Consider the following 212144-nt stretch of genomic DNA (forward strand, 5'->3'; position numbering starts at 1 on the left):
CTGTCTCCTTTGATCACACTGCAGCCCTCAGCTTCAATCACACTAGGTTCTCAGATAAACCTACTCTTGGATCTAGTGGAAGGAGAGGAAAATTCTTTCTGGAAAGGGCCAGATAGTAAATATATTTTAGCTTTTGAGGGCCATATGGTCTTTGTCACAACTCAATTCTGCTGCTGTCATGCAAAAGTCTCGATAAATAATGTGTCAACAAATGAGTGAGGCTTAGGTTCCAATAAAATTTTATTTATGAACACTAAAATTTGAATTTCATATGCTTTTCTCATGCCACAAAATATTATTCTTTTGATTGTATTCAACCTTTTTAAAAACCATTTTTAGCTCACAAGCTGTACAAAAACAGACGGTGAGTAAATTGGCCCACAGACCGGTTTGCTAGCCCCTGGGCTTAAGAGATCTGTCCACTTACTCCTCAACATGCAGAGTGTGAACTGTGTGAACTGCATAGGCCACAGCAATCTTACTGCATCCATTCCCGCTGCATCATTATTTTTGATTTGTATTCATTCAGTCCACCGAAGCATTCACTTGGCACCTCTCCAAATCTGGGTACTGTGCAAGATCCTTCCTTGGGACACTGAAGGAAAATCAGACACGGCCCTTCTCTCAAGTTCGCAGACTCTCCGGTATCCAGATACTACGGCTCTCATAGTATCAGAAAACACAGCCACAAGCGCAGGTAAGTATCAGAGGTGTTTTACGAGATACATGTATCAGATTCTTAAGGCTGCTGTACCAAAATACCACAAACTGCATGGCTTAAAACAACAGAAATTTATTCCCTCACAATCCTGGAGGCCAGATGTCTGAAATCAAGATATTGGTAGGGTTGGTTCCTTCTCGAGACTCTGAGGGAGAATCTGTGACATGCCTGTTTTCCTAGCTTCTAGTGACTTCCTCCAATTCTTAGGGTTCTTTGGCTCATAGATGCATTGCTCTAATCTCTGCCTCCATCTTCCCATGGCCTTCAGCTCTGTGTGTCTATTTCCCCTTCTTTTCTAAGAGCTAGTCATTGAATTTAGGGCCCACCCTACTACAGGTTGATCTCATTTCCAGGTCCTTGATTTCATCTGCAAAAACTTTTTCCAAATAATGTCACACGTGGAGATTCCCAGTGAATGTATCTCCTGGGGGCCACTATTCAGCCTATTACACTATTCTTAGAAGATGCCTAGAAGGATATGGCCAATGTTATCCAGAAGGCTTCATGAAGGAGGTAATAGAAGCTAACCCTTCAAAGATGAAAGTTGGCGTTCATTAGAGGGTCACAAGGGGAGGAAGGGAATGTCAGGTTCAGGGACCAGCCAGACCAGAGCTAAGGAAGTGACATCACATGGAACAATTTGTGAACAGCAAGCAGTAGGGCCTGGCTGCAGGACAGGGTGTGAAGTGGGGGAGCAGTGATCAGGAGGGCCAGAGAGATCAGCAGGGATGTGATCTTGAGAAGCTGTGTGTGCCATGATCTGGCCCTATTAATCCAGAAGGGTCTGATGGAAGCCTCTGTGATTCTCTTCCATGGTTAAACATTTTAATTGTATTATACCTCGGATATTCCTAAATATTTAAAACACTGGCATGGTTGAACTAGACAACCTTTAAGTAGTTTGTTCCAACCATGAGATTTAGATTTCATGATTTAGGTTTTATGATCTTAAACTGAAACCTGTTAGTTTTCTACCACTAGTGAGATCATGGCCTCTGCTTTTCTCCTGGGAAGTCCCTCTTATAATCACTCTCTTCCCATGATTAAAGGGCTACTCTGCCTTCATGTTGCTACCCGCTCCCCTGGAAATGGAGAATCAAGCAAGGATGCGGTTTTCCTTCCATTACTACATCCATACAAGAGTAAATCAAGAATAAAAGTCCAGTTAATGAAAAGATCACTGGTCTTAATATACTTAGCAAAATTTTAAAGGCAATTAAAAGTATATACATAGACAATGATCAAAATTCTAATGAAAAGACCCGGCTCTCCCCTAAAAGAAGAAAAAATCATGTAATGTATATATGCATTCCATAAAAACATACATGGGGAAAACTTCAGAAGCCTAAAAACAAAACATCAGTAAACCAAGCCACACTTAGAAAAATGAAAGCTGATTTTTATTTTATCATCAACAGCCATTCTTTAGACATGAACATGCATACGTAATATTCTACGCACACATCACAGCTTTTAACGTTAGTTAATAAAGGTTAAACACACAACATACATCCTTACAAAAAAAGTCAAAATGCAAACTTAAAACTTTAAACAAAAGTATTACTAATTTAAAAAAAGTTTGTGTTGGGTACCATTTGTACAACACAGTTAATTTAAACATTTTCATTTTGGTTGCACATGAAAAAGGCGGCAGTAGAAAATAAAGTCATTGAGGGTTTTTAAATAGCAGAATAGGCAGTTTTGCCATGCAGGAGAAGCAATATTAAATATTAGTTTCAAAAAAAATCCACATTTAAAAATATTTAGTTCAAGTCACAGAATTTTTCTCAGTAGAGACCCCAATGCAATGCATAATTAGCTGCCTTAGATGGCCCGTTTGAAAGGATGATATCCCTTCAGAGTGTAACTTTACTGATTTTGGCACAGAAAAGAAGTCTTAAGAACATGATTAAAAAAGAGGGAAGAGGAACAGAGGAAAGAAATAAAAGCAAGAATAAATGAGATAGTAATTGCAATCACTAAAAAACTGCATTCTCAGTCATTGCAGAATACTGTCTTCTGTCTACAGCAGGTGCTTATTCCAGAATTGTTATTGCAGCATGGATTTAATTTGCTTGGAGGTAGTCTCATCATTCAAATGTTTTGTTGTGTACCTAAAAAAAGAAAAGAAAAAAGATCAATTTTAGGAACTTAAAAAATAATCAGCATCGGGTTCTCTAATTATGACAGGATGGAGAATTGGTCTCAGCAAAACTCACAAAATTATGGCTTCTCATTGTAGCTTTAACCCTGTTCAGGTTCTGCACAGCCTGTCATCCTCACCCCCTTTCTAACTGAATAGCCAGTAGCTATTTAGCAGCTATTTAACTTAGTTACAACTACACTGCTGAAATGATTGGTTGACCTCTCAAGTAAACAATTAGCTGTAACTTCTCCCTCAGAAGAAAATGCTGTTCTATCCCAGAGGCTGGCAAATTATAGCCCATGGGCCATCCAATCCACCAATTTTTTTGTGGACTGTGAGCTAATTCTATTTTTTAACCTTTTGGATGACTGGGGGGCAAAGGAAGACAAAAAAAGAAATAGTAATATTTCATGTGTTATTGTGGAAATTCTATGAAATTCAAATTTCAGTGCTTACATATAAAAGTTTTACTGAAACACACCAAGTTGACTCATTCATGTATCATCTATGGTTACTTTCTTGTTATGGTGGCAGAGGTGAGGAGCTGTAACAGAAACCATGTGGCCCACAAGGCCTTTAATATCTACTTACTCTCTGGCTCTTTACAGAAAAGTGTTTCAACCCCTTTTCTATTCTGTATTTAAGATGCCTCAATTACTACAGCTGTTATATCTCTAAAATGTCTCAATTCTCCCAAGTGCCTTATTTCTAGGCATGTGTTTTGCTACATGCATGCAAATCCAACATAAGAATCCAAAAAAGAATCACAAAGAGTGATTATTATAAAGATTCACAACAGTATTCCCTTAAACAGTAAAAATCCACTAAGCAAGCTTACTATGTCTCAGGCACTGTTCAAGGAGCTTACAACCTAGCAGACGGAGAAAGATAATGATACACTAATATTAGTGACAGGGTAAAGCCTAGCAGCAAAGGAGAGAAGTATAACAAGAAGAGGCTACATACAGAGACAGGGAAACACCATCTCCCATGGACACCCAGAGGCCATACATAGTAAGGAGTTTGGAGATTATTTTAAGTGCAGTAAAAGCCAGTGGAGCATATTAAGCAGGAGAGGGGTGTGCTGCCACTTAAGTTTTATCATTCTGGCTGTTGAGGGCAAGCTGTGGAGAACAGAAGGAGCAGCAGGGAGGCATTAAATAAGGGGGCTGTTACTGAGCACCAAGTGTGAGATAATCAGATGTCAAGGCTTGGGCCAGATTACAGCAGCAATGGAGACAGGTGTTCAATGCGTGAATGTGGACTGTATTTTGGAGATAACCCAGACAGAGAAATCTGGTTCACAAGAATTCCACATATAATCTTAAGGACTAGATCGTTTTTTCTAGAGATAAGGTCTGGCTATATTACCCCGGTTGGCCTTCAATTCCTGGGCTCAAGCAATCCTCCTGCCTTGGGCTCACAAGTAGCTGGGATGACAGGTGTGTGTCACCATGCCCAGCTAGGACTACATCCTTTTCAGCAGGTCCACATAGATCTTTCTGTGTTTAAGAAATTTAAACCCAATTCCTATTAGGTTCATTTCAAATTAATTTAAAAACCGAAGAATGCTTATTAAGTACCTGATATACTGTCTACAATGTTACTGAGAAGTCACTCCCAAACTGTTCTCATGTTTTTGAATAGGTATCAGCGTGCCTGGCACATAAATGGTGCTCAATAAATACTTGCGGAAGGAAGACAAGATAAGCAGCCAGGTTGGAAAGAAAAAAAAATCCATAAAGGAATATTGACATTAAATGCTAAGTGATGTCACAAGGATTTAACCTTTTTGTTCTCTTTATGTAGATAAAGTATACGCAATTACACGAAATCCTACAGATGTCTCGTAGTTCTCAAAATTCTTCATTTGTTTCTCCTCCACTTCTTTATACAACTAAATAGTAGAAAGAGCCAAGCAATGTGCACAGTAAAATTTCTACTGCAGAGTAGTTAAAAGTATCACTACTCAGCAATGTACTGTACTATTCAAAGAGTGCTAAGTGTTTTCCTCTCTACCCATGACGCAAGTTCTCGCTCCTTCTGTGGGATGTGATCTTGGCTTCCTTCTTTGGACAAAGCCAATCCAGAGCACACTGCATCACCACACTCACTTATCAAGAAAAGGCCAATATTATCTAATATACGTGAAAATAAAACATGAAGATATATGGCATTATTTTCCTTTGTGCACAAAAACAAATTTTTTTTCCAAGTGCGACTGTTTTACTAAAGAAAACCAATTATTATTTACCTTTACTCTTAAATTTAATAAAGAAGACAATTATCTACTACTGAATCTGAACTCCCAGCTCTCTTTTTTTCTTTCCCTCTTATGATTAAATGTATTTGGTTCCATTTTTCCACCTGTAAAATGGACATATGACTTGATGCCTTCTCTTAGTAGCACAGGAAGTTCTATATAAATAATTACTACAGGAAAGCATTCAAAACAAACATATACATACATATGGAACTATTCTCTCATTTAAAATCTTTTGGTCTTTAAGTTCTATTTTGTGGAGGTGTGTAACACTCGTGTAGTACTTTTGGGGTTACAAAATGCTTTCTAAACATGTGCTCTCAGTAAAACATATTAAAGGCTAGATGGATTTCCTTTAAGAAATATTTTTCAAAGTATCAGCATTATCTACATCAGCTAGGGTGTTTGTTTAAAAGGAAAGTGCCTGAGTCCCAAGTCAGACCTGATTTTGTTGTTTCTAAAAGCAACATTTTATTTTCTAGTTTCCATTATCTATTATAATAGGAAAGAAAATGTACCAAACTGACAGGTGACTCTTGCCTCCGTGGTGCTTTCCTTCCCTCCCCTCTCCCTCAAACACAGATTACTTTGTGGGAGACTTCAACCCTGTCTTTCACTCGCCATCACTGGTCTCCTCTGCTTTCATTCTAAGGAAAAGGAAACTGAACTACCCTTAAAGTGAAACGTAGATTCTGAGTTAGGCATACTACCTTCAAGCTCAAGAAAGAATCCTAAAACCTCCTAGATCTCAATTACCTTCAAGTTTTTAAAAAAGATTTCCTGCCACTTGCTGGCTTCAAAGAGCCTGACCAATCAGAAAGACAAAGTCTTGGGAGAAAAATCAGGTTGACTGAGACACAGGGAGTATTCAGAAAGAAACCAAGGAGGAAAGACTCATGATATCATTAAATATTGGCAAAACCACTGAAGTATGCGTTGTAAAAACCCCAAGAATACAGAATTCTAAAAACTAGGCTTATGGTTAAAATAGTTTGACATTATAAGGATTTTAAATTATGTTCCTTAATCTTGCTGATGTTCATTTAGAATAGATCACCTTTATTCAGGCAGCTACCGCTTATGCAACACTTTTCATAATCTTTTAAAAACTATTTTTAAACATTTTTTCATAATCTTAATAAAATCATTTGACAGTTCCGCTTAGCTGAAATGATACAGCCTACATTTTATGTGGTAAATATCATTATATAAATATTTCTGTGTTCATGTAATTTTTGTGTTTAAACCCTCAAAAAATCAAGTAATGGGACATCATCTTTTATGTCATGTGAATACTACCAATTAAATCTCTGTAGTCAAATGTTATAAAGTATCGAGATTTTCATTTAAAAATGTTCTAGCAGCTGGGCACAGTGGCTCATGCTGTAATCTCAGCACTCTGGGAGGCCAAGGTGGGTGGATCACTTGAGGTCAGGAGTTTGAGACCAGCCTGGCCAACATGGTGAAACGCTGTCTTTACTAAAAATACAAAATACAGGCACATGCCTGTGATCCCAGCTACTCGGGAGGCTGAGGCAGGAGAAGCACTTGAACCTGGGAGGCCGAGGTTCCAATAAGCCAAGATTGTGCCACTGTACTCTAGCCTGGGTGACAGAGCGAGATTCCAACTCTAAATAACGAAATAATGTTCTAGCATTTGTAGAAGTTTGAGCAACTAAATTAAGTAAAACTAATCTAAGAAAAGACATTAAATAATGACTACTTAATTTTTATTGTAGGAAATACATAAAAATAACAGAACACAAGTCTGAGCACAAATGTAATTACATTCTATTAAGAGGAAAGAGCTAGTTACAAGCCACTTTGTAAGATATTATTTTGTAAAAAGATAACTACTACATAGAGCTATTATCTATATATGTAAAGAAAAAACTCTGGAAGGCTATATGCTAATAGTGGCTTATCTCAAAATGGTGAGATTACATTATTTCTTTTTATTTACATTTTCTTATGTTTTCTGAATTTTATTTATAACTGGTATATAATACTTTTATTACAAAAACAAGCAATCTCTGTTTGAAGAGAAGCAACAAGTAAAAGCCAAAATCTTCAACCAGAAAATGAAGCTGCTATTGTCATGTGTCCCACACATTCCTCATCATAAAATACCGTAACCAGTGTTTGGAAGCAAGATTATCAATAAACAAAATAAGATCTTCATATTTCTAGCTTGAACACTTATTTTTATATCCTATTCACACTTAATGCATTTTCTTTACATAAACATCGACCATTTTCCTTACAGATTTTTTCTGTACATACGTACACGTACATATACACACCTGAGAGCATTTAGAAGACCTTCCACACTATTAGGAGGTTGGTCCTTAAGAACTTTGATACAACCTTTCATCTAAAGAAAAAGAAAACAGAAAAGGTAAAACAGCCATTTTTTTCATGTAACATTCCTTTTCAAAATAGTAAAATAAATCAAGACCATAACTATGGAACTCAAGAGATTACATACTATGTCAAATTAATTATTCTTAGAACAGAAAAAAACCCAACCTAAGAGTTATTATTCTCACTTAGTGAAAACAAAATCTTTTTGAGAACAAAATCAGTCAAACTAATATACCACACATGCAATGAAAAACAAACGGTTTGCTAAGGGAAGACTTCTGGAAAAGGTGCTGAGTGGCGATTTAAAGGACAGAATGGGCTGGGCAGGGTGGCTCAGGCCTGTAATTCCAACACTTTGGGAGGCTGAGGCGGGCGGATCACAAGGTCAGGAGTTCGAGACCATCCTGCCTAACACGGTAAAACCCCGTCTCTACTAAAAATACAAAAAAATTAGCCAGGCGTGGTGGTGGGCGCCTGTAGTCCCAGCTACTCGGGAGGCTGAGGCAGGAGAATGGCGTGAACCCAGGAGGCAGAGCTTGCAGTGAGCCGAGATCGCACTACTGCACTCCAGCCTGGGTGACAGAGCGAGACTCCGTCACAAAAAATAAAATAAAATAAAAAATAAAGGACAGAATGAGTATGTTACTAAGGAAAAGAAGAACTTTCAGGTAGAGAAACCTCACAGAGTAAAGTATCACACAGAGGACAGATAGGAATTTTTCAGCACTGCACCTGGAGTTATGAGAGGCTGAAAGCCAGGATGAGTTATACGAAGTGTTATGCCTGGCAGCAGGGGACTCACAGGTTATTTTAAAAGGTAACCACTTGATGACGATGGTATTTAAGATATATTAGCCTGGTTGTTATAAAAAAGCATAATACAGCAGAAAGAACACAGGCTTTGGAAGCCAGAGAAATGTGGGTTCTACCTTTTCTAGCAACTCTTTTTATTTTTGAGATGGAGTCTCGCTCTGTCACCCAGGCTGGAGTGTAGTGGCGCAATCTTGGTTCACTGCAACCTCTGCCTCCTGGATTTAAGCGATTCTCCCACCTCAGCCTCCCGAGTAGCTGGGACTACAGATGTGTGCCACCACACCCAGCTAATTTTTGTATTTTTTTTCAGTAGAGATGAGGTTTCACCATGTTGGCCAGGCTGGTCTTGAACTCCTAACCTTAGGTGATCCGCCTGCCTCGGCCTGCCAAAGTGCTGGGATTACAGGCATAAACCACTGCACCCGGCCTACTAGCAATTCTATTACTTGATCTGCTAAACTTTAGTTGCCCTGTCAGTAAAGGGAGATGACACCTAAAAGAGTATTTTCAGAGTCACAAGGGAGAACAAACGTAAAATTCCTGGGACATGGCAACCATACAGTAAATATTAACTCATTTCTCTTTACATATGACAGGTGTACATGAAGGCAACAAGCTTGGCTAGTAATCAGTAATCGAGATCCGAAATGCTAAGAGCCTAAACTAGCTATGAAAGGGAAACGGGAAGACAATTCTCACCAAACACTAATGAACTAGATGTGAGAGGTTGGGGAAAGAAACTACGAAGTAGAGAAATTAGAAAACTATTTCTAATACAAACTTTTACAGAGAGAAGAAAAGTCGAGAGCCAACTATAGTCACAAATTATTATGACTAGGTAGGGGAGGGAAAATACATAAAGTCTTCATCTTTTTCCACTGGAGCATCCTACTGGCTGTCTTTTTAATTTCAAGACAGGGTCTCTCTCTCACCCAGACTGAATGCAGTGGTGTGATCGTGGCTCACTGCAGGCTGGAACTCCTGGGCTCAAGGGATCCTCCCACTTCAGCCTCTCAACGTAGCTGTGACTACCGATGTGTGCCACCACACCTGGCTAATTTTTTTTTTTTTTTTGTAGAAATGGGGGTCTCACTATGCTGCCCAGGCTGGTCTTCTACTCCTGGGCTCAAGTGATCCTCCTGCTTCAGCCTGCCAAAGTGCTTGGGCTACAGGCATGAGCCAGCACGCCCAGCAGCACTACTGACTTTTTATATGCATTCTGAAATAAACATTTTATTTGAAATGGCCTTTGGCCAAAGGAATTAAAGGATATGACTCAAAATTCCTTATATCTAATTATCTATTTATATTGCCAAATACGTAGTAGAAGCCTTCCAGGAGGTACTCACTAGACAATATAGTCATCCTTTGATCATTCTATTCCACCTGAATACAGGCCACAAGAAAAACAGCACAGGGACAGAGGAGATGAAAGTCCACCATTTCACAAACTATAAATCTGAGTTTTGTGAGAGTCCGGTTTGCTGGCTCTTATCATAAAATAAAATCCTATGGTTTCCATGGAGAAACTCGTTTGAAATTATTTATATAAAACAATAACTTACATCAATTTTGGAAGTTTTAGCAAATGCTCCCACTGGATGTACGTGGTCATAGAGTATTATGACACCCACCATTACCCTCAAGCAGAATGACACTGTCTCTTCATTTGTAAATCTGCTTCTGTATTCCCTGAAGAGTAGATAAGATATGCATGGAAGAAGTGCATTACAAAATTCTTTTTAAAAACACACACACACAAGAAAAACCTCTTCTGAAATATTTTATTCAAATTTCTATCCATTAGTTGAATGCAGTATGTTCACAAGTAGCCACACTGATACATTCAAATCTTATGTCTGTTTTCCTTTCCAAATCAACCCCCTGAAAGGGATATAAAATTCTTTAATGAGGTGATTCAACTTTCAGCTGATGCTGACTTGCCCCTTTGATCTCTAAAAGGTATACTAACATTATGCCCCTTACTCCACAATGAGATCCCCAGAGATATGAGAAGATGGTGAGTGGAACAGTCATCACCCATGTATTCTGGTTTCTATAATATCTGCACCCACATTAGTGCACTGCTCCTCTGCTAGACCGATAGCAACAATTTTAGAGAATAGATGCTACGTAATGGTTGTTAGCACCTATAGTGAAAAATCACTAGCTTAATAGAGCAAGCAGGTTTGCTATTTAGGTGCTAACTTGATCTAAATACATTATAGTATTACTGGATATCAATTTTACTAAAACTCAATCATATTCTCCTCTCATTTGTGAAAAAGAAAATTGAACTTTTATCTATATATAGAAGGCAGTATATCATAGCGGAAAGAGTACGGAACCAGGATAGAGACATCCAAGCACATGGATAGTGTCCCTTCATTTCCCAGGACCTCACTCCCTGAAGTTGGTGGTGGGGGGAAGGAAGATGATTATGATGATAGTTGCCCTCCTATTTCATAAGGTTTTCCAATGAGATGATGTACAGTATAGTGCTTTGGACCATCATATATGTGGCCCATTGTTGACCAAAACGTCATTAAGCAGCACATGACTGTATTTATTATTCTGGAATCCAGGAGGGATTCTTTCTGCCTGCTAACAGGAAAAATCCAGCCAGGACACACTGTATCATACATCATAAATGTTTAGAGAGGAGAGAAAAAAAAACAGAATTCAGGTTCGTGTTGGAAAAAAAAAAGAAAAGAGTGACAATTAATTATTGAGAGAAAAAGGGATAAACAGAAGAATAATTCCAGCCCTTTGGCAAAAGGGTAAGATTCTTTACTAAATATGGAAAAAGAACATTTATGGTAAGTATAACCAAGGAACTTTAAAGTTCTTCTCCTACATCCCAGCCACCAAAACACCACCACCACTTCTGTTCTGAGAAGAGAACTAAGAGTCTGAGTCAGTCTGAGTGGTCTGAGGTACCTGAAGACCAACTAACTCTATTTTATACTTAACCAGAAGTTACGTTAAATAGCCAAATTATTTTAAGTTTGTTCATATATTAACATTCAATATTTGGAATATACTTACTTTCCACCTTCCAGATAAAACATGTTAACATGTTCATATATGAACATGTTTTGAAATATCAGTCATCTCAACAGCACTGTTAAAGTGAAAAAGATCAGCTGATACTCACGGTGTTTCCAGCATGACTCTGCATACACTAGCCATTGTGCTTAAACAATCTGTGGTATTTTCTATTGGTAAATTTTTATTCTGTAGAAGTATATGAAGAACAAAAAAAGTAAAAGTAACAAACGTTATTACTTAAGCACAATTTAAAATTTAGCGTAATATGAAAAATTAGCAACTTTAAAACCTGGTTCCTACTCCTAATTTTCTAAATAATGCACTAGACTCTAAGCAACTGTTCCAAGCACTGGGGATACAGCTATGAGCAAGACAGCGAAGGCAGGACTCTTCTGAAAGGCACCTGCATTCCAGCAATGTAAGAACAACTGCAACAATGCAGACAGGGGGTCAAAGGTGTAGAGTTTTATAGGCTATGAAATAGTTGGATTTTATCCTAAGGGTACTAGGAAGTCACTGGGAACATTTTACATGGAGGAGGGAGGGAACATGGTTTATGTTTTAAGATTACTTGGTTGCTCTATGGAGAAAGGACTATATTGGGGCAAGAGTGGAGGAAGTAAGAATGGTCAGGACACGAATGCAGTAATCCAGATGAGAAGTCTGATGTGGCTGGTGGCAAGAAAGCAACTTAAGTTTTCAGAATCATGATATATTAGTATTTTGGAGGGAAAGCCAATGAGACTGTTTGATGGAATACATGTAGGGAGTGAGGTATAGAAAGGAATTTAGGATGATGGCCAGGCGCGGTGGCTCATGCCTATAATTCCAGCACTTTGGGAGGCGGAGGCAGGCGGATCACCTGAGGTCGGGAGTTCGAGACCAGCCTGACCAACATGCAGAAACCCCATCTCTACTAAAAATACAAAATTAGCCGGGCGTGGTGGCACATGCCTGTAACCCCAGCTACTAGGGAGGCTGAGGCAGGAGAATCGCTTGAACCCGGGAGGCGGAGTTTGTGGTGAGCTGAGATCACGCCATTGCACTCCAGCCTGGGCAACAAGAGTGAAACTCTGTCTCAAAAAAAAAAGAAAGGAATTTAGGATGACATAAGTTGTAAGTTTTTGCCTGCACTGGTACTGTTAATTGAGAAAGCAAAAACTAAAGAAAGGGCAGGGTTAGAAAACGCAACCCAGAGTTTGGTTTGGCCATGCCATCAGCTATCACTGAGGTTTCCACCATCCCTCCAGAGAAACTGCAAATACGTGGACAGGTGTGCACATGTGGGCCTCAGAAAAAAGTCAGGACTCAACACATACATCTGGGAGTCTGTTGGTTTCAAGATGGTATTTAATGTCTTGGGCTTGCTGACATCACGTCTGCCAACAGGGGCATAAATAACAACACAGAGTACCTGCCTAGGCAATGCTTACCTCTGATACAAATTTTGTTGTGGCATCACTCAAGGTTTTCAGCATTGGAGTTGCCTCAGCATAAAACAAAGACATTCGATTTGCCAATTCATTATTTACTTCATTTTCTCCTTCTGCCTGTGGGGAAGGTAAAAGCACTGGATGTTAGTTCACAAATTATTACATATAATAACAATTATACAAGGACCCAGGCAGGGTGCCTGCCTCAATTACATTTTAGACTCTCATGTATCGATAATACTCAAATATTCTTTTTAAAAAAAAGTTATTTTTTTTAAAAAAAGATTAACCTCTTCAAAAATATTTTAAATGATATTAAAGAATTTAAATAAAACCTTGATGAACTGTCTACTACATACAAGAGATTCTAAATGTTATGGAGGACAGAAAAATGATTATAAAATTGTACCGTCCTCCATTATGAACAATAAGTATCCATACAACATCCATGGTAAGATTCTAACAGGTGATAACACAAAAAGGGAGTCAGAGAACATTAAGTTGGAACAGAAGAAACTAAGGAGAAGAGTTATCCTTTTGCAGGTCATATTGGGCAGGTAAACAAGGTATTCCAATCTGGCAGGGGAAAGAGTATGTTTTCAAATGACTCCCTAAAGAGTAATTCAGCATATTCAGTGTAATAAGGGGCTGCAACCAACGAAAGATACAGGTTGGGGTCAGACTGTATAGTGCCATAAATGCTAGCTTAAGTTCATATTTTTCTTCCATGTGGAATGGGGAGCCATTCAGTGTGTTAGATGAAAGGAATGACAACTAAGTCAGTTTCCTAAAGAAAATTAACTGATAATCGTGGGCAGATTGTACCAAAATGGAAAAAGACTTGTAGGTCCGAAAATGAGTTATGCTGTGCAGAGTGACTGCCAGAAAGAGTGGGAATTAGGCTCTCTGTTGGAACAGTGGGAGGAGGAGATGGAAAGGGGGATGGAGAAGACATTTCAGAGATATTTCACTTGAAAAAAATTGGATTTTACCTGTAATTATTGAGGGTAAAAGGGAGAACCAAGATGACTAATGTCTTTAGCCTTAAGTGATGGCAAGGATGGGTATAGTATAGGATTGGCTGCTTTGCTTTTTGCTTTTATCTTATTTTACATGGTAGGTATGAAAAAGACAGATGTTAAGGTCAGTCTCACACGAGGAACTGGTCTATGCAAAAATCAAATTGATGCAAATTACAGATGTTTCATAAAGAGGAATCTTTTCCTCCAACTCAGTGCCTTAGTGCAAGTGCTTCCTAAAATATTTTTTCAAGGAAAAAGAAAATGAATGATAGTCTTTGATATATATATTTTAAATATCTTATGCCACTTATTACTCCTTACATAGTTACAGTATTTCTCTATTAAACTATCTATTTGAAACAAGGGTTGATCTTTGAAATTTTTCAGACCAATTATAAGGTTCTCAGAAACACAGAGAACAAGTTAATATTTTCTTCCGCTCTAGTTTTACTTATGGTATTTAGTTCCTTGGAGGTAGAAAAGAGTAATAAACAGCTTAAGAGGAGGATGGTAAGAAGTTAAGAGACCTAAAGAAGCCAGAAGAAATGCTATACTAGCCAAGGAGCAGGCACAAAGCCATTTTCTCAAACAGCTATATCAGGCACAGATGTGTTAACAGGCCATGACCTCACTATCACCTCTTGCCAGCATTAACCATTAATTTCTTGGAGGAAAACGGACTTGGGTTCAAGATTTCTCTCCAAGAAATTAACCCACGTCAATTTCTCTCCAAGACTCTTCCATTCTAAGAATATAGAGACAAAAAACTCGTAACTATGAATTCACAGAATTTCTGTACAGTTAAAATGAGAGTACATCGCGAAATTTTATAAGGATCAACGTTATACAGATAAGCAATTTTGTTGAAGTAGTTGTGGGAATTTAAGAGACTGTGAAGAAAAACAGGTAAACACCATATGGTTTGTTACAGTTTGCTTTTCCTCCTACAGCTATGGCTGCCCATAATTACTAACTTTATTACTAGCTTTAACACTATCTGAATGAACAAACAAAATAATAAAATGAACAGGCTGAGCACTAAGTTACTCTTACCATCCCCCTAATTCAAAGCATTAACTTACCGGTACATTGTTAATCCTCATACGACTCAATGTTCTTCTATAATAGCTGAAATCATTCTGTATGGCAGGATTTGTCATCTGAAGAAGACAGTTGTGGAAAAAAAATGTTATGTACTAAATGCTAATGTAAAAAAACTAAGTAAAAAATCTTTAGTTTTAATTAGTATAAAACATTCCATAATTCATAGTATCATTTTAAGAACTAGCACTGGTATAATCCAAGGTGGCTTATAACTGTATTTAGTCCTTACTGAACATATAAAACGAAAGACCACAGGCAGTATACTTTCCCTTTTCTTTTCAGTTAATTTCAGGTAATGTACTAAAAGCTTGTTTATCAAATAAACAAAAACAAAAAGGACTGTTTAGGCACTTGTTTTTAGTTATTACGATAAAAGTATGTAGGTATGGTCAACAGAGCAATCCTCAAACTAGAATTTTACATACAAATCTGACTGTGATACAACTATAAAATGCTGAAGTTTGGAATCCAGCTCTTCCATTTTCTAGACAGGGTACCAGAGGCCCTGAAAAATCAAAGGACGTGCCCAACGTCTCATGACTAGGGTTACTGTGGCAGAGTATAAACTGGAACTCAGGTCTCTTGATATGAGACCTAGTGCTTATTCCTTTACATTCATTCTTTTTAACAACAAGGTATTTATAGTTCCAAACACTATAAACAATGACAGAGGAAAAAAGAAACAGAAAGAAAGGAAGAAAGCGGGAAAGGAGGAAGGGAGAAAAAAGAAATTTTAGCAACATTTTAATATAAAAGAATGTTGAAAAACGGGGGTAGAGGGTGTGAGCAGAAAAGAAAAAGTATTAGAAAAAAAGCTCAACCTTTTGTTTCGGAGATTAATTTTTAAACAAGGTTAAATGAAGACTGCTGAGACATGTGGATCACCTGAGGTCAGGAGTTCGAGATCAGCCTGGCCAACATGGTGAAACCCCGTCTCTACTAAAAATACAAAAATTAGCCAGGCGTGGTGGCACATGCCTGTAATCCCAGCTACTTGGGAGGTTGAGGTGGGAGAATCACTTGAGCCCAGGAGGGAGAGGTTGCAGTGAGCTGAGATCACGCCACTGCACTCTACCCTGAGTGACAAAGCAAGGCTCTGCCTCAAAAAAAAAAAAAAAAGATTGAGACCGAATACTCAGTAATTTGCTCTTTGCCATGTATCAAAAGACCCGTCATTAATTTCTAAATCCAGCTTTGCATTTTTATTAAGGTCTAGCAGACATCATTTAAATACATTTTAACAATGTTTCCCGGCTCTTCCTCCTAGTACTCATTAAAAGATTCATGATTTTCGTAACAATCAGGGCCAATAGATAATTCTACCTTGAGTTCATCAAACCGGAGTGTGAAATGAAGAATTTCTGCAAACTGTTTAGCAAGAGCCTGCTCTCGCTCTAGATGCTGGGTGGGAGAATATGGGGTACTTGTTAAGGCTCCCAGAAGACCTCTTAATGCTGCTTCTAAAGAAAAAAATTGAAAAAAACATTAAGTTGTTTGTATCTGTGTGATATTTGTTTATTAAAAAGTGAACAATTCATAAATGTTAATTCCCAGAAAAGTTCTCTTTAAAAAACAGATGATCTAAACATAATAAAACTAATTAAGAAGTTTAAATGTTGCCATTGCTAATGTACTACACACATTCTGAATACTATTTAACAGAATAAAAACCTTAAACGGACTAATTCAAGGGTTTATAATTCTGTAAACCCAGATTGAAAATAGTGCAGAAGTGAATTTGAATTCAACACCAAAGGGCAAGTTTTATATTACTTTAATCACTTCACACAGTGTGGAATTTGGTTTTATGAAATGGTAACTATTATCTACAGCTGAGTAACTTTCTTCAATGGCACTGTGTCCACACTGTCTGTATATGCCTATGAATCAATTACCAATTTCTCATACTTTGAATACATCCTTTATTTATAACCACAAACTGTTTGCTTTCAGCTACTAAAGAGAACAAAATATGTGGTTCAATAAGCTTCTTGTCTTAGAACTTGACATTTCAAGACTACAATATAAATATTCTAATTCATTATGTGAGCAAAATGGTCCCTTTGAAATAAGTGCTACTTTTGGGATGCCAGGCTAATAAATACCATGTTTGATAATGGAAATACTAAATACTAATACTAATATTAAATACTAAATACTAATATTTCATTTCAATATTTCAAAAAGCCATAGAAATCAAATGAATTCAGTTACAGATCACAGAACTGGAAAATGCTGCTAGATTCTGGTCAGAGAAAATAAGAGCTTACAGAGTTAAACTATGATCTGATGTTAATAAATGTCAGATTAACAAACAAATATTAATGATAAATTTAAAACTTTATGTCAGGTCATCAGCCCGTAACTTTAAAAAAACCCCAGTTTTCCTATTTATGAAGATTTACGTATGAGTCAACATCTACTGTACACTGAATATAGTCTCCCATTTGATTTTTACCATCAACTATGACATGGTCATTCCAGATGGATCAAATGAGTTTCAAAGAACTTAGAGCCCAAAGTTATAGCTAGTAAATGCTAGGTATTTCTGACTCCAAAGCCCTATTCTTTCTACCACAATAAACTGTCTCTGAAATAAAGCAACATTGTACGTAGCCTCTGTAACTTTATAAAACATTAACCTCCTGATTACTACCAATAGTACCAATTACTTCTGTAACCCTACAAAACATTAATCTACTGATTAAAAACAATAGTAGGTACTTCCTGTGTGTCTGTCAGATACCAGGTACTGAACTATTTCTTCACAGACATTATTTCTCATCCATGTAATAACTCTAAATGACAGCTATTATCCTTTTTTTTCCAGTAAGTCTGAAAATGTACTGACTGGCTACTCTGTGCCAAGCACTGGGAAAATGGATGTAGACAGACATGCTCCCTGTGCCCATATGGAGCCTTATTATATAGAGAGAAGACAGACAAATGATTACAGCTGTGATATGTGCTGAAAATAAGTACAGTGGAAAGGTATAAAAATAAGACCTCACCTAATGGAAGGCCCAGGAAAAGATCTCCCTGAATAAATGACTCCTGGACTGAGACTGAAGTATGTAGTAAGGATGAACATGAGTTTGCAGACAGAAAGGCAGGAAGCCAGACCCTGAACTGAGAAGAGCATGACATACTTGAGGAACTGCAACACCACCAATATAGGAGCACAGAGGGCAAGGAGGAGGGTAACCAGGACTAAGATGATTCATACACATGTAATTTGTGGACCACATTAAGTACTCGGGCTTTGGCATCCTAATGTCCCTAGAGAAATCATCTAAGCAGAGGAGTGGCGTCAGCAGATTCGCATTTTAAAATGCTACTTCATTTGCAGTGTGGAGCATGGACTATAGGGGTATGGATGGTGTATCAAGGTGTAACAGTGGATGTGAAGAAGATCAATTAAAAGTCAAACATTTTGGGTTATATTTTAAAAATGGTTTACTTCTCCCAAGATTCATTCTTTCTGTTGGTGTTAACTGGAAAACTAAGTAAGAGAGACACCGAACAGAAAAAAACATTTTTACAAAATATTATTATAGTCTGTTAAAGAAAAAAAGAAAAATGCATCTGCCTAGACTTTATCAAGTCTCAGGGTTAATTTCAGCATTCCAAGTTCTCTACCACTTTTGGGACTGGAGTCAGGTCGCTTGACTAAGTTGGGATGGTCAGTGACCAGTAGTTGCAGAACTTTTGTCTATGAATGGCTGAGGCCCTCCATGGTAGATCTATGTTGAAAGGGAAGCTCAAGATGATAAATCTGCTAATCTGCCTTTGAAGCAGCTAGATCAGCCTCACCCTGCAGGCCTGTGCTGGCACAAGTCAGTCCTACTAGCCTACAATGCTCTGTCTCAAGAGAGAAACTGGAGACAATCCCACAGAAAATGTCCCAGAGGTCTCTGGATGAGTTGGAGAGAAAGAGAGGACAAAGAAAAGATGCCTGGGATTGGACTCAGATGAAGCTCCTAAAACAAAACCATGAGATTATGATTTTTTAAAAAGCAGATGACCAGGAGAAAATTAATAGTCTATTAAGCCCTAAGTTCTGGAAGAACCAAAGGAAGCTGGCAGATGAGTGCAGGAGCCAAAACCACAGAAGGAGGTTGCAAGGAAAAGACAACTAGAAGGAATGATAAAGATGACAAATCAGTCCACAAGCTAGGACAGGGAAGAATAACTAGTTGATTAGGAAGAGGAGGCCCCTGGGGAGAGTTTCCCTATAGAGACAACAGTCGTTTATTCTCATCAACTGCCATCTATCTACTCTCAAACTCTCAGAAGAGAACCTGAGGACATGGATTCTAAAGGATTTAAGACAACCAAGAGTCATGACCACAATTAACGGTGGGCATTTGGGGCCTTTAAAATACATTTTGATAAATTCTGCCCAGTGAAACGAAGCTAACATGTTGAAGGGACTTATTATGACCCTTGGAGGCAGTCCCTAATGTAAGCCCCTAAAGCATGAGCAAGACTGAGGGGAGACAAAGCAGTTTGTCCTACTACCTGACCATACAACCTTCCCTTAGGTATCTGCCTCAACAGGAGGGGCTCCAAGGCCTCAGAACAAAACAAGCAAGTACAGAACAAGCAAGTATGGCAAGTTTACTGTAGGGTCCAGCCCCACAGGGTCGGTGGGTTTCTCCCCGTGTGCAGAGACGAGAGAGTGTAGAAATAAAGACACAAGACAAAGATAAAAGAAAAGACAGCTGGGCCCGGGGGACCACTACCACCAAGACGCAGAGACCGGTAGTGGCCCCGAATGCTAGGCTGCACTGATATTTATTGGATACAAGACGAAGGGGCAGGATAAGGAGTGTGAGCCATCTCCAATGATAGGGAAGGCCACATGGGTCACATGTCCACTGGACAGGGGGCCCTTCCCTGCCTGGCAGCCAAGGCAGAGAGAGAGAGGAGAAAGAGCGAAACAGCTTACATTATTATTTCTGCTTATCAGGGACTTTTAGTACTTTCACTAATTTGCTACTGCTAACTAAACGGCAGAGCCAGGTGTACAAGATGGAACATAAAGGCGGACTAGGAGCGCGACCACTGAAGCTCAGCATCACAGGGAGATGGTTAGGCCTCCGGATAACTGCAGGTGGGCCTGACTAATGTCAGGCCCTCCACAGGAGGTGGAGGAGCAGAGTCTTCTCTAAACTCCCCCGGGGAAAGGGAGACTCCCTTTCCCAGTCTGCTAAGTAGCGGGTGTTTTTCCTTGACACTGAGGCTACCGCTAGACCACAGTCCGCTTGGCAACGGCCATCTTCCCAGACGCTGGTGTCACCGCTAGACTAAGGAGGCCTCTGGTGGCCCTGCCTGGGCATAACAGAAGGCTCGCACTCTTGTCTTCTGGTCACTCCTCACTATGTCCCCTCAGCTCCTATCTCTGTATGGCCTGGCTTTTCCTAGGTTATGATTATAGAGCGAGGATTATTATAATATTGGAATAAAGAGTAATTGTACCAATTAATGATTAATGATATTCATATGTAATCATATCTAAGATCTATATCTGGTATAACTATTCTTGTTTCATATTTTATTATACTGGAACAACTCGTGTCCTCGGTCTCTTGCCTCGGCACCTGGGTGGCTTGCCGCCCACATTTACCAGGGCAGTGTAGTTAAACCCTGTCAGCAAAACTGAGTATCTTCAAATTAAGCAGGTAATCCTTGCCCTGTCCCATTGTAAGTATGCAAACTGGCAAGGGATCAGGGTCCTTCTTCTGAAGTATAACCCATGGTGTATCTGTAGTGCTCAGGCCAAGAAACCTTCTCCTTAGAACTGCAAGATTCTGAAGGATCATGTGTGTCTTCATAGTTGCATGCTGCTCCATGGTGCTGTTTGTGCTGGAATAGCACCCATGATGGGACACACACCACGAGACCGATTAATTCCCATGGTAAAAATATAACACTTAAGTCCAACTAGTTTGGCCTATTTTACAATTATTCTTTGTGTATTGGGATATGCTAAAAGACCAAGATGAGCTTGAATAGCATCTGAGCACCATCAAAAGCAATTTAACTATAAATGCAGCCAGAAACCAGCGTAAGAAAAGCTGTATATAGTAGAGAAGACAACCAAGACAGAAAACCTAGGCTGATTGGGTTATAAAGTGCAAAGCTACAAACTATAGAGACTCTTGATTGAAAGACAAATACTGTAAAATAACTAATACTAAAATTGGGAAAATAAATTACAATTCTTATTTCCAGTAAGAAAAAGATAATTTATACAATATTTCTATCCAAACTACTGTCTGTCTTAACATTACATTTAACAGGCTGTACTGCATCTAAAGGAAAAACAGCAACTGTCTTACTTTTTTTTAAGAACATAGGCATTTTTAAAAAATGGAACTTCAACTTCAGAAGTTACAAATACAAATGGCCAAATAGCAAATATAAATATAGTAAGATATTAAAAAACATGAAGCAATAAAAACTTATTACAAACTAGAAAGCACAAGTCCTAACTAATGGAGGCAGAGATGGTTTGCCATGTGGTTCTGGCTCTCTAACATGCAGATCAATTATTGCTAGTTGGAGGCTTAAAGAAAAAAAAAAAAAAAACCATACAGTGACCAAGTGTTAAACCTGGCAACTAAGTAGAAATTTTCAAAATTATGTGGGCCAGACAAATCACATCTCTCAAGTCTAAATTTAGCTTTTGGGTCCCCAGTTTGACTTCAGTCTTACAGTATATACCCCCTGGTTTCTGGCTTATGTATTTAAAAAACAATCACAGTATGATTTTCTTATGATTAATTTGTAATGTTTATACATTTCAAAAATTCAAACTATATGGAAGTACGTGTTTTAACTACATTCAAATCGTCCTAATTTCTGACACACATCTATACTATTCCTCTCCTGTGTCTATTCACTGTACAAAATAAAGTGCTTCACATTTACAACTTTAAAATCAAACAAAGAGCTAACTGGCTAAATCTTACCTGCTCTGCCTCCTCCTCCTCCAATAAAGGGAGTTCCAATTTTGCTTACTCATATTGAAGACACAATTCTGACCTTTGAATAATTTTTCCCAAGCAAGGGAAAAAGCAAACTGTTTTGAACTCTTTTTGCTTTAATAACTCCCTAGACAACTTTGGGTATATCATTAGCTTTCTATTTCTTTCTTTCTTTTTTGAGACAGGGTCTCACTTTGTCGCCCAGGCTGGAGTGCAGTGGTGTGATCACAGCTACTGCAGCCTTGACCTCCTGGACTCAGGTGATCCTCCCACCTCAGCCTCCAGAGTAGATGAGACCACAAGCATGTGCCACCACACTCAGCTTATTTTTGTTTGTTTGTTGTTTTTTTTTTTTTTGAGACGGGATTTTGCCATGTTGCCCAGGCTGGTCTCGAACTCCTGAGCTCAAGCAATCTCCCAACCTCAGCCTCCAAGTGTTGGGATTACAGAAATGAGCAAGCACACCCAGCCTATTTCTCATCTTCTACAGTTTTAGATACATGAATTAAGCGTAACCAGTAAAAATTTCAAGAAAACCTCTTTGATTTCTTTGGATGCTAAAGGGTCCTATTATGAGAAATCACTTGGTAGAATCTCTCTCCATCGCTACAGTAAGTCCTTTTCCCATATATGGGAAAGTAATCCTCAGGCCCTTGGTTAGTCAAACTTTTGTGTTCTTAAAATCATTTAAAATCAATGCTCAGATTCATGTATGTAAAACGACAGATGATGAGGAAAATAACTTGTGGACAAAAATGGTCTAAATGAATTAAAAGGCCAGGGTTGAAAGAAGATTAACTATAATCTTACAGTCTAACAAGCTTGCTTTACTTATAAAACAGATACTAAGCCAAATTCAGCATTATGAACATAAAAAAACTCTAAACTTCTGGAATGAATAAACATCTTTTTCACTAGGGAAGTCACAATTACAAAACTTTCAACTTACCTAACCTCTGAGAAAATTCGTAAAATTTCTTTAATTTGCCTACTAGTGGAACAACTGCACCCCATGCCTTCTCTTGCAACTTCTCATCTGCTGGATGCTGGATTGCCTTCAAAATCCAAAGAATAAAAATAGTTAGAGTTAAAAAAAAAAAAAGGTTCATTTTTACATTAAAATGTAGGCTTTAGCAAACATAGGAAACACTGGTATAATCCATAAAATATAGAATATTGAATCTAGGAGTGTTGAATATTTTTTTTTTTGAGAGAGCGTCTCACTCTGTTGCCCAGGCTGAAGTGCAGTGGCGTGATCTCGGCTCTCTACAACCTCTGCCTCCCAGGTTCAAGTGATTCTCCTGCCTCAGCCTCCCAAGTAGCTGGGACTACAGGCACGCGCCACCACACCCAGCTGAATTTTTTTATTTTTAGTAGAGATGGGGTTTCGCCATGTTGGCCAGGCTGGTCTCGAACTCCTGACCTCAGGTGATCCACCCACCTTGGCCTCCCAAAGTGCTGGGATTATAGGCGTGAGCCACCACGCACGGCTGAGTGTTGAATATTCTATATTGAGTGCTAAGGGTGAGTCTTCTCAACTCCACAGACACTCCATAGGAGTGCTAAGAGTGGGTCTTCTCAGCTCCATAGATACTTCAACCTTAGTTAGATACATAACTAACATAATACATTCTTAGTTATCCTTGCAATAGATATGAACATAATGAAAATTTAAAAATGATCCAATATGTTTGTTAAATATTTTATGCCTTGGTGCCCAGCAGATCCACAAAAAAAAATATTGCATATGTTTCCCATATCACAGAGTCTCTTAGTATTTCTTTGTCAAAGAATTATTTTAGCAGTAGAAAAGAAAACTCAAAAAGTAAGACAATAAGATGCCAACTCTGGGAACAGGCTAAGAAATTTCCAATAATTAAAATTCCAGGGTCTAAACTAGCATTAAGAAAACTACCTACGACTTAAGAACCTAAATCAAGCTGAAACTGTGATTTAAGAATTGTCAGCTGGGCGCCGTGGCTCACGCCTGTAATCCCAGCACTTTGGGAGGCTGAGGCAGGCGGATCACAAGGTCAGGAGTTCGAGACCAGCTTGACCAATGTGGTGAAACCCCGTCTCTACCAAAAATACAAAAATTAGTCAGGTGTGGTGGTGTGTGCCTGTAATCCCAGTTACTCAGGAGGCTGAGACAGGAGAATTGCTTGAACCCGGGAAGTGGAGGCTGCAGTGAGCCGAGATCATGCCATTGCCCTCTAGCCTGGGTGATAGAGCGAGACTCTGTCTTAAAAAAAAAAAAAAGAAAATACAAAAAAGAAGAATTGTCACAGATACTTATTCTCTATAACTAAAATCCTATCCTATTCTAGATAATAACTTTTCTCAGGCTTTCCTGAGTAAGATGAAAAACTAGTTTCAAATCTGAAAGGGAAGAAAATATAATCTAGAGATCCTTAATATAAATGACTTCTTCTATACCCAGTCTTTCAAATCATTAAGTAATCTTTTCTGAATAGAGGGTTATTTCCAAAAATACATATTTTTTTGTCTTTATCTTTCATTTGCCCATAGATGTTTTTTGTACTCCTTTACAGAAGTTAACATGTTCTTCAACAACCTGATTTACTTTCTCTAACATCTTGAAACAAACTAAACATACCATCTGAAATTCAGAACTAAAGCAGGGACCTGCTTATAAACACTACCAAGAGGTTATATGACATGTCTCAATACTCCCAAGGCACTAGTATTCTGACTCCATCCACACAAAAAACAAAAATTCAGGAAAGCAAAATAAAATTGAACCCAGACAGATCTAACGGATGCTCTGAACAAATTAGCTGCAAACTGAATTAATGGGCTATATACTGGTTAAGCAATTTACTTTACAAGCTTGGCACCATTTTCAAATTGATGTTTTATTCAATATTTTTAAATGATGCTTAAACCCATTAGAAGCCTGAAGTCAATCCTACTTATGTCATTAATCTAGAAATATTGTAACATTGAAGAAAATCTGACATTACAACATGTAACAATCCTTTGTTCACATTCTATAGTAATGAGAACATCTCAAAGAGACCTTGATATGCTGATATAGATGAAAAAAAATCCTTTGGCCGCAGGCCCAGACTTGGTAATGATTTCTATCAGGTAGTAAAAATTTGTTTCTTGTATTTGTTATTCAGCAGACAAGTAAATAAGCCTTTCTGTCTGGTGGCAGCCATCAAATAAGCCAAGATGGGTACACACAAGTCCATCCAGGAGGCATGGAGGAAGAAGTAGTTTGATGTAGTGTGCTTTCACTGATGGCAGTACCATCAGCTCTCTTCTCTCCACAGAGATCCTGGCCCCACCCAGCCCAATAAAGTGTGCAGACTAGGCCACACAAGGTTATGTCATATATAGGATTTGTGTGTACTGTGGCGGCTGAAAATGCCCAGTTCCTAAGGGTGCAATGTATGGGTAGCCTGTCCTTTATGGTGGTAATCTGCTGAAGTTTGCTCAAAGCCTTCGGTACATTGCTAAGGAGTGAGCTGGACACCACTGTGGGGCCGCGTCCTGAATTCTTACTGGGTTGGTGAAGATTCCACGTACACATTTTTGAGGTTTTCCTCATTGATCAATTCCATAAAGCTATAGAAGAAGTCCTGACACCCAACAGATCACCATACCAGTCTATAAGCACAGGGTGATGCGTGGGCTGACATCTGCCAGCTGAAAGAGCAATGGCTTGGATGGTCCCTAAATTCCACAAAACTATGTCTGGTTCTTGCCATGCAGCTTGGAGAAGGTAGAATGCTCTCCAGCTCCACCTTCACCACTAATATATGTTTGTATAATTAATATCTAATAAACAATTTAGGATAGTTATGTCTGTTTACAGGTGTTACTTTTCAAAAACAGTCTGCAGATTATTTCATGAATGCTTTGTCAAATCATAGAACTTAAAGTGATAGTATGTCTTCTTTCTAGTAAGATAAACTTTGGAGTTACATGTCAAGTGTTTAAAACATGCTGTGTGGTGCAGGAGGTTTAAAATAAATTCTTTAACTAGCTCTGCAGATTTGTCTGGTGCATGTGATTAATCTTACAGCTTTATTGGGGTGATGGCAACACTGTGCTGGTTTACTTTCAAGTGGCTGGGTTCAGCAAGTACAAACTTTTTTAGTTTTGCTTTAGACATTTGCAGAGTGGGAGAAGGATACCTTAACCCTATGTCGTGATCATACGTAGAAAAACATGGACTCAAATAGAATCCACATTTTTGAATTTAATCTATTGTTTCATTTGTATGACTCCTGCTTCTGAGAGAAAAGTTTCCAAAAATGCCATCATTTCTCAGAATAATAAACGTGTTGCAAGAGGCTTTTCTTAGGAATGAAACAAATCTGGGTTAACCTAAACAAAACTGCCTCAGTCTCCACAGTAGCATTTTAAGTTCACATAAAAGTTCCAATGCCATAGCTCTATAGAAATCAATGGATAGTAGTCAGTAAGGCTATTTACACTGGCGTATTGTGAAACTGAATGTTATATAAATATGAATTATTAACCTTAACTTTTACAAACTACTAATCAATGCTAGGATGGGAAGCCAGTAAGCTTTAGATAAATACCTTTCAAGTGTGAGGGTAGAAAAAGTCAACTTTGATCAAGTTTTTAAAATATTTATCAGTAACACTAATTTGTGACCATTATGAATCCCTTCAGCCACATCGGGGAAAATAGTTGGCTATTCAGAAGCATGTACATCATTCTTAGACCAGTTAGCCTTACAAATAAAAACATCTTGAGCCAACCCACTCTGTCCACACTCACAGGCTACAGAGAAAAGTCATAATTGAAGCCAGTATAAGTTCCTGGTTTCCAATCTAACCGTATGTGTTGTGTGCAGTTATTTTTCTTGTCCCTGCTCAAACTACCCTAAAATCCTTATCATTCAACAAAGCTGGAACATCAGGTATGTGCCAACATTTACATACCACCACAATGCATTGCATTTGTTTTTATCACGTTTTTCCATAGACGAGGCTACTGTCTACCAGGGTAAATTTGAGTGTGAAGGAAATGCAGAAAAGGAATTGCACAATTCTTCTCAATTCTGGATTTGCTGGCTTTAATTTAAATACTGGTTTCTATGGACTAATTTTTCTCCTATCTTCTCTATGGGATTCAAAAGGCTTGGTTAACTGATTTCCAGGGAATATTCATAGAAAGTTCACAGAAGTTCTTGAGATCTAAATTCCTTTCTACTAAAAAAAAAAATAATAATAACTTAAATCACACATTTTGACTGTATATAGAGATTGTTCAACTAAAGGAATAAATGTCTATTAAACTAAAAACAGTAACAACAACAAAAAAGCAAATAGACAAAAGTTAAAATTTTATTTTCTTCTCTTAAAGAAGTCGATCCTATTTTCTTGCAAGGATCTAAAAATGCTTTTCTAAATATCAATTCATTCTCACAATATAAAAATGCTCTAGCAAATGTCACCCATTTTCATAACTGGACAGAGATAACCATTTCCCTGCCCCTGCCTTGCCTAGATTTAGAACTGAAGACACTGGCTGCTCTCTTATAATAAACATTTTATGGTTCTTCCTTATACTTCTAATTCCTTGTCCTCTCACAATAATTTACTCTGTTTGATAAGGTTTTGGGTCAACACCCATTATAGCCCAACATGCAAAAGGGCACTTAGTAAACGTCAATGGTGAGGTTATTACAGAGCAGGTATAACTTATTTTCAAAAATATTAAACTGGCTGGGCACACTGGCTCACGCCTGTAATCCTAGCACTTTGGGACGCTGAGACAGAAGGATCGCTTGAGGCCAGGAGTTCAAGACCAGTCTCGGCAACACAGCAAGTCTGTCTCTCTGTCTCTATTGATTTATTTTGATGGAGTTTCACTCTTGTTGCCCAGGCTGGAGTGCAATGGTGCAATCTCAGCTCACTGTAACCTCCACCACCCAGGTACAAGTGATTCTCTTGTCTCAGACTCCCAAGTAGCTCGAATTACAGGCATGTGCCACCACACCTGGCTTTTTTTTTTTTTTTTTAGTAGAGATGCGGTTTTACTATGTTAATCAGGCTGGTCTTGAACCCCTGATCTCAGGTGATACACCTGTCTTGGCCTCCCAAAGTGCTAGGATTACAGGGTGTGTGCCACCAATTTGGCTATTTATTTTTTTAAAATTTACAAAAAAAAAGTTAAAATGGTTAGGGACATATTACATTAATGGAAAGTACTTATTTCCCTCTAGGTGGTTAATCCTAGACAATAAGCATTGTTTATTTAATAGATTCTATCTTAAATCAAATTTTATTCTATTTAATAATGTTTAAAAAATTATTTAAAGTAAAATATATTAATATATAATTCAACATTATTAGTACAGTGATAATAAGAAAACTCTCAGTTCATTTTAGCTGTGTATCAGACACGGTGCTATGCTGTTTACATGGATTGTCTAATTTTATCTTCATAATAACGCTGTGAATTGCTTCCACATTTTTGCTACTATGAATAAGGCGGCCATACCAGTTTTTACATTGACATTTCCTCTTAAACTAGTTGTTTGCAATGTTTTATAAAATATAAGTACCTGGTGCAAGAGCACAAACAATTTTATAGTTTTTTTTTAAATATACTTCAAACTGACCTCCAAAAAGACTACCCATTTTACAATACTTCTTGCACTAACTGAGATTACTGTTTCTTCACAAACCAACCAAAACTTCTTCACAGTGATGTGCACTTACTAGCAAAGCTGACCATTTTTTCTGTTGTCTGTGCTTTTTTATAGGTAGAATAGTTGGCTGCTCTAAGTCTTATTAATTAACACTATTAGCAATTTAATTATTGACCTATGACTCTTGTAACACATCAGTTATTTGTATATTTGGTGTATATTCATCTTTTATTTGTACATTCCTTTCTTAATTTGTTTCTCTACTCTTCAGAAATCTTTTCTCTTTGTATCATTAAACCTGCATCAACTTCTCAACAAAAATTTCAACTGCTTCAATAGTTACATATTTGTCCCCGATCTACAGTAGATTTAAATGCAGCTTTTCCGTTTTTTAGCTTACATATTTTGTATTTCAATGCCTATTTCTCTTTTATTACTTATCAATGTTTAACAATGGTACCTTTATAAGTTGTTTCAAGCCTGGTAAGATGAATTACTTACCATTGCTTTTTACTTTTCCCTTATATTTTGGTGTTCTTCAATGTTATTTTTCTATGTAAACTTTCTCTTTTCTTTTAAACTTGGAGACACTTACTTACTTTCTCACATCACCAATCATGGACTATTTTTGAGTGAACTATGCGTGGCTATGTCTTGTATTTCCTCAGGAAAACAGCACTACTGAGTGACTACGGTATCCTATGCAAAACTTCAATCTTTGGTCATAGCATTACGAGATCCTGGTTTCCCAGCCCCAGAAAGTCTCTTTGATATATCCTATATATAAACTTTTCTACCACTATACTCTATTCCAAAAGATTACAAATGAATCTTAATATGCATCCAATCAAATATATAAACAGACTTTAGAGAAAACACTATTATTATTTTATTGTAGAAAGCCTTCCCACACACAGAAGCAGAATAATTCTCCCAATGGGAAGTACTGCAATTAAAAAAAAAAAAAAAAAAAACCCGGGCTGGGCACAGTGGCTCATACCTATAATCCTAGCACTTTGGGAGGCTGAGGCGGGAGGACTGCTTGAGGCCAAGAGTTCAAGACCAACTTGGCCAACAGAGCGAAACCCCATTAAAAAAAAGCCTAAGAGTTCTATATTTAAAAAAAAAAAAAAAGAAGAAAAAAAAATAAAGAAGAAAGAAAAAAAGGCTGGGCGCGGTGGTTCACGCCTGTAATCCCAGCACTTTGGGAGGCGGAGGTGGGTGGATCACATGAGGTCAGGAGTTTGAGACCAGCCTGGCCAACATGGTGAAAGCCCATCTCTACTAAAAATACAAAAATTAGCTGGGCATGGTGGTGCATGCCTGTAATCCCAGCTACTCGGGAGGCTGAGGCAGAATTGCTTGAACCTGGGAGGTGGAGGTTGCTGAGCCGAGATTGTGCCACTGCACTCCAGCCTGGGTGACAAGAGTAAAACTCTGCCTCAAAAAAAAAAAAAAAAAAAAAAATCAAACAGGTAATGAATAGTGTTTGTCTCTATAGCGAGTAAGATTTTTCTCTTCATAACAACAAGCTTTAAAGAAGTTTAATGACCTAACACTTATAAACAATTTAAACTAATTTGTAGCACTGATAACCATCATAAAAAATTTTACCAATTAATTAAGATCCTACTAAATCATTTAAATCTTTCACTTCCACAAATGTTTGATTTTTCAAAATACGTTTAAATGTTTAGAGAACTTGAATTTCACAGAAATGCTTATATGCCTTAGTTACTGAAATCTTAAGGTTTTACTTAAGCCAATAACAATGCCAAGACCAAAGCCCTTGTATTTATTTGTTCAACAGCTAACCGCTTACTAAGTGCTGTAAGTTTACAATGTACTAGGTGCTGATAATAACAAAATATATAAGAAACCAGGTTTACCTTCCTCAAGCTGGAAGTACAGTGGTACAGAGATAAACACTCAATAGTAATGTTTTACCTCCCCCCCGCCCAAAAAAAGGAATGGTTCCCACAAAAGAAATGTGTATAATGTGGGCAAAAGAGTAAGAGGAAGTAGGAGATTATGGGGGGGTGGGGGGAGGGGGGGCGTTGAAGAAAAAAATGAAAGGAAGGTCATTCCAGACAAAAACAAAGGAAGGGTGCATATCAACAAACAGAATTCACACCAGAATTTCCCTCAGTTAATGACACTACGATCTGCTAATGTAAAATAAAAACAAGGGCCAGGCATGGTGGCTCATGCCTGTAATTCCAACACTTTGGGAGGCCAAAGCAGGTTGGGGCGGGGCGGGGGATCACTTGAGGCCAGGAGTTCAAGACCAGCCTCGGCAACATGGCAAACCCTGCCTCTATTTGGCAGGGGATCAGCCAGGCATGGTGGTGAGTGCCAGCTACTTGGGCGACTGAGGCAAGACGATCACTTGAGCCCAGCAGGTTGAGGCTGTAGTGAGCTGTGGTTGCACCACTGCACTCCGGCAGGGTGACGGAGCTAAACCCTGTCTCAAAATAAAATAAACACCATGGAATCATTTAACTCTCTCTCTTCCCTTGCCCTAAACATTTGGTCAATCACCAACACATGTTTTGAATCACCACCTTCTGGTGTCTGCACTTGATTCTGCCTTCACTAGTACTCCAATGTCAGAAGAGAAATCAAGGTGGATATGGAATGTATGCCCCATATGGAATGTATGCCCCAAAGAGTGACCCTGATGACCTCTGCACTCTTTGTTATAGACAATAATAAACAAAACAGAGGATGGGAAGAATCAAGAAACACAGCACGGGCAATGGCTTCAAGAAATGCAGTAATGAGAAGGGGAGAGATGAAGGCCCAGGGGACAGGGAGTTCCTCTGTGTAGTTCTGGACACCTAAACATGGATATGCTACGGGGAAGAATTCAGTAAAAGAAAAAAGATAGAAGATTTAATTAAGAGAAGAAGAAATAATTAAAAGAGTAAAGTTTCAGAACAGGATGAAGAACAAAGGTAAAGAAGTCAGTCTTGGAAAGAAGCAAGGACACAGCTTCTTCTGAAAAACAAAAGAAACAAAAAATGAGATGAATGCAAACCTGAAAAAGTTCAGCAGTTTGGGAGAGGAAAGTTGAGGGAGACCACACTACATATTTTCTTTGTGATGTAAAGTCATGGGGAAGGTGTACTGACTGCAAGGATGATTTCCACTTTCTCCTAGGAAGCACCACATAAATACTGCAAATTTCAGGTATAAGAGCAACCCAAAAAGTAAATAACATTTTCTTAATTTACAAAAACTACCTATTTATGGAACACAGTTTTTCCTTTTATGCTCATTTCACTGCAATCACTTCTGAAACAATGCCAAGTGAGCATCCTTCAAATATAATACTTAATATGAAATATAGAATTCTGAAGTCTAGAAAACAAGAGATTACAAAGAGGTGGGACAGTAAGTTTCAGTTAACTAGAAAATACATAAATGCGCTTTACCTCTCGTATTTCGTGGCCAGCTCCTCTGTATGACTGCAAGTCCTCCAAGATGCCTTCTGCATCTTTTAATACTACATTCACCTGATTATAAATTTCCTTCTCAGACTCTGTAGGCTGGGCATCTAAACAGCAGGAAAGCACAAGAAAATTTACAGTGACATGAATTTTTTAAAATACATGTGTAACTCTAAGCAATTAACAACCCAAATTTCCAAAGATGAGTTAATTCTAGTTAATGTTAACTTTGAACTTTTAAAGAAAAGACTAATACTTTTTCCATAGTCCTACATTTAAATGACTAGTTTCAAGTACATAGATATTACAGAAAACAAGGGAACACCAAACATTATTAACTTAGTTTAAGTTCCAAATTAGGACTTGGTATATTAAACCAATCTGAGAATTATAATTAAAATTTTTAATTGTGATAGTTTTAACAATCACTTTTTCTACTACATTCATCACTATCACTGTAAATGCATCAGAAATCACAGATTTTAATGCAAAAGAAAGCCTACTAAAACATGTTGCTCATGTATAGTTTAAGACAAACTATTTTTATTTTCCTATAAAGTTCATTTTACTTTTAATGACTGAGTTTTGATATAAAAAAGTAAAAAAACTTTAATAGTTTTTAGGTGCTCACCCCCTTTTCCAGGAATCACTTCGAAAGTGTCTCAACATATATGATATTATAGGTTAAAGAAGAGAGGATATATATATCTAACAACAAACCCAAGAGAGTATCACTGAACTATTCTGCTGATGAACAGAAGGTCAAGAATCCTGTGCAGAGGATTTCAAGTTATAAAACTGCTCCACAATTACTCAGCTGCTGAAAACTAGATACTTTAAGCTACACTACAATACTACTACTGAAATTTTGAAATACTAAAGAAAATCTGAGTTCCTACACACTTGGGAGTAAGAGAAAAATGAAGGAAGAATTACAGTTATAAAAAGCAGAATCAAGGACACAAACATATGGGCATTTTCACCACCTGTGGTGTTAGCCACAAAACATATGTTAATGAATGACTAAATCTGGATTTCTCTCTGCTTGACTCAAGTTAACAGAAATCTTGCTTTTAATAATACTGGTCATTTGTTTCTCTAAGGACAAATCTTTTATATTTTAAGGAAAAAGGTGGACTCTAAGAGGAAATGAAGGTTTCTTTACAAATCTTTCCAACTAGGCCACATTCAGCACCACAGGTAAGGCATAAAGCACTTAAAATCATAAACATTATGATTATCATATTTTAGAGAAAAATGACTGGCAGAATTCCTCCATGCTAAAATTTTCTCTTATGAGGGAAAAGGAATCAGTCCAAATTTATAAGATGAAGTAAGAACGTTTTTAATACTATCACACTGGTCTTTTAAGTTTAAAAATATTTTAACAAACAAGAAGGTTTTTGGTAAATCTTTGTCTACCAATCATATAAAATTAGTTAACTAGACTTTTCTGCTCCTTTTCACCTCACCACAAATACACAATGATTTCTTTATTCCTTTACTTAGAACATTGTAAAGAAACTTTGTTTACACGTGAAACTGGGAGTAAAGATCCCTAAAAACGGTAACGTTATTTTGTGCTTGGAGCAAGTCATAATTCAATTCTACCTAATAAACCTGCCAAATAGTCAAAAATATACCACATTTTTTTTAAAATTCAATAATTACATTACCAAATTTTAAACTCAACATATGTAAAACAGTACTACAGCAACAATAAAGTAACATTCATATGTAAAGTCAACTTAAGAATGTGTTTACATATCTGTTCCCTTATTTTTCAAATTTCTTTTCAGAAATCATTTTTTAGGAGGAAAATACTGTGACAAAATAATTATACAAGAGGAGCCAATTGAAAAATTAAAAAGACTCTCTATCCAAGGCTACAAAGGTATTATCACTAGGAACAAATACTGATATTGCAACTAAATGGTTAGCTTTCTTATAGATCAAGCTTTGCTATTTAGCAGTAATAATTTACTGCTAAATATTTTACATTTAGCCAGACCATATTTTCCAATGTAATAGTCAGACATACACTCTTTTTAAAAAAGCACACTTCATAACTTTTATACTTACATCAGATTCAGTAGAGAAAAATATGTTTTACATGCAAAAAACGACAGTCTTACACTTTTTCATATGGAATTGTGAAACTACAGACATAACATCAATAGTAGACACGTATTTAGTTTGAATTCATGAAGTGGGAATTCATGACAAAGGACAATAGTTTAGCTATTATATATCAAAGGTATCTGTGAAGTTTGAAAATGCTAGACTATGTATTTTAGGTGTGGTGACTAGCTGTTAACATAAAAATGTGACACTGAGACTTAACATACAAACGAAACATTATCAAGTAGACTTAAGTAGACCTTGTAAGTGGTTAATAACTAGTAAAGGTTTAATAAGTACCAAGAAATTTAAAAATAGAGGAGAAGATTTAAGTTTCCCTTTAGGGTGAGAAAAACACCCAGCACCACAATGATTAAACATTTTTTAGACTGTCACAGGAAAGTCACATTTATAATTTTGAAAGCTGCTGAAGACTGCTATAGAAATGAAGACAAACAGAAAATAGCAGACAAGTAAGCACTACTTTACTGAAAGCAAGTCATGCAAAAGGGTGAAATACTAGGAAGGGGGAAAAGCTGTATAAAACAAAGCTTTTTATTTTATTTTTTTCAAAAAACGGTACTATATAATGCAACCAAGACTTGTCACTTTGATTTTCCATAGAAAAAAATGGCTTTACTATTTAAAAAAAAAGTACCATTTAGTCAGCTTACAAAAGGACATGCAAAATTGCAAAATAATGTATCTACTACTGAGGGTAGACATATTCATTACTCATCAAGCTTAGTTTTTAAAGCTGTTCAAGGGAAATTAAGGCATGTTTCAATTGTTCTTATTGAAGGTAAATTAAAAATTTTATTAACTTCACACTAATTTCTTATAGGGTGGAGGGTAGAAAAAGAGTCAATATAACTGCTAAAATTGAAGTCGTTGTAATATAAAAAGAAGCAAAGATTAACTATGAAATGAAAAAATAAAAAGTCAAGATAAAAATTATAATTGTGATAAGGGGTCTTTCTGCTTTAATTTTACATTAATTCACTTAATAAACCTACGCAATCTATCTCTGTAAGTTACATCAAGACAGAGACCAGAATGTACAGTATGTACCACTGGTACATCTGTAAACTCAGTACCTAGATTTTCTGTAATACATTTTGAATGAATGAGAGGGTACAGAGACATAAATAAGCCTCTGGCATGAATTAAAGGAGACTACTATGCTTTTTGATCTCTGAATAACTATGATCCTATATCATTTTTGAAAAATAAATATAAGAAAGATGACACCAGAATAAAGATATTTCAAAGTACAGGGCAAAACCAACTGAAACTATGCAAGAGATAAATGAAAAAATAAGTTAGAGTAGGTCCCAATATTTCTAAATGATAAGGGGGAAACAAGTAACACAAAGGACACAAGAACTATAGAGGAAATGCATGACTCAATGGAAAGGCACTATAACAGAATCAGAGAAAATATACTCTATTTCTCCCTTAACAAATGACTACCTCTATTTACTCTCCTATTTTGATTTCCCTGGAGGTAAGTGAGTCAAGTTTAAAAAATACTTACTGAACTTCTATCATTTAAAAAGCACTATGCTAAGATTGGGAAAGGACACAAAACTAAATACAAGTCTCTTTTCTCCCAAGAACTAGAATTTAGTGAGCTAGCAGTTATGGAAGTTACTGAGGCTAAAGATTTGTCATTAGAATAAGCTATAAATTAACACTGTTGTTATAAAATAGGAAATTCCAACAACTAGAAGAGGCTATGCAGGCCCCCATTCAGTGCTTTTTTTTTTTTTCAAAGACAGTTTCACTCTGCTACTCAAGGTGGAGTGCAGTAGAGCAAATCACAGCTCACTGCAAGGGCACACATCACTATTCCCAGCTAATTAAAAAATTTTTTTTTTCATACAGATAGAGTCTTGCCATGTTGCCCAGACTGGTCTCAAATTCCTTGAATCAAGTGATCCTTTTGCTGTGGCCTCCCAAAGTGCTGGAATTACAGCCATGAGCCACTGCACCTAGCTCGATTGAGTGCTTTTTATATGCTGTCAATAGCATAACTGCTGCCAAATTTTATGGAGCAATTTTGGGCTTATATTTTAACTGAACTATTATTAAATAAAAACAAAATAAAATCTTATCATATAGGTGTAATCTGTTCTAAGGAAAAAATCCTTCTATCAAGACTAAACGTCTAACTGAATACAGAATGACATTTCATGCCTTAAGGTCTCTGTCCATGTTGTTCCTTCTTTCTACTGTCCTTTACTGTATTAGTTCAAAACATTCTAATTCACTCTCCAAAACCCAATTCAAACATCACCATCAGAAAGTCTTCCATGATGGGCCAGGTGTGGTGGCCCACACCTGTAATCCCAGCACTTTGGGAGGCTGAGGCAGGTGGATCACCTGAGGTCAGGAGTTTTAGACCAGCCTGGCCAACATGGTGAAACCCCATCTCTACTAAAAATAAAAAAATTAGCTGGGTGTGGTGCTGCATGCCTGTAATCCCAGCTACTCGGGAGGCTGAGGTAGGAGAATCACTTGAACCCAGAAGTGGAGAATGCAGTGAGCCAAGATCATGCCATTGCACTCCAGCTTGGGTGACGGAGTGAGACTCCATCTCAAGAAAAAAAAAAAAAGGTCTTCCATGATGATTCTCAATCTACTCCCTGCCATTTAAAGTTAGTATCTTCATGAGCTACACGTTGAAAATAAATAATTTAAGTAAAACTGAGTTTTCTGGCAGGTGGGCACCTGTAATTCCAGCTACTTTTGGGTACTGAGGTGAAAGGGTCACTTCAGCCTGGGAGGTCAAAGCTGCAGTGAGCTGAGATCATGCCGCTGCACTCCAGCCTGGGCGACAGAGACTGACCCTGTCTCAAAAACAAAACAAAACAAAATTATGAGCTTTCGTGTCTATCCTCTCCTACTAGATTGAGAGCTTCCAGCATGTATGGGTTGTATCTTAGTTATTTTGCAACCCCAGCACCTACTGGCTGGTATACAGGAGGCAAGGCATAAATGTATGTTGAACTGAAGTGAAAAACAGTTACAGGGGTCATGAGAGGAGTAAATTAAAGGAATAATGATTTACTTTAAAGACAATCTTAATTTTGTAAACTACAAGATTCCATTAAATTACATTTCAAATGCACTAGAGTATGTCATTTGTATATAATATGATACAAATAGCGAGGTAATCTGCATGAATTATTTCTGTAGTCACCCAACTGCAGAGACATATTGGGTCACCCAACTGCAGAGACATATTGGGTCACCCAACTGCAGAGACATATTGGGATAGACTTAATCAATCAGATTAATAAAACAGTAAAACTAAATTACTCTGGTGACATGAATATTAAAGTGCATCTAGAAATAAACAATGTAGTACTAATTACTCTAGCAAAAATAATGTGGCTTTAAGTTATTGAGAATTAGCAGATAACTATGTTGGCAATTTTGAGTCTGGTATAAAGCAGTATAAAACGGTTTAAGAGAACACCCATCTGATAGGCCAAGGTCACCATAGTAGCTTATAAGGTAAGCTTTTACAAACGCATATTTCCAAAAAGAAGAAAAATATACAGAGATTAAATTAAGATAATGCCAATGTTAGAATCAAAAGACAATGTATCTAAAAATCTAAATAAGAAATAACAATGGGTAAACTCTAGTTTGGTATACAGTATGCTGTCACTAAATTTCATTTATAGTATACCAGTAAGTATAAAACCAGAAGATCTACATTGGCTGATATAGGCAACAATATCTGCCTTTACAGTTAACATTTTATATGTATTTCTGCATTATTGGTTATTATTGTTGCTTGCAATTTTTACCTTTTCCTGTCACTATTATTAAATTATAATAATGTACCAGGTGCAGTAGCTCACACCTGTAATCCCAGCACTTTGGAAGGCCAAGGTGGGTGGATCACTTGAGCTCAGGAGTTTGAGACCAGCCTGGGCAACAGAGTGAAACCCCATCTCTACCAAAAATATGAAAAATTAGCTGGGCTTGGTGGCATGTGCCTGTAGTCCCAGCTACTCTGGAGGCTGAGGTGGGAGGATCCCTTGAGCCAGGTAGGCAGAGGTTGCAGTGAGCTAAGATTGCGCCACTGCACTCTAGTCTGGGTGACAGGGTAAGACCTCATATCAAAAAAAAAAAAAAGGTGTGTGTGTGTGTGTGTGTGTGTGTGTGTGTGTATAAAATGATCCAAACACTCCCACAGATTGGAAAGCCAAGACCAAGTAATCTTTTAAATACTACATTTAAATTCATGCTTCCCACTTGACCATAACATAATACTAGGTTTACAAAAAGATCAAGTGCCAAGTCTTGAACAAGATCTTGACTATCAAAGTCAAGATTCTGTAAATGTAAGGAATTTGAGACAAAGAGGAAAAGGGAGACAGAATAGCAGAAAAAGACACAAGACCAAGTTTGAAACAGATGCAAATAAACTAAAATACAGCTCTAATGTAAGTTGCCTCATCTGAAAGAATATCTTCAAGTCAGCAATCTGCTCGACATCCTCAAGCTGATTAAAAGTCATGCTAAACATGCACTTAACATAGCACTGGTAAATTGTTGAGAAGGGTCAAGAAAACTAATATTCATCTAATATTTAACAGTATTTCCCCTAAAAACCCAATTTCCCCTGAAACCCAATTTCACATGGACCTGATATTGATTTACTACTCTTTACTAGCCTGTACACAGTACCCAAACTGTAACAGATCCTTTATAGAAATGGAATAAAAGTAGAAAATAACCAGAGACCACAAATTATTCTACAAAATGGAGATAGCTATAAATTGATGTGTTCATATGAACTGCCATGGTTTAGAATGATTCATAAAATAGAATGAATTACATAAAATTGTAAAAACTAAATTGAAGTTGGAGGAAAAGGCAGTGACTTTCTGGGGTTTAAGTGATTTATTTGTTTTGTTTTTAAAATCAGAAAACATCTTAAATTTTAAGTATATAAAAATACATTCTAACACTTAAAAATATAAGGGATCACATGATTAAAAACCTAAGAAATACCTCTTCACCCTTTCCTAACAATTTTCTATTGATCAGTTAAAATAGCATCATTCACACTAAAACACCAATTTAATAATTCTTCTCAATTTAACAACCAGACAAGCTAAAGCGATATCAACAGCCAAAAAAAGCAAAAGCTTTGCAACATGCACCAAGGTCAATGACACTTACCTGCCACTCTTAGACCATATTACAATAGGTCATGCAACATAAAACAAACAGAAGGCAAATTACTTAAAGGTCTGTGAACCCATTATTTTTCCTTTCATTTAGAGTCAGAAAAAATAAATTCCTGAAATAAATACATTCTATTTTTTTAACTTTTCAAATTATCTGCAAAGATTAAATAATTTAGGTTCACACTTACCTTTTAATATTATGCCCAAATTACTGAGCTCTGAATGGCCTTCATGAACAGATTGATATTTGAAATACTTAAATATGTACCCTACAATAACTGAAACCTGGTCGATTTTTCTTGACTATAATATAAGTTTTCCCCAAATATTGCTTCTATTAATAAATCTTGAGGTAGTACTTGTCCTTTCCAACAAAATTTTTTCATAAAAATGTTTTCATTAGAGAATAGATCGTAAATTACAAAATAATCTCCAACTAAGAGATATGAAATCTCTTATAAAAACTCAAAGACATTTTATCATCACAATTTAATCTATAAAATAGGACTTCCAGTTCTAGAAGGCACCAGAAATTTACTCAAACAATTCATAGCTCAGTCATGCAAAGCAGTTAAAAAGATGGCAAAGTGGAAACATTCATTTAGTGCAAGACAAACGCAGTCTACTGCAGGCAAAGAGAAATAGATATAAAATCATCTTCTCACTTTCAAAATCAAGGAAAAAATTTGGCCCCTGCTCAAGGTCTGTGCATGTCAAAACTTTAAGAAGATTCCCCATGTTAAGGTACCTGTCAAGACAAGAATGAGAAAAGAGAAAATATCCCTTTATAAAAAAGAACATCTGAAGTTTACTTAAAGAAAAATAGTAACAGGGAAAATGTTCATTAGGCCATGAATTCATTCTTCAGGTTACCCAGACTGTGCTCTGGCAGACAGCAAAACGGGTTCTCAAGGTGTTGATATGTAGGACCTAGAGGTGAAATGTGGTTTTCCTGTACACAATGGCACAACTGTTGCTCTAATTCTTCTCAAAATTCTCCCAAGACAAGTTTCATTAATGGCCTTATAATGAAAAATTCTTTAAGTATTCCAATAGTGCTAATATTCTGAAAAAGAAATTTCTGATCAAGAATTATTTACATGTAGTACTGTTAGTATAGCACTGAAACAACAATTTATTTCAAAGCCAAATATTAATACATTTGGCCATGTCTCACCTTTGCATCTCATCTTAAAACAGTATAAAACTTTCTTCCTGCATGCGGTTCAATAAAGCATATATTTCTAACCAAATTTGGATTGTCAATAATTTGTGGAGGTACGGAGACTACTGATTCAAGGTATGCAGCACAATTCTGATTTTTAAAATAAAATTATTACAGGATTATAAGCGAATATTGTTTGACATAGTCACTAAAGCATACTATTAGAATGTTCATCATAAGGCTACTTGCTTCATGGACTAATGAAAGGACAGCACTGGCTACACACTCAACATGATTTTAGCAAATGAAAAACTAAATTATACATATGATGGTGATGTTTGCCTACGATTAAGAAAAAATCATGCAACCTTTGTTTGATTCCCATGTTTAATTAACAAATATTCTGGCTGGCCTTCACTGTGGTGAGTATAATTCATCTTTCACCTTTACCATTATGCACCAGCTGTGAAGGGCTAAAGAGACTTACTTTCAAAGTCCAAGAAAAAATGTGCTGCATTGTGGTCTATGTCCCTGGTTAGCACCTTAATGAGATTACCCATGCCAGCAAACCTAAAAATAAAAATGGCAACATCATTTAGTTCCAGTAAAAAATTTTAAGCAGAGGCCTGGGATTTGGCAAAGGCTGGCTTGCTCATAATTATCAACAGGTGCAGGTTTATATGCTTTTGGCATTGAGAATTTGGAACAACAAAAGCACATTTGGCTCTGAGTTTATAGCTCCTGTCCCTCTTTTCCACATATCAAAAAAGTTACATAAAGCAAGATGGGAAAAAAGATTAGATTTTGACATATAACTTGCAATATTTACATTTTATTACTATCTATGTTAGTGTTACTCCTTTAAAATTTTTGAGGCATATATTTCTCAATTTAACAGCAAAACTAGATTTCTCAAATAAGTAACTATAGAAACCATTTTTTTAAATAATAGGGATATTTTCCTTCTTGCAGAGTCAAATCCTATTGGGAACACAAAGAAGAAAGTATTCAAACCACATTTAACCATTAAAGCCTAAAGAAAGTTATCAATTAATGACCCATCTAAAAAAACTTTACCACACATAAAATGTTTTTGATATCTTCTGTCTCCTAAGATTAATCAAACTTATTATTTAACTCTTAGACTGAATAATCAACTATACACAACTATACCATGTATGGAACTTAAAAGTTAACACAGCAAACAGGGAGCCAGCAATTATCACAACTTAGTAGGTTTGCGGAGGACAAAAAGTGAAAATACGGCATTGGCATAAATGTTGCCCAAGATTTCCATAATGCAGTGAGGATGAAAGTGGGAAATGGGGTCAGAAACATCCAGGAAACCAGGTTCAAACCTGGAAGGTAGAGTAACAAAAGGGGAGGCAAACTATGGTATCACGGCTACCCACATCCTCCTCCCTCCAACTGCTGTACTTTTCCTCCAATTGCTATGTGTTTTTCTCCAAAGATCCCGTTGCTGGCAAATGTAAATAAGGCAAAACATAAAACAATATTTTTATTAAGAAAAAAGACAACTTGCCACTCACTCTCATTATAAGAAGCTTGAAAAAAGTTAGCACTTCCCGTCACCTGTGGCATCCCCCTCTTCCACCTACTCTCCAACATCAGCATATGTTTCTAACTGTAAGCTTCCCATGAGGAAATACAAATAGCTATTTGCTTTAGAGGTCAAAGTCTGATGTACGGAAACACAAATTTCTTATAAAATGTTAAAAGCAATCCAATTTATTCATATATGGTAAGTACTGAATGGTTCTTCCCTTTTGAAACAATATTCCCCCAATGGGGGAGGTGGAGATCTATCTTCTTCTTATATTAACATTTCTATTACACAGAATTTCAATGGTCTGATTTTGTACAATACTTTACACAAGTGGATTAGGTGACATTAAGCTAAGAGGGAAATATTTAATATTTTGACTTAATTACTGTATACATTGTAAAACATTTAATAATACCAAGCTTTTATATTAAAGGAAAAGATAAACATTTTTCCTAAATCATCACACCCAAATAATTATCTCAAATTGGTTACTAAAGTTCTTCAATAGATGTTGGAAGAAACCATTTGGAAATAGCATATTTCACAGCTTTAATTTTTAAAAGCTTTCCAACATATATGGAATGACTGTATCCAAACATATATAAATTTTCTCACTAACAAGAACTGAGACCAAATACACAAAAAATTACCTAGTGGTATCAAAATTGGAACTACAGATGAAAAATATATCATGAGAAAGGACTATAATTATTTTCAGTAGGAAAAAGGCAGCACACCATTTGGTTTTAGGAGTTTAATCTATGGAATCAAACCAGAAATTCGACTCTAGCTTACTAGCTGTTTGACCTTAAGGATGGTAGTTAACCCTTTTGGGGACTCATTTCTTGATTGGTAAAACACAGGTAATTATAGTAAATATCTTAAATTCCTATTATGAGGGTTAAATTAGATTAAGCACTGACTCAGTGTCTGGCACACAGAAAACATTTAATAAATATTGGCTGTTGCTGTAATTAAAACCTAAATATCACAAAATAACCTTTTAAAAGTAATAATGGCTCTATTTCTTTTAACATAAACCTGAGTCCTTATCAACACATTCCAATGTTATAAATCAGAATGAAGCCCATATTTATCAAGAATATTGCTGAAATGTCCTAAAATTAGTTCTATTAACATCATCAGGTATGCATGGAGAAGAGGGAGATTAGGTTTCCTTACCTTTTTACGTGTATGCACACAGTCCAACCTTGGGGAAAATTTTGGAACTAGCCATGTACGTCTGCTCCATTTTCCTACAGCTCGTTCTGTAAACTTCTTCCTCTGTATATGGTTCTTCTTTCCAGGCACCCGAGGCTAATGTGATCCTCCCCTCCTCATACTTGGGAGTATGACCACTACCATCAGACTTGGTCCTGACCTATTTGCTCTCATAAGGATTGAGAATTTCTTGCTTATTTATCCCATACACAAACACTTAGTTTGAAAATGGCTCAGTTGGCTGGGCGCAGTGGCTCACGCTTGTAATCCCAGCACTTTGGGATGCCAAGGTGGGTAGATCACAAGGTCAGGAGTTCGAGACCAGTCTGGCCAACACAGTGAAACCCCGTCTCTACTAAAGGAGGCGGCAGTTGTAGGGAGCCAAGATCACGCCACTGCACACTCCAGCCTAGGCAACAGAGCTAGACTCCCTCTCAAAAAAAAAAAAAAAAAAAAAAAAAAAAGGAATTGGCTCAGTTTATCTAACACAGTGTTTCTCAGTCTCAGCACTACTAACATTTTGGGCTGAGGAGTTCTTTTGTTATTGGAGTCTGTCTCACATTGTAGGAAATACACCAACATCTTGGGCTTCAATCCACTAGATACTAGCAGCTACCCCCCATACAAGCTGTGACAATCAAAAATGTCTCTAGATACCGCCAAATATCTCCTGGGGGCAAAATCACCCGACTGAGAATCACTACAACTGTTGTCCAGCGCAAAAATTCGCTCTACCACATAGCACACAGGACAGATGCTACATAGGCAGCTCATATCACAATGTCTCTTTGAACAAAAACTCATGGAAGTTTTCAAAGCTCTAAAAACAGTCCCATTATAACATTATCGGTTCTCCTATCCTTTATAAGAATAAACAAAAAATTAAAACCATAACCCTATCTTGCTATATTTTAACCTGGCCAAAAACCAAACAAACAAACAAACAAAAAAAACCCCTGCTGTCCTCTCACTGTGACTGTTTTCAACTAATATAACAGTGGTTAATCATCAGCTTAGGTGGGACCAGACTGCCTGGGTCTGAAACCCAGCTGTGCCACTTCCAAACTTTGTGACTTCAGTCAAGTGTTTTTTAACTTCTCCATTCCTCAGTTTTCTCATGTGTAAAAGGTGCATATTAATAATATCCACCTCAGAGGGTTCCTAAAATCATTAAATGGGTTAATAATAAGCACCACATTTAGTGCCATACCTGGCAGTTTATTTACTATTACTGTTGCAGCTGTCAGAGCAACCTAACTAGGGGCTCTGTTCCCAGCAGCAGAACTTATGGAATGTGAGGCGTGGGCGGATGTGGCAGTCATACTTCCTGCCCTAGAGGATGGCAGTCTATCACAAGAGAATGAACCAATATTACAGTGCAAGGTCTCAAAGAGTGTCCTGGAGTCATTAATTTCCTTCCATTCATTCCCGAGTTCCAGCTGTCACTTCTCTCAGTCCAGCTGCTTGATTTTCCTCTGGTTTTAAGATACCCTAGTTTTTTTAAACTAATACCCCTTTTAGCTGTTGAGTTGGATTTCTGCCATCTAAAGGAGACTAGTAAGATTTCTAAGTTTCGGATGAATAAATACATTTGATATGAAAGATACCAAAGGATTTAAGATTTTTTTTGAGACGGGGTTTCACTCTTGTTGCCCAGACTGGAGTGCAATGGTACAATCTCGGCTCACTGCAACCTTCGCCTCCCAGGTTCAAGTGATTCTCCTGCCTCAGCCTCCTGAGTAGCTGGGATTACAGGCATGCACCACCACGCCCGGCTAATTTTGTATTTTTAGTAGAGACAGGGTTTCTCCATCTTGGTCAGGCTGGTCTCAAACTCCCAACCGCAGGTGACCTACCCGCCTCAGCCTCCCAAAGTGCTAGGATTACAGGCGTGAGCCACCAGGCCCGGCCGGATTTAAGATTTTAAAGCAGACCCAAAACACTATTGATATATTTTAGAGGTAACAAATATTATCATTTAGAATAATAAACTAAGTCTTACTATCTGAATTTAGAAGGGAAAAGCTAAAGAATCTTCTTTCAAATTATTTTCTATCGTAATCCTTGGATTTAAACTAAATATTGTATTTACTAAATAAGCTAAAAATAAATTTAACACAGATTTAATACACAGAAACCAGACATGGTTTACCTCAGGAGTTGTCCTATTTCTGGTGGAATTTTTTTTACTATGAGCCCTTACATTAGACATTTGTTTCCACGTTGACAACTTATCTGGAAAGGAACACGCCCTTCCTGGCCGGTAGTCTGTGGAATGTATTTTTAAGCTAACAAAAGGCACTTAAATACATTAGACCATTTTCCCATAAAACATTTGAAAAGAAGTTTCCTTACAGAATAATAGCCAATAGAAACAACTATACCCTACAATTACTATAATATTTCCTCTATCTTTCTAGAAGCTTCCTAAGAGATGCTGTTACTTCACTTACTTTTTCTCCTCAAGGTACTTTTTAATTTTGTCTCCTCTTCCTAGAATGCTAGTCCCAAAGATTTTCCCATGACTGGCTTCTTTCCATCCTTCAGGGCTCATCTTAAAAGGCATCTCTTTGAAGAGGCCTTTCTCTGCCAACCTTCTCAAAGGAGTTGCACCGGTTGCAACTTCTAGTGATAATCTTCTACCTACCTCTTCACTCAACTTATTTCTTAAGCATATTTATCACAATCTGAATTTCTCTTGTTTAGTGTCAGTTTTCCTCACATCCAGCTTATAAACGTATTAAAGACTTGTGACTGGCCAGTGAGAAGGAAGGGGAAGAAAGAAAAGTAACAAACACACTAACCAGCTTCACTTTAAATCAGGGTTTCTTAAACTCAGCAATACTAACATTTGAACTGTACAATTCTTTGCTGTAGGGGACTGTCTAGTGCCTTGTAGGTTGTTTAGCAGTATTCTGGGCCTCTGCCCACTAGATACCCCTTATCACCTCTGCTCCCAGCTGTGACAACCAATAACGCCTCCAGACACTGTCAAATGTCCCCTAGGAGGCAAAACTGCCTGTTGTTGAAAGCTGCTGCTTTTAACATATGACCACCAACCTGAAGTGCAGCCTCAGTTTTGCTACCTCACTCAATCTCCTCTCCCACTTTCCCAGGTGATTATTCCACACATTAAAAAAAATTCTTACCTTTCTCATGATCTCTTAAAAAAAAAAGAAGAAGAAAACCACAAAAACCCAACAACCCATCCTCCATTCTCACTTGCAGGAAATGACCTCACTGTATCTTTCACACACAAAACACATAAGCATCTATCTTTTCTACCATCCTTTCTTCAGTAACCATACACCCACCCTCTGTACCTGTTTTCCTGAAGGACAACCTTTCTTCTGGGGCACTACTTCTCCTGCCTGCTTTTGTCTCCTCAAGGACTTCATGTGCCCTCTACTACAACATCATCTTTCCTGTCCTCTTTATAGCAAGACTTGTCAAATGAACTGTCTGTAGCTGTTTCTTTCCACCTTTCAAACTCCGATTCTTTCAACTCATTCCAGTTTGGCTTTTATGCCCACTACAATAAACCTGTGCCTGTCAAGGTCACCAAAACTTGCATTTGGCTAAATCTAAAGGACAATTCTCACACTTCAACTTACTGAACTAGCAGCTCTTGACCCAGTTATCACCCACGCCTTCCTGAAAACACTTTCTTCAAAATTTGACATTCTGAACAATACATTATCTTGAGTTTCCTTCCTACTTCAGTTTTTCTTTTTCAGTACCCTTCTGTTTGGCATAAATACATTTATTTCTTCCATCTTAAAACATAAACAGAAATGTACCTTGATTCTATTTCCCTCACCAGCTCCCACCCTATTCCCTTGCTTCTCTTTGCAGCAAAATTCCTTAAAAGGAATAATCTAACACTCAGCATCTTTTGTTTCTCTCCTTTCGTTCTCTATTAAACCCACTGCAATGTGGCTTTTATCCCCATCCCACACCACCAAAACTGCACTGGGAAGGCCATCAGGTAACTTCCACGTTGCTAATTCCAGTGTCAATACTCAGCCCTCACACCTTACCTTGCCTGCCAGGAGCATCTGCCCTGACACTCCCCTCATCCTCCTCAACACACTTTTATCATTAGCTTAAAGGGCAGCACGTCTCACCTCCCCCACTGCCACACCTCCCTACTTCTTGCTACCCTCACTTCCTGCTAGGGTTGCTGGTCTCCCTGTTTCCAACCCAGCCTCCTCCTACAATCTCTTCCACATATAAGAGGCAAAGCACTCTTTTAAACATATAAATCATCCTTTCTCTGCTCAAAGCCATGCAATGACTCACTAACACACTCAAAATAAAATCCAAATTCTTTACCAGGTTGATATGATTTGAATTTGTGTCTCCGCCCAAATTCAATGACAAATCAAAGACAATGGGGAAAATGCCTTGAAGGCATCTCAGAGACCTTTGTGGCAGCCCCTCCCACCACAGACTCAGAGGCCAAGAGGGGAAGAATGGTTTCACAGGCCAGGCCCAGGGCCTGGCTGCCCTGGGGACACTGCTCCCTGCATCCCAGCCACTCCAGCTCCAGCCACGGCTAAAACAGTCCTAGATTATGTCTCAAGCTGCTGTTCAGGCAAGTAGAAGCCATAAGCCTTGGCAGCTTTGATGGGTGTTAGGCCTGCAGGTGTGCAGACAGCAAGAATTGTTGAGGCTTGGGAGTCTCTGCCTAGATTTCAGAGGATGTATGGACATGCCTGGATGTTCAGGCAGAAGGTACACTGCAGGGGCAGAGCCCTCATGGAGAACCTCTACTAGGACAGTGCACTGGGGAAATGTAGGGTTGGAGTCCTCACTGAGGCACTGCCTAACATAGCTGCGAGAAGGGGGCCACCATGCTCCAGACCCCGGAATGGCAGATCCACCAACAGCTTGCACCATGCACCTGGAAAAGCCACACTCAATGCCAGCCCTTGAGAGCAGCCATGGGAGGTAAGCCCTGCAGAGCAAGAGGGGCAGAGCTGCAAAAGGCATTAGGAGCCCACCCCTTACATCAGTGTGGCCTGGATATGAGACACGGAGTCAAAGGAGATTATTTTGGAGCTTTAAGATTGAACAACTGCCCTGCTAGGTTTCAGATGTGTATCAGGCTTAAAGCCCCTTTGTTTTGGCCTATTCTGCCCTTTTGGAAGGGGAGTATTTAAACAATGCCTGTACCCTCATTGTATCTTGGAAGTAACTAACTTCATTTTGATTTTAAAGACTCATAGGTGGAAGGGACTTGTCTCATCTCAGGTGAGACTTTGGACTGTGGACTTCTGAGTTAATGCTGAAATGAGTTAAGACTTGAGGGACTGCTGAGAAGGGCTGATTATATTTTGCAATGTGAGAAGGTCATGAGATTTGGGAGGGGCCAGGAACAGAATGATATGGTTTGAATTTGTGTCCCTGCCCAAATTTCATGAGTGTTGGAGAAGGAGCCTGCTGGGAGGAGACTGGATCATGGGAGTGGACTTCCCCCTTGCTGCTGTTGTGATAGTGAGTTCTCATGAGATCTGGTTCTTTTAAAGGGTGGGGCACTTCCCCATCTCTCTTCCTCCTGCTCTGGCCATGTAAGACGTGCCACCTTCCTCTTCGCCTTCCGCCATTCAAGGTTTCCTGAGACCTTCCCAGCCATGCTTCCTGTACAGCTTGCAGAACCATGAGTCAATCAAACCTCTTTTCTTTAGAAATTACCCAGTCTCAGGTAGTTCTTCATAGCAATGTGAGAACAGACTAAAACAGAGGTCCCACAAAATCTTACACAATCTGCTCCGACACACTCTGGCCTCATCTTTCTTTACTCTCCACTGCACACATGCGCATCTAACCACAAAAGCCTGCTTGCAGTTTCTGCTGCTCAGTAAGGCCTCACCTCTTCAGAGAGAATCCTTGAGCTACCTACCCACCTATAAATGCCCCTTCCATCCTCCTCTCTATCCCCTTCCCAAACTGATGGTTCGTACCATCTAACACACATTCCTGTTACTCTTATCTATTTACTCTGTCTTCCTCTGAGTAGGCAGGGGTTTTGTTTTGTACACTACTCTATCCTGAGCACTTAGAACAATGCCTGGGATGTAGTTGGTATTCATTAAGTATTTGCTGAAAAAATACATGATTAAAAATAGAGAGGCCAGGTACAGTGGTTCATGCCTGTAATCCCAGCACTTTGGGAGGCCGAGGTGGGCGGATCACCTGAAGTCAGGAGTTTGAGACCAGCCTGGCCAACATGGTGAAACCCCATCTCTACTAAAAATACAAAAATTAGCTGGGCAGGGTGGCAGGCGCCTGTAATCACAGCTACTCAGGAGGCTGAGGCAGGAGAACTGCTTGAAGTAGGAGGCAGAGGTTGCAGTGAGCCAAGATCGCACCACTGCACTCCATGGGCAACAGAGCTAGACTTTGTCTCAAAATAAAAATAAAAATAAAATCCTAGGACCCTTAAGAATTATACTACATCCACTCTGCCTGTGCTCTCTAAATGGTACAACAAAGCCTAGATGACAGCATATCTGTTTACAGCATGGTGTACTCAATATTCTAAGCCCACCATTGAGCCCTATTCCTCAGAAAAAAAATATTCGTTTCAATAAATTACTGCTCACTGATAATGCACCTAGTCAATCAAGAACTCTAATGGAAATGTGTAAGGAGATTAACGCTGTTTTCATGCTGCTAACACAATATCCACTCTGCAGCTCATGGATCACAAAGTAATTCTGGCTCTTAAGTCTTATTATTTAAGAAATACATTTCTTAAAGCTAAACCTGTCATAGATATGGATTCTTCTGATGGATCTGAGAAAGTAAATTGAAAGCCTTCTGGAAAGGATTCACCATTCTGGATACCGTTAAGAACCTTTGTGATTCATGGGAAGGGGTCAAACATCAATAGGAGTTTGAAAGAAGTTGATTCTAACTCTCACAGATGACTGTGAGGGGGGTTCAAGACTTCAGTGGAGAAATGGCAGATGTGGTGGAAATACCAAGAGAACTAGAGTAGAAGTTCATCTTAGAAGGGCCTTTAAGATGTGACTGAATAGCTGCAATCTTATGATAAAAACTTGAGTGGATGAGGAGTTGCTTCTTATGGATAATCAAAGAAAATGGTTTCTTTCCTTTTTTTTTTTTTCTTTTGAGACAGAGTTTCCACCTTGTCATCTTGGCTCACTGCAACCTCAGCTCTCGGGTTCAAGCAATTCTCGTGCCTCAACCTACTGAGTAGCTGAGACTACAGGCACAAGCCATCACAGCCAGCTGATTTTTTGTATTTTAGTAGAGATAGGGTTTCACCATAATGCCCAGGCTGGTCTCAAACTCCTGAGCTCAGGCAATCCACCCACCTCGGACTCCCAAAGTGCTAGGATTACAGGCGCGAGCCATTACTCCCAGCCGAAAATGGTTTCTTGAGATGAAATCTACTCTGGTGAAGATGTTGTTTAGACTGTTAAAATGAGTATCACATGAACACAGCTGATAAGCACTGGCAAGGTCTGAAAGTACTGCTTCCAATTTTGAAAGTTATACTGTGGGTGAAATGTTACCCAACAGTATCATATGCTACAGAGAAATCTTTCATGGAAGTGTCAACTGATGTGGCAAACTTCATTTTTGTCTTATTTTAAGAAATTGCACAGCCACCCAACCTTCAGCAACTACTACCTTGATCAGTCTGAAGCCATTAACATCCAGGCAAGACCCTCCACTAGCAAAAAGGTTAAGACCTGCTAAATGAAGGCTCAGATAAGTGTCAGCATTTTTATCAATAAAGTATTTTTAAATTAAGGTATATACACTGTTTTTTAGACATAAATCGTATCAATAATCTCAGTAACCCTTCTGAAAATATTCAAGGCACCACCCTCATCAAATATTGCCCGAAGTCTGCTTATTGAACGGCTTCTAAGAAACTGTACCATCACTTGAAAGCAGGCCAGGCGTGGTGGCTCACATCTGTAATCCCAGCACTTTGGGAGGCCAAGGTGGGGAGATTACTTGAGGTCAGGAGTTTGAGACCAGCCTGGCCAACATGGCAAAACTCCGCCTCTACTAAAAATACAAAAATTAGCCAGGCGTGGTGGCACGTACCTGTAGTCCCAACTACTCAGGAGGCTGTGGCATGAGAATTTTTTGAACACGGGAGGCGGAGGCTGCAGTGAGTCAAGATTGCACCACTGCACTCTACACTCTGCAACAGAGTGAGAATGTCCCAAAAAAGATAAAATTTAAAAAAAAAAAGAAAAAATAAAAGAAGAAAAGAGAAGAGAAGAGAAAGCAAGCAATGTCACCAAAAGGAAATGAAAAGGTGGGAAGAAGAAAAACAAAGGGATCTTTCAAGTCCTGTCATAATTTCTTCCAGCAGTAAGACAGCTAGGGTTCCAAGCTCTAGCTTCTTGTGGAACTCCCAGCAGCAGTGCATTATCTGGCCCCCTTCAAAGGTCTGAGACTCCAGGCCTATGGGGTTCTTCCTTCAGGCTCCTAAATTCTCCCAAATCCATCTCTTCTCTTTTGTTCCCTCAGCCCTAAAAGTAATTGCTGCTTCTTGTGGTTTCTATTAATATCTAAGTTACCTCAGCAATCTCTTTTGGCTCAGGTTTCCAACACTTGTGAACTAAATACATATATTAAAATCCCTCGTTTTCTTTCTGCTTTCCTGGTTGGAATTTGACTGATATCGGAGAAGTTCTAGAGAACAGCTTAATCCTTAACCTTACTAACACTATCTAACTCACTGCTATCAAGTACTAGTTTAGCTATTAATAAAGTGATGCTTTGATTCTCCATCTTTTGTGAAATGTAAAGGAAGAGACAGAGAGATTAGTACAACAGGATTCAGGTATTCCTGGATGCCAGTGTTAATATCAACATAGTAGTACTAAAATCTCCCCATGAAGCCCTAGCAAATGTTAAGATCCATATATTTTAATTTTAGCTACTAAATTACATGCAGTTAACTCACTTGACTTAAAGAAATGTGATATAACAATGGATTAAAAATTGGGAGACTTGATTTCTAGTCCTGACTCTATCATAAAATGCGTGCCTTTATACAAGTCAGTTTACTTGTTAGACTAAATCTCTTACTGAGCTTCTGGCTATTATTCTACATCCATTCCACTCCATCTTGCCTAATGCTGACATCTAGTGGATGGATACACTTAGACTTCATATTATAGAATGAAAAATCTTATTTCACCTATTTCTGTTGGGCCATGTGCAATGGATATAATAAATTAGGAGACCAATACTGTTCCTTACATGGAAGTGAAACACAATAAAATAGTATTAGATCAGATTGTCATGGTATCTTTGAATCTGATTCAAAGATTACTGGCACTCTTCCATGATTCCAGCCATTAAATGTTAAAAAAACCTCTATTACAGGAGGTAGGAAAAGGAAGAGTTTAACCACCAATGCAAATTACTGTCAGAGCCACATATTTAGACCATGAAAGCACAGAAACACATCCTGCTACAATGGTTTGCATCAAGTACAGACAAAGAGTATGAGAAGGGCTAGTACAAAGGCTCAAGGCAAGTAATACAGAAGTTTCTGGAATGGAATATGATGGAAATATGCAAAACAACTCAAAATGACCTATTTTATAAGGACTTACTATGAAAGTTTCTCTTGAAAATACGTTATCATTAGACAAATATAGTATTCTGAATTCATTTTGCAAACATTATTTTAAAATCTATGAATGCAAAATGAATTTTATTTCATGTCAACAACTCAAAAGAAAAGCCTGGTCACACAAGTCCACTGTCACATTTAATTACCAAAATTGTCAGAATTTTTTTTTTTTGTGGAGTAGCATTCTGCTTTTAACTATGGCTTTCTTTATATATCATGCTGTAAAATAAATATATGCCAATAGTTTCAATGATTACTTCTGGAAATATTTTATTTTAGAAAAGTTTCATTTCATTATATATTTCAAAATTACACTAGGCTGATGTAAAACGCAAGAGCAATGGGCACAATTGGGTGGAAGTGTAAACTACTATGAGAAGTTTGGGAAATTAGTCTGACATTCCTTCTGAAGTTCATGTGCAATATTCACATAATGAACTATAATACTGTGCAAACAAATTAACTCCAGCTACATACGATAAAGATGAATAAGAGAACTATAATGCTATCGGCAAACTGTACACAATATAATACCATTAAATCAAACATCATATTAAAGATACTGGTTATTTATACAGGGGGAGACAATCATAGGATTGGGCAACTTTAAAAACCTGAGAATTATTCTAGTTCCTCAATTAGCGGCGGATTTGTGGGAGTTTTATTTTTAGGCTTCACAATTTACAAATGAAGTATGCACACTCTTGTATGAATCAGTAATTTTGAATGTTTAAAAATGTAAAGCCATTGATGCTCAGAGAACACGTATGTCTCACTGAAAGATGCCCAACAAAAAAGCTTAGAATGGAATTCAGGTACCTACCTCTTTCTAATACACATGCTACAACGCATGGATGATCAGTTTTTTAAAATGTATCATTATATAAGCCTCAGATACTTCTATATATTTAGCTTTTACAGTATCAGTGGTGGTAGTCGTTTTAAATCAAACAACATTTACTTAGCACCTGTCTGCCAATGGCTATGATGAATACTGAATATCTGGTGCTGAGGAATTCACAGACAAGTGGAAGAGACCAGACAAGCAAGTGTGGGTATGCTTTCATAAAGAAAAAAGCAAAGGGCATTCTGAACACACAGAAAAAAGAATACCTAACCCAGTCTTGGTAAAGTAAATAAAAGCTTCCCAGAAGGGCTGATTCTTAATTCTTTCTTGTTTGCTATTTATTTAAATTAGGAAGTAATTCCAACATAAAGTATAAAAAAAAATACTATTCACAGTCTGTCACCCAGATTAAAACTATAACAATTTAGCAATAGTTGCTTCAGATGGGCTACTTTTTTGTGTGTGCAGTTGACCTCCCAACCTCTTTCAATCAACTTTCCTCCCCTCCTCTCTCACTGAAGATAATTAGTATCTTTTTAAAAAAATTATTAGATAGAGATGGGTTCTCGCTATGTTGTCCAGGCTGGACTTGAACTCCTGGCCTCAACCGATCCTTCCACCTCTGACTTCAAGTGCTGAGATTATAGGCATGAGCCATCACACTAGGCCTTTTTTTTTTTTTCCAGCATGGTTTCCTTGCCAAACATATTTTAAGATTTTTTACTCCAAAGGTATATATTCATCATAAACAATACAGTATTGTTCTGCTTTTCAATTTGCATACGTGATATACTGTGCATTCTTTGAAAACTGGATTTTCTCACTCAATAGTTTTTAAAAATTATTAATATGTTCATTGTAGCTATTACATACTATTGGATTATTCAAAGAAACCAGTTTATTCATTCCTCTACTGATTGACAATGAGATTATTTTCCACTTTTAAATATTAACAGTTATGCTTTACACCTCCATACACACACTACATATACTTAAGCTCATGTACAAGAGTCCTATAGGACAGCTGTCTGAAAATGAAAAGGCAACTGTAACTTTAATACATGGTGCTAAATTGCTCTCCCAAGTGCTTCCATCAATTCTGTTCCACAGGTACAAAGATTTCCTATTTCCTGTCCTCCAAAACCTCAAGTTTAATTTTTAGAGTCTGAAATGTCTCACTGATGTTTAAATTTGTATTTTCTTATCAGTAAAAATGTGCACCTCTTTGTATTATATGTTTATGGGCCATCTGTGAAGTGTATATGCATTTCCTTTGTCACCTATGGTCCTTATTTTTCTGTTGTTTCGCAGCCCCACTCCTACCTTTCTGCACTGCTGGGGCTGAGAATGCAAATGACATTTCCCAGACATCTTTGCCAGCTGGGTTCCTGTTAGGAGGAACTGGAGGGTGAGAAGACAGGAGGAAGAGAGAAGTTACTGATTAGAACAGGCTAGCAGTTGTTGTAGGAGCAGTGTGAATAGTATCCAATACCCTAATTAGGGACAGGTGCAGCCTGTAGGTTCCAGCCTAGTGGTGGCAGCAGCTTGTCTCTGGTAAAAGCAGCATCATAATTTCTTATTTTATTTTTGCTACTCTGTTCTCTCCCTTGTTCCTTTTGCTCTTCCAGCTTTTCTAGTATCTTTGTAACCAATCTTCTATATTAAATTGTTTGAAATATCCAGAGTGGTAAGTTTTCCTAACTTAACTTCAACTGTCATACCACTCTTTTTTCAAACTGAGTGTTAGAAATATATATATATATATATTTTTTTAATTAATTTATTTTTTTGAGACAGGGTCTTGCTCTTTTTCGCCCAGGCTGGAGTGTAGTGGTGTGCTCACGGCTCACTGCGACCTCAACCACCCTGGCTCAATCGATCCTCCCACCTCTGCCTCCTGAGTAGCTGGGACTACATGCCCGTGTCATCATGCTAGTGTGTGTCGGCGGGGTTGGGGTGGGGGTGGGGGTGGGGGTGGGGGCAGGGGCAGGGGGAATACTGTTGTTGTTTGTTTTTTTTTGTAGAGACAGGATCTCATCGTGTTGCCCAGACTGGTCTCAAATTCATGGCCTTAAGCAATCCTCCCCCACCCTGGCCTCCTAAAGTGCTGGGATTACAGGCATGAGCCATCATACCTGGCAGCTTTAGAAATTCTGGATACCACCCTTTTAATGCTTATATACAAGGCAGATACTTTCTTCTAGGATCTAACATATCTTAACTTTGTTTATGGTGTTGTTTGTCATAACAGTCCAGTTTTTCATTTTTCTTCATGGTCTGTGCTTACTGTTTAAATAATAATTCTTCAAAATTGCCTTATTCTTGCCCTTTTATTCACTCATGTGATTGTCAAATTCTACAAAAAAATTCTGATGGGATTTTGATTTGATTTTGCATTAAATATATAATTGCCATCTCTATAATTTCAATCATTTTGTCATTTAATCTATGAATATGACAGATTACATAAATTCATTTTCTGTTGCTAAACCATTCTTGCATTCCTGAGATCAAGTCTGCTTGGTTGGTTATTTATTTATGTATTTATTTATTTATGAATAAATGAATGAGGGTGAATGAATAAATTTGAAACACGGTCTTGCTCTGTTGCCCAGGCTGGTCTTGAACTCCTAGGCTCAAGGAAACCTCCTACCTCAGCCTCCCAAGGTGCTACAACTACAATTACAGGCGTGAGCCACTGCACCTGGTTTATTTGATCATTTAAAAATATATATTCCTAGATTTGGTTTTGCTAACATTTCACCTTGGATTATTTTGTAAGACTGACCTGTAATTTTTTTCTCTGTTCCTGTCTGGTTTTGCTGTCAAGCCTATTTTTATACATAGATTTTTCTATTATTTAGAACCATTTATAAACAATACAATGTGTCAATTACTCAGTGAGTTTTATAGGAAAGTTCTTCCAAACATCTAAGAAGTCTACATCTGTTTCATTTTTGAAACTCCAGCCTAACAGACATTCTGTCACACAGCCAGTACTCAATAAATATTTGTCAAATTAATAAATGAACAATTCAAGTAAAAAGCAGCTTATTTATCCAAAAAGAGAATACCTAAACTAAGGGCATCCCATAAAAAGAGTAGGTTTAGGTCAAATTAAACAAAGTGCAACTTAATAAATTAGGGACTAAGTTTATGGAATAATCCCTTAGTCTTACCTACGAAGGGATAATTCAAATACAAGATCTATAAACATCAAGAAAATCAAGGACAAGGTTAACAGGCAAAGGTTTACTGCTAAAACATTAAAGCTGGCCTGGACAGCAATGATATTTTCCCACAATACTCTTTACCACCTCTGAGCTAATCTTCAATGGTGTTTCCCATGTTCTTATGCATTATCGCAATGAGAGTTCAAATCCTTAAAAATCCTGATGACCAACAGTCATCTTCAGAAGTAGCAATTTTAGTTTTCTGCTTTTTGCACAGAGAATAACTAAGGGCTACAGAGACATTCTCATCCATTACTTATAAACATGCCACCCACCTCCCCAGAGTGAGAGTCTCTGGTGCCTCTTCCAGTCACCAAACAGCAGCAAAAAAGCAAGGAACTTAAGGACCTACTGCCAAGTAAACAGGCCTTGTGGCAGTGAAAGGATAAACTGTCCATCATTCTTTCTTCTCCTCGGAGATTTCACAGGAAAAGGAGAAAGCGCAGGAAACAGGAGGCCTACAATTGAAAGGAAATCTGCCAGAATTTGGCATATAGAAGTAAAGTGTCATTCCTAGTCACCTCACTATGACTGAAATGGATAAGAGATTCTTAAAAATTGTTCTGCTTTCTCTCATAATTTGAGTTAAAAGATAAGGTATTCTCTGAAGTTAAGTATCCCTTAATTTCTGGGGTTGACTAGGGGCTCTTCTCAACACTATAGTCACTGTGAAGAGTGAAAGACAACAGGCAGAATGGCTTTATATCCCATTACCAATAAATAAGAGAATCTCAGACCAGGAAGGGACCATTCACGGTCAAATGGAAGACTCACCCTTGACTATTTAACCTTAGTATGAATCTATTCTACAACATATCCACACCAAGTAGCCATCTCACCACTGCTTAAATACTCTACATGACTTAAATTTTAGACTTTGGTCAATTTTTAGAAAAATTTGTAGAAACTTAAGACAATGACTGAATAAGCACAATTAAGACATGAATTCTACCCTCGAAAACCATACAATCCTTGTATTAAACTGAAATTCACCCATTTGTTAACATCTCCTCCTTGGTTTAAATTCTCTTTGGCCTCCTAGAAATAAACTAAACACAATCCCTGTGCTACTTAACAAACCATTAAATATATGAAGTATCTTAAAACAACAGTCAAATGAGGTCAAAATAAAGTTACCCATCAGATTATGTATGTTCACATTTGCAAAGGTACAAACAAGACATCTCCTATCTAGTAATGCCAGCCAAGAATTTAGCTTCTGAGTAGAGTTTATAAGTGATTTTCTAGGTAGGGAGAGGCATGGTGGGCGGCTAATGCCTATAATCCCAGCAGTTTGGGAGGTGGAGGTGGGAGGATTGCTTGAGCCCAGGAGTTCGAGACCAGCCTGGGCAACATAGCGAAACTCCATCTAAATTTTTATTTTTTGAGACAGAGTTTCACTCTTGTCACCCAGGCTGGAGTGCAGTGGAGCAATCTTGGCTCACTGCAATCTCTGCCTCCTGGGTTCAAGTGATTCTCCTGCCTCAGCCTCCCAAGTAGCTGGAATTACAGGCATTTGCCAATACGCCCGGCTGATTTTTGTATTTTTAGTAGAGATGGGGTTTCGCCATGTTGGCCAGGCTGGTCTTGAGCTCCTGACCAGGTGATCCACCCGCCTCGGCCTCTCAAGGTGCTGGAATTACAGGCGTGAGCCACTGTGCCTGGCCCCAATCTAAAAATTTTTTTTAAGTTTTTTTGTTTTTTTTTTTAAAGGAATACTCATCACAAAGACCTTGTTAAACATTATAGGCTAAAGAACCAAGGGCAGTGGAAACTTTTTTCCCTGTGATCTTAACTTCTGTTTCCAAAGCACCCTGCAGAGGGCTTTGCATGACGTTAGTGCTAATGTTAAGTTAATAAATGAACGTTTATTGTGGCACATACAATTCATCCAAAAACAATTAAGAAAAATTTCAAGTGTTCCTAAAAGAAATTAGTACTAAAACTTCTAAGTTAGAAAAAAAATTTCACTGGAAAAAACTTTTTTAAGAAAAGCAGTAAGTATGTTATGGATGGTTGGATGCAGAAGCTAAAAGTAAAATAAATTTAAAAAAGAAAAATGTATGCTTATTAGGAAAAGAAGACGGATGTTAAGAAATGTTCTTAAATAGTTTTCAACAGTTTGTCAGGTCTTTCTGTTTGAGCCTTGTACACTAACGGAATTTAATACAAGTGAAATTACAAAAGGCACAAATGTTTTCCTGGTTCTTGAACTTAATTTAACTGAACTAAAATTAAAATCATTCTCTTAAATCTATCTCCTCCAGGCTTATCATAACCAAACAGAATACAAAAACATATTTTTCTTCTCTTGGTAATAGAATTTTAAAGATATGTACTTGAATAATTTTCTACATTAATAAATCAGTATCTCTTACAGTGCTAAAAAGAGTCCAGCAGAGGTCATTCATTTACATTCTGATGTTGCCAAGGAGGTGGTAATTATAACTGAATATATACAGTTTTACTTTGCCTTTCTTTTTTTTTTTGGAGTCTCACTCTGTCGCCCAGGCTGGGGAGTGCAGTGGCAGGATCTCGGCTCACTGCAACCTCTGCCTCCCAAGTCAAGTGATTCTCGTGCCTCACCCTCCCAAGTAGCTGGGATTACAGGCATGTGCCACCAGGCCCGGCTAATTTTTGTATTTTTAGTAGAGACGGGGTTTTGCCATGTTGACCAGGCTGATCTCGAACTCCTGACACCTCAGGTGATCTACCTGCCTCAGCCTCCAAAGTACTGGGATTTACAGGCATGAACCACTGCACCTGGCCTTTCATTATATCATTTTTTAAAATACAATTTTACTTCAGAAAGAAGTAAAATTTTACAGCAGAAAGAGATCCCCCTCAGTAAATTTAAAAAGCAGGTCCCATAATTATTTTCAAATGACAAATGACAAGGCCAGGTATCTTTGTAAATAATTTTGCAAAAGCTGGTTTGTTTTATTTTAAAGGCTGATTTATATAAAATAGGAAGAAACCTATGTTTTCTTAATACTGTGGAATAAGCTAATTGTAAATGAAATGTTGAGATCATTATTAGGACCAAATGCAGTATGTGCATATCATATAAATTTTTTTAACTAAGTATGCCATTAATTATTACACCTTCTAGTTTCACAAAGCATATAAAAAGGAAATGTTTATATAAAGCAAAGTTCAAATCACTAAACCACTTTGAATTTTTACTGTCAACCTACATAACAGAGAGAGGATCACAAAGAAAAGATGTTTATTTCAGAACAGAGCATTGCAATAGGAATATGCATAACATAGTAAACTATGCCATACATATTCAGGGAGGTAAAGGAAGACAAAGGTTTTTAAAGGAGAAACAAGGGTTATATAATAGTTTTGAAATAAATATCCTTAGCTACAAAGATCAATAACAAGGGTGACACCAGTTGGAGGCTGAACAGGCAGTTGCTGGGCAGATGTCCTTGCAGAAGTACTATTTTGTGTAAGGTGGTGATGGCCTTTGTGTAAGGATATGGTCTTTGTAGTCTCTTTCATTATCAGGCATACAAGTGTGAGAACACTCTCTTCACAGCCTTCCCTGGCTCTGTACACAGCTTCCCTGGGTTTCCTTAACATTAGTAACTCCATTTTGATTCTGAAGACTTTCACTACCACATGTCTAAAGGTGCTAAAAAAACGGAGAAAGGGGATGACAAAGGATAGAAAATCTGAGCCCAGACTAAAGGGTTTGTGAAATGACTTGAACGAGCTCAACTCCCTAATTTTATGAAAGAAGGGAAATAAAGACTAGAGCAACCTGGTGACTTGGACAAAGCAGCAAATGAGTAAAAAAAAAATGTGGGGCTTAATCCACTGACTCTGGCAGTGCAGCTTTTGAGAACCTCTTTAAAACATGGCATCAGGGCCAGATGACATCAAAAGAATTAAGTACCACCACAACAAAGGAAACAAAAACGAAAGTCACGTTCCCAACTATGTCCCCTTTGAAATGATTGTTAATGCTGTTTTTGCTGTTAATCAAACTTTAACAGACCTGACATTCAATTTGTAGTCAGTGTCAGCTGCTGGGCAAACACTGGGATTCGGGGACATCATTCTAGGCTCTTTCTAGATCAGGCTGAAACTTACCACCGTACAGCTTATACTACTGATGGAACTGCAAAACAGCTGGTGACTTTCTGCAAGTCTCTACCTTTTTCTTGTTTTCAAAACACAATTATCAGAGCACTACTATTCGTATCTTTCCTATGGCAATGATGGCGTTTCTCTTCTTAAAATTTTGGTGTCTCATACTGATATTTGGGTTTTGGGAGGGTGTTTTTTTTGAGACAATGTCCTGCTCTACTGCCTAGGCTGGAGTGCAGTGACACGATCTAAGCTCATGGCAACCTCCGCCTCCCAGGCTCAAGCGGTTCTCGTGCTTCAGCCTCCTGGGTAGCTGGGATTACAGGTGCGCACAACCATGCCCGGCTTGTATTTTTAGTAGAGATGGGATTTCGCCATGTGGGCCAGGCTGGTCTTGAACTCCTGGCCTCAAGTGATCCACCCACCTCGGCCACCCAAAGTGCTGGAATTACAGGCGTGTGCCACCACGCGCCCAGCCCTGATACTTGTTTTTTACATATTTACTTCATGTTCTTTGAAGGCAGGCACTCGCCAAGGCTTAACACTTATTTTCTACTCTCTTTCTCCACAAAATTTGGGACTACAGCCTGGGACTACAGGCACACGCCACCACACCTGGCTAATTTTTTGTATTTCTAGTAGAGATGGGGTTTCTGTTATTATGGACCAGCAAATAGAAGCTTCTTCAAAGCTATTTCACAAACTTCTAGCCTACATCATTAGGATACCTTTTTTTTTTGAGAGACAGAGTATCTAGCTCTGTTGCCCAGGCTGGAGTGCAGTGGTGAGATCTTTGCTCACTGCAACCTTCCAGGTTCAAGTGATTCTCATGCCTCAGCCTCCCGAGTAGCTGGGATAACAGGCAGGTGCTACCATGCCTGGCTGATTTTTGTATTTTGAGTAAAGACGGGGTTTCACCATGTTGGCCAGGCTGGTCTCAAACTCCTGACCTCAATCCACCTGCCTTGGCCTCCCGAAGTGCGAGGATTACAGGCATGAGCCACCGTGCCCGGCCTGTAACTACTTAAGATTAGTCATATAGAATGTGAAAAACTACGCTTACTGAAGTATGATGGAGAAAGGTCTAGCTGAATTTTCACTAACTGAGGTTCTTAATATGGGGAGTCCATAGAGAATTCAGGGATCTGTGAATATGGATGGGAACCTTTTCACTAACCTCTATACAAAAATTAACAATTCCTTCAATCAAGAATATTAGTAACAAACTACAGTAGTATTAGAAAACCTATGAATTTGTCATTAATAGAAACCATGGGTATTTTTGTATTACAATTTTTGCACACAACATCTATTTAAAATTATGATATATAGTATATTTACTCCTAATGCTTATTCTCTAACATGAGAAACACACATATTAATGTAAGAAGCACACATATTAATGTAAGAAGCACACATATTACTTATCACAAATTTGTATTTAGTATTTGTTAATGGCTTTTCAATGTAACGTTTCCTTCTTAATCCTATGTAGTTTACTTCATACAATCATGAATCATTATTAGAATCATTATTCTGAGGCAGGATTCATAGGCTTCATAAGATTGCCAAAGAGGTCCTTGGCACAAAAAATACTCGTTAAGAACCTCTGAACTGTAAAATACAGAGTAAGCAAGGTGATAACAATTCTGAAGGACTGTCATAGAAGTAACTGTTGTACCAGCTCTAATAAAATGATGGGCTGGATTTTTGTTTTTGTTTTTATTGTTTTTGTTTTTTGACACAGAGTCTCACTCTGTTGCCCAGGCTGGAGTGCATGGCGTGATCTTGGCTCACTGCAACCTCCACCTCCTGGGTTCAAGCAATTCTCCCGCCTCAGCCACCCAAGTAGCTGGGACTACAGGCACACGCCACCACACCTGCCTAATTTTTTGTATTTCTAGTAGAGATGGGGTTTCACCATGTTGGCCAGGCTGGTCTTGAACTCCTGACCTCAGGTGATCCACCCACCTCGGCCTCCCAAAGTGCTGAGATGACAGGCATGAGCCACTGCGCCCACCCTTGTTTTTGTTTTTAGAGACAGGGTCTTGTTCTATCACCCAGGTTAAAGTGCAGTGATGCAATCTTGGCTCACTGCGGCCTGGACATCCCAGGCTCAGGTAAGCCACCACGACCGGCCTGATGAGCTAGTTTTGAAAAAATATACTCTGTTTATAACTAAGAAGAACACGGAAAGGGATTTTAAGCTAGTCATTTTCACTTAAGAACACAAAATCTGCCTGTAAAAAAAATTACATTTTGAATACTTAATAACTTGTTATAATTAAAACAACTGCAGGATTACAAATGTTTCAGTACTCAGGACCCTTTAACAGTAACTACCTTTTATGGTAACGATTCTTTGTTTCTAAAAAATTTTTTTTTAAAAAAAGGACCAAAACCAGTAACAGATAGAATTCTTAAGATTATGTGTAAAGTGTCTTCCCTTCTGTTTTCAATGAAAAAAAATATATATGTACATATATATACTTTAAACTACTAAAATTATGGCTTAGAACTTTCTTGATCAACTATACTGGTGACAGCTAAAATGACTTAATTCAAAGGAAAACACATACCTCTCCTAAAGAAAGAAAGCTGTTAAAAAAAGTTCTAATTAATTTACATTTTCCCCACCAGGTCCTATTCTAAGCCAAAAACTAAACAATCAATATTTCCTAACAACATTTTTAGCAACTCAATATTGTGTATAGAACATTTCCCTTAAATTATATATAGTTAATATAAGTTTTTATTGAAATCATAACTTTTCATTTATATTTGAATAATCATTTCCCCCAAAGACATATTTACCTTCAGCCAGTGCTGGTGATTCTGTCCTTGTCCTTCTATCTGTTTAAGGAAAGAAAAAAAGGAAGAAAGTCTAAAACATTATTATACTTTAAAACAAGTTTTTATTACAGTTAACTTTAAAGTTTACGAATGCCATCATGCACGTGCACATTTTATACATACACACATATATTTATTTATTTCCTTGGATTAACTCAACCACCATTTATGGAGGACCTATTTAGAGTAAGGCATCATATTAAGCCCTGGAAACAACAATAGGTAAGACAACCCAGTTGTCACCGTCAACATACTCAGAGAGTAAAAAGTGTACGAAGACAAGTACACAATTCTCATCATAGCTTATGAAGCAAAGGGTAAGAAAAGGAAAGTTAGTTATTCCTCTTTAGTCTTACAGCAGGGGCCTAAAACTATGAAAAGAGGCATATTTATATTTCTTATCACAGTTTAAGTTCATTCAGTTTCAATGTATTAATAATCAGTTTTACTCAAGGTATTAAAATCCTTATTCCGTGACCATAACCTATTATTTGCCAGGGACACATTTGGCAAAATTCAAGTGAACCACAAAGCCCTCTCTAGGATTGGTTTTATTATTTCACTCATTCATTCATTCATTTCTGCAGAAAGAGGGTCTCGCTATTTTGCTCAGGCTGGTCTCCAATTCCTGGTGCTCAAGTGAGCTTCCTGCTTTGGCCTCCCATAGTGCTGGGATTACAGGCATCAGCCACCATGCCGGGCTTGGTTTTACTATTTCAAACACACAATTTTAGGTAAAATGGAATCTTCAGAATGAGTATAACTTTGCAAATAAGGTTATAAGAAGCAAATAAAGACATTAACCCCTTGGAGAAGAAGGTATGGATCACTCTATCAGGAAAAAGCCTCATGTTTTCACTCTAGCTGAGGTACCTCCTCCTGATTGTACTATCTGTGGTTCACTTTCTGCTCTGGGGCTTTGCAATAGGAGACGTCTACAGGAATTCTTCAGCTATCCAGAGATATAAACAAACCTGAAAATTTGAAGGTGTTAACACCATGGGCAACCCTTGACCAACGAGAGATGGGATCTAGCAAATAAATACCACCTTCTTCCCAGCAAAAGGCATATCTTTATTGCTTTCTCACAGGGCTTCCTCAGGATCAAGCCCCAGTTGCTCACAGAAGTGAGCAGCTCAATAACGCACCCTTGGATTGGCGTTCCCTCTTTCCTAGTTCACTTGTTCCAGTCCTTCAACTTCTGTTTCTTGCTAACAGGTGTGCAAATGAATTACCTGTAAGAAAGCACCCATCTCAGTTTCTGCTTTTGGAGTGAAACTAGGTCAAGACACTTGATTTCCACAATACCATAATCCCTTTTCATCCTACCTCACTGGATGCTCCTTCTTAATTTCGACTACGCTTTCTTGCACACCCCATATTCCACCCAAACTCTCACTACCTAAAATCCTTGTGCCTACTATCTCCTACTAACTCAAGGCAGAAGATTCTGTTGCCTGAGCATTATCAGATCTACTACTACTTCATATTGAAGAGACTAGAACAGAGGTTGCAAAAATGCATATGGAGTTGGCTGGCTGAGGCCACCTTAGGTAAATGTTAACCAGGCAAATAAACGTGTGTGTTTATCTAAATGGTGCCACTGCTATCAACATGCCATGCTAAAAATACAGGTGATACAGAGCTCAATATCCATGTAAAACAGATTTTAGACATTAGCAACTAATGAAATAAGTCAGACACTCAACAGGCCAAATGAAACAGTCTAAGGGCTATACGTGCATGAACCACCAGTTTGCAACTTCTGCTCCAGAACCTCACGTTGTCTACAATTTATTTTTTAATTAATTTATTTATTTGAGACAGAGTCTCACTCTGTCACCCAGGCTGGATTGATTGATTGATTGATTGATTGATTGATTTTGAGATGGAGTCTCACTCTGTCACCCAGGCTGGAGTGCAGTGGCGCTACCTCAGCTCACTGCAAGCTCTGCCTCCCAGGTTCACGCGATTTTCCTGTCTCAGCCTCCCAAGCGGCTAGGACTACAGGCGCCTGCCACCATTCCCCGCTAATTTTTTGTATTCTTAGTAGAGACGGGGTTTCACCATGTTAGCCAGGATGGTCTCCATCTCCCGATGTCGTGATCTGCCCACCTTGGCTTCCCAAAGTGCTGGGATTACAATCTTTCACTTTTCTCTATGAGTTAGTTCACAAATGGGAGTCACGTTCAAAGCCTAACTGTTCTAGCTTTTCTCAAAAGCTTGCCTTGGATCAATATTACTAGAAGTGAAATGAATAAACACTTTTTTTGCTTTTTCTGCCGAAGATAAAACTTCCTTCCCTAAGGCCCACTGCAGGCTCCCAGAAATAAACAAAACAAGTGGCTTGACTGACCACTTTTATAAACCACAGCAGAAAAACCAGTGCCACTTTGCATAAAATCATGGGGGAAAATTCAATTATTTATTCTTAATAAATCAAGACACAATAAAACACTTGTAACTGTATTCACCCTTAGAAATCAAATATCAGGTCATAAATAGTAAATATTAATTAATATTTAAATTGGATCATCCAGGCACCTAAAATCTACAAACCTAGAGATTCCTCAAGTTAAGTGTTAAAATTTACTTGCCTCCATACAAACAAATGGAAGAACATTCCATGCTCATGGATAGGGGAAAAATCAATATCGTGAAAATGGCCATACTGCCCAAGGTAATTTATAGATTCAATGCCATCCCCATCAAGCTACCAATGACTTTCTTCACAGAATTGGAAAAAACTACTTTAAAGTTCATATGGAACCAAAAAAGAGCCCGCATCACCAAGTCAATCCTAAGCCAAAAGAACAAAGCTGGAGGCATCACACTACCTGACTTCAAACTATACTACAAGGCTACAGTAACCAAAACAGCATGCTACTGGTACCAAAACAGAGATATAGACCAATGGAACAGAACAGAGTCCTCAGAAATAATAGCACACATCTACAACTATCTGATCTTTCACAAACCTGACAAAAACAAGAAATGGGGAAAGGATTCCCTATTCAACAAATGGTGCTGGGAAAACTGGCTAGCCATATGTAGAAAGCTGAAACTGGATCCCTTCCTTACACCTTATACAAAAATTAATTCAAGATGGATTAAAGACTTACATGTTAGCCCTAAAACCATAAAAACCCTAGAAGAAAACCTACGCAATACCATTCAGGACATAGGCATGGGCAAGGACTTCATGTCTAAAACACCAAAAGCAATGGCAACAAAAGACAAAATTGACAAATGAGATCTAATTAAACTAAAGAGCTTCTGCACAGCAAAAGAAACTACCATCAGAGTGAACAGGCAACCTACAAAATGGGAGAAAATTTTTGCAATCTACTCATCTGACAAAGGGCTAATATCCAGAATCTACAAAGAATTCAAACACATTTACAAGAAAAAAACAAACAACCCCATCAACAAGTGGGCGAAGGATACGAACAGACACTTTCAAAAGAAGACATTTATGCAGCCAAGAGACAAGAAAAAATGCTCATCATCACTGGCCATCAGAGAAATGCAAATCAAAACCACAATGAGATACCATCTCACACCAGTTAGAATGGCAATCATTAAAAAGTCAGGAAACGACAGGTGCTGGAGAGGATGTGGAGAAACAGGAACACTTTTACACTGTTGGTGGGACTGTAAACTAGTTCAACCATTGTGGAAGACAGTGTGGCGATTCCTCAGGGATCTAGAACTAGAAATACCATTTGACCCAGCCATCCCATTACTGGGTATATACCCAAAGGATTACAAATCATGCTGCTATAAAGACACATGCACACGTATGTTTATTGTGGCACTATTCACAATAGCAAAGACTTGGAACCAACCCAAATGTCCAACGATAGACTTGATTAAGAAAATGTGGCACATATACACCATGGAATACTATGCAGCCATAAAAAATGATGAGTTTAGGTCCTTTGTAGGGACATGGATGAAGCTGGAAATCATCATTCTCAGCAACCTATCGCAGAACAAAAAACCAAACACTGCATGTTCTCACTCATAGGTGGGAACTGAACAATGACAACACTTGGACACAGGAAGGGGAACATCATACACCGGTGCCTGTTATGGGGTGGGGGGAGGTGGGGATAGCATTAGGAGATATACTTAATGTAAATGACGAGTTAATGGGTGCAGCACACCAACATGGCACATGTATATGTATGTAACAAACCTGCACATTGTGCACATGTACCCTAGAACTTAAAGTATAATTTAAAAAACTATATATATATGAAAAAAAAAATTTGCTGGCCTCCAGCAAGACATGAGTTATTACTTCAGACCATTCTGTCAACCATGTTTACAGCTCTGTAGTATTTCAAATGATGGTACCTATGATGGCCTGGTGCAGTGGCTCACGCCTGTAAGCCCAGCCCTTTGAGAGGCCAAGGTGGGTGGATCACCTAAGGTCAGGAGTTTGAGACCACCCTGGCCAACATGGCGAAACCCCATCTCTACTAAAAATACAAAAATCAACCAGGCATGGTGGTGCATGCCTGTAATCTCAGCTACTCGGGAAGCTGAGGCACAAGAATTGCCTGAACCTGGGAGGCAGAGATTGCACTGAGCTGAAATCACACCATTACACTCCAGCCTAGGTGACAGAGTAAGACTCTGTTCAAAAAATAAATAAGTAAGTAAATGGTGTTGAAATAACTCCATGGAAAACTAAGACAGACCCTTCTCAAACTATACATTACACATGGATTTGAGTTTAATTTCTCAAAACTAAATCTCAGAAAATAGAACAAAGAATCTTACTTATCTTTGGAGGAATAATATGCTAAAATATAAAGCACTATAAAAAATTTAAAATGGAAAGATGAATCAATCATGTAAAAATTAAAGATAAGGGATACCAAAATGTCTTAAAATAGTTCATGGGAGTGTATATAAATCACATGAAGACAACAGAAAAAAATAAACGATAATTTGTAACAGGGAGGCAAAACAATAAATTATGAAAAAAATGTATACTCCCTAATAATAAAAAGCAAATATGGTAAAATGGTTTAGAGAACTGGTTCTGAAATCAGGCTTGGGTTGCATTTCCAATTATTTAAATTATTAAGTTATTTGAGCATCTTTATTTGTAAAATGCAGATTTTCACTTATTTAAATTAGGTTATCTATGCATCCTTTTCCTTTGTAAAAGAGCAAAAATAAACTCAAAGTGTGTAGATTAATGGAAATGCTAGTTTTGCTGAACATGGTCATTACCTTTTGTATTTAATATTTAATATTAAAATTACAATAATATGTATCTCTCTACTGACACTAAATCTCAAGTACAGTACTCTTAAGAAAACCATGTCTAACAGCACCAGAACTCAAACACCTGAGGATTCCTCTATGTCATCCTACACCATGCTTACTACCACAAAATAGTTTGATCAGAAGAAAGCACAATGGTTACATTAAGAGCCTCCCTCCTTGATATACCTAGAACTACATTTTCTATATAAAAACAAATACCAAGGCATATATGATACATATAAATCTTAATACTGCGCAAATATTAATACTAAATATTAATACAATATCAATACATTCTTTTTTTATAAAGATTTTAAAAAAATGTTTTTAAATAAAATAGAGATGGAGTCTTGCTATGTTGACCAGGCTGGTCTTGAACTCCTAGCCTAAAGCAATCCCCCCATCTCAGCCTAGCAAAGTGCTGGGATCACAGGCATGAGCCACCATGCCTGACCAAGAAATTCTTAATCTCTATTGTAAACCCATGCTCCAGAAGATTTGAAATACCAACATTTCTAATTATCTCTAAAGTTTTTTTTTAATTACCTCCAGGAAAAAGTAAATTGCAGTAACAGTTGCCTAGGTAATGCCAGGCTTTCAGAACATGACTTGATTTTTGTAGAGTCTAAAAAGTTTTTACAATCTTAATTTTCCCCTTTATTATAAGGGTAAAACATGCTCACTACACAAAATACATAAAGAAAGTGGAAAGAAACAAGTACCACTACCTATAATCCCACAACCAAAGCTTTAACAATTTATTCTCTTCTAATTTCTTTTATGTATATTTTTATACAATTTAACACCCTTTCTTTGTATTTGTACTGCTTTTTATCATTCACATCATGAGCAATATTTTCACATCATTAAAAACTCTGCCAAAATACCACTTTTAGTCTTTACATACCAACTCATCATATGGTTGTACCACATTTTTTCAAGCATTTTCTCACTGCTGGACATTCAGGTTTTTCTAACCTTTTGCTCTTTTAAACGATGCTATATGCCCAAGACTTCCATAAGCACATAAAGACTTTGTGAGATTAGAAGAAGTTATCCCAGTCTAATATAAAAACGTTTATGAACTATTATTTTATTACACAACCTCAACAACTACACAATATAGCTCTGCCTGGGTTGGGGTTTAAGAACCCCAGCAAGCAAACACCCTGGCTGTGCATACACATGCCCCTGCACACAAGGGTCACGCTCTTGCCTACTGACAAACATAATCCCTGAACATTAAGGCACATAAACATACCTAAGCCAGTGCCAGGCACCCTTGCCCCAAATTTCTCAAATGAGACTACCAGATCAGTTTCTGTCAGACTGGAGTGGTGGGCAAGTTAGCGAAAGACATCACCTCAGGGGATGCCTGGAGTCTGGAGCTCAGTCTGGACAAGACCATGCTGTAACCACCTGCATGGACAGAGTGTCCTCACAGGAGCTCTCCAGAGTCTTCGCATGCCATAGGTGCTAGTATGGGTTTATGTACCAGGCAACTTACTGTAACCTGGAACTCCTGGCTCCAAGATGTGGCCAGAAGGCCCAGAATCCCTTCACTCACCCACGGTCTTCTCAAAGTGACATGTCTATCTCATGTCTGATACACCCACAGGTGTGGCACCCCTTGTGCAGAGGGCCATGTGAACACCTTGAATAATTATCTTAGCTATGAACATATATCTTTGTTGAAATAACTTAAAAATGTTTAGGATACATCAAGGTCTTTATACCTAGTGCCAAATTGCTGTCCAAAGATACATTCTAATTAACACTACCATCAGAATGATGCACTGGCCAACTTCACAGCATCCTTGACAAGTGGTGCCTTCTTTCACTTTTTTTTTTTTTTTTTTTTTTTTTTTAAAGAGACAAGGGCCAGGTGCAATGGTTCCTGCCTATAATTCCAACGCTTCAGGAAGCTGAGGTGGGAGGATCACTTAAGACCAGGAGTTTGAGAACAGACAAGACAACATAGCAAGACCATATACACACAAAAATTAAAATGAACAGCCAGGTCTAGTAACATACAACTGTCGTCTCAGCTACATGTGTGGCTGAGACAAGAGGATGGCTTAAGCGCAAGAGTTCAAGGCCACAGTGGGCTATGAGTGCCACTGCACTCCAACATGGGCAACAGAGCAAGACCCTAATTCTAAAAACAAACAAGAGAAACACGGTCTCGCTCTGTCGCCCAGGCTGGAATGCAGTTGTACAATCATAGCTCACTGTAACCTTGAACTCCTGGCCTCAAGGTGTTCTCCCTCCTTGGCCTCCAAAAGCGCTGGAATTATAGGCATGAGCCACCTTGCCCGGCCTCTCTCCCATTGTTTTGTTAACTACTGAGGCCAGCTATTTTTTCCTCCACAATTGTGTAACTTAGTCCTTCCCATTTTCTATCAAGGCCTTATGTATTTTTAAGGAAATAACTATCAAATCTGAACTTCCTTGATCAGATACTCAATATAAATGTATAAAGTGAGGTACAGTCTTTTAAAATTGTCCCTTTCTACTCAGCTGCCTTTTTCTAAGTACTTCCTATGTTTTAGACACTGTACTGCATGATATATTTCACATAAGCCTGTGAACCTAATAGGTTAAAATTAAACCCTTTTCATTGATGAGCAATCAGAGGCTTTAAAAGGTTAAGTAGTTTGTCCAAGGTCATGACTAGAGGGTAAGGAATTGGGAAAAGGAGCGGAAGGGACAGAAATGAGGAAGGGAACAGAGGGAGAAAATTACTTTTCAGGAAACAATCTTGTTCAATATTTATTATAATATTCCTTTCTGTAGATGTGATTTCTTGTAAAACAAATACTACTTTTCCACTAACTTCTTTTATTGTAAAATTAAAAATGATTCTTTAAAAAAATAACCCACGGCCGGACGCGGTGGCTCACACCTGTAATCCCAGCACTTTGCGAGGCCAAGGTGGGCGAATCACGAGGTCAGGGGTTCAAGACCAGCCTGACCAACATGGTGAAACCCTGTCCCTCCTAAAAATACAAAAATTAGCCCGACTGTGGTGGTGTGCAAAAAAAAAACAAAAATAAAAACAAACAAAACCTACAACAGCAATAATGCTGTTTTCAATTATGAAAAACCTGAGGCAAGGGCTAAATTAAAAGGCTCACCAGGCTTTGAGGACATTATACAGAACCTTCTTACTTCTGGATCTCCTGGTTACTGTCAATATCTTGCCCTGATTACTGACCATCTACAATGGGACTTTTCTGATACTTCAACTCAGCTAAGTTTTGGAACATACAGCCATGGAGAGACTGTAAAATGCATTTTTGATGGCAGGTGCTGCAATCGTGCTAACCTAAAGATTCCACAGGTTTAAGATACGTTCTGTGAAAACAAGTAAGTACCTTATTTTGCAGCTCTATAAGCTCAAACTCTGTAAAATTAAATGCTAGTTAAAAGAAAGAATTTTTAGTGTTCATTTAATCTACCCCACATGTTCAAACCCCCTTATAACATTTACACACATAATTTTAAAGGAATGGTAAATACAAACAGAGGTAATAACATAAGGCAAATAAAGCTTTACAGTTTATATATATACACGCTCCAAATTTACCCCAGGTTCGATTTCATAAAAGATCAAATAGTTGAATTTATACATCCTGCTAAATATATATATATATGCTCCAAAATTATCTGAAGTTGCAAACTGCACTAGCACTGAAATGACCATTCCTTCCAGCTTCTCACCTGCTTCACCACTCCCCCAGTACCACTCTCTCCACCTCTAGTCCAATGCTGCAGTTATCTGAAATTACAAAGTTTTTTTTTTTTTTTAATTATGACCAAGTTTGGCTTACCTGAGAAGTGCAAGGTTGGTTCAGAATACCTACTGTTTTCACCACCCTAACAGATTAAAAGAAAAAAGCCATATAATTACCTCAAAAGATGCACAGATGCACTCTGGGGTTGGGGGAAGGGGAGGACTGGGAACAGAGAAGGTGCATTTCAATGAAAACAAAGACTTGGGTTTTTTAAATTTGCCTTTATTTTTATTTTTTTATTTTAGAGACAGGGTCTTATTAGGATGCCCAGGCTGGGGCTTTCTTTTCTTGCAAGTCATTTTTTTTTCAAACAATTCTATATGATAATCAACAGGATGAACTAATGAAGGCATATTAAAGAGTGGTTCAGGTAAAATGATTCAGTGAATTCCTAATCTGTGTGTCATGTTTACGGTGACAGAAAACAAGTGTGTTCTCTACTGCTGTTAAAGTTATCTCTACTGCTGATAAATTTAAATACAAAGCGCAAAAGTGAATCCTACAATGCAATACCATGACTTTCAGGAATCTGCTTCACTTTTTTTTTTTTTTTTTTTGAGACGGAGACTGCTCTGTCACCCAGGCTGGAGTGCAGTGGCATGATCTAGGCTCACTGCAAGCTCCGCCTCCTGGGATCACATCATTCTCCGGCCTCAGCCTCCCACGTAGCTGGGACTACAGGCGCCGGCCACCACGCCCGGCTAATTTTTTGTATTTTTAGTAGAGACAGGGTTTCACCGTGTTAGCCAGGATGGTCTTGAACTTCTGACCTCATGATCCACCTGCCTCAGCCTCCCAAAGTGCTGGGATTACAGGCGTGAGCCACCCCTGGAATCTGCTCCACTTTCAAAATCATGCCTACATAAGCAGAAGCTCTTGAGATAAACCTTGTCTTTCCCCACAGTGTTGTAATTACAGTAAAAGCTTTTCCATAATAATCAGAACTAGAAGTTGTTCAATTAATTGCAATTATTGATAGAAACATTTAAAATACATACACGTGCATTCATTAGCTAATCCTTTTTTAAGAAAACCAAAGCACATTCTTCAATGACAAGCCATTGCTAGAGTATTTTCCAGCCACTATGATCCAATGTTTTTGTAGAAATTACCAGAGGAGAAAAATATTTAATTTTTAAAAACTTACAAAGTGGAAATTCCAATTCTTCACAGACTACGTGTGAACAGTTCATGGACCAGTGCTGGTTTGCAAAGTGCGCTTTGAGTAGCACTAGTATAAATAAAGCACGGGCTCTGGAGCCAAACTGTGAGCCTCACCCTTGGACAAGTTTCTCTCTCTCTAGTGGGGATAATATTAATACCTACCACCTAATTGGGTTATTATGAAGATTAAATAAGAATATGTCTAGCATTTAAAACTGTCCCTGCCAGATAAGGACTCTATAAATGAAAGTTGATGTTATTATCATTATTACTATTGTATAGACCATAACCATAAATACACTTTTTCTAAAATGTCTAGTTTTTGTCTTTTTTAAATGTAATGAGAAATGAAGGTACTGAAAATACAGAATTCTTTATAGTTTTATCCTTTTCTCCAATTTTTTATATCCTGATCCATGACCAATCATATCACTTCTTTTAAAGTGAGTCACTAGTCACTGCATACCTGTTATTCACTAAATGTACAGGCTGCAGAGCAGTAGCTGTCCTGTGTTACTTCCCTGTCCCCAGTGACAAATCCATGAGATACTTTTTTTTTAAATGGGCAACTGAAGGAGAGGATTTGCCAACAAAGACGAAAGTGAAGCAAAGAAACAAAAGCGATAATGCTGGAAATAAAATTCTAATGGAATATAAATGGAGTTACAAAAGAAAGAGTTGACTGTGAGAATGGTGACACCGCTGCCAACAGGGAGACTAAATATGCAGCCAGAGGAACCTTCTGAAGGTAAACTGATCAACATAAGAGAGTGGTTATGGTGAAAAGGATGACAATGTCTCAGAGGAAGTCATGCCAGCAAAAATCCTTCATATTAAAGGAACTTTTACATATACTTCTTGATATTCACAATGTAATGGATAAAATGTTTGAAGCTGATTCAAATTTAGAAGTATTAACAACTTGTCCAAGGCCTAGAAATGATGCTCACTCCACACTGTACAACAGGGAAGAAGAAACCAGGCACAGTTCTAATTACTCTTGAAAAGATTTTTACAAATAAATAAAACACTTTAGTTTTCAAGGTTTAAATTACACTGTACTAAGTAAATACTAGTTTTACTGTTTTATCCATTTCCCTATACATTTTGCAACAATGAGAGTTATGTTTTGACGAAAATTTCTAAAAATCATGAACAACATAATTTCTAAGATTGCTTTGCAAAATTTAAGTCTGCACAAGTATTTTTACATTCCACAGCACAAAATGAGAACTGCCTGTATACACAACTTTCACAACCTAAGAAGGAAAGCAACTGAATCTAAAAACAGGCAAAAGATTTCAACAGATAATTCACCAAAGTTAAATGGACTGCAAATAAGCACTTGAAAAGATGCTCAACACCATCGGGCACTAGAGAAATACAAACTGAAAACATACCAGATGGCTAAAAAAATACTGTAAATGACCATACCAAGGGCTGGTGAGAATACAGTGCAAATGAATTCCTATACACTTGTGCAAAGCCACTTTAAAAAGTTAAATATACACCTTCAATATGACACAGTCATTCCATCTACGTATTCATCCAAGAAAAATGAAAGCATTATGTTCATACAAAGAATCATACACTAATGTTCATAGCACTTTACTTGTAGTAGTCTCAAACTGCAAGCAACCCAAATGTTCATCAACAAATGAATGGACAGACTGTGGTATTTCCATATGCTAGAATACTATTCAGCAATAAAAGAAACAAGCTACTCACACATCCAACAATAAATATAAATCTCAAAATCACTATGCTGAGTTGAAGAAGCCAGATATAAAAGAATATATATTGTATGAGTCCTCATATATAAGATTCTAGGAGTTAAGTCTGGGCAACACAGTGAGACCCTGTTTCTAAAAAAATTAATTAATAAAAAAGTAAGATTCTAGGAAACGCAAACTAATATAAGGACAGAAAGGGCACAGGTGGTTGACTGGCGTCTAGGGGCAGGTAGGGTGGATAGATTTGAAGCAGGCAGGAAAAAACTTTGAAGGTGATTATGTTCATTATCTTGATTGTGGTGATGGTTTCATAGGTGATTAACTATGTTGAAGCTCCACAAACTGTATGCTTAATAAAACTTTTAAAAATGGTCCATGGACCATCTGCATCTGCCAAAAATGTGGATTCTCAGGCTTGCCACAACCCACTAAATTTTGTGGGTCAAGCCTGAGAAATTGCATTTTCCAAGATCCACATTACTCTAAGGTATGTATTTACTCTGTAATCTAGAGGATCTAATGCCTAGAGTCTCCAGAAGAACTATCTCACTCAAGCTTTAGAACTTAAGACATCTTATTACATTCGTATTTATATTTTAACTTTGAAATCTGATATATAGGTGATCTCTGAAATAGTTCAATAAAAGAAAAAAGCCCATAGAGACAAAAGTTTTAAAGCTAAAAATAAGCTTTATGATTTCAATTTAAAATCATATCTTGTCCCAATTCCATTTCACAAATGGGAAAGTTGAGACCCAGAAAGGTTAAATTTGGGCAGAGTCAGTAATAAAATGCAAATCTTCTATTCTACTTTCTTCTGAAATGAAATTCTATCCAACTTTCTTCTACAAAGGCTTCTATTCCTCTGCTTTCAATTTCTCCTAAATTCATATTTATTCTTTGTCATTTCCGTAGCTCAGATTTTTATGCTCTCACTCCTAACTACTGCAATAATCTCCTAAATGGTTAACCTACTTCTGTAGTTCTCTCCCCACTTTATTTCTATCACACAAATACCTGAGTACCTAATATTAGTCAAGCACTATAAGAGACACTAATTTTATCTCATCACTGCTCTATTAAAAAAAAAAAACTTCTAATAGCTCCCAATACTCTTCAGGATACATTCTCAAACTGGCACACTTAGGAATGAATATCCATTCTGATTTCAGGCTACTCCTAATAAACATGCTACTAGAGCAGAGCCCCCTAACAGCCTATGCCCATTCCAGTACTGAAATCTGTTTCCTCCTAAAAAGGCATTCCTTTCTTCCTTCTAAAAAGATTCTTATCCTTAAAGGGCCAATTTAAAGCTATTCCTGCTTTCAACAGGCTTTTCCCGAGGACTCCAGCCCACATCAATCCCTATAATTCTAAAGCATTTTCATCCAATAGTACACTGCTACTCATTGGCTGCAGATGTTAGTTGTATAACTGAGGGAAGATAAAATTTGTTTCTCAAGTCTTTTGTACCCTATTTAATATGCAGTGCTTAAGTATTTTACAACGAAGGGAAACAGCATAGCATATATAGGTAGAAAAGTTTTAGTCTAGAGGCTTTGAAACCAGTCAAATACCAGTTTGAATCCTAGTTCTGACAATTACCATAACTCAGGATCACACAGCTAGTAAGCATTAGTTTCCTCATTTGTCAAATGGAGTTAACAGACCTTACAGCACTGTTGCAAGCATTAAATAAGATTCAATGAGAATGCATGTTTACTGCTTAGGAAAAATCACAAACATTCACTTAGTTGTAGCTATTATTAGCAACACAGATCAAATATCCACCATGTGGCAGATATTGTACTAGGTTCTAGAAACACCAAACTGTTTAAGATTTAAGCGCTGATCTTAAAGAAGTTTATGTATTAATACATACCAATACCATTCATCCATCCAAGTTAGAAAACACCAGTCATCATTCTTACCTGTACTGTAAGACCTGAAAAACCTGACCATTCTATTTCCTGAAGACCTCTACTCACACAACCACTGAACTAGCAGTTCAAGCCAGGACTCCTACTATAGCCTATTTGGGTCTCACTACTCCACCTCTAATCTTTTCTAACTAATTCTCCATAATGTTATTAGAATAATCCTTCTAATGCAGAAACCTGATCACATATCTACACATCATCCTTCCCATTAGTCTATATCTGTAATTGTAATGGCATAGGACACAAAGATCTCAGGCTGACTCAATTCTTAAAAAAAAATTTCCAAGATTTCTCTTAAATATCTTGGCCAGGTGCAGTGGCTCAAGGCCTGTAATCCCAGCACTTTGGGAGGCCAAGGCGGGCGGATCATGAGGTCAGGAGTTCGAGATCAGCCTGACCAACATGGTGAAACCCCATCTCTACTAAAAATACAAAAATTCGCCGGGCATGGTGGCGCGTGCCTGTAACCCCAGCTACTCAGGAGGCTGAGACAGGAGAATTGCTTGAACCTGGGAAGCAGAGGTTGCAGTGAGCCGAGATCGCACCACTGCACTCCAGCCTGGGTGACAGAGCGAGACACCATCTCAAAAAAGAAAAAAAGTCATTTTTATGTATTGTTAAAGCAGCTTTTTAAGAAATTTAATTATTTCTTTAAATACTTCAGTTGTAGTTTTATTAGAAAATCCACCCTACTACTGCAGTGATTTAATAACAAAAAAATTGGAAAAAGAAAATCCACCCTAACTCGTATTACTTCATTTTCACGTGTTTACGAGTGACCACTGGCCAGTACGTACTATCAATAATGGCTGCCCACCACAATTATCCATGGACCACCACCACCCTGTTTTTAACTATGCATGCCACAGAGCTACCACAGCAGATTCTTATTCACCAAGCCTACGGTACACCATGGTATTTGTTTTTTTAAGAAGCCACACAATGTTTCTAATATATAGCCAGGATTGCCCAATCCCAGATTGAGAAACTTTACATAGAAAAGTGACCAGATATGATAATATTGCTTTGTCTATCTAAAGCAGGGGTCTGCAAACCACCCACAGACCATGCCTAATCCCATGGCTTTTTGTTCTACCCGCACACTAGAATGCTTTTTACGTTTTCTAAGGGTTGAAAAAAGAAAACAACAATCTTTATCCTGAAAGTAGTTAATGACTTCCTGTGGAAATAATACTTGCATATATAAAAAGTAACGAATTCATAATAATTCTGTCAACACCAAAGTATTGTTACAGACTACAATTACAACAGAAATTTAGAGAACAGGACAGTGTGAGATAAAGGTATATTCCATGTGTGAGTTAAAAATCTTCTCTGTAGGCCTCACAGCACATCATATCACTCATCAAAACGCTGGACCCTTTCCCATGACTCAAAGTGGCTACCACAGGCTGTTCATTGTTATCATACTCTGCTCTGCACTAAGCACAATGCCTGAAACATCACAGTCTCCAAAGTATAGATGCTGAATGAGTGAATAAGCAAACATCATAAATAATATAAGTACATTAGAATAAATGCAACCCGTCTAAAGTTAAGGTTCCAAAAGGCTGTCATTCTGCTAAAATGATTTGTTTGGGGAAAAGAGAGATAAGGAGAGGTCAATGTATCGTTAGCAGAAAACTGGTAAAATTTAGAAAAATATGTAATTTCTCCTATTAAAAATTAAATAAAGAGACTTCAAATGAAATACTCTAAGGTGTGTCCACCACCGTTTTACAGATAGTTTTTAAATTATTTTATTTTACTTATTTTTTTAAGAGATGGGTTTTTGCCACGTTGGCCAGGCTTGTCTCGAACTCCTGGCCTCCAGTGATTGGCCTCGGCCTTCCAAAGTGCTGGGATTGTGGGTGTGAGCCACCGTGCCCACCCAGCCTACAGATAGATATAGTTTTTCTGGACTGATAAAACTCAGTTGCACCAATAGGCATAGATAACCACTTTGGAGTGATATTATATATCTGATATGTGGTAACATATATTACCGCATGTCTTGGTAGCAATAGAACAATAGATTTTAAGACTATGAAAAATACTTTTGTCACATAGTGTTAAAAACGTCCTCAAAACTCAACAAAGATCAGTTACAGACTCCCAATAGGCCAGACATTCTATGTATGGCAAAGTACAAAATGCTGTGTAAAAACAAGATCTGCCCTCATAAAGCTCATAGTCTATGAGATGACATGTAAACAAATTACTACAATACAGTACAATTAAATAAAATGCTATGCTGGAGTTCTGTGGTTAAACTGCTATGGGAAAACAGATGAGGGAGTAATTTCATTATGTCTAGAGGAGAATGTCAGAGAAAGCTAGAGAAGTGAGATGTCTGGGTGCCTTACATACTTAAAAAAACACCAGTACTACTAACAACTTCCAAAGACATTTTTATATGCTTCAAATTAAGTCAAATAACTTAATTTTAAGATTTATGTTAGCATATACACTAAACTGGAAAAGGAAAATCTTCTCCTATACAAAGCATTTTAATTACTACCTATGATTGTTAACAATGGGGTAACATAATAAAATAATACTAAAATCCTTAAGAAAAAGGCTTTATTAAACTGAGACTGAGACAACTCCAAGAATTCAGAAGAACACCGGGTAAGATTTTTCAGTCCTAATAAATACAAAACTGCACTGATTTATTCAATAATTTCTATCCCGTTTGCTATCCATGTTTGAACCTTAATCTGTTTGCCCTTCTGTTATTTCTATTTATTGGATAGCTTATATAATTCCAAATTTGGACTATCAAGTCTGAACTTACAAACCAAATCAGGGGAAAACACTTTCAAAAAAAAAAAAAAAAGTACTATTCTAAAAATTACTCTTTCATGGTCAGAGTATATATTTATGTAGTAAACCTTTATCTTTAAAACATGTAAGTCCAGCCTGTTAAATGTCCTATGAAGTGGTTCTTTCTTGTCTATCTTCTCCTCTTTTAAAAACTACCTTACATGTCTTATGAGCTTTTCTCCCAAGTGCTCATTAGTAGCCACATGGAATCTAATGGGTTCAACAGACAAGACATCAATACACACAACTATAAATATATCATATCAGATAGGTTCATTTCTCAAAAGAGCTCATAATTCTTCAGTAGAAGAACTTTATTTTTCCTAACATTTAGAAGTTTCATAGAGATAATTAAGTAGAAATCATTCAGTATTTTCAGATTTTGGCTATTTCTTTATTTCCTAGACTTAAACATCTTAGTTTAAATGATTTTTAACAGATAGTCACCCACAAACAGAATGAGTGCCATAACTGTACTTCAACTGCTATGTAACAGACTTCCATATCATCAGTAATTTTTAACTAGGTATTTCAGACTGGAAAAGATAAATAAAATTTGATTTTAAAATAAATTCTGAAACCATTAACTCATAACATCCTGGATGTTTTACCTTCTGCTACCCTACTCATTCACTAATTTAATACCTTACAAAAACCTGTACAGTTTAGAAATTCCCCTATCCCCTTTCATTTGATTTCCACCAAATGTAGGAGCACTTACGTATTCTAGATTTCACTGTTTAGTTTACTATTTGCAGTATCTAGGAATTCATTTTATCTACAGAGATAGATTTCTTGAACAAGAGACAAAATTTTAGTCATTTGGGAAGTAGACCTTGCTTCCTTGAATTAACAGAAAAAATATTAAAGTGCAAGAATAGGAAAAAAATTGTAAGTACTAAAACCACAAAAATGGAGAAAAATGTTGATCTATGCTAAATGATGTACAAGAAAATACTGATCACCGAAGTGAACAGATCATCAATATTTATTTTAGCCATTTCTTTCAGCCTTCTTCCTAATGTACCTTTTACTCAGACATAAGTCTTATCTATTAAAAAATAAAAGTTAAATTGTATGTAGCCATCATTTGTCACCTTTGCAGTCCATATTGGAGAATGACTGTTAATGCTTCTTTTCAGAATTTGAGATTCATAACAATTTACTTATCTTTCCTCTACACTATTAAAAACTGAAACTAAAACAGGAAGGTTTTCTTCTTCCCTAACTTCTTGATAATAACTAATAGCTATTATTCAGATATACATTAACAGCCATTATTTGAGTGTATGTCCTCTCCTATGTTAGGCTACTCAGTGAAAAGTTTTGGGCAACCAGATATTCACATGGTTTCAAAGTATCACCAAACCGAGACCTTTTACAAGGTCTCACTCTCTCGCCTAGACTGGAGTGCAGCGGCACGATCACAGTTCACAGCAGCCTTAATCTCCCAGGATCACACCACCACACTCAACTAATTTTTGTATTTTTTTTGGAGAGACAAGGTTTCAGCATGTTGCCCAGGCTGGTTGACACCATCTTAATTGAAGGATAAAATTTAGTATCACCAAAAATGTGACAGACATTATATGCCTGATGATGTAATGCAATGGGATGTATTCAACATTACCCTATGTAATAAACTTGTCAGGTATATATAAACTGATTCTATTTATCAAGAAACAAAGCAGACAAATCTTGATTATGAAATATTTTCTATCAGACAGCTTGCCTGGATGAAAAGGAGCAGGTGTGAAGATTAAAAAAAGAAGAGGAGTTCAGTTTTGGACATGTTAAATTTGAGAGGCTTATGAGCCACCAATCTGAAGATGTTGAGAAGGCAATGATGGATACAGAAGTATGGAGTTCAGGGAAGAGGTCAGATCACAAATACTTTATCTACACCCCAGGACTTTGTATCCAAAGACCAAGGACACTTGAAATGGTTCACAGTGGCAACAGTAAGAGACCAGTGGCCACACTGCACTAACCACACTGTTATGGTAACATAATCTGGGCAGTATTTTCTTGCTGCTCATCTGCCTCTGGTTATTGCTCATTTTGTGAAGCTGGGTTCCCACTCTCTCCATCAATTCTGTAACCTACCTGTCATCATCCCAACAAATTCCTTTTATGTCCAAATTACCTAGTCAGTTTCTGCTATTTGCAACCAAGGACCCGTTAATGAATTATGAAGAATATTCCAGTCTCGAATAGAAAACTGTAATTTCCTTCCCAATTTAAAGCCATTCCTACAAACAAGCAGAATTTATGGTACAAATATAACTCTAAAGTATAAATACACATAATAAAGATATTCAAAAATTAAAGACGGTACAGATCAGTTTTTTGAGATATTTAAGAGGTCCCAGGATAATTAAAAAGAAAACTTTGTTTCAAAACAAAATTTGAACATTATTATAAAAGTAGAACACCCAGAAAAAAATGGCAAAACACCAAGATCATTTAAAAAATATCTAATAAAGGCCGGGCGCGGTGGCTCACGCCTGTAATCCCAGCACTTTGGGAGGCCGAGGCGGGCGGATCACGAGGTCAGGAGATCGAGACCAGCCTGGCTAACATGGTGAACTCCTGTCTCAACTAAAAATACAAAAAATTAGCTGGGTATGGTGGCAGGTGCCTGTAGTCCCAGCTACTCGGGAGGCTGAGGCAGGAGAATGGCATGAACCTGGGAGGCGGAGTTTGCAGTGAGCCGAGATCGCACCACTGCACTCCAGCCTGGGCGACAGAGTGAGACTCCGTCTCCAAAAAAAAAACAAAAAAAGATGCTTTACTTTGTTTTATACATTCCAAACTACTCCTACTAAGAATAGTAATGAAAAAATTCTCCGGCCGGGCGCGGTGGCTCACTCCTGTAATCCCAGCACTTTGGAAGGCAGGGGTGGGCGGATCACCTGAGGTCGGGAGCTCTAGACCAGCCTGACCATCAGGGGAAACCCCGTCTCTACTAAAAAAAAAAAAAAAAAGAATACAAAATTAGCCAGGCATGGTGGCACATGCCTGTAGTCCCAGCTACTTGGGAGGCTGAGGCAGAAGAATCGCTTGAACCTGGGAGGCAGAGGTTGTGGTGAGCCGATATCGCGCCATTGCACTCTAGCCTGGGCAACAAGAGCAAAACTCTTAAAAAGAAAAAAATCTCCACCTAAGTCTACATTTATGTATGTATGTATGTTTGAGATAGAGTTTCGCTCTTGTCACCCAGGCTGGAGTGCAATGGTACAATCTCGGCTCACTGCAACCTCTGCCTCCCAGGTTCAAGCGATTCTCGTTCCTCAGCCTCCCAAGTAGCTGGGATTACAGGCGCTCGCCACCACACCCAGCTAATTTTTGTATTTTTAGTAGAGACGGAGTTTCACTATGTTGGCCTGGCTGGTCTCAAACTCCTGGCCTCAGGTGATCCACCCACCTAAGCGTCCCAAAGTGCTGGGATTACAGGTGTGAGTCACTGCACCCGGCCAAGTCAACCTTTAGTCTCTTATTTCATACACTTCCCTCACACGTCAGTAAAACTACTTTTCATTCTTTCTAAAAACTTTTCACATTTCAAATCAAAAGTATAATTGTTGGCTATACTAAAGATTAAACATTTCTTACATCCTTGATAGTACACCATTTATGTACTAAACTCCCTACCTCCGTTTAGTATTTTTAAGGAATACATTTTGAAGAAGTAAAACATGAAAAAGAGTAAAAACACTTAATAGGGAATATTTGCTTTAAGGAGGAAAAAAGTACGAACATATGTGAATATCTAGTATGTACCATGCATTCTGCTATAGATGATAATTTTTTTTTTAAAACACTGCAAAACCGGTGATGTTACCTTTTTACAAAAAGTAAATGAGGAAAATGAATTTCAAACACTGGTTTAGGCCAGCTGCAGTAGCTCATGCCTGTATCCCCAACACTTTGCAAGGCTGAGGCAGGAGAACTGCCTGAGCCTAGAAATTTGAGACCAGCCTGGGCAATCAGTGAGATTCTATCTCCACCCCAAAAAAAAAAAAAAAAAATTAGCCAGGTGTGGTTGTACATGTCTGCTGTCCCAGCTACTCATGAGGCTGAGATGGGAGGACTGCTTGAGACCAGGTCAAGACTGCAGTGAGCTATGATCATGCCACCACACTGCAGCCCAAGCGACAGAGTGAGACCTGCCTCCAAAAAAAAAAAAAAAACCGGGGGGGGGGGGGGTGGCGGGGGGGGTGTTACTTACCTCACATCAGTGCTAATAAGAGGTCAGTGTCAATAAGGGGTAGATCTGTTTCCAGAACAGATCTGCCTATCCCAAAGTTGATGCCACTTTATTCACAACAAAATGCCTCCATGAGCACATTCTTCGAAAAATTCATTCTCATTAATTTTTTTATTAGAAAAACAATTGTAACCATTATACTGAACAAGCCGAACCCGTGGGATGTAACTATAAAAAACAATTTTTTGTCCACGACTAGCCTTTAAAGTTACTCTGTAGCCATAGTTAATGTCCCTGAACTTTCATTTAGGCTAATGATCATGACTTTGGTCACTCCCAAGTTATAAAAACAATCTGACTTTTAAAACTGAAAGATCCAGCTGGGCATAGTGGCTCCCACCTGTAATCCCAACAATCTGGGAGGCTGAGACAGAGGATCACTTAATCCCAGGAGCTGGAGACCAGCCTGGGCAACATAGGGAGAACCCGTCTCTACAAAAAAATTTAAAAAAATAAAAAAACTTAGCCAGATGTGGTGGTGCATACCTATAGTCCCAGTTACTTAGGAGGCTGACGTGGGAGGATCACTCAGGCCTTGGAAGTCGAGGCTGCAGTGACTGAAAGATCTTTAGTATAATCGTCAAATTTTTCTCATTTAAAGTTAGTTTCTCTGCTTTCCCAGCTCAGCCCTACACAGTACAAGAGCACTACACGCTTTTACTCCACTCCTTTCCACCTTGCTAACCTTGGGTGGGGCAATTATGTGCTATCAGAGAGCTTAGACACTTTCATGACTCAAAAAATGTTTAGGCCGGGAGCGATGGCTCATAGCTGTAATCCCAGCACTTTGGGAGGCCGAGGAAGATGGATCACGTGAGGTCAGGAGTTCTAGACCAGCCTGGCCAACATGGTGAAACCCCGCCTCTACTAAAAATACAAAAATTAGCCGGGCATGGTGGTGTGTACCTGTAGTCTCAGCCACTCAGGAGGCTGAGGCACGAGAATTGCTTGAACCAGGGAGGTTGCAGTGAGCCAAGGTCATGCCACTGCAGTCCAGCCTGGGTGACAGAGCGAGACTCCGTCTTAAAAAATAATAATAATAATGATGACAATAAAGTTTAAAGCTGATTCTGTTCAGGAATGCTTTCAGGGGTTCCTTGAAAGTTGGGAGCTCTCACTCCAATTCCTGTAATGCATCTCCTCTGGGAATCCAGCCTCCATCCTGTCCCCCTTATACCTACTCTTTTGGGTTTTCCCTCATGTGGTCTCACTTCTCTCAGGTGGCCCTCATGTGATCTATGGGAAACACAGATCTCTTAGTCCAAAAAACTTTGGGAGCACTGGCAGTCCATCTACACAGCAACCTTGCTTTCTTTTGCTGTGCTGCCAAAGCAGATAGTCTCTCTTTCACCCCTGAAAATTTCCAGGTATGAGTTAGACAGACATCAATTTACTGTGTCCACCAAATTGCAGGAGTTACACATTAAGTTCCCCAAGTGGTCACTATAAAGCCCTTCTATCTTTACTGGAGGGGGAGTACTCCCCATCCCTCCAACAAAGACAGAGGAAAGAGGTTAGGAAAGACTCCTAGAATACCAACAACTGGGTTAAAAAACGTTTCCAATTTCTAACAACACGTGTCAAAAACTCTTTTCCAACTTCCAACTTTCTGAATGAAACCTTTTACAACAACAGATGGATACATATTAGAAGTCACGATCCATTTTCTGGCTCTCTTTTGAACACCCACATGGTGTCCTTAAAACTCACTTTAGAAATATGCATCTGTTGACTTAGGGTCAAACTCAGAATACAAGAGTTCCACCCATTTTAGCACCTTATTTCGTATTCTGTATTTTCTAAATTTTCCATGAAAAGCAGGAATAAAATAAAAATCCACAACCTTACCACTCAGCCACGGTTAACACTGTCCCTTTATGCCACTTAAAAATGTAAGTTTATATTTTTTAAAACCTTGTACAATAACACTTCATTTATATAATTTCATTAAGCAATCCAGTTTATCACCCAATTTAAACACATTACCTTTTTCAAGCATCAAATTTCCACTGAACTAGTGTGCTGCTCTTTCTAAAATGTGTCTCACTGTGCCACTCTGAAGTCCAAACCCTTTAATGGCTCCCTACCAGAGATTAAACTTCAGTCTTTTAAATAGTGTAATCTACAGTCTCCTAGAGCTGTTACATCTCTAAATATGATTTTGAACCATGTATGCACCATATAAAATCATACTACAAGAAAAATGCAGGTGTCAGAGGAGTTCCTAATAATGGGATGTGATCTACACTAGCGGAGAGAAACATTTCAGAATTTGCGAATTCAACCTTGTAACCCCTCAATGAAGCTGGATCCTGAGATATTTTCAACAGGAACTGGGACCAAATTCTGAAATGCAAAAGAACAAAGGTGGCTATTTCTTTATTAGCATGATAAAACTAAGCTTGCAGTGGGGATCAGTCCTCACATGATTGCAAATAAAATTCTGTATCACTACACATATATCTACTGGCTCCACACTCATTATCACCAACTGCCAAAAAGTTAATCTAATACTCAAGAGCAGATTTATAAAAACTTTAAATGCCTAAAACTGGATTTGGGAATTAATTTTGTTGTAAGTTCTACACATAATGTGCTGCATTCATAGAGCACACATTTAAAAAATTGTCTTAGAGTCAAGTGGAGTGGCTCATGCCTGTAATCCCAGCACTTTGGGAGGCCGAGGTGGGCAGATCACTTGAGATCAGGAGTTTGAGACCAGGCTAGCCAACATGGTAAAACCCTGTCTCTACTAAAAATACACACACAAAAAAAAATAGCCAAGTATGGTGGTGCGTGCCTGTAATCCCAGCTACTTGGGAGGCTGAGGCAGGAGAATCGCTTGAACCCAGGAGGCGAAGGTTGCAATGAGCCGAGATTGCGCCACTGCACTCCAGCCTGGGCGACAGTGAGACTCTGTCTCCACAAGAAAAAAAAAGTTTTAAAGTCATCTTTTACCAGATGAAGTGAGAAGTAAATTCCATTTAAACATGCTACCAAGAAAAATGCACTCATAGTTCTTAGCTCAAAGAGGCTTCGGTCTGCTAAGAAGTTTAAGTCAGTAAAAATGCACAAAATTACAAAAGTCCCTGCAGAAAGAAAAATAATCAGTTCTCTCTTAAAGCTGACAATAAATGTATTCACTCAAAAAAGTACACAAGAACAATGAGCGTAGGCAAATACGGATATGTCTCTATGAATAAATGTGGAGAGTATGTGTGTGTAGTCATCTAACATATATATATGCATAAAGATGGCTGGAAAGATGGTCACCAAAACAGCGACTACCTAGGTGGTGATTTTTGCTTTTTTCTTTTACTACTCTATATTGTTTCAATTTTTTTATAAATATGAGCATGTATGTTTACAAGAATTTTCATTATTAAAATACAGTATGAAAGCTACAGTAATCAAGCCATGTGGTACTAGCAGAATGATAGATCAATGAAACAGAAATAAAAGTCTATAGAAAAACCCAAACATTTGTGGTCAACTGATTACCAACAAAGACATCAAGGCAATTCAGTAGAGGAAAGGATAGTCTTTTCAAAAATGGTTCGGAGACTACCGGAAATCCACAGGCAAAAAGTTGAACTTAGTAACTTACACCATAAAGTTAACAAAAATGGATCATAGACCTAAATGCAAGGACCAAAACTAGAAACCTTTTAGAAGAAAACACAAGAGTAAATCTCATAATCTTTGGTGAGGCAAAGATTTCTTAGATATGACACACACTGCACCATTCTTAACAGCAAAAAAAAAAAAAAGTTAAACTAGACTCTACCAAGTGAAAATGCTTACACCTCAAAAGACACCGTTAACAGCCAAGTGTGGTGGCACACGTCTGTAGCATCAGTTATTAAGGAGGCAGAGGCAGGAGGATTACTTGAGCCCTGAGTTTGAGTCTAGCCTGGGCAACACAGCAAGACCTCGACTCTGAACCCCATCTCTTAAGAAAAAAAAAAAAAAAACACCATTAAGAAAAGGACAAGTCACAGATTGAGAGAAAATATTTGCACATAATGTATCTGACAAAGGACCTGGATACAAAATATATAAAGAACTCTTACAACTCTGTAAGAAGACAACCCAATTAAAAATGGGCAAAAAGACCTGACAGACATTTCACCGAAACAGATGGAAAAAATGGCTTGGTGCTGCATGCCTGTAGTCCCAGCCCTTTGGGAGGCTGAAGCAGGAGGATCGCTTGAGCCCAGGAGTTCTAGGCTGCAGTAAGGTGTGATTATGCCACTATACTCCAGCCTGAGTGACAAAGTAAAATCCTTTCTTTAAAAAAAAAAAAGAAAAAAGAAAAGAAAAGAAGAAAATGGCTTGAAAAGATGCTCAACATCATTAGTGATTAGGGAAACTCAAACCACAATGTATACTACCTCCCACCCAGTAGAATAATTATAATCAAAAAGATAATGACAAGTGTTGGGAAGATTCAGAGAAACTGAAATCCTCATACACTACTGGTAGGACATAAAATAGCACTGACAGTCTGGTTTTGGCAGTTTCTTTAAAAATTATATAAGTTTTCCATATGACCCAATAATTCTATTCCTAGGCATCTATGCAAAAGAAAACATATGTCCACACATATCTGCATACAAATGTTCACAGCAGCATTATTTATAACAGCCAAAAACTGTGAACCATCCAAACACCCATCAACTGGTAATGAATAAACAAAATGTGGCATATCCACAGAATGGAATATTACTCAACAATAGAAAGGAACAAATTACTGATACACTCAACATGCATGAACCACAAATTAAATGAAAGAAGCCAGACATAAAAGATACTGTATGTTCCATTCATAAGAAATGTCCAGGAAAGAATAATCAAGCAAAAGTGAGAGAGTGAGGGAGAGAGTGTGAGAAGGAAAGAGGGAGACACGGGGAGAAGAGAGAGAGGGAGAGGGAGAGGGAGAGGAAGGGAAGGGCAGTGTGTAAGAGCTAGAAGATAGGAAAGTGGATGCCTGGGGCAGGGGGTAGTATGGAAGATGAATACGATTTCAAGGGATCTTACTGGGTTAACAGACAACATCCTAGACTATGGTAATGGTTGCAAAGCTGAATAAACTAACTAATAATCAGTGAATTGTGCATTTGAAATAGATGAATTTTATAGTGTATAAAGTATACCTCAATAAAATTGTTTTTAAAAAGATGGTGAAAAAAACTTAGTATATAATTATGTTTACTGAAGGAATGATTAGGTTTTTCTAGATGCCAAAGCCAAAAACCAGTGAGAAAACAAAACATTTTAAATGAAAACATAAATTAAAATAGCATACCAAAATGGCGTACATACCACTTATCCCCATTATATAAGTGATTTTCACTTTCTGCCTTTTAGTGGAATACTTCTAAGGGTCATGATTAGGTACAGGAATTTGCTACAAGACTTTATGTGCAATGTAACCTGGATACAGTGGCTAAAACTACCTGGAATAAATTGTTTTAGGGTACCGGTACCTGTTTAGCCCTACTTTATGACTTAGGACAGTTTCTATAATACAGTTAACCAGTTATGCGTTTAAAAACAAAACTGGCGAGGTGCGGTGGCTCATGCGTGCAATCCCAGCACTTTGGGAGGCTAAGGCAGGTAGATCACAAGGTCAGGAGTTCGAGACCAGCCTGACCAACATGGTGAAACCCCATCTCTACTAAAAATACAAAAATTCGCCGGGCGTGGTGGCGCATGCCTGTAATCCCAGCTACTCAGGAAGCTGAGGCAGGAGAATCACTTGAACCCGGGAGGCGGAGCTTGCAGTGAGCCGAGATCGCACCACTGCACTCCAGCCTGAGTGACAGAGCGAGACTCTGTCTCAAAAAAAACAAACAAACAAATAAAACTGTTCATTCATCTCTTACTTATGAGACCCTAACAAGATCCTAGAAGGGATCTGAGAGACAAGGGGCAGTAAAAGAATTTCACAAAAAGTTCCACTTGCAGACCTCAACTAGGAAGAATTGTGAAGTGCTTATATATATATATATTTTAATTATTTAAATCCATAGGCTACCCTCCTACCCAAACTAGGCATACTGAAAATGGTTTAAAAACTTTAGTTTTAATAAAACACTGTTTTTAAAAGTTGCTTATAAGGCATGAACAATGAAAATCTGCTAAAACTAAGTTCTTAAAAGACACACATTTAAAATGTTAATAGACTACTAAGAGGTCAGTGCCACATACCAAAGACTGAACACTAGCCAGTTGTCACCATCGCACATACCATAATGGAACTTTGGCAACCCATTTCAAAAGGTTGCCAACCAGGCTACATATTTTGACTACTGCTTCAACATACTGTTCTATAAATAAAAAGACAGAGCTTTAGTTTAACTATATTCACATTTTAATACAGGCAGTTCCAAATATCAAAAAGACTTTCCAAAATGCTTCATCCCTCATTTTCAGGGATCCACCTGCTTTTACCCACTGGCAACTGAGAACTAGCTCCACAGCAAGAAGACTGTTTTAAGTTTCCAAGTCTCTAAATTCACGTATGCTTTAACCCAAATGAATGGAATAAATGAAGTTGACTTCTCCATACTTTTGAAAAAAACTCGGTAAATATATTTACTAAATACCAGGACACATTTAGTATCTAACATTTAAATAAAAATAAATTCAAATATAACAAATAATATTCAGCAAGTTAGCTTTCAAAATAACATTTTTACAAGACTTGTTTACAGAAAATAACTGGAAGGGAGGATAATTTATAAGATGCTAATAAATAAAATGGAGCCCTACTCCCCTAAAAAAAAAAAGAAAGAAAGAAAAATTGTGAATTTGAACATTCCCTTCACTAACTATGCTAGCCTCTCATTTACCTAAATCTACACATATAAAGGGAAAGAAGCCTCCCTGAAAATGTTCTTAATTTACATCATTTAGTTTGTTGGAATTTGCCAGAATTTAAAGTAGAGAACTGTGGTTTGATATAAAGAAAGCAAACTAATCTCACACCTTGCATCCCAAGATGGTTTTCTCATATTTCACTTAAATTCAATGTCCTTGAAATTCTTAAAACCCTGTAATCTCTTTCAAATTGAAAGACGTATGAACATGTCAGTCATTACTTTTTGAGTAAATGTTATTAAAGTGACCAACTCATCTTTGAGAAAATTAATCTCAAATTTCCACCAAGGTCATTACATATAACTTTGCCCTCAAAAACAGATTAAAAAATGAACAGCACCAATAATAATAATATGTGTCGTGTTCTTATCACATGCCAGGAACTTTTTTTTTGAGACAGAGTCTCCCTCTGTCACCCAGGCTAGAATGCAGTGGCATGATCTTGGCTCACTGCAACCTCCACCTCCCAGATTCCAGTGATTCTTTTGCCTCAGCCTCCCAAGTAGCTGGGATTACAGGCGTGCACCACCACACCCAGCTAATCTTTGTATTTTAAGTAGAGACGAGGTTTCACCATGTCAACCAGGCTGGTCACAAACTCCTGGCCTCAAGTGATTTGTCCACCTCAGCCTCCCAAATTGCTGGGATTGCAGGCGTGAGTCAGTATGCCTGGCACTTCTTTAAATGTCAGATTTAATGAGGTATAATTTATATATGTTAGGAAATAATTCTTCATAAGTATCTTCTTTTTTTTTTTTTTTTTTGAGATGGAGTTTCACTCTGGTTGCCCAGGCTGGAGTGCAGTGGCGCAATCTCGGCTCACCGCAACCTCCACCTCCCAGGTTCAAGCGATTCTCCTGCCTCAGCCTCCTGAGTAGCTGGGATTACAGGTGCTCACCACTTCGCCCAGCTAATTTTTTGCATTTTCAGTAGAGACAGGGTTTCACCATGTTGGGTAGGCTGCTTCATAGGTATCTCTTTTGCATACAGTACAAGCAGAGGTACCAGCTGCCCTTTGCTCTAGAGAGTATCTTTTCAAGAATGTTTGTAGAGTGAACAGTCTTGAGAAATAAAGATAGTATCTCCTTCTGGAGCAAAGGACAAGCATGCTTACTGTCTGTTCAGTATAATAAATATAATGTATTCCTCCAGAGCAAAGGGCAGGCGTGCTTATTGCTCATTAGAAAAGATCTGGGTTCCCTTAACTCAGGGCTTCTCTCCAGTAAGAAAGCCCACTGGGTGTACAAGTACTACCTGGTCCTCTTCACATCATCCTGTAGACTGAGGCTCAGAAAACCAGTGCAAATGCTGATACTCTGGCTACTACTATTATAGAGAATAATAATCTGCCCTTGATCTTTAACACAGGAGTTTCATGTCTTCTACCAGATTCCATGAAAATATGGCAGGATAATTTATTAGCTTGCAAGTAGGATAAAATCTCAGACCATCATGGTTCTTGACAGTTCTGGGGAAAGAGGATGGGATGCTGACATAGCCATAACTCTCTAAGGGAAAGGATAAAGGCCCTGCAGACTGAGTTCTGGGACAAGGGAAGATACCCTGGAATCTGAGAGTGATCCTAGTGGTGGATGGGAAGAAGGTGGGAATAAAGACTCCCCCACCTGTTTACCTGTTAATGAACAGGGTGGAATTAATGTTTAGAAACTGAGCAGTGAGAAGTGAGGCTGAAATTAGCCACCCAAATGGTGGGTTGGTAGTTGTTCACTATCCTCTGGGCTGGTGGAAGGAGGGGAGTATCATAACAATAAGGGCAACAAGCCCCATGGTCCCACATGAAAGGCTGTGGCTGTGACTGCTGAGCCAAGGAATCCCCTAAACTAAAAGAAATGGTGTAAGTAATGATGACCTTGCTGCCAACTACAGAGCTTCAAGTAGACCAGAAACATTAAACTGCGAGAGAATGACCCAAAGTGAATATAAAGCCTTGATTACCAGCACCAAGTTGCTCTCTCCCCCTCCACACTCCCTGATCCCTCTCTGCTCCTACCCCCAAACTCTTCTGCTTTAATGAGCAAGATGGTTAGGAATGGGGCTGAGGTCTCCCTGATCCCCAAGATGGACTGAAGGCCAGACATACTAGGAGGTTTGCCCAGAGAAGTTCAGGGAGAGACTCAAAATTTTATGGTTCTCTTGGAAATAGGCACCCAGGTAACCATTCTATCTAGTCCTGTCAGGCAGACACCCAGATTAAGCTAATAGGGTCTGGACAGGGTTTACAGGGGTTAGGAAAATAAATGTGACTTATGGGTGGGATGTTTTGGACCAATTCAATGTGCTTATTGTTGCCTCTACATCATAATGTATAGTAAGAACTGATAAGCCGGGTGCGGTGGCTCGCGCACCTGTGATCCCAGCACTTTGGGAGGCCGAGGCGGGCTGATCACTTGAGGTCAGAAGTTCTGAGACCTGACCAACCTGATGAAACCCTGTCTCTAGTGAAAATATAAAATTAGCTGGGCATGGTGGCACGCATCTGTAGTCCCAGCTACTCAGGAGGCTGAGGTAGGAGAATCACTTGAACCCAGGAGGCGGAGGTTGTAGTGAGCCAAGATTGCGTCATTGCACTCCGGCCTGGGTGACAGGGTGACAGAGTAAGACTCTGTCACACACACAAAAAAAAAAAGAAGAAGAAGAAGAAGAAGAAGAACCTGATGTGTTTTGTGCTTGTACTTAAAAGACTCACTTAAGAGCTAGTGAGGGTTTTTCCAATCAGAAAGGGCTGTATGTATAAAAGTGTACTAGTACCTTTGGGGCCCCACAACCTTAAGGATCACTTTGAGCCATAAAGTCTCATGATTTCACTGATTAGAGGATTTGACAAAAGGAGGCAGCCTCCACCTACAGGTGCCCCTTGGGGTTTTGAACGCTTTACCTCCCTGACACAGCAATCAAGTTTACGCCTTCTGAAAAGCAGCTATTAGCTTGCTTCTGGATTCCAGTGGAAATTGAATGCCTAACTCATGGAGGCCTCACGAGTCTCCAGCCTGATGTTCCTATTTCGAGGTGGGTCAGCTTACACTCAATGACTAACAATGCGGTAAATCAATGGAAAATGCTTATGTGAAACACACCTGGCTTAGTCTTAGCCCCAAGAAGGATCTCAACTTTACATGAAAAAGGGCTGGCATAAATCTTAAATTATAATATCACATTATGATATGTCATATCATGATAGGTCATAATATATATTATGATACATTATGTCATATTGCGGCAGGCCAGGTCTCACTAATGCAGGCCTCCACAACAACTGTTTCAGTACTGAGTGGTTAAATTAAATATTAAAAGCCAGTGCCCTTAAACAAAGCCTGGGATTAACAAAAGCCCATCATGAGTTTTGCCTAGGCCTTTCCTAGGCCTTAAAGCATGACAAAATAATGAAGGAATTCTTAAGAGGACCCATTTAGGATTAAACAAGTTTTATTATGGGTCTGAAGAAACTCCCTAGGCCTCCACTAACAAGTTTACTGGGGGTCCGAAGGAATTCCCCAAACCTTCATGATTTTGCAGGAGACAACATAAGGGTAATCACCCCCAGCAACTGGACCCGTTTAGATTAAGTAAATTTACTGAGGGTCTGGAGGAGGCTCTTCAGGACTTAGACCTTAGTTATAGATTAAAAGAAGTTAATCACTTATGTATTTAGATGAATGCACACTTACGCATAGACATATAGCTTAGAAGGCATATAAGCTCTGGAAAACTTTGTAATTTTGAGTTGGTCTGGCAATAATTTCCAGGCCTTCTCCCTATAACTGGTTGCAGAAAATAAAAACTCTCTTCCTCTCCAGTTCACCTGCATCTCGTTATTGGGCCACGAGAAATAGAGTGATCCTCACTTTGGTCCGAGAACAGTATGACATATTACGTCACATTATGACATCCGGGACTATGTCATAATTTCTTTCTTAGCAAGTGTTTTCTGAAAATGCTTGACCTAAAGTAGTATTCAGGTTAATTTGGATTATCTGAAGACATACCAATGTATGATTGGAAGGAATAAATATTCTAGATCAATGGTCCCCAATCTTTTTGGGACCAGGAAATGGTTTTGTGGAAGACAATTTTTCCACGGACAGGGCGACAGGGGGAATGGTTTCAGGATGAAACTGTTCCACCTCAGATCACCAAGCGTTAGATTCTCACATGGAGCACAAAACCTGGATGCCTCTAATGCACAATTCACAACAAGGTTCATGCTACTATGAGAATCTAATGCTATCTCCGCTGATCTAACAGGAGGCAGACCTCAGGGAGTAATGCCGCTCACCTCCTGTGGTGCAGTCCAGTTCCAAACAGGCCACGGCCCAGGGGTTGGGGACCCCTGCTCTAGACACAGTAGAAAGGGTCTGTATCAATCTAGAATTTAATATATATCATACATAATGCATCAACTAAAATATACCAAGAAGAGATTACTGCATTAGCAGAAAATAACTGTACAGGACTCAGGCTTCACAGTGTCACATACAATAGTACCTTAATGTTGATGATCAATCTTTTCAAAATGAATAGCTACAAAAATATATCTCTGCATTAAGTCTTCTACTTCAACAAAATCACACAATATCTTTGAAAGTAGTCATTCTGACCCATGGTACCATTATCGAGATGTGAAGGTGTGTTGCAAGAAATGTTTATATTTAAATAATCAAAATTCTAAGAATGATTTCTTTGTTTAAAAAGTTTACAAATGTGACTCATTTGCATTCTAATTACTTGCATAAGTGGGAAAGGGGTGAAGCTATAGCTGTCAATCCTGTATATGCTTACAGGAGAGTACAGAACAAGTGAACATTATCCATCCTCCTTGGCAGCTGAAAAAGAAAAAGTTTTGAGATTTGCTGTTTTAAGTATGTTTTACAAATACTTAATATAAAATATAAGACCTCAAATTAGTAGGTTGAAATAGAATTTAAGTAAACGTGATGGGTTCAAATGCCAGTCTTCAACGTCTCCCACTTGGGAGTATACTTGAACAAGTATACCTAATTGGAAATATTTAATTATGATTAATGGCATACCTAAGGTCTCTGAGCCTTACTTTCCTAATGTTAATTAGAAATTAAATAGAAGTTAACCTACACATTACAGAGTTGTTATAAAACTAACCTAATGGTTATAAGGAATCTGGCAAACAGTAGGTGTTCAATACTACAGCGTAATTAAGAGCCAGGATTTAGTGAACTGATCATAATATAGAATGAGTTCACACATCCAAGAACATTTATGTATAATTGTAGAAACTCTAAATGCCCAATAAATTATTTGAATTCACTGTTGTTCATGAATGCTGACAAGATACATATATCAAGTGCCCATTCTAAGCAAACAAATCCATTCTATGAACTAAAGTATAACACAAAATCATGTCTATACTTCCTCACCCAAAGATCTCAAAGCAAATTAGATAACCCAATATAGCAGTCTTTTTTTTTTTTTTTTTTTTGAGACGGAGTCTTGCTCTGTCGCCCAGGCTGGAGTGCAGTGGCGAGATCTTGGTTCACTGCAAGCTCCGCCTCCCGGGTTCATGCCATTCTCCTGCCTCGGCCTCCTGAGTAGCTGGGACTACAGGCGCCCACCACCACGCCCGGCTAATTTTTTTGTATTTTTGGTAGAGACGGGGTTTCACCATGTTAGCCAGGATGGTCTCGATCTCCTGACCTCGTGATCCGCCCGCCTCGGCCTCCCAAAGTGTTGGGATTACAGGCGTGAGCCACTGCGCCCAGCCAGCAGTCTTAAAAATATACAAGATACCTGAAAAAACTACAGCTCAGGGCAATCAACATCTTTATCAAAATTTTTTGCCACATAATTACAAAATGCTGTTACAGTCTAAGATTCTTTGACCTTGCCATTAACTCAATTGTTCAAAATATAATTATTGAGTATCCACTATGCACCAGGCAGGCACTGCGCTAAACTCTGGTGTAGTTACAGAAAAGAAGAGACCAAAAATAGGAGGTATGTCACAAAGCTATTTCCAACTATTATAGTCTTGTTTTCCTTAAACAATGTAAGAGAAAATTGTAGGTTCTCACAGTTGAATGCATTAATACTTAGAAAGAGTCAAGTAACCTCAAATAAGTGACAATCCAGTATCTTCCCCCATGGAGACTAGGAGTAAAATAAGCACCCCTCTATACTTCTCCATCAATTGTTATTTACTATGTAAAGATAAATGACCATTTCAAATATCAGTCAAATAATCTCAAGAGGGACACTAATTTAACCTGTAAATTTTTAAAACCCGTTTATTCCTGGAGAGTTCAGAAAAATGAATTTTAAGTTCGATTAAGTTAAACGTCAATCAAAAATCTATCAAAAATAAACTGCATTCACTTAGTTTTACTCAACATCTGAAATTATACTTTTTCTGGGGCAGCTAGAATTAACTTACTAACCACGCCTCCCTCTGATCAACCAACCACTTTCTTGGGAGACAAAAATCTAGCCTCTACCCAATTATATAATCTAGAATTCATACTATATATCCTAGAACATTTTACAAAGCAAGAGTTCCCTGACAAACAGCTACATCACTATTAAAGTTTTAAAGAATTCTTAAACATTATTATCTAGCAAAACTGTTCTGCAAATACACATTCTCTCTCTCTCTCTCTCTCTCTCATGAGTTAGGAAATCTTACTACTGAAGTGGTTATCCAAAACCTAAGCGGGGACAAACAGCCAAGTACCTTTTTAACACCAAGCTCCCCAAAAACGAAGCTGTTAGAAAATGCTGCCATAAATACTTACAGCAATAGCACCATCATAATGATATGCAGGTAGGTGTACTTTAGGACTAAGAGCCTCTCGTTCGTTATTATGGATATGAAAGTCACATGAAAAAAAAAAGTGCTGTCATTTCATTTTATGAATGCTGATTAGGGAGTTTCAGTTAACTGCAACACTTTGCAAACAGGCTATCAAATAAACCCCAGTTATCAAGCAGTTCTAGACACAAAGCTTCTGTTTCTATTACTAAATACAATTAAAGAATTAAAAGGATCAGTGTGTTTTTCTTGAGGTATATTAGTCTAAAATAATTTGCGATAGTAAGTCACCAAACACCCGAGTGACTGAAATTCTTTTAGCTATATAAAACACTCCTTTGGAATGCCGATCTCCCACACCGTAAGACTTAAAACACACAAAATTCACTGACATACATTTTTCACATAGAGATTAAGGGGTAAAAAGGTGGCAAACTCAATACACTTACACAGAAGTAGCAAAAAACGTGTAAGCAAATTCCAAAAACCTTTGTCTTATCCAGAATGGCACTTTGTGGTACTCCAAGGATTCAGGCATTTCATCAGTATTCCGCACATAGGGGTACTCAAACAATGTTGCTGACAGATGAGACAACAAAGTCTCACCAACAAACATTTCTACAGCAATGTATTAACAGGTAATGTTGCAAATCAGTCAAGGGGCCAAGTGAGGAGGAATCCAGAGGAGTAGAAAGAATACTAATTTTCTGCCAAATTTTACACTCAGAGGAAATTAATCCATCATAGAAGTCTTCCATGAAAAAAATAAAAAAGGTACTCAGTATGACCCAGAATAGCCATGAGGTTAAAACACATACACACACACACACAGCAATTGCCACTTCCACTAGAGTTTGACAGTTATAGATTTGGGTAATTATAGTAGAAATTGCGCGTTTGGAAACACACTAAGACCACACCCTAAGACTGAGAATCTGGACTTTAAACGCTGATCATTAATTAAAAGGACAACGCAGTATCTAAGTTGGAAGATCTGGCCGCGCAGGTGGAAGGCGAAGTGATGGGGAGCGATAAAGACACCAACTTCAAAACCAGGGACCAGGAGGGCTGGGTGTCGAGGCGAGGCGAGGCGAAGCCCGGGGGATAAGGGGGTGTGGAGCTGGGGACGGGAACAGGGGATGAGGAGAAAAAGCGGCCGCGAAGAGGAAGGAGTGGTGGGAGCCAGGATTGGGGAGGGGGGACAACGCCGACACGGGAAGGGACGAGCCAACGAGCCAGGAGTCACTGGCGGGCGCAGGATCTGGGGTGGGAGGGGGCGGCGAGAGCGCGCGTGGAGGTGCCAATGGAAGGAAGGGGGCGGAAGAAAGGAAGACCCGAATGAATGAGCGCCGGGGGCAGGCCGGGGCCGCGGGGCCACAGAGGAAGCGGGCCCGGGGCGTCGCGGGGCCGGGGGCGGGCCCAGCGCGCCTGGAAAGGAGGAAGCCCCGCGCCAGCGCGGGCCCCGCCGCACCCGCCTCTTCGCCAAAATGGGGTCGCAGAGCAGGAAAGCTAGGAGTGTGAAGGAAGAGGGGAAAATGGCAAAAACCAATCACTCACCCTCCGCTCGAGCCTCCAGGCGCTCTCAGTCCCGCTCCTGCGCCCTCCTGGAGCCGCAGAGGCGGCTCCTCAGCGGCGCTAGGGGGAGCCCCGGGTCCGGAGCGGGGGAGCGGCGGCAGCCGGACCGGGAGCCCCTCAACACCTGCCCCTGTGGCAGAGCCGCGACAAGCCAGGCGGCAGCTCCGAGCGGGGAGGGCAAGTGACCCGGATGTACAGGGTAACGACGGGGAGGGGGAGGAGGGAATGCCAGGAAGTGAGGGCGCCGCGGACCTGTCCGGCCGTGCGCATGCGCCGCACGCCCGCCCCGCAAGGTAAATCCTTAGCCTATCTTCTCCGCCCCTCATCCCCGCCCCTCCCGAAGGGGCGGGGCGAAGCCAGAGACAGGTGGTCGGCGGGCGCGGCGTGCAGAGGAAGGAGGCGTGGCCACCCCCTTGCACCCCGGCCTCCTTAAAGGGGCAGCACCTTCGCAAATATCGCGCCGAGATAGCTTCTGAGTGGGTTGGGGTCTTCCAGCCTTCCAGATGTACAGATGGGAAACGGAGGTTCAGAGGTGGCGGTGACCTGCCTCTTGTCAGCGGGCTTGGAAATGGCAGGAACTGGACCTCGGGACTCGATGCTGAGCCCTGCGAAGTTGCCATATTCCCCCCACGCCTGGAACCGCTAGGCTGCGGGCGCGCCTCTCCCCTTTGGGTCAGGTACTGAGCCTCGCCCGCGATTCCCGGCGCGGCACGTGTTCCTGGCAGGCGCCCAGCGCCAGGAGACTGTACTGTTACCGCCTGCGATGGTATCGCGGAGACGCCCTTGGGTGGTGAAAAATGATCATTCTGAGAACAAAAATTAGACTCCACTTACAACACTCTCAGATATATCAGACCCCTGTTCTGGGGTCGACTCTGGGCAAAAATATCTAGTGGGCAGAAACTTGGATGTGACAGAGGGCACAGCCTCTTAATTACTTCCCTAATTCCCCTTTCACTCTTTGAACATAAATGATCCCTTTCCCTTTACAGACAAAAACAGAACATCCCATCTAGCTAGCTTCTCCTAATCCTGTTATAAAGCTGAATTTTTTTTTATTAACATTAAAGGGGAAAAGATGACAATGTTATCTCTCCCAGGGTTGTTTTCAGTTTGACAGCTGAGCAGATCACTAAGATGGAGGTAAATGATTATGAACATTTTGCAGTCACAGGCCCAACTGAAAATACTGTAACAGTATGGACTTTTCCCCCCGGGAAAATACAGACATGCACACACATTTGCATAAAATTTCAGGAGTTTCATGCAACCAGGGAGCCTATCCATGAAATCCTGATTATGAACGAAGCTCTAGTCAAAGAGCTAAGGTTCCGGTAACTATCTGCGCCTTACTCTATGGGGCCAAGAAATCACTCCTTGCCACAAAACACAGAAGGGCAGCCCTTACCTTAGCCTTTTTGTCTTCCTCTTGAGTTATGTAGAAACCAAATGGTATGTAACATGGTGGGCATATTACTTAGAAACGTGTTGAGTCATGGAGAGATGAAGTGGCTTTTTCAAGGCACACACTAAGGGCAACATTCCTAGGCCTCAGACTTTTACCTTAATTATCATACTTCAGGAGGATTCAGGGATTCTATATTGTAGCTATTATAATTCTGGTCAATTTCAATGAAACTGAAGGAGATTTTTTTTTTTTTTTTTTTGGTGATGGAGTCTCGCTGTCACCCAGGCTGGAGTACAGTGGCGCGATATCGGCTCACTGCAACTTCCACCTCCCAGGTTCAAGCGATTCTCCTGTCTCAGCCTCCCAAGTAGCTGGGATTACAGGTGCACACCACCATGCCTGGCTAATTTTTTGTATTTTAGTAGAGACGGGGTTTCACCATGTTGCCCAGGCTGCTCCCGAACTCCTGAGCTCAGGCAATCCACCTGCCTGAGCCTCCCAAAGTGCTAGGATTACAGGCGTGAGCCACCGCCCCCAGCTGGAGATGATGTTTTACAAATGTTGATGCTGATAGAAAAGTCCTCCTAATCCAAGAAGCTTGGTCCACTTGTCTGACATACTGACGTCCAACCTCAGATAACCTGGGTCCAGATGGATCACTGTCCTCAATGTGAACAGGAGGAGGAGTTCATACATGTGCAAAGTCCCTTAGATATGAGCTCTGAGTAACCACACACCTCTAACCCTATCTCCCACCAGAAGCAGAAATCTTTCATATTATCTTCAACACATGAATATCTAGTTCAGCTCCAATATCTCCAACTACAGGGAGCTCATTACTGCAATCATCAGCCTTTGATTGTGAGGAACCTCTTTTACACTAAGCAAAAATCTGATGCACAACAATTTTCATCCACTGGTCGTAATTTTCTCTATGGAGAGCAATATAGACATGACGCTGGCCTAGGGAGCTTACAGTCCAGCAAAGAAGCAGTCCACTGAGAAGTGATAATAATAAAATACTGGACCAGGTGCAGTGGCTCACACCTGTAATCCCAGCACTTTGGGAGGCTGAAGCAGGTGGATCACGAGGTTAGGAGTTCGAGACCAGCCAGGCCAACATGGTAAAACCCCATCTCTACTAAAAATACAAAAATTAGCTGGGCGTGGTGGCAGGCGCCTGTAATCCCAACTACTCAGGAGGCTGAGGCAGGAGAATCGCTTGAACCCAGGAGGTGAAGGTTGCAGTTAGCTGAGATCTTGCCTTTGCACTCCAGCCTGGATGACGAGCGAAACACGTCTCAAAAAATAATAATAATAACAAAATACAATGAGTCCTGTGAGGAACACGGAATACCCCTCTCACATGCACCTTTCTCCTTAGCTGCCCTGGGTCCATTCCTGCCATGTACAAGAACTCACAAGTAAGTTCTTCCATTACCCCACATGGGAATTCCCTAAAAGAGGGAGCTGGCTCAGAAAACAAGACTCCTATAAGAAGTGCTGAATTTATTCTTCTATAATCCTTTCTTCATCATTCTGCATGAATGTGATCATATTTTTGCCGAGGGCAAAGCTTTCAAAGACTTATGTTGAAAAATTGAACAAAAGGATGCAAAAAAAAAGGGCTTACATAAGAGCACTAGTCTCTTAATGATGATTTACGCATTGTGGCTAGCTGTATTTTGTGAGTCCTTACAATGTGCCAGGCACTGTACTAAGCTCTACGCTCTTGACTTGTTTTCTTCTTTTGCTTTTTCACAGCCATCCTATATGGTACTATTATCAGGCCCATTTTATAAATGAGGCAACCGAAACTCCGTATGTGACAGATGCAGGATTCAAACCCAATCTGTCAACTTCACAGCTTCTATGGACACTGCATTGTCTCTGTCTACTTTTTTAAATTTCACAAGGTCCTGTGGCTTTCCTTCAGTGCTGTTTTCTTGGAAATTTTTATTTATTATTAAATCAGTTTTAAAACCCTATAGAGAATAAATGGTTTCACTCAATCATTGATTCACTCAATCAACACACATTTTTGCACCGCCCACCCGCCCCCCCGCACTGTGTCCTAGGCATCAGGCTGAGGGTCTGGGAAGAAGGAGAGTAAGACACCAAGTCCCTGCTCCGGAGGGGCTGAGAGTTTAGTGAAAGGACAGGCTGTCATCTTGCACTTAAAACAAAGCATGACTCGTTGTAATTCAGAAGGGTAGAGGAAACAGCTTTCCCTGGGACAATTGTGAAGGCTTCAGAAAGAATGGGACCTTTGGCCAGGTGCAGTGGCTCACACCTATAATCCCAGTATTTTGGGAGGCTGAGGCAGGCAGATCACTTAGGGTCAGGAGTTCGAGATGGCCTAACTAACATGGTGAAACCCCATCTCTACTGAAAAAAAAAAAGAAAGAAATTAACCAAACATGGTGGCACGCGCCTCTGTAATCCCAGCTACTTGGGAGGCTGAGGTGGGAGAATTGCTTGAATCCAAGAGGCAGAGGTTGCAATGAGCCAAGATTGCACCACTGCACTCCAGCCTGGGCAATAGAGTGAGACTCCATCTTTTTTTTTTTTTTTTTTTTTTTGAGACAGGAGTCTCGCTCTGTGGCCCAGGCGGGAGTGCAGTGGCGCAATCTTGGCTCACTGCAAGCTCCGCCTCCCGGGTTCACGCCATTCTCCTGCCTCAGCCTCCCGAGCAGCTGGGACTACAGGCGCCCACCATCACGCCCGGCTAACTTTTTTGTATTTTTAGTAGAGACGGGGTTTCACCGTGTTAGCCAGGATGGTCTCGATCTCCTGACCACGTGATCCGCCCGCCTCGGCCTCCCAAAGTGCTGGGATTACAAGCGTGAGCCACCGCGCCCCGCCGAGACTCCATCTTAAAAAAAAAAAAAAAAAAAAAGAATGAGACCTCTTAGCTTGGTCTTTAAGGGAAGGGGAAAGGGCCAAGGAGAAAACGCAGGGGGCCAAGGGTTGGCAGGGATTGTGGGGGTGCTGTGACACACTGAGATTGTAAAGGACATCATACACCATACTAAGAAATTTGAACTTGCCTTCTGAAGGCAACAACAAGTAAAGAGACGCTTCTAACCAAGGGAGACACATAATCAGGTATGTTTTATATCAGGATCACTCTGACCACAGGGTCCAATATGGACTACAGTGGTAGGGAGAACAGAGGGCCAGCAAAGCAGTTAAGAGGCTGCTGTGGGGTCCAGGAGAGGGATAAGGAGAGCCTGCTCAAGGAAACTGGCAGCGAGGATGAAGAACAGGCACCGGAATTAAGATGCTACCTGATGCAGAATCTGCAAGTTCAATCTGGGGGAAGAGGAGACTGGGGTTGTCGGGATGACCCAGAGGCTCCTGGCTTAGCAGACAAACTGGATGGTGACACCACGTGATATCAATACTTTTACACAGTTTTCATTCCTCTTATCTTCCAATCTTTATCCATGTAAATGCACTTGCTTTGCCGGGCGCGGTGGCTCACGTCTGTAATCCCAGCAGTGTGAGAGGCCGATGCAGGTGGATCACTTGAGTCCAGGAGTTCGAGACCAGCCTGGCCAACATGGTGAAACCCCGTCTCTACTAAAAATACAAAAATTAGCCAGACATGGTGGCACACGCTTGTATTCCCAGCTATTCTGAAGGCTAAGGCAGGAGAATCACTTGAGCCCAGGAGGCAGAGGTCGCAGTGAGCCAATATCCCACCATTGCACTCCAGCCTGGGCAACGCAGTAAGACTCTGTCTCAAAAAAAAAAACAAAAACAAAAATAAATAAATAAATGCACATTGCTTTCATTGGTTTCTTCAGATATGTGCAACTCTTTCCCAATACTTTTTCATATTTCTACACACTCACATCTATCATTTTAATGACTACAGAGTATTTCATCATACTGAAATACCTCAGTTTCCTTCAGTTGCTAAAGGTCCACATCCTACATGGCTGGTTTACCCTCTAGACTCATTTGGCTTTGGGTATTTTGCAAGGGATGAGTTGAGCCTTTAGGGAAAAAGAGCCTTTAGGCAAAAGGTGTTGGAGAAGTGTGGCCTCCGGGGAAGCTGCAACTCTCCTGGGAGGGGCCTGGGCAACCGCATTGCTGTATTGCAGGTAAAAAATGCGGAACTATGGAAAAGAACCTGTCATCCATGGGGAGCCTGAGGTCCAAGTTTCCACAGAAGCTGGTTTTCATGTCCTAACTCCCTAATCCATTTGTTCATTCATGTGTTCATGTATTCACTCCTTCTACAAAGCATTCCTGTGAATGCAGAGGGCAACACAGCAGAGCTGAAACCATGTCTATGCTCTGGATGTAACTTAGGCTCTGAAACCTGCTCTACAACTTACACAAGTTATTCAACATCTGAAAGCCTCAGTTTCCCCCACAAGTTTGTTAACTCAGAGAAAACTTGTAAAATGCTAGGGACTGAACTAGGCACAGACTAAGCTCAATAACAGTTTTCAGTCTTGGTTTTCTCCTTATGCTTTTTTGACTCCCACCACTGTACCTTGAGTTTCTTTTTTTTGTATTTTTATTTATTTATCTATTTGAGACAGAGTCTTGCTCTGTCGCCCCAGGCTGGAGGGCTGTGACACAATCTCCACTCACTGCAGCCTCCGCCTCCCGAGTTCAAGCGACTTTCCTGCCTCAGCCTCCTGAGTGAGTAGCTGAGATTACAGGCATGAGCCACCACACCTGGCTAATTTTTGCATTTTTAATAGAGACAGGGTTTCACCATGTTGGCCAGACTGGTGTTAAACTCCTGACCTCAGGTGGATCTGCCCACCTTGGCCTCCCAAGGTGCTGGGAGCCACTGCACCCAGCTGTACCTTGAGTTTCTGACCAAACCCACTGGGTAGCCATCCATGAGCTGCAGCTCAGGTCCTAAATCTGCCAGAGTGAACTAGACCCACTCACTTGATCTTTGCTTCCTATCTGTGAAATGGAGATAAGACAATCTACTTCTCGGAAATGTTGGGAAGCTCTCATGAAGACTGTATAAGAAAATACTTTCAAAGCTCCAAAGCACTATGTCATTATTGACTGTTAACTTTTGTTAGAGACATTTTGTTTTCTTTGTTTTTCCCTTTAAAAAAACTCTGACCTCAGCGTAAGCTCCCTGGATTGTAATTACTGGGTCAAAGGATCTGAAAATTTTTTAGATCCTGATTTGTTATTGCCCAATTGTCCTTAGAGAAGACTCTATATTTTGCTGCCAGCCTTCACTCAAAGACATCTTTCAATATGCTTCAGCACCTAGAGTATAGTTTTTGCTGCCTCTGTATCCAGTCTCGCTCCTCAATTGAACATTCAGGGAGTTCTATCAACTGTTTCTCTCTTCCTTTTCACAGGATGAATGAACACTGAATCCTTTAGAAAACAGCTCCAAACATTTCCACCATAGTCAGGGACTCCAGTGTTGCCTTAGGGATGAGGACTCCATGGATATTTAACGAAGAAAGGGGAAGAGGACAGGGGACAGAGGCCTGAGAATCCCCTGGGAAGGGCTAGAAGCTCATCCAGCATTGAAAGATGACATCAGAGCCGCTATTCAAAAAGAACCCAAGTAAGAAGGCAACCAATCAAACTGACACCTTCCTGTTATTTAGCAAAACATTAACCAGTCTCACAGGAGCCATAAAGCTGTCCTTAGAGCCATATTTCCCCCGAGTTATAAGGTTTATCTATGAGCCTCCGGCACATCTGCAAATCTAACATATTTCTCACAAGTGGGGCAACTCCAAGTCTCATTTCCCCAACCCTTCAGGTGACCTGCAGGAAGAAAAAAGGGTGCCACTGCATCACATTGGCTGTTCCCTTCTGTACCTCAAGTACACTTTCCAGTCTCTTCACTTGGCTGTTTGTCAGCCTTCGGATTCAAAGCAGTTCCCCCATCACCCTTCCAAAGGTGAACCCCCCATCACCCTTCCAAAGGTGAACCCCACCTACCTTCACTCATTCCCTAGCATGTCACTGGTGTTTTTCCTTCACAGCGCTTATCACAAACTCTAATTCTTTTATTTATTTATTTTTTTTTTTGAGACAGAATCTTGCTGTGTCACCCAGGCTAGAGTGCAGTGGTGCGATCTCGGCTCACTGCAACCTCCACCTCCCAGGTTCAAATGATTCTCCTGCCTCAGCCTCCCAAGTGGCTGGGACTACAGGCACATGCCATCATGCTCAGCTAATTTTTTCATATTTTTAGTAGAGATGGGGTTTTGCCATGTTGGCCAAGCTGGTCTCAAACTCCTGACTTCAAGTGATCCTCCTGCCTCGGTTTCCAAAAATGTTGGGATTACAGGTGTCAGCCACTGTGCCCAGTCTCTAATTATTTTACATTTTTAGCTTAAAAATGTTTTAACTAAAAAAACCCCAAAGAAATAAACAACCAAAAACCACCTCTTGTTACAATGTCAGCTGTGATGGCAGAGACAGAGCTATCACCATGCCCACTGCAGTTCCTGCCATGGTGCCTGGCCCCTAGGAGAGCCTCCCTAAATATGTTGAATGAATGGATAAAAAAAGGGAGGACCCGAGCAGTAAATAAGGTGCCCCGATGCACTATTCACCCTGATTATATGAGTAATACATATTGATTGCAGCAAAAAAATTTGAAAATACATATGAGCAAATGAAAGAAAAAATAAACACCCATGATCCAACCACCCACACCATGTGGACACCCTTCCAAATGTTTTTCCTGTCTATATCTATATAAAGGCAGCACATATTTTTATTAAAATGGTTCATTTACTGAATTGTAATCTGCTGTCTTTCCACCTCACAGTTTATCAACCTTTCTTAATAAAGGAACGTCAGCCACATCGCTGTTAAAGGCTATATAACACTCCGCTGTGCAGCTCAACCATGAAGTGTTGAATGATTCTGGAGTTCAGCTGAAGGGAGGTTTCTTCAATGTCAATAAAGGTAAAATGCTTTATTCCAGCACTTCCCCCTTGCCAAGCTTCCCATTTTTTCCCTCTGTGTTTGTATTGCTTTAGAGCTGTATTTCTACAGAACTGTATTCCCCACCGCCCATTCACCACCTGGAGTTATTAGAGTCCTCGTCAACTAGAGAAGCAAAATTGTTTGCAGCCGGAAAAGCTGATGTATGACGAAGCAAGGACGATGCCTTGAAGTTCAAATTGGGAATGTGCTGCTGATACAGGAAACAGAAATGAAGAGTGTGCTTTCTTGCCAAGATTTGAATAGGGAGAAGAGGAAAAGATTTTCTGCACGCCTTCACTTCTTCCCAAGCCCTACCCTCGAGGAGAGGTTTTTCCCAAGGGATAGGCTGTTCCCCACCATGCTGACTGATGCTGTAAGCAGTTTGCAGACCAAGCCCATGGCTCCATTTACAGACTCACTGGCTGCAAAAAAAATCCAAGAGGGCATGATCAGAAGGTTCCACCCCTTCCACAAACAGCTCTTTCAGCCCCTGGTGTGGTTCAGCAGCACGAAGGACTGCTCACTTGGCATGTTTAGCTCTGACAATCCCATTCCTTCCATCAGGAAAAGGCACAGGCACAGGAGGGCGCCACCTGAAGGAAGGGACAAGATGCCATAAAATCATAGATGGCTCCAGAGGAACGGAAGGGAGAAAAAGGGTGGGCCGTTCACTTCTGAGCTTCACCCCACTGTGACCCCAAAACCTATGGAGAGGTTAGTTCATCTCTGCTTTTCCACCCACCTTACATAGCATACCATCAGAATTAAATCTTTGCCTACAGAAAAAGAGAATTCCAGCCAGGTGTGGTGGCTCACGCCTGTAATCCCAGCACTTTGGGAGGCCAAGGTGGGAGGACTGCTTGAGCCCAGAATTGCTTGAGACCAGCCTGGGCAACATGAGGAGACCCTGTATGTAGAAAAAATTTAAAAACAAAGGAAAATTAGCCGAGTACAGTGGTGTGAGCCTGTGGTCCCAGTTACTTGGGAGGCTGAGGCAGTAGGATTGCTTTGGCTCAAAAGGTCAAGGATGCAGTGGGTCGTGATTGCACTATTGCACTCTGGCCTGGGCGACAGGGTGGGACCCTGTCTCAAAAGAAAAGAAAAAGAGAATTCTTAATTGTGTCTATAGTCATTAATTTTCAATGACATTTTAAAAGATTGATAAAGTGTATTAATTTATCAATGCCATTAAAAAAAGATTTGTTGTTTTACAGAAATACCATCATTAGAAGACAAAAGGATTTAATGTGAAATATAATGACAGAAGAACTATTACCACCAATATCTCTGATCAATTGCTTAGTTTCTGCCATTATTACAGAAAGTGATTTCTACCCATTTATAATGCAATCCTTACAACATTATGAAAGATATTTTATTACTTCCCTGTTTTCAGATGAGAAAATGGAGGGACAAACAGTTCAAGTACTTTGCCATAGGTTACATACCTACGAGGAGGTGAACCAGGATTCTAGACCAAGTCTTAGCTCCCTGCTTTGCATAAATCATTCCACCTGCCTTGCTTCTCCAGCCCGTTTTCCTTTCTGTAAACATTAACTAAATCCCTCAGTGACCAAGCTCCACCTGAAATACTACACTAAGGCTGGGCATGGTGGCTCATGCCTGTAATCCCAGCACTTTGGGAGGCCGAGGTGGGCAGATCATTTGAGGTCGGGAGTTCGAGACCAGCCTGACCAACACATAGAGAAACCCTGTCTCTACTAAAAAAAAAAAAATACAAAAATTAGCAGGGCGTGGTGGTGCATGCCTGTAATCCCAGCTACTCGGGAGGCTGAGGCATGAGAATCACTTGAACCCAGGGGGCAGAGGTTGATTGCGCCATTGCACTCCAGCCTGGGCAAAAAGAGCGAAACTCCATCTTAAAAAAAAATAATAATAATAATACACTACTCATCTATAAAACAGCCACAATTATCACCTACTTCACTGTGTTATTGTGAGCACTGACTACAATAATAGGTAGAACTTAGGAAATTGCCAATTCCAACTGTCTTTGGCTATAAAAAGCAACAATTACATAGGAAACATAATCAGTAAAAGTTTGGGTAAAACTTAAATGTTTGGTAAACTCTTAAATAAATGTATGTACCTGATTATCTTGGCTTTTGACATTTGCTTTTTTTTCTTTTAATTTGAGAGTTTGGGGCATTTTTGTTGACAATTGCTGTTTTAATATTCAAACTCGCAAAGTTGTGTATGATAGAAGCTGACAGTCAGACCCCGGGCTTGGTCAGCCTTAAGTTTTAATCCCTTCATTTTCTCATCTATAAAATAAAGACAGTGTCCGGGCACTGTGGCTCACGCCTGTAATCCCAGCACTTTGGGAGGCCATGGCAGACGGATCACCTGAGGTCAGGAGTTCGAGACCAGCCTGGCCAGCATGGCAAAAGCCCATCTCTACTAAAAATACAAAAATTAGCCAGACGTGGTGACGTGCACCTGTAATCTCAGCTACTTGCGAGGCTGAGACAGGAGAATCACTTGAACCCAGGAGGTGGAGGTTGCAGTGAGAAGAGATCACGCCACTGCACTCCAGCCTGGGTGACAAAGCAAGACCATCTCAAAGAAAAAAAAAAAAATGAAGAAACTAATGGTACTCATTGTCAGATGTAAATTATTTCATGTAGAGTACTTAGCACAGGGCACAGAAAATTTAAGAGCTCAGTAAATATTAACATTTTCTATTACTTATTATTATTGTTTTTATTAACAGACTTGCTTTCATTAAGATGCTGTTGGTATAAAGCTGCCCACTGCAGCATTATTTATAATAAAAGCCAGACACAAATTAAATTTCCCACTATAGGGAAAGGGCATAGTAGGATTCTGAAAGAACCATCTTTAGAATTAATGAAAATCACTTTAATTACAATGTAAGCCCCTGCTTTGCTACTTGGGGGCAGTACGATTTTGAGCAAGTCATTTATTTTCTCTGGACCTGTTTCCTCACCTCAGAAATGAAGGGTTTGCTCTCAATGACTCCCATGTCTTCTCATGATTTAAAGTTACATAGTCCTGGCCAGACAGGGTGGCTCACGCCTATAATCCCAGCACTTTAGGAGGCCAAGGCAGGCAGATCACTCAAGTCAGGAACTTGAGACCAGCCTGGCCAACATGGCGAGACCCCATCTCTACTAAAAATACAAAAATTAGCCAGGTGTGGTGGCGGGAGCCTGTAGTCCCAGTTACTCGGGAGGCTGGGGCGGGAGAATCACTTGAGCCTGGGAGACAGAAGTTGCAGTGAGCCGAGACTGTGCCATTGCGCTCCAGTCTGGGTGACAGAGCGAGACTCCATCTCAAAAGAAAAACAAAGCAAAAAAATAATAATAAAGTTATATAGTCCTAAGGTTCTCAATACATTAAAATCCATCAACCTCAAGGACAACATACAACTGAGGACATAAGAAAATGGTAGAAACGGCCAGTTGCGGTGGCTCATGCCTATAATCCTAACACTTTGGGAGGCCGAGGCGGGCAGATCATGAGGTCAGGAGTTCGAGACCAGCCTGGACAGCATGGTGAAACCCCGTTTCTACTAAAAATACAAAAAATTAGCTGGCCGTGGTGGCACGTGCCTGTAATCCCAGCTACTTAGGAGGCTGAGGCAGGAGAATTGCTTGAACACGGGAGGCAGAGGTTGCAGTGAGCCAAGATTGTGCCACTGCACTCCAGCCTGGGTAACAGAGCGAGACTCCATCTCAAAAAAAAAAAAGAAAGAAAATGGTAGAAACACAAGAAACTATTTTATAAATTAATATTCCCAATCTTCTTTCACCCTACTCTTTGTTTCCATAACATTTGTCACCTCCTAACATCGTTTGTATTATGTTTATTGTCTTTCTCCATGAACTAGACCTAAGCCCATGACAGTAGGCATTTATGGCTGGTCTGTCCACGAATGTGTCCCCAGCCCCTAGAACAATGTCTGGCATATAGTAGGAGCTCAGTTAGCATTCATTGAATTTAAAAATGTGAATATTAAGTTAAAAGAACAAAGTACAAAACTACATATATCATAAAATGCAAAAATTACCTTTTGTTTTTGTTTATTTTTTTTGAGACAGAGCTTCGCTCTTGTTGCCCAGGCTGAAGTGCAATGGTGCAATCTCGGCTTACCGCAACCTCCACCTCCCAGGTTCAAGCGATTCTCCTGCCTCAGCCTCCCTGGTAGCTGGAATTACAGGCATGTGCCACCATGCCCAGCTAATTTTGTATTTTTAGTAGAGATGGGGTTTAGTAGAGATGGGGTTTCTCCATGTTGGTCAGGCTGGTCTCGAACTCCCGACCTCAGGTGATCTGCCCACCTCAGCCTCCCAAAGTGCTGGGATTACAGGCATGAGCCACCACACCCGGCCAAAAATTACATTTATAATTATGTATATTACATGTATATGTATGTATACAATAAATACGTAATAAAGTTATATATAATAGAATGCAAAATTGTATATACAATTAATATAAAATATGTACCCCTATGGAGAAATGGTAGAGAGGATCAGAGAAGGTAAAACTCAATGATAACAAGATGAATGTGGAAGTGAAATAATATTCTTTTTCATTTTTCTTTAACGTTTTGAACCATTTTGTTTGTCCAAAAAGATGGCATTTTAAAAAGGAAGAGTGTGAACAGGAGAAATATGGAAGAGAAGAGGAAGCAGAAGTGGCCAAGGGAGAGAACCTGATGGAGAAAATAAGGAAAGATAGGAGGGGCCAAAGCAAACAGAAGGCTCATGGCTGGTAGTTACTCTATTAATGGAAATAGAATCACACAGGCAGAAAGAAAAGTGAGTAGATAAAGGAAAGACAATTTACCTTGAACTTTTAATTCCAAGCTAATATCTATTAAACTACTCCTAGGTTGATAGAATTTCCCCCCATTAACTGCCTCAATCCACAGAAGCTTTGGTAAATTTTAGCACAAAGGAACACTTGGAACTGTTACGTGTTACTGTTCTTCATTCCGAACCTTCTGTTGATCAGCTGCTTTGGAGGCAAGAAGAAAGAGGCCCACATTCTAAGACTAACTGAATGCCACAGGCATTTTCATTAGCCAACTGATCCATCAAGCATTTCATCTAGGGTCACCTACTTGGGGGACATAGAGTGTAGGAAACAGACTTGTCTTCTAGGGGATGAAAGGCACACTACTTACTCCAATACAAAGCAACGCACAACTGCCAAATAAATGACACGGATGATATATCCTGTAAAATTAAAGGGCTAGAAGAGTTCCTTCCAGCTTGGGAAGGTCAGGGGAGGGTGGCAGGGAGATGTCCAGGGAAGGACTTGTCCTGCACTTTATCCAATAACAGGGACCCTAGTGCTGTTCGTGAGCGGACTCTTGACCCCTTCACCTGGTCCCAACTTGTACTTGAGATCACTTGCTGCTCTTAATGCCTAGAGCCCCCAGGTATTGGCCTGGGTTCCTCATCACAGCCATGCATTTGCCATTTTGAGCAAACCAGGTCAGATCCCCTGTGCACGTGCTCTCAACCTCTGTGCTTCTTGTTTACAGCACACACCATCACTGCAATTGTATGGTTATTGTGTGGTTCCTTAAACACTGTGAGCTCCAGGACGGTAGCGGCCACACTATTTTGTCACCACTGTATCCCCAGTGAGAGCACGGAGCCTGGCACAAGGCGGGCACTCAACAAACAGCTGCAGCTGGTCAAGGAGATGGCATTGGTCCAGCCTGAATCAGCACAGGCCTAGGTTTTAACGCTACTGTGAATCCCCAGCATGGCCACAGAGCTGGAACCAGGGAATCAGATAAGCAAGACAAGGAGGTAAGATTGAACCCTCGCCCAAAATTAGCCTAAATGATCAGGTCACTACTGTGTAACCTAGTATTTGAAATACAGAGATTTAGACAGAATGACAGGAAAAAGTCAAACATAAACTAAAAGTCCGAAAGAGCTTAGGTTCTCACAGTCACTTTTTGAGGCTACAAAAGGAAAGATATTGCATAAACCTTAAAAAAAATGGACCAGTTAAGAAGTGTAACTGGTTTAGCAAGCTTCCCTTCTAAAATCCTGGTGCCGATTTCATGTTAGAACACAGGTTTAATGAGAACGTATCCCTCTCCCCAAGTTGTAATACACAGAAGAGGGCAAAGGGGAGAATGTTACCTTGCCCAAGCTCTGGTCTTATCTCAACCCACAGACTTGGAGAAAATGTCTATAGTCCATTTCAGTATTTACTTAGCTTTTTAATTTTTAATTTTTTTTTTGACACAGACTCTCGCTGTGTCCCCCAGGCTGGAGTGCAATGGTATCATCTTAGCTCACTGCAACTTCCGCTTCCCAGGTTCAAGCGATTCTCCTGCCTCAGCCTCCCGAATAGCTGGGATTACAGGTGCTGGCCACAATGCCCGGCTGATTTTTGTATTTTTAGTAGAGATGGGGTTTCACCATGTTGGCCAGGCTGGTCTCGAACTCCTGATCTCAGGTGATCCACCCACTTCAGTCTCCCAAAGTGCTGGGATTACGTGCTTGAGCCACTGCGCCTGGCCTAGTTTTTTAATTTAATAGGCTGCTTGTACTTATAAGTGCCTGCATCAGAGTTTCTGGATGAAATGAACTAATTTTAGAAATGGGAAAAACTTTGGAATTCACCTTCAATCTAATATTTTTGCTTATGAAAATGCAGGGCCCAAGTGGTTAAGGAACTTGTCTAGGGGCACGATCCCCCAGTCATGAACTCTGGACCCAGGGGGAAGATTAGAGGGATTTATGTCTATACTGTCTTTATTTCCAAAGGTTAGTCTACATCACTGAGGCATCAGTAAAGTCCTGTGAAATATCTATACTAATAAGCAGTGTGCAACATTTGGTATGGTATCTGGTGTGATCTTTCAGGGTAAAAGTAGGTAAATTAATTGCTGTCCTTATTTGGCCCTTACTACACACAACACACAAATCTCTTCCACCATTGCAAAATGTTAGAAGATGTATGTGCTGTGGCCGGACGCGGTGGCTGACACCTGTAATCCCAGCACTCTGAGAAGCTGAGGCAGGCGGATCACTTGAGTTTAGGAGTTTGAAACTAGCCTGGCCAACATGGTGAAGTCCCGTCTCTACTAAAAACACAAAATTAGCTGGGCGTGATGGTGCACACTTGTAGTCCCAGCTACTTGGGAGGCTGAGGCAGGAGAATCACTTGAACCCAGGAGGCGGAGGTTGCAGTGAGCCAAGATCGTGCCACTGCACTCCAGCCTGGGTGACAGAACAAAACTCCGTCTCAAAAAAAAAAAAAAAAAAAAGTATGTGCTGCATGATGAAGAAATAAGTGGAAATGCAGGCTTTCTGAGATTTTCCAGTCACCCATAATAGCAAGGAATGGTATCTTTCTCGGTCACAACACTAAGCTGCTTACAGAGTTCATGTAAATACTGTTTCTTGCTGTTCCACCTCTGCTAGGAACACCTTCCACAACACTCCCACGTTTCCGCACCAAACTCCTACCTACACATCGAGGCTCCCATCAGAAATCTCTACAGACGTCGGAAATCTATAGAGATATTAGATAAGCATTTCAAGGTAACTTATTTCCTCATTTTACCTTATGGTAACAGCCCTATTTACCTCTTACAAGCGTTCTACGGTGTATCAAAAAGACCAACAACAGTAAGAGGTTTGCATAGCACTGTGTATTCCATTGAGAAAAGTGCTACAAAAACACAAGATAGCATTTTATTAATTTATTAAATCTGATTCCTTGAGACACATACAAAGCGGTGTTGATGGATGAACCAACAAACCCAAGATTAATAGCCTGGTTTACTGCACTCTTTTCTCCTTCCAAGCCACAAGCCAAAATAAACTCACCCTCAATTTATAATGTTGCAAAATGTGCTTCTAAGCACCAATGCCTGAATCCACTGTGGTTATTAAAAGGATGGTTGCATCCATCGGGATGGGATAGGTTATGCTGTGGTAACAAAGAACACCTAAATCTCAGCCCTAAGGATGACCACAATGGTCCCTCTGGGGTCAAGAAGGTAAGCCCAGCAGCCCCATCTTTCTCATTTTCACCTGACAATCTGGTTAGCCAACTCTGTGGCTTACATAAGTTTGAAAGATATGACCCTCTCCTTTCCTTCTCCAACCACCTACAAAACTGTCTCGTGGAGCGCAGTGAGAATCAGAAGTGATTATCTTTGTAAAACATCGAGAATGCTGCCTGGCATATAGGTAGCAGCCAGTAAATAATAATGATGGCTACTACCATTGTCACTTCCATTATCCCCACCCCTTCTCAAATAATAATAATAATGATATTATAATTCTCACAGAGCAGTGATTCCTGAACTTAACTTGTCCTGAACATTAGAATCATCTGGAGAGCTTAAAAAAACTAATGCTTGTGTCCCACCCCTAGAGTCTATGAAGTAATTCATCTAGTGTATGACCTTAGGCTTGGGATTTTAAAAGATTGCCAGGTGATTCCAAAGTGTAGACAAGTTTGGAAACCAGCCTCAAGAGGCAGCAAGATTCATATATACACATACATGTCTTTGTGTTTGCACACACACACACACACACACACCTGCTCCCAAGTTCCATGAATCATGCTCCCTGTATGACAGTAGTGGTTATATCACTTAGGGTGAGCTGGGTTATGCTGTGGTAACAGAGCCCCTGAATCTCATCCCTAATGAAAACCAATTGATCACCCCTGCAGGGTCACAATGAGCCCAGAAGCCCTGTTTTTCTGGTCTTTACCTGACAGTTAAGCCTATTCTTTTTTCTTTTTCAGTCTTTACTTGACATTTAAGCCTATTTTTCCTTCCTTCCTTCCTCCCTCCTCCCTCCCTCCCTCCCCCCAGCCTCTCTTTCTTTCTTTCTTTCTTGGCTCTTGCTCTGTCACCCAGGCTGGAGTGCAGTAGCATGACCATGGTTCACTGCAGCCTTGACCTCCAGGGCTCCAGTGATCCTCCCACCTCAGACTCCCAAGTAGCTGGGACTACAGACACACACGACTGTGCCTGGCTGATTTTTGTTCTTTTCTTTTCTATTTTCTTTTTGTGTGTGTAGACACAGGGTCTTGCTGTGTTGCTAGGACTGACCTCAAACTCCTGGGCTCAAGCAATCCTCCCACCACAGCCTCCCTAAATGCTGAGATTACAGGCATGAGCCACTGTGCATGGCCTAAGCCTCTGCATTTTATCCTCAGACCTTTCTCATGTTCTATTTTCTTCTACTTCATACCTTTCCCCAAGTCCAGGTAAAGTTTGCCTGGCCCAGAGTAAATCAGCACCCAAAGATGACACCAATGTGGACAGACTTAGGGGAAATCTGGTTAGAAGAAGGCCACTAAAGGCTATCAGTACTTAAGGCTGTACTTTGCTCAATTCTCTGTCCCCAAGACTTAAAACACAGCACACAATGTGGTAGAAATTTGGATAGTTAAATCAGTTATCATCAGTAATAACCTAGAAGAAAAGCAGACACAAGAACTCAAAAAGCACAGCATCTAAGCTGAAAACCTTATTTATCAACTTGTCACCAACCACCATTTGAATTTCAAATTTTTTTATTGCCGGCACGATGGCTCACACCTGTAATCCCAGCACTTTGGGAGGTGGAGGTGGGCGGATTACTTGAAGTCAGGTGTTCCAGACCAGCCTGGCCAACATGGTGAAACCCCATCTCTACTAAAAATAAAAAAAATTGGCCGGCGTGGTGGCACATGCCTGTAATCCCAGCACTTTGGGAGGCCGAAGCAGGTGGATCATGAGGTCAGGAGATCAAGACCATCCTGGCTAACATGGTGAAACCCCGTCTCTACTAAAAATACAAGAAATTAGCCAGGGATAGTGGCGGGTGCCTATAGTCCCAGCTACTTAGGAGGCTGAGGCAGGAGAATGGTGTGAACCTGGGAGGCAGAGCTTGCAGTGAGCCGAGATCGCGCCACTGCACTCCAGCCTGGGCGACAGAACGAGACTCCATCTCAAAAAAAAAAAAAAAAATACAAAAAATACAAAAAATTAGCCAAGCTAATTAGCCAAGTGGCACACGCCTGTAATCCCAACTACTTGGGAGGCTGAGGAATGAGAATCGCTTGAACCCGAGAGATGGAGGTTGTAGTGAGCCAAGATCGTGCCACTGCCCTCCAGCTTGGGCAAAGAGTGAGACTCTGTCTCTGGGGAAAAAAAATATTAATTTCTCCCTGGATAAAATTGTATCTGCTGGGGTGGAATGGAAGTAGGTGAGGTTGGGGGACCTATGAAGAAAAAAGAGCCTTTCCACTGGGCAGTGAAGTGTGTACACACACACTGGGGGCAGAGCAGTGTGAAAACATTCTGCACCAGCACACAAATGACTTTTGGCAAATCATCTTCCTGATCTGTCGGATGTTACGTCTCTGCAGAATCTGGAGAAAACCAGAAAACCCAGCTTGTTTGCCCTCATTTTGGCAGTTTAATTTAGGAATCACACTGGCTTTACATAAACTCTTTACCAAAAAAACTGTATTCTGTATTTTGAAGGCACAAGTTAACATGGGCCCAAGGGAAGGAAGCATTGTATACAATTACATAATAGCTACTCTATTACTTTAAAACCTAATGGCAGCCTCGGGCAGAAAAGTCAAAAGGGGAGAGAAACCATTTCTGTGAAATTATCTGATGCAATCATCTCTTTGGAGACATTGTCAGTTGACAATGGTTCTGCTTTTTCTCTCGAGCTCATTCAATTTCTGTTATTTACCTGAACCTGGAAGCAGAGTTTTCCTCCCATCTACCACTGGTTTAAAAAAAAAAAAAAAAAAGAGGCCGGGAGCAGTGGCTCACGCCTGTAATCCCAACACTTTGGGAGGCTGAGGCGGGTGGATCACGAGGTCAGGAGTTCAAGACCAGCCTGGCCAAGATGGTGAAACCCCCGTCTCTACTAAAGATACAAAAATTAGCCGGCTGTGATGGCGGGCGCCTGTAATCCCAGCTACTCGGGAGGCTGAGGCAGAGAATTGCTTGAATCTGGGAGGCAGAGATTGCAGTGAGCCGAGATCATGCCACTGCACTCCAGCCTGGGCAACAGAGACTCTGTCTCAAAAAAAAAAAAAAAAAAAAAAAAACAAAGGCAGGCAGGATTTCTCTAATAAAAGCTTGAAATGAAAAGCAGTAACTACTCCCAAGGCCCTGCTTATTGTAGAAAAGTCATTCAACAAATCTTTTTAGGTCTCTATTAACAATTTATTTTCTCTACCCCCATCACAAAAAAGCAGAGGAAGTAGTGTAGCAGCCCCAGCCACAGCCACAGCCACACCCCACTACTTGCTTCCTAGGTGTGTGTGGTGTGTGACTGCCTGCAAGCAACTCCAGCTCTCTGAACTTGTTTCCTCATCTGCAAACTGGAAATATTTATTTATTTGACAAGGACATTATGAGAATTTACTCTGAAAAATACATGTAGAGTACCTAGCATTCAATTAAGACTAGGTGAATGCCCTTCTCAGGAACCGTACTAGAGAAGGTGAGTTTCTGGTCCAGTGTGATGACTCACGCCTGTAATCCCAGCACTTTAGGAGGCTGAGGTGAGAGGATGGCTTGAACCCAGGAGTTTGAGACCAGACTGGGCAACTTAGCAAGACCCCATCTCTATTATTAATATTTTAAAAAATAAGAAAAAGGTGAGTGTCTAATAAGAGATAATACTTTTACCCATCTTTGTACGCCAATCCTACCACATCTACTCCACTCCTTCCCCATCAAGAGGCATTCTTCAGTCAGGCACACCTTACCTCCAATTCCAAGGGCAGGTCCTGAATGGTCTAAGCCAATCAGTATTATCCCATTTCCCACCACAATTAATTGAAAGATGAATGCATGTCCTGAAATGATCCAATCAGGACAAAGTTCAGGAAGTTTGTTCAGTGGCTCTAGGGAGAGATGGTAGCTCTTTTCTCTCACGACTATGAAGGAAGTCAATCTGAGAAGAGCCCACAGACAGAAGTACAGAGCTGGGAGGATCTTAAGGAAAGGAAGACGGAGCCCTGACCTATCCTACCTCTACAATTTTTGGTTATGTGAGCCACTTAACTGCTTTTATCAATTATCCCATTTGAACTGGGATTTATGACACTTGCAATTCAAAGCATCTAACTGATACATCCTGGTGCATGGCTGAATAAATCACTGAATGAAAGACTGCACACTTCCAATTATTTAACTCAGACTTTAAGTTCCCTGGGAGCAGAAACCCTGGTCAATCTTGGTCACCCAGGGCCAAACAGAGTTTCTGTACACAGGCCCTCCTTAAGTACTTTTTAAAATAAATGAATGAAATGAAACTTAACAAATCACGATCAGGCGCAGTAGCTCGTACCTGTAATCCCAGCACTTTGGGAGGCCAAGGTGGGTGGATCACCTGAGGTCAGGAGTTTGAGACCAGCCTGGCCAACATGGCGAAACCCCGCCTCTACTAAAAATACAAAAATTAGCTGGGCATGGTGGCGGGCACCTGTAATCCCAGTTACTCAGGAGGCTGAGGCAGGAGAATAGGATAATCGCTTAAACCTGGGAGGCAGAGGTTGCAGTGAGCCAAGATCGATCGCTTAAACCTGGGAGGCAGAGGTTGCAGTGAGCCAAGATCAAGCCACTGCTTTCCAGCCTGGGCGGCAGAGCGAGACTCTGTCTCAAGAAAAAAAAAAAAAAAAAAAAGGCTGGGCATGGTGGCTCATGCCTGTAATCCCAGCACTTTGGGAGGCCGAGGCAGGCGGATCACAAGGTCAGGAGTTCGAGACCAGCCTGACCAACATGGTGAAACCCCCATCTCCACTAAAAATACAATAATTAGCTGGGCATGGTGGCACGCACCTGTAACCCCAGCTCTCAGGAGGCTGAAGCAGGAGAATTGCTTGAACCCGGGAGGCGGAGGTTGCAGTGAGCCAAGATCATGCCACTGCACTCCAGCCTGGGCGACAGAGCAAGACTCAGTCTCAAAAAAAAAAAAAAAAGAAAGAAAGAAAGAAAGAAACTAGGAAACTTACCAATCACCTCACATTTCAGAAGCTTTGAAAGCCCTACTCCCCAGACCTACCTGGATCAAAGGAGGGTCAAGAGGAAGCCCATATGATTTTGGAGCCATCAGACAGGGCTGGGCTCAAATCGTGACTCTAAATAAGCCTCGGCTTCTTCCCCTGAAAAATGGAGACAATAATACCTATTTCCCTGGGCAGGAGGAGCCATGTCAAAGAACCAGGGGGAGGTCTCATTCAAGAAATATTTATTTCCCCCCTGTTCAGCTAACCCTACTTCATTCCATGGGTTCTGCTCTGGGGTTCAGAAACGGGAGTCATCATATGGACAGAGTGGTGGGACACAGCCCAGATCACCCAGCAGAGCCAGCCCTGGGAGGATGAGAACAGGTGAGGCACACCCTAAGCCTCCCATACCTCAATATCCATCAGTCCCTTTAGGAGCAGCATCCTAGGCAGACAGCATAGATAAAACTGGGCCATCCAGCTTCTTGGTTTTGCTGGTTGCCTCCTTACAGAGGGGTGGGACTAGTGCAACTCCCATTATCATAGATCTGTACAACCTTAGAGGCTGTCATTTAACCGTTTAGAAGTAATATGGAACTTGGCCAGACTGTAAGCTCCAAGAGGGCAGGGGCTTGAATCATTCACTAGTCCATCTCTGGTACCCAGGTAGGCAATCAATGGAATATTTCCTGAGTACATGAGTGAAGATGAATGAGTGGATAAACAAATATTGATGAAATCAAGATCTCAGAAGAGAACTATGGCAAAACCCTATTATTTAGTACAGTCTGCTGGCTATGCAGCAGCTAAATCAAATACCAGGCAATGCAAGGGGCTTCTGAAACTGGCAGACCTAGACTGAATTCTGGCCTTGTCAGAGCCCAGGCCTATGACCTCGGGCAAGTTCCTAAACTCTCTGAGCTAGTTTCTTTAACAAACACAATTATCAAGATTAAATAAAAATTTTTTAATTGCGGCCAGATGCAGTGGCTTGTGCCTGTAATCTCAGCACTTTGGGAGGCCGAGGTGGGAGGATGGCTTGAGCCCAAGAGTTCAAGACCAGCCTGAGCAACATGGGAGACCCCTTCTCTAAACATACAAAAAATTAGCCACGCATGGTGCTGCTTGCCTGTGGTCCCAGCTACTCGGGGAGGCTGAGGTGGATCACCTGAGCCTGGGAAGTCAAGGCTGCAGTGAGCCATGATTGCGCCACTGCACTCCAGCCTGGGCAACAGAGTGAAACCCTGTTTAAAAAAAAAGAAAGAAAGAAAGAACAAAAGAAAGAAGGACAGAAAAAGAAAAAAAATTAGCTAGGTGTGATGTGTGCCTGTAGTCCCAGATACTCAGGAGGGAGGCAGGATGATTGCTTGAGCCTGGGAGACTGAGGCTGCAGTAAGCTAGAATCATACCACTGCACACCAACCTGGGCCACAGAGCAAGGCCTTGTCTCAAAAAAATGAAATAACATAAATTAAAATAAAAATAAACGTGGGGTGATGTCAATTAAAGTGTCTAGCCCAGCATCTATGGCATAAAATAGGGACCCAGAAAATGTCCCTTCCCTATGAATGCCCTTTACGTTTGGAAACAGCTATCATATGTCTCCCCTGTCTCCTATTTCTTGTTAAATATTTCAGCTAATTTAATGGTATCCTTAAATGACTTGATTTCAGAGCCCTCTTCTATCCCTCCCCTCTGCAAAGTCTCCATCTGTTAAAACCCCACTCGGGGTATTGCATAACCAGCTCGCAGAATCAGCAGCACGCTCCTGTTTGCTCATTCATCTGTTAATTCATTCACTGAGTAAACACTGATTAAAAACCTACTATATTGGACATCCTTGGCTTTTGCCTACCCACCATTCACAAACGGTACCCGCATTTCCCTGGAAACCTGCAATCTTTCCCTCATTCTCAGTCTCTGTACCTGAGCAGGTGCAAGCTGCACCCAATCTCCCTCAGGGGGAGGGCATTTGATCCAAGATGGCCAATCAGAGCGTCGCATTTGCCTGCCACAGCGATTGGTTCAGGGCTGTGCATGTTACCCAGAAAAGACCAATCAGAAAGACAGTTGGACTCAGTTCTAAGACTTGTTGAACTACTGGAACAGTGGCCTTTTTTTACCTCCTGCTAGAACCGCTGACAACCATTTTGGACCACAATCCACAAGAAAAGGGAGGCAGCGTTAAAGATGGTGAAAAACTGTGTAAGCCTTGGCAACACTTTAAGCCTTGGATCCTCCAGGCCTTATGTTTCACTCCTAGATTCTTCAATTACATAAACCAACAAATCCCCTTTCTGCGGAAGCCAGTTCGAGGCGAGATTCTGTTTCAAGGTCGACAGAATCCTGACTAATGAAATCCGAAGTGCTGTGGTGTATGCTGCATGCTGGCTATACACAGATGAAGCAAGGTGATCCATACCATCCTTCCAGGCACTCACAGGCTGATGTGGAGACAGCCACAAACAATTACAGCTATTTAAAGCCAATAAGATAACTGCTTTAATTAAATACTACACAGTGCAATATGAGCACAGCAAAGCACCTGGGTCCAGGAAGGCCTCACAGAGCAATGGCGATTAAACCTATTCCCTCTCTCTATTCAGGCAGTGAAGATGGAATTACTAGTTGGAGGAGTCAGATAACACTGTTGATTCACATTCATCTTACAGTAAACTAAAACCATTACATCCCACGTTGCACAGAAGGGCGATGATACTTAAAGCTCTTAACAGCTCTCTCTGAGCCTACAAAATACTGTCTCAAGAGACCAGCAAAGTGCTAAGGTCAAATAACTCTCACTTGCAAGTGTTTCATCTGAATTGTGCAGATAATGGAACGCTCTTAAATACTACCCAGGTCAGTTTTTGTGATTTTGATTCCATACGCTTAAATTTTCATTCCATCCTTCTTGACCATTTGGATTTCTTGTCCATTTGTGTGCTGATCACATCACAACAGCATCAAAACAGCCCTTTCAAGATGAATAACCTACTTACTGAATTTATTTCCAGATGATCAAGGGAAGGGGAAGAGAGAAAGTCTCTGGTTCTATAAAACATTTCCTGATGGGTTAGAAATGTGGCTGATTGCAGAAAACAACAATAACAACAATAAAAAGCACCTCTGGGAACATCTGTTTTGAGAAGAAAGGCCCCTAAAGGTCAGTCTTTTTAAGTGAACAGAAGCTGGTGTCTCTTAGTCCTTTGATGATGCATACTCAACGGGAAAGTTGTAAAGATAAAATAATTCAGGAAACGAGGACATCGCAGGACAAATTCTCCTTGCCTTTATTGTTTCTAAACACATCAGCAATTCATGTGGTCCAGAAACACAAGCTACAGCTTTCCAGAACAAAGAATCTTACAGTTGGAAAAATTAGTACTGACTGAATACTTCCATGTGGACTCAAGAGAGGTGCCAGGGACTAGTGTCAGGAGAGACGAAGTTAAGATGCCTCTCAGATAACTCAGATTTCTATGAAGCAGCTGGGTTACCCGTTTCCAAAACACCTTGCAGGCCGTCATGGAATTTCCCTTCCTCTACCTGCATGCCACAGGACTTTGCACAACAAAGGTACCATCCATTTTCTTGAAAATGGGATTATCGGGCCAAGCACAGTGGCTCACACCTGTAATCCCAGCACTTTGGGAGGCCAAGTCAGGAGGATCACTTGAGCCCAGGAGTTCAAGACCAGCCTGGGCAAGATAGGGAGGCCCCTGTCTCTACAAAATGAAAAAAGTGAGCCAGGCGTGGTGGCACATGCCTGTAGTCCCAGCTACTCAGGAGGCTGAGCCTGGGAGGTCGAGGCTGCAGTGAGCCGTGATCGTGCCACTGCACTTCAGCCTGGGTAGTCAAGCAAAAGTCTGCCTCCAAAGAAATAAAGAAAAAGGAAAAGAAAATGAGATTTGTCATTTATCACACATTTACTGGGCAGCTCTGTAGTCCAGGTATCAGCAGGCAATGGAGAGAACTCCAGTGTTATGGATGTGTGAGGACACCTCCTCACATCCTTACCCGTGTGATCTGTCTTACCTGTGAGCAGATAACACAGGGAACTGCCTGTTGCTTGGCAAATGCTCAATAAATGTTGGTTTCCCATGGGGCATATGCAACCCCACCAAGGGGACCTGCCAAATCTCCTCTATAAACATTCAAAGAAACATAAAAGGACACATAGCAGGATATCTTCCACCCACCCAAGACCCACAATCCCCTAAGCTTTTCCAAGAGATATACAGAATTCCCCCAGACACTGTGTGTGTGTGTGTGTGTGTGTGTGTGTGTCCTTCCAGCAATCGCCCAGGCATAATCAAGCATGAGTATGTGTGTGGGTGGGTGTGTATAAACACTTATACCCTCTTCTTGTTTTCCTACATCTGGCAGCATACCACATATACTTTCCTGCAAATTGCTTTATTCTTAAACTTAAGAATATATCCTGAAAATCATTCCTTCTTAGCAGATATGACCTACTATTTTAAACAATGGCGGAGCAATCCACTTTAAGAATATACATTCAGGCCGGGCGCGGTGGCTCACGCCTGTAATCCCAGCACTTTGGGAGGCCGAGGCGGGCGGATCACAAGGTCAGGAGATCGAGACCGTCCTGGCTAACACGGTGAAACCCTGTCTCTACTAAAAATACAAAAAATTAACCGGGCGTGGTGGTGGGTGCCTGTAGTCCCAGCTACTTGGGAGGCTGAGGCAGGAGAATGGCATGAACCCAGGAGGCAGAGCTTGCAGTGAGCTGAGATCGCGCCACTGCACTCCAGCCTGGGCGACAGAGCAAGACTCTGTCTCAAAAAAAAAAAAGAATATACATTCAATCAATTCGCTACTTTTTGTTTTTTGGAGTTTTGTTTGTTCATTTTTTGAGGCAGAGTCTTGCTCTTGTCACCGAGGCTGGAGTGCAGTGGTGCAGTCTCGGCTCACTGCAGCCTCCGCCTCCCAGATTCAAGCTATTCTCCTACGTCGGCTTCCCGAGTAACTGGGATTACATACAGGTGTGGGCCACAACACCCAGCTAATTTTTGTATTTTTTGGTAGAGACACAGTTTCTACCATGTTGGTCAGGCTGGTCTCAAACTCCTGGCCTCAAGTGATCTGCCTACCTCGGCTTCCAAAGTGCTGATTATAGGCATGAGCCAATGCGCCCAGCCTAAATCAATTCCTTATTGACATACATTAAGTTGCTTCCACAGTCTTTCTATTACTAGCAATGCTGCAATGAGTATATGTTACATGCATCTTCACACACATTTATAACTATAGGAAACATAGAATTTATAAGAGAAAATCCTTGAAGCAGAATTGCAGGATCAGAGGGTATGTGCACTCAGAATGGTGCCAAATGGCCCTCCAAAGAAGTTGTACTAATTTTCACTCTCATCAGTAGTAGAATGAGTATGCCTGTTTCTCCAACCACAGTCACAAAAGGTTGTTTTGTTTTTAAATACAAAAGAAGAAAGGCAGAGCTCACTCTTGTCCCATTGTCTCTTCTTGCCCCTGTGATATCATTAATGACATGACTACTTCTTAAAAATTCCACACCTGGATGCAAAACCCAGAGATCAAAGTTTAAAAAAGGCCAGGCGCAGTGGCTCATGCCTGTAATCCTAGCACTTTGGGAGGCCAAGGCAGGAGGATCACTTGAGTCCAGGAATTCAAGACCAGCCTCTATAAAAAATAAATTTTACTTTATTTTTAAATTTTTAATTAATTATTTTTAGATAGGGCCTCACTCCATGGCCCAGGCTGGAGTGCAGAGGACCAATTCTGGCTCACTGCCACCTGGGTTCAAACAATCCTCCCACCTCAGCCTCCCAGGTAGCTGGGAATACAGGTGCATACCACCACACCCAGCTAATTTATATTTTTTTTGTAGAAACAGGGTTTCGCCATGTTGCCCAGGCTGGTCTTAAACTCCTGAGCTCAAGTGATCCTCCCACCTTGGCTTCTCAAAATGCTGGGATTGCAGGCATAAGCCACCAAGCACAGACAAAAATAAATTTTTTTAAAAATTATCCATGAGTGTTTTTTAAAAAATTAGTGCAGTGGCCCATAATCACTTCACTGCACTCAAGCCTGGGCAACAGAGCGAGGCCCTACCTCAAAAATAAAAAAACAACAACAAACAGAGTTTAAAATAAAATGAATGCCAAAGGCAGTGGTGTTCTGAAGGTGGCTATACTGACTCAAGAGTCCTAACCATGTTCATTTCTTCCAAACTCCGTGTTCAGTGGCATCATGTTGGTAGCTTGAAACTGGTCATGGTGGAAGTATTTACACCATAGGAATCAGCAAATGCTACAAATTAGGGCTTCTTTTCTTTTCTTTCTTCTTTTTCTTTTCTTTGGTTTTGTTTTGTTTTGTTTTGTTTTTTTGTTTTTTTGTTTTTTTTTTGAGATGGAGTCTTGCTCTGTCGCCCAGGCTGGAGTGCAGTGGCGCGATCTCGGCTCACTGCAAACTCCACCTCCCAGGTTCACGCCATTCTCCTGCTTCAGCCTCCCGAGTAGCTGGGACTACAGGCGCCTGCCACCATGCCCGGCTAATTTTTTGTATTTTTAGTAGAGACGGGGTTTCACCCTGTTAGCCAGGATGGTCTCGATCTCCTGACCTCATGATCCGCCTGCCTCAGCCTCCCAAAGTGCTGGGATTACAGGCGTGAGCCACCGTGCCCGGCTTTCTTTCCTTTTTAAATCACTGTAAACATTTACCAGCACACCAATGTAGACTACAGTGAAAACTGAGGGTATACCACCCTCCTTTGAATATTTTGCCCTCAATGGTGACCTGGTCACAAATTCTTGGAACCTAAGGATTGGAAGATGTCTGAAAGGACATCTAATCCTTACGTCTTCTAATACTGCCTCTCCCTTAGTCCCTCTATGTAGATGTAAGTAGTGCCATTGATACTTCTTCACCATTATTTCATATACCCATCTCTTTATCGCTTAGTGCCTACTCTTGGTGATTTCCCATAGTATAATACTTGCAAACACAGACCCAAGGCTACCCAAGACAGCCTGGAGTCAAATCCCAGATCCATCACTTACCAGCTATGTGACCATGAGCTAGTGGCTTAAACTGCTATTTAGTTTATTTGTCTATAAAATTCAGATGATCATAATGCCTCCTCATAATTTTGTTCTAAGGAGTAAATGAATTAATGCAAATAAAGTACACAGAACAATGGCATGTACTATGCACTTAACAAATTTTAACTGTCATCGTCTCTCAGCTCAGCTCATTAATTCTCTCTTTAGCTATGTCTAATCTGTCATTTAACTCTTTTGTTGGATTTCAATTTTAATGATTATTTTTCCTTTCAATTCAGCTGCTCTTCAAGTCAACCTATTCTTTTTCCATCTTTCTTTACATTTTTTATATCATCCTTAGTTCTTAATCATTTTATTTCTTTTTTCTTGTGAACCTAAACTAAGACATCTTAATCATTTTAAATATACCATTTTTATAGTCTCTTATAAATGGTTTTATTATTTCCAACTTGGAATGGTTTCCTGAATATAGTTTTTCATTGTGAACTCGTCTTCAGAGGTCATTCTCACTGTGGGAGTGCTGTTAGGTATAGGTTGTTGAAATATGCCTATGGAATGACTTTGCGTTCGCAGTAGAGGTTTCCATGGTACTAGACCAGTTCTTACGTTAATTTTTCAGGTTGAAGGGTCTCATACCTCATAAGTAATAAAAAATACAGATTCCACAACCATATATAGTACAATCCCATGTGTTTAAGTTCTTGCTGGTAACTTTTTTTCCAGTCAAGTCAAGCTTCCTCTCTATTTCTCCAAGTATTGAAGTTTTTCTAGCCCCTTTTCATGAAAAAGTCAGACCTTCAAGGCTCCAGAGCACTCAATTCCACCTTGAGTCCAGGCCTCCTTCCTAGAGCCACCGTGCCATTAAAACTTTGGCCCTCAGGCTCTATAGCTTCTGTGCAAAAGCCCCAGGAGTAGTCATGGCTTCAGCTCACATGCCACCATTTAGCTTAAATTTGTCCTCCTTTTTTTTTTTTTTTTGAGGTGGATTCTTGCTCTGTCGCCCAGGCTAGAGTGCAGTGGCTTAATCTCTGCTCACTGCAACTTTCCCCTCCCAGGTTCAGGCAATTCTCCTGCCTCAGCCTCCTGAGTAGCTGGAATTACAGGCATGCGCCACCACACCCGGCTGATTTTTGTATTTTCAGTAGAGACAGGCCTTCGCCATGTTGGCCAGGCTGGTCTGGAACTCCTGACCTCAAGGGATCTGCCTGCCTTGGCCTCCCAAAGTGCTAGGATTACAGGCGTGAGCCACCGCGGCCGGCCTATCCTCATTTTTGACATTTGCAGGTTTCCCTTTCTTCAGCGCTCCCCTAGATAAAATTCTTATATTTCCATCAATTCTGTATTCATACCAGGAAGGACTCACACAAGTCAGCTTAGTCCACCATGCTGCCAGAAGTATTCCAGGTCACTAAATTTAATATAACCACTTATCCACACTTGAGTTCTGCCCACATTAAAATTGTATCTACTCAAGGGTTAGCTTCTGAAGCCAGCATGTTGTGTGAAAATTGAAAGAAGCCAAAATTCCCCTTGAAAAATCCCACAATAAGGTCTCAGGTTGGAGACAAACAAACCATCTTTCATGAAGTCCAACACAGCCAGTCTTTCCTTCAGCACTGGATTTGGTTTCTTAGGGTTGGGCACCATATGTAATAACTGGCTTAGATTTAGGGGCCATGTTGTGTGATAATTAAAATCCATAAATATGAGAAACATATTTGGTGGCACAAGATGCTCACATCCTAAAAAGCCATGAGAACAAATGACCAACAGACGGAATAGCAGATCCATGTCTGCCATTCACACCCACTCCAAGAGAGACGCCCATTGGGTGGAATGACAGGATCACCTACACTATTTAAAGTGGTGTTTTATCCTTTTGCTTTTGTTGAGCAAGTATATTTGGATACGGCCAAGGTGGAAGCATGAATCTATGTTGACAGACGTCAGAATAGTGCTTATCTCTGGGGCAACACTAAGTGCAAAGGGCATGAGGGACCTTTCTAGAAATATTGTATATCCTGATTTGGGTGGTGATTAGATGGGTGTAACATATCAAAATTTCACCAAGCTGTACGATTAAGATTTGTGCATTTTACAGCATGTAAGATAGCTCGATTAAAATAAAAGTTAAAAGCACGCCTACGTAGAAATGGCTGTACAGTATTTTGCCAAAGGTCCCCATCCTATGGTTAAGCCTCACCAGTGAGGATAGTTGGGAGTCTAGGAAACCGGGGGAAAAAAGAAGTAGAAAAGGGAAGTGCACTGTCACAGACAGAGGGCACCCAGGCTCCAAGAGTCAATGGTTTTCCGTGAAGGCCCTTATAGGGTTGACAAGACTACATTAGTTAAGAGCACTGACTTTCTTTTTTTTTTTTTTTTTTGAGACGGAGTCTTGCTCTGTCACTCAGGCTGGAGTGCAGCGGCGCAATCTCAGCTCACTGCAACCTCCGCCTCCTGGGTTCAAGTGAGTATTTTGTATTTTTAGTATTTTTAGTAAATTTTGTATTTTTAGTAGAGACGGGATTTCACCATGTTGGCCAGGCTGGTCTTGAACTCCTGACCTCAAGTGATCCACCCACCTCAGCCTCCCAAAGTGTTGGGATTACAGGTGTGAGCCACTGCGCCCAGCCTATAGTTCTTATTTAAACTAATAATTTGACCTAAAAACCTTGTAGGTTCATGGAATGAATGAATATTCATAGAGTGAATGAAGGGGTGTATATGTATTCTGATTTCAACAGAGGTAGGAGGTTCTTATTTCTATGCAACTGAAATCCATCTTGTAGCCATCACCATCCACTTTAATTTTTCCTCATAGGAAGTGTGGTTAAGAGTGCTGGCTCTGGAGCCAGATGACCATGGTCAAATTCCAGCTCTGTTACTTACCAACTGGGTAACCTTGAATGAGTTAATCAAATTCCAGGCCTCAGTTTCTTCTCCTGTAAAAGAGTTATAGCAAGGATTAAGCAAGTTACAACAGTTCTCAGTACACAGAAAGCCCCCGGTAAATCCTAGCTATTGTTTTTTTCCCATAGTAGAGGTACAGTTTGGGAATAACAACTCCAAATAGCATTTGTTTGTTTGATTGTTTGTTTGTTTTTAAGACATAGTCTTGCTCTGTCGCCTAGGCTGGAGTGCAGTGGCACGATCTCGGCTCACTGCAACCTCTGCCTCCCAGGTTCAAGCAAGCATGCCTGGCTAATATTTTTTATTTTTAGTAGAGACAGGGTTTCATCATGTTGGCCAGGCTGGTCTTGAACTCCTGACCTCAAGTGATCCACCAGCCTTGACCTCCCAAAGTGCTGAATTACAGGCATGAACCACCGCACCCAGCCCCAGATAGCATTTGTACAGTCCATTATATCACTGAATTGTTTTGCAAACAGTTTTCTCATTTAATGCTCAAAATAGTCTGGTATATTACAAATAAATAAACATTCAGAGAAGTTGAATAATTTGCTGAAGGTTGCACAGCAAGTAAAGAACAAAGACCTAAACCAAACTCCTATGACTGAAGGACAGTTTGGCTGGACTGTGTTGTCCTTAGGAGCATATATGGTGGGGCCAGCGCTATCCATGGAGATTCAGTATAAAGGATATTGGGACCCTTGGCTGCAGCAGCAAGTCTTGGTCCCAGCAAAATGCTCAGTTCAACTTGAGTTTAAAACGGTCTTAGTCATTCTGTCCCCTGAATCACTTCCTGTTTCAGGTTTCTACTTTGCAGAGAAAGAAACACAAACAGGTACATTACGCCAGCCTTGTCACCCTCCAAAATCTCCTACAGCAACAAAAGCTGATGAATTAAAGAGAAGTTTCATAAAACCACAGTTAACATCCCATTTAATGCATTAGCCAGCAGTTAGTGTGAAGATCTGAGCAAAGTCGGCAGTGTCTAGACACTCTTATTATTGAATGGAAGAGAAACAGGATGACTTTTTCTCTGGCCTTTATTCTGATTAAATCTTTAGCTGCCTTAGTGTTTTCTCTTTGCTTTTCATTGGGTGCTGAAACTACCGGAAGCTACTTAACCAGCCTTGTTTTATTCACAAAAGGTTTAGGGGCCATGTCTAATTGTCCAGAGAGAACCCTATCTGCTGATAATTTCAGCCACTTCGGCTGCTTTTGCAGCTTTTTGTTTGCCAGTGTAGGTTTTCTTTCTGTCGTTCTTCTTGCTATGGCATGAGTGTGGTTTCACATTCCCTTTTAAATAATAATCACCGAACTGCTCAGTGGCCAAGAAGAGGATTTAAGAACCATCTAGGCCAGGCACGGTGGCTCACCCGTAATCCTAACATTTTAGGAGGCTGAGGTGGGAGGATCACTTGAGCCCAGTAATTTAGGGAGCTCTCGTCTCTACAAACAATTTAAAAATTAGCTGAGCGTGGTGGCACATGCCTGTAGTCCCAGCTACTTGGCAGGCTGAGACAGGAGGATCACTTGAGCCCAGGAGGTCGAGGCTGCAGTGACCCATGATGTGCACTGTGCTCCAGCCTGGGTGACAGAGCAACCCGTCTCCAAAGAAAATAAAAAAAAGAACCATCTAAGCATACTGCATACTCACAAACTATGTCCTCTTATGTACACACATAGACTCCACACATACCACACATTCATTCCATGTACACACACCACACATACACCATACACACATCCCATGCACACACCCCACACACATCCCAGGAACATACCCCACGCACATGCACACCACACACACACACCCCACATCACTCACACACCCAGCACACCCAGGGCATAGAGTGTGGCTCTGATAGAAGTAACATGGGCCTCTAAACAAGTGTGGCTTCTTTTCATTTCCAAGCTATAGGCAGAAAGCCTGGACTACAGCTCTAGAAACCAGATCTCGCCTCCTCTTCAGCCTCATAGCATGTGTCTCATCCCTTCTCAGTCTTTCGGAGCATCTGACTTGGGCAAGTCACTTAACTTCTGTTATAAAGTGAGGACACTCATTCACTCAATAGCTACTGATCACCTATTGTGTGCCAAGCATTGTGGCCATGGAAATAATTCCATGAATTAAACCGTCCCAGCCACCCAGGAGCTCTCCAAGATTAGGGGAGCAATTACAGGCAGATGAACGCTCTGAAGGAAAGGGGATGAGGCAATCTCTGAAAAGGGTATTTAATTAACTCAGCAGGGGATGGAAAGTGATGGATAATCGAAGAAAGACTTCCCCAAGGAGGTAATACTGAAGCTGAGAAGTAAAAGTTAAGTTAGAATTGGCCAGAGGCAGGAAGGGATCCAGGCAGAGCTCTCCGCACAGGCAAAGGCTGGCAAGTTAGACTGCTGGTCCATTCAGTTAAGCACAGGAGGTGGAAGAGGGATGGGCCTCGGTATGTCAGGGGTGGGCTTGCCAGGGTTACCCGCCTGGGCCAGGTGCCCCCCTGAGGTCCCTCCCAGCCCTCAAGGCAGATTCTATCATCTTCTGAGAGCCCAGGTCCTCTCCTTCCCTGACAGCCTTTTCACCAGCATGCTGAAGTCGGCTCCAGAGGACAAGGGGAGTCCCAACCACCTCACGTGGACTCCTGCTCCTTCCTCTTTCGTCTCCTCTCAGCAGTGACCAGACAGTGACTCAGGGAAGGGAGCTGTCCTCTATTTGTCATTTAGTTCTTTAAAAAATACTCGCCTGTAGTCCCAGCTACTCTAGGGGCTGAGAAAGGAGGATCACTTGAGCCTTGGAGTTCAATTCCAGCCTGGGCAACATAGTGAGACCCTGTCTCTATAAAAATAAAAATTAAAAAACACCCAGCGCTCTTATACCCAACTAGCCTTCTAACCAACTCCCTCCTTTCTCCCACCCAGTCCCTCACCTAGCTGAGAAAGGCTGGATTTCTCTGTGTCCTTATCCGTCTCCTCCAAGAGACTTTAAGCTTTAAGCTACCTGAGGGCTCATGCTAGGTTTTGGTCATCCTGGTGTCCCCCACACCCGGTACTATGCCTGATGTCTAGTAGATCAAACTGATTCCCCTCCCTGAAAATGAGCACTGCCCAGAACCCACCCACAGGGCAGCCTGTCTGAGGCCAAGGCAGGAGACCCAGAATCCAGCCGACCCAACACTCCTCCCCACAGCACTCTGTAGGAGACTCTGCCCTGTGAATCCCAATTTGAAAACTGACAGCTATGTTAGTCTAATTCCCTCATTTTATCAACAAAGAACCTCAGGCCCAAAAGAATGATATGACTTGCCCAAGGTCTCTCAGCAAATGTGATATAAAGTTTTTTTAAAGGAGCAAAACATCGCTTAAATGGAAGCCTATCTATCACCCCTACCAGAAACGTTGCTTATTTTAAGAAGAAAACCCTTAATGTTTGCAAGTCGAATGGAAGCTTTCCTTTCTCTGACCAATTTTGCCATACTTTCATGACTCCTGGGATGCTCTAGGCAGCACTAAAAGTTCCCACTGAAGCAAATCTATTTACAAAGGTGACCAGGAATTGTTTTAGGGATTGGATATATTTTTGATTATGGATCATTTTTAAAGTTAATTATCTATTATGTGATCTAAGGCTATAATAATTTTTTAAACAATTGAGCCTCCCAAACCACTTAGATGCTTCCTGGTTTTTAAAAATGTTTTGCTATTTTAAAATGTTTTGCTATTAAACAACTTTACTAGAAGTAAAAAAAAAAAAAAATCACAGATTTTTTTTTTTTTAAACTTCAAACAGGGTCTCACTTTGTTGCCCAGGCTGGAGTGCAGTGGCTCAAACATGGCTTACTGTAGCCTCAACCTCCTGGGCTCAAAGTGCTCCTCCTGCCTCAGTCCCCCAAGTAGCTGTGACCACAGGCACGTGCCACCACACCCAGATAATTTTTTTTTTTTTTTGAGACGGAATCTCGTTCTGTCACCCAGGCTGCAGTGGTGCGATCTTGGCTCACTGCAACCTCTGCCTCCCGGGTTCAAGAGATTCTTCTGCCTCAGGCTCCCGAGTAGCTTGGGACTACAGGCACCTGCCAGCACGCCCAGCTAATTTTTGTGTTTCTAGTAGAAACAGGGTTTCACCATACTGGCCAGGCTGGTCTCGAACGCCTGACCTCAGAATCCGCCCACCTCAGCCTCCCAAAGTGCTGGGATTACAGGCGTGAGCCACTGCGCCTGACCTAATTTTTTTTATTTCTTGTAGAGACAGGGTGTCACCATATTGCCCAGGCTGGTCTCGAACTCGTAACCTCAAGCGATCCTCCCGCCTCGGCCTCCCAAAGTGCTGGGATTACAGGCGTGAGCCACTGTGCCCGAAACAGATGATTTTTAAGGAAGACATTTCTACCCATAATCCCTCCACCAAAAGAAAGAATTCCTTACAATTCTGTGTCCTCCTAAACTGTTTTATCCACAGTTCTGTACTCTGGACATATGTATGTATTTCATTAAAACACATTACCTTTAGTATAAAAGATTGTTAAATAGTTTCCTTTTTTCTTAAAAAATAAAAAAGACAAAAACTTTTATTATGCAAGTCACTGGCACCATGTTTCTGATAAACGCCACGGAGCAAAACCCAGGCTACAAGTTAAGAGCACCTGGAAATTCTGGGTTTGAGACTTTTAAAGCAACATTTTCTAGCCTGCTTCATTCCATAATTATTCTGACACTTTCCACATCCCACTTAATAGGAAACAGACGAAGGAAAACAGGTGTTTTGCTTATTCTACTTGGCATAGCATGCTCTACTGCAGAAGTTTGCAGCAGTTGCTTATTGCTGTATTTTTCCTGCAAGTGAAATGACATCTCTGGTTTGTCCAGAGTTTAAAAATACTGCAGCCGGGTCCCCACTCTGCATAATTAAACAGACTCTCTGGGGAAGCACCCCAGCACCATATTGCTCCAAAGCTCCCCAGGTGATTTTCATGTGCAGCTGGGACTGACAAGCACCAGGCTAAGATAACTCATTAGTCAAAGGAAGCCCATGGGAAATCTTATCTGGAAATGAAGAACTCTTGTAATTAAATAAAATAGCAGATGTAAAAGTCCCTAACAGTGCCTGTTACCCAGAAGACAATAAATGTTAATTAAACAAAAAAAAAATTTAAATAATTACTCCTTCCCCTCAGTGGATTCATCTTGTTATTTTATTGGCTTGTTTATCACTTGTTTTTTTTTCTTTACCATGATTCATTCTATCCCTGTTAATAAAATTATAAACTTATGCCTATAATCCTGTTCAATTACAAGAGCTCTGTAATATTTCTAACAACGCTTTATTGCTTTATTTAATAAAACTTTCCCCCAGTACAGTGGCTTATAGCAAATATGCAATAAACATCTGCTATTTATAATAATAATGGATATTCAGAATTACTTTAATTCAGAATTCATGACCGTTTTTCTAAACTAGACTGAAATTTATTTCACATTATTAGGACCAGTTAGCAACAATGTAAAAAATTATTACGGCAATGTTTAACAAACTTAAGAAAACAGACCTTTAAGCAAACCAATTCTTTTTTATAATTTCCTGGGAAAAAACTAAATGCAGTCATTACACAGGTGAACTTATCTCCCATTCAAGGAGGCCTTGCTCAGCTCTTCCCATAGTTACCTGGAGAGGCTAATACTGCAATTAGTTATAAGCGGTTTTTCCTTCCAATTTCTCCCTACGGCTGCCTCTCTGAGCGTGAATTTGGAAGGTGATTCTTAATGTTTACATTACCCCTCAGTTCTGAGAAGCCAAACATTTGTTTGAAAAAAAGAAATAGAATTTCTGAATCAGAAGAAAGAGTTTTTGTGTGTGTGTTTATGTGTTGTTGTTTTTTTTTGTTTTTTGGGGTTTTTTTTTAATTGAGACAAAGAGTCTGGCTCTGTTGCCCAGGCTGGAGTGCAATGGCGCAATCTCTGCTTACTGTAACCTCCGCCTCCTGGGTTCAAGTGATCCTCCTGCCTCAGCCTCCCAAGTAGCTGGGATTACAGGCATGTGCCACCACGCCCAACTAATTTTTCTATTTTTAGTGGAGACGGGGTTTCACCATGTTGGCCAGGCTGGTCTGGAACACCTGACCTCAAGTGATCCACCCACCTCGGCCTCCCAAAGTGCTAGGATTACAGGCGTGAGCCACCGTGCCCAGCCAGAACAAAGAGGTTTCATGAAGGCCATTTCCAAATGTCTTGCCTTGCTGGCACAAACTTCCCCAGTCATCTTTTCTTGTGTTGTGCCAGACAGAGAAGGCATCTAACAGGTATGTGGGAAGCTGGGCCATGTTCAGCTCAAGATTCACACTCGTTCACAGTAGACCTCTGTATGGCTCACACATGAACTCTGCTATGCTTCAGTTCCTAAGGCCATCCAGCTCCCAAAGTCTGCCATGTCATGTTTTAAATAAACTGGACTCGACACCCAGCCAAAAATAATAATGATGTGCACGTCTCTGTATGTAAATGTCAATAATAAGGTACAAAATGATCACACATGGGCCAATTCCCATCCTATACTATTTGGTATTATCACCTAATATTTGTCCTCACTCTTTTTTTTTTTGAGACGGGGTCTCGCTCTGTCACCCAGGCTGGAGTGCAGTGGAGCGATCTCGGCTCACTGCAAACTCCACCTCCCAGGTTCACGCCATTCTCCTGCCTCAGCCTCCCAAGTAGCCGGGACTACAGGCGCCCGCCACCACGCCCGGCTAATTTTTTTGTATTTTTAGTAGAGATGGGGTTTCACCGTGTTAGCCAGGATGGTCTCGATCTCCTGACCTCGTGATCTGCCCGCCTTGGCCTCCCAAAGTGCTGGGATTACAGGCGTGAGCCACTGCTCCCGTCCTGTCCTCACTCTTTCAATGAGATCATAAGCACCTTGAGGGTGGACATCTTGTATTAGCAGTAGTAGAAGTATTAATTTTATTGATTTATTTATTTTTAATAGAATCTTGCTCTGTCACCTAGGCTGGAGTGCAGTGGCACCACCATATCTCACTGTGGCCTCGAACTCCGGGGCTCAACAGATCCTCCTGCCTTAAGCTCCCGAGTAGCTGGGGTACTACTCAGTTGTACAGGCGTGTGCCACCATGCCTAATTTTTTTTTTATTTCATGTAGAGACGAGGTCTTGCTATGTGCCCAGGTCAATCTTGCACTCCTGGCCTTAACAATCCTCCCATCTAGGCTTCCCAAAGCCACAGTGGGCCACCGTGCCCAGTCTAATTGTAGTTTCGATCCTCTTAATTGAATTGTCTATAGTGTGTTATATAGCTAATCAGATTACCTGAATAATAAAACTTCTCTTTCTTATGTTTTCATTTAATATTCGATCAGCCAAGCACTAAATGACTATTGTGAGATGGTTGTGGGGCAGGCTTCACACAAGTGATTCCAATTTGTCTTGGTTGATTTGAACTTGTAGGAAAAACTGCAATGTCTGAAACCTCCACCGTAACAGATTTAGAGAGAATCCCTGGAGACTCAAGCCTCGCGCTGTGGGCACCATCTCCCCAGGCATGTGCCAGGATGATACAGAACAAAAGATGCACCTCAAAAATGAATACATTTGGAGGAATCCTCCCCTGTGCTAGAGTTTTCTAAAGTATCCCTCAATCCATTCAGAACATGTCCTTTTATATTAGCCAGGTTCTCTACCACTCCATCAATGTGTGTTATTATTATTATTTCCCAAGTATGCAGTTCAGAAAAGATGCTAATACACTGGGGTTGGGGGGTGTCCTTTGAAACACATTCCCAGGTGTTTAATTTCCTATTCATAACTAGTGCTAACCAGCTAAGTGCGTGTACACACACACACACGTGCATGCACACGAACACACACACCTTTTTAAAAATATATCAATGTTGGCCGGGTGCGGTGGCTCACGTCTGTAATCCCAGCACTTTGGGAGGCCAAGGCGGGCAGATCACTTGAGGCCAGGAATTCGGGACCAGCCTGGCCAACATAGTGAAACCTCCATCTCGTACTAAAAATACCAAAAAAATTAGCTGGGCGTAGTGGTGTGTGCCTGTAATCCCAGCTACTCAGGAGGCTGAGGCAACAGAATCACTTGAACCTGGGAGGCAGAGGCTGAAGTGAGCGGAGATCGTGACACTGCACTCCAGCCTAGGTGACAGAGCAAGACTCTGTCTCAAAATAAATAAATAAATTAATTAATTAATTAAATAAATAATATATCAATGTTTTACAACCCTAATACCAGGAAAACACAAAGTACTTCTGGTTTTCAGTGCATGTTTACCACCAAGATGCAAATCCCATACACATTTTGGGGTGCCTTGGAAATAACATAACTGATTCTTGGGTCCACTACAAGTTTACAAACATTCTCTGGCTTGGATTTTCTGTCAATAGTAGCATAACATTTTTCTATGCTAACATATGAAGGAATAAAGCCTATTAGAGGTTCTTTTATTCACAAACTGTCTTCTCCGAGACTATAACCTTTTAGGTTGAACCACTATTAGCTGGAAACTTCCTCTGGAAGGATAAGTGAGAACAGCGCCCACAGTGCACCTTTTGCCCAGAACTCGGGCCCAAGATCTGGGGAGATATTGCTATAATACTGGGTCGTTCTCTTTCAAAGATGATAAACAGCAGGAGGGTCTATTAATTATCATTTCCCAGCTGGCCATGGTGGCTCAAGCCTGTAATCCCAGCACTTCGGGAGGCCATGGCAAGCAGATCACCTGAAGTCAGGAGTTTGAAACCAGCCTGGCCAACATGGTGAAACCCAGTCTCTACTAATAATACAAAAAAAAAATTGGCCTGGCATGGTGGCAGGCACCTATAATCCCAGCTATTTGGGAGGCTGAGGCAGAAGAATTGCTTGAAGCCAGGAGGCGGAGGGTGCAATGAGCCGAGATCACGCCATTGCACTCCAACCTGGATGACAAGAGCAAGACTCCACCTCAAAAAATAAAATAAAATAAAATAATTATCATTTCCCTTTAAACTCATAAACCCTTAAACATGAACCATCTTCCAGAACCAATTCTGATGCATGATAAAAATAAAAACACAGTTTCTACATTTTGCCTACCACACTCCTGGCATAGGCTGATCACAGCTTAAGACACACATCTTCATTTTTCCACAGTATCATGATCTATTGCTTACATAGTTAAAATTGTTTTTAATGGGCCAGAGAAGGAGGTTGCAGTGAGCCAAGATTGCACCACTGCACTCCAGCCCGGGCAACAGAGCAAGACTCCATCTCAAAAAAAAAAAAAAAAAAAGAAAAGAAAAAAGAAAAAAAGCTGTAGTACTTGCAGCTCTATGTCCAAGTGACAAATCTGCCTTCCAGAAATCTGATTTTTGCGGTGGGGGAGGACAACTACATAGCGTGGTGCTTAACATGTTGATAAATGTTCAAAAGAAGTTTTTTGATGCTTTAGGCCAATCATCTGTTTAAACCAATAACATTAATTATTACTGTGTATTTTAATACGCAGTCTTGTTTTTCAAGAAGTCCAGTTCAGCACACCATTGATTTAATAAACAATATGCGCTGGGCGTGGTGGCTCACGCCTGTAATCCCAGGTACTCGGGAGGCTGAGGCAGGAGAATCACTTGAACCTGGGAGGCGGAGGTTGCAGTGAGCCAAGATTGTGCCACTGCACTCCAGCCTGGGCCACGGAGTGAGACTCTGTCTCAAGAAAAAGAAAAAGAAAAAAAAAACCATACTATGAGGTCAGGCACAGTGGCTCACGCCTGTAACCCCAGCACTTTGGGAGGCCAAGGCAAAAGAATCGGTTGAGCTCAGGAGGTCAAGACGAGGCTGGGCAACATAGTGAAATCCCATCTCCACCAAAAATACAAAAAAATTAGCTGGTCGTGGTGGTGCACACCTGTGGTTCCAGCTACTCGGGAGGCTGAGGTGGGAGGATCGCTTCAGCCTGAGGGGTGGAGGCTGCAGTGAGCAGAGGTGGCATCACTGCACTCCAGCCTGTGTAACAGAGTGAGACACTATCTCAAAAAAAAAAACACACACACTCACAAGACAAACAACAAAACAACATAATATGAAGATGGGAAGAAGACAGAGGAGGAAGGAAACGAACTATGGTGTACTGAAAAGCCAGATCCCAATACCATCTCAGTTAAACTGAGAGACAGAGTTAGCCCCCCATTCCCCACCTTTTTTTTCAAGACAAGGTCTGGCTCTGTCGCTCAGGCTGGAGTGCAGTGGTGCAATCTCGGCTCACTGCAACCTCCACCTCCTGGGCTCAGGCCATCCTCCCACCTCAGCCTTCAGAATGGCTGGAACTACAGGCACATGCCACCACGCCTTGCTAATTTTTGTTTGTTGGTTGGTTGGTTGGTAAAGATGGGGTTTCGCCATGTCGGCCAGGCTGGTATTGAACTCCTGGACTCAAAAGATCTGCCAACCTCAGCCGCCCGAAGCGCTGTGATTACAGGTGTGAGCCACTGTGCCTGGCTCCAGCCCCACCCTTTTTTAAGTGGAGACATGGACAGGAGCTCACTAATAGATGAGCAAGATAAAAATGATGTTTCTGAAGCAATGGAGAACTGATTATCAAATACTTCCCCAGTGTAAGGATGTATCACTTTTAAAGGTATGTCACTATTTACTTGAAAATGTGACATTTGCAGAGATAGAGAATATTATTTCTGGGTATCTGGTCCAACTCCCTGATTTTATAGGTGAGGGAATCTAAAGTCTGCAAGAAAAGAACACGCCTGGGGCCTGGGAGTGGGATCACAGCAGAGCAGGACCAGGACCAAGCTTCCTGACTGAGCTTCCTCCCATTTCCAAAGCCCTTCACCTGGAGAACTGCTTCCCGGGCTTCAGGTTTCAGTTCAGGGAGCCTGCTGTCCAGACAGGTGCCCCCGCTGGTCCACCCGACCACTGTCCCCCTCTCTCAGAGCACTCCTCAAGCTATAGGTGAAGGACACCATCATCTATTCATCTAGCTTCCCCGCTGGACTGAGAGTAACTCGAGTGGGCATTCCTCTTTGTGTCCTGGTACTGAGTGCAGTAATGACATCACATGGATACTGTGTGTAGTGAACAGGGGATCAACTTGTCCCCATTGGCCAGGGAATTTCCTAGCTTTAGCAATGCAAGTCCCAAGTCCTGGAAAACCCCTCAACCAAGATGGCTGGTCACTGGTAGCGACATTAACAGGATCAGACAGCCTGGTCACACTTTCCCCTTCTCTAACTGTCCTCCAACACCCAGCCCAGGCCCCAGAGCCCTGTCTGTGCCATGCAGTCCCTCCAGCTCAGCCCTGTCCAATAGAACCTTCTGCCTCGATGAAGATGATCTCTGTCTGAACTATCCAATACCTTAGCTTGGGCCACATGTGGTTACTGAGCACTTGAACTCTGGCTACTGTGACTGAGGAACTGAATTTTTAATTTTATTTAATTTTAACTAACCGAAACATAAATAGCCCCATGCGGCTAGTGGCTACTCTGTTGGACAATTCGATTCTGGTTTTCCATTTATGGAATTAGTGTGCCATCACTGCACACAGGGATGAACTTTAAAGCCAGACAGACCTTGATCCAAGTCCTGACTCATTTACCAATACAGCACTTCTTAGGGAATCTTGTTGCTTCATCTGTAATCCTCACAAACTTACTTTGCAACAATGTATGGAAAGTGAAATGACTGGCCAATAGCAGAACGTCAAGAAACAGGATTTCTCTAGAAGCAACTAAACCAAATATATGTCCAAATGCGAGAAAAATCTGATTCTGAACCAAAAAAGCAAACGCATGAGCATCATTTCCAGCAGATCTCTAAAACCCTTGCCTGTTTTAAATTCTCATTCTAAATTGTCATGGCTGCCCAGCTGGGCTCACCACCTCTTTCTGTCCCCAGGCCTGCAGCTGGCTGTCACCAAGCCACTACAGAAGGTACTGCAGCCAACACAGTCTAGGTACAAACATACATGTCCAGCTCTCCAAAATGTATACACTAAATATGTGCAATTTTTTTCATATACCAATTATACCTTAGTAGAGCTGTTAAAAAAAAAAAAAAAAACACCCTTGGAAGTGGCTCATGCCTGTAATCCCAGCATTTGGGGAGGCAGAGGAGAGAGGATTGTTTGAGCCCAGGCGCTCAAGACCAGCCTGGGCAACACTGCAAGACGCTCTCTCTATTAAAAAACATATAAATAAGGCCGGGCGCAGTGGCTCACGCCTGTAATGCCAGCACTTTGGGAGGCCGAGGCGGGCAGATCACGAGGTCAGGAGATCGAGACCATCCTGGCTAACACGGTGAAACCCCGTCTCTACTAAAAATACAAAAAATTAGCGAGGCGTGGTGGCGGGCGCCTGTAGTCCCAGCTACTCGGGAGGCTGAGGCAGGGGAATGGCGAGAACCCAGGAGGCGGAGCTTGCAGTGAGCCAAGACTGTGCCACTGCACTCCAGCCAGGGCGACAGAGCAAGACTCCATCTCAACAAAAAAGAAAAATAAATATATATATATGTATAAAAAATAAACCTGTTAAATCTGCTACATTAACAACAAAAAAAAGTTTTTAAATAAGAAGACACCATTGGGCAGCAGGCACTGGGTGGGAGTTACTGTGCCAGGTCACCCTGAGTGTGGCCCCACACAGCCCCACCGGCAGGAAGGGATCCAGGGCAGGGAGGGATCCAGGCCAGTCCCAGAGCAGGGACCAGGCAGCGCTCACGTGCGCTCTGCACCAGCCACAGGGATGCGGGGACGCTGGGGACGCGGGGATGCGGGGACACCGGGGACCGCCCGGGAGCACGTCCTGCGCATCGCCGGGCTCCGCGAGGCCTGCAGAGGACGCAGCCCTCTCCCTCCCGCTGGGTGCGGAACCGGGTGCAAGAGGCCGAAGCGCTGCCCCATAAAGCCGATCTTCGCCGGGGCCCCGCCCAGGCCCTAACGAATACATCCCATTGGCAGGAACCGGCAGCAGGTCCTAGGAGAAGCCAGCCTCTGATTGGAATCAACCGGGAGCTTTTTAAAAATATTGTTCCCCGGAATCGGAGATCAGGGTTTACAGACAGCTCCCAGGTGATGGTGCTGCACAGCTGGGGCCTCCGTATTTTTCCTCTGAATGCCTGAGGAGGTGATCCTGCTGAGCCGCCAAGGCGGGGAACACCGCCCACCAGCAGGGAGAAGCACTATTTAGGGCTGTGGCAAGAAGTCCTATCCTTAACAGTCCCCTGCCTCTCTCTGGCTGCAGGGACAACAGTCAGAGGGCTGCAGGGGCCTGAAGCCAGACACGGGACACAAGCTGCTTCCCTCTCCTTGCAGATGGCTGAGCACTTTCCAGTTGCCCAGGACCTCCCCATCCAGTGTCTCCCAGGCAGGGCTGGCAGGGAGGCCCTCTTCCCCACCCACTGAGCATCCAAGTGCGGGAGGCCTAATCCATGCACCTGGCACTTAGGAAGCCCACAGTCACTGCTGTTACTGTGGTTGCTACCCTCATCTCACTGGGAAAGAAGCCGGCTCAGAGAGATGGGATGAGTCACCCAAGGCCACATGATACTGGGGGCAGGGCTGGCACAGGAACACTGGGCTCTAGGGCTCATTCTCCTCCCTGTACCCCAGGATGCGGCCACTGCCCTGCCCTCCCCCAACACCTTTTTTCCTCCCTCTTACAGAAAACAGGCAGGCTCTACCAGTCAGGATAACACTTCATTCATTGCACACGCTAGGGCTTTAATTCATGGGACCCCACCTGTCCTCCTCAAAATAGTCCTGGGTCCTCTAGGAATGCCCTCCAACCACCAAGTGGTGGGGGTTTTTTTTGTTTTTGTTTTTGTTTTTTTGAGACAGTTTCGCTCTTGTTGCCCAGGCTGGAGTGCAATGGCGCGATTTCAGCTCACTGCAACCTCCACCTCCCAGGTTCAAGCAATTCTCCTGCCTCAGCCTCCCGAGTAGCTGGGATTACAGGCATGTACCACCACGCCAGGCTAATTTTGTATTTTTAGTAGAGATGGGATTTCTCCATGTTGAGGCTGGTCTCGAACTCCTGACCTCAGGTGATCGCCTGCCTCGGCCTCCCAAAGTGCTGGGATTACAGGCGTGAGCCACCACGCCCCACCCAAGTAGTGGTTTTTAGTACAGCTTTGAAGCCTGACACACCAGGGTTGCCACTCAGTAGCTGGGTGATCTGGGACAAGTTTCTTAACCTCTCTGGGCTCAGTTTCCTCTTCTGTAAAGTGGGACTGATAATATTTACCAGTAAGGGTTGTGGTGAGGATTATTAGGTGAGATCATCCAGCGGATGGGATGGGCACCACAGCGGCTGGCAGCAAGTACTAACAGGCAGTAGGTGCCACTATCCAGAAGGCCGGTCTTTCTCACGGCCTCTCCACGCTCCATCCTGGCCCGGGAAAGCTCCACACTGCTCACCCTCTTGCCTTACTCACCCCCTTGAAATTCCCCAGGCTCCATGAGCCGGTGACCCACTGCCTCTCGCTTGCCCAAATTCCTCTTGGGTGCCTGGTCCACCCTGGAGACAATGGTGACCCACCATGTGGCTGGAGGTACCACATCCTCCCCCACCCCCCAGAAATAGTAAATGAGAAGTAACCTTTTTCTATTCCCCATTCCAGACTTCCTTAATTAAAATCAAATATTTGCACACTCTCCAAAGCCTATAAACCTGATTGCTCTCAGAAAAAAAAAATGCTTCAGAGCAAATAGAGTGAGTGTGGCACAGGTTGTCTGGCAGGACCTCAGGGTACAGGGCAGCAGGTCCTGAACAACCACACCAGCCCAGAGCAGTCGCCCTCCACTTTTCTCAGTCCACCTCCACAACAAATCAATGCAACATTCACTTTGCAAAAGGCCCACTGAAAAGCCCCTGAGGGTGAGCAGGTGTTGGGAAGGGATGGAAATGAGGAACAGTCTACCCCAGCCCTACCCTGAACACTTTCAAACCAGCCACTTCCCACCGGCATGGCTGCCCAGCTGTTAAAATACTGAGTCCTTCCACACAGGCTGGGAAGTAGCTGCTGCCCCAGGAGTCCTCACCCTAAGTGTCCCTCCCCCAGCACTCCCAGACCTCCCCCAGGATGCAGCAAGGAAAGAATTAGTGTCAGGGCACCAGTAGAGGCTTCCAGAAAGTACTGCGATCTGTGCCCGAGGTTAAATATTCTGGCCATCACCCCTGAGCACTGGTAAGGGGCATGAAGATGCAAACGAAATTCTGGGGGATTCAGAAGAGGGACAAGGTTTCAATAAATGATTGCTAAAGGAAGAGAGAGGGGAAGCAGGTGAAGTGGAGACAGAAGGGAAAGTGATTCAAGTCGTAGTTCAGTGGCCCCGAGGACAGGCCCCAGAACTGCCCACACCTCCCTCCTCTAGGCCACTCACTCTATCCCAGTTCAGGTCACCATTGCAGAAGTCTCCCTAGCCAGGTGCTACAGTTTAAACATTTGTCCCCCTCAAAATTCATGTTGAAACTTAATCCCCAATGTGGCAGTGTTCAGAGGTGGGACCTTAAGAGATGGCTAGATCCTGAGGGCTCTGCCCTCGTGAATGGATTCATCCATTCATGGATTAATAGGTTAATGGATTAATGGGTTATCTTGGGATTGGGACTGGTGGCTTTAGAAGAGGAAGAGAGACCTGAGCTAGCACGAGCTCTCTCAGCCCCTCACCATGTGATGCTCTGCACAGCCTCGGGAATTTGCACAGATTCCCCACCAGCAAGAAGGCCCTCACCAGATGCAGCCCCTCAACCATGGACATCTCAGCCTCCAGAACTGTAAGAAATAGCTTCCTTTTCTTTATAAGTTACGCAGTTTCAGGTATTCTGTTGTAAGCAACAGAAAACGGACAAGACACCAGGCAAAAGCAAATCCAGCACTGCATGCCAGCCTCCAAGCCCCTTCTGGTAATGGCACTGTCTTCCTCTGGGGCATCCCCTAACCCTCCCCTAATGCTCCAGGGGTGGCACATTACCTAGAGGAGGACAGTCAAAGCACGGAACCTCCAGAACCAATAGACGGCTCAAATGCAGCCATATGCCCCTAACTAGACAGTAAGAGACTTCTCTCACACTTTGGCTGAAGCCACTAGGAAAGGGGTACCTTCCCCCTACCCTACAGCGTTGCTAACATGAGTGGATAAAAACCTGAATCCAAGCTGATGGCCTCTTGCCATCTTGAAAGGAGAGACTGCTTGAGAAACAAGAAAGAAAAGCAGGGCCACGACACAGGAGACAAAACCTGGCCCACACAGCTGGGGCCCCTGGATCAGCCATGCCTAACCAGGTAGTGACTTGACACAATAAATGATCTTTTCTAGATTTAAGCTACCTTGAGTTTGGTTACTGTCACTTGCAACATAACGCTGACACAATGTTCTGCGGGTTAATGAGAGGCTGCTGGTTGCTACTAGGTCCCACTTCCTACCCTGGCTACCATTTCGGGTCTGACTGTGGCTTGTTGATGGCACCTGGGAGGCTGAGCTAAGTCCCCAAGCCCTCCATTCATGCAAACACACCATCCCTCTCTCATTGTGGGCCCCGGACTACATTCTCTCGCCTGCCACCTCCCACCTTTTCTTTTCTTTTTCTTGTCTTTTTTTTTTTCTTTTTTTTTTTTTTTTTATGAGACTGAGTCTCGCTCCGTCGCCCAGGCTGGAGGGCAGTGGCACGATCCTGGCTCACTGCAACCTCCACCTCCTAGGTTCAAGCGATTCTCCTGCCTCAGCCTCCTAAGTAGCTGGGATTCCACAGGCAGGCGCCACCTCGCCCAGTTAATTTTTGTATTTTGAGAAGAGATGGGGTTTCACCATGTTGGCCAGGCTGGTCTCAAACTCCTGGCCTCAAGTGATCCACCTGCCTCGGCTTCCCAAAGTGCTGGGATTACAGTCGTGAGCCATCGCGCCCGGCCCCACCGTTTCTAGTACACAAATCCTCCGCTGGCTCCCACGGCCTACAGACTGGGACGCAAGTCCCTTTAATACACCTTACAAAGCCACCATCAGCTGACCCTGATGTCTTCAATGTAAAGTTTTTGTATCGGTTGGAACCCTGCGAGCACGCCAACAGACAACACGAGGCGGTGTGGAGCAACATGCTGTTTTAATGAGCGCCTGGATGCAGGCGGGCTGAGGCCTAAAATGGCGTCAGCCCCAAGTGAGGACGGAACAAAGGTTTCATAGTCTCCTGTAACAGGAAGTCTCCTAGTCGTACGAAACTGCTACGTGATACCCGGATGGCCTCTTTCTCGATCTTCAGGGGTACGTATCTTCCGGCCAGGGCAGGTGTCTTCCGGCCGGCTCTCTTCCTGATTCCGCTATCTTGCTTCGGCACGCTGCTGACGCAAGTAGCCTTGCGCCCTGGGACTGGGCCTGAGAAGGGAGGAGTGATGCATCTCCTTAAGCTTTCAGGCCCCGGGGAGAATCTTACACTCAGGAACCCTCTAATTCAGCCACGTGGACCTGTGAATGTTCTTTGACTATGCTGAGATCCTTCCCACCTCCAGGCATTTGCACGTGTCACCTGACAGGAACAGTGTTTCCGAATGTTTAGGAGTCTTAGCAAGCCCACCTTATACCATAAGCTCTCTGAGGATGAGGGTAACTCCTCATGTTCTATAACCCACATCCAGTCCACTGAGGTCAAAGCCTCTGCTCCCTGTGGGCGTTGGATAAATATTGAAAGGACCTCATAAACATAGCTTCTTCCCCTCCGTGATTACCAAGGCCCATAATCCCCCAAGCTGTCTAACACCCACACTGGGACAGAAAGAGGCTGAGTTCAATATGTCCTTGTTATGTAAATTATGGCGGGTGGGGTTTTTTTTTCTCCTTGTTTTAATTGAAAAACGACCAGATGTGTACATTTCAGCAAGAGCCCTAAGGAAAAAATCTACAAAGAAAACTTCTCTCAACGCTGCACATGAACTGAGAGCGCTTATCATTGCAACGTTGGGAGAGTTCATTTCAAAATAGACCCTGGAGATCTTCTAGTACAACCTTCCCATTTTACAGAAATGGAAACTGAAATTTCAAGAAGCGAAATCACCGTCCAGCATCACACAGCTAGGAGGCTGACCTGCCAGGACAAATACCAGGTTCTGTCTTTTCCCCCCAACATTTATTAATAACTGAATCTTCATTTTCACTTTTCTTTATTACAACACTCATTACGCACTCAAGAATGGAAGCCACAGAGAAGCATATGTGTTTTCGGCTCTTTGCACCACCTCTCAGTGGGTCTCTGGAAAATGGGGTCTCTGTGTTTACCAGCAGGACGACTGGAGCCTTCCAGGCGTTAGACTTTCTGTGGTCTCTCACCCTCTCTCCTACCGGTAAATATGGCCAACACCAGCAGCACAGATGGCAGCTGCCCACTGAGCAATGAAAGGCGGTCTCTACTTCCCAAAGCGGACCGAGGCTGTTCTCAAGTTTCCATCTCACTGATTATTTTGAAGGAACTCAAATTAAGTTACTCCTCAGACAATCTCTGATTTTGGCAAGCACCTAAATCAACACGTAAGGGGCACTCTGAGTCGTTCCCTCTGCAGGGACCAGGGTGTAGGTAGCAGGTGCATGGCCAGAGGGGGTCCTCATGAAGGCAGCAGAGCAGCACAACCAGAAGTCACTCCCACCCCAGCCTCAGGACGTGTTCAGGACCTCGCAAGCCTGATGCCCTTTCTTTTTTTTTTTTTTTTAATTATACTTTAAGTTTTAGGGTACATGTGCACAACGTGCAGGTTTGTTACATATGTATACATGTGCCATGTTGGTGTGCTGCACCCATTAACTCGTCATTTACATTAGGTATATCTCCTAATGCTATCCCTCCCCCCTCCCCCCACCCCACGACAGGCCCCGGTGTGTGATGTTCCCCTTCTTGTGTCCATGTGTTCTCAGTGTTCAACTCCCACCTATGAGTGAGAACATGAGGTGTTTGGTTTCTTGTCCTTGCGATAGTTTGCTGAGAATGATGGTTTCCAGCTTCATCCATGTCCCTACAAAGGACATGAACTCATCATTTTTATGGCTGCATAGTATTCCATGGTGTATATATGTGCCCTTTCTTATTTCACATCGTTGACTTTCCGAGGCAGTAAGAGGGCCACCTCTCCAACTTGTCCTCAGTTTTAGAGCACTTCCCCATCTATGAAGGCACAGTTTTCTTCTCCATCTCTTCTACTAGGCTGTGCTCTCCCTGGTGCCCAGCACAGTGTGGGCACCAAGTAGGTGCTCCATAAACACGTGAATATACATATATGTATATACTGTATATGCATGTTTTATACATACAAACATGTTTATTTGTAGCATATAGTTGGCATTCAATAAACGCTTGTTTTATGTAGTCTTAACACACACATGCATATGCATGCTTTATATATCTAGATAAAGTATGTTTCATCTATAATACATAATAGGTGTTCAGTAAATGACTGGTATATACGTAATATGTATAATATTTCATGCTGCTGAGCAAATGAATAGGTAAAGAACAATACGGTGTGTGTGTGTGTGCATGCATGTGTGTGTGTATGCGTGTGTGTGTGTGTGTGTGTGTGTGTATATATTTTTTTTCTTCCCCAAGACAGGGTTTCACTCTGTCAGGCTAGAGTGTAGTGGCAGGATCACAGCTCCCTGCAGCCTCAAACTCCCAGGCTCAAGCGATCCTCCTGCCTCAGCCTCCCAAGTAGCTGGGACTACAGGTATGTGCCACTACACCTAGCTAATTTCCTTTTTGTTTTTTTAGAGACAGCGTCTCACTATGTTGCCCAGGCTTGTCTTGAACTCATAGCCTCAAGCAGTCCTCCCACCTCAGCCTCCCAAGGTGCTAGGATTAGAGTTGCAAGCCACTGTGCCCAACCAAGACATGGTTTAAAGGTACAACAAGGCCAGGCACGGTGGCTCACACCTATAATCCTAGCACTTTTGAGGGCCAAGGTGAGCGGATCACCTGAGATCAGGATTTCAAGACCAGCCTGGCCAACATGGCAAAAGCCCATCTCTACTAAAAAGACAAAAAATTAGCCAGGTGCAGTGGCAGGCGCCTGTAATCCCAGCTACTCGGGAGGCTGAGGCAGGAGAAACGCTTGAGCCCAGGAGGTGAGGGTTGCAGTGAGCCGAGATCGCACCACTGCACTCCAGCCTGGGCAACAGAGCGAGACTCTGTCTCAGAAAAAAAAAAAAAAAAAAAAAAGGTACAACAGGCGAGGAGTTGAAATGAAAACTCCAGGAGGGCAAATACTGTGTCTTTTGTTCTCCATTGTATCTCTAGGCCCTAACACAGTGCCTGCCTGGCACTAAGTATGTGCTCAATAAATACTGGCTGAATAGAATGGACATTTGAAAGTCTTCTCCAAAACTCATACTGAAACGTAATCCCCAATGTGGCTGTATTGAGAGGCAGGGCTTTTATGAGGTGATTGGATCATGAGGACTCTGCCCTCGTGAATGGATTAATCCATTCATGGATTATGGGTTGGTGAGTTAATGGATTAATGGGTTATCATGGGAGGACAACTGGTGGCTGTATAAGAAGAGGAAGAGAGACCTGAGCTACCAATGTAAGCAAGCTTAGCCCCCTCACCATGTGATGCCCTGCACAGCCTTAGGACTCTGCAGAGAGTCCCCACCAGCAAAAAGACTCACCAGACGCAGCCCCTCCACCTGGGACTTCTCAGCCTCCAGAACTGTAAGAAATAAATTTCTGGCCAGGCACGGTGGCTCATGCCTGTAATCCCAGCACTTTGGGAGGCCGAGGCAGGCAGATCACTTGAGGCCAGGAGTTCGAGACCAACCTAGCCAACATGGTGAAACCTTGTCTCTACCAAAAAATACAAAAATTAGCTGGGTGTGGTGGCACGCACCTTTAGTCCCAGCTATTTGGGAGGCTAAGGCAGGAGAATCGCTTGAACCTGGGAGGCGGAGACTGCACTGAGCTGAGATTGCGCCACTGCACTCCAGCCTGGGCAACAGCAGAGTCGCAAAAAAAAAAAAAAAAAAAAAAAAAAAAACAATAGGAAGCTATTAAGGGTTTTAAGCAGAGGTGTGGTATGATCCGAGTAATACTTTTTAGGCTGAGCATGGTGGTTCACGCCCGTAATCCCAGCACTTTGGGAGGCCTGGCTGAGGCATGCAGAGTGCTTAAGCCAAGGAGTTTGAGACCAGCCTGGGCAACATAGCGAGACTCTGTATCTACAAATAATAGAAAAATTGGATAGGTGTGATGATGCATGTCTATGGTCCCAGCTATTCGGAGGGCTGAGGCAGGAGGATTGCTTGAGCTCAGGCGGTCAAGGCCCTCCAGCCTGGGCAACAGAGTAAGACCCTGCCTCAAAAAATAAAAATAAAAAATAAAACAAAAACATTTTTTAAAAATCTGATACAATCTGAAAATGAATTGGAAGTGGGGAAAATGTCCCCTCAGGACCCTGCCCACTTGTCAGAGCAAGAAATGACCCTACTGCCACCCCCTCTTGGAACAGCGCTCACAAAGATAACAGAGTTTCAGCCATCATTATTATGAGTTCACTGTTTTTCGCTGCTCTTTAACGAACACTGTGAGGCACTGTGATAAATGCTGGAGACCCTGAGATGAAGGACGCACAGACCTTGTTTTCCAAGAGCCTAAAATCCCTAATCTCCAAGATCAGCCAGTCTTTCCAGAGAAGCATTTAACTCAGACCAATACTTTTGGAAGAGGGCAGAGCTGCAGAGCCCTGATCACCCATTGTTCGTATCTCTACCTTTCTTTGTCATGTATGTGTTTATTATACCTTGCCTCTTTCCAAGAGACAGTTGAGATCGCTAACAACAAGAAAAGAACCCGTGAGAATTACAAACAGAAGAAAATATGATAGTGGGAACCATGACAAAGCAAATGGCCTGAACCTGTGGGCTGGCGACAGCTGCTGTGACTAAGCGCAAATTTGGCTCCGAGCTTCCTGGCAGCCAGGGAAGAAAGGAATACACGGCAAGAAGGAAGAGCAACCTTTCCTCTCTGGTAGCATAGTGTTTCCTGGCTGCCTTTAAATTCTACAAAACAAAGGTGGGGCCTACTGTGGATGGGCAAGGCTGGGGTCAGCAGGGTAACCGTGGTTGCAAGCACCCTCTCATTCATCTTGTTCATTACAGAACTCAACATCTTCCCCACCGGGCACGGTGGCTCACGCCTGTAATCCCAGCACTTTGGGAGGCCAAGGCGGGTGGATCACTTGAGGTCAGGAGTTCGAGACCAGCCTGGCAAACATAGTGAAACCCCCGTGCCTACTGAAAATAAAAAAAATTAGCTAGGTGTGGTGATACGTGCCTGTAATCCCAGCTACTTGGGAGGCTGAGGCAGGAGAATCACTTGAACCCAGGAGGCAGAGGTTGCAGAGAGCCGAGATCACACCACTACACTCCAGCCTGGGTGACAGACTAAGACTTTGCCTGAAAAAAACAAAAAAAGAACTCTGGCTGAACACAGGGGCTCACACCTGTAATCCCAGCACTTTGGGAGGCCAAGGCAGGCAGATCACTTGAGGTCAGGAGTTCAAGACCGGACTGGACAACACAGGGAAACCCAGTCTCTACTAAAAATACAAAAATTAGTCAGGTGTGGTGGCAGGCACCTGTAGTCCCAGCTACTCGGGAGGCTGAGGCAGGAGAATCGCTGGAACCCAGGAGGCGGAGGTTGCAGTGAGTCAAGATCATGCCACTGCATTCCAGCTTGGGCGACAGAGTGAAACTCTCTCTCAAAAAAAAAAAAAAAATTAGCCGGACGTGGTGGTTCACACCAGTAGTCCCAGCTACTTGTGAGGCTGAGGTGGGAGAAGCACTTGAACCCAAGAAGTGGAGGTTGCAGTGAGCTGAGACCGCACCACTGCACTCTAGCCTGGGTGACAAAACCAGACCCTGTCTCAAAAAAAAAAAAAGGAGTCCTTGTGCCACCACAGCACCTCTGCCTACCTCCCTCAATTCTCCCACCATCTGGACACCATCATCCAGTTGTGTGTCTCTCTCCACCTCTGGACTGTAAGCTCCTTAAAGTCCAGGATTACTGCTTGGTTATATACTGAATTGTGTCCCCCAAAATTCATACACTGAAGTCTTGACCCCTAATGTCAAAGAACGTAACCTTATTTGGATTTAGGATCTTTGCAGATGTAATGAGTTAGCATGTGATCATAGAGGAGTAGGGTGGGGCCTAATAAGGTGATAACCACGTGAAGACACACACACACAGGGAGAAGGCCACGTGAACACGAGCAGACGGTGTCACACCTGCAAGCCAAGGTACGCCAAAGACTGCCCCAAAACTCCAGAAGCTGGGGGGGGTGGCATGGAACAGACTCTCCCACACATCCTCAAGAGGGAACCAACCCTCCCGGCACCTTCGCCTTGGACTGCCAGTCTCCAGAACAGCTCTCAGACAGTAGATGTCTGTTGAGTCCCCAGTTTGTGAGATGTGTAAAGCAGCCCCGGGAAGCTGATACAGGTTTCTTTATCTTTGTATGCCTGTGCTTAGCACAGTGGCTGCCACACAGAAGGTGGGTTCACCTCTATGGAACTGAACCGCAGAAGCCTGGGTGTTCAAGGCACGGCATCAGGCTGGGGGGCCATCTACCTCCCAGAATGGGAGGCAGGTGCAGAGAGACACCCAAGCTCCCCGTTTCACCATGTCACCAAGGCCCACAGCAGGCACAGGGTGCCTTGCTACAGCCTGGCGGTACACACCAGTCAGGGCTATGGAACATCGACAACAGAAATCAGCTATGACTATTTTATGGAAAAGAGGATTTTGATGAGAAAATATGAGAAACTCCCAGAATCAACAGGCAAAGTGCAGAGCCATGCTCAGACAAAGGACCACGGATACTGTGCAGGGGGAAAATGTGGCCAAGGCCACGTCACAGGACGTCTGCTGCAGACACTGCCACTCCTACTGGGCCTCAACTCTAAACAACCTCTTCCTGCCCCTGCATCTGTGCAGTACTCAGCCCAGGGTCAGAGCAGAGGGTGGCAGTGGTCATGTGGCCAAGCTGAGGCCACAGGCTGCGAGAAAGAATGTGTGGTCCACCTCAGCTTCCATACTGGCAGAAGAGGCTCTGCCTCCCTCCAAGACTTACATACTGAGGGTTCCCCCAACCAGGAAGGTGGGTGGAATGTTGAGCACCCCAAAATATAAAAAGTACCCATGAGACCTACCAACCCACCAAGCTGCAGAATTAAGTAAAGGTAGATCCCTGAGTGCCATCACACCATGACTGAGTCCTACAGAGACCTACAGAATGGACTCAGGCTCCCAGGGTGGCGGAAGTGAGGGAGAGGCCTCTGCATGTCTACACAGCCCCAGAGCCAAGTGTGAACAAAGGAAGTGTTTCTTCATCTCTTACCACAGAGAACAAGTGTGAAGCAGAATTTCAAGCATCTGCTATTGCAAAACATCTAAAGTAGTAGCAAAAGGTCATTTCCAGAAACATCCCTCTTCCCCTACCCTAGAAGCCATTCAGCATCAGTTACATTGTGAATAACACTATCTGAAGCTTGTTCATTCATTCAGCAAACTGTCCTAAGACCCAGATGTGCCTGGCCTCGTGCTGGGCACTGGAGTTACAAAGATGAATGAGTTGCCATCCCTGACCACAAGCTCAGTAAGCTGGAGGAGAGGAGAACAGAGAAGGCTTCACTGGGGATGGCAACTGTCATGGAGGGTTAGAGGTTAGTGATGTGAATTTGCATTCCAGATGTTTTTTAGCATTTGCTGGGCATCACAGATTTCTAAACACACACACATACACACACACATACTTCCTCCCAGTCAGTTACCTCCTTAATCAGCCACCAGCCCGAGGACCGTGGTCCAGAGGACTAGGCCTGGATATGCAAACCTAGGTCCTTTTAGGAAGGGCTGCAGGCTACCAGGTAGGCTAAAGATGTCAACATGGTAGATGGCAATCTGCTTCCCTGGGTGGAAGACAAGACACAGAGGCTGACCCCAACACGCCAGTTGGCTGTGCTCTTGGGCAGACCTTAGCTCTTGGTCAGCAGCTGGTCCTCAGGAAACTGGGAAATGAACCCTGTTTTAGGTGCCCCTGCTCTACCCTCCACAATCATAATACCAGCGCTTACCATTTGCACTGCACACTCCAGTTTGTAAGACACTTTTACAGGCATCCACTCCTTCATTCATTCATTGAACACCAAGGCACTTTGCTTAGAGCTAAGAACCTAAAGAGTAATTAATCACAGCCGCTAGCCGATTGGTTGCCACTTCCTATGGGAAGCCCTCCTTAACCTCTCAGGCTGGGATCAATGTCCCCCAACCCCCACCTCACACCCCACAGGCCACGGCAGCTCAGACTTCCCTACATCACAAGCTCCCTGTATCAGCACTGGGTCTCCTTCTATCTAAACTTCCTGGTTTAGATGTGAAAGGGACTCATCCACCCCATCCACCACTGCATCCTCTGAGCCTAGTACAGTGCCTGGCACACAGTGAAGCAGAATGGATGTCCTGAGGAAGTGCCAGTGGGAAGACCCAGGAGGACAGAGGGGCCGTGGGGAAACAGAAGCCAAGTGGGAAAGGGCAGGGGAGACTCAAGGTAAGAATCTGGCATTATCATTCCCTACTCATTTGTGGATTAGGACATTTATCTCAGAGAGCTTGAGGGACTTGCCCACAATATTACTGCTAGTAAACTAGCTGGGTCTCTGCACTCACTCTCTTCATACCAATTTCCAAACCAACTCTCTACATCTCAGACAGCTTTGAGCCCTCCCTCCCCCACAGCCCGCAGAATTCCATCTCTCTTCCTGTGACCAACTTACTGTTTGGGATCTAATGTATTCTGTACCCTCCCTCCGGGGTATTTTTTTTAAGATACCCTGAAGATAGAAGCCTGTGATTAAAAGAAAGAAAAGGATTCCTAACGATGGAATGGCAGGAACTCACTTATTCATTAAACAAATATTTACTGAACACCTAGAGTATGTTCTATTCTAAGTGCAAATATACCAGCGTGAACACAGGCAAAAATCACTGCCCTCTAAGATACCATCATGAAATGGTGTTATGAAAACCCAGTATGCCTTTGTGAAGGAAGGAAGGAAGGAGGGAGGGAGGGAGGGAGGGAGGGAGGGAGGGAAGGAGGGAGGGAAGGAAGGAAGGAAGGAAGGAAGGAGGAGGAGGAGGAGGAGGGAGGAAAGGAGGGAGAGGGAATACCAAGTGATCTATTCAAGATGTCACTTAAGCTGACCCAGGGAACATGGTCTATTGGGGGCGAGGAGACACCACACAATCCTTCACCCCAAGACCACTCTATTATCTACTGCAGGATACCCTGTCCTCATTCACTGTCCTTTCAATATCCACAGTAGAAGAGAAACAGACAGAATGAGCCTCCTTTTTTGGCCATTGCTGGCTTCCTAATTAAAGTCAAGGATTTGTGTTTATTCAGGGTCTATAAACACAGACCCAAAAAAGTGTTTAAGAGAAAGCAGATGAAATGTGGGTAAGGACTAGCTAATAAAATCACGGGAAAATGCTGTGCGTTTTCAGTCATGAATGTGATTAAACAAAACTTGCAGGAGGATGCTCTGAGGGCCAAGGCACATAAATGTGTGCAGGGCCTGAGCTTCCAGGGGAAAATGTAAACCATAACTTCCTGCAGAATTAATTGGTCCCTGGTGGGAGATACGTGCTAAGTTCCTCTGGACAGAGCCAGAGAATCACGATGCAGCTAATGTGGGTTCCCCTCCCCCTCCTGCCACTAGGTTGTCACATAGCCTGTCAAGACTGCATTTTAAAATCCTGTGGATTTGCAGGTTCCTTGGGGACAGCCTTTGGAGGAAGAAACTCTGCTCAAATTACAAGAGGCACCTAAAGAAGCTCAGAAACAGGCCAGGCGCAGTGGCTCACGCCTGTAATCACAGCACTTTGGGAGGCCGAGGCGGGCGGATCATGAGGTCAAGAGATCGAGACCATCCTGGCCAACATGGTGAAACCCTGTTTCTAATAAAAATACAAAAATTAGCTGGGCGTGATAGTGCACGCCTGTAGTCCCAGCTACTCAGGGGGCTGAGGCAAGAGAATCGTCTGAACTCGGGAGGCAGAGGTTGCAGTGAGCTGAGATCGCTCCACTGCACTCCAGCCTGGTGACACAGCGAGACTCTGTCTCAAAAAAAAAAAAAAAAAAACAAAAAAAACACCTCAGAAACGGAGGCTGCCCCTTCCAGAGCACTGTCAGCTCATCGCAGGACCTCAGTGTCCACATCTGGCCACTGCACCAGATACTGGCTAAGGTCCCTCCCAATAACAGCTTCTCACACACTACGTCCTTCCAAGTCGGTACCTGGGTACAGAGGAGGACCCTGTTATGAAATATATGGGGGTCTGGTCTGAATTTGAACATGAGTGGCAAAGATGTTGAGGAACCCTGAGGATTCCACAAGGAAGTGGATGACTTTGCAGAGATCAAAGAGAGCAAAGGAGGGGTAACATCCAGGGCCAGCCTTAATGAAACCCTAATGCACAAGTTTCCACAATTAAGGACAATAATGGGACAGGAACCAGTGGGGCCCAGAAAACAATCAATGCCTTTGATTAAGCACTGCTGACGAAATTTCCCATTGGTGCTTTAATATGGCTCCCCGGGGGGGTTGTTGGCTTTGCAATGTCTTAAGGAAACTCATCTCTTTTTTTTTTTTTTAGATGAATTCTTGCTCTGTCGTCCAGGGTGGAGTGCAGTGGCATGATCTCAGCTCACTGCAACCTCTGCCTCCCAGCTTCAAGTAATTCTCGTGCCTCAGCCTCCCAAGTAGCTGGGATTACAGGCATGTGCCACCCCACCCGGCTAATTTTTGGATTTTTAGTAGAGACGGGGTTTCACCATGTTGGCCAAGGTGGTCTCGAACTCCTGACCTCAAGTGAAATATATAAACCCCTTTCTGACTTTTTTCTTCTCCTTCTTCTTTTTTTGAAAATTCAAGACATGGTGCTCGATCAATGCTAAGTAGAACAGAGAGCCAGGAAGCTCATCTTTAATTCAGCGCCGACAATCCTCAGCTCAGCTCAAACTTGGCAAAACGCTTTCTTCCCTCGCATCTATTCATAGCCGTCTGTTCCTAGAGTTAACGCTCAATTATTCACCCTAACAGAGGAATTGTCCCATGCTCTGAGAATAACGTGGGGGGGGTGGGACGCAGGAGGGGCAGAGGAGCAGGGACAGAGTAGAAGAGACCCCAGCTGCCGCCAAGTAGGCAGCCACACTCCTCTGAGAGAGCAGCAAGGTGACAACACCCTCCAGGCATGGCCAGTGGGGAGGAGCCGACCTTAGTCACCAGGGCCTGCAACACACCAAACATGCTGAACTGCATCCACCAGGCCCGTCTCGGGATCCCTGTCCACAGGGAAGGGAAGGGAGGCTCAGACAAGTGACATGACCCCCCAGGAACACAGAGTGAGCAAATGGCAGGGCTAGTGACACGATGCAGAGGCAAGGCCCACGTGCGCCACGCACCCAAGGACCAGATGCAATTGACACCCTCAGGTGATGAAAACCTTGGAGCTGCCACAGGCCCCAACTCCTCCCAGAACTAAACCTTTTACCAGAATTGCTTCCTGCCTGGTGGGCACCCCCAACGATTGGCTAAGTTGGATGGAATCTCCCACAAGGTTTTGTGCTTTTGTATTTTTAATATGCTGGAGACAGAGTCTCACTCTGTTGCCCAGGATGGAGTGCAGTGGCACGATCACGGCTCCCTGAAGCCTCGACCTCCCGGTTCATGCAGTCCTCCCACTTCAGCCTCCCGAATAGCTGGGACTACTGATGAGTGCTACCACGCCCAGATAATATTTTTATTTTTTTGTAGAGATGGGGGCTTACTGATGTTGCCCAGGCTGCTCTGGAACTCTTGGGCTCAAGCGATCCTCCCGCCTCTGCCTCCCAAAGTGTTGGGATTACAGGCATCAGCCACTGCACCCAGCCTCCCATAAGGTTTTGATGAGGATTAAACGAGATGATGTACACCCAGCAGAAACCTCTACTGTTACCGTGTCCCCCTTGTGTTTTAGTCCTTCATTTTCTTCCTCTGACCCTCGAAACTGTAAGGACAAGGAGCATGCATGACTCAGCATGACTCAGCTTGGTGAGCCCAGGGCCCAGCTCAGCAAGTAGCTGAGTTCATTCTTCACTCCTTCAGCCACAGCACCTGACTTACTTATCACTTCCTTTCCCAGGTGCTGAGGAGAAGAGAGCCCAGATGTGAGGACAAGAGAAAGGTGGGGTAAGGGATAGAGACGGGGAAGACAATGAGCAAACCTAGGGTTTTTTCTGGACATTCAATAAATGCCTATTTGAGATGCTAAGACATGTCCCCCTTTTGCATCTAATCACAGAAATACTTATATACACACATCAAAATGATAAATCCTGGGCATGAAATGAATAGTTTTAAAGATGCCAATTTAGGCCAGGCACAGGGGCTCACGTCTGTGATACCAGCACTTTGGGAGGCTGAGGCTGGCAGATCACTTGAGGTCAGGAGTTCGAGACCAGCCTGGCCAACACAGTGAAACCCCATCTCTACTAAAAATATAAAAATTAGCCAGCCGTGGTGTCTCAAGCCTACAGTCCCAGCTACTCAGAGGCTGAGGCACTAGGATCACTTAAACCCAAGAGGTTGAGGTTGCAGTGAGCCAAGACTGCACCACTGCACTCCAGCATGGGTGACAGAGCAAGACTCTGTCTCAAAATAAAATAATAAATAAATAAATATGTCAATTTAAATTATCAGCCAGGCACAGTGGAGAGAGCCTGTAGTCCCAGCCCTTTGGGAGGCCAAGGTGGGAGGATCCCTGGAGCTCAGGAGTTAGAGGCCATAGTGAGCCATGATTGCACCTGGACAACAGAGCAAGACCCTGTTTCTAAAAGAAAAAAAAAATCTAATAATAAAAAATTGTCCTCCCAAAAAAATAATTGTCCACCCAAAGTAGAAAATTAACTCATATACTCATTCATCAAACATATGTTTGGTACCTACCTACCAGGTACTTTCTATATTTGGTGCCTCCCTTTAAAAAATGGCTGAGGAGCATTGAATCCGAACCCTTCCAAAACACAGGCAAAGATGACAAGTGGGCTGCATCACACACCATAAGAGTCTGTCTGGAAATTTGCAATCCCATAAACGGTTATAGCTCAGCCAGCCGCTGGGGTGCCTTCGTCTGTCTGCTCCGTATGGGCTTCTCAGAGGCAGATCCATCCTTTTCTTCTGCCCCTGCCTCCCACCACAGAGCACAGGAAGAGGGTTCTGAAAAGTGGTCCCTCTCCCCAAGAGAAGTTGGGCACACCCTCTGCATCCTTGCTCCCTGGACGTCCAGGAGGCAGGAGCAGAGAGATTGGTCAGGTGCTTGGAGCCATAAGGTCACTCACCTTCCATTGAGAACACACTGACCACAGCTCCCACCACCTGAACCAAAGTTCATTTCGCTTTGGAAATTACATGAAGCCCCCAAACAGAAAACACTTGGCAACTGTTCGTCAGTGGCTCTCATTCATCTTACCTTTCCCTGAAAATAATTTCTTTTTTTTTTTTTTTTTTTTTGAGATTGAGTCTCACTCTGTCACCCAGGCTGGGGTGCAATGGCGCAATCTTGGTTCACTGCAACCTCCGCCTCCTGGGTTCAAGCAATTCTCCTGCCTCAGCCTCACGAGTGGCTGGGACTACACGTGCGCCACCACGCCTGGCTAGTTTTTTAAACTCCTGACCTCAAGTGATCTGCCCGCCTCGACTTCCAAAAGTGTTGGGATTACAGGTGCAAGCCACTGCACCCGGCCCTGAAAATAATTTCTATAGGACCTGAAGATGGGTACTGGTATGTGGATGTCTCTAGATTCCTTAATCCCATCAGCTGTTTGCCTGGAAGGAATGGTGAGATTCTAGAAAAATCTTGTGACCTCCCTCTGACCCCAGGTTTCCTCATTTATAAAACGGCAACAATAATGTCTTCTGCATAGACCTAGGAGATGTCTATGGTGGCTGTTCTATTCAAGAATTGCTAGCTGTCTTTCTTTAATCAGGCCTGTCCGTATTTCACCTCAGGGATGCCTGGGCCTAAGTTTTATTAATTGAACTGTTTTTGTTGTATATCTTTTATGAAGAGTCATCTAAACTTTGGTTTTCTCTGTTTTCCTGAAAGCAGCAGTATTTTAGGTTTCTTAGAGAAGAAGAAAAGAGGCCAAGCTCAGTGGCTCACATCTGTAATTCCAGCACTTTGGGAAGCCAAGGCGGGAGGACTGTTTCCGCTCAGAAGTTCTAGACTAGCCTGGGTAACATAGGGAGACCCCATCTCTACAAATAATTAAAAAATTAATCAGATGTAGTGGCATGCACCTGTGGTCCCAGCTGCTCGGGACGCTGAGGCAGGAGGATCACCTGAGCCAGAGAGGTCGAGGCTGCAGTGAGCTGTGATCACACCACAGCACTCCAACCTAGGCAACAGAAGAGAAGAAAAGAAGAGGAGACTCTTAGTGGAGAGGAAAAAAGAAGGGGAGAAGGGAAGGTTTTCTTACAATAAAAGTAACATAATCACATTAGAAAAAAACGTGAAAATGAGAGAAAGGGAAAGAATATCTCCATATTCTTATCTCCCTCACACAACCTCTGACACCATTTTGGTCTATTTCCTCAAAGTCTTGTTTCCTATAAATGACAGATGGTTTTCTAAGTCTCCTCACAGCCTCCATGGCCCTGACTTTGAGGGGCCGTGTAATATTCCACCATGTGGCTAAAGCATAACTGGTTTAAGTACGTGGTTACTGTCAGACACTTAGATTATTTCCAATTTATTTTGTTACTGTAAAAAGCTGAGCTAGCCAGGTGCGGTGGCCCACGCCTGTAATCCCAACACTTTGGGAAGCCAAGCGAGGAGGGTGGCTTGAGCTCGAATTTGAGACCAGTGTGGGCAACACAGCAAGACTTCATCTCTACTAAAAATAAAAAAATGAGCCAGGTATGGTGGCAGGCACCTGTGGTCCCAGCTTCTGCCTCTAGAGATGGCACTTGCCAATCTATGTGAGTATCTGTAATTACTCCAGAGGATTCTGAAGAAGCCTATGGAATCAAATTAGGGAACCACTGCTGTTCCCAATTGAATTGAAAACTGAGGTACTCGGGAGGCTGAGGTGGGAGGATTGCTTGAACCCTGGAGGTCAAGGCTGCATCATGATCGTGCCACTACACTCCAGCCTAGTTGACAGAGTGAGACCCTGTCTTAACAACAACAACAACATAAAGCTGAGCTAAAAATCTTTATGCAACATTTTGTCCATATTTTTTACTGTTTTTCTTAGGAAAGATTCCCAAAGTGGGTTCCCTGGGTCAAAGGTTATGAAGATGTTCAAGGCTCTGGACATCAATTGCAATAGTTGCCCAGAAGGGTCACTCGAAGACCTGGTTGGCCACCAGCAAGAAAATGCATGCACCTTCACTGGGGTGACACCTTTCACAGGCATCACAGCGCAGGGTCAGGGACACCTGTTGGGTTTTCTCTGGAGTGAGTTCTTATGGAACATTCTGGTCTCTGCACATTAGCTGCACAATCTCAGGTGCTTTTCAGCTCTGCCCTGCTGAATGAGAGATCCATAATGCATGCGAGGATAAGCTCCAAGGTGGAATCAAATGCTCCCTCCTCACCCAGCAGCTATTTGGGGATGATCAGGGAAAACGAAAGATCAGGTTCCTCTTCTTTTGGTTTTAGGTGTCCAAGGTGTTGGGACAATGATGAGTTTATCTAGGGAGAAGCATTTTCCAACCACATTGATCATGGGGGACAGTGGGGGACGTTCAAAGGTCATACCTCGTTTATTCCTCATTTATTCTGAGACAGGTCCACTCAGGCAGGGCCTCAAGGACTATGGGATCAAATCCAAAGGCCCAGGAGGCCGAAGCCCTTTCAGATCAACTCCTGGATGGGGCCTTCAACTGCAGATTTGAGACGTGCAGGAACAATGACAAAGTCAGAAGGGGCCTAATTCTAGGGGCTGCGGTAACCAAAAAGACTCTGCTTTATTTATTTATCTATTTATTTATTTTGGCCTCACCAGGTCAAGAAAGGCTGTCTCCCTCTGTCCACTCTGTCTCTCACAGCAGACAACTAGACATCCAGAAACTCTCTCCAAGGTTATCACACTCAAGCATGAGAGACCCTCGGATAATCACACATACACAGGTAACACCCCCACTGGGTATCAAGACAACTTAGCACATTCCGAAGATGCCCTCAGTGCATCAAACATACAATGGGATTCCTCTGTACCCTCATTTTCTTTTTTATTTTTTGTTTAGAGACAGGGGTCTCCCTATGTTGCCCAGGTTGGTCTCAAACTCCTGGGCTCAATCAATCCTCCCACCTGAGCCTCCTGAGTAGCTGGGACGGCAGGCGTGTGCCACCCAGCCATACCCTCGTTTCACTGAGCCGAATTCAGCTATACTCAAAGGGCCAAATGCTTTTCTTTTTCCATTTTAAAAACTTTAAATAATATAAAAGTGTATTTTGCCTATTGTATTTATTTGTATTTGTTTCTACAGGTTTTTTTGTTTCTTAGTGTGGGAAAACTAGAAAGCCTGCTGGACAAATTCTAAAAGAGCTATAGTACTCTTTTTTCTATTTTTTGTATATTGTGCATTGTACTTTATCGTATATTGTCTACTGCAGTTTCTTTTATGCATTGACTCACTGATGTTCCTGTACAGCGTCACACACACAACCAGCGCATGGAAAACCAACCTTCAGGAACAACTCGGGAGATTGTCAGGAATTTTTTTTTTTTTTTTTTTTTTTGAGATGGAGTCTCGCTTTGTTGCCCAGGCTGGAGTGCAGTGGCACAATCTCGGCTCACTGCAAGCTCTGCCTCCCCGGTTCAAGTGTTTCTCCTGCCTCAGCCTCCCGAGTAGCTGGGATTACAGGCACGTGCCACCACACCTGGCTAATTTTTGTATTTTTAGTGTAGAGACAAGGCTTCACCATGTTGGTCAGGCTGTTCTCAAATTCCTGACCTCGTTATCCATCTGCCTCAGCCTCCCAAAGTGCTGGGATTACAGGCATGAGCCACCGTGGCTGGCCAGGAATTTTTTATTTTTTATTTTTTGCCTACTGTGCTGACTTCTGAACTTCACAGAATTTTTTATTTTTTATTTTTTTGCCTATTGTGCTGACTTCTGAACTTCACCATGAAGATGTGACTCTGTTGAGCAGAGTTTCTTCTCCTTTGGTGCTTTTAGGTCTTGGGGGCACGTGTCTGTCTGTTAGGAACCAGCGGAAAATCAGCCCAGCTCGGATCAGAACAGGAAACCAGGACCCAGGCTGGTGGGTGCTAGGGCAGGGCCTTGTGGCTTCACAACCCGCCTCCCAGGGACAGGCTATCTGGTCAAAAGAACTCGCCCTCCTCACTGCTGGGTCCCTTAGCGGGCTTTCACGTGCCTGGCCTGGTCCCTCCTTCTTTAAATGAAGAGTGGCCTAGATGATTGTCACACTCCTGTGTGACACTGGACAACACACATCACCTCTCTGGGCTTCCATTGCCTCTGAACAGTCTTCCACCTTCGACTGGAATCAGAGCCCCAAAAGCGAGATTCTAACAAGAGGTTACATTGTGTGAGATACTGACCTCCTCAGCATCTAGGGTGATGGGGTCCCCGGGTGGGTCACCTCTAGCTGGGAGATGCTTCCTCTTTCACAGCTCCATCTGTGCCTTAAAAATTAAAAGCTGGGAACCTATAATTCCAGCACTTTGAGAGGCTGAGGCAGGAGGATCACTTGAGCTCAAGAGTTCAAGATCAACCTGGGTAACACAGTGAGACCTCATCTCTTAAAAAAAAAAAAAAAAATGTAAAGGCTGGAAAAGATGGGACTAGGTGATCTCCACTGTCCTTTCCATCTCACACCAGCCACCCCACGCCCAACACCCTCAGAATAGATGACAACGGGCAGATTACCCTTAACAGATATTTCTCTAACCCAGTGACAGGGACCTCTGCATCAGAATCACTTAGAATGCTCATTAAAAATATGACTCCAGGCTGGGCGCGGTAGCTCATGCCTGTAATCCCAGCACTTTGGGAGGCCAAGGCAGGCAGATCACTTGAGGTCAGGAGCTTGAGACTCACCTGGCCAACATGGTAAAATACTGTCTCTATTAAAAATACAAAAATTAGCCGGGCATGGTGGTCCACACCTGTGATTCCAGCTACTCAGGAGGCTGAGGTATGAGAATCGCTTGAACCCAGGAAGCGGAGGTTGCAGTGAGCCGAGATCACGCCGCTGTACTCCAGCTTGGGTGACAAAGTGACACTCTGTCTCAAAAGAAAAAAAGAAGAAAAAGAATCTGGCTTGCCGGGTACAGTGGTGTGCACCTATAGTCCCATCTACTTGGGGGGCTGAAGTGGGAGGATCACTTGAACCCAGGAGAGTGAGTCCAGCTTGAGCAACGTAGCAAGACTCTCATCTCAAAAAATAAAATAAAATAAAATAAAATAAAATATATATATATTTATTTATTTGGGAGGCCGAGGCAGGTGGATCACCTGAGGTCAGGAGTTCGAGATCAGCCTGGCCAACATGGTAAAACCCCGTCTCTACTAAAAACACAAATTATATATATATACATATATATGTGTATATATATACATATATATGTGTATATATATACATATATATATGTATATATATATGTATATATATACACACATATATCTGGAACCTCCCACCCAGGAAGTGTAAGCACACCCAAGGTATGAGCAGATTAAAGAAATCCTGCAGAAGGGGGAACACATGCATAGAGTATGCTGGCAAGGTCACATATAGAAAATGGGTGGGGGGACTTGAAAGCAGAGGTATAAATCCTATGTGCACCTTATTTGCTCAAGTCTACATGGACCAGCATCCAAACATTGAAATTTTCCTTTCAAATTCAATCCCCCAGAGTGTATGGTCTCAGGACCCTTCTTTCCCCCAAATCTTTTCTAGTGGGGATGCATGTATGCAGACAATGCAAAGTGCTACAAATCGCAACACCAAATGCATCAAGAGGTAGATTATTAGTATGAGTCAGTTTCACACTAACTTTACCAAAAACCTCACTGCTCACATTAGCTCAAGTAATCTACTTACAACCACAATTATAAATTCTGAGCTTCCTTGGCTGACGAGTTTGCAGTAGGTGGTTCTTGGCCCTGAGGGCTGCTGAGATGCCCGCCGTTATGAGATGCCCACTGAGAAAACCACCGCCCTCTCCCAGCAGGGTCCAGCAGGAGCAGTGTCTGCTCTCGGCTACACAACTCCATTCATAGACTTTTCCAGTTACGTTTGAGGTTCACCCAAAGGAGGTAGTAAAAACAGGAGGTGGGCACTGAAGCTGGCCTGGTATGTTTGAATTCCAGCTCTGCTTTTTATCAGCCTCCAGGTTTTCTCAGTTTCCTCATCTGTAAAACGGGAATAATATTACCTGCCTCACAGAGTTACCATGAAAGTAAGAAATAAAATATTCAAAGTATATGACATGGCTGGGCGCAGTGGCTCACGCCTGTAATCCCAGCACTTTGGGAGGCCGAGGCAGGTGGATCGCCTGAGGTCAGGAGTTCGAGACCAGCCTGCCCAACATGGTGAAACCCTGTCGCTACTAAAAATACAACATTAGCTGGGCGTGGTGGCACAGGCCTATAATCCCAGCTACTTTGGAGGCTAAGGCAGGAGAATTGCTTGAACCTGGGAGACGGAGGTTGCGCTGAGCCGAGATTGCACCATTGCACTCCAGCCTGGGCAACAAGAGCGAAACTCCATCTCCAAAAACAGCAACAACAACAAAGTACAGGACACTTGCTCCATGCTCCATAAAAGAAAGTTAATATTGCCATAAAGGAGACCAAAAAAATCACAGAAACCCACGACGTGATCCTGATGGGAGCCCTGTTAAGAGGGGCTTCCAGGCCAGGCATGGTGGCTCACGCCTGTAATCCCAGCACTTTAGGAGGCCGAGGCGGCCAGATCATCTGAGGTCAGGTGTTCAAGACTGGCCTGTCCAACATGGTGAAACTCCATCTCTACTAAAAGTACAAAAATTAGCCAGGTATGGTTGCGGGCGCCTGTAGTCCCAGCTACTCGGGAGGCTGAGGCAGGAGAATTGCTTGAACCCGGGAGGTGGAGGTTGCAGTGAGCCGAGATCGTGCCACTGCACTCCAGCCTGGGTGACAGAGCGAGACTCTGTCTCTAAATAAATAAATAAATAGAGGGGCTTTCTGCCAGGTCCATAGCTGCCTGCACACATAGTCCAGAAATGTGACCTCACTCCCTAGCTCCTGCTCCACTCGCCACCATCAACCTGCTGGCCTGTCATTCATGGTGTCTGGTGACTCTCCCTGCCATCCCATTCCAAACCCCTCAGAAAAGCTTATCCAATTCCTGAGTGAAAAGAATGGGCCTAGAAGGGCTGAGTTTAAGTTAACCCAAAGAAATAAACCCAAACTCCTTCATTCTCCAAGCTGTTCAGGCCTCAGGGACATGTGTGGGGTGACTGTGGGGCACACACTATCATTCCCCATGTGGATCCATCACGGGGCCTAGCACACAGGAGGTGCACACTCAGTGACTGTTCTGTTGTTGAATGGCAGGATGAATCTCACTCCTCCCTCAAGACCTGAAAACTTGAGAGTTATGAAGGCATGTTTAGGAATGACTGTAAAATACCACTTTTCAGAAAACACAGAAATCTCCATTTGATTCTTTCATTTGCAAGCCTGTTTGATCTGTCTACACACTGGTTGGTCTCTCGTGTCCCAGAAGCAGAGGGCAAGACACAAAACCAGAGTTCAGGGGAGCAAAGCAGACATTTTAGGAAGTTATTGCCCAAGTTTCACTTCCACGTCGTCTTCTGCATTCTACTTCAACTCTGGTTTTGAGCAAAGCTGGGGCTGGTGAAGAAACTTCCCTTAGTCTACATGTTCCTCTCCCTGAGTCCCAGCACTGAGGCTCTGTAGACCAGGGACTCAAATTACTGAGCACTCACTGATGCTAGACCCTATGTCAGGCATATTCAGACATCTTCTGACCTAAGAGCCACAACAAGCTGGAAAACAGACACTGAGATGCCAAGAGAGGTTATGCAATGTGCAAAAGACTTCACAGTCAGGGAGTCGGGTCTGAATCAAAGATCTCCTTGGCTCCAAGGTCCTTGCTTCTCAACCTGCCACTGTCCTTTTTCAAAGGCGCCAACCACTAACATGGCAAAGTGTTTCATTTTTCATAAAGCCATCTGAGGAGTTCAAAAGCATCTTTTTTTTTTTTTTTGAGACAGAGTTTCCCTCTTGTCACCCAGGCTGGAGTGCAATGGCACAATTTTGGCTCATTGCAACCTCTGCCTCCCAGGTTCAAGCAATTCTCCTGCCTCAGCCTCCCGAGTAGCTGGGATTACAGGTGCCAGCCAACACGCCCAGCTAATTTTTGTATTTTTAGTAGAAACAGGGTTTCACCATGTTGGCCAGGCTGGTCTTGAACTCCTGACCTCAGGTGATCCACCCGCCTCGGCCTTCCAAAGTGCTGGGATTACAGGTGTGAGCCACTGCGCCCGGCCCAAAAGCATCATGAAAAACTGTCCCCCTGCATTAAATTCAGATCCCATCTCTGCCAGAAGGATAGCCCTGGACAAATCATACAGCTCTCACCCACCTGTGACTATGCCCCATGGGAGAAGGACGTGTATATGGAGGCTTTCTGCTAGACTATGCTAGATGCTTTGATACACATTATCCCACTCAATCCTCCAAACATTCCAGGGAAGCAGGTGATAGTAGCCCAGCTTCATCAATGACAATTCTGGTTCTGCAGTGGGATGTGATTTGCCCAAGGTCATGCAGCGCTGAGAAGCAGGCCCAGGGCTCCATCAGCCCTGCCATGCAATAGGCTTTGTTGAGTGAGCACTGGATGTAAATTCCAAAGAGCTTAAAGCGGCCAGACAGAGCCAGTGACAGGAGACTCTATTAGGCAGATGAGGAAAGAATGGAGCTTTTCTTCCTCCTACCGCCCAAGCCTTTCCCATCCTTAACTCCTCTGCACAACGGGGCCCTCACTGTCCTTCCCCCACCTTCTTATCAAAGGATGCTGGTGCTGGGAGGGGGAAAAGACAGAAAGAGGATTAGTCTCTGGCATGGTTTATGTTGATTTCAAAGCTGTCACTTTTCCCACATTGGGCCTTCTTTTTCACTGTGGATTTAAGTGCCTAGTCCCCTGATGAACGAAGGTCAAGGGCAGAGGTACATTTTGAACTAGAGAAAGTCCTCAGCATCCTCCTGCTCTCACAGCCTTACTGCTAAACACAGCAGTGGATGCAGAGGGTGGCACTGTGGAGCGGTGAGCAAAAACCAGGCTCAGGAGCCAGAGGCCTAGGTTCCAGTCCTGACTGTGCCTCTTGGTCAAGATGCTTCCCCCCAGGAGGTCCCAGTTCCCTTGTGTGTTAAAATTAGAGTACTGGATGCTTAGGCCTGAAACTCTGAGTATGGGGTTTCTGCTCAGTCCTTCAGCTCACACTGCCTCTCCTCCCCCGCTCCCTGAAGGCAGCCCCATCTCAATGGCTCACAGCATCTAGGCCCTCCTGGGCTTATTCAGCACCTGCTGGCAGACAGAGGTGGTCTCTCTCCCACCCCTTCCTGCTCCCACTGTCACCTGTCCTGAGGTCCATCCTAGGCCTTTGTCACTTTGTCATATGTGTGTTTTCGCATGCATGCCTCCTCCTCTAAGCTAACTTGGAAACCTCCAGGGTCATGTAGAGATTTGCACCATCAGCATCAGCCTGGCTCCTGAATGAATGAAGGGGAGAGGGTCAGGTTGGATGATCTCCTGGCCCACTGCACTCAAAGTATGGTCTACAATCCAGAGGCATCGCATCATGTGCAAAAGTGTTCAAAATGCAGCATCTCACCCTGCCCCAGCCCCTGCTCAGAACCTCCGAGGCAATCCCCACGTGATGCGCAGCACACTCAAGTTTGGAAAGTTCTCTTCCAACTCCTCCCTCCCTTGCTTCTACCACCTAGAAGCCTCCGGAACTATGGCCTTAGCAGGTCTCACTAAAACATAGCCCATCATTAACCAAAAGAGATCTGCCTTAGGAACCTTCTAGAAGCCCGCCACTGACTCTCACAAGCAGAATCTGAAATGTGTGCTCCCCGGGGGGACTCCTGGCACACATTACTCAGTGGCCCTCTCCGACCCTCAAGGAAGCCCAGGAAGCTTTCAAGAACGCTGAGGCGGCCAGGCGTAATGGCTCATGCCTGTAATCCCAGCACATTGGGAGGCTGAGGTGGGTAGATCACCTGAGGTCAGGAGTTCGAGACCGGCCTGGCCAATATGGGGAAACCCTGTCTCTACTAAAAATACAAAAATTAGCCTGGTGTGGTGGTACGCGCCTGTAATCCCAGCTACTCGGGAGGCTGGGGCAGGAGAATCGCTTGAACCCGGGAGGCAGAGGTTGCGGTGAGCTGAGATCATGCCATTGCACTCTAACCTGGGCAACAAAGCAAGACTCCATCTCAAAAAATAAAAATTAGGCTGGGCATGGTGGCTCACGCCTGTAATCCCAGCACGTTGGGAGGCCGAGGCGGGCGGATCACAAGGTCAGCAGATTGAGACCATCCTAGCAAACACGGTAAAACCCCATCTCTACTAAAAATACAAAAAAAAAAGAAAGAAAGAAATTAGCCAGGCATGGTGGCGGGTGCCTGTAGTCCCAGCTACTCGGGAGGCTGAGGCAGAAGAATGGCATGAATCCGGGAGGCGGAGCTTGCAGTGAGCCGAGATCGCACCACTGCACTCCAGCCTGGGCGACAGAGCGAGACTCCATCTCAAAACTAAAAATAAAAATAAAAATAATTAAAAAAAAAAAGAACGCTGAGGCCTGGCAGAGTCAGACAGACTGGCTGCCCACTCACCCACACGGATCCCATGTCCACGTTCAGAAAGCTCTCTTCCCTCATTTCTCTACTCTTGACATTTATTCAGCTTGTAAAGAAAAGGATCCTTTCCAAAACACGTCTTCAGTTTTTTAATAAACCCCGCAATTCCTTTAATGATTTCAGATTATCTTAAATATTTATAAAAATCACTCTCAGCAACACTTCTTTAAGCAAACCTCCTCATCAACTTCGATTATTTATATATTTATGAACACGATGTTCAAGGAGCAGATGGCAGCTAGTAAGTCCTCCAAAAGAAGGAAAAAAAAAATCAATGGGACAGAATGTAAGCTCCATGACTCGTCCATGTACTCTTCTCGACAAGCTCTGGTACAATTATCTTTCCATTCAGCGGAAGCGCCACACAAAAGTCCACAATTGGTTTAAAATAGCACACTTGGACTTCATAAAGCTTGGAGGCTCCAAGTTTAATCCAGGAATGACCTGCCAGCCAAGGGCTCTATTCCCAAAGGAAACTGAAGCTCTGTCAGGGGAGGGTAAGACATTGGATGCAGGGACAGATGATGGGACCAGGGGAGGGACAGAAAGAGCACCAGGGGCTGAGGGAAGAAACAGACATTGCTGAGCACCTCTAGGTGCCATGCTCTCTGCTGGGCACTTTCCATACAACCTCTGGGTTGATCGTCACAGCAACACTTCCAGGTGGCGACTGTTAGTCCTCATTTGAAAGATGAAGAGAAAGACAAAGAGAAAGGAAGTATCTTGGCCAAGGGCACAGAGCTAGTGAGTGGCAGAGCCAGGATGTGAACCCAGGCTGTAGGGCCCCAAAACCTTCACTGCCTCTAGAAAGAGAAAAGGAGGAGAGGAAAAAAAAAATATTGCTCTCAACCTCATGCATCCTAGGCTAACAAAGTTGCCTTTCTTTCAGCCTGGTGAGGCCAATCACCCATTTTAAGACTATCAAAGACTTAATTGCCAAAGTTCTACTGAAGCAAAAGGACCTGATCCATCTGAGAGCCCAGAGAAGGATGAAAAACAAGATTACAAGGCGTCCGTCTTCAACAGGCCTTTATCAAGTATCCCCTTTAGGGAAGAGAAAAAAAATCAATCCTTCACTCCTCCCACCCGAATTTCCTTCTTTCAAGAAGCTCCAATTCAAGCTAAAACAGAGAGATGAATCTGGCCTTTGAGACGCCTATACGCTTGCTGAGCAAACAGTGATTATTACTGTTGTTGATGATGATAACAATAATCATGGATGGTGATCACTATTATACGGGGTGTGCAATGGGAACAGGGGCCTATGCTAAGGACTTTGCTTATGCTACTGCCAGGAGCAACACATCCCCGTGACACATGCGCCCATTTTACAGATGAGAACACTGAGGCTCCAAGAAGGCAACAAACTTGGTTCCATGCACACGAGCAGTGAGAAAGAAAACCAAGGCATGAATTTGGATCTTACTCTCTTACTCAGGAGCCCTGGGAGACCAACGGGGATTCTTTTGCCTGTTTAGAGATGAGGAAAAGAGGGGGCCGAGAGTGTAGTGACCTCTAGAAGGCTGCACAGCCAAGAGATAGTGAAGGTGTGTCTGATAAAATTCATACTTAAAATCTGAATTTTCAGCTATACAACACTTCCTTTACAATGCTCAGTGGTGGACGATTTTGCTGAAGACAGCCAAGTCCCAGACCGCCAAAGCCACATGAATCGTGGTCTCTTCAATTAACGAGATGGCAGTAATGCTGAGCACGGGTGAGGCCACAACCTCCTGGCACCCGCGTCCCTCGGGCGTCCTTCCTGTTCTTCGTGTGCATGGGTCTCTGGATCCTGATATAAGAGCTGTCAGGGACCAGGATTCCACATAGGGAGGAACCACGGGACAACCATTTCAAGGTCAACTGCAGGCCAGTGCGCTGACCTTGAGATGGAAAAAGAATGTACATCCTCAAAGAGCAAAGGGGAACCCATCATTCTTCTGCCCATTCTGTCAAAAGACACGTACTGTTTCCTGCATGGGCCAGGCAGCAGGTCAGGTGCCAGAGGAAGCACAAAGACCACTCAGCGTCTGCAAGAAGAAAAGTGAGCTCTGCAGGCTGAAGACTTAGGCAAGGACCCTCAATCTGCCCCTTCCTGACTGAAGGTCTTGGGCCAAGTCCTGCACTCTCTCTAAGTCTCAGGAAAACGAGAACCCTAGCTCTCCTTTACAGGTAACCCTGGCCACTCCACAGTTCAGTCATTAAAAATGAATCTGGGCCGGGCACAGTGGCTCACACCTGTAATCCCAGCACTTTGGGAGGCTAAGGCAGCGAGGATCCCTTGAGCCCAGGAGTTCGGGCAACATGGAGAGACCCCATCTCTACAAAACATTAAAAAATTAGTTGGGCATGGTGGTGCACACCCGTGGTCCCAGCTACTTGGGAGGCTGAGGTAGGAGGATGGCTTGAGCCTGAGAGGTCAAGGTTGCAGTAAGACATGATCACGCTACTTCTGCACTACTTCAACCTCAGCAATGCGTGAGACCCTGTCAAAACACAAACAAAATGAATCTGCACATGCTCAAACTGCAGCACGCTGCTGCACAGAAGGGTCTGCACTGTCTCTTAAAAATAATAGTAGCACTTACGGGGGTCGGGAGTTGGGGGACCCACATAGCTAAGGATCCTAAGAGAGGCACACAGAAGACTTTGGGAGCTGAGAAAGGAGAAGGGGTGGCTGTCAGAGACAGCAAAATTACTTGAAAATCTCCCAAAGTGAAGGGCAGAAACATATATTGGCCTTTATCTGAAAACCATTTCCAAGTCTCCCTGTGCTGGAACCCACTTCAGCCTCCTGCATCACACACTCTGCCCTTCTCCGTGCTGTGAGCCCAGCAAGGATCTAGAGTGCAAATTCCAATGTGCCTCCTCAGGAAGAAAACTCAGGCCAGCTGACCACTTCTGCATGCCGACCAAGGTAGAAAAGTCACCTCTTCCGGGCTTCCCCCACATTACAGGAACCCCAGGCCTGGGAAACCATCCCAGACGTCAGCCCTGGCTCAGTCTTGGCTGTTGGCCTCAGCCAGTCACCTGGCGGTGGCAATCAAAATGACGCCTTCTTTTTATTTTTCCCCCAGTGCAATCTTCCAAGAATGGGAGAGTCTCAAAGTCAGAGTTTAAGCCCTTTTTCACAAGGGAGTCAGTATTTTCACAAGATGGTCTTCCTCAGAGAGGGGAGGAGTCCATCCAACCCAGATAGCAAAATTGCTCCCTGGAGATCCTGGATGGATGTTACAGGGCAAGGAAGCCAAAATGTGGAAGCACACCGACTCACCTCTCAAAATTCACCACCCACTCGTTCATCTCACAATTATCTATGGGGTGCTTCCCACGTGCTTCAACGCACCCTTTCTAGGTGCTGGGGATGCAGAAATTCAAGGTGACTGGCAATGACACTTTCTATCACTGCGCCCCCTGCAGGCCAGGAAATCTACGCTCGTTTTCTCAAGGCCCCACTCGCAGCAGCCCATTTCACAGACGGGACCCTAAGACTCAGAGAGGGTAAGCGACTTGCCCAAGGTCACACAGCTAGTAAGCGGCAGGGCCAGGAATTAAACATAGCTGCAAAGTGCATGTGACACTCCCCCGCAGCCCCAGCTCTATCCCTCCGCACCCCTCCACCTCTTGCAGCAGGGTGGGTAGCAAAGGCACACTCCAAGTAGCTCCAGCATGGTAAGACCTCGATTCCTCCTTCGTTCCACTCCTGACACAGGACACACGTTTCAAAGGACACACAGGTTTTTCCCAACCCCAGTGTGTGTGTACACAGCCCCAGGAAAGCCCTGCAGGCTGCAAGGGCACCCACCCGCTAACACTGAACTTCCATTTAAAAAGAAAGATAATGAAAAGATAAAAGGCGAAGAGGAAGTGCTCTTTAAACACAGGCGGGTGGCTACCCCAGGAGGAAGTCTTGAGGCCAGTGGAGATTTTGTTCACCCCCTCTAGTTCCTCAAATCCAATGCGACTGGTCTTCCAAGCCCCTGATGGGAGGTGGCCGGGGGCCAGCGCTGCTCCCGGGGTCAGTCCCCGCACCGACACCCGGCTCGCAGGAAGGGTCTGCCAGGGACCAGCCACCCCGACCCGAGCGCCCCCTGCCTCGAGGCGCACAAGGCGCCGGCTCCGCAGCTGGGTGGACCCGGGCGGCGGCCCCGCTGCGCGCTCCCCTCGCGTCCGCCCGCCGCCCCCCGCGCACTCGAGGCGCCTCCCCCGGGACCCCCGCGCCCGCCGGCCCGGACGCCCCCACCACGGCGGCGCCCCCTGTCCACCCGCCGCAGCGCCCGGCCCGGCGGCCCGGATGGTACCTCCGCCTCTCCCCGCACCCATCACGCGCGCGCCCCGCACCCCGCGCCCTCTCCGGGGGCAAATCGGATCCAGGGGCGCGCGCGCGGGCCGGCCGGGCGGCGGCGCCTTCAGAGCCCCGGCACGTACCTGGCGGCCCGGGCGGGCGAGGGGAGCGCGGCGCGGGAGCGCAGGAGCCTCGGAGCCTCCGGTGCCGCCGCCGCCGCCGTTTCCGGGTTGGCGGGGCTCACGTCACCGCCACAGGTTTGCGAGCTGCCCCCGCCGCGGCGGCAGCAGCAGCAGCAGCAGCAGCCCGGGCGAGTGCCAGGCGAGAAATAACTATAAAAGGAAGAGGCGCGGCGAGGAGGAAGAGGAAGCGCTGTTTACCTTCGAGAAGCCGAGCCGCCGGCGCTCGCACAAAAGGAGGACGCTCGCCTCGCGACGCGCCTCCCCCCGCGCCCAGTCCCCGCCGCATCGCGGGGCCCCGGCGTCAGCGCGCGCCGCGCCCCGGGACCGCCCCGCGCCGGCCCCCACCCCAGAACCCCGCGCCCGCCTGGCCCGTGTCCTCCCGAGCCGGGGCGCCACGGGCCCGGGACGGTGGTGACCTTGGGCAAGTCACCGCGGGGCGCGCTGCGATTGGGGGTCATCGCCCTCATTGTGCGAGGAGGAAACCCGGCTCCGAGAGGCGCAAGAGTGACCCCCAAGGTCACTGCCTGTCAGGCAGGGCTTGGGCTCGAACCCCGGTCTCCAGACCTTCAGGCCGGCCAGGTTCCCATCCCTGGGTCGCTTCCCCCTCACCTGGACTTCAGGAATGGTGACAGCCCCTGCCTGGCTCACCTCGCAGCGGGGTCAGTGAGAGGAATGCTGTCCACGCACCCATTCAGCCCTCCCGCAGATACTTACTGGGCCTACTAAGTGCCCGGGCTGTTCTAGGCCCTGGAGCTGCAGCTGCGAACCAAAACAAAATCCCTGCCCGGGAGGGGCAGCGGGGACAGGCCGTAAATATCTGATGGGTCCTATGGTGCTAAGTGCTGTGCCAGAGGAAAAATAAAGCGGGGTGAGGGGACGGTGCGGGCTGTCGGTGCTACCCTAAGCGGTTCTCCAAGGACTTTAAATTTAGTACAGAAATTCCCACATAAAAAGCTCCTCGCCATAATTCCAGTTTCAGGTATTATGGGAGACCTCATCTTTCCCCTGATCTAGAATGGAAAATACTGTGTTTTTCTCCCTGTAACAGGACATGCCTAGGAAACTGATACTCTCCTTCCCTCTGCCTTGCTCCCCTGGCCCAGAAGCCCATCCTATCATTATCTTGACATTCAACCAGAAATTTCTCGGGAAGATAGACAACATTCTCTCAAGTATCTTTCTGCTGTCCTCTAGCAGGGTATCAAAAGGGTTACATCAAAGGCTTCCATTGTCTTTCCACCTCCACCTCCAGCTATAGGGGGGTTGGAGTGTGCTCACATCATACTCAGTGCTGAGTTACCTGATTAGGAGCCAGTTGTTCCATTTCTTTTCTTTTTTCTTTCTTTTTTTTTTTTTTGTCTAAGACAGGATTTTGCTCTGTTTCCCAGGCTAGGTAGCGCAGTGATGCGATAGCTCACTGCAGCCTCAAATTCCTGGGCTCAAGCGATCCTCCCACCTCAGCCTCCCGAGTTGCTGGGACCACGGGTATGCACCACCATGCTCAGCTAATTTTTATAGATTTTTGTAGAGGTGGGTCTCCCTGTGTTGCCCTGGCTGGCCTGTTTCTCCTGGGCTCAAGGGATCCTCCCTGCCTCCGCCTCCCAAAGTGTGGGGATTACAGGCATAAACCACCACACCCAGCCCGCCAATTCTTTAACAAAGGTGCCTTGCGCCTTCTCTTGGCCAGGCCCAGTTCTCGGAGCTGGGGACCCTGAGATGGTGCCATTTCAGCAGTACTCCCTGGACTGCTCTCTAAGCTTACCCGAGCGCCAGTGCCTTCATTCCTAAAGGAAGGGAACTAATGTCCACCTTGCTGTGGGGGCTGAGAAGTAGGTGGGGAAACACTGGGTCCTGAACTATGACCTTGAGGAGAAGCAGGAAAAGGGTTTGGAAGCAGGCAGAGCTGAGCCGCTTATAAAATGAGCATTAACAATTCTGAACATTTATAAAGTACTAAGCAGGTGCCAAGTGTGTGCAGGCCCATGAAGCAGGTTTATCATGGCCCAGTGTCATGCATTAAGATACTGCAGCTGGAAGAGAGATGAGATTTGCCCAAGATCACACAGATTAGACAGCGGTGGAGCTGGGTATGTACCTAGATTGTCTGACTCCAGAGCCCAAGCACTTAGCCACTCTCAGCCTCAGTTTGTTCATCTGTGAAATGGAATGGATAATAATGACTTCGTTAGGTTATGGTGAGGGTTAAATGAAATAGCGAATATATAGAACCTAATATGGATAGGACCCAGGAGAAAGCAATCACCATTGTTGTTACTATTATCATAACTGTTACAATTTACCTTTTTTTTTTTTTTTTTTTTTGAGGCAGGGTCTCACTTTGTCACCCAGGCTGGAATGCGGTGGCGCAATTTTGGCTCACTGCAATCTCTGCCTCCCGGGTTCAAGCAATTCTCATGCCTCAGCCTCCCAAGTAGCTGGGATTACAGATGTGCACCACCACGCCTGGCTCATTTTTGTATTTTTAGTAGAGGTGGAGTTTCACCATGTTGGCCAGGCTGGTCTCGAACTCCCAACCTCAGGCGGTCCGCCCACCTCAGCCTCCCAAAAACCGCACCCAGCCTAATTTTTGTATTGTTCTGTGATGACAAGATTTTGCCATGTTGCCCAGGCTGGTCTCAAACTCCTGAACTCAAGCGTTCCACCCGCCTCAGCCTCCCAAAGTGCTAGGATTACAGGCTCAAGCCACTGCGCCTGGCCTACCATAATAATTGTTAAAGGCATGAGGTAAGGAACTTTCAGGCAAGCTTGGGATCTGTAAATAGTTTGATGTGAGCGTAACATGGAATGCAAATTTGGGGGTCCAGGAAGCAGGGAAGAATAGATGAAGGTGAGGGCAGGGCTTGGATGCCTGCTAGCCTGCACTCTACTGAATTCTGAAATATGTGGGATGGAGAGTCTAACTCTGATGTGTGTGTCTCAGAGGAGAAAGTCTCCATTCACTGGATACAGTGAGGCTGAGAGCATGAGCCTAGGCTCACTCTGATCCTGATAGGTTTGACCAATTCAAGCCATTGGGAACCTGGGAATAATACCCGGGGAAACCTCTGGCAATTCTGTAGTGACTGCTCTGTTTCCCCGGGATGTCAACCCTGACAATGGTAGGCAGAAGTCCAGCATCCTATAGACAGCACTGTCTTTGGAGTTGGGAAAGCCTGCCTGCCATTTTCAGCTGTGCAATTCTGGGCAAGTCATTTAACCTCTGACTTCTTGAATGTTCTTATCTGTAAAGTGGGAATAATAACATTATCTTCTGTTGTTGAGAGGACTATGTAAGAAAATGAGTTTTTCATGCTTTATAACTGGAAAGCAGCATGCACATTTTACTTTCAACATTAGAATCTGGTGCTTTCATTGGCCAAGCAAAGAATCTTGAAAAACCAAGATTTTAAAAATTAAAAATTAAAAAAGAAGGCTGTGCTTTCATAGCACATGTGGTCCACACAGCTTTCAAGCAAAAAAAAAAAAATAGCTATTTCCTTCATATATGCAAAAGTCCCTCAAAAATATTCCTCCAAAATGCATTTCCCTGCTGAGCATTTGCAAGAGTGCTATTATGTACAAAAGGTAACAGAAGGTAAAGTTGGGAGACACAGAGACTCAGTTTTTGTCCTGCTGTTAGTATTTTGCAATTAAGCCCACTCCACATCCCATCGTGATAAAAGCAAACTCAGCGGCATTAGTCTCCTCACACCTGCTTTTCAGTCTCCTCACACCTCTGGCCATTGGGAACCGAAAGGGAAAACTACGCCCAAGCTCACTAAGGAATGCCGTCCTGGCACTGGAGCACAGCCCTCGGAAGATGCTTCAGAGGCTCAGCTAGCCCCTTTAGGCTGGGAATCCCACTCAGTGAGGTGGAATGACTTCCCGGGACACACAGAGCTAACCCTCAAGTTGGAACAGGGTCTTTACCGGGAGATGCAGAGCCTCGGGCTTCAAAGGCTGATAAGTGATTGTTTCCTGGGGCTGGGAGGAGGGGAGAATGGGGAGTAACTGCTTAATGGATATAGGGCTTCTTTTGGGGGTGACAAAAATATTTTGGAATTAAATCAAGTGTGGTAGTTGCACATTAGTGAATGTACCACATGCCACCCAATTGTTCACTTTAAAATGGTTAGCTATGTGTCATATGAATTTCACCTGAATTTTAGGGAAAGAATAACTTGACGGATAAAAAGCTAGTGAGCAGAACCTTAAGTATATTTTCAGTATTTCAGTATATCCACAATAGCATTGCAGAAATGAACCAATATGTCAGAATCATAGCAACAGAGTGCGGTAACTAAGAGCAGCCGGTTTATGTAACTAATCCTTTCACAATGGAAAGTAAAAGGATTTAGGATTGAATAATGTAGTTTGAATATTATTGTTATTATTATAACTTAATTGGTGCTTTTTGTGTTTTTTGAGGGTTTTTTGTTTGTTTGTTTGTTTTTCGGTAGAGACGGGGTTCCAATATGTTGCCCAGGCTAGTCTCGAACTCCTGACCTCAAGCAATCCTCCTGCCTCAGACTCCTAAAGTGGGATTACAGGCATGAGCCACCACAGCCCGCTCATTAATTTGTGTTTCTGAAGAAGAGTGTAACATAGTGGAAAAACCAGGCTCAATTTAGAGAGAGCTGAATTCAACTCCTGCCTTTAGTTCCTATTGGCTGCAGGGGCTTGGAAAACTACTGAGCCTCTCTACGCCTTGCGTTTCCTCATCAGGCAAAATGGGGGCGGAGATGCTGCGTCACCGTCATCTCAGGACTGTGGGGGGGACTGGGTGGGACAGCATAGGTGACATTCACCCGGAAGGTGCCTCATCGGTGACAGCTATTGTTATTGTTGTCATTGTCGCCATCGTTGTTGTTACTATACGGTGTAGAAAATCTTTCAGAACATGGACCCATGGGGAAAACCGGGTACATCTTAGTCCATTAGGGCTTCTGCGACAAAGCACCACAGACTGCATGGCTTATAAACGACAGAAGTTTCCTTCTTGCAGTTCTGGAGTCTGGAAGTCCAAGATCGGGGTGCCGGCATGGTCAGATTCTGGTGGGGGTCCTCTTCCCAGCTGCAGATTTCTGCCTCCTCGCTGCATCCTCAAGTAGTGGAAGGGCCAGAGGAGCTCTCAGGGGTCTCTTTTACAAGGACACTTGTGCACTCATGAGGCCCCCACCCCGATGACCTAATCACCTCCCAAAGGCCCCACCTCCTAATACCATCACATTGCGGGCTTAGGATTTCAACTTACAAATTGTGGGGGGACACATGCAGTTCATCTCAGGGTAATTTTAGAAATTGCTGCCTACAGCCTAGTTCCAAGTCAGGAACTGTACATGCTACAGTTACTGATGGGACACAGAACGTTTCCGAGAGGTATTTTCCCCCCGCCCATTCTGGCACAGAGCACACACGGTAGATGGTGGTGACATGGCTGAAGCAGGTGCAGCAACCTCCTCTCCCTGTCAGCTCCTCACAGCCTCTGTGGACACGAGCTGAGAAGAGGATGCCTGTCATGTTACTGGCACTTTACAAGGTGACAGCTACTATTAAGAGCAAGAAAGCAAACAGAAACACTGCCAACTACCTGGGATGGCTCAGTGGGAGAGCCTCTAGCCCTTCATACTCCACCAAGAGCCTTAAATCCTCAAGAAAAGCTGCGAAACATGATTTGTCTTGGAGACACTGCTGTTAAGTGCTTAACTTTTTGTGGGGGGACAGTCTGACTCTGTCACCCAGGCTGGGTGCAGTGGCAAAATAAATGGGTCACTGTAACCTCTGCCTCTTGGACTCAAGCCATCTTCCCACCTCAATCTCCCAAGTAGCTGGGGTTACAGGCACACCCCACCCCACCACACCCGGCTAATTTTTGTATTTTTGTAGAGACAGGGTTTCATCATGTTGCCCATGCTGGTCTCAAACTCATGAGCTCAAGCAATCCACCTGCCTCAGCCTCCCAGAGTGCTGGGATTACAGGCGTGAGCCACCACACCCAGCCTGTTGAATAGTTACTTACAGAGAGAAGAATTGCATAACTAGGTTAACTTTCATTGTCCAGATAAACTCACTTTTGGAGGTGGGGGGTACCTTATTCCCCATCGAGGTGTTGCTGGCATCCTGTGTCAGTGATGCTGAATGAGACATCAAATGGCCCTATGTGATAAGAGATAGGAGTTGTCTCCCTCTGATCACAGTGAAATAAAACCACCCCCTCCCTACACTTAATATGAATAATTTCTCTAAGCATAAAACAACTGTCTATCCTGGTCCACAAGCATAGGCGTGTGCACACACACATGCACGCATGCCCACGTGCATACTCACAGGAAGAGGACAATGTTTATGTGAGTTATTTTTTCTAATTCTGAAAGTAACCCATGTTAATCATAGAAAAATCAAGAGAGGGGGCTGGGCGTGGTGGCTCACGCCTGTAATCTCAGCACTTTGGGAGGATGAGTTGGGCAGATTGCTTGAGCTCGGAGTTTGAGACCAAACTGGGCAACATAGTGAAACTCCATCTCTACAAAAATACAACAAAAAATTAGTCGGGCATGGTGGCAGGCACCTCAGAATCGCCTGCACCTGGGAAGCAGAGGCTGCACTGAGCCAAGATCACACCACTGCACTCCAGCCTGGACGACAGAACAAGACACTGTCTCAAAAAAACAAAAAACAAAAAAAAACAGAAAGAAAGAAAGAAAGGAAGAAAAGGAAGGAAGGGAAGGAAGGAAGGAAGAAAGAAAAGAAAGAAAACAGAGGGAGAAAGCAAAACTCACCCATAATGCTCCAGGGCCAGGCATTCTTTCTTGACATTTAACTTATTATCTCCTGGTATTTGGGGAATGCATTTTAACACAGTTGCCGTCACACTGTGTACATATGTCGAATCCCACGGTTTGATTCACATATAGGTGAGGATGTTAATCTGACATGGTTTTTGTTTGTTTGTTTTTGAGATGGAGTCTCACTCTGTCACCCAAGCTAGAGTGCAGTGGTACGATCTCGGCCTACTGCAACCTCCGCCTCCCAGGTTCAAGCAATTCCCCTGCCTCAGCCTCCAGAGTAGCTGGGACTACAGGCGCCCCGCCACCATGCCCGGCTAATTTTTTGTATTTTTAGTAGAGATGGGGTTTCACCATGCTGGCCAGGCTGGTCTCAAACTCCTGACCTTGTGATCCACCCGCCTCGTCCTCCCAAAGTACTGGGATTACAGGCGTGAGCCACCGTGCCCGGCCTTATGTTTTTTAAATAGTACACTGCAAGGCCACTGGCAGCCCAAAACCCAGGCAGGGAAGAAGAGTGTGAGAGAGAAATTGCTGTTTTCCTCTTCAGGGTAATTTCCTCCAGGGCTGACACTATCTTATTCAGACCTTAGTCCTGTACCAGAAACAGAGATGCTAAGTCAAAGTTTCATACATTCATGAATAGGTGGATGAATGGGGAAAGGATACAATGTCAATGATAAAAGGGCCACCAACCTTGCCCGACAGGTCCAGCCACAGGTCTCCTCTGCAGGCTCTCACCCTTCATGCAGAGAAATCTGCCTGGTTGAGGGTTTAATTTTGCAATCACCTCGTTCTAGAGCCCAGTCAGAAGGTGCCAAAGTCAGTGCTTCTCAAACTCCGATGCATAAGAATCACCCAGGGGCCAGGCATGGTGGTTCATGCCTGTAATGCCAGCACTTTGGGAGGCCGAGGTGGGTGGATCACCTGAGGCCAGGAGTTCGAGACCAGCCTGGCCAACATAGTGAAACCCTGTTTCTACCAAGAATACAAAAATTAGCCGGGCGTGGTGGCACCTGCCTGTAATCCCAGCTACTTGGGAGGCTGAGGCAAGAGAATCACTTGAACCTGGGCAGTGGAGGTTGCAGTGAGACACGATTGTGCCACTGCACTCCAACCTGGGCAGCAGAGTGAGACTCCATCTCAAAACAAAACAAAAAAACACCCAGGGAGCGATCATAGAATCTCCAGGAAAAAGTGGAGACTCTATGGCACAGTTTGGTTACTAGCTCTGGCGTGGGGCTCGGAGAGCTGCCTTTCCTATGGATTCTCCACTGCCCCCCACCACCACCCCGCCCCCCAACCCCAGCCCCCCACCCCCCAACCCCCACCCCCGCCACCCCGCCCCGCCCCCAAGCTGATGGTGGTTTCTGCTTTGAGAAATTCTGGCCTGGAGACTGTCTATGATCCGAGTAAAGCTGGAACTTGTCATTGTTGTTTACTGAGCCATCAGCAAGGATTTGGTAAGCCTGCAACCTGCCTCAGTTGGGCTGATAAAAATAGTGTGTGCAATTGACTTGCCACGAGTTCCCCATCTCACTGGGGAGAGAAATGCTTGTGGAAAATAAGAGTGAGGAGCTAAGTTTTGCAGCAACCTCAGGAGCGCTCCTGCAATCTCCTGCAACCCTCAGGAGAGCTTAAGAACAGGAAGCTGCCCACAGACCTATTGCATCCCAAGGAGGGTGGGGGAGAACCAATATTGTGGTTTTTGTTTTTTTGTTTGTTTGTTTTTTGAGACAGAGTCTGGCCCTGTCACCCAGGCTGGAGTGCAGTGGCACCATCTCGGCTCACTGCAATCTCCACCTCCTGGGTTCAAGTGATTCTCCTGCTTCAGCCTCCTGAGTAGCTGGGATTACAAGCGTGAGTGTGGCCTGGCTAATTTTTGTATATTTAGTAGAGACTGTTTCGGCATGTTGGCCAGGCTGGTTTTGAACTCCTGACCTCAGGTGATCCACCAGCCTCAGCCTCCCAAAGTGCTGGGATTACAGGCATGAGCCACCACACCTGAGAACCAATATTTAGCAAGCACCTACCATAGGGACAGAAACTGGCTACTAAAGAGAAAAAGTGCCCATAAGTGGTTTTCTTTTTGCCAGCACAGTGCTGGGAAGTTTGGAACATCTGAATACATTAGGGCACATATTCTTCAATTGTATGAGGCTCCCAGACTCCCTATGTTATTACATGAAACCCCCATCTGCTTGGGCTTCCTGTTGGTACCTCAAGCACTGACATTCAACTTCAAGTTGAACATGTTCAAAGCCAAATGGAAGAGTCAGAATTGGAACCCTGGTCTGTCTGATGCTAAAGCCCTGTTTCTTGCAACTTTGCCATGTTGCTTCTTGAAGAGAAGGGATGAAGGTATAAATAATGTTTTGTTAGATGGGGAAGATTCCAGGCTGGGTAAAGTTGAAATAACCCCAAACTCAGTGCCATTTATTATGGTTGTGTCTATGCCAGGTACTGAGTGCCTACCAGGGATCATTTGTTTTTTTGTGTGTTTTCTTTGAGATGAAGTCTTGCTCTGTCACCCAGGCTGGAGTGTAGTGGCATGACCTCAGCTCACTGCAACCTCCACCTCCCGGGTTCAAGAAATGCTCCTGCCTCAGCCTCCCAAGTAGCTGGGATTACAGGCACCTGCCACCAAGCCCAGCTAATTTTTGTATTTTTAGTAGAGACGGGGTTTCACCATGCTGGCCAGGCTGCTCTCGAACACCTGACCTTAGGTGATCTGCCCACTTTGGCCTCCAAAAGTGCTGGGATTACAGGCATGAGCCACCGCACCTGACCACCAGGGATCATTTGTAATTCAGGCAAGGAGATTTCATGAGTGAAGCAACAGATCAGGAAGGTTAAGTCCTCTGCTCAAGGTCACACAGCTAGTAAGGGGCAGAACTGGGCAGAACCCCCAAAATGTTAACTGTCCTAACTGCTTTGATTATTGAATTTAATCCTGTGGTGGGGCTCAGGACACACCACCCCAAAATATGACTGTAGGAGACCAGAATATGCCAACCCAAAATATACTTCTTTGGCGTATTTTGAGCTGGTTATTCTGAGAAACTGCAGACATAGGAGTAGCTCTGAAAAGCTGTCCTTTTGTAAAACAAATTTACATCTATGAAGGAAATCTACATTAGTCAAACTATCTGTATCAGGAAGCGGGCTGCTCCAGACAGCTTCTATTACCTGAGAGAATATTTTTAGAGATGAAATTGCGCTATGTTGCCCAAGCTGGAGTGCAGCGGCTACTCACAGGCACGATCATCATTCACTACTGTCTCAAACTTCTGGGCTCAGGAAGTCATCCCACTTTGGCCGCCCGAGTGGCTGGGACTACAGGCACATGCCACTGAGCCTGGCTACAGAGGCTGTTTATCTGTGTAACAAGACAACCTTATTCACCATACATTTCTTCCCATCACCCTCCCATAACTTGTGTCAAAGCCCCCTTGAGAAACCTCAAGCCCTATTCCTTTCTGCAGCTCAGGATGCTATATAAGCTTCAATCATCGACCCTTCTTCGAGACTCACGTTTTGTGGGACTCCTGTGTGAATGCATGTTAATTCAAATGATTTTTCTCCTGTTAGTCTGTCTTATGTCAATTTAGTTTGTAGCCCAGCCAAAGAACCTAGAAGGGTGGAAGGAAGCCATTTCGCTATCCCCTATGCCTGATACAAGAGAATTAAAATCATATGTATCGAGCCGGGTGCAGGGGCTCATGCCTGAAGTCCCAGTATTTTGGGAGGCAGGGACCTGTGGATCACCTGAGGTTGGGCGTTTGAGACCAGCTTGGCCAACATGGCGAAACCTTGTCTCTCCTAAAAATACAAAAATAGCCTGGACCAGTGCATGCCTGTAGTCCCAACTACTTGGGAGGCTGAGGCAGGAAAATCACTTGAACCCAGGAGGCAGAGGGTGGAGGTTGCAGTGGGCGGAGATTGCACCACTGCACTCCAACCTGGGTGACAGAGCGAGATTCCATCTCAAAAAAAAAAAAAAAAAAAAATCATATGCATTGAATAGCAAAGGCATTTGGTCCTATTCTCACAGCTAGAGAATGGTTCCTTTGATATAGCTTTCGTTATACATATTGTTGTTAATGTCTGTGGACAATTAATCACATTTTGCAGTTTCCCCACATTCAACAAACAGCTTTGCTAGAAAGGTTTCAAAGGTTCATTCCAGGCTGGTCATGGTGGCTCATACCTATAATCCAACATTTTGGGAGGCCAAGGCAGGAAGATTGCTTGAACCCAGGAGTTCAAGACCAGCCTGGGCAACATCTCTACAAAACCCCATCTCTACAAAAATAAAAAATTAGCCGAGTGTAGTGGCTCATGCCTGTGGCCCTAGCTACTCAGGAAGCTGAGGTTGAAGGATTGCTTGAGCCCCGTAGGTGTAGGCTGCAGTGAACTATAATTGTACATCTGCACTCCAGCCTGGGTGACAGAGTGAGACCCTGTCTCAAAAAAAAAAAAAAAAAAAAAAAAAAAAGGGGCCAGGCATGGTGGCTCACGCCTGTAATCCCAGCACTTTGGGAGGCTGAGGTGGGTGGATCACGAGGTCAGGAGATCAAGACCATCCTGGCTAACACGGTGAAACCCTGTCTCTACTAAAAAAAATACAAAAAATTAGCTGGGCATGGTGGTGGGTGCCTGTAGTCCCAGCTACTCAGGAGGCTGAGGCAGGAGAATGGCGTGAACCCAGGAGGCAGAGCTTGCAGTGAGCCGAGCCGAGATCATGCCACTGCACTCCAGCCTGGGCGACAGAGCGAGACTCTGTCTCAAAAAAAAAAAAAAAAATGGTTTCATTCCAGCTTCAGCCCCAGCTCCAGCATTCTGTGAGTTTGCCAGGGCAGCAAAACTCAACCACTATCAAGGCCAGGCAAGAAACATAAATGAGTGAGGTGCACCCAACTGCACGATAGGGAGCAGTGGGGACTGGGGCAAAAAGGTGTGACCTGTCTTTAGGCATATTCACATTCAAACCTTTACAAAACCCTGTGCTCATCACAGCAGGTTCCTGTCTGCAGGTTGCAAGCTTGCAACACTGAGAGCAGTGTCCTCAAAGCACAGTCCTTGGACCAGCAGCATCAACAGCATCTGGGAACTGCTTAGAAAAGCAAAACCTACAGACTCGGCAGACCCGGGGCTGGGACCCAGCAATCTGGGGTTTCACAAGCCTTCCAGGTGGTTCTAATGCAGCTGAAGTTCCAGCAACACCTGGGGAACTTCTACCACCTCCAATACAAGCTCAGGCTTCAGAAAGTCTTGAAGTTCTTCAAGTGCCTTTGTTGTTGTTGTCGTTGTCGTTGTGATGAAGTCTCGCTCTGTCGCCCAGGCTGGAGTGCAGTGGTGTGATCTCAGCTCACTGTAACCTCTGCCTCCCGTGTTCAAGCCATTCTCCTGCCTCAGCCTCCTGAGTAGCTGGGATTACAGGCACCCGCCACCACACCTGGCTAATTTTTGTATTTTTAGCAGAGATGGGGTTTCACCGTGTTAGCCAGGCTGGTCTCGAACTCCTGATCTCAGGTGATCCGCCCACTTCGGCCTCCCAAAGTGCTGGGATTACAGGCACGAGCCACCGCACTCAGCCCATTTGCTCTTTTCTTCCATGTGGAAGAAGGTTCCCCAGCTCCCCAAGGATGTTCCCTGGCCACGCCACATCAAGACTGCCTGGTCTCCAGTCCTCCCTGAAATCCTAAATACCTGTTGAGTGGGTTTCATGTGTCCCTGCTTTGCTGCCTGCTTGATTTTCCACGGGACTGTGTTTCATAAGATTAGCACTTCCTACTCCTCAAAGGATTTCCACAGCCATTGTCTTCAGCGCTTTTGCCTAACAATCCCGTGATAGAGAGAAAGCAGCGCCATTCCCTTCCATTTGCACACAAGGAAATTGAATCACAGAAAGGTTGAGTGCCTTCCAGAAGGCCACAGAGCAAGTTAGAGACAGATTTAGGACTAAAGCCCTCCAGTGCAGACCCTCAATCCTACGTTCTTTCTAACATGTGTATTATGAAATTAATTACATTTAATGCTTCTATCAACACTTTTGAGTTTTATTGCTATTCTCATTTTACAGATGAGAAAACTAAGTTTTCCCAGAACATGATCCCAGAGCCACTTACATCAGAACCCCCTGGAGTACCTGTTTAAAATACAGATTTCCAGCCAGGCATGGTGGCTCATGCCTGAAATTCCAGCACTTCGGGGAGGCCTAGGCGGGCAGATCACTTGAGGTCAGAAAGACTTCCAGACCAGCCTGGCCAACATGGTGAAACCCGTCTCTACTAAAAATACAAAAATTAGCCAGGCATGATGGCATGCACCTGTAATCCCAGCTACTCAGGAGGCTGACGCACGAGAATTGCTTGAACCTGGGAGGAGGAGGTTGCAGTGAGCTGAGATTGAGCTACTGCATTCCAGCCTGGGTGACAGAGCAAGACTCTGTCTCAAAAAAAAAAAAAAAAAAAAGAAAAGAAAAAAGAAAAAAAAGTCACATTTAAGCAAGATTCACTGAGTGCCCAGCACCTGGCTGAGTGCTTCACATACACGACATCATTTAACAGTAGGCACTGCTATTATTCCCATCTAACAAATGAAGACACTGAAACCCAGAGGGCCTAATGATTTTTCCAAGGGTCACAGCAGGCAAACAGATGCCTGAACGTGTGCTCTTCGCCACAATTTAATGCTGCCTTCCCCTACAAGTCTTTTTTTTCTTTTTATTTACATATTTATATATTTTGAAAACTGATTTGGGGGTCTTGATGCATTGCCCAGGCTGGTCTTGAACTCCTGAGCTCAAGCGATCCTCCTGCTTTAGCCTCCCAAAATGCTGAGATTACAGGCATAACCCACCATGCCCAGCCATAAAAGTCACTTTTATCTGCCACTTTAGCATATTTTTTTTTCTAAAAGTCATTTTTTAAAATGTTATTTTTGTATACTTGGCATAGTGCCTGGGACTCAGTAGGTGCTAAGTAAATGAGCCAAATGAATGAATGAATGAACAGAAGTGAATTTTGTAGGACCACTGATGTAAAAAGTTCCAGCATAATCCCTCAAGCTGTATTTAAAAAATGGGGGAGCTAGGCGTGGTGGTTCACACCTGTAGTGCCAGTTTCTTGGGAGACCGAGGCAGGAGGATTGGTCGAGCCCGGAGCTCAAGAACAGCCTGGCCAACAGAGCAAGACTCTGTCTCTAAATTTAAAAGGGCAGGTGAGGGAAGAATTCTTAAAATAAGTTTCTGTGGTCACTTGCTGCTTTTCTCTTGAAGTCTGTTGAGCCTGAAAACACATACACACACACACAAAGTTAGTCAAAGGCTCTAATTGGAAACACTGCGGCTATGTAGAATCTCACTTGATTTGCTTTAATTGTTAAAGGTTTTGGAGGCAGGAACTGCCACTTCATTCTCCAAATTCTCCATGTCTCAGTTGACTCATCAGTAAAATGAGGCTGATCATAGTCTCACAACAGGGGGTTGCCGTGAAGATTCAGTGAGATAACACAGCCCAGGTGCTTAATGCAGCACACGGCACAAGAGAAGCTGCCAATGATGTTAGTGACTGTTATTCTTCTTTTATTGTCACTATTTGTAGGGAAAGGCACAGATATAAGAATTATTCTGGCCGGGTGCAGTGGCTTACACCTGTAATCCCAGCACTTTGGGAGGCTGAGGTGGGCAGATCACTTGAGGTCAGGAGTTTGAGACCAGCCTGGCCAACGTGGTGAAACCCCGTCTCTACTAAAAGTACAAAAATTAGCCGGACGTGATGGCAGGTGCCTGTAATCCCAGCTACTCGGGAGGCTGAGGCAGGAGAATCACTTGAATCCGGGAGGTGGAGGTTGCAGTGAGCCGAGATGGTGCCACTGCACTCCAGCCTGGGCAACAGAGCAAGACTCTTAAAAAAAACAAAAACAAAAATTATTCTTGTGTCATACTCATGCGAAAGGCAAAGCCCCTGTAGTTTAGGTTGTAAATACAAATAAAGACTGAGAGGTAGCAATGGCACCTACATATTATCCCTAAAAGACTAATTCCACATATATGTACAATTTGCATTTGTCTTTGAAACACATTATGATTTTTCCAAAATATTGCAATTGTGTTTCATTTCCATTTACAATTACAGGTTGCTTAAGCTACTGTCAAAGTATTCCTTGAGCACTAGCTTTGTTTGGTTGATTAGAAGCAGGGGGCCTGTAAAAATGGCTAATGAAAAGACCTTACAATGATATGGGGCTCTAGAGTTTACATAGGGATTTTACACACATTCTCTTTTTTTTCTTTTTTGAGATGGAGTCTCGCTCTGTCACCCAGGCTGGAGTGCAGTGGTGCAATCTCAACTCACTGCAACTTCCGCCTCCCGGGTTCACGCCATTCTCCTGCCTCAGCCTCCTGAGTAGCTGGGACTACAGGCACCCGCCACCACACCCGGCTAATTTTTTGTATTTTAGTAGAGACAAGGCTTCACCATGTTGGCCAGGATGGTCTTGAACTTCTGACCTCATGATCCGCCCACCTCAGCCTCCCAAAGTGCTAGGATTACAGGCATGAGCCACCGCGCCTGGCCCACACATTCTTGTTAATCCTCAACCACCTCATGTCCCCTGTGGTGAGGCTGGTACTATCACTGCCACCTGACAAAGTTGAAGTGATGTGCCCAAGGTCATCTAGTCATCTATTTATTATTATGTATGTGTATATATACACATTTTTTTTTTTTTGAGACGGAGTCTTGCTCTGCCACCCAGGCAGGAGTGCAGTGGTGAGATCTCAGCTCACTGCAAGCTCCGCCTCCCGGGTTCATGCCATTCTCCTGCCTCAGCCTCTCTAGTAGCTGGGACCACAGGCGCCCGCCACCACACCCGGCTATTTTTTTGTATTTTTAGTAGAGACGGGGTTTCACCATGCTATCCAGGATGGTCTCGATCTCCTGACCTCGTGATCTGCCCGCCTCGGCCTCCCAAAGTATTATGTGTATTTTTTAATATTTTTCTGAGATAGTGTCTCATTCTGTCGCCCAGGCTGGAGTGCAGTGGCAGGATTTCGGCTCACAGCAACCTCCCCTTTTTGGGTTCAAGCGATTCTTCTGCCTCAGCTTCCCGAGTAGCTGGGATTACAGGTACCCGCCACCACACCCAGCTAATTTTTGTATTTTTAGTAGAGACAGGGTTTTACCATGTTAGCCAGGCTGGTCTCAAACTCCTGACCTCAAGTGACCCGCCCACTCTCAGCCTCCCACAGTGCTGGGATTATAGGTGTGAGCCACAGCACCTGGCCTATCATCTATTTAGTAGCGGAAGCTGGGCTTGAACCCTGTTTCCAAACTCTAAGCCCCACAGCAAGAACTGACTCTAGGATTCCAATTCACTCTTGGATACTTAGTAACCAAGTCACTGGTGTGAAAGTTGGCAGAATCAAAATGGAGTCACTAAGGTTAAGAAAACTCTGGCCAGGCATGGTGGCTCATGCCTGTAATCCCAACACTTTGGGAAGCCAGGTGGGAGGATTGCTTGAGCCCAGGAGTTTGAGACCAGTCTGGGCAACACAGCGAAACATGGTCTCTACAAAAAATACAAAAAATTAGCCAGGCATGGGGGTGTGCGCCTGTACTCCCAGCTGCTTGGAAGGCTGAGGTGGGAGGATCATCTGAGCCTGGGATGTTGAGGCTGCAGAGAGCTATGATTGCATCACTGCACTCCAGCCTGTGTGACAGAGCAAGATCTTATCTCAAAAAGAAAAAAAAATTAAGAAAACTCTGACAGAGGAGGAGAAGGCCATGAAGATCAGGTTCTCAGGCTTGTATGCCTGATAATGAAACAGACTCGGCTGGGCGCCTTGGCTCATACCTGTAATCCCAGCACTTTGGGAGGCCGAGGCGGGCGGATCACCTGAGATCGGGAGTTCAAGACCAGCCTGACCAACATGGAGAAACCCCGTCTCTACTAAAAATACAAAATTAGCTGGGCGTGGTGGCGCATGCCTGTAATCCCAGCTACTTGGGAGGCTGAGGCAGGAGAACCGCTTGAACCCGGGAGGTGGATGTTGTGGTGAGCTGAGATCGCGCCATTCCAGCCTGGGCAACAAGAGCGAAACTCCGTCTCAAAAAAAAAAAGACTCTGCTAAAACCACAGCTTGGCACGAAGCCCATCACAGCCTTACACAAACAATTTTTCTGCAAGGACATCTGCCCAGCAACTGCCTGTCCAATCTCAGACTGGCGTCACCCTTGTTATTGATCTTTGTAGCCAAGGATGATCATCTTAAAGCAATCATATAAACCTCTTCATTTTTCATTTAAAAACCTTTGTCTTCCTTTACCTCCCTGAACAGGCACGTAGTTTACAATGGCCCATGTATTCCCACTGCAATGGTCCATTCCCAAATAAACATCTTCTCTTTTGCGGAGCCTCTCTGTTTGCTATTTAGGTTGATGCTGGGTGACCACATGAATGTGATAGTGGGGATTGCCAGGAGGAAGAGACTGTCTCCCCAGTAAAAACACATTTGGGGAGACTTCAATTCAAGATGTGGTAACAAGGACTGAATTTATCCTCCAGCCTCAAAAACTGGGAAAAAAATGAAACCACTGTTTGCAAACACGGGACAGCAGACAGCAAGGGTGGTGATACCTGAGAGAGAATAAAGGCTACTACCCAGCCTCTGCTCCTTATCTGGAAATCCCTTCCTTCAAAGCCGCCTTAATGCCACCAGTGCCACGAATGGCCCCCAATTCCCTGCTGGAAGGAGTCTCTGTTCTGCCGTGAATGTCTCCAGTGAAGCCTGTCTTTCAACTTGTGCCATCGTATGAGGCCCAGCATGGCTGTTGGTGCCTGACGGCCAGGCCTCTGGAGCACAGGAGGGCGCCTCCCATCACCGCACATCAGAGAACCGACACTTCACAGATCAGTGCTCATAAAACGTTTCTGGAAAGAAGGAGCAATGATACTTCCCATGAAGTTTATCATGAAAAGGAAAAACAGGCCGGGTGTGGTGGCTCAGGCTTGTAATCCCAGCACTTTGGGAGGCCGAGTCAGGTGGATCACCTGAGGTTAGGAGTTCAAGACCAACCTGGCCAACATGGCAAAACCCCACCTCTACTAAAAATACAAAAATTAGCCAGGTGTGGTGGTGCGCACTTGTAATCCCAGCTACTCAGGATGCTGAGGCACCAGAATCGCTTGAAGTCAGGAGGTGGAGGTTGCAGTGAGGCAAGATCGCGCCACTGCACTTCAGCCTGGGCGACAGAGTGAGGCTCTGTCTCAAAAAAAAAAAAAAAAAAATGAAAAAGAAAAACAGTTACAATAAAAAAGAAAGAGATAAATCATACAGTCTTCACAGTCCCCCTTGATATAGATATATATATTTTTAATATATATATATATTTTTTTAGACGGAGTCTCGCTCTGTCACCCAGGCTGGAGTGCAGTGGCGCGATCTCGGCTCACTGCAAGCTCTGTCTCCCAGGTTCACCCCATTCTCCTGCCTCAGCCTCCTGAGTAGCTGGGACTAAAGGCGCCTGCCACCATGCCCAGCTAATTTTTTTGTAATTTTAGTAGAGACAGGGTTTCACCATGTTAGCTAGGATGGTCTCAGTCTCCTGGCCTCATGATCCACCCGCCCTGGCCTCCCAAAGTGCTGGGATTACAGACGTGAGCCACCGCGCCCGGCCCTCACCTTGATATTTTTGTTTTGCAGCTTAAATAAGTGGATCTCTGGATAAGCGGCCTGACTGATGAGAGAAAGAGCTGGCTTTTCTTCCGACAATAGTTGTTGTGACCTCTTTGCGGCAAGAACAGTGATAGAACAGACATTATCATCAGGAGAATCAGCTCGTAAAAGCCACATTCTTGGCACATCAAAGGTATTTGAGAGGGACAGAAAGAGTAAAGCGATTCTTTCCAACTAACAGTTGGGAAAGATGGCACTGTTTTAACTTGAATACCCCTCTTTTTTAAGAAAAAGAGGATCATAAGGCTAAAACAGATTTTTTTAATTGAGAAAGTTTATTTTAAACATTTTTGAGAAAAAAATAAGAAGCCTCTAAATTACTTTGGCACTACCAAGTGACACCAGTCACTATCGAGTTTTCTTGTTTGATTTCTCCGTGACACTTATTATCGGCTATTCTCTTCATTTTACTTGTGTATATTTTGTTTTCTCCCTTTGAACGTGAGTGCCAGGAAAACCTGGACTTTGAATTCTCTGTGTGATCCCAAGTACCAGAACAGCCGCCCAGCAGGGGCTCTGGAAATGTGCCCTGAAAGAACTCAGACAACAGGAGACCCTCCTCAGCTCCAGGGCTGCTGCCATTTGCACACAGAAGGGAGCAGCCTGTGTTTCAAAGGTGAGATCCAGATACTTTTTAAAATTATTATTATTTTTCTTTTTTCTTTAAAATTTTTTTTTTGTATAGACAGGGGTCTTGCCATATTGCCCAGGCTGATCTCTAACTCCTGGGCTCAACTGATCCTCCTGCCTTGGCCTCCCAAAATGCTGGGATTATAGATGTGAGCCACTGCACCTCACCCAGATACTTTCTTACCAGTCTCTGGCTGAAATTTCACAAGAAGTGGGGACACCAAAGACAAAAATGAACAAATGAACCGAGGTAAGGTTGGGCCTGGTCTGGAGGACAGAAAGGAGGCCATCAGGCCGATAGCTTATGTCCAGGGAAACAAAACCATTTTGGATTTTCATTTCTTTATTATTATTTTTTGAGACGGAGTCTCGCTCTGTCACCCAGGCTGGAGTGCAGTGGCATGATCTCGGCTCACTGCAACCTTTGCCTCCCAGGTTCAAGTGATTCTCCTGCCTCAGTCTCTTCAGTAGCTGGGATTACAGGTGCCCACCACCACGCCAGGCTAATTTTTGTATTTTTAGTAGAGACGGGGTTTCGCCATGTTGACCAGGTTGGTCTCAAACTTCTGGCCTCAGGCGATCCACCTGCCTCGGCCTCCCAAAGTGCTGGGATTACAGGCGTGAGCCACCGCGCCCGGCCTGGTTTTTCTTTAAAGTGCTGAACGTTTGGTCACAATGATGTAGAGAACAGGGTCAGTTCAGACAGCCCCTCCCTCCTGGAAGGCTCCCTCCTCCCTGGCGCCTCCTGTCCATAGATGGCCAACTCCAGTCTACCTTCCCCACATACTCTCTCCAGATCTTAACATTTAGCCATGTTCGCATCAGATCTTTTTTTTCTTTATTTGGTGAGGGAAACCCTGTGTCCCCTGGTACCCACGGCTCTCCCTCCCTCCTCTGAGATAACCAGTCTCCTGAGTTTGGGGTTAATTATCCCAATGTTTCCATAAACGGTATGTAAAAATTTGCAGATCTTGGCTGTTCGCGGTGGCTCTCACCTGTCATCTCAGCACTTTGGGAGGCTGAGGCGGGCAGATCACCTGAGGTCAGGAGTTCGAGACTAGCCTGACCAACATTTTGAAACCCTGTCTCTACTAAATACAAAAAAATTAGCCGGGCATGGTGGTGCATGCCTGTAGTCCCAGCTACCTGGGGAGGCTGAGGCAGGAGAATCACTTGAACCTGGGAGGTGGAGGTTGCAGTGAGCTGAGATTGTGCCATTGCACTCTAGCCTGGGCAACAAGAGTGAAACTCTTAAAAAAAAAATTTTGCAGATCTTAAAAAGTCAGAGAAATGGTTTCATTTGGTATGAATCCTTCTGTAACTTTCTTTTTCACTCAGCACTATTCATTCATATTGTTACTCAGCACTATTCATTCATATTGTTACATGTAGTCCTGGTGTATTCATTTAGTGATTCATGCCACTCATGAACACTGTGAACCACCGAATCTTCCTACCTATCCAAGTCTTATTACCTATATTCCTCCATAAGACAGCCAGCTCTGTGAGAGCAAAGATTATTTTTTAGGTACTAGAACAGCATGTAGCATGTAATGTGACCTGAAAAGCTGGTTAATTCGTTCCAAGAATTAATCAAAGCTGTGTAGTATCTCACCATTGAAATGTAACACAATTGTTTTGCTCATTCTTCCATGGATGACACTTTCATTACTCCAGTATTTTGCTTGCTTATTTATTTATTTATTTATTTATTTATTCATTTTGAGACATTCTTGCTCTGTTGTCCAGGCTGGAGTGCAGTGGCGTGATCTTGACTCATTGCAACCTCCGCCCTCTGGGTACAAGTGATTCTTGTGTGTCAGCCGCCCAAGTAGCTGGAATCACAGGCACGTGTCACCACGCCCGGCTAATTTCTGTATTTTTAAAATAGAGACAGGGTTTTGCCATGTTGGTCGGGCTGATATTTTTGCTAATTTAAACAGTACTTTTGCAAGAATATTTCCCTTGTCTCCTTTTGCACGTGTAGGACAGAATTTTTATGTACTCAAGGATGGATTAGCTGAGTAATGGGTAGCTATGTGCAGCTTCAAATTTATTAAATATTACTATCTGCTTTCTAAACTGGTTATACTGAGAGTACATAAAAAGTCTGACCTCAGAACCAGGGCACTCAAATCCTTTCAGAACTTTTTTCCATATAAAAAGCAGGTATGTTACTGTTTGACACATCGAGAATTTCCATCTCTTTCTTTTTGCCGGCTGTTAGTGTTCCATTGTCAAGAGTCACCTGACTTTTGCAAATCAGTTTCCTGTTGGTGGATGTTGGATTCTGCTCTGAAACATCATGTGTTCAGCATGTTTGCATGTTCTGTGGTTCTGTTTTTGTGGTTACATATTATTTTATTGGGTGGCTCTATCAAAATTAACTACTCACATATATTTTTTAAATAACTGCATAAAATAAATGTTTTATTTTTCTTAGGGAATTTCCCAAGAATTAAAATTTTGGTCAGTGTATTAATAAGTTTTGTGCTTCTTATGTATTGCCAAAAATATTATTATAATTTAGATTGTCTGTTGCCTGGAAAACTGCTTAAGTATTGTGTGCATTTTTTTTGTTGTTTTTTCTGTTTTGTTTTTTTGAGATGAGGTCTCACTATGTTGCACAAGCTGGTCTCCAATTCCTGGCCCCAAGTGATCCTCCTTCCTTGGCCTCCCAAAATGCTGGGATTATAGGTATGAGCCACGGTGCCCAGCCTATATGCATTTATTTTGCTGACTTGACTCTGAGTCTCCACATAGGCAGTGCTGTGTTGATTATTTTCTGTGAATGGAACCTGGCACATAGTATATACACAGTTAAAAGAAAAAAATGGGGGCCAGGTGTAGTGGCTCATGCCTGTAATCCCAGCACTTTGGGAGGCGGTGGCGGGCAGATCACTTGAGGTCAGGAGTTTGAGACTAGCCTGGCCAACATGGTGAAACCCCATGTCTACTAAAAAGACCAAAATTAGCTGGGTGTGGTGGTGTGCACCTGTAGTCCCAGCTACTTGGGAGGCTGAGGCAGGATAGTTGCTTGAACCTGGGAGGCAGAGGTTGCAGTGAGCTGAGATCACGTCACTGCACTCTAGCCTGGGCACAGAGCAAGACTCTGTCTCAAAAAAAAAAAAAAATTAAACAATTAGCTGGACGTGGTGGTGAACCTATAGACCCAGCTATTCATGAGGCTGAAGCAGGAGGATCACCTGAGCCTAGGAGTTCGAGGCTGCAGGAAACTATGACCATGCCACTGCACTCCAGTCTGGGCAACAGAACGAGACTCTGTCTCTGAAAAAGAAAGAAAAAATGGCTCCCAGAGGAGAAATGGCTATCAGTCTACTATAAAGATGGGCCTCCAGGTATAAGGACAGGTTGCTCCAAGCCTAAGTCAGTTAGAGAACCAGAGCTGGTGGTGAGGGCAAGGCTGTGATTCCTGGGGGGCTACCTGGGGCCACCTGGGCCTGCCTTCTCATCCATTCCTGCTGCAGGCAGTCAGCTGGCTGGGCTGCCCCTGCCCCTGGCTGGTGAGCGTGGGGTAGGGAAACCGGCCAAGGGCAGAGCCAGGAGCCAGCCTCGCCTGCCTGCTGCAGGCCTGAGACAGCTGTGGGGTGTGAGACCAGGAGGGAGCTCACAGCGCACAAGCTTGTAGTCACAAGGGGTTTGAGGGAGCAAGCCACCTGGGCGACACTTGCCCAAGACATACGCTCTAGCTGTGTGACTTTGGGAAAATGAGGGATCTTCAAATGGGGAGATTATCGTGAATTACCTGGGTGGACCCAATGTAATCACAGGGATCCTTATGAAGGGGAACGAAAGGGTCAAAGTCAGAAACAGGAGAGGAAACCACGCAGCCAGAGGTTGGAGTGAAACGTTTTGAAGATAGAGGAAAGGTGCCACAAGCCAAGGAATGCAGGAAGCCTCTAGAAAATGGAAAAGCCAAGGAAGGAAGTTCTCCCCTGGAGCCTCCAGAAGGAACACAGTCCTTCCAACACCTTGGTTTTAGACTTCTGACCTCCAGAAGAGGAAGAGAATAAATCTGTGTTATTCTAAACGACTAAGTTCGCAGTAATTTGTCGTAGGAAATGACACCCTCTAAGCCCCTGAGACCTCATCTGTAAAGTGGAGATGCTAATAGAACCTATTTAATACAGCTGCTTTGTGATTTACACACATTAAGGTATTTGAAATGTTTAGAAGAATGCCTGGAAAATAGCATTTAACAAACACTTGGGCAGGTCACTCAAGCTCTCTGGACCCAGAGACCCCCAAGGTCAGGAAGGGCTACTTCTGAGTGCGTGTTCTCAGCGGCTGCGGCCACCTCTGGTCTCCCTGGACCAGCAGATCCTTCTGCAGCCCTCCTCTTTAGCAGGTGCCTGAAGCTGTCAGTCAGACAAGCTCTAGGAAGGTGCCAGGATGGGTATCTTTCTGCATCATGGGGGAGCACTGTGACCTGAAACCCTGACCCAGCATTCCCAGGGCATCAGAGGGGAGTTAACGGGTTCGTTGGAGTGGAGAAGAAAGCCCCTTAGCTCCCGACCTTCCTGCAGGGCTGCATTACATACAGCCGAGCAGCCAGGAAAGCAACGAGAGGCATCCACTTTCCAGAAGGTCAGGGAAGAGGAATCAGCTCGTTAATAGAATAGTGATTTACCATGTTCAAAGCTTACACACAGGCCGGGCGCTGTGGTTCATGTCTGTAATACCGGCACTTTGGGAGGCCGAGGTGGGCGGATCACCTGAGGTCAGGAGTTTGAGACCAGCCTGGCCAACATGGTGAAACCCTGTCTCTACTAAAAGTACAAAAATTAGCCGGACGTGATGGCAGGTGCCTGTAATCCCAGCTACTCTGGAGGCTGAGGCAAGATAATTGCTTGAACCCTTGAGGCAGATGTTGCAGTGAGCCGAGATCGCGCCATTGCATTCCACCCTGGGCGACAAGAGGGAGACTCCATCTTAAAAAAAAAAAAAAAAAAAAGTGGTCTGGGCACGGTGGCTCACGCCTGTAATCCTAGCACTTTGGGAGGCCGAGGCGGGCAGATCATGAGGTCAGGAGATCGAGACCATCCTGGCTAACACAGTGAAACCCCATCTCTACTAAAAATACAAAAAATTAGCTGGCGTGGTGGTGGGCACCTGTAGTCCCAGCTACTCGGGAGGCTGAGGCCGGAGAATGACGTGAACCCGGGAGGCGGAGCTTGCAAAGAGCCAAGACTGCGCCACTGCACTCCAGCCTGGGAGACAGAGCAAGACTGCATCTCAAAATAAATAAATAAATAAATAAAAAGCTTACATACATATATATATGCACAAGTGCACACACACACGTAAGAACATCTATGCATGTACATGCACACACACACATGCTCCCAACAGTGCCAGGATCTAGGCAGAACTATGTAATCTCTGTTTTCCAGATGAAGAAACTCAAACTTAGAGGGAAAAATGCTCGCTCAAGGTCATCAAGTTGGCTATAGGCACCCAGCAAGGGCCACAGCCTGGGCCACATCCCCGCATCTTGGTTCAGCAGTCCTGGGGGTGGGTGATCTCAGCAGTCAGGTTCCAGTTTGTCTCCTGCCATTGCTGTCCTGCAGGGCTGCCCCTCCTCATTCCTTCTTCCCCTCCTAATTGGGTGCAGGTACAAATAGGATTATATTGATAGCAATACCAATTGGATGAGGTATCAGTTGTTTTTGAATGTCCTCTCCTAGGCCAGAAGGCAAGAGAATGGCTTCTGTGGTTCTCACCTCTTCTCTCAGTGTATTTTTGGTAGGAGGGGGTCAAGTTTTTGATTTGTTTATCTATTTTTTTTTTTTTGAGAAGGAGTTTCACTGTCGCCCAGGCTAGAGTGCAATGGCGCAGTCCCAACTCACAGCAACCTCCGCCTCCCAGGTTCAAGTGATTCTCGATTCTCCTGCCTCAGCCTCCTGAGTAGCTAGGATTACAGGCGTGTGCCACCACACCCGGCTAATCTGTGTATTTTTAGTAGAGATGGGGTTTCACCATGTTGGCCAGGCTGCTCTCAAACTCCTAAGTGATCTGCCCACCTCGGCCTCCCAAAGTGCTGGGATTGCAGGTGTGAGCCACCGTGCCCAGCCATGGGGTCAGGTTTTAAAGATGTTGAGGAGCTGCTGTGCATATCACTGCAGAGAGCATCAGATGGGCAGACACAGGCCATGCCTAGCAAGCTCAACATCTGGTCATGGCCTGAGCCCCACAACTTGCCGGAGGTTACACAAGGTGCTGATGGAGTGTGGAGGGAACAAGGAGAGTGGCTTGTGCAGGAGGTGCCTCAGGGATGAGGGAAACGCTAAAGCAAGTGAGAAAAGCATGGCCTGATGGCCTCGCAGGACTCAGTGGTAGAGGCCAGGCCAGGATCCAGCCCATTTCCATCTAAGCCCTCCTTTTTTTTTTTTTTTTTTTTTTTGCTTTAATATCCACATATTGCTTTAAGAAAAAAAATCAAAATGTGTAAATGCTATTTTTCAAAGGATAGTCTGTGACCACCGACATCAGAATCACCTGGGGGAATCTGCAAAGACAGAATCCTGGGCCTCTGCCAGCTCCACCCGACCTGCTGACTCAGAGTCTCTGAGAGCGGGGTGCAGGGTTTGCATTATTAGCACTCAAGTTTGAGACCCACAGGTTAAGTAATGGGAAAAGCAAAGACTCAGAGATTTGGCAGGGACCAATGGGTCTGCTTGGCAGAGGCGGAAGGGTAGCATCAGGGTACCTGCTCTGGGCTTGGCTCCTCTTGGCCTTGGCTCCTCTGGGGCATCATGGGAACAAGGAGGAGCAGACACCTCGCCAGCCGGGGTGTGTCTGAGCCCCAGGAATCCTGCCTCGCAGGGAGGATTCTCTGAGTAGAGGTGATGTGTTATCACAGTATCAGCATTTCTCAGCCTGACTCATGGAGGGGAGTGACTTTACTGTTAGGGCCTGAGGGGAAATAATGAGGAACTTCTAGACCAGTTTCATTTTTATTTTTAAACCCACAGTTCACCCTTGGGCCTTTTGCCAGACCCACTGTTCTAGAACCTAACACCGGCCTGGCCCTTTCTTCTCCCCCAGGCCACTGTGCCACCTGACTTTGGAAGCAAAGCATGGCTGTGGGTATCATCAGAGTGGCAGAACCCGGAACAGACTAGGCCCAAAGGCTCCCGGCACATCTGTCCAGGCAGCACTCCCCATTAGGCTGGGATGTGGCAGATGCGATGCTGTGGGGGAGACTGAAACCCCTTACTAGGGCCAAAAGGCTGTTTCCCCTAGACAGGAGACAAATAAACGACACTTTCTCTTGCTTTCGGCTGATGGCAAACTTCTTACTGGCCCAACAGGCTGAGAATCATTTCTGCTTGTCTCTGCTTTAGTAATAATAAAAGCAAAAGCAGGGATATTTTGCCCTTTCTCCCTCTCCATTGCCCTAAAAGAGCAGTTTCAGGCTTCCTCTACTAAAAGCATATGATCATTGACCAGTTATGATCAAAAAAGTGAAAAGAAAAAAAGCAGTTATAAGCCATTAAGAATGCTCTGGGTCAGGTACAGTGGCTCATGCCTGTAATCCCAGCACTTTGGGAGGGATTTCTCTTCTTGGGAAGCTGCCCAAAGTGCTGGGAAAATGGTGTCACCACTTTGGAAAACAGTCTGGCAGTTCCTCAGAAGGTTACACATAGAATTATCTATAACCCAGCAATTCCACTCCTAAAATGTATATATAAGAAATGAAAACCAGCAGGGCGCAGTGACTCACACCTGTAATCCCAGCACTTGGAGAGGCCCAGGCAGGCAGATCACCTGAGGTCAGGAGTTTGAGACCAGCCTGGTCAACATGGCAAAACCCCGTCTCTACTAAAAATACAAAAATTAGCTGGGAGTGGTGGTGCACGCCTGTAATCCCAGCTACTTGGGAGGCTGAGGCAGGAGAATCGCCTGAACCCGGGAGGCAGAGAGGTTGCAGTGAGCTGAGACTGCGCCACTGCACTCCAGCCTGAGCGACAGAGTGAGACTCCATTGCAAAAAAAAAAAAAAAAGGAATGAAAACCAACATCCATACAAAAAATATGTACACAAACTTCATAGCAGCATTATTCATAATAGTCAAAAAAGGTGGAAACAACCCAAATATCCATCAACGGAAAAACAAAATGTAGTATATGCATACAACGAAATACTATTTGGTACTAAAAAGAAATGAAATACTGTCCCATAATTTGAGGGAGAAAAAAAAAGAAATGAAATATTGATATATGCTACAACATGGAAAAACCTCAAAAACATGGTAAGTGAAAGAAGCTGGTCACAGAGGCCCACCTATCATATGATTCCATTTCTATGAAACGTCCAAAAGAGACGAATCTACAGAAACAGGAAGGAGATTAGTGGTTGTCAGGGGTTGGGGAAGATGGGGAGTGAGATGGGTAGGGGTCTTATTTTTGGGGTGATGAAAATGTTCTAAAATTATGGTGATGATTGCACAATTCTGCAAATATACCAAAAACCATTAAAATGTACACTTTAGGCCTGGTGTGGTGACTCACGCCTGTAATCCCAGCACTTTTGGAGGCTGAGGTGGGAGGATCCCTTGAGCCCAGGAGTTTGAGACCAGCATGGGCAACATAATGAGACCCCGTATCTACAAAAAATTTAAAAATTAGCCTCGTGTGGTGGTGCATGCCTATAATCCCAGCTACTGGGGAGGCTGAGGTGGGAGGATCGTTGGAGCCTAGGAGGTTGAGGCTGCAGTGAGCAGTGATCATGCCACTGTACTCCAGCCTGGGAGAGAGAGAGACCCTGTCTCAAAAATAAACAAACAAAAGGTACACTTTAAATGAGTAAATGTATGATATATGAATTCTATCTCAATAAAGGTAAGTTTTTTTTTTTTTGAAGAGTAAAGAGAGGTGGGGAAGTAGGTGATGGGTGTGCTAGCAGGATACCAAGCAAGAAGGAACTTACCCCGTCCAGCATTCAGTTTCACCTCTCATTTTAGAAGACTTTACTTTTCAAAAGATCTCTTTGTTGAAGTATAACCAATGGTCTCCTGGAGCTGGCTCAACTGAGCTTGCAAGAACCAATCATATGTCTCTTTGCCCAACTCAGAATTGACACCACATTCGTAGCATGTAATCAACCATGGTAGAAATATTTACACCACAGGAATTGACAAATGCTACAATTAAGGGCTTTTTAATTAAAACAAATTTTTTTTTTTGCGAGTTAAACATTTACCAGCTTATCTGTGGGGATAACACGCATAGAGAAAAGCGCATGTATTAGAAATGAATGGCTTGATGAATTTTCACAAACTGAACCGACCTTTGTGACCAGCACCCAAAGAAAGAAAGAGAACAGTGTCTTCACCCCCAAACCCTTCCTCCAGCGTCCTCTTCTAGTGGTTACCCAAAGGTAACAACTGTTCTTTTTTTTTTTTTTTTTTTTTTAAGATGGAGTTTTACTCTTATGCATTGGTGCAACTTCAGCTCACTGCAACCTCTGCCTCCTGGGTTCAAGCAATTCTCCTGCCTCAGTCTCCCCAGTAGCTGGGATTACAGGCGCCTGCCACCATGCCCAGCTAATTTTTTGTATTTTTGGTAGAGACGGGGTTTCACCATGTTGGCCAGGCTGGTCTCGAACTCCTAACCTCAGGTGATCCAGCCGCCTCGGCCTCCCAAAGTGCTGGGATTACAGGTGTGAGCTACTGCGCCCGGTCTGTTCTGACTTGTAATTGCACAGATTGCTTATTTTTCCACATTAAGTGGAATCAAAGAGTGAATTCTGTTGAGTCTGGCTTCTTACACGCAATGTTATGAAATTCATCCAGGTCACTGCATGTGGTTATAGAGTGCTCATTCTCATTACTGAATACATTGTGTGAATAGTCCCCAATTTATATGTATTTATATATTTCACTGTGGGTGGATATTTGGGTAACCTGCAGGTTTTACTGTTGCAAACAGGACTGCTACGGACATTCTAGTGCATGTCTTTGGCCAATGTATGTCACATTTCCACTCAAGAATCTATGGGTCACAGAACACGAGTATGTCCAGCTTGAGTAGATATGTAGCCGACTTCACTTTGACTCTATTCCTGTTCTCTGCCTCCTATCCCATGCCCTTAACTTCCCTTTCCTTGCAAGCAAGCAGGGTCACCACCCTGGCATCTTCCACTCTGGGGCAGACCAGACAGGGCCTGGGTTTTGCGTGGGAAAGTAAACCCCAGGCCACTGGGACTAGTTGGTGGGTAACCCTGGAGGCACCGCTGTTCCTTCATCTTCAGAGCTCACTTAGGGTGGCAGAGCCATAAAAGGAGCTTCAGATAGGGAAGTAGCTGGTAACCGGAGGTGGAGCCAGCCAGGGTAGTCTCGGTGTCTGACGTTTCTAAGTGCTTCCAGCTGAGCAGGAACCAGGCTTGCACATTCAGACAATGTATTCCTGTGAATCTGTTCAGCGGCTTAATGCACCATAAAAAGAGGTCCATTGTCAAGCAGCCTGTTTCCCGGGTGGGAGTCAGCAATATGCAGCGTAAGTGGGTAGAGCCACTGTGGCTCAGAGGCTCCCCGGCTTTGGCCCTCGGTTGGGGGCGGGTGCTGCCCATGCTTTTGAAAGGAGAGCAGCTAATGTGACTCCCTGGACTCCGCCCCTTTCAACAGCGGGCGCTCTGCTCGTTATTTTTGACCGGTTTCATGTGCTCACTCGTTCAAGAAATACTCTTGTGATCACCAACTGCAGGTCAAGCATGGAGGAGGTTTATGTCTCTAATTTATCACTTGTCACCGGGGAAGGTGAGGAGTTTTCAAAGTTCTAGTCATTTTATTATTCTATTTTGCACATGGTGGTCAGTGTGCAAGTTCTCATCATTTTTGAAGTGGTGAGTGCTGAGGATTAGTATTCTGTGCTACTTTGTGTTAGGCACTAGGACAAGCATGTTACATGTACCGTCACATCAGTGATGTCATTTATCACACCAATTCTATGATACTAAGACTACCATTATCCCATTTGGGCAAAGGAAAAATGCTGAGGCTTGAAGAGGTTAAGGCTCAGCACATTGTTTTCTGATTTCAAAGTCCAGACTCTTACCCTCCCCTGATCCTATCCCTCTGGACCCAGGTAACAAATGGCTGTGGCTGGCCCAGCCAGGCTACCAAGCTGCCACCCTTAGGGATGAACAGAAGCTGTGCTGCAGGTGATGAAAGTCCCAGGCCCTGCATCCAGTTCACACTGCACGGAGAAGCCAGTGGCTACGCATGGACAGTGTGTGTCTGGCTTTATAGAGATGGTCACACAGCATTGGGCGGGTCACTGAGCACTGTTCCACCTTCCAGCCCACAGACTCCCAAGCTGTGTCACATCTAATGGAACTTGAGGCTCAGAGCTCAGTCCATGTGCCTGAGGTTAGAGATGGCTGTTCACACGTGGGCGTCTCAATAAATGTTGCGCACATTTGCTGGTAAGTGACCAAAGCAGAAGGTCAACTAGGCCTGTCAAACTCCAACTTGTGTGTCCTTTTCTTTTTTTGAGACAGGATCCCTTGCTCTGTTGCCCAGGCTGGTGTGCAGTGGTGCGATCATGGCTCACTGCAGCCTTGACTTCCTAGGCTCAAGCAATCCTCCCACTTCAGCCTCCTGAGTAGCTGGGATCACAGGTGTGCACCAGAACGTCGGCTAATTTTAAGTTTTCCATAGAGATGAGGTCTCACCATGTTGCCTAGGCTGGTCTCAAATGCTGGGGTCAAGTGAGCCTTCCGCCTCAGCTTCCCAAAGTGCTGGGATTACAGGCGTGAGCCACTTTACCTGGCTTCTGTGGTCTTTTCACTGCATCTTAACATAGCAGGAAAAAGAGCTGTAGTTCTGTAAGTACCGAGCCCAGGATGAGGGTTCTCTCCACTATTAGAAGGTGCCCCTGTATGGATTCCAGGTAATCCTCCCTTGTGGTGTCAGTTCCAGAGTCTCAGGGATTCAAGGTGGCCCAGGAGCGACCTGAGTACCCCACCCAGGGACGCTGGCTAAATGCAGATTCTCAAGCCCTTCCTGAGACTTGGAATCTGCCGGCACTGGGGACCTCAGGTGATGCTGCCAAAATGTGAAAACCTGGCCCTAATATATTTTAGGCCAGTGTGCATGTGACACATTTGCCATCTTGTGCCCTCATATTTTCTCAGAGCTATAAAGTTTTAAGTTCTGTTGAAGAGTGAACCCAAATAAGGCTTCTCCCCTGGCGGTTTTGCAGAAGGTGAAAGTTTTGGCCTCCTGAGCTTCAGACCAGGGTTTGCTATGTGGTAAGATTTTGCAAAACAGCTGTTTATCTGAGCTTTAATTCTGGTGTTCAGGAGCTCAAGTGTTTGTGTACGGGCTGCTGTGCTCACACACAGACATGCACACTCTGCTTTCTTCTCAGTCACTCACATTGTACGTGCACCAAGTCACCCTGTGTGCCAGCTCCACCTCTAGCTCCCAAGTGCACAGTGGCTGTCCATGACATGTTATGAGAAATGCTCGCTGTGGGGCCCTCTGGCAAATGCCTTAATTTCCGAATCCGGAACTTCATTGCCCTTCATGGTTCACCCCTCCCTGGTGCTGACCTAATGGTAGAGGGCCGGGACAGGCCAGCTTTGACCAGCAGCAGCCAAGAGGCAGCAGAGGGTTGTGGCCAGGAGCTCCATGGCTGAACCCTGATGTCAGGGCTCAAAATTCTTGCCTCCACCCTTCATGAGTGACTTGACTTTTTGGCACGCCACGGCTCAGCTGCTCTGAGTATCAGTCTCCTAATCTGTGAACGGGGAAAGTAACAGTCCCTGCCTCTCAGTACTGCTGAGAGAACTGCAATCGTGCTGCTCAAGCGCTTGGCCTGGTGCTCAGCCCCCGTGGAGGCCTCAGTATGATGAGCTGCTGGTGGTCCACGGATCCGCCTGCACAGAGTGCTCCTCAGCACAGCACAGGGACTTTGGGGCTGGTCCTGCCTGCCTTCAGTCTGCCGTTTCCTTCTCCTGTCTGCTCCATCTGTTGCAGGGATGCCACCCCATCCCAGCAGCTTTGCAGGAGCTCAATCTGTGCAGGCTCCTAGGATGAGCTACGCTCCTTTCTTCAGGCAGCTCCCTGCCAGGTGAACTCTACAGTCATCATTACTTACCTGTGTTTCTCCGCTTCTCAGGGACAGAATATGGGGCTGTCTTTGCAACCAAAGGCCTGGCACTGTCTAGACAAAAATGGAATGCTTGTGGACCATGTGAGCCTCAGGTGTGTAAGAGTAAGGTGACCTAATTTAGTGGACTTCACCTCCATCCCAGGCAGCTGGCTGGAGAGGCCAGGCCTCTGTGGGAGGGACACGTGCTCAGACACCCCTGCTAGAGATGTGAGCCCATTCACTCCAAATTACCCACAGACTGCATAATGAGGAGAATCAAAGATTTCCATGGGGTCGGAGAACACATGGGGGGGCAGAGGAGAACACATGGGGGGCAGAGGAGAACACACTGGGGGGGCGCAGAGGAGAACACATTGGGGGGCGCAGAGGAGAATACATGGGGGGGCAGAGAATACATGGGGTGCAGAGAACACATGGGGGGCAGAAGAGAACACGGGGGGCAGATGAGAACACATGGGGGGCAGAGGGGAACACATGGGGGGCAGAGGGGAACACATGGGGGGCAGAGGAGAACACATGGGGGCAGAGGGGAACATATGGGGGGCAGAGGGGAACACATGGGGGGCAGAGGAGAACACATGGGGGCAGAGGGGAACACATGGGGGGCAGAGGGGAACACATGGGGGGCAGAGGAGAACACATGGGGGCAGAGGAGAACACATGGGGGGCAGAGGGGAACACATGGGGGGCAGAGGGGAACACATGGGGGGCAGAGGAGAACACATGGGGGCAGAGGGGAATACATGGGGGGCAGAGGAGAACACATGGGGGCAGAGGGGGAACACATGGGGGCAGAGGGGAACACATGGAGGGCAGAGGGGAACACATGGGGGGCAGAGGAGAACACATGGGGGCAGAGGGGAATACATGGGGGGCAGAGGGGAACACATGGAGGGCAGAGGGGAACACATGGGGGGCAGAGGGGAACACATGGGGGGCAGAGGAGAACACATGGGGGCAGAGGGGAACACATGGAGGGCAGAGGGGAACACATGGGGGCAGAGGGGAACACATGGAGGGCAGAGGGGAACACATGGGGGGCAGAGGAGAACACATGGGGGCAGAGGGGAACACATGGGGGGCAGAGGGGAACACATGGGGGGCAGAGGAGAACACATGGGGGCAGAGGGGAATACATGGGGGGCAGAGGAGAACACATGGGGGCAGAGGGGGAACACATGGGGGCAGAGGGGAACACATGGAGGGCAGAGGGGAACACATGGGGGGCAGAGGAGAACACATGGGGGCAGAGGGGAATACATGGGGGGCAGAGGAGAACACATGGGGGGCAGAGGGGAACACATGGGGGGCAGAGGGGAACACATGGGGGCAGAGGGGAATACATGGGGGGCAGAGGAGAACACATGGAGGGCAGAGGAGAACACATGGGGGGCAGAGGAGAACACATGGGGGGCAGAGGGGAACACATGGGGGCAGAGGGGAATACATGGGGGGCAGAGGAGAACACATGGGGGCAGAGGGGAATACATGGGGGGCAGAGGAGAACACATGGGGGGCAGAGGAGAACACATGGGGGGCAGAGGGGAACACGGGGGGAAGAGGGGAACACATGGGGGGCAGAGGAGAATAGGTTGAATGATCTCAGTAATGATCATCCCCACCACCACTGCACCCCTGCCACACACACACACACATTCAAGCCTGAAACAGTATCCAATGGGGGGCTAGGCTGGGCATGGTGGCTCATTCCTGTAATCCCAGCACTTTGGGAGGCTCAGGTGGGAAGATGATGTGAGCCCAGGAGTTCGAGGCCAGACTGGGCAACAAAGTAAGACCCTGTCTACAAAAAAGAAAAAAACAAAAAAAGAAAAAAACACATACGAAAAGTGGGCACAAGGTTAGGGGAGGGGAGAAGAACAAGGGTGTGGAGAGTAGGGGGCTGTGGCTGGGGCCACAAGGACCTGGGTCCACACGGCTGCCCATCACTCAACTGTGGTAATGTGCCTAACGGTGTCACGCGCCCTGCCAAAGACTAAACGCAGGTAAAGGAAACATGGGCCCAAGCACAGTAAGCCCTCAAAGGACCTGAGGTGGAGAGACAGGGGTAAGCCTCCAGCTCCTGGCCTCACCTTGGAGGCTGGGCTGTCGGGGGCTGGTGGATAAAGGGAGGGGCTGCTTTCAACGGAGTCAGGGGGTGGTGAAGGGGGACGTCAGTTCCAAACAGATACTGTTCCAGGCTTAAAACCACATACAACCGATGTGAAAGAACATTTTGTCATCAGATAAAAAGCTGGCTTCGCCTCCCCCTGGATTATCCAGGTCACTATGTTAGCTTTTCCCAGAAATATCCCGATAGAAAGCCGCTGGCTTCCATGCCCAAGCCCATTTTCCCCGGTAGCACGGTGTTTAAAGGGTTTGTCTTGGACTATGAACAGGCACATTATGTCTACCAACTTTTTTTTTTTTGACAGAGTCTTGCTCTGTCATCCAGAATGGAGTGCAGTGGCGTGATCTTCGCTCACTGCAACCTCTGCCTCCCGGGTTCAAGCAATTCTCCCACCTCAACCTCCCGAGTAGCTGGGAATCACAGGTGTGAGCCACCACACCCAACTAATTTTTTGTATTTTTAGTAGAGACAGGGTTTCACCATGTTGGCCAGGCTGGTCCCAAACTCCTGACCTCAGGTGATCCACCCGCCTCAGGCTCCCAAAGTGCTGGGAACACAGGCGTGAGCCACCGTGCCCAGCCATGTCTACCAACTTCCATGAAAGATGACAGAAGGAATGCTGAGACCAGCACTTCGGGATCCTCCCTGCCGCAGTCTCGGCCTGCTTTCCGCCACTGT

At 43.0% G+C, this 212144-nt stretch overlaps 1 protein-coding gene, 1 long non-coding RNA gene, 1 other non-coding gene and 3 pseudogenes across 86 annotated transcripts, besides 27 other annotated features; 1 reads left to right on the forward strand and 5 right to left on the reverse strand.

The window, feature by feature from the left end:
- Positions 1 to 222: 222 nt before the first annotated feature.
- On the reverse strand, positions 223 to 177759 carry CYRIB (CYFIP related Rac1 interactor B). Of its 84 annotated transcripts, none has more exons than NM_001353275.1 (16): positions 177237 to 177327; positions 131573 to 131625; positions 65129 to 65215; positions 63942 to 63980; positions 41006 to 41088; positions 40019 to 40101; positions 39346 to 39353; positions 32005 to 32126; positions 22859 to 22964; positions 16241 to 16377; positions 14896 to 14973; positions 12792 to 12908; positions 11465 to 11544; positions 9873 to 9999; positions 7434 to 7504; positions 223 to 2835 (listed from the first exon to the last, which is right to left on the reverse strand). In NM_001353275.1, the coding sequence occupies exons 11-16, from the start codon at positions 14971 to 14973 to the stop codon at positions 2772 to 2774; spliced, it is 537 nt and encodes a 178-aa protein (NP_001340204.1). In that variant the 5' UTR covers positions 16241 to 16377; positions 22859 to 22964; positions 32005 to 32126; positions 39346 to 39353; positions 40019 to 40101; positions 41006 to 41088; positions 63942 to 63980; positions 65129 to 65215; positions 131573 to 131625; positions 177237 to 177327; the 3' UTR covers positions 223 to 2771. The 84 variants fall into 84 exon arrangements, with proteins under 84 accessions (NP_001340204.1, NP_001340180.1, XP_047277812.1 ...); NM_001353251.1 differs by lacking the exons at positions 39346 to 39353; positions 41006 to 41088 and adding exons at positions 57302 to 57484; positions 73100 to 73145; XM_047421856.1 differs by lacking the exons at positions 39346 to 39353; positions 41006 to 41088; positions 177237 to 177327 and adding exons at positions 72990 to 73047; positions 73133 to 73145; positions 177000 to 177190.
- Positions 25099 to 25993, forward strand: RPL15P12 (ribosomal protein L15 pseudogene 12; annotated as a pseudogene).
- On the reverse strand, positions 29220 to 29346 carry LOC124900265 (uncharacterized; annotated as a pseudogene).
- Positions 30382 to 30936: an enhancer, noted in NCBI's record as "H3K27ac-H3K4me1 hESC enhancer chr8:130881998-130882552 (GRCh37/hg19 assembly coordinates)". NCBI's record gives its function as "activates a minimal SCP1, AML or CMV promoter by ChIP-STARR-seq in naive H9 embryonic stem cells {active_cell/tissue: H9 hESC(naive)}" and the evidence as "EXISTENCE:reporter gene assay evidence [ECO:0000049][PMID:30033119]".
- Positions 30937 to 31489: an enhancer, noted in NCBI's record as "H3K27ac-H3K4me1 hESC enhancer chr8:130882553-130883105 (GRCh37/hg19 assembly coordinates)". NCBI's record gives its function as "activates a minimal SCP1, AML or CMV promoter by ChIP-STARR-seq in naive H9 embryonic stem cells {active_cell/tissue: H9 hESC(naive)}" and the evidence as "EXISTENCE:reporter gene assay evidence [ECO:0000049][PMID:30033119]".
- Positions 47475 to 47988: an enhancer, noted in NCBI's record as "H3K4me1 hESC enhancer chr8:130899091-130899604 (GRCh37/hg19 assembly coordinates)". NCBI's record gives its function as "activates a minimal SCP1, AML or CMV promoter by ChIP-STARR-seq in primed H9 embryonic stem cells {active_cell/tissue: H9 hESC(primed)}" and the evidence as "EXISTENCE:reporter gene assay evidence [ECO:0000049][PMID:30033119]".
- Positions 47989 to 48500: an enhancer, noted in NCBI's record as "H3K4me1 hESC enhancer chr8:130899605-130900116 (GRCh37/hg19 assembly coordinates)". NCBI's record gives its function as "activates a minimal SCP1, AML or CMV promoter by ChIP-STARR-seq in primed H9 embryonic stem cells {active_cell/tissue: H9 hESC(primed)}" and the evidence as "EXISTENCE:reporter gene assay evidence [ECO:0000049][PMID:30033119]".
- Positions 48738 to 48787: an enhancer, noted in NCBI's record as "active region_27971". NCBI's record gives its function as "activates an Ori minimal core promoter by ATAC-STARR-seq in GM12878 lymphoblastoid cells {active_cell/tissue: GM12878}" and the evidence as "EXISTENCE:reporter gene assay evidence [ECO:0000049][PMID:35858748]".
- Positions 49298 to 49407: an enhancer, noted in NCBI's record as "active region_27972". NCBI's record gives its function as "activates an Ori minimal core promoter by ATAC-STARR-seq in GM12878 lymphoblastoid cells {active_cell/tissue: GM12878}" and the evidence as "EXISTENCE:reporter gene assay evidence [ECO:0000049][PMID:35858748]".
- Positions 60339 to 60539: a silencer, noted in NCBI's record as "peak7177 fragment used in MPRA reporter construct". NCBI's record gives its function as "represses an SCP1 promoter by STARR-seq MPRAs in K562 erythroleukemia cells {active_cell/tissue: K562}" and the evidence as "EXISTENCE:reporter gene assay evidence [ECO:0000049][PMID:32103011]".
- Positions 94693 to 94987: a silencer, noted in NCBI's record as "tiled region #603; K562 Repressive non-DNase unmatched - State 18:Pol2". NCBI's record gives its function as "represses a minimal TATA promoter and a strong SV40 promoter by Sharpr-MPRA in K562 cells {active_cell/tissue: K562}" and the evidence as "EXISTENCE:reporter gene assay evidence [ECO:0000049][PMID:27701403]".
- Positions 94693 to 95301: a biological region, named in NCBI's record as "Sharpr-MPRA regulatory region 603".
- Positions 94761 to 95301: an enhancer, noted in NCBI's record as "NANOG hESC enhancer chr8:130946377-130946917 (GRCh37/hg19 assembly coordinates)". NCBI's record gives its function as "activates a minimal SCP1, AML or CMV promoter by ChIP-STARR-seq in primed H9 embryonic stem cells {active_cell/tissue: H9 hESC(primed)}" and the evidence as "EXISTENCE:reporter gene assay evidence [ECO:0000049][PMID:30033119]".
- Positions 99969 to 100468: a silencer, noted in NCBI's record as "silent region_19541". NCBI's record gives its function as "represses an Ori minimal core promoter by ATAC-STARR-seq in GM12878 lymphoblastoid cells {active_cell/tissue: GM12878}" and the evidence as "EXISTENCE:reporter gene assay evidence [ECO:0000049][PMID:35858748]".
- Positions 100679 to 100918: an enhancer, noted in NCBI's record as "active region_27973". NCBI's record gives its function as "activates an Ori minimal core promoter by ATAC-STARR-seq in GM12878 lymphoblastoid cells {active_cell/tissue: GM12878}" and the evidence as "EXISTENCE:reporter gene assay evidence [ECO:0000049][PMID:35858748]".
- Positions 105978 to 106478: an enhancer, noted in NCBI's record as "H3K4me1 hESC enhancer chr8:130957594-130958094 (GRCh37/hg19 assembly coordinates)". NCBI's record gives its function as "activates a minimal SCP1, AML or CMV promoter by ChIP-STARR-seq in naive H9 embryonic stem cells {active_cell/tissue: H9 hESC(naive)}" and the evidence as "EXISTENCE:reporter gene assay evidence [ECO:0000049][PMID:30033119]".
- Positions 119751 to 120251: an enhancer, noted in NCBI's record as "H3K4me1 hESC enhancer chr8:130971367-130971867 (GRCh37/hg19 assembly coordinates)". NCBI's record gives its function as "activates a minimal SCP1, AML or CMV promoter by ChIP-STARR-seq in primed H9 embryonic stem cells {active_cell/tissue: H9 hESC(primed)}" and the evidence as "EXISTENCE:reporter gene assay evidence [ECO:0000049][PMID:30033119]".
- Positions 123279 to 123479: a silencer, noted in NCBI's record as "peak7178 fragment used in MPRA reporter construct". NCBI's record gives its function as "represses an SCP1 promoter by STARR-seq MPRAs in K562 erythroleukemia cells {active_cell/tissue: K562}" and the evidence as "EXISTENCE:reporter gene assay evidence [ECO:0000049][PMID:32103011]".
- Positions 132584 to 132733: an enhancer, noted in NCBI's record as "active region_27974". NCBI's record gives its function as "activates an Ori minimal core promoter by ATAC-STARR-seq in GM12878 lymphoblastoid cells {active_cell/tissue: GM12878}" and the evidence as "EXISTENCE:reporter gene assay evidence [ECO:0000049][PMID:35858748]".
- Positions 132754 to 132813: an enhancer, noted in NCBI's record as "active region_27975". NCBI's record gives its function as "activates an Ori minimal core promoter by ATAC-STARR-seq in GM12878 lymphoblastoid cells {active_cell/tissue: GM12878}" and the evidence as "EXISTENCE:reporter gene assay evidence [ECO:0000049][PMID:35858748]".
- LOC124902025 (uncharacterized) lies at positions 148676 to 171950 on the reverse strand. Its single transcript, XR_007061113.1, has 2 exons — positions 171286 to 171950; positions 148676 to 148961 (listed from the first exon to the last, which is right to left on the reverse strand). It is a non-coding gene; the product is annotated as an uncharacterized LOC124902025 (long non-coding RNA).
- Positions 149544 to 149703: an enhancer, noted in NCBI's record as "active region_27976". NCBI's record gives its function as "activates an Ori minimal core promoter by ATAC-STARR-seq in GM12878 lymphoblastoid cells {active_cell/tissue: GM12878}" and the evidence as "EXISTENCE:reporter gene assay evidence [ECO:0000049][PMID:35858748]".
- Positions 153577 to 154077: an enhancer, noted in NCBI's record as "H3K4me1 hESC enhancer chr8:131005193-131005693 (GRCh37/hg19 assembly coordinates)". NCBI's record gives its function as "activates a minimal SCP1, AML or CMV promoter by ChIP-STARR-seq in naive and primed H9 embryonic stem cells {active_cell/tissue: H9 hESC(naive and primed)}" and the evidence as "EXISTENCE:reporter gene assay evidence [ECO:0000049][PMID:30033119]".
- RNU7-181P (RNA, U7 small nuclear 181 pseudogene) lies at positions 165158 to 165231 on the reverse strand (annotated as a pseudogene).
- Positions 168964 to 169083, reverse strand: MIR5194 (microRNA 5194). The gene has a single exon (NR_049826.1). It is a non-coding gene; the product is annotated as a microRNA 5194 (primary transcript).
- Positions 176483 to 176752: a silencer, noted in NCBI's record as "silent region_19542". NCBI's record gives its function as "represses an Ori minimal core promoter by ATAC-STARR-seq in GM12878 lymphoblastoid cells {active_cell/tissue: GM12878}" and the evidence as "EXISTENCE:reporter gene assay evidence [ECO:0000049][PMID:35858748]".
- Positions 176943 to 177132: a silencer, noted in NCBI's record as "silent region_19543". NCBI's record gives its function as "represses an Ori minimal core promoter by ATAC-STARR-seq in GM12878 lymphoblastoid cells {active_cell/tissue: GM12878}" and the evidence as "EXISTENCE:reporter gene assay evidence [ECO:0000049][PMID:35858748]".
- Positions 177223 to 177292: a silencer, noted in NCBI's record as "silent region_19544". NCBI's record gives its function as "represses an Ori minimal core promoter by ATAC-STARR-seq in GM12878 lymphoblastoid cells {active_cell/tissue: GM12878}" and the evidence as "EXISTENCE:reporter gene assay evidence [ECO:0000049][PMID:35858748]".
- Positions 177343 to 177402: a silencer, noted in NCBI's record as "silent region_19545". NCBI's record gives its function as "represses an Ori minimal core promoter by ATAC-STARR-seq in GM12878 lymphoblastoid cells {active_cell/tissue: GM12878}" and the evidence as "EXISTENCE:reporter gene assay evidence [ECO:0000049][PMID:35858748]".
- Positions 202721 to 203536: an enhancer, noted in NCBI's record as "H3K4me1 hESC enhancer chr8:131054337-131055152 (GRCh37/hg19 assembly coordinates)". NCBI's record gives its function as "activates a minimal SCP1, AML or CMV promoter by ChIP-STARR-seq in primed H9 embryonic stem cells {active_cell/tissue: H9 hESC(primed)}" and the evidence as "EXISTENCE:reporter gene assay evidence [ECO:0000049][PMID:30033119]".
- Positions 202898 to 203017: an enhancer, noted in NCBI's record as "active region_27977". NCBI's record gives its function as "activates an Ori minimal core promoter by ATAC-STARR-seq in GM12878 lymphoblastoid cells {active_cell/tissue: GM12878}" and the evidence as "EXISTENCE:reporter gene assay evidence [ECO:0000049][PMID:35858748]".
- Positions 203068 to 203187: an enhancer, noted in NCBI's record as "active region_27978". NCBI's record gives its function as "activates an Ori minimal core promoter by ATAC-STARR-seq in GM12878 lymphoblastoid cells {active_cell/tissue: GM12878}" and the evidence as "EXISTENCE:reporter gene assay evidence [ECO:0000049][PMID:35858748]".
- Positions 206617 to 206666: an enhancer, noted in NCBI's record as "active region_27979". NCBI's record gives its function as "activates an Ori minimal core promoter by ATAC-STARR-seq in GM12878 lymphoblastoid cells {active_cell/tissue: GM12878}" and the evidence as "EXISTENCE:reporter gene assay evidence [ECO:0000049][PMID:35858748]".

Source organism: Homo sapiens, chromosome 8, assembly GCF_000001405.40.
Source record: "Homo sapiens chromosome 8, GRCh38.p14 Primary Assembly".
In the NCBI taxonomy this organism is placed as follows: Eukaryota; Metazoa; Chordata; class Mammalia; order Primates; family Hominidae; genus Homo; species Homo sapiens.

Bases quoted from the DNA above. Each gene is read 5' to 3' on its own strand.
- CYRIB (XM_011517121.4), bottom strand. From the start codon at position 177,324: ATGCGGCGGGGACTGGGCGCGGGGGGAGGCGCGTCGCGAGGCGAGCGT. The intron at 57,485-63,941 runs GTAAATATGTCT...TTTCAATTGTAG, and splicing joins ATCACCAGCACTGGCTGAAG to GCCTCCTGTTTCCTGCGCTT. The intron at 2,836-7,433 runs GTGTGTATATGT...TTCTTTTTTTAG, and splicing joins GGTCTTCTAAATGCTCTCAG to GTACACAACAAAACATTTGA.